The sequence below is a fragment of the Notolabrus celidotus genome, chromosome 13 (assembly GCF_009762535.1).
Source record: "Notolabrus celidotus isolate fNotCel1 chromosome 13, fNotCel1.pri, whole genome shotgun sequence".
Lineage (NCBI taxonomy): Eukaryota > Metazoa > Chordata > Actinopteri > Labriformes > Labridae > Notolabrus > Notolabrus celidotus.
This window is the reverse complement of record NC_048284.1, coordinates 15,694,582-15,974,201: the sequence shown is the minus strand read 5'-3', so window position 1 is coordinate 15,974,201 and position 279,620 is coordinate 15,694,582. Positions and strand designations below refer to the sequence as shown.

The 279,620-nt window shown below is 39.7% G+C and overlaps 8 protein-coding genes across 9 annotated transcripts; 4 read left to right on the top strand and 4 right to left on the bottom strand.

Moving 5' to 3' along the window:
* Positions 1-22,403: 22,403 nt before the first annotated feature.
* slc30a1a (solute carrier family 30 member 1a) lies at positions 22,404-29,643 on the bottom strand. Its single transcript, XM_034699778.1, has 2 exons — positions 28,593-29,643; positions 22,404-25,118 (listed from the first exon to the last, which is right to left on the bottom strand). The coding sequence occupies exons 1-2, from the start codon at positions 29,167-29,169 to the stop codon at positions 24,205-24,207; spliced, it is 1,491 nt and encodes a 496-aa protein (XP_034555669.1). The 5' UTR covers positions 29,170-29,643; the 3' UTR covers positions 22,404-24,204.
* Positions 29,644-31,536: 1,893 nt separating this feature from the next.
* On the bottom strand, positions 31,537-36,082 carry nek2 (NIMA-related kinase 2). The gene is made up of 9 exons (XM_034699658.1): positions 35,706-36,082; positions 34,227-34,444; positions 33,875-34,115; positions 33,706-33,788; positions 33,483-33,609; positions 33,138-33,372; positions 32,682-32,736; positions 32,490-32,566; positions 31,537-32,121 (listed from the first exon to the last, which is right to left on the bottom strand). Exons 1-9 carry the CDS (start codon positions 35,799-35,801, stop codon positions 31,919-31,921), a joined length of 1,335 nt encoding a protein of 444 aa, XP_034555549.1. The 5' UTR covers positions 35,802-36,082; the 3' UTR covers positions 31,537-31,918.
* Positions 36,083-43,994: 7,912 nt separating this feature from the next.
* On the bottom strand, positions 43,995-122,686 carry lpgat1 (lysophosphatidylglycerol acyltransferase 1). 2 transcript variants are annotated; one of them, XM_034699901.1, is made up of 9 exons: positions 122,039-122,652; positions 121,339-121,403; positions 121,151-121,256; positions 94,336-94,454; positions 90,361-90,456; positions 81,498-81,777; positions 72,468-72,594; positions 49,999-50,105; positions 43,995-46,960 (listed from the first exon to the last, which is right to left on the bottom strand). In XM_034699901.1, the coding sequence occupies exons 3-9, from the start codon at positions 121,206-121,208 to the stop codon at positions 46,809-46,811; spliced, it is 939 nt and encodes a 312-aa protein (XP_034555792.1). In that variant the 5' UTR covers positions 121,209-121,256; positions 121,339-121,403; positions 122,039-122,652; the 3' UTR covers positions 43,995-46,808. The 2 variants fall into 2 exon arrangements, with proteins under 2 accessions (XP_034555792.1, XP_034555791.1); XM_034699900.1 differs by having other exon boundaries at positions 121,151-121,403; positions 122,039-122,686.
* A 2,315-nt stretch (positions 122,687-125,001) lies between these two features.
* ints7 (integrator complex subunit 7) lies at positions 125,002-136,215 on the bottom strand. Its single transcript, XM_034699685.1, has 20 exons — positions 136,016-136,215; positions 135,747-135,876; positions 133,762-133,908; positions 133,515-133,652; positions 133,372-133,418; positions 133,028-133,227; positions 132,337-132,459; positions 132,129-132,246; positions 131,863-131,997; positions 131,652-131,749; positions 131,208-131,447; positions 130,819-130,956; positions 129,020-129,226; positions 128,608-128,802; positions 128,411-128,514; positions 128,245-128,313; positions 127,845-127,977; positions 127,572-127,670; positions 125,609-125,794; positions 125,002-125,447 (listed from the first exon to the last, which is right to left on the bottom strand). The coding sequence occupies exons 1-20, from the start codon at positions 136,107-136,109 to the stop codon at positions 125,133-125,135; spliced, it is 2,916 nt and encodes a 971-aa protein (XP_034555576.1). The 5' UTR covers positions 136,110-136,215; the 3' UTR covers positions 125,002-125,132.
* A 1,410-nt stretch (positions 136,216-137,625) lies between these two features.
* dtl (denticleless E3 ubiquitin protein ligase homolog (Drosophila)) lies at positions 137,626-145,607 on the top strand. Its single transcript, XM_034700023.1, has 15 exons — positions 137,626-137,837; positions 139,583-139,717; positions 139,825-139,917; positions 140,006-140,067; positions 140,286-140,406; positions 140,709-140,774; positions 140,872-140,987; positions 141,083-141,156; positions 141,253-141,359; positions 142,537-142,641; positions 143,049-143,161; positions 143,273-143,362; positions 143,561-143,684; positions 143,849-144,498; positions 145,219-145,607. Exons 1-15 carry the CDS (start codon positions 137,786-137,788, stop codon positions 145,282-145,284), a joined length of 1,974 nt encoding a protein of 657 aa, XP_034555914.1. The 5' UTR covers positions 137,626-137,785; the 3' UTR covers positions 145,285-145,607.
* Positions 145,608-151,692: 6,085 nt separating this feature from the next.
* On the top strand, positions 151,693-220,042 carry ppp2r5a (protein phosphatase 2, regulatory subunit B', alpha isoform). The gene is made up of 14 exons (XM_034699288.1): positions 151,693-152,341; positions 152,440-152,815; positions 181,298-181,494; positions 195,989-196,090; positions 196,193-196,285; positions 204,628-204,758; positions 206,254-206,313; positions 208,932-209,040; positions 209,431-209,484; positions 209,679-209,729; positions 209,821-209,940; positions 213,567-213,694; positions 214,782-214,883; positions 217,441-220,042. Exons 2-14 carry the CDS (start codon positions 152,668-152,670, stop codon positions 217,703-217,705), a joined length of 1,560 nt encoding a protein of 519 aa, XP_034555179.1. The 5' UTR covers positions 151,693-152,341; positions 152,440-152,667; the 3' UTR covers positions 217,706-220,042.
* Positions 220,043-222,731: 2,689 nt separating this feature from the next.
* Positions 222,732-234,933, top strand: opn8c (opsin 8, group member c). Its single transcript, XM_034698908.1, has 4 exons — positions 222,732-223,033; positions 226,891-227,184; positions 228,548-228,879; positions 232,291-234,933. The coding sequence occupies exons 1-4, from the start codon at positions 222,931-222,933 to the stop codon at positions 232,798-232,800; spliced, it is 1,239 nt and encodes a 412-aa protein (XP_034554799.1). The 5' UTR covers positions 222,732-222,930; the 3' UTR covers positions 232,801-234,933.
* A 7,501-nt stretch (positions 234,934-242,434) lies between these two features.
* On the top strand, positions 242,435-270,972 carry tagapb (T cell activation RhoGTPase activating protein b). Its single transcript, XM_034700081.1, has 14 exons — positions 242,435-242,623; positions 248,792-248,877; positions 256,892-257,062; positions 261,524-261,688; positions 264,689-264,730; positions 265,109-265,193; positions 265,295-265,348; positions 265,739-265,808; positions 266,077-266,228; positions 266,598-266,759; positions 267,509-267,618; positions 267,922-268,105; positions 268,411-268,492; positions 269,113-270,972. Exons 1-14 carry the CDS (start codon positions 242,549-242,551, stop codon positions 270,261-270,263), a joined length of 2,589 nt encoding a protein of 862 aa, XP_034555972.1. The 5' UTR covers positions 242,435-242,548; the 3' UTR covers positions 270,264-270,972.
* The last annotated feature ends 8,648 nt before the right edge of the window (positions 270,973-279,620 follow it).

The window sequence follows — 279,620 nt, the reverse complement described above, 5'->3', positions numbered from 1 at the left end:
AAGTAGATAAACATCTGCAGTAGCGTGTGCAGTGAATAAGGAATACATTTCACCCTGCATAAACTTTAATCACTTGTTTTGCAGCACATTAAAAGACAATCAGGCCTTTTTTTTGCTCCTCCAGCAGAGAAGCAGTGAGGTGCCGTGAACGGACACACACTCTGCTGAATGTGTGCTTTGTTTGATTGTTAGTTCCCATAGGGCCCCACATACACATCTGTCAGGCTTTGTGCATTCCACACTAAACTGAAGTGAGCAACAGTCACAAGACGAGCAGAGCACACTGAACACAACACGGCGCCGACCTTTAAAGGGCTATTCCACTTAAACAGGACATGTCTGACCAGGTTTCATGAAGCTACATTTTTCATTTAGCATGCGTATGGTTGATCTAATGGCTCTCAGTATTAACATGTCTGTAATGAAAAAGTGTTCATGTGTCAAGGATGCTCACCTGACCTTTGAACTCTTCTCAATTCATTGGTTTTCTGTGTATTTGTGTTACATTGGCTTAGCACTCTGCATTTCAGGATTATTTATCTTAAAAAAAAAAAACGTGGAAGGCCATGCTGAACCAAGCATTGAAAGATTACAAACTACCAGCATGGCAGCTGCCACAGCAGAGACCAAAGTCTACTTCTTCTAAAAATTCGACCCTGATTTCATAATATTTTAGACATACATATATGTGGAGCAATAATTTGAGATTCAGGGCAATATGCTTATTCACTTTCTTACCAAACGTATCAAAGTCCATCAACCAGCATTTCAAAAGCTCCCTCATTAGCATGTTAATCTCCTTTGTTTGATCTGCAAGAAAACTAGAGTTTAAACACAATGATTTAACAGGTTTAACTGTGGGTCAGGTTGTTTGTTGATCGTGGTTACCCAGAGATGCTGAAACTCCTGACTCCTGACTCGTCGTGACTTCTTTTACAACGAACAAGAACTTTTTTTGAGAAGATAGCTAATCCTTTAAATTTGACCACTTAGTAATGATGCCGTTAGTGTTTTTAAATCTTCTTTTCAATATATTTTATTCTTAAATAAAGATTTCACTATACACAAAAACCCCACAAAGAAAAAAAAACACATAATGCTCTGACAGAAAACATTATAGAACAAAGCAAAACAAGACAAAACATGAATTAAAAACTTTTTTTAAAAAAAGGACACATTTTTCTTACAGTGTTAGTACATGCAGCAATCACAACCTGAAAAATGTATACATGTAGCATTTTAATGTGATACATTTGATACCCCTATATTTATAACTCTAACCCATTCTTCTTTCAGATAAGTTGCTACTGGTGACCAGTCTGTAACAAAAACTTCAAGAGTACCTCTGAGAACATGTGATAGTCTCTCTAATGTTAAAATAGACATTAGTTTTTCATACCATGTTTTAACGTCAGGAGACTCTTCATCCAACCATTTCTGAAGAATAGTAAGCCGTGCCGCATGAAGAGCAATTCTAAGAATGTATCTGTGTTTTCGTTGATAGGTTGAATCTAATCCCAATACAAAACTAAATGGGTTTAAAGCAACATCAATTTCAAATATTTTCTTAATTTCCATTTGGACAGATTGCCAAAAACCTTGAACTTTAGGACAAGACCACATCAGATGACTATAAGTACCACTGGTAGTTTTACATTTACAAAAAAAATGATGAGCACATGGAATCATATTTACTTCGAATAGCTGGGGTAACATGCAGTCTATGAATAATTTTGTATTGGGTTATAGTATAGGATTTGTTAGAACATGTAATTTTGTGTTTGAGCCCAGTAGCTTCCAAGTCGAGAAAAGTTGAAATAGTCTAATTTTTAAACCATTCAGTAATGTATCTGTATTTTTAAATCTTGACAACAATGTTGTTTTGCAAGTTTAATTATGAAGAGTGATGAAATATAGTTTTAAATTACTTGTGCTCTGATTTTTTTTTTTAATTTGTACTCACTTTATTTCTACAACAACATTCTTTTTCAACTGGTGCCCAGTGGGCCACATTAAGCCATAATCTCAATCTGGCTTTGTGATCAATCACCACAGGAATATTTATCCTTTAATGTATAACCAGGTGAAGAGATGTTAAGATGTTAAAAGGAGCATAGTGTTTGCATATTTTTTTTATTTATTTTGTTTTATTTTTATATTCAAATCTTTATTTATTCTCGAAACAACATCAAGGTTTCCCTCATTTCCATTGTTGTTGAGATCACGGGCAAATGAACAAAAACAATGAACAAACATAATTAATCACAAACAATAGGCTCACAGTTTGAGACACATGGGTTAGAAACATAGACAGTATAAAATATGGACGTAGTATCCGTGACGTCACCCATCTGTTCCTAAGCACTGTTTTGAAACCAATCGACGGCAGCAGCCATATTGGAAATGCGGAACTCAACCAGGCATAGTGTAACGTAAAGAGGCGGAGTTTGAGCCTCTTAGCCAACAGCTATGTGTTCCCGTCCGGGAGTCAAGTCAGTCATGTCCTTATTTGGGAAGAAACTCATAATCTTAATATCTTCTGAACCGTTGTGTTAGAAAAAAATTCACCCCCATACAGTGTGAGCCGATAGAGAAATTAGCTACGTCTAGCCAAGCTGTTTTTTTAAGCAGGCTGTAAACATGTATATTAATGCTGTAAAGATCGTCTTTTTTGAATTGGGGTCTATCTGGTTTCCGGTGTTTCTGCAGCCAGCCTCAAGCGGATTCACACTGAACTGCAGTTTATAACACTTCCGCATGGGCTTCATAGTTTGAGCGGCAGGAGGTTGCCACTTGATTATAAATCAAAGTCTTAAACTCAGAGAACGAGGGCAGAGATATTAACTTCAAAATTTGTTGGAGGGTACTCCATGATTTAGGGACATCAAAGGAAAATGCTGATTTACTGAGTTCAGTGTAAGCTCGAAGGGCTTTCAGAACAAGCCAATCAGAAGCGTGAGTCATGTAAGATCAGTAATGTCACTCCAACAAGTTTGTAATGTAAGAAGGCAGCTTTCCAGTGATGGCTTTAAAAAAGAAATGCCTTTATTTATAACCCATCTGTTCAAGAGAAGAGCAACCAACCTCCTCATATGGACACAATGATGAGTGTCATATGAATCACCAGTTATAAATCAGGAAGCAGAGAGGTGCACAGAATCCTGGGGCTTAAGAGTTGAACTGTAGCACTCCTATGAATTATATCAACATAATCCGAAAGAGATACAAATTGTAGTTCAACAATTTTCTCCTGACAGGACAGACAACTGAATTTATTTCTGTACTTTATGTCTACAACTTTATGCCGCAACGTGGGGGCAAGAGTGTTAACATAATATTTAAAAGTAAATTTCTCAGTCATTGATTTTAAGCTTCTTTATTTTTCAGGCTGTGGTTTTACTTGTTTTGAGACAGCTGAAGGAAAAGGGTGGAGAATTTTAGGAGAAGCAAGAGCATGGAGATAAGGAAGGGTGTTGAGGGGAGTTCCTGAAAACAAAGGGATAACAAAAATAAGCAGACAGATTATGCTATTTGAAAGGCGCAGAGCATTATAGTTTCATATCAATGTATTAAACTGTTGCTGTTGAGACATTTCATTCCCTGTACTATAACCGGGCCTTATTGCATATATGAAGCTCTTAACAACCCCTTCTCTCACCCTCTAGGAATTTTCCCCTTGCTCAAACTTTGTTGTATAATCCCAGAGTCGAGCAATAGCAGACATGTTCTCTACCATCTGACTAGGACTGAAACTGCCTCGCTGCCCTCTGGTGTGACTATAGGGAAGGAAGTTCAGGACGGATCACATGAGTGCAGTGAAAAAAACCCTGTGATTTGCTGACATCCCCTTTTTCATTGGCCTTTGTCCAGCGTCCCATTTTACTAGAAAAGCCTCTATGGACTGCGTACCAAGGTCAATGAATCTGTGCTGGGAGCTGAAAACTGTCATAGCTAATCATGGTCTGAGCTGCTGGATTAGGCATAAAGGAACTTTAAAATGAAGGCTACTAACACTTCATAATGGCCTGATTGTCTAGCATTTACAGGCTCAAAGTAACTGATACCACTTAATACCATAGATCTATGATCCATTAGTTGCTCCTTTATCAAAGGTCCTTTCTAGATTTTTCATTTTGAAAAGTAGCCCCGATTTTTTTCCTGTCTGATGGTGGTATTGCCAATATAAAAGTTAGAAAAATTAGAAATTAACATCCTGAACAACCAGGATATGTTTACCATTGCATTGCATCACCTCTGCTTTTAACAACACTCGTGTTTCTTTTTGATTTCCTCTTTCCTTTACCTCTTCGCCTGTTACAGTTTTAACCTGCATTTGCTGATGCAGCGATGAGCTATATTCACAGACAATAGTCCTTGGAAGTGATTTTGATCCCATGCATTGATTTCCACTACAGAGTCAAATCTGTTTTTAATGCAGTGCTGCCTAAGATCAGAGCCACACAGTATTGGTTTTCAGCCTTGTCTTTTTTTGCCTCTGAATCTTTTAATGTTATGTACAAGCGGCAACCTCCGGTCTAAAAATATGAGTCCAATGTGGAAGTGTTAAAAACTGCAGTTCATCGAGGATCCGCTTGAGGCTGGCTGTGGAAGTACCGGAAACCACAGCCATATTGCTGCTGCCTACGATTGGCCTCAAAACAGCTCTTTAGAAACAGATGGGTGACGTCACGGATACTACGTCCATATTTTATACAGTCTGTGGTTATGTGCTGTATCATGAAATCATCAAATTCTTTGCAAATGAATGCTTAGAAACATTGTTCTGGATTATTTTTTACTATTTGCTCATTCAGTCCCTCACAGAGTGGTGAACCTCTTCTGCTCTTTACTTCTGAGTCAACTCAGCCTCTCTGGAATGTCCTTTTTATACCCAGTCATGATACTAACCTGGCCCTTGGTGTGAAGCTAGCTAGGAGACTATTAGCTTAACTTAACATTGAAATCAAAAACAAAGTGGCAAAACAGTGGGAAATCTTCCAGTCAGATTTGACCTCATAAATAAAATAAATGTTTAAGCACCTTTTAAACTTTTTATCCAATGAACACGTCAATGTATCTTTTTCTGAGTTACATAGTGCAACTGTTTTTTATACATTTATATGTTAAGTGCAAGCGGCAACCTCCGGTCTCAAAATATGAAGCCCATGCAGAAGTGTTAAAAACTGCACTTCATCGAGGATCAACTTGAGGCTGGCTGCAGAAACACCAGAAACCACATACAACAATTCAAAAAAGAGGATCTTTGCAGCATTAATAAACATGCTTACAGCCTGGTTCAAAAAACAGCTTGGCTCTACGTAGCTAATTTCTCTATCGGCACACACTGTATCGGGGGGTGAATTTTTTTCTAACACGACGGTTCAGAAGATATTAAGATTATGAGTTTTTGCCCAAATAAGGACATGACTGACTTGACTCCCGGACAGGAACACATAGCTGTTGGATAGGAGGCTCAAACCCTGCCTCCTTACGTCACACACTATGCCTGGATTAGTTCTGCATTTCCAATATGGCAGCCTCCGTCAATTGGCTTAAAAACAGCGTTCAGGAACACATGGGTGACGTCACGGATACTACGTCCATATTTTATACAGTCTATGGTTCTGTGTTGGCATTGCTTTTTGTTTGCTTTGAAAAGCATGTCATTGTAAAATATTTGTCTCTGTTGCATGACTTTTATTTTACACCCTGAAACCAATCAACAAGAAAGAGCATGCTAGTGGCCGACTCTTAAAAAAAAAACTGATGGGCATATTTTGGTAGCTTTGCACAAAGTCAGACTTACTGGTTCCCTCAAGTTATGCTAAACTTGCTTAACTTTAGTAGTAATAGCAATTTTATTTACAAAGCACATTTCATTGCACATAAGTTCAATGTGCTTTACATGGAGAATTTAAAAAAATAAAAACATTTTTCCAAATAGAATAAATAAAAACAGAAAAACAATAGATACACTCAACATACATCAGACACAATCAAACAAACAGCAAGTGTTGCTGCACATGCATCCAGTCACAACAGTCATTATATCATTCATACGCTTGAGAAAATAAATAAATATGTTTTGAGTCTTTTTTTAAAAGTGGAGACAGTTGTTATGGACCTGAGATCAGCAGGCAGTTTGTACCAAAAAGATACTCAAGCTATGATCCAGGTCCTTGACCCACATGGGATAGTGAGTGGGTTGTTACAGTAGATAGAACCCTGGATATAGGGTTCCTCTGCTATAACAGCCTGCTCACCATATGTAATTAAGTTCATTACATGACTACTTACTCAGTAAATCAGAACATTTTACACCACATAATCATCTGGACATGATGTTATTTATATAAGAATTATTGCTTCCTGGACTATTTAAAATTGTCTGTTAAACTCTGAGTTTGTGTTGCGTTGATTTTAAAATAAGTAGCTGTTGTAACTCACATTACACTGAGCGTTTCCACTGATGCTGAAGTGAAACAAGGTGAGCCGACTTCACATGAATCAGCGCCACACCCGATTAAGCTTTCTCCCTCATAAATCATAGAGTCTGTGATGTTTTCATTTCCATTTCTCAGTCCAGAAACACAGCCATATCCCTCACCCTATTCAGTTAGGTTTACCCATGCACCATGCTATGTTTTGAAGATGTCTTTCTCTTTCATAGCCTCCAGTGTTTGTGTCTCTCCTGTCTTTTCTACATTGTTTCCATCTCTTCTGTTCGCAGAGAGACGCTTTTCCACATTGTTTATCAAGCGGTTATAAATGGGAAATCTGTCTTGGAGCATGTTTTTTAAAAAAACTACTTAAAAACAGAAATCAGCAGAGTGTTGACATACTTTATGAAAATAAGTTACATAAATGTTATCCCAGTTTTCCCTGTTCACCCAAGTGAATCCACGTGCCAGCCCTTATTCTGAAAGTGAGTCTGGCACGATGCCCTGAGGCCTGATTCTCTGCCTGTAACATAGCCATATTGCAGGGCCAGATGGCTGGAAATGTAATGAAATGAAAGAATAAATTCCTCTAAGCACACTGGAGTTAATTTTTCTGTGCAAAATCTCTTAAGCCAGAGAATAGCCAAGTTATTGCCTAATTGTAGAAAGTGTGTGTGGCTTGGATAATACCACAAACATTCTCAGTCTGATTCATCTGCAGTGTGTTGAAATTCTCTGTGCGCTGATCTCAAAATTATCTTTTCCCCTCGTGAATAGATAACATCACCACCTTGTGATCCTGAGTATTGATTTGACAATATTGGCAAACTTGCAATCATTAATATAGAAAATAGCAGTGAGGACAAAGTTAAGGTGAAAGATTTCTTTTAATGTGTATGTGTGTTACATTATGCACATATGTGGGTGTAAATATTAGTCATGCTTTCTCAGAAAATGTCTGGGGACCAATATATTTTCATGCATTCACCCTTAAAGCCTGTCTGAAAGGTTTGAAGGGATTTTTACTCTAAAGTGTCTCTTTAAAGGTATGCTTTAAAGTAGGTGAGGGAAAATGAGGACAAAATCCTGGTGATAATTCAAACCATTTTCAACATCATCTTTTAGGATGATGGTTTTTTTGAAGTGGGCTGTATGAGGTTCCTGTTATTACTAAGTAGAATACAGTAGATAGAAGACACTCATTACTTTCTTAACCTACACCACATCATAAAAATGTTTTCCCACAAAAAAGTATGCATATTAAATTCCCTTTTTAGGTGTAGAATTTATTAATTTAACAACAAATTAGATTTTATGTCAAGAGATTAGCATGGATATCCTTAATAGAGAGGCAGAGTGAGACCCTTTTCTTTTTTCTTTTTTTTCAAGATTAGTTTTTTATTGGCAAAACGCAAACTTTACAATACAGGTCCATTCAAAAATATTTTTTCATGTTTTAAACATAGTCATATGAAAGCATATATACACATACGAAAATAAATAAATAAATAAATAATAATATATACATACATAAATTGAAATAATCTCTATATATTTACTGTATATACATACATACACGCATACACACATACAAATATAATGAATATAAAAGATAATAATGTTAAATTAAATAATTGTATTTATGTACTTCTAATGAGTAAACACGTAAGTAGCTGAATAAAGCAAAGAATATAACAATGATAATTAAAATAAGAGAAATAATAGTTATAAAATAAAAAATGTAGATTCAAAGTAATGATTAAGGAATTGTGAAGAGAAAATAAAAAATAAATAGAATTGAATATACTTAACACACATGTTTAGTTTGAGTTTGAATTATCTAATGAATGCGTCAACTGCAATCCAGTGAAGAGATAAAATAAAACAAAATGCTGCTTTAACGAGTGAGACCCTTTTCTAATCACAAGTCGTGTTTGGGATATATAGATGTGCGCACAGGAGTGACACATAAAATCCAAATCATTGAGTTATGTGCTGTGCTGGTTAGTGAGGATCGTCCTCCCGGCAGTGACTCAACTGTTTTCACAGATTTCCTCTTCTCAGTTATTACACACACATTCTTGTGATAACGTGTGTGTGTGTGTGTGTGTGTGTGTGTGTGTGTGTGTGTGTGTGTGTGTGTGTGTGTGTGTGCGTGCGTGTGTGTGCGTGTTAGGGGGGATGTGCGACAGCAGCATTAGACTGCGTGTTTGTTTCCAAAGATAAATATAATCCATAAAAATGTGTGGAGGAGGAGAGGAGGACATGGGGAGAGAGAGAGGGATGAAGAGCAACAAATATATTTTGTAAGAGTAAAAATTAATGGCTGCACATTCTCAACAAAATCCCTCACACAAACATTAAAATGTCACTGTATTTTTATCAGGCTGTTAATATGTCTCTTATTTATCTGGTGCATCTGTTAGTTGGTTTTGTCTGGTTTACGCCTGTTTAGTGGGACACATCAGAGATCACTTAAAGTGTTAGGCGATATTTCCTCAGGTCAAATTGGAAGTATTTATCAGAATGAGCAGAAAACTTTTTTTTTTGGCATTTATAATCAAATCCCTTAAATCACCCAAAAAGGCCTCAATGACAGCAGTTTCATGGGTGAATTAAAATAACTTAAAGGGGAAAATTAAAGAGATGTCAGGATGTGGGGGAGTGGGACACAATTGGGAACAGGGAGGGGATCTGAAAGTTATCCCAAAGGAATAACTATTATAAATCACGGGCGATTAAAAGGGAACAGGAAAGAAGACATTAATATTGAGCAAGAAACAACCAATACAAAACTGGGGTAAGGCAAACTAAACCACCGCTGCCAAGCAGCTCTCAGGGAGACCATGGAAAAACTCCCTAAGGAATCACAAAGATGGCCCGAGAGGTTTCAAGGGTGAACAAAAAATGCTTGGGTGAAAATAGGCAGTGACAACAATCTACTATCCTGTAGAAACTAGAAACTGCTTTCAAACTTGTAGAAAAATATCGTGAGACACACTTTGATAGTTCACATACACAGAAAGGGAACCTCTCACTATCTCTGAAGGTGAGATGATGAGTCAGCACAGAGCAATGAAACTCACAGTGTATATATAAGCTACTCACACCTGGTCTCAATCAGGACCAATCAGCCACACACACACACACACACACACACACACACACACACACACACACACACACACACACACACAAACACACACACGCACACACACACACACACACACACACCTGACTCTGCTGTGGGATGATTCCCACACCAAACTCAATGGCTGTTTTTCGAAACGGCCTGCTACATACTACCTACGGATGGAGTAGTCAGTAGGTATTGCCTACTACATACTGCGTTTGAATTAAGTATGTAGTATGACTGTTCTGTTCGATCTGTGTTGCAGTACGCTGGGCCAGACGTCACAGAATTTCCAGTTTCAGAGAGCAGAAGTAAACATTGGCCAAGCTGATAGAGAAACTGCTTCTTTAGCATCACTTATGATTTAAAAAGTTAGGAAGTGGTTTATATGTGATTTAATAATTTTCACAGCACCTAAAAACTGAGTTTTCCCAGTCAAAAAAAGAAGAGAAGAGAAAAGGCGTAACGAGCGCTGTATATCGTGGGAAACAGTACGCGAGACAGACTGGTCTGATGCATACTGTGAAATTTCCCTGAATCAGTAGACATCCGGGGAGTTTTGGCATACTGCAGATTTTGCTCTTGTTCACATACTACATACTACATACTGAATTTTGGTCAAATCAGTACATACTGCTAGTATAGTAGGCGGTTTCGAAAACTACCAATGAATAGCCAAATTAAAGGCCCTTCACAAGAGATAACTAGTCATACAGGCCTTGTAGCTAAACATTCTTGTAGTGTGCCCTACATAGGATTTATGTTTGATTTTTTTTCTGAACATTCTTTAATAATACAGTGTCAATCAATCAATCAATCAATCAATCAATCAATCAATCAATCAATCAATCAATCAATCAATCAATCAATCAATCAATCAATCAATCTTTATTTGTATAGCGCCAAATCACAACAAACGTTATCTCAAGACACTTTTACAAACATAGCAGGTCTAGACTATACTCTATGTCAAATTATGAACAGAGACTCAACATCAAGACAGGGTAAGACTCAGTCTTACCCCACCTTAATCCACCATGAGCATTGCACCTTGCAGTATTTAGCTAGGTACTGCGGCAAGGCAAAACTCCCTTTTAACAGACAGAAACCTCGAGCAGAACCAGACTCATGTTAGACAGACATCTGCCTCGACCGAGTTGGGTCTGGAAAGAGGGATAGAGGACAATTTTTGTTTTAATTATGTCTTGCCATTATTTTATTTCTGCTTCCTTCTTGTTTTTCAATCGCTGTAAAGCACTTTGAACTGCATTTGATTTGTATGAAAGGTGCTATATAAATAAAGCTTGAATGATTGATTGATTGAGAGGGAGCTGTGCATGCAAAGAATGATGAGCACAACAGATGACAAATGTATATGATAAGAATCATGTTTGTGATTACAGGTATAAGCTTATGTAACAGATCAGTTAAAATAAGAAAGAGAGATGCAGAGAGACTTGTATTTACACTCTGTTAAATTAAATTAATGACATATCAGTTATAACCTGGAATGTGACGACACTATACATGTTGGGTAAAGAGAGTTTAAATGGTGCTAAAAAAAAACAACAACCAATCAACCAACCTATATATTAAACACACCTGATAATATTTAACTTTCCTCTGTCTTCTTGTCGTTTATAACATGATGAACTGCAGCAAAGATAACAGCTGTTGAAAGGTGACATTTATCTTTACTGTATGCAGATTGTATTATCATCTGAGGGAAGAGAGTGAGGGTGTTTGATGTTGATCTTCTTTTTTTCTCTTCCTGGTTGCTGGTTAAACCCACTGAACCTGATGATCAAAGTCTGAGAGGATCGTGAGTGAAGGTACAGTAAGTGAAACATTAACCCAAAGTGTTTTCCTCTACACATTCATTCACAGAAAAACAAAGAAAAACAAAGATCTGCATTTATTACCTTTTTTATCACAGGGAGAAGAAATGAAAAATAATAATGCAGACTCCATTTTGACTGGAGTTAAATGAAGGTTCACATCAGATCACATGATTAGATTTAATCAAGTAGGCATACTATACTAACTTAGTTTCAGCTGCTTTAACTCTATTTAACTCTCACCTTTCTTTTGTTGCCCACTATGTATTTATATTAACAGGGTGGCTGGTTTGCAATATGTGGCAGAGACACAACTCAGTAAGCTTCTTACTTCTTAAGACACAAACCGAGCAGGTCTAGACCTTACTCTATGTTCTATTATTAACAAAAACCCAACATCAAGACAGGATAAGATCCAGCCCATCTTACAGGCAGGACTCAGTCTGACCTCATCTTAATCCACCATGAGCAGAGCACTTTGCAGCACTTAGCAAGTTACAAATGTCTTAACAGGCAGAGACCTCAAGCAGAACCAGACTCATGTTAGAAAGCCATCTGCCTAACCTGAGTTGGGGTTGGATTATTTTGATTATTCAGTGAAGCACTTTGGGCTGCATGTTTATACGTATGAAAGGTGCTTTATAAAGTTGAGTTGCATTGAGTTGAGTTGAGTTGAGTTGAGTTGAGTTGAGTTGAGTTGAGTTGAGTTGAGTTGAATTGAGTTGAGTTGAGTTGAGTTGAGTGGAAATAGACATAGAGGGAGATGAAGAGAGAGAGTAATGATAGTGGTGAAACAGATAGTAGTAGTTGTAGCAGCTGGAGTCTGGCACGTCCACAGCATCAGGCCATCTACGGCAACGATCCAGAGGAACCTATGAGACAAGGGAGCTCACAGACTCCTGAAAGGTCTACGGTTAGTAACTTTGTGTTCAACAATTTTTATTGATTTTCAAACAAGAAATAAAAGAACTCCGTCTTACATGAACATACACTGTTATGTGCAGCATAAACATAACATATTTGACACAGACAGAGGGTAAACATCATAGACTGTATAAAATATGGACGTAGGATCCGTGACATCCGTGACACAATTGCCGCGTTAGAAAAAATTCACCCCACTTACAGTGTGTGCTGATCGAGAAATGAGCTATCCAGACTACACTCGTCTTTTGTACCAGGCTGTAAACATGTTTATTTCTGCTGTAAAGATAATTTTTTTTAATTGGTGTGTATGTGGTTTCCAGTACTTCCGGAGCCAGCCTCAAGCGGATCCTCAATTAACTGCAGTTTTTAGCACTTCCGCATTGGACTCATATTTGTAGACCGGAGGTTGCCACTTGGGTACTATGAGCTCTTTTAGATACGATGGTGCCTGACCATTAAGAGCTTTATGGGTCAGAAGAAGGATTTTAAATACTATTCTAGATTTTATGGCGAGCCAGTGTAAAGAAGCTAACATTGGAGAGATGTGTGCTCTCTTCCTAGTTCTAGGAAGTTGCAAAAGTGTTTGTATTGAGTGTCTTAATATATTTTTTAAATAATGATACTTCAACATATATTGATCTCAATGCTTTTGTACTTTTACTCAAGAAAATTCCAACCACTTTAACCACCTGCAGTGACTCTGGTGATTCTATTTAATTTACGTAAGGATTTAAGGACTTCTCCCCTCCCTGAACATCATCCTCATCATCATCATCAGGAGCAGCAGAAGCAGCACCACCAGAGAGGTGTTAACATTCCAGCTCTCCTAATCTCCCTCTTAAGTCTGTCAGGTCTTTTGTGGTTACAGATCGGACATGTGGTCAGATTAAGGATTTCTGAGAGGAGTGTGGGAGAGGAGTGTCCTGCAGTCCAGAGAGTCCAAGGGATTCTCGGTTTCTGAGCCAAAAGTTTGGATCTCCCTGTTTTAAACTTTTCCTGCCACGGACTTCCCTCAAATGAGGATGAGAAAATCCTCAGATGTAGGAGAGGAATTCACTGTATCACTTGTTTTGGCAGAGTTTCAAGGTGACTCATTTAAAGTTAAAGCAAAATAACAATGTTAGATATTGGAAAAAAGGAAGTGAAACAACTCACAACCATCATTCTGATCTGAATACAGGAAGGGTTAAGTTGTTGCTTCATCTTTACAGCCAACACACTGAGAGGCATTTACACAACCAGGTTTTTCTTCAGCATTCATCAGAAATTAACTGTATGAAAGGTTAAAGTTCTACTTCTCACATGTCAGTAACTCAGCTCACTGCTTCTGCATTATTTCTATTGAAATATAACCTCAGACAGACCACAGAGCTGACTGTCACATGTGAATCTGACTGTCTCGTGAAAAATAACAAGTGAACCCTTTGAGGCTGGAGGCAATAGTTAGATGTATGTTTGTTCTCAAGTTATCATACAGTTTTCCACTTGAAAATTCTTTTTGATTTTCTTTTGTTAAAGAAAAATCTGTTTGATTTTCTTTTGTTAAAAAAAAAAGTCATGTAGTAATGGTCCCTTGGGGGAGATGACATTAAATGTTAAAAAAAAAAAACATTCTAGCAACTGAGTTAGTCACACGCAGAGTGAATTGGGTCATCTGCAGTGAAACCGCAGCCTGAGGTCTATAAAGGGGGACTAAATGCACTCTTTCTTTCTACACAAAGCTGACTGAGGCTAATACAGTCAATCCATATGTCAGTTTCCCTTTTCAATTTGAATGAGAACAAGCTGGAAGTGAAGTCTAAATTATTATCTTTTTACATTTTATTTTTGGAGTCAAAGTCTTTGGGTACATTGTATCCATAGAATATTTCAAACCATAACATTTTATCCTATGGACCAAAATTTAAATTTTTGATGAAAAGGTTTTGTTCTGTTCTGAATGATTAACTCAACTCAACTCATCTTTTTTTATATAGCACCTTTCATACATTCAAACCAAGCGGCAACCTCCGGTCTACAAATATGAGTCCAAGGCTGAATGCTAAAAACTCCAGTTGATCGAAGATCCGCTTGAGGCTGGCTCCGGAAGTACCAGAAACCGCATACACACCAATTCAAAAAAGACGATCTTTACAGCAGAAATAAACATGTTTACAGCCTGGCACAAAAGACAAGTGTAATTTCTCGATCAGCACACACTGTAGGGAAGTGAATTTTTTTCTAACGCTGCAATTTCAAAGATATTGAGATTAAGAGTCTTCCAGTGAGAGGCACAGCTGACTTGATTGACAGGCAGGAACACTGTAGCTGGTTGCTAGGAGGCTCAAAGCCCGCCTCTTTAGGTCACGCTGGCTCGACAGCAGCAATATGGCTCCCGCCGGCGATTGGCTTCAAAACAACGCTTCAGAAACAGATGGGTGACGTCACGGATACTACGTCCATATTTTATACATTCTATGATTCAAACATGCTAAAAAAAAAGTGCTCAACAAGAGAACAGAGAGACAGATAACAACAGCAACAGGCAAATGATACAGGATAGAGGAGAGTTTTATGAAATACTTTATAACAAAATACAATTAATACAATAAAATCAATCAAATAAGATCAGATAAATACCATAAAAATAAAATCGCATAAAATAAGATAGAATAAAAAATAATAATTGATAACTGATAAATAATTTTAAAACAATGGTGATAATAGTAATAATAGTAATACTGGTAATGATGCAGTCCAGGGCTAAAAAATAAGTTAAATGCCAGATTAAAAAAGTATGTCTTTAGTTTACTTTTAAAAACACCTGTTTAGCATTGTGGTAGTAGTCATGTTGAGGGTTTTGGGACCCAAGTATGACCACAGCATGGCTGGCAAAAGCTAAGTTAACAACGCTTTGCAGTCTGTGCCTACAGCTAATTCCCTGGCTGGGCTAATGTTAGCTAACTTCCCATTTCCCATTAGATGTCATTTTGTTGTGGATGCTAGCAGATTGAAAGTTGCTGAGACTAATAAAGCTATGAGTTGTGGAAGACAGTTTCACTGCTAAATCCAGCCACACATATGAGAAAGATATTAGCAGGTGAAGAAAAACAAGTTTAATTTGCCTTCCTTGTCCCACTGCAGGCAGTGTCTACTATGGGGAAACATAATAACAACCAATGAATGATACATGTTACTATAATTTTATTGATAAAAAACAACTGGAACAGGCGCAGACATCCTGCTAATGATAGTAAAAGTTACACTGACCTCAATAGCTTTCATTTTGATAAACTAATACCTTTAAAGTCACAAGTTGACATTTTAGGAAATTAGCTAGCAGCTAGTTAAATTACTCTAACATAAACATTGTACATAAAAACAAGCTAGCTTGGATCTGTCCAAGGGATGTAAAAAAAATGGTATACTCCCAACTCTAAAGCTAACATATGTTGTTTCATGTAAAAACCTAGTATAAGCTTTCTGCTGGTAATTATTTTTTAGGTGTATCTTTTGCCAAATTACACATGAGAAACACGTACAAGAGGTTCACATATTATGAGGATTGTTTCATGTCCCTTCTGTTGACACGTTAGTGCTACAATAGCAAAGGTGAATCATCTCACCCTGAAGACTAGTGTTGACCCCCCTCACCCTCCACAAACTCAGCCTCATGTTCTGCTCACCCTGTTTGAAAATCCCAGGGACAAAGCCCTCACAGATGGCCTGGTGTGACCACACAGACACACACACACTGACACCCACAGCAGGGTTCGGTTTCTTCACTGTATGGGGTTGTCTTTGCTTGTGTAACTGACAGAATAAATCTTCAATGACATGTATATTTGGGAATGAGTACATTTTTGTAAAATACTGGCTTTGGTCTGTTATATAAAACTAAATATAAGAAGGTGAGCTTGGCTCTTGCTTGACTTTACTTGAAACAAGAGCTGGCAATAAGCCAAGCTCTGTTTGGTGGTAAACGTTTCCTCCCTTTGCCTAATTGATGAGCCATTAGCAAATATCCCTGCATCAAGATTTTCAGCTACTACAAATATGAGAGCACACCAAGAAGCATTTGTAAAAATTTTAACACTTCAATCAATCAATCAATCATACTTTATTTATAAAGCGCTTTTCATACAATGGCATTGTAACATAAAGTGCTGTACATAAAAACAACATAAAATAGAATAAATTAAGAAAAAGATCCCAAAGCCCCGACCCCAATCCCACCCCACTATCCTAAGGTTAAGAACACGATATAGCCTATGCAACAATAGTAATAATAACAATAAAAATAAAATAAATAAATAGAAAATAAAAAAGAAGTTGCTGAACGAACTGAGGAAACACTCTCATGATATCTTAATGAGGAAACACTGGAGGTAAAATAAGATGTTAAAACTCAACACAGGAAATTAAAATCACCAAAATAAAATACATTTTAAATATTTAAATAATTAAATATTAAACCATTACAAGAAAATAAGATGCTATACTTAAAATAAATAAATAAATAAATAAGTTCATAAATAAATAAAGTAGAATAAAAGTGACTAAAATTTTAACTAGATAATAAATAAATAAATAAAACTCTTATAAGATTAAAACTCAGTTAAAAGCGAGACTTAAAAGGTTGGTCTTAAGTTTGCTTTTAAAAATATTTATGCTCTGTGCAGCCCTCAGATCTTCAGGTAGGGTGCGTGGGCCGTGATAATAAAAAGCTGCCTCACCATGGGACTTAGTTCTTACCTTTGGTACAATTAAAAGTCCACTACCTGAAGACCTGAGGGCTCTTACTGGCTCATATAATAAAAGCAAATCTGATAAATAAGAAGGGCCAAGACCATTAAGAGATTTAAAAACCAATAAAATAACCTTAAAATCTATTCTAAAAGATACTGGAAGCCAATGTAGAGACTTTAAAATGCGTGTGATTGACAGAAGATAAGTCTGTTTGCAGTAAATAAATGTGATTCTGTTTGTATAATCTTCCTTTTTGCAGATCCCAAAAGAGGCAGGGGCAGAGATGCTGAATGTATAATTCAGATATTAGGTCTGGCATGAATGTGTGCACATGACTTTTCAGTCAGAATCAAACAGAGACAAACTGTATGGTATGGTATGGTATGGTATGTAATGGTCTACTGTGTATTGTTCATTTATCACATTCCCTGAGTGCTCTAAACTTCATACATGTTGGGAAAATATCTCTCATTATTTCTCTGAGGCTTTGGGGAACCTGATCAGCTCATAGTCATCATTTAAATGCCAAGCTCCTTTTATTTTGTCATATGCATGAAAATGGATTTATTGTTTGAAATTATGATTGCAAAAATGTTAATCTTGTTAGTGTTGAAAATGAACTCTGTACCCAGGTATGATCTGTGCTTGATGTAGATGGCAAAAACAGAGATTTAATAAGGAATGCAGAGGAAATCTGTAGTACAGGAACTTTGAACGTGAACTGATTGACTGGATAATATGACTGACAAAGAAATAAATAAGTACAAATATTTTTGCAACTTGCCTTGTGTGCTCATGAACAATTCGCTCAGTGTATCCTATTGGCTGTCACTCTGTCTACCTGTCTGTCTGTCTCTGTCCCACATTATCAGGCTGTCCAGTTCCAGGTGCTTGCTTAAAGTGAATTAACAATTGATTGTTTTTTGTGTTCTATTTTGGGGCTTTTACACCTTAATAGAGCTGGAGGAAGGGATGCAGAGAGTGGAGGACTGACTTGCGGGAAAGGGGATGCCCACTGTATGGGCAAGCACCCTATTAATTGAGAGTTTGATTGATTTATTAAAAAAATAAACAATTACAAACTTGTGAGAAACATGGTTGAGTACACAAGAGGCATAAACTGAGGATTCATAAAACCTATATGTCAGCACTGGATGCATACAGACCCATTTCACTGTTTACATACAATAGGCCACAGCAAAGCTGGCAAAGGTGCAAAGAGCACCTGACCTTAACAAAGAGCACAAAAGGGAGCTGCTCTATGCAAAAACCTCTTTCTGTCTACATGAAAAGGGACAGGCAGTGAGGAGAAATTGGGCCAGCAGCACTGAGGAATGCTGGGTAAAGAGCCCCCCTGCTTGTTGGCTTTTGAATGCCCCTGGGCCTCTTTCAACACTCCTGCCGGCCCAGCGGCTGCTCTGTCAGCCACACACTCAAAGCCAGCGGCCACACCAGACTCCCACTAAAAGTGAGCCATAGACCTGAGCCACGATCTGTCTTTACATTGCGGGAGGAGTTGTGAAATGCTGTAATTATGGACTTATGTTATTACAGCATGACAACACCACAACTCCCTCACACCAAGCCTGTCAGATTTACTGCTAACCATTATTACTGTTTATAAGGTCAGACGTTTTGTAGCTGGACTAAATCCATGAGCCACAAATGTCCATGTGTGTTTTTAATGATAGTCAGGTGAAATTCTCACCATCTTAACGGAAACGTCAGACGGAGTTACAAAATTCATTCAAACACTTAAAGTGAGTCTATTCAGAGGGACTTTCTCAGCTCAGACAGTGATGGCAGATGACTGTCCACTGATGAGTCTGGTTCTGCTGCTTTGTAGGAAATCATTCATTGCCAGTGTTGCTAAGCAGAGGTGTCAAGTAACCAAGTACAAATACTTTGTTGTTTTTTCAGCCGATTTTTTTCCTCTACTCCTTACATTTTCACACAATTATCTGAACTTTCTACTCCTTACATTTTAGAAATAGCCTTGTTACTCCTATTTCACTTCGGCTTGTTTTTATTCCGGCTTGTCATTGTTAAAAAAATACATTCATGTACATTGACATTCCAATAAAGGCAACATGCCTGTGAAATTTAACTTATTGCACCATTAAAATACTTATAGGCAACTAGTCTTCATATCTTCCGCTCCATGAAACACATTAATGCTCAGTAGTACGCATATATGATTCTTTAATGTATGTGCATTGTACGAAAATGAGTTAATTTTCAATGGGCATAAATGCAGCTGAAACAGGTACAACCCAAATATTTCAACATTAACATATTAATATAACAGTATAGTCATTATGGCCTTCAGAAAAATGTTTTTTTGGGAGGTGGGGTCGTGCACTATAGGCCCCTGTGGTGCAGCCTAAGCTTTTGTCCTTAATGACATTTTTCCCCTTACATTACTTTTACTTTTATACTTTAAGTAGTTTTGAAACCAGTACTTTTACACTTTTACTTGAGTAAAAAGCTTGAGTTGATACTTCAACTTCTACAGAAGTCTTTTTAAACCCTAGTATCTATACTTCTACTTGAGTAATGAATGTGAATACTTTTGACACCTCTGTTGCTAAGTGCTCGCTCATGATGAGCTGCTGTTGGATCTCTAATTATATTACAAGGAGTAATGTAATTCTATTTGCTATAGGATGATTTTTGTTGCTAAATGGCACTTTATTATAAAAATGAATCAAATTGAACTTTTGTCTCCTGTGCATTTACGTGTCGGCAGTAGGAACAAGTGATTGTGCAAGTTTTGCTGGAAAAGTTGCAGCCGTAAACATGTTTTTTTCAACAAAATAAACTCAAAGAACAAATATTGATCCATATTTGCAGGTTTCCTGAGGTGAATTGGTTGAACTGTTCTTTGGGGTTGTCCATCGTGTTCGTGCTGGAGACCCTATCGCTATTCCTTTAAAGGCATTTTCTGTAAAGCAGCTGGAGGGAACTGCCAACAAATGTGTCACATGCGTCATCTTGGACACTCTGTGAATGAGATATCTCAGCCACATCCATCTGCCAAAGAGAACCTGGCCATGTTTTCATCATACCAGTTTAGTTTTATCTTTATCTGTGTAGATAGAAGCTTAGGTACATTTACAACAGCAAGAGAAACACTTCCTACATTTTAAATGAGCAATTGCTTAAACAATCAGATGAGTGCTATAGCAATGCAAAACATGCAACCAAATCTTTGTTTTCATTTTGTACAAAACTTGAATATTAGCTGAGTGTTGTAAAGCTCCAATATGCTGGCCTTTGCACAACCTCTGCTTCCTCAAACTATCCTCTGTAATCTTTCTCACACTTCTGTGGTTTTAGTGGATTTAATAGGGAAAACGTCAATACAGATTTTTTATTTTGGATTGATGTCTTTAGGAAACTGGTTCTAAGTCATTCAAAGCTTTTAAAATATCAACTAAAGAGATTAAAAGCTGCACCAGTTTACATTTCTCACCACTGGCTCACGGCCACTTTTAGGGATTGATATCAAGATAATTATACTCTTAATATAAAAGGCCTCACATGGTCTCACAGTGGCAGAGTTTAAAGAAAGGGGGCCGGTTTGTGATAGGGATAAAAATGAGTTAGATCTTAAAATGTAAGACTTGGATCTTGGCAATGGTTGACTGTCAATTAAAACATGTTTTAGACTAGTGCCAAATGAACCACTTTGATTGTTATATCATAGAAAATACCACTAAACAGCTGCCCTTTGAAACACCAAGGAGCAAGCCACAGAAGTCTATAGGTCCTTCTTTCCATATATAAAACTTTATAAGACTCAGTGGTCCTTAGTGTTTAGTTAACCATTTCTGGCCTTGTTCCATGTTTCTCCTTGGTCGGGGTTTTTCTGACTCTTTTACACTTTTGTTTGTCTCTTGTGCTTATTTTGTATCTTTTGACAGTATTTTTTTGTCTTTACAGTTAATTTGTTTGTTTAAATGTTTTATGTCTCTGTATAGTCATTTTGTGTTAGGTAGCTCTTTGACATTGCCTTTTAATGGTATTTTAGCTATTGTCTCTACTGTGGTTCTTGGTACATTTTTAGCATGTTTTTTTTTCTTTCTTCCACATTTGACATTTTGCCCCTGTTGAACATGCTTCCTTTCATCTCATTAGTCTCATTAGGGGCGGCTGTGGCTCAGTGGGTAGAGTCGGTCGTCTATCGAAGGTTGGCGGTTCAATCCCAGCTCCTGCAGTCACATGCCGAAGTGTCTTTGAGCAAGACACTGAACCCTAAATTGCTCCCGCTGTTGTTCAGCGGTGTGTGAATGTGTATGAATGAGATTAGGTAATACTGATGGTCCCTTACTACATAGCAGCCTCTACCATCAGTGAGTGAATGGGTATGAATGGGTGAATGTGACGAGTAGTGTGTTAAAGCACTTTTAGTAGTCAGACAGACTAGAAAAGCGCTATATAAGTACAAGTCCATTTACCATTTAGTCATTTTATATCTGTCGTGTGTGGTAGTTTCTTTTTGCTCATTTTACACATATTTTGATAGTTTTTGTCTCTTGGATTTTTGGGTCACAACATACTTGATATACATCATCATTTCTCAGTTCATGTCTGTGATGGTAATCAGTTTCTTTGTGGAAGAGTTTTGACTCTTTGTTGGAGTTTTGCATCTCCTTTGGGCTGTTTATAGAATACACTACACTAGACTAGTCACTTTGTGGAAACTATTATAGTGTGAGCTGGCTCAGGCTTGGACCAGCTATTAGTTATGCTGCTATAGGCTTAGACTGCAGAGGGAGTTGACACACTGGGATCCCATCTTTCCCTTTTCTCTCCTCTGTCTGCCTGTCACTTTACCTCTTCCTATCCCATTAAAGTTACTAACCATAGACCGTTCTGGAGTCCCTTAGGTTCTTTGTCTCGTAGGTTCCTCTGGATCGCTGCTGTAGATGTTTCCAGACTCCAACTGCTACTATCCGTCTCACCACTATCATTTCTCTCTCTTCACCTCCTTCTATCCCTTGTTCCAACCCCAACTCAGTTTAGACAGATGGCTGTCTAACATGAGTCTGGTTCTCCTTGAGGTTTCTGCCTGTTAAAGGAAGTTTGTCCTTGCGGCTGTAACTTGCTAAATGCTGCAAAGTGCTCTGCTCTTGGTAGATTAAGATGAGATCAGACTGAGTTCTGTCTGTAAGATGGGACTGGATCTTATCCTGTCTTGATGTTGGGTCTTTGTTAATAATATAATAGAGTACGGTCTAGACCTGCTCTGTTTGTAAAGCGCCTTGAGATAACATTTGTTGTGATTTGGTGCTATATAAATAAAGTAAAGTAAAAACAATGGGATGGACAAACTTTGGTTCATCAACTGTACCAAACAGCCATATTTTTATTTCACAATGACACATTGGACAGTACTGTAGATATATAGTATATCAAAAACACATCAGTTGACATGTCATATCTAAAATTAAAAAAACACTTGTTTCAATTTGCACATAGAGCTCAAGTCTTCAAAGACACAGAATAAAAGTGACCCAACATTACAAATGAAGGAACTCGTCAAAATATATTTCCCAGCACACAGTTCTATATTGCATACACATTTAATCAGGAGTGGAATTCTGATGGATCACCTTCTAATGATATCTGTGGTGATGAGTGAAAGTCATAAAATTTCAAAGGCCACAGTATGGACTTCGATTCAGCAAAAAACAGCCGGCTCAGTCATCCACAGCAGAGGACAGAACAACTACAAGATGAGTCATTTCCTACACAGTTATGGGTAATGTATGTGTGTGTGGGGAGGAGGAGGAGATACCAGCAGGAACTGGTAAGCAGCAACAGGAGCTCATGGTGATGCTCCTAAAAGTCAAACACCAGGTCTCAGTTTGGTCATGCAAACATAGTAGAACGTCCTGGAAATATCAAACTCCAGCATGGCTTTGTGACGAGGTGCTGGACACATTCATCAAGATATTTAACCTAAATCAACAGCCACCACCAGAAAGCTTTCCAGAACAGAATCATACAGAGAATAGTGTTTCATTCCTCAGAATAGCGTACAGTGCTAATTGCTCCACAACAGACTCAACCCTCTGGCTTGCAAGGCATCAAAATTAAAAAGGAACATTGAAATTAGGTGAGTGTGTAATTGCTAGAAGTTACGTTAGTCTCTGTCTAATGTACTCAGTGCTATACCGCAGCAGTTGTTTGTGTTTAAAAGGCTTGGTGAGAGAGGTTGAAGATACGGCTTTTGTATCTAACTTATGACTGCAATTAAAATTGAATCAAGGCCAGAGGAAAGTCTCAAGAAACAGAATCATTAAAAAACATCACATTTGGAAAAAAATGACTACAGCATAGATGGTCTGTCAAAATATTCAAGACAGAAAGAAAAATTGCAAAACTGTTTCTATGATCCAAACTAAATATTACAAACAGCATCTACAGAGAGAAATAGATCATTTCTAATAACTTAAATACTTAAATTAGTATGCAATACAATACTCTTCCATTTGGGGCCAGAGAGTAAGAAAATAGATCTGCTCAAAGCCTACACTATAAACAACAAAGGTACTCTTTGCCAACAGGTCCATAGGCTAAATAACATAACCTAGTGATGTGTGCTCTGACTTGCATTCATTGTGTGAGTCCTTTTGGCTGAGAGGCCGTGTCTCGGATCCTTTTTCAGTCCTGCAGTGAGAAGCTTTGGCACAGAAACACCATGGGCGAAGATGACACATCACAACACGGTGCTAATGAGGGATACTCATGCAGGCCTCGCTCTGGTCCTGGAGGAGATAAGGTCGGTGAAACCCCCAACATGCATCGACGCCTCACTGCCAGGGCAACAGATAGCATGAGAGAGGGGTGAAGTGGCAGAGGAGAGGCTGAGAGGGAGGGCAGGGGATGGAAGGAAGGAAAGCAAAAAGAGGGATAAAAGATGGGAAACGGCTCAAATGCATTAACGTGAAAGGGGTTTCGGACTTTCACCCACAACAGGAGGCTGTGACTGGGAATAAAAAGGCTGAGTAAAATTATTTCCGCGACAGAGCCACAGCTCAAAAAGATAACAGCACCAATGACAATGAGAATTTTAGCCTGATGTTGTGACTTTCCAGCTCCTCCTCTGTTTCTCTCAATCCCCTCCATCTCACAGAGACGACTCCACCTCTCTCGCGATCATGACCTCTGCTTCCGAGCGCGGGAGCACCTGAATGGCTTCCTCCTGCTCTGTGGTCTCGCTGATCACCTCCAGGGCTGAGGCGGCAGCCTTGCAGTCACTGCTGGCCTTCCTGTCGCCGGCGCCTGGGTTCTGTTTGTCAGCAGAGCCACAGCACAGCTTAGGAGCACACTGAGTCCGACAGGATAGCTCGCACAGGGAGTCCCGAGACTCCGAGCTGAACGTGACAAACTCGGGCTGGATGGTGGTGGCGTGGATGCCCTCGTCGTGGAAAAAGTCCTTAATACGCTTGGCCACGTCCATGTAAGATGTGGGGTCGTGGCACTTGATGTGCGCTGTGGCGATGATGCGGCTGCCCGCCAGCTGCCAGATGTGAAGCTCGTGGATGGCCAGGACTCCGTCTAGACCCAGCAGTCGCTCATTGAGCCGGTGCATGTTGATCTGCTTAGGCACGGTCTGCAGCAGTATAAGGGCAGACTCTTTGAGCAGTGGGTAGGTGGTGTACAGCAGGATGCACACCATGATGAGGCAGAGCGTGGGATCCAGGTAGAGAACCCAGCAGGGACCAGCGAATGTCATGGGTGACATGGTCGGACCTTTCAACAGATCAACCAGCGTGTGGTTGACATGCTGGTGGTCTGTGGTGTGGCTGTTAATACACGGGTTTATGCATGCTTCATCAGCTTTGCAGGGCTGCCACACAAAGGTAAATATTAAAGAATTGACCACCACAATAACAGAGCCGAGGGCGTCACCCAACACGTGCAGGAAGACCCCGCGCATGTTGAGCTGTGCTGATGAGTCGTGGTCGTGTTCGTGGTCCATCTCTTCATAGTGTGTGTTGCCATTCATCTGCACCTCTGCGCTGGCTTTATGGCTGATTTCTGGAGATAAAAACACAGAGATTAGTTGATTCCAAAAGGTTGGACTTTGACACTGAAACCCAAATTACAAACAACAAACTTATTTTAAAAAAGGAAAAACAAAGCTGTACAGCTGCCGCTCACAGCAAGGTGATTTAAAGATGGAGCTATCAGCAGCCAGTCGAGTGATTGTGAAGTTACATCATTGGGGTCGAACACAGAGCACTAGTGTTGTAGTTAAGACCACATTAACAGAGACCAAGAAATGTCCGAGACCAGAGTATACCACGACCAAGACAAGACCAAGACATTTAGTGATCGAGACCGAGTCAAGACCAAGACCATATATATCAATGAAAAATCATCATGAGAGTTAACAAAATAAAAGACTTCTGTTTATTTTATTGAAGTTTGCTTTGAATACTATTTACAGCAACAAACAAGGTTTGGTTTTGTCTTTGTTGCCTTACTTATGACGCGCTGTGAGCATGCAGCAACCTCTGGTCTCAAACTATGAAGCCCATGCAGAAGTGTTATAAACTGCAATTCATCGAGAATCCGCTTGAAGCTGGCTGCAGAAACACCGGAAACCACATACACACCAATTCAAAAAAGACGATCTTTGCAGCATTAATAAACATGTTTACAGCGTGGTTCAAAAAACGGCTTAGCTCTTAGTAGCTCATTTCTCTACTAGCACACACTGTATGGGGGGTGAATTTTTTTCTAACGCAACAGTTCAGAAGATATTAAGGTTACGAGTTTTTGCCCAAATAAGGACATGACTGACTTGACTCCTGGGCGGGAACACACAGCTGTTGGCTAGGAGGCTCAAACTCCGCCTCTTTACGTCACACTCTGCCTGGTTGAGTTCCACATTTCCAATATGGCTGCCACCGTCGATTGGCTTCAAAACAGCATTCAGGAACAGATGGGTGACACCACAAATACTACATCCATTATTTATACAGTCTATGGCTGTGAGAGACTTTTGACTCCTAAAGTTTCGTTTTTTTTCTTATCACGATAATGACAGGGACACAGAGAGCATCAGTGCTGGTCTCGGCCGGTCTTGACATAAAATACGGAGTCCACCCAGTCCAAGACCAAGACAAGACCGAGTTAAAATGCTTTCGATTCCGAGACAAGACCGAGACCTGAAATAGGCGGCCTCAAGACCAAGACCGGTCTCAAGTACTACAACACTACAAAGCACTTTTGAGATCTAAAACAAAAAAAAGCCCGGACTTAGCCTGCTATGTCATCAGGATACAAGTGTTGTAGCTTTTCCCTTCAAACTCAAAAAGGTAGGAGATGAAAGATAAGTATCTAAAGACATTCAGTCTATTAAGTTGACTCTTTAGTCATTTTCTTCACTGTGGAAGACAAATCTCTTGCAGGACTTGGTCTATGCAACCACACAGACGCATAGGATTAGACAGAAAAACTCACAGCATGGGGGATCCTAAACGCTACCCACAGTTTGCAGTAATTCAACTCGAGCAAATTCAATTAGTAGTCACAGGCAGCGTGGCAGTGTCCACAGCTTGGAGGGGAAGGAACCAGAGCAACGACTGCTCGTTTCCATCCCAGGGCAAGTCGAAGCTGTCGCAAAGTCATTCATCAATGGCTAATGGTGTGGCTGGGGCTGTTGGGTCCACTGTTACACTGATGTATGACCCAGTAACAGCCATCAGTGCACAGAGGAGGAGGAGGAGGTGGGGGGGTCGGGGGGTGTAGCCTCCATTTATTGAAACTGGTGAGGCCTGACAATGTGGGGGAGACATGGTCTTTTACACTACAGTTAAGGAGGAGGATGGGCACTGACCGAATGACCAAGATTGATTGTATTGTCAGAAAGCAGACACCAAAGCACCGTGTATCTGAAGTGAAAACAAAGGAATCAAATGTGTTTAAAGGAACCTAACACAAGATATCGCTGTCACAATCACACCATAACTGTGTGAGCACACTTCATGAGCAGTACGAGTGAAGCGTGGTGGCGGCTGCAGAAATGTTAATAAATTAGACTCTACTACAAGTTTGGACTTGCCAAAAAAACAGGAAGTTCCTCAGACTCTGAACTTTACACTGCTGCTGAGACTTGAGACTTCACCAGTGTGTTACTGAAGCTGGACATGCAAGGAGAGAATAATCCAAGTGGTGAATATCTGGGGGGAAGAAAACAACGGTCTGATACTCTGTTGTCACATATGTAACAATAAGGATTAGTCACTCAGGCAGAGTGTCCTCAGGGCGCTCTAAAGACATGTGTATGTACTGTTATGCAATCTGGACTGCTAACAATGGAGATAAGGTCTAGCACATGCAGTCAGATTAAATGTGGGACACAGGGAGGCTGGATCTGTGGAGTTTTGACATTTCATGCCGGACTCAAGATTCATAGACTGTATAAAATATGGACATAGTATCCGTGACGTCACCCATCTGTTACTGAAGCGCTGTTTTGAGGCCAATTGTTGGCAGCAGCCATATTACTGCTGTTGAGTGATTGTGACCTAAAGAGGCGGGCTTTGGCCTCCTAGCCAACAGCTAAAGTGTTCCCGCCTGTCAATCAAGTCAGCTGTGCTTCTCATTGGAAGACTCGTAATCTCAATATCTTCAAAAAATCTTGCAGCGTTAGAAAAAAATTCACCCCCCGTCGAGAAATGAGTTATCCAGACTACACTCGTCTTTTGTACCAGGCTGTAAACATGTTTATTAATGCTGTAATGATCGGCTTTTTGGAATTGGTGTGTATGTGGTTTCCAGTACTTCCGGAGCCAGCCTCAAGCAGATCCTCGATGAACTGCAGTTTTTAACACTTCCACATTGGACTCATATTTTTAGACCAGAGGTTGCCGCTTGTTCAAGATTCAAGAAAGCTTTATTGCCAAGTGAGCTCGCCGAACACACAAGGAATTTGACGTGGGGAATGGAAGAATGGTACTTAACAACAAGACAGTAAGGACACAACAAGACAGTAAGGACACAAGACAGTAAGGAGACAAGACAGTAAGGACACAAGACAGTAAGGGCACTACAAGACAGAAAGGACACAACAAGACAGAAGAAGACAAAAAGGACACTACAAGACAGTAAGGCCACAACAATACAGTGAGGACACAAGACAGTAAGGACACAAGACAGTAAGGACACAACAAGATAGAAGAAGACAGTAAGGACACAACAAAACAGTAAGGACACATGACAGTAAGGACACAACAAAACAGTAAGGACACAACAAGAAAGGAAAGACAATAAATATAGAAACCTAAACACAAATCCAAAACTTATAAAAAACACTATCTGTACAAAGAAAGGTAAAGAAGTACCTTTAAAGACATAAAATGAATTAAATTAGCCTAAGCCAGAATGCACATGTAGTAGATGAATATAATAATAAAATATGTTATGGAATAAAATACAATATTGCACATGGTTATACAATATAATTCAAGACTTTATACATTGACACATTAGAAACATGCTCACCATTTCTCTGTCTCGCCTCACCCGGACTGCTGTGATTCCCCACCAGGTTGTTGGTCTCCTCCAAAGTAGACCCGTTCCCAGCCTTCTGACTCTTCTTTCCCCTCTTATTCTTGTTTCCATGCGAGTGTCCGTGACCTCCTCCGTGAGAGTGTCCGTGGCCCCCACCTGCGTGCCCGTGGAACAAGCACAGCCCGAGCAGGTTGACCAGCAGCCCCGCGGCACCCACCCCGGCCACCACCAGCGGGCTCTCGATCTCCTGGGGCTCGGTGAAGCGCTCCACAGCCTCCAGCACAATGGTGAAGCACAGCGCAGTGAGGAAGACTGCGTTCACCAGAGCCCCCATCACCTCCGCCCGGATCCACCCGAAGGTGTTTTTGTTGGTCGCCTGGGTTTTTTCAGCGAATCTCACCGCCACCAGAGCCACTACCAAGGCGATGACATCCGACAGCATGTGGAAGGAGTCGGACAGCATTGATAAGGATGAAGTCATCCGGCTGACCACCACTTCCACGATGAAAAACCCGAAAGTCAATGAGAGCATGCAGAGCAGCCGAACGCGGTTAGGCTCACAAGCCATTTTCCTTGTTTTTCCTAGCAGTCCTTCGTCGAGTCAGGGTTCAATTTAACGTGTAGTTCCCCCGGTGTCTTCTTCCCAGCTCTCCGGTTCAACACTCCAAGCTAACCACCGACGTTGAGCTAGCTGGCTCCCTGAGACAATACACGGCTAACAGCGTCTTCATTCACGGCTAGTATCTACCAACGCGGGCATCCCTCGGCTCTGACCAGAAGGCGACCACTGGGGGAATTTATCCCAGAAACGGGTCTAGTTACTTAGTGGTAAACCGTAGTCGTCACCAGCATATTCTTAAATCGTTCGCCGACAACCCTTGATTTGCAGACGGCTGAAACTTTGCACCCGAGCCGGTAAACTTTCCACACGGAACATGGCTCGATTAGGCCACGCCTTCGACGATTCCTATTGGTGGAGGTTTTCCAGCTTCGATTTTGATTGGCTCGATTTCGCAACTCTCGCAAGAAGGCGGGCTTAAAAAGCTACACAACGGTGGTTGCTATGCACGCCATGACGGGAGCTGTAGTCTCGCGATGATTGATGGGCCAGTGTTGAGTACTTCAGTATCGGGAGAAAATCTAATCTATCTGATGGGATAGAAATTCAACAGATCCCTGTCCCACAGGAGAATTAGAGGTGATTTATACCTTTTAGATGTTAATATAATCAAGAAACAAACGTACTACGGTGGTCCTGAAGTGCAAATCACAATGGCAAATCAGAAAACACAACCGCAAATCAGAAAACACTACGGCAATTCAGAAAACACTACAGCAATTCAGAAAACACTACAGCAATTCAGAAAACACAACAACATTAACCAAACCGGAAGAAGTAGGTACCCTTGGGGGACATTTCTCGTCGCTGATTGGACTGAGGGTACCTACTTCTTCTGGTTTGGTCAATGCCGTAGTGTTTTCGGATTTGTCGTAGTGTTTTCTGAAACGCCGTTGTGTTTTCTGATATGCAGTTGTGATTTGCACTTCAGGGCCACCATACAAAGGCCCTAAAGTATCTGACAAAAAGCCTTCCTTATTAACAATTGTTAAATGGTTGAAAACACGCTGTGGAATAAATGAGGATCAATTCTCTTTGTAAATAAACATGTAAATATACAATGTATATTTTTTATTATTTAACTATCACCTACTATACTTTTTTAATGTAAAACTACCTCTGCACTTCTCACCACTGCACTATTATCATATTATTTTTTAGCCTGTACATATTAGTCATGCCTATTTGTTGTTCTTTTTGTGTTTATAGTTGATGTTATTATTATTATATTTATATTTATATTTGTATTTATATTTGTATGCCTTATTCTCATGCCTTTGTACAAAGAGAGCACAGTTTACCAAAGTCAAATTCCTTGTGTGTTCAAGCATACCTGGCCAATAAAGCTGATTCTGGTTCTGATTGATGTTTACCTTTTAAATTATGTTCATTCAATTTAAAAGGAATTAATCCTCCTGTTATGTTACGGGTCAAAATGACCCTTTTTGAAATTCAAAAATCCTTGCAACCCCCCCTGCATGTTTATAGATATACTGTTTGTGGGTCAATTTGAGTCGGCAGTCAAAGTGGAGGCTAAAAAGGGGGTCAGAAGTGTCAAATACTAGTTGTTTCTTTGCAACTGTGTGACATATTTCACCCCCACTCATACACACACCCTTTCAACATGAATTTTCAATAAAAACAAGTGAGATATCCTCATTAAACCACAATCTGTTAGAATTAAAGAACACCATTGCACTAAATATTGATTCAAGTGGTTAGTAATTTAGTTAATAACGAGAATAAAAAAATGTTTATTGGGATTTTTTGGGGTTCTGACATTTTTGGATAATTTAAATATGCCCTTGGTCAAATTGACACAGGAACATTATTGCTGTTCCTGAGAAACAAACATAACAGGAGGGTTAAACAAAAAATAAATTAAAATTTGAGGTAAATAAGAATTTTCTTTCTTTTCTTCTCTTATCAGAGCATTTCATCAAGTATACACTGGCTGCCCTTATGTCTTGAAAACATTAATTATTATTTGTCTCTTTGTTGTATCCTCTGATGTGCCTACAATGAAGAACAAATGACTTTCAAGGTTGAAGCCCTGTTTAACCACTGGCAAAGCTTTCCTTAAATTCAGAAGCTGACTTTTCATAGGAAACTGATGACCCCTTGTGGGAGCAGGCTGTCTCGATTACACTGGCAGTTTTAATATTATGAAGGAAATCATACACTACTTCTTTTTTCAATTCAAAGTCAGAGGACATGTTTCTTGAAATCCCTACTACAAATTAAAGAAGCAGCAGTCTTACTCACATGCATATTCTGTTATTCTGCATAGTAAAATGGTCATACAAACAAAAAACATTCAATTATGGTCTTATCTTTATTTCAAATCATAGGTTTTAAATAAGAAACACACAATAAGAGTATTTTACAACCATTCATTCTGCTGCATTGTGTTATCCATAGGTCCAAACATAGTGTAGTCTTACAAATTCCAAGTCTTCAAATCTTTTTTATTATCTATGCTTTTTGCTTGCTTCAAAGCAGTTTGTTTATTAAAGTGAAACACACACACAGCAACATCTCAAACTAAATAAAATTCACAATTAAGATTTTAATAATTACACTTTCCTTCCCTTGTGTCACAGCTACTACTAAATATCACATAAATAAAGTTTCTTTACATCCAGTTATGAGGACTCTTCCGTATTCAGTCACGTGTTGGACGGTGGAATCTGCATGATCAGCGGATTCCAAGTATCTGCCTGCTCTTAAATTGACATGTCCTCTCCACTTCAGTGAGTGCTTGAGCGCGCATATTTGCCACCTGTAGCCTTCTAAGAATCGGTTCCTGTGAAGTCACACGCTGACCACCATCGGGCCGCTGGTTCTCTTTGCTCTCGCCTGCAAAGTGGACCTTCTTCCTGGGGGAGAGCTCCTCCATATCTAGGACCAGAAACAGTAATGATTCACTCATCAGTTCTTATCGTGCTTTTGTATGCAATTTCCCCATGCAATGCTTTTATCTGGGGTAGAAATAAAGATGTGATTTTTTTTTTAATCCAATTACTGTAGTCCAAATGGCAACTGGATAACATATCATCAGGATGTAATATTAATTGATTTTTGTTATCAATTAATAATGGTTTAAATAATTCTTTATTGTTGCATTAAAACATTATTTACAATTGTTTAAAAAAGTAATAAATAAACCTGATTTCAGTCACTCTAAACAACAGCATTCATGGATAAAATCATTGCTCAGTTTTCTTCTCTATTCAGTAAATCCAGAGGTCTTCGTCCATTTCCCATACCTATGTTTTTGCAAAAGAACGGTGACAGGTCCCTCTGCTGCTGAAGACGGTTGTGATTCTTCAGTAAACTCTCTGCCCTGAAACATTTGATGAAGAGTTACATCTACTGTTAGCAAGACGAATAGAAGACAATGTAGAGAAAGTTAATGTAGTTTCATGTGTATACCTCATTTGAGAAAAAAAAAGTTTTACCTTGCAAGTTTCTCCTTTGACAGTCGCTCACGAACACAAAGTTCCTGCTCTCTTTCTACAAGGAAAGGACAAGAACAGTTCCTTTATTTTGTAATGAACAATATTTGAAGAGTCAGCCTAACAGTTTTTTTATTGAGGTAAAAAAGCATCATTAACCCCTCTACACCAGGGAATGTAGATTTCTTTGTGACAGAGTGGAAGTGGAAGTCTTTTTAAGGAGGACTGTTTTTGTCTCAGTAGCACAGTTACCCAAGTTACTTTAGAAAGCTATTATGCAATATGATTTATGCACAAAATGTTTTCACAAAGATATTGATGCATTCAAAATCCAGAGCAGATTTGAATGATTCCACTTTGAGCAGCCTGGCTGGAGGTCAGCAGGAGTCCTGGATTCAGTGCCAGGCGGACACAGTATGATTAACGTGACACAAGGGAGAGCAGAAATAATTGTCTCACTCTCCAGCCTCTCCTCTCGTTCTTTCAGCGCCTTCTCTCGGTCCCGCAAAGCCTGTTCTCTGAGACGGAGCTCTGCAGCGGTGGAGGGTATCGGTTCAGTCGGCTTTACAGGGGGACAGTCAGAGTCCGCTGACCTCCTTCTGACTTGGGCCTGTACTTTCCTGAGCTCCTCGGAGACTGCATCAGCCAACAGGCTACTCTGAAGGATGGACTCCACAGAGGGCCTCAGATAGTCCTGGTGACAGATGAATATGAGATAAATGTAGCATCCCAACATCAAAACATTAACAGACTGGCAAAGTGAAGTCTCTCAAATATCAAAATTGCAACACATTCATTTCTGACCTTCAAGTTAAGCATTTTGCTGAGTAAGGTGTTCAGTTCCTCAGAGTATCGGTATGGGATTCTTCTGTACTTCCCTTCTCTGATCCTCTCGGCCAGCTCTCTTTGGTTGTAAGCAGTAAATGGTGGGCTAAACAGGAGAAAATGTCAGATTCACAGTCATCCATTCACAGTCATCTACGCTGCTGGGAAAACCAGCTCAAGGAAGGGGGTGAGAAAAACTTACGATAACGCACAGAGTTCATACAGCAGACATCCCAGAGACCAAATATCCGACTTCTCATTGTACGACATCCGGTTTACTTGCTCCTGAAAGGAAAAATAATTGAAAGGAACAAATGTCAGTTAATAAGGCTTAAAATGGTGGACTCAAAAAAAGGATTTCAAGCACTCACAGGAGACATGTAGTAAGGTGTCCCAACAAAGGTTTTTGCAAAACTGGTATCATGGTTCAGGATTCTCGCAAGACCAAAGTCACCCAGCTTCACATTCTGTTTGATGTCGAGGAAGATGTTGGCTGGTTTTAGGTCTCGGTGAAGGACTGTGGCCCTGCTGTCACTGCGTCTGTGGCACTCCTTCAGGGCTAACATGAGCTGCGCCATGACTCGCAGGATAAACTGCTCCTCCAAGTAGCGCCTGCCAAAGTAAATGCACAATCTTAGTTCTGTTGGTAAACATCATGTTTTTAGAAATAATACACAACCTAAAGCACACTTAGAATTTAAAAACAAAGGATCATATAGTCACCTTTCCTTTATGCATCGATTGATAAGACTGGATAGGTCCCCACCCTCACAGTATTCCATGACGATGTAAAGTGTGGCGTTAGTCCGGTCTATAATCCGGTCATAGTACCTCACTATGTTTGGGTGCTTCAGCTCCCTCAAGAGGTTCACCTCAGACACCAGCATCTGCTTTTCACTCTCCGCCATGGTGCCATAGTCCAGCTCCTTCCACACCAGGATCTTCAGAGCAGGATAGAGGGTTAAATATTAGAATACAAGTCAGTCACGAGACAATGTCTTGTTAAAATAAAAGCTGCAAAACCTCTGCAAAAACTGAATCAAGCAATGTTACACATTTACCTTTTCAGGTAAGAGGGAGCCATGTCATTTCTTGTTTCAAACTATCATACAAACACATGCCTCTAACATTTTACACAGGGATGCGACTTTTTCCAATACCCCAGAGCCAAAGAGTTAGTTTGAGTTTTTATTTCTTCAGCAACCAAAAACATTAATTCAACAATGTGTGTAACCATTATTTCACATAAAAAAAACATTGTATTGCACAAAAATTTGGGGGGAAAAGGGTTTTTGAAATAGTTTGTGATCATTTTTTATTCAACACTAATAGATGTTAACAGTATTTAAATGCCAGAGGCTCAAGAGGAAACTTGCATTGAACATGTCTCTATACTTGAATTATCTACATGTACCTGTGTTTTTTTTCCAAAGAACTACTTCAAACATGAGTGTCAAAGATAAAAAACATTTTCGTTGGCAGAATCAGGAATATTGTTATAAAGGATATCCTGGTTCAGCGTCCAATATTAACAAAATCTCTTCTTAAAACCCATTTTTACAGACTTGCTTTTATGTGACTTTATCTTTCTAAACAATTTTAATTCTATTTTATTATTAATTTTATTTTTTATCCAACTAATTAGTTGTTTTGAATTGTATTTGCTTATTTATTGTTTTAATTTTTTGTATTATTATTATTTTAATGCTCCTACTTTATCCTGAACACTTTTTCTAATTTTCCCAATGTAATGTCGTCCTCTTATTCTGAAAACCTCTTTTATTGTCCTTTGAATGCTTTTATTTACTTATCCATTTTTATTTATTTATTTTATTCATTTATCCTTGAAAAACCTCTCAACAATGATTTATTGGTCGATTGTCCCACCACTTTATTCTGTTTAATGGACGTGTATTCTTTTTAACTTCTTGCGTTGCATTTTGTTCTGCATTGTTAAAGTTCCTCCTCCCTGTGGTTCGAAATCTTTACTTTGTTATCTGAACCATGCTTTGTTTGTCAAAGCACTTTGTAAACATTTGTTTTTAAAGGTGCTATATAAATAAAGTTATTATTATTATTATTATTATTATTATTAAATTTGTTATACAATTCGGAGTTGTAACAAACCCCTGCAGGTAGTTTAACGTTAACGTTACCTTGCCACAGGTGAGCAGTGTGTCTCTGTGTGTGAAGGTTACTCACTTTCCCGTCAGATTTCCGTCTTATTTTCTGGCATTTTCCATATGAACCCGAGCCTATAGTGTACAGCACCTCGTAGTCCTCGACCCGGGACGGCATGTTTACTCCCGTACCGAATCTAACGATGGCAATCAGCTGGCTCGAGCTAATGTTAGCTTTAGCATTAATCAACTAATATGCTAGATTGGTCTGAACATATAAAATAAACTTAAACAAGTAACTTCCTAATTACTGTCCCAGTTTACTCTTGTGCAGGGGTCGCCTTGGTCTCGGTTAAATGTCCTTCAATAAACCAAATGTTTGTCTTTGTGCGTCTTTCCTCGTACACTCCTGTTGATTACAGTTAAGAAAACAGGAAGTGCTGGCCTTCGGTTTAAATCGGTGCCGAAATCCCCCATCGTGATTGGTCGGTTCGATCCGCATGGTGGCTCCTGATTGGTCTGCTTTTTCCGCATGGTAGCTCCTGATTGGTTAGTGCGGGGATACAAGCTGTAGGGTCGCTAAGCGCCTGACAACCGCGAGAGTAGAGCGGGTGGACGGCTCGTGTGCTGTACTGGTTTACTCCATACGATGGCGCCAGAAAAACACAGTCTGATCATAGAGTCTGATCCTGGTCTGATCAGGCTCAGGTCACTCTGGAAGTTTGTCTCAGGATTTTGAAAGAAGAACAAAAATATTGAAAAAAATGTTTTAAAGATTATTTGATTTTTTTTTATAAATGACTTATCTCGCTTTATTAGCTATTTATAGCTGTGCAGTAATATTCATGTCAGTTGTAATACAGGGAACTGTGAAAACTGATCATATAATGTGTAATATCCCTAACCAAAATACCTCTTCTCCCCATCTGACTATATATATTTGATATTTGTTTTATATTATTACTGTGTTTTTATTGTCTTTTATACATATTTTCTACCTGTTTTTATTTTATTTGTATTTATCTCATGCACCTTCAGGAGCAGCGCTTCTTATTTCATTGTACACCTGACAATGACAAATAAAGGCTATTCTATTCTTCAACGCTTCACTAGAATGTACACTACCGGTCAAAAGTTTGGACACACCTTCTCATTCAAGGGTTTGTATTTATTTTAATTATTTGAAACACTGTAGATTAATACAAAAGCATCGAAACTATGAAAGAACATATATGGAATTATTTAATTAACAAAAAGTGTTAAACAAACCAGAATATGTTTTGTATTTTAGATTCTGTAAAGAAGCCCCCTTTTTCCTTCATGACAGCTTTGCACACTCTTGGCATTCTCTCAGTCTGCTTCATGAAGTGGTCTCCTGGAATGGTTTCTAATTAACATGAGCCTTGTCAAGAGTTCATTTGTAGACTGACTTGCCTTCTTAATGTGTTTGAAACCATCAATTGTGTTGTTTAGAGGTAGGGTTAGTACACAATGGATAGCCCTATTTGACTACTGTTGTAATCTAGATTATGGCAAAACCAGATTATTTCATTGTTTTGATGTCTTCAGTATTAATCTACAATGTTGAAAATAGTTAAAATAAATAAAAAACATTGAAACTTTTGACTGGTAGTGTAGTGGTGATGTGGAGTTATTTGGACAGACGATCAAAATGTCATTATGTTGCTAAAACCAGACATGATTGAGAATTAACTTTCAATACAGAACAATGTATCATGGAATAGTTTACCTAGAAGAACACAAAGTTAAAAAGAAAAACATATTTAGCATTTTTTCACTTTTTTGCAGTATTGATGTCAAATAATATAATTGCATTTACTGTTAATGTGGGCCTACTCAGTGTTTGTAGGACATACTGAATGTTTGCTGGTAGATACATTGGGTTGAGTGTTACGATTAATTATTTAGATTTTCAGACTCCATATTTTAAAATAAGACACTGCTAGAGTCAAATCTAGAGTCCATGCTGTCCTAGACGACACATAACAGCAGTCAATAGTTTAAAAATAAGTATTCAGGATATGTTAAATGAGCACTTTTATTTTTATATTTGTATATTTTTTCATGGTTTAAAGTCTGTGATGCTGATTGACATGATCCTTAGGGTTTTGTTAATCTTTCCAAGTAATCCCTCCACTATTCCTGAATACATGAAAAGGTCACAGTCAGTCATCAGAGCAGTTTCATGTGCACATTTGGCAGAAACATGGGAGTTTGATGCTCTTCTTAGATGCTAAAAGAAGCTTTTACTGTTAAATAAGTTTGATGAACACCAAGATATCAATTTATAGCCATACAACAGAGCACACTTTACCTGAACTCAACTCTGTGGTATTATCCTTTTGGTGGTTTCACAAGGATTATATCTGATCCTCGGTTATAACTCTTGGTTGCATTTACAAAAGGAACTTGTAATTGAAACTTGATGTTATCAAAATGATTAGATTCGATTCTCATGGTCATTTTATGACAATTCTGTCAACTTTGAGCGTGCATTGTCAAAGCCCTACAGCTTTACATCATATAACTGACAAAACAAAAATCAGGTTTCTCTTTGCAAGTCAATGTTGTTGTTTGATCCCTGCCTCGGTCTCTGGGATTTCTGTCTGTAGCAGCCCTCTCCTCACCGGGGCGGCCACAGTAACAGTTGTGTTCAAATTATCCTCTCAGCCCTCTCCGCTCTCTGCTGCCAGTACCACACACTAACACCACACACACCACCAAGAGAGTGAGCGCCCAAGCCGGTCTGTCAGTCTGCCTCTGCAAAGGTCACTCCTACAAAGAGCTGGAGGAGTTTGGACATCAGCCAGGAACAGTTGGAGGGGAGGTGGGGGGTGCAGAGCGGAAAACTGACAGCTAAAAACAACAGAGACAGTCGGGTGCCTGAGGCCGATCTGACGTCAGCTGCTCATGTTAAAGGCCAGGAGTTGAGAGGGAGCAACAGGGAGGACAGACAGACAACTGCATCCCACATCCTGTACTAACCCCATCACCTTTGGTGGGGTAACTTGTGTGCTGTAATAGAGGCTTACATTGTTTATGTCACCTCCAAGTCCTTTATTTGGGTCCAGTTTGAGTCTAAGATAAAATCACATTCTTAAGATGACAGTGATATTCTGTGAAGAAGAGAGAACAGTGCATTACGCTCACAATCGACCATAAAGGAATGGTTGGGAAGAACTTAATTGGTTTTCTAGTAGAGTAAGAATGAAAAACTTGATATCACTCTCATCCAGAAACTGATGCGGGGAGCAGATCTGTTATGTACGTATAGAGCCATCACACTGTGGAATAATTTACCAGTTACTATAACTGAAGCCACAAGTAAAGCCAGTTTTAAAAGACTCTTAAAGGAACACCTTAACAATAACCCTAACATTAATACATTTTAATGAATTTTAGTGAACATCCTGTTTTTTATTGCATGTTTGAAGCATTTTCATTTTTTCTATTTTATGTTTGTAGCATCTTCAGTTTTCAGTTTTCTACCTAATGTTTGTAGCATTTCTAGCTGCTGTATTTCCTGTTTGTAGCATTTTCAGTTTTTCTATCATATGTTTGTAGCATCTTCAGTTTTCAGTTTTTCAACATTATGTTTGTAGAATTTAAGTTTTTCTATCTTATGTTTGCAGCATTTTCAGTTTTTCTACCTTATGTTTGTAGCATTTCCATTCTTTTCAGTTTTTCTATCTTATGCTTTTAGCATTTTCAGTTTACAGTTTTTCTACCTTATGTTTGTAGCATTTCTAGCTAGCTGCTGTATTTCCTGTTTGTAGCATTTTCAGTTTTTCTATCATATGTTTGCAGCATTTTCAGTTTTTCTATCTTATGTTTGTAGCATCTTCAGTTTTCAGTTTTTCAACATTATGTTTGTAGAATTTAAAGTTTTTCTATCTCATGTTTGCAGCATTTTCAGTTTTTCTACGTTATGTTTGTAGCATCTTCAGTTTTCAGTTTTTCTACCTTATGTTTTTAGCATTTCCATTCTTTTCAGTTTTTCTATCTTATGCTTTTAGCATTTTCAGTTTACAGTTTTTCTACCTTATGTTTATAGCATTTCCAGTTTTCAGTTTTTCTATGTTATGTTTTCAGCATTTTCAGTGGTTTTATCTTACATTTGTCGTATATTCAGTTGTTTTATTTTCTGCTTGTAGCATTTTTCTGTTTTTGTATTTTATTTCTATATAGCATTCACATGTTTTCTATGTTATGTTTGTAGCATTGTTAGTTTTGTATTTCATCTTTGTTGCATTTTCAGTTTTGTATTTCATGTATATTTTGTATGTTATGTTTGTTTTATGTTAACCCTAGGAAGAGTAGCTGCTGCGTTAGTGGCAGCTAATGGGGATCTGAATAAAGGAATATTTTTACAGTAAATAGGAGGCTAATGCCAGCAGAAGGCTAACTTAAATGACCAATAATGGGAAAACAACAAGCCTGGCATTGAAGCAAAATCCTTTTCATGGAATATACAGCAAAAGAAAATTATTTTCCTGTTTAATGGGTGTGATGAGCCAGAAGGGGCGGTCTAATCTTAAACAAAACACCCATAATATATATATATTTTTTGTCATAGTGAAGAGTCTATCTCCAATAGGACTGATATCCAAAAAGTGGTACTCCTTTCTCCAGTTTTTTTTTACTTCATCCAGCAGCCAACTAAATGAAAGACAAACATTTGAGTTAATTTCAGCGGTGAACAAGACAGCTGAAATGACTGTTGAAATTCTACCTCCCAGCTAACTGTTAAATGTTTACTAAACCTTGGAAAATAGTTGAGTGGGCATGCCGCAACTTCACAAGTGAACAAATGAAGTCAAGGTGTTAACTTAAATTCGGGAGCAGGACCACACCTAAACCACACCCTCAATCACCTGACAAGCCTACTTAAACGTAGCCAGCCTACTCCAACCGTTCGTCTGTTACTCTTCGACCCACACTCCCTCACCTTACTCTGCTTCAATTACCCTTTTTCTTATCCCTTACTACTCAACTTGTCTTCGCTCTTCTGTGCCCTTGTCTAATTCCAGGTACTGCCTGGGATCAAGATCAGCTCCGGCAGGATAACGCTAAGACGTAACACCCATCCTGAGTCTCCATCTGCTGGGCTACACGACGCACAATAAATCATTACATGTTCAAACTTATTTCCTTGTGTGGCATGGTCCTTGCTAGTGAATCCAGTTTTACACACATCTCATAAGGGGTGTCCCTCAAGTCTCAGTTCTCTTGAACTCCTTGTACACACATAGTCCCTCAACTGGTTAGCTAATCACATTGCTATATGGAGAAAATAATAAACCTTGACATATCAAGGGAAAATGTTGGATCAGCAGGTTAACACTGGACATGATTTACCTGAGCTTTCTTTTTGAGGCAGATATCTCAGAAACAGAAATTTTAAAACCCCGACACATTCAATTAAAAGTATCTGCATGTCTTAACACCACTGTTGGCTCAAGGGACTTTTTTGCCTGATCATTGCATCTGCTTCCTGTTTGTGATATTAAAAACACTCATCCCTTTACCTCAAAGGTCATGTGACTCCGCCTTGCTGTAGTCCTAAGACAGATCTTCTTCAGATGGATGTTTTGACTGAAGTATTTGCATGAAGAACATGTGATCTTAACACTAATGATGAGTTGACAGCAGGAGGGGCCAGAGAGACTCTGTGATGCCTGTGGCAGATGCAGTGATATTCAGCCTGGCCCTCCTCTCCACAGCTGGGTGTTTGAGTGTTTGCTTACTCAAGGGACACCATCACCAACACAGCATTCATGAGGGAGCATGCATCAAAGCGTGACAATGAGGATCTTTGGAAGCAGTATCCATGAAACAGATCATTGCAGATGTTCGAGAAGGAACACTGGTGTATGGAGTCCCCTGGTGCTGGGTCAAAAAAAAAAAAGGGGGGGGGGGCATTAGCCAATTTGTACGCAAAGTTTACAAATAATGATCCTAAACCCTGTTCATATCAGTAAGGGTACTGGGTAAGGGTGAGGATACGCAATGGGTACAGATTAATTATCCTGGGACTGGATTTTTAATCCAAACAAATTGGTTTGCATGGATTGGATTTGAAATCCGAGTGCGCTGATTACACATTCTTGCCCACAGATTACAAACCCGTTCCAACAGATTACGTATCTGCACTGATCTGCATCCATACTCAGAACCCTAATTATGATGTATCTTTTTTTTTCTTGACCTGGCACCCAGAGGGCTCTGTACTGGTGCTGCCTGCAAAGGAAACTAAAGTTTCTCTTGATACTAAACGGTCTATGTAATGTCGGTGACCTTGGAAGAAGGTTTTGAGCTATACTGAGGAGTAAGATGTACTTCATTGAGTGGTACTCCATCTGGACACCTTACTGAGCAATGACCACCCTAGCTCCTGACTGGTAGCCCTTTGATATGTTGGTGAAGCTTCATGCATATTTAATCCTATTTTCCATTTCACTTCCCACTGTTTTCACCCCTCAGTTCTCATTGGCTGCCTGGAGCAAGTGGCCCTCCTGCATAACCGACCCTCAACCTATCACTCCAGCTGCTGAGGAAATGTAGTTGATGGCACGCCACACTGGCCTGATTTATCCTGTAAATCCAACACTTTTAGTGCAGATCAGGAAATCTGAGGGCTGTAGTCCCGGGTAGATTGTGTAAATCAGGCCAGTGACGTATGGAGAAAAAAAATTATATTAAATAATATTTTGAAATCTTAATAAAAAAAATTAAACTAGTATGCATTCCCAGGAACTCCCTCTGTTTTTCAACAACTGTGTAAACTCCACAAACACTGCAACGTTCAGCCGAAAGTCCCAGGACCTTTGAAAAGTACTACCCCCCAAGCAGGGTTTTTTCAGGGGGGAGATTATCTACCCCAAAACTAAATTTAGACCCTGGTTCCTTTGGTCGAAACACAAGTAGTTCAGGGGTAAAGTTCCTTCGGTGGAAACACACCTATTGATATATTTCCTGAAGTAAGGGATCTTTAACTATTTAACTGTCACTATTTAAAGTTACCTTCACCTTGAGTTCTCTGCTCCAGACAAGAAGACTAATGACTAACCTCCTGCCAGGGTAAGAAGATCCGTGCAGTTCTTCAAGACACACATCAGACCTGCTGAAATCAGAGCTCTGTAATATAAACCAGCGACTCTCAGCAGCTAGTCACTGACACCACAGTTAAACAACAGACCCAGCGCTCTGCGAACACAGGCTTTGGTTACCTTAGCCAGTAACACAGACATGTGATCGTAACATTTACATTCACTGACAACTGAGAACACCGTCTCAGAGTGAAGGGAAACGTCATTGAAAAGTCAGCTTTAGGTTGTAGAATGATGAAGAATATTTTTGGAAATGAGCTTATTGGTGTCCTACACAAATTGTGAAACAAGCAATAATTAAAATGATGATGAAATGAAAAGTATAATCAGGAAAAAACCACTGGGTTTTTGCAGTAGTACCTGTGCATATGTCGGAGAGTTGAATGTGCAAAAATGTCAAAGAAAAGTAAAAACAATAACCTGCTGAGCTGAGTAAATGTGCCTCAGCTGGGTTGAACTCCATCATTAGCAGTCCTCACCATTAAAGCTACATTGACTCATACCTTTCAGTCTTAACCCTCCTGATATGTTCGTTTCTCAGGAATAGCAATAAAGTTCATGGGTCAATTTGACCCAGGGTATATTTACTTATCCAAAAGTCCAAAAAATCCCAATAAAGATATTTTTAATCTCATTATCAACTCCCTTACTAACCATTTAAATCAATATTTAGAGCGATGGTGTTCATTAATTCTCACAGATCATGGTTCAATGAGGATAGCTCACTAGTTTGTCATGAATATTCATGTTAAAACTTAGTAAAATGTTAGTAGGACTCCCTTGCAGAGAATCTTGATATGTTTGGCCCCTCCCCTGCTGAGTGTCCCCTCAATGTGGATGGAGTTTGCCCACGGGAACAGAGAAGGTGGACTGAAATATATTACACAGCTGCAAAGAAACATTTAGTATTTGACACTTCTGACCCGTATTAGCCTCCACTTTGACTGCTGGGTCAAATTGACCCACAAACAGTATGTATCTGTGTAATATAAACATGCATTGGGGGTTGCAAATATGTGAAATGAACCATTTTTATCTAGTATGTTGATTACGCTAATTAAGCCAAGCTGAATAAGTTTCATACTGAAAAAATACTTTTAACATTTTTTTTGGGGGGGGGGGGGGGGGGGGGTTGAAATGGGTCAATCTGACCCAGAACATAACAGGAGGGTTAAACAAAGGTGAAGTTTCTTGCTCTATCACTTTAAGACAACACGTGTTCAAAGAGAAACATTACACTGTTAGGATCTTTATGATGTTTTATTCCAGCACAAGTCTTCTGTGTTGTAAAATGGCTGTGTAGCTAGGAATTAAAGGAGAAGTACAAAATGGAAAATTACAGACAGTTCTAGTATAATTTGTTTAAATCCCTATTTGTGTTTATTTCCTAAAACCGGATCTTGGAAAACATTATTTTCCTGCCTTCTTTGGAAATATGGTCAGAAAGTTTAAAAAAAATAAAGTGAAACGTGATTTAAAAAAAAAAAAGATGGCGTTTATTTCAAGTCACTCTCACGATGGAGGGGAATCTGAGAGGGCCGCTCGATGAATCACATTTACAGCATCATTTGAAATGTTTTTACCTACCCACTTAGGTAGCCCTTTTTATGCATTTCACAGACAGTTTCTACCAACAGTGGCACACAGAGGGCAGTACACTACTCAGATGCACCTCTTTTTTTTTTTTTTTACATTGGTTTATACAATGGTAGTTGCTGCTGCTGCTGCTCTATAATTTTCCTAATTAAAGCAGGCTAAGCAAATTACACAGAATTGACTGTAAAACCACGACACGAGTACATTCGAGAAAGGACAGCTGCATCATTTCAGGGCCCTGCCAGAGTCTCCCTCAGAAGTGAAGAGTGATCACTTCCTCAGAGTTTGACCTCAACAACATCAAACCATCATCATCATCATCATCATCATCATCATCATCACTACCCCAAATGTGTTTTCTTTTCTTTTTAATCAGGGAGTGCAAGGATACAGCATTGTTTGGGATTGTGGTCCACCAGGACATCAGGTAAGGCTTGATAGTCAAGGTTTTCCACTAAATCCAGATCATCTTAAAAATGTACAACAGTACAGTACAAGTTTGAAACTGGGCCTGTGTGTTGCTGTGCAAACATTTTGTCAGCCAGCAGACGGACATACAATTGCTCTAACGCAACAACCTCAAGGTCAGGAACTCAACGATAAAACCAAAGAAATAAAATAAATTAAAAACACAGGTTAACACTGAGAAGTGAAGGGAAAAATTCCTTGCTTTCATCGTCATCATCATCATCTCTTTAAAAAAAACAAAAAAAAACAAAAAACACATTCATGATATTTTTGAACTTCAAATTCTCAGAAATCATCACGGACCAAATAAAAAACAAAAAGAGAGAAATAAACGCTGCAGTCATTTCCAACAATGAAAATTCTTCCTCAGCTTTGTTATGTACAAGATTTAAACATACCATGACATGAGGACGACGGTTCATGTAATTTTAAAATGAAATTAAAGTTGACCACTCTTGGTGGATCTGCTGCTGTGCTCTGACGTCACAGAGCGACACCACGTGAATGGTATATATCAAAAATGAGAGGAAAAGACAACCACACACACTCACTTAGGCAGGTTATGCTGTAAATTTACAGTAATGACACCTATAGTTCTGTAAGCCAAAATCTCTATTTTAGAATGCTCAACATTAGGGTAGCTTTCTATAAAACCTGTTTTTGTCTTCATTTCTTTTCCCCACCCCAACGACACTAAGCATATGGCTTAAATATTTGTAAAACTATGTAGTCCATGGGAGAGTAAGAGTCTCTGCCTTCTCAGACTGGCTCGCTGAGATGATCCTTTGCGACACGGACGTCGACTCTGCTGTGTGTAGCTGCACATGGCTGTGTGTGCATATTGTTTAAGTGTGTATGCGAGTTGGAGAGCAGAGGGTGAAAAGAGGGAATCCACAAAGAGGGAGGTTCTTTTTTCCTTTTTTTTTTCAGGTGATCAGACTGCAATTCTTGCCCTGCATGCCACCTCTGTTTTTTATTCCTCTTTTTCTGTTAAAATTAGGACTACAGCACCGTACTCATCCTCCCTTTTGATGTCCGACACTGAAACAATTCGTAACCACACACTGCATCATGGCCAACGATCCCTTTTAGGCTTTCAGCAGGGCCGCCAGTGTAAACATGATCCCCCCTTTATTTCTCAGTGAGCTCAGAATACTGCCTCAACACACAGGCGGGAGAAAAAAAACAATAACAAAAAGACATCAACAACAAATACAATGGCCATTGTTGTGGAGATATGCGGGTTGAGGGGAGAAAATAAAAGAAATACAAACATTAACAGCTACCACTCAGGAGTATTTCCAGGGAAAGGGAGCGGTTAGGGCAGTATGGATCCTTAGTGCAATGAAGGCCAGAGGAGCGGCCGGCTGTGTAGCCTCAACGTCCATACAGCCGCTTCCTCTGGAAGGTTGTGGCCAGCCAGCTCTTCAGCGGGCTGGAAGAGAGGTCCAGTGGGCTTCATCAACTCTTACCAGGAAGAAGAATAAGGGCAGACATTATGCTTCAAGTCACCACACACACACGCATCCATACGTACTTTATACTCTGTAAAACTACTGCGGCTAAAGCCTAGGAGAGGGAAGAGAGAGAGTTCGGTCCAGAGCTTCCTCTGGAGGAGTCCTGAGCCTCGTTTTTCATTTAACTTTGAAGAAAAAGTCATGTACGTGTGAGCGTCTACATGTATGAGGACGTGTAAACATCAAAATGTGAGTCGTGAAGAGTGCGAGAGATTATTGGAGCGAGTGTGTGGTGTAAAGAATTGTGTGCAGTTTAACTATGCCTGTGTCCAGTTTCATATTGTACGAGTATTTGTATTCTGTGTGTTTGTGTGTGTGTGTGTTTTTTTTTATTCCTGTTGCAGTCAAGTCTCTCCACTGTTGTAATTGTACATTCATCCATCGTTACGTGGCGAATATGACGCCGGGCCACACACCAACCGATCCTGAGGCTTTTCCAGTGGTCCGCTAAAGACTCCCGCCTCATCAGGGCTCTCAGAATAAACAGCAGTAGAGGTACTGGAGGACGCTGTACCACATGTAGCCCGAGGCGAAAGCAAATGACTGAATCATGCACAGCCACAAGGGGTCAAGGGTCATCTGCCGAAAAGCTGGCTCCCTCTGTCCGTCTTCAGGGGGGAATGATCCTGAGGAGAAGGACAGAAAAAAGAGCAGTCAGAATCCCCCTCACGCTGGATTCTATTAAGATGAAATGAGTTGTTTCTACTAGAGGTGACCCCAAATAGTCGAATATTCGACGATTCGTTCTAACAAGCCATTTTTTTTACATTTTTGCAGATAAATAAAAAGTGTCATGGGTTAAGGTTAGGGTACAGTAAGCAGAGGTACAGGACATAAGGTGTGTGGTTTTTTATCTTCAGTTTCAACATTCTTTTTTCCTTAAATATTTATATATATACAGTAGAGTAGGTTACAGAGAAAATCTAGATATTCTTTTTTTTTTTTAAGTCGCCTGAAACCAAAAATGTGAATTAATCGATTAAATTGATTTATCGTACAGCCCTAGTTTCTACTTTTTGCTTCTTATGACAAAAACTTTTTCCCTTTCCGACAGATGTGTGACAGAGAACCTGAATTTTCTCTTTACCATACATACTGAGTACCTAGTTTCTTTTCAATCTTTTACATGTTTGTGCATGTAAAGTGTTTTTTCTGTTACTTCAATCCAGGCATGTGATTACGAATACATTCTTATTTACAGATGTGGCTTGGAAGAGGCAGGAAAACAGTTAAAAGACAAAAGCACATATTTTAAAAAAAAAGAAAAAATTAAAGCCGCAAGCATCGATGCACGGGCCCTCGCACACCCGCGGCCGCCGCCTACGCGAGCCGCCGCCACATGTAAACCGTCGCCTGATATTTGCCACCACATGATGCGAAAGCAAGATCTGAGAGTATATACAGCCTCAGGTGGTGCAAATGTTCCAAGTTTTTTGGCAGATTGCCAAGAAAACCTCAAAACTTGACAGTGTGCCACGCCCACAATTTTAGTCTGAACAGAATTCCTTTAACAATAATTTAATCGTCAATATGTCTGCTATAGAATGTGCCTTGTTTGGACTGAATCAGACAAAAACTCTAGGAGTAGCTCTCAAAGTATGCACCGTTATTTTGGCCCCGTTTTTCATGTTCAAAGCTAGGTGGCGCTCTTCCTGTTGAGTTTGGGATATGGGTGCAAGAGGCTTTTTTGTGCGTCCTGATGCCATGAATATGGTTAAAATTTTTCAAGCATGTAGCTCAAAATAACCCCTATGGGGAGGGGTTTTTGAAAACTGTAGGGGGCGCTAGTGAGCACATTTTTCGACTTTTTTTGGGAAACCCATAAAATGTCGCAATTTTCCCCGAGGACTGATGAGTGTGTTGGATGAGGTGAAATTACGTGCATTTTAAAGTCACAAAAATCAATTTTCCGAAGTTTTTTTTTTATGCCCCGCCCCAAAGTCTGCCACGCCCACATCTTTCGTCTGAACGGAATGCCTTTACTTTGTATAAATTGTCAATGGGTTTACTATAGAATGTGCCTAGTTTGGACTGAATCAGAGAAAAGCTCTAGGAGCAATTAGCATAAGTATGCACCCTTGCACGGACCCATTTTGGCCCCATTTTTCATGTTCAAAGCTAGGTGGCGCTCTTCCTGTTGAGTTTAAAATATGGGTGCAAGAGGCTTTTTTGTGCGTCCTGATGCCATGAATATGTGTAGGACTTTTCATGCATGTAGCTCAAAAAAACTCTATGCGTAGCATGTTATTTTTACCTCTAGGGGGCGCTACTGAATTTTTTTTGAGAGACCTATAAGGTCCAAAAATGCGTTTTAAGTGGCGGAAGAAAGAACAATCCTTAGGGTTACAATAGGGCCTTCGCCACCAGTGGTGCTCGGGCCCTAACAAGGGATGCATTGATTGTGAAATATCAGGGCTGATACTAATGATTGAAATATCGATTAAACACCTGATTCCCTACCATAAACCACAGCTCCATTAATGCCAGACACACCTTGATACAATTTAAAGTGGTACACAGACTTCACTATCCCAAAGCTAGACTTCATGCCATATATCCTAACACTTTCCGGCTTTGTGATAAATGCAAACAATATAGGGGAGAACGGGGTTGGCTGTCACACGGGTTGATTGGCATACTCGTTATATCTCCCCACCAGAGGGCACTGTCTCTCAAATCTGGGTAAGGATATTTCAAGAATTAGGATCAGAGCTCACCTATATAGCTTGATCTGGAGTAAGCCAGCTGAACTTGAGGTGAGAGGACTTTTTGTGTTTTTCATGTCAAATTGTAAATATTCAGCTCCTCAGTATTTTTCTTCTAGGCTTTTAAACGATGGGTTTATAACAAAACAAGTGCTACCCTCACAAAGTGTGAGGGGAAAGCTATAGTTTAGATTTTTATTATCTAGCTAAGTAGTTGTTAGATGGTTGTTAGCCTTGATGCGAGCAAAAAATTCCAGTTGGGGTTGGTCTTCACATTCTCTTTGGGGTTGGTCGTCACATGTCACATGCAAAAAATAGTTTCTATGTAGATTAACGCCCAAAATGCAGCAACAGTTTAGCTATTTCTATTGCAAACTTTACCGTGTGAACAGGGCCTTTGTATTCCTTCTGTTTTATGGGAACCAGCATAAAGACCCACTTCCACCCTCTACTATGAACCCGTTAGTTAAAATGGTATTACTGTAATGTTTCAATATGTCATTTCTCAAAAAGACTGTTGTAATCAATACCGATAAATTGCAGAAAACCTGCCCTGGATGTTGAAAAAAGTTGGTTGTCAGTGCTGAAGATTTGTGACATGTACATACAAACAGAGGGTAATTAGCTAAGGATTAAACACATACCAAGTCTTCTAAATTCTTAGTTGTTGCTGTAGCAACTCTACATGTGTTTCCTGAAAAGCATCCTGTTTGGATCAACAGCATGATGTGCTAGAGTCAGGTTACAGTATGTCTCCTAGCAGCAACTACCCTCAAACAGCAATCAATTGCAGCCACAGGAAACACCCACCCACAGAGGTGAAGTTGTTTCACATACATCCATTACATATTTTTATCAAGCCTCAAAGAGAGGCACAACATCTGCAGCATCACTCAAGGCTACATTTACTGGAACAAAATCGAGGGGAGTAAATAGTTTGGGAGCTGATGTAGACAGACCTGTGTCGTAGAAGTGGGCCAGCAGCTTTTCCTTCTCTACGAACCTCTGATACAGCCAGTCGGTCAGGGCCTCGGCCTCTACAGGAACCTCCTTTATCGGGTACATTCTGGAGGAGGAGAAAGAGAAAGAGAGAGAGGGATGAGAACACAAACAAGGATTATTGAAGTCTCAGCACAAACTGCCTGCATTGATAAGACATGGAGGCTCCAAAACCAGGGATGTCAGCTGAGCAGAGCAAGTCTATTTCCAACCATCATGGCCGTCTGTGTGTTTCAGCTTGTTTTGGGGGAATTCATTAGCTGGCAGACTCATCAGAGTGTCCGAGGGAGACAGAAGTGCTGAGTGAAAGCCCTGACAGCAGACGGACCAGTCATGTAGCTGCACTTAATGGCTTGGTTAGAAGTGTGTGGGAAGGGATAAAAAAAAAAAGGAAAGCTAAAAAAGTTTTTGAAGTTTTGCCACGGAACCAGATAGAACCGGCACTGAAAAATTCAGGCGAAACATTTCAGTCCTTACTCTGTGATGGGCCCGTGCTGCACACTGAGGGTTTCATCACTGTAGTTTTACTCACAGTTTAACCTTGTTTTTCACCACCGATATTGAGTGGATTTTATTGCAGATTTCAATGTCTGAGCGACCATTTCTCCTTTTTTAAAAACTGTACTAGACCACTGTTTGCAATCACTGAACTAGACAAGCTCTAGGCACTTTATCTCTGCCTCTGACACAAGCTCTGCAGATCATCCATCCATTATCTTGACTAGGGATGCACGATTTTGGCCAACACGCCGATATCCACCGATATAATTAACCGATAAAATAATGGGCTGCTGCACACATGTTGGGCTCATGTTTTAAGTTAAAGTTGAATTTAAGCAGCAGTCTGTAAGGTACATGTAGCTGACTAATTTAGGCACATTTACTGACAAAGAATAAACCATTTTATTTAATTTGGGTTTAATTGCTGTACAGTTGCAATTTTCACATGTTCCCTGTGAACAGAGGTTAGGTTTACTTACTATGTCAAATGTGAAATTGGTCAAATTTGCCCTGGTTGTGTTTATTGTTATGATTGTCTCAGGGAGAGCATCATCCAAGTTTTAAGTAGGATGTATCTTTTTGTATGAATTTTGTTTGAAAGCAATTGTCTTAAAATAAATATACAGTTTTAAGTATGAAGTATTTTTCTTATTTTGCACAATAAATGAATATTACATAACAAATGTGATAAGAGTATCACCATAATACTGTACGCTAATTCCAATACAGAAGAGAATTAATGATATCTGCAATTAGGTGTGCGAGAAAAAAATATCGGTATCTGTAATCGGCTAAATGAGTTGTAAAATATTGGCATATTGGATATCGGCAAAAAAAACCAATATCATGCATACCTAATCTTAACCGCTTATCCCGTTAGGGGTCACGGGGGGCTGGAGCCTATCCCAGCTGACATCGGGCAGAAAGCAGGGTGCAACCTGGACAGGTCGCCAACTTATCACAGGGCAAACACACAGAGACAGACAACTATTCACGTACACACTCACATCTACGGGTTATTTAGGGTGACCAATTAACCTGGTGAGCATGTTTTTGGACTGTAGGAGGAGGCCGGAGTACCCAGAGAGAACCCAAGCATGAACAGGGAGAACATGCATACTCCACACAGAAAGGCACCTGCCCGACCTGGGATTCAAACCAGGAACCTTCTTGCTGTGAGGCAACAGTGCTACCCACTGCACTATGGAATGTCAAGGGAACAACTTTATTTTAATTTGGATGTCTTCCTTATATCTGCCAGTCAATCTTGTCAAAAGCCCGGAGACTCATTCTTCTACAGTGGAAGTCTGATAAACCTATCTCATTCAACAGCTGGTTTGGGGAAATGCTCTCCATGCAACTAGAAAGACTACGATACGATCGAGCCAACTGTCCTGAAAAATATAAAGCCATTTGGTCACCTTTCATTGAATATGTAAAAGACCCTGAGTCCATCATGAAACTCTCTTTTTGTTTTTGGTAACGTAATTCTTCATGTGTCATTGTCATGTCTATGAATGTAAAGGAGAATTTGTTATTCTATGTATTCATTTATTTTTTTGTTTATAATGTTTATTATGGAAGTATTTGCTTGTTAGTCTACATATTTTTTTAACTAGCTATTATTGTTACTGCATTTACTTTTATTATTATTATTATTGTTTTATTTCTGTTTTGTTTATTTATTTGTTTATTTTTTTCATTCATGTCACTCTTGTCTCTAGGTTTAGGGCGGGTGGATAATATGGGTGGATGTAGGGAATAAATATTCTTGTTTGTAAAATGAAAATCTATAAATAAAGCATTTTTTTTTAAAAAGACGGGCACATACAGAAAAAAGGGAAGCGGTATGAGGCAGGGCCGGACCATTTACTGTATAAATAAGGGCGGGACATGCCGCTCTGCATGAAGAGAGGAAACATATTGGTCCAGTGTCTGTTTTTGTGTGAGGTTAAAAAAAATGGAAGTACATTAAATTTGTCTGCTCACACACACTTAAATAAACCGGAGAACAAAAAGCAACTAATGTATATATAATAACCTAATAATAGAATCCATATAGATTATACTGTAATATAAATAGGGTATGCAATATTTTCAGTAGACAACCCCCGCCACTAGTATAGCCTGTGGGAAACACTGAATCTTCCTATATTGGTTTTATTCTAACCCTGATTTTAAGTCCAGTTAATGTAAATTATTATATATAATACTCGGATTTTACAATATCCTCACTGTGATGCACTTCAGGCATATCTTGCGTGATAAAATTAAGTTTATTATCTATATTTTTGCTTCAAACTGCTCTTGCAAGATTGAGTAATGACATAGTTATTCATTAATTCAGCTATATTTGACTGATGCCATCATCCCCTTGCATAAGTCTGACTAACATCTACTCTTTAATCTCAACAGTATAAATAATTTCCAGCCCGTTAACATCATCATTTTTTTTTCTCACTAGTGAGACTATCTTGTTAAATGACTGACACACCGGGTAACACTGTGAAAACAGTGGGTGTCACTTGCTGATGAAATGTCGTTTATAACCAGAAGGGGTCCCCAGCAGGCCACGCTCCCACTCAGTTGCCTCCTGGTCACCTTCAAACAGAGGTTACAGTCTCCTCCCTCACAGCAGCACTTCCTCTGCACTCAACGTCTGCTCCACACTCCCTACTGGAGAACCTGCGCTGTTAAGGTCCATCTACGTGTCCTGTGAGGAAGCTTCATGAATGAGTGGGAAGGCATTGATTACTAAAGTGATCGATATGTATTTAAAAGCAATCCAAGTGGAGGGCTGCAGCAGCATCCTGTCAGGTTTGTGATGTCTGACGGTTTCAAATCAAGAGCAGGACTAGTTTCAACTCGTGCTGCAGGTACATCAGAGCATCAACATCAGTCACATCAGCCTGCATATTAAAATCCCCTATATGAAAAATAAACACAACTGGAAATAAATGAGTCGTTTCCACAGGAGTTTCTGTTTTGAGTGTGCCAACTTTGCCTCAAGGTTGTATCGAATATCTGCAGTGACCTTATGATGAACCTATAATTAGAAACAGTCCCATATGTAGTAAAAGGAGAAGATAAAAATAAAGACTACTTTAAGTGAAGTTTGTATTTATTGACATTATCATTAGCTTTTTTTTTTCCAACTGCAGATGTGTTGTGGTTTGTTTTTGTATTTTTTCTGATTTTAAATTAAATAAACAATAAGAATGTGTTTTAAAAAGAGAAAGGAATTTAATAAAGTAAAATTAAACTCCTATTTTAAACTAATGTGAGGAGAAGATGAAAATCCGGAATCAGAACAACACCTTTGCACTTCTCCGAAACATTGGAGGATTGATTGGTAGCTCTGGTTTAAAGGAATACATAAAATAAAAGTAATTAAAGCTGCTGTTGGTAGGAGTGGTTTCAAAAATGTTACTTTTTTTCTGCTGAGTTTAGAGAAAAGTTCATAAAACCCATCGGTACTCATCGGTAAGTGGAGTAATTTGAGACTATCGTGAAATCCCTGTGTTTTCCAATGCCTTTGTATCAATCTCTAATCCTCTGTCCTGATTGGTCGAGTGGCGGCCCCACTACGTTGCCCTGATTAGCTGTGAAGCCACTACTTCCTCATAGAACACGCACAACTATCTTTTGTGGGCGGGGTTACAACAGCAGAGAGCGGAGGGGTAGTGTTGACATTCGAAATGTCACTCCGAACTGATGTTTATATCACGATTACCAACAGCAGCTTTAATACAAAATTATCATTAATGTATGTCCCTTTGTACAAAATAGAGGGAACAGCCTTTGATTTAGCTTTTTATTAATGTAAGGTTTGTTGTTTTTATTCAACTTCATTGACTGACATCTCAATACTTTTCAATATAGGGCAATTAGCTGCACTAAATAAAGTATGAAGGTGTCTCAATGAATTCAATGGAAGCATAAAGGACACTTTTCCTATATTAGAAATTTTAGACAAAATGGTTTGAATGATGAAAGACACAATCTGCAGGAATAAAATTACAAGAGTTTTAAATTTTAGTAATTCAAATTTTCCTGAGTTTTGCCTGCTTCTCCAAATAAAATGCTTTCAGCGAAGCATTTCATTTAGACCATGAAGCTGGACTCTTTGACGGTAAAATCTATGAGCAGATATCAGCCTGTGTAAAAAACACAATTTTTTTTTTTTTTATATTTTAGGTATTTTTTTCTTTATTGATAGGATAGCCGTAGAGAAACAGGAAATATGGGGAGTAGAGAGTGGGGGAAGTAATGCAGCTAATGGTTGCAGCCGGGAGTCGAACCGGCGACCTCTGCAACAAGGAGGTGGGGGCGCTTAGACCGCTAGGCCACCAGCGCCCCTGTGTAAAAACTTGTGTCCTGTTACTCCAACAGATCAGAGAGGCCGGAGCTCATGATTCAACACAGACTTCCTCTCACTTTGTAAACTTTAAGTTCAAATCTACAGCCCCCTTTTTCTCTGCTCATTATCCTGCAGGTCACTGAGAGGGTGTCTCTCTGTGGCAAGTCTCAGCAGGGTCGCGTTAAAGTGGAGCAACTTTTATGTCCCTGGTGGTGAAAGATAAACTGGACTGGATCCAGTACTTTCATTTGTTAAAAGGCTCTTGTAAAAAAGTGACTTTTTTGAAGATAAACAGCTTTTGGCCACACTGGTCCCTCCACTGAGCTGCTCTGGCTGCTAAAAACTGGAGCAAAGCTGCAAAATACACGTGACAGGATGATGAGAAGCAAGACAGCCACTAAGCTTTTCCCACTGAGTCTGAGGATATCTTTGAGGTATCTTTAATGTTACTCGTGTGCTTAAAGAAAACGACTGCTATCAGAGATGCCTGAAAGCGCTCAGATAGGAGAGAACATGATCAGGAAGAGGCTGAAAATAAAAAGAAACCTCTTTAATGGCACATAAGACGTGAGCAGAAATAATGGCATGCAGAGTATGCAACTTCTGCAGCATTTGCACACTCTGCATGTATTTGAGTGTCTGAATCAAAACAATAACTGAGGACACAGATTGATGATGATGTAACATAGAGTGGGATTATGGGAGCTGTTGTCATTATGGAACAAAAACTATTATCAATAAGTATCTAGCTGACGAGAGCCAGATAAAATGACATGCATGTAGGAGGTGAGGAATTAAAGACTAGAGTCATGTTAACTTTATGTATTAAAAAAAAAAATAATAATAATCTGCTGAATTAGCCAGCGCTAAAAATAGCTAACTGAAACAGTGGCTGTTTTCGAAACCGCCTACTATACTAGCAGTCCGTACTGATTTGGCCAAAATTCAGCATGTAGTAAGTAGTACGTGAACAAGAGCAAAATCTGCAGATGCCAAAACTCCCCGGATGTCTACTGATTAAGGAAAATTTCACAGCATGCATCGCACCAGTCTTCCTCGCGTTTCCCACAATGCACAGCGCTCGTTTTTTATTTTCTCTTCTTTTTTTGATGGGGGGAACTCAGTTTTTAGGTGCTATAAAAATGATTAAATTCTATATAAACCACTTCCTAACTTTTTAAATCATAAGTGATGCTAAAGAAGCAGTTTTGCTATCAGCTTGGCCGTTGTTTACTTCCTCATTCCGAAACCGGAAATTCAGTGACGTCTGGCTCAGCTTACTGCAACACAGATCGAACAGAACACTCATACTACATACTAAATTCAAATGCAGTAGGTAGTAGGGAGTACCTACTGCCTACTACATTAGTAGGTAGTATGTAGCAGGTCGTTTCAAAAGCATCCAGTGTGTCATCTTTCTTTGGGACTGACAAATTTCCCTGTTTCTTTCAATGCCAAGCTACAACCTCCGGCGACGACAATTGAAGCCAATGCGGAAGTGTTATAAACTGCAGTTCATCGAGTGTCCGCTTGAGGCTGGCTCCAGAAGTACTGGAAGCCACTTACACACCAATTCAAAAAATTGTATAGCAGAAATAAACACGTTTAGGGCCTGGTACAAAAAACGAGTGTAGTCTGGATAGCTCATTTCTTGACTGGCACACACTGTTAGGGGGGTGAATTTTTTTGATAACGCTGCAATTTCAAAGATATTTAGATAACAAGATTTCCATTATGAGAGGCACAGCTGACTTGATTGACAGGCGGGAACACACTAGGCTAGGAGACTCAAAGGCCGCCTCTTTACTTCACACTAGCTCAACAGACGTTAGGTTGACTTCAGATTATCCAATATGACTCCCGCTGAAGATTGGCTTCAAAGCAGATGGGTGACATCACACACAATGCGTCCATTAGTTATACAGTTTATGTTCAATATGTTCAGTTTATGCATCATGGGGAGCAGAGCTTTCAGTTGCTCTGCTCCCCAACTCTGGAACTCATTCCTACCAGACATCTGAAACTCTGACTCACTACCCCTGTTCAAATCAAAACTCAAAACTCATCTGTTTCAAACTGCATTCCCTGTCTAATTTCTCTCTTTCATTTTAACTTGGTGTTACTCTGCTTGTTTTATTTAATCTATTTTATAGCATTGTTTTATTAACTGTGTTTTAAATCTTTCTGTAAAGCTACCTTGAGTGTCGAGAAAGGCGCTTTTGAATAAAATGTATTATTATTATTATTATTATTATTATTATTATTATTATTATTATTATTATTATTATTATTAATACAGGTGTCCAAACAATGAGGCATATTTGCTTTGAATATATCCACTCATCATCCTGGGGTTTAATTTTATACGAAACATTTTGGATCACATTAGCAGGCTAAATAAACGTAATAAGTAGTGCAATTAATGCAACTAAGTCAAGCAAACCAGTGATGCAACAAAAAGCTGTTTTTTTCTGTGGAAATAGCCATTTTTTTCACAGCAAATAGCAGAACTACTGTGCTTTTATCAACCAGTAGTAAATCAATCTTTATAAAGGATTGAAATGTCCTGAATAGTGCAACGACACCTGCTTTGGTATTAGCCCTCTGTACTCTAAATGTAAACTGATCGCTATGTAATCCTGGCAGAGGAGAAGAGGAGCCGGCTTTGGGCCACTTATCAGAAGGTGTGAGCGTTTAGGGCTGTGGGTAGCAGGTGGTTAGCAGAGCTCACATTTGAAATATTCATGCAGAAATCAGGGTCTTGTGGCATAATGCTCCCGGGGACAGCTGACGTTAGGGGAAGGATGTGCTGACAAATGCAACAAAATCAGATGCTCTAAATGGTCGATCTGCCAGAATTGATTGGATAACTACATCTGTGTGTATCTGTATCTGTATCTGTGTCTGTATCTGTATCTGTGTCTGTGTCTGTTATCTGTGTCTGTTATCTGTATCTGTGCACAATCAATTTCAGGATTCCCCCAAAACACACACAAACAAAAAAATCTCCCAAAAACAAAACAAACCATTCAAGTTATCCAGCAGTCGTTCATCATGACTTGCTTCAGTCTTCTGGAAGATTTCAGCTCAAGGCCAAAACTCCCCACAATCATACCCTCATATTGAAATACAGAAATATGTCAAACTTAGATTTAGAATATTTACTTTATAAGATGATTTCATGCATCTACTGACCCTGTCCGAAATTAACACGCAGGGTTGTCTTTTTTTGGATCTGACAGCACATTTAAAACCTTAAATATCAGCTCATGGCAGGAGGTGTGGCGATGGCGTGGTGAAAAGAAGCAGAGTGGACACTGTTGGATGGACATTAAATATCTATATGTGAAATATGGGTAGAAGACATCTGACAGTGGTACGATGGACATCTTGTTACTGGTATTTTGTTATTCTCATTATTTGTGCATTTATTGTCTATACTGTATTTTTCTTCTCTGTTTGTTGTTTTGTCTATTTGTTTTTTTATTCTTTTTCATGCCAGTCAAACTCACACATCTTTTTTCTTTTTTCCCAGTCTTTGGCCTGGCACTATTTGGTCCTGTATGTTGTGGATATGTGCTGTTGAAAATTTTAAATCCAATAAAACTTAAGTCATAACAAAAAAAAATCAGCTCATGAAATAAAGTTGATGCTGCAAAATGTTTGTTCCAGTGCTGCTCTCTTTGTTTTTCTGTTGTATTGTTCTCTTTTTGTGTGTGTTTGGCACAGCTACACCTCTCTGGTATTTTTTTTTGTAAAGCCCTGCTAGTTAAAAACAGAATTTCACTTTTTAAACAAGACATCTGCATCAATTAAAAAACGTAAACATCTCCTCACCCCTGATATCTATCCTGCAAGGCAGTTTCAAGGACTAAAAAAAAACATGCCCAGGTTGAACTTTCGTTGACCTCCTGGATGTGAGATTGCCGTGATAAACAATAAAGACCCTGCAGGATTTGGTTAAACGTAATGTTCTGGTATTAGTCTGCCCTTGTTTGATGCAAATGTGCAAAAGTTCAAACAGCAGCCAGCGCGTGCAATCTCATTTTGGCTCTTAGAAATCTAACAGACTTAAATCAATTGGTGTACAATCTCCCCTGCAGGCCGTGCCAGAGAAACGCTAACAATGCTCCACTGTGGTTTTGTTTACAGTGGGGTGAAAAATTTAAACACTGCACTACACTGTCAATATTGTGCTGAGTGAAAAGAAACAGAGTCTGGTGGCATTTGTTGTGCCGAGACATGCAGTGTAAAAGCGTCAGGGTGCACAATAGTGACGGTGGTGGAGAGGAAGTAGTGGTGACGTGTTGGCACTGGGCCACGGCCAGCGCTCTCATTTCCACCCTAACCCACTTGGCAGCCGCCTGCTAGTTAACCCGACACCCTGCTGTACAGACAGACAGCTGAGAGAGAGCCGCAGTTTCTCCTGTCCATTACTGAGTACATCAAATGTCAAGTTACATGTAGTTAATACAAACAGTCTCAGGAGCTGTTGAAAAATACTACATTTGAATAAAGTTTCCCCAGAGGGTTGTAATGGAAGGACAAATTCTCATTCAAATTCGATTCTCTGAATTACTGCCTTGTTTGCACTATTAGCTTCTGTTCAGCTCTTACTCTTGAGATATTATTTCCTTTTCTAACAAGGCTAGGAAGCTAATTAAATTTGGACCGCTGCTGGAAAAGTCTGTCCACTCTACAGGCCTCGTTGGAGGGGAGCCAGTCATTGTTTGGGGACTCTGTACGGCCCTAAATCTCTATGGCTGTGAAATCTGGAGAAACAAAGAGGTGCCGTGGGAGGCCGGGTCAATGTTGCAAAAGGTGAGTATTGAGATTAGCGGCCAGTGTAGCGTTGGGACTGAATAAAATAGTCTCCCGCCGTGCTTCCTGTCTCTTTCTTGTTAAGATAAGAGTCCTCTTAAATGCAATAAAGCTCAAAGTCCCCATCTGCTGCTTTTAAGTTCTTCTTCTCGACCCTGCAGTTAAATGAAGACCAGCTAAAACAACCATTAAACAAAGAGCAAGTAAAGGATGACAGAGCATAATAAGGTTGTCTCAAAACATTGCTACACCAGATCGATAATGATGCAGGGTTCCTAGTAAAGTAAACCACACACTCCGCATGACTCTTGAGGGCTCTAGCTCGCAGAATGCCAGGCGCTTATCTGCAATCAGTGGAAAGTTAAGGGACGGTGGGAGTTTGCTCTTTAATTGCTCCATTTAGTCTTTAATCTGTTTCCTCTCTGGCTCAGGGCTGTCTGTGTTCCAGGAAGTGGTTTGGTGCCAAACAATGGACTCAACAGAGTCTTCATGAGCAGATGTAAAAAAAAAAAAAAAAAAAAGGATAAATAAAGGATTAGCCAGAGGGAGGAGAGTTGAAAAACTGGAAAATGATACATTCAACTATTTTCTGGGCGGTGTAAAAGACTTTGTTTAGAAACAGGAAGAAGAAATAACATCTGAAACTTCCTCTCATCAGGCAGTGACAACTACCTTTTTAAAAACGGTCATAGCTGGAGTGTAGTTTTTCAACTTTCTGCACTAGAGGTTCCAAACAAACATGGGCCTACAAGACATAAAGAACATATCACTAACACTGTCATGAGAAGGTTGGATAAAGAGGTTGCTCGTTGCTTTTAACACAAAATTAGCTTCATGAAGCACTTTGAACATATTCACACTGAAGTCTATTTTCTTAAGACAGAAATCAAATTAAAACATCTGCAGATTTTTTAAATGAATGACAATGTTTAGGAAAAAGATATAACGACATCAGAACAGAGAGAAAGTTTAATGTTTGTGCGCTGCCAGTTCAGTAAAGCACCTTTCATTCATACGAGCACGCAGCCCAAAATGCTTCTTGCAGAACAAACAGAGAAGTCGCAGCTAGCGATGAACAGTGTAAAGCTAAGGCAAAAAGATGATAAAATGCTTCAAAACTAAATAAATAAGAATTTGTTCTTGTTTTTTGTCTGTAAAGTGAGTTATGTTTGAATGTCCTGTATGTTTTCTAAAAATACATATAAAAACGAAATAAAATAAAGACAGGAAAAACATTTTTTAAAAATGAAAGAATAAACTAAAATAAAATCTGCTTAAAATTAATAAATGAATAAATACCTCAATTAAATAAATATATAAATAAAAATACATGAATAAATACCTCAAATGAATAAATGTATATATATATTTAAAAAATAAATGAACAAATACCTCAACTAAATAAATATATAAATAAAAATACATGAGTAAATACCTCAAATAAATGGATATATATAAAAAATAAATAAATGAATAAATACCTCAAATAAATAAGTATATTAATAAAAATACATAAGTAAATACCTCAAATAAATGGATATATATAAAAAATAAATAAATGAATAGATACCTCAAATAAATAAATATATTAATAAAAATACATGTGTAAATACCTCAAATAAATGGATATATATAAAAAACAAATAAATGAATAAATACCTCAAATAAATGAATATATTAATAAAAATACATGGGTAAATACCTCAAATAAATAAAGATATATATAAAAGATAAATAAATGAATGAATATCTCAAATAAATACATATTTTAATACAAAATAAACAAATAACCATAACATTTAATAAAATAAAATCTATCGTTTTAAACATTAATTAAAACGTAGACCAGTTACTCCAAATTAAAAGCTAGATTAAAAAGACAGTTCTTTAATTTACTTCTTTAGTTTAGTTCATACTTGTTATTGAACACTCACATTATTAACAGCGTCTGAATAACAACGCTGGAGGCAGGACGCCACATCTCAGCTGGTCACAGACAGAACACACCTCTGTGGTTTGGTTCAGGGTGATGGAAAGCTCTGGATGATAAATCCATGGAATGATTTACGCAACACAGCTCCTCCTTTAATTGGTAACATTAAATAAATGTCAGACTCTCCTTCTAATTAGCTGTCACATAAGTACTTTAGCTTCAGTGTTTTTCAGTAGGGGTGTGTTAAAGAATTTAGAAACAAATATTAGCATCCTCCATTACACAGTGATTGAAACATACATTTAGATCCCCATGCATCAGGTTTTTGGAAAATGCAGCCATCTCATATTCTGGTTTTCTAGGTTTCTAATCCGTCTTTATCTTGTTTACAGGTGCGTCACCAACTCTTGTTACTCAGTGATTCGTCAGACTTAAAGAGATCAAACTGATGTGTTGAAGGAAGCGTACCACATCCATCCAGTATTTTTCCAACAGTGTTTCCAAACTGTGATCTACTGCTGTTTGTAGATAATCAGCTGCTCACTCACGTCTGTGTGGCTAAGTTCTTAAAAACGAGCAGGGATAGTGATTGTTTACTCAAAGTGTATCAGACCTGCAGGTGAGGGCAAACAGCTAACCTCAAAGTAAACAAGTGTTGAAGGGGAAACTCTGTCCTGGTATGTTTGCAGTGATGATGCTGTAAGAAGGGGAAGTGAAGAGGCGTCATGATATTTCTAATTCATGCATAATGGAATGTTATTGATCATTAAGGATTAACTATGAGCGTTTTATATCAGGGGGATTCTTTAAATATCTGTTTAACTTGCTCTTATATCCACATAGATTTGTGGATATGACTTCCTGCACACACAAGAGATTATAATATCAAAGCAGTCTGCATTTCCTGTTTCCCAGTTGGGCTTTGAGTTCATAATTACTCGGAATTAGCTTTTTTTGACAATGCTTATGAGGTTTATTTGCTGAATCAGTGCTTAAAGAGGGTTATTATGCCTGGTATGAAAGCTGACTGTTGGACTTTAGAGCAGACTAAACAAAGAGAAAAGAAGGCTGTCAGTCCACTTCCAGTCTCATTTTGTATATTTGTTTATTTAAAGCAGATCAACCTCTGGGTTTGGCATTATCAAAGCTAACTACTGTTAACAATAGATCATGTTTACACCATAACTGTTCTCTCTGTGGCGTCATCACAGAGACGACCATTTCAAGAGACAGGTTATGAAGCAGAAAGACGGTGGACGGTGGACGCCATGCTGGAAAGGCTGACTCAACTTCACTTTCAATCAACCTATTCACAGGCAAAGAGGTGGAGCGGAGTTGGGCTTTTAGCCTTCTGGCAAAGAGCGACAGTACATCCATCTGTCCATCAACTCAGCTGTGTCTCTAATTATGCAAATGTATGTATAATTCTTTGTCCTTATATTATCTTAACATATACGTTGTAGAATTAAGATGGCAAGCTCTCTGGGTGTTTTTAAAAGTAAACTTAAGACTTATCTTTTTAGTTTTTATTCATCATTTTTATTGTATTCTATATTATTTTCTGTTATAATAGTGTAATTTTATTTTTGTGGTATGTATCTGATTTTATTTTATTCATTTTATCTTAATTATTCTATTTTATTTTAAAGTATTTCATATTCATTTCCTCTGTCTTTTGCTAGCCTTGTATCATTTATCTATTGCTGTTATTTTCTGTCCCTGTTCTTTAGTGAAGCACTTTGGGCTGCGTGCTTAAATGTATGAAAGGTGCTCTATTAATAAAAATGAGTAGAGTTAAGAGTTAAACCCCTGTACTGTGTGTTGAATAAATAAATGAACTACATACCCCAATTTGTGCCAAAAAAGGCACTTTACAATGGGACCTAATGGGGATTCCTTGGCTTATGCGGCCAGCCTCAAGTGGACACATGAGGAACTGCAATATTTTGCACTTCCACACTTAATTCATACAAGACCATTTTGCACCGTGAAGTCTCTTTCGGGTGTTGAATATGTGTCCCACTTGTGTCCTGCTTGTCTAATCATCAAATTTGATCGTCAGGTTAGTTCAATTGTTAAAAACTGTTTCTATCACCTAAGATTTTTTATCAAAAGTAAAGTGGTACCTGCCACAGAGAGATCTTGAGATGGTAATCCATGCTTTTATTAACACTTGACTGGATTACTGCAACTCATTATATTTTGGCCTGGAAAACTCACTATTGCACCGCCTGCAGCTGGTACAAAATGCTGCTGCCTGTCTCCTCACTGGCAAACGCAAAAGGGACCACATATCCCCTGTCCTAGCCTTGCTGCACTGCCTCCCGGTTGCTTTTAGAATAGATTTTAAAATTGTATTGTTTGTTTTTAAAGCTCTTAATGGCCTAGCCCCCCAGTACCTGACTGAGCTTCTCTATTATCATGTCCCTGCTAGAACATTAAGATCGTCTGGTCAGTTGCTATTGGTCACTCCCAAAACGAGGCTTAAAATGTAAGGTGACCGAGCCTTTGTGGCGGCTGCCCCTCGACTCTGGAACAACCTGCCCCGGCATATCCGCTCTGCGGGATCAATCGAGATTTTTTAATCCTCTCTTAAGACACACCTCTTCTCCCTGGCTTTTGATCAAGGTTGAGTGGACATCTGGCATAATTTTAATTTATTTTATTCTATCTTATTTTATTATATATTTGCACTGTGTTTATTTATTTCAGTATTGTATTTTAGTATTGTATTGTATGTTATGTTTGTCATTTGTGCTGCTTTTGGATCTGTACAGCACTTTGGTCAACCCCAGTTGTTTTAAACGTGCTCTATAAATAAAGTTTGAGTTGAGTTGAGTTGAGTTGAGTTGAGTTGAGTTGAGTTGAGTTGAGTTGAGTTCTTCAGTTTTAAAAAAGAAGGAAGTTTGAGGGGCGCCGTTGGCCTAGCGGCTTAAGCACATGGCCCAACAGAGGCTATAGTCCTGATTGCAGCGGTCGCGGATTCTACTCCTGGTTTCGACCAATTGCTGCATGTCTTCCCCCACTCTCTTCTCCCCACTCTCCCCATCAAATAAAAGGCAGAAGCCCAGACGCATCAATATTCATTTTAGTATGGTTCCTAAACAGACAAACTTTTCACAGGAGCTTTAAGAGTTGACGACCTGCTGTCTGTGAACTTAATTTGACCTTCCTCAGGGTCAATGAAAGGCCATGACACAGGGCCCGACAGACACTTTGCCCAACCCCCCCTTGATCTCTGTGTGTCTACGTGGCAGCAGCACTCTTTCACCTGGTCACAGTGACCCTATGCCTCTGACACAAGTGTAGCTGTTGTCATTTGAGGACACGGGGAGAGACGGAGGGAGTGGGAGGAGCAAAAGGAAAGGTTAATAACGGCCTCGCTCGGGAGCATCAACCTTTTATCGGCGCAGAGGTCATGAGTAAGAGGCCATAAAACCACTGTGGCGGACTATGGGGCCCGAACCGACTTTATAGCCACACAGATGTCACTGCAGCCTGATGTTTATGAGCGGGTATGTTTGAGGTCAGGTAACTGTACAGAAGCAGGACGCTCCTCCTAAAGACAAAGTCCCTCTTAAAATACAAAGCACCATTATTATACAAGCCATAAAGACTCTTTTCTCTTCACTGTTGGTGTACTTTCACATTCACGTTAACACTAGTACTAATAAATGATTAATCCACAACATGAATCCATCAAGTCAAATAAAGGTTCTTCAAAAGGACATATTGATCTTAAAAAAACAAACAAAAACATTCACTGAAAGTAGCTCCTTAATGGAATAGCCTGCCAGAGGATCTCAGAGGATCTGACAGAGACTTTTAAATGTAAACTAAAAACGTATTTATTCAGTCTGGCTTTTATGTAGGGTTTAAAAATTGTATTACTTACCTTTTAATGTTATATTGATTTAAATGTTGCTTTATTATTTTAGTTTTTTTAAATTTTAACTGTTATCTTATTCTATTTTTATTTATTTATTCATTCATTTATTTATTTCCTTAATCATCTACTCAGTTGTATTGATATTTTTAGCCTTAGTTTTATTTTCAACTCTTATCCTTACCCTTTTTAAATCTATTTATTTTTTAACTATTTGTATTGTTAATTTTGATGCTTTAACTTATTTCAATTACACATATTTTATTGTTGGTGTGCATTAGTCTCTATTTAGTCTCTATTTTATTTTATGTTATTTTAATTTAAATATTTATTATTATTATTTTCCCCTTATATGTCTTGCTATTGTTTTATTTCTGCTTCTTTCTTGTATTTCAATCTCTGTAAAGCACTTTGGGTTGCATTTGATTGGTATCAAATGCAATGTTTTCTGATTTTGCAAAGTCCTCAAAAAAGGTTCACCAGTCTCATCCAAACACTTCACAGTGAAAATAACATTTTAAAAAGACTTTACAGATGAAAACCTGTTTCAGAATTCGATAAGTTTTATCAAGGTCCACATCCCTGAACACTTTTTATTTTGAACAGAGCGCTGCTTACTTCAATTTCAGAGCACTATTTATATAGTACATTTAAATAGCAGTATTTATATAGTACATTAAGCCAACAGGGCAATTCAAACGTAGCATTAAGCAGCAGAACTAACCAAGCGGCAACCTCCGGTCTAAAAATATGAGTCCAATGCGGAAGTGCTAAAAGCTGCAGCTCATTGAGGATTCGCTTGAGGCTGGCTCTGGAAGTACCGGAAACCACATACACACCAATTCAAAAAAGCCGTTTCTAGAATATAACAGATGAAAATATTAAAATAAAAGCTTCTGCTTGAATCTCAGGCCGTTTTTAGTCTTGATAATACATAGTTATTTCTTATTTCTTGGAATGTAGTGGTTTTGGAGATACAAGGTTTCTCCCCAACGGTGATTATATATTTTGTTGAAATGTTGGATGTCTTAAGTAGCTTCAAATAATAAAGAATTCCCAAAAAGCTGGCAAATCAGAGGAATCTGGACTTAGACGAGGGGAGCCTTAAAGAGACAGGGGCTGAAATCAGTGAAACAGAGGCTGGAGTGAAAGGCTGTATAGAGGGCTTGTATAAGATAAACCGTAATACTCTAGAGGCATCCAAGGATAAAAATATAGAGCTGAAAATGAGTATAATATGTCCTCTTAAAGACCTGCACATATTAAGTGTGTTATCTGTGCTGATAGGCTTTGAACTTTGACACCTTTTACAGGAGGATTCTCCCTCTATAGTGCGAGCGGGGGATTCCTCCTGTAATGGGTTTCTTAGGCAGAAAATGTCCTTTAAAGACCCTCGGCTTTGAAAAAATGTGCTCATTAATTATCCTTAGAAACCATCTCTAAATACAGAGGTGCTCATTACTCTCACAGGTTAAACACGACCGAGGAGGTATTGATCCTGGGGCAAGGTGCTGAATTAACATGAGTAAATACATAAGAGGAAAAAAAGACAATGATTTACATCGAGGATATACAGACCTTTCTACAAAATGCTTAAAAAAGGAGGAAAATCTGTGTCAGATGTCTTACGAAAGCTGTGCGGCTGCTAGCTCAACAGTTCTGTGCTAGCACCTTGTCCGAGAGAAAGCCAGGTGTGCAGCTCTAAAGCATCCATGTGATGACCAGGCAGACTCAGACTCCATAAATCATGTCACCTTTCAGATATATTTTCAAACAGCAGCTTTCAGAAAGACACACGGCAGCAAAATAAAAAAAGAGAGAGGAGAAGGTGCATTTAAAGGGAGAGAGAGAGGGATTTGAACGTATTTAACACCCACTGCTGCCCTCACCAGGCCTCTGTACGCCCACCTAGAACTCCCATCTGCCATTCACCGAGGGCTTATGATGCTGCAATCTGGAAGACTGAGATTATATGGAGAGAGGGCAGGAGACAGCAAGGGAGGGCAGGGCTGAGGGTGAGGAGTGGTGACGACGAGGAAAAAAAGGGAGGTGGGGGGATTAATAAAAAAGACAAACTGCGGAGCGCTCAGCGTGGATTCATCGAGAATATTACTTAATTCTTAGCTCCCTGATTTTGAAGGGGGGTGGGGGGGGTCGGTTCACAAGGAAAGGAGGGAGGCTGAGACTGTCACCCGGGGATTCCACAGGATGCGTGTACGCCATGTTACGTCTGCTACACGGCTTTGCTCCGTCCTAAGGCTTGCGCCCTGGTCCACAGGACGCGTGTTGGGAGTGTAGCGCCAGCTCAGAGCAGGCAGGATCAGCTGGGTCCAGTATAGAGAGAACCACATACAAACAACAGGTCACAGAGACTTTCTGTGGTTGAATTTCTGCTCATTTGGAGAGTATTGCATTACTTTTGTGCTTTAATCATCACTGAGTATGCTGCATAACAATAAAGTTTCGTTTTTGCAGGTTAAGAGTTTAATATGAATAATTCGGCTCTATTTTGTTGTCCTGTTACCTTCTGACATAGTTATCATCTTAAAGTCCTGTTGTAGTCGACCTGGATCACAGATATGTGGCTGTTTGTAGCTTACATCCATAATCGGTGAGTGTTTCTGATCTGTACGATCTTTAAACGCCTGGAGTCCGCATGTGATGTGTTATTTTAAAATTGGTGGATGTTGCCTGCGATCCTCGAGCATGACTTCCTGTCCAGGTTGTTCTTTTCTGTGTGTATTGACATGTGCTGGGCGCAGGCTCCGTTGAAAATAGACTTGAATCGTATCTCGCCCTGCGGACCCTAGACCATTGACTAGAACGGGAACGTATCGGCTGTGCAGTGCGTGGTGCATCCTGTGGACTTTTTGTGCGACACAGTTTCCTGCTTTGCACAGATATGTTACATTTCACTGTCCCTATCAAATACTCCATATTAAAATCAGAAGTGCTCCAGAAAACAAACAAAAACAGAATACAAAAGAGCAAGCTGTTTTGATACTGTCATGTTTTTTATTTTATTTTGGCATCTTTCCGCTTGTTCAACTAAAAAATTAGAGCTGGCTGCAAAAAATAGACGCACTCACTGAAAAGAGTGAAATCACAGATTGTCTAAGCTGAGCAGTCAGTCAGTCAGCGAGTGAGCTCCCATGCAGACAGTCTTCAGTCTGCAGATTCAGAATGCTACAGCACAGATAAAGAGCTGACGTTGGTTGTTAGGTTTCTGCAGGCCTTGTTTTTAATAACACTATCAATGCTGCAGTTAAAATATAAGGACATAACAATTTTAAGGAAACAAGAGAAATATAAGATATTGCAGAAGACGCCTTGTAGAGAACAGTTAGCTCATTCATTCTCAGGACAGCAGAGACATCATGTTTATGACATTATCTCTGCAGGCGTCAATGAAATTTGATGACGCTACCTTTTATCACTTTTATCATGCTGCAGTATTCCCTGCTGGTTTAAACTGGTATGTTTAATTCTTCCAAATCGATCTGTGTCTCTCGAGGGCTCCTAATATTATTAGGAGCTATATTTAAAAATTCTACTTTATCACATTAAGGAAATGCACAATGTTTGATCCCAAATTGGTTCTTCATTAGTTTTTTTTTTTGGTTCAATTTGCGCATTGGGCATTATATTTTGGTGAAATGACCTATTTGTAAAATTCTCAAGCTTCCCGAGGGAGCTCAACAAATTTCCGTCTGGGTCGGTCAAGGATTTTGAGTTTTGTGGCACTGGAAGAACAAACTTTAAGATAAAGAGGGTGACACAGAGTCTGCTGAAAAACTTCAAGGCTGAGTTTTACGCTCAGGATTTGACGCCGACCTTGTTTTGTTTGGTGTAGCTCCTGCGAACGACGCTGTTGGGAACAAACTGGTCCCTTGGATTGGTGATATCTTGATGAAGATTACCGCCTGTTGTATTGTTCATGATGCTCTTATGATTCCCAAACTTAAAAGCTCAGATCTTAAAGCTGGGGTTAGTAGTCAGATTTAGATACACTTTTTGTCATACTGGTTAAAATGATCTTTATGTTCCGATGGCAATCAATACATAATGTGTTCTTAAAAAAGAGTGAAAAAAAAAGCAGCTATCTACAGCCGGAGTAAACCTGGGAAAAAAAAAAAAACAATCACCGTCATTAGGGTCTAATTTATGAAACCAATCAAATCCTGTCCTGCCGTTCTGCCCGCCTCCTGCGCGTACATTTCCCCGGCGTTCACCCCCCGTCTCCTGCTTCTGCTTCCCCTGACTCTACTGATTGCCCCTCTCACTCGACCTCAGGCCTGTCCCCTCTGACCCAATGAGGTGCTTTTCTCATGTCCGGATCAGAGTCTGAAAAGCTCTCACCATGGGGGCTCTGACAAGCAAAAGAATTAATGACATTTTGTAAGTCCTACAGAAAATGTATATCTATTGTAGCGTTCGTCCGGACGCTGTAGGGATGACGAGCCGATTCGTGAACACGTTGAGTTTTAATAACCGGTCAATGTCGGCCGTGATCACGCCAACCAACAAAGCAACAATCAATGTTTGAATGAATGAAAAACTTCTCCTCTTGTCTCTCCTCTCTCCCGCTCACACACTCTACACCTCTCCTGATGCCTTCACTAACTGTCAACACTGTAGGAATTAAGAACATCTACACTGAACACGTTTAACAAACAGTAGAGTTGTTACAGTATTATATGTGTTATAACTTTACTCCTGATATCATGTCACCGGTACAACTGGATAATGCTAGCCTGACAGTTGTGAGTACTAACAGCAGCCATGTTTGTTTGTGTTTTTGACTTTCACTATGAGAAGGTTTTGTTGAGGACCAGTTTTGAATCAGTCACGATCATATGGTCGCGAATCAGCGGTGCTCGTGCATGTGAATGGGGGCGTTGTTATGGAGGAGCTCCAAGAGGAGGTGGGGGAGAGGGGTTAGACGAAGCCCTGAGGAAATGCAACATTCAAATTCATGCTAGTTTTCCGTGACTACCAACCCTAGCTTTAAAGTGCTGTGTACCAAGGCCTAAGTTTTTGAAATCCCATCATATTCTTTTTTTTTTTTTATAGTACAGCTGGTAAAGACGCTGCAGAAACTCTCCTGAACTGACGCAGCAGAAACGCTGTCTTCGGGTGGCACGCCTGTCTCGTCGCCTGCTCTCTCCCCACAGTGTTCCCTTGATCAGCAGACAGATTAATCCTCTTGTTGACTCTGCACCTGTACCAGTATGAGTCAAACTTCTGCATGATCAGTGCTGTCTACACTGCTGGAACTGAGTGCACATGCTTGTAACAGGAACAGCTGTGCCTTTAGCCTGGTAGGGTGCCTCCTTGTCAGTCCCCGGGCTGCAGAGCTGCTGACCATGCAAGGGGAGCTGATTGTGTCAATGGCTGATTAGAGAGTCCCCGAGGTGGGTTGGGATGGGTGCATCCTCTGCTCGTCTAATTACAGACTTAATGAGTCCTTAGCTGTAGCCCATGTGGGTGGAGAAGCCTCCAGAGAGGAGCCGGGGAGACCAGGGTTCATAAATCACCTTTTACTTTACCCTCTCCCACCTAGCACACAGAGACTCACACACCAGCACAGACTCACACACCAGCTGTGTCAGGAGGTTGCTCAGGGGCAAAGGGACACGTTAAAGGGGAAGAAGACTTCTACCTGAGGAGGCAGCATGAGCGTGATAAACATTGTTTGGACAATCCACAGAGGACCACGTTTATGATGAACAGAGTCTATAGAAAATCCAATCCTAGCCAACCTTCATCAAACCCATGAGTGGACGGATTAGCCTCAGGGGGGGTACTGGAGAGTACTGATGCAGGACAATATAAAGGGACAAATCATTCACTTTGCATTACAGGCTTGACATTTTTAATTTCACAAAACAGCATGATGAATGTGTTTTTATAGGGACTCCCACTTGTATGTTTTTCACAAAGTTGCTCTAGAGGTCAACATGTCCTTTAAAACATGATCAAAAAGTGTTTACCTCTGGTACAACAAGGACCACCTTGGTGAAAATAGTGACCAACCAGAAGCCAAATTGTCTTCCTAAGTCTCCTCCTCTCCAAAGATTAAAAAAAACAAAACAGAAAATGTTTGATTCCACTGATTTATACGTTTATGACACGAGCAGTAAGCTAGAGAAGACTCATCAGGATAAACTGTACACTGGCATTTACAGCAGCCAATAGCACTGATGTGTGGTACGACTTTTCCTCATGACTGAGGACAGTGATTAGGGGGAATTGAAACACAAGAAGAAAGCAGATAGAGGCGCAGGATAATCAAAAAGGGTTAGATGGCACAATCTGGGATAAGGATCAGAATTTACAGATCTGTGTTTTCTGAGTTCAAACAGCAGCATTATGAATAGCTACAAAAGCTAAAGCTACTGTATGTAAACATGCAGCTACATCCTGGCATATTAGTGATGATCAATGTGGGGGGGAAAACCTTGAAAAAACACAAGAAACGCTAGCAAACATGTCGCATACACAAGATAGGAGGAGTACACACGTTGCTCAAGAGGCTCTGTGAAGTTTCAGTGTAACTATGATCCTGCAGTCGTGTTGGTGTGTGAACAGAAGAAGAGTGACTCCCTGCTTATGAAGCCTCCTCTTTTAAAAGGAACCATCACTGATATATGGGGGCTGTGACAGCTGAGCAGCAGGAGCACCTTCTTTCTCACTGTCTATCTTTTTTAAAAACATGCAGTTCACTTGCAATGATGACATAACGCAGCACATTTCCATGTGATGCCTTTTCTTTGCATGTCGGCAGCGCAACACATTTGCATAGTAAAAATGGACCTGGCGTTCCCCTCTCGTGTGAATGACAAATTACACTTTTGGAAACCAGGTCAGGACAAATCTCAGATGAAAATGTGGAAGGTGATCGTGAAGGCTGTGGTTCTATTCTTACCTGTAATGTACATGTGTGACTGTAGGAGGCCTGTAGCCAAAGATCCAGGTCTGGATGTCCATGGGTCTAGCTTTTGGGTACGCTATGGTGACGTCTATTACCCACTGCAGCCCTCTGCGTTTATTACCTGTCAGGGCAGAAGCATAAGTACAGAGTGAGGTAGGAGGAATTTTAAAAGGACGCGGTTTTAGGCTGGAAAGGGCTAAACAGGACACACAAAACAGAAGCTTCACAGCTGGTAGAGACTCAATGACACTTCTTAAGATCAGATTCTTGACTTTACAGGAAGCTGAACCCCAGTGTTTAAAATAAAATCCAGCATTCCTAACCAGACGAAATGTCAGCAGTCAATAGAAGGCAGCTTTTGAGACATACAGTATTTTAGTTTAAGTCCTAACTTGACATAATTGTCTGACAGCTACGTTTTATAAAAAAAGATAAACTAAGTTTTTAAAAAAGAAAGGTTTTACTAAAATAATAGCTTATAAGGTTAGCTAAAGGCAGGTAACCACTACAGGATAATCAGGCTGATTTTTGATCTCCCCCTTACGATCAAAGCCAGCAAAGGCCCGATTGTCGGATGTTTGCACACGACATTGTGTCTGATTCTCCTGTGGTGTGGGGTGTGTTAAGAGTGATTTTGTCCGACTGGAGCCGCTCGGAAGGCCCCAGAAGGATAAATGAACATGTTTAATATTTGCGCCTTGAAATCCTGTAGTGTGTGGGATGCTCCGAGAAGAGCCGAGCACGCACACACAGTGTGTAATGTCATGTGTACCCGAGCAAAAGCCAATCAAGACGCGAGCTGACTCAGCTGACTGACGGAAGAGGAAGTAAAAACAAACACAAACGGGGCGCTGTTGAACACAAAAGTCTCTTGCACCTCCGAAATGGAAGACCAACTGGTTGATTTGTGGCAACAGCATGGATGTTTATACGACGTGTGTTTTCGTAAAGTTAGAGGCCGAAAACAATCACTATGGCTTCTTCCTGTTCGTCCGCCATGTCTGTTTACACCCAAGTCACGTTGTACTACGCGAGATTTGGAACATTGAGCGTGAAGAACCTGATACTCTGCTGAAGAATGGGTTAGAGTGTTGTGTGCTCCGTAGTGCACACACCACACACTATAAGATCAGAAGAGAGAGATCTTGTGCGATCTGTCTTTTTTTATCATCAAGTGTGTGGTCTCTAAATGTGTGAAGGTTTGAAGAATCCTGTAATGTGTGCCAGCCTTAACTAAAGCTAACCTTGTATTAATGTTAAAGGAGGAGAAAAAGAGGCATACAAAAGATGGGTTGAAAAAACTGGTGAGACAAGGAGGGACAAAAGATACAAAGGGGAATGTTAAAAACTTGATAAAGATGTCTGCTGCGAGGTTACAGGTATGCAATTAACCATACACATGATAAAGACTCAAACATTTACTCACCTGCATATGACTGAAAATAATATAAAAATACATCAAATAGAAGGAGGTGTATCAAAATCTAGAATATATTTCACTATATTTAACCTCTTGCCTGTTATTTATGCTCATCCTGCAGAACTGAAGTGACATTTCCACTGAAAACATCCAGAACTTTTAGTACCAGAAATTCCCTTTCATGGTTATGGCATAGTTATCTGAGCAACACTGCAACAACAGTAAACATGGAGAGGTTGTTCAGGTTGTGTTGTTGCTGACATATTGCTTTATAATCAAAAAACATCAATGAAGAAAAGCTGGAAAAAAGAAGAGTGATAACAGCAATGCAAGAAAAAGCAAGCTCAAAGCACCCATAATGCAACAACTTAAGAAAACAAAGGGATTTTAAAGGCTGGTGCCTGTGTAATAACATGCTGCAAGTACCTGAGCAGTCACCCATTTAGTGCTACAATACCTCCCCAAAAAGTTCCAGTGTTTCTGAAAACTTTTCATACCTGCTTCCAAAATGTACTTTCAGAGGTTCCTAGTCCCAAGTGAAAGTTCCTGCAGTGGAAACACAGCTAAATATTACCGGAGTGTGAGTGTGAGTCTTTGAGAGAAAAAGAGGCAGATGCTTTCCACAGCATGTCAGTATCAGGCATTTTGGATCTTGAGAAACATCAAAGAGTTGCCTCACACATTGCTTGAAGCCGTATTTCATCAGTTTTGACAGCTAAATGCTTCTGGCATTAGGGCAACCTGTAACCTGCCAGGACTTGCCTTTACGTACCCAAATTAAAACCAAACGTAACACCGAACTTTGGGATTTGACATTGAAAATGTTTGAAAAAAAAATTAAACAAGGTCTTCAAATGTTAAAAAACAGAACATGACCAGCCTCAGTCAGCACATACAGATCTGACAAGGAGGTTGATGTGAAGCAGTGCAGAGTGAACTGATGTCACCGTCCAGCCTGCTGTTCCTCCCCCTCTAAGAGCACACTGGCTCCTGCATGTAAAGTAAACATGCCATGCCTGTGTGACATGGAAAGGCTACATTTTACAACTGATCGGCTTACATTACAACCTGACGGTGTCGACGGCAGTAAATCTGGGAATGTTGCTAACGACATTATCTTAACCTTTTCACACACATAAAACGCAGTAAAATGTGAGACTGGGGGATGAAGAGTGCGATGGATATGTTATTAAAATAATGGAGAGAAGTCTTGGTTTACACAGACATCAGAAATACCATTCTTACATGCTTTAAATATGCTAAGTATAATTATGAGTTCAAATGCGATTTACTGTGGACACATGACGACACCTTTATGGAACTGGGGTTCACAGGGGAAGAACAAGACGCAAGGGACCGAAAGAAGATAGGGTAGAAGCTCTCAAGTTACCTGGTGGTGCAGCCAGGTGTGTAAGCTGTGAGCCCATGTCCAAGAACTGACAAAACTGCTGTCACTAGTGAGACTTGGTAACAACAGTGCTCAAGGACCTTTCTGAATCAGAGGATACCAGTGGCTCACATGGCTGCACCAGGACTGTTCCCTGCCTCACTGAACACTGCTTGTTTACTCGCTTTCTTCAGTTTTCAGAGGTTAAATCAGATTTCCAGAAAAGGGGAATGGAAGTGAGTCTTCATAGTAAGTTTTCAGTGGACACTTAATGACACAACCCATGGTCTGTTTACTTTATACACTGCGTTGGCTGTTGAAACCAAACTGACCTGACATCACAAACTCTACAGACATTACTGTGTCAGCCAGATATGGTTCAGCTTTTTTGCTATAAATCACTATTCTTTAAATTGTAATAAACAGAGAATTATTACTTTGTCATGTTGTTTATAAATTGGTGTGTCCTGTTTACATATTGTAGATACAAGACACTGATTAATCAAACCAAAGCATCACCTAGCCTCTAAGCTTGATCTGTAAATGCTCTTGTGTGGAGTCTATTTTAACTTCTACTCTTATTGTATATTCGCTAATATGTAATTTATTTTTCATTCTCTGTCTTTATCTTTCCGTATGTTTGTGCTGCTGGGGAAAAAAATCCTAAAATCCGGGAAGCAATACAATCTCATCGTATTTTGCAAGTCAGCGTTTCTTAAACTATTGTTTATGAGTGAAGTATTAGAATACAGTTTCCTTGTATTCGTACAAATTAAAGCTCCTTTGAGGAGGTTTTTTACTAGTTGTATGAAGCATTCCAAATTAATACTGATGTCTCTTTAAGACCTATGAAGGTAAACAAGACCATCAGTGACATGACTGTCTAGCTCTTTAAAGTTATTTTTACAGTCTGTGTCCACTGCAGCAGGGTAGGTGTCGAGCTAGACACTCTGCTTAACATCCTATTTTTTAAGTTTTCCATGGCAAAGACTCTACATGCTCGATACAGTTAACTGTTACAGGACATAAGGATGAGAGGTACAGGAGAAAATAAGTACGAAAAAGCTATGCATCTTTAGCCCTGTTTCCACCAAGTGGTTCAGTTTGGTTCTTCTCGGTACGGCACGCATTTTGTGGCATTTCCATTGACTAAAACTGAGACCAGTCCCCAAATTACCGTGCCGTACCGTCCCACTTTTTGGTACCCTTCTGTTAGGGTGCTAGACATACCGATCCGACTCCAGAAGGTGGAGCTAGAAACACCGCAGTCCGTTGATTGGTCAAAAGAATTGTCACTTCCCGTGCAACAGCGGTAATAAAGAACAACATATAACCCCGCCATGTTTAAATCTCCAGTGGACTTCGGGAAGATACGTTTTTTTGTTTGGAAAATTGGCGTCAAGAAACAGCTTTCCATGGTCGACCACGGAGGTGCAGACTTTCCTCACGTTTTTCTTCTTCGTTGCATTTATTAGCGGGGTACACTGTGTCGCGCTGCCATGACTTCACGCTATTACTTAGCTGACGCGGCTTTCGGCATCCGGCTTACACGCCGCCCACCAAGTAGGGCACGGTTGGCTGTGGAAACGCAAAAAGGATCAGGCGTCACCGAGCCGACCCGTACCAAACTTGGGGGGGGCAGAATCAACACAAAAGTTAGTTAGCTAGTTCTGGTTAATGTTTTCTTTCCAGTGAAATCTCCAAGGCCAAACACTTTTGAACTTGTATTGTGATTGTGTTAGCGGACGACATGTTTGCCTACGTGGACAATGTGCACACCTTGTTTTACTGCTGCTTTAATGCTCCCATAAATCAGGAGAGAAAGAAAAGCTGCTGAGACACCTGCTGCTGGCTCACATGTACGATTGTTACGGTTACTTGATAGGCATCCCTGGTATTGATGGGCATGGCTCACACTACAGCTCTCTCTGTGTGGGTAATTGGATCCAGATCTCTGTCCAAGTGTGCTGAAAGGCAGCCATCGCCTCTCCCGTGAGTGGCCCAGCCAAAGGACGAGGCCCTGAGCCAAGATACTGCTGGGTGCCCTATACGCTGTGACAAACAATACTGTAATAACAGCATCCGAGGTAATTTAAAATGACATCAGAGACGCTTCGTCCTTCTATAAACAGATACAGGAAGGAAACATACTGGCAGATACCTGGCTCTATATCAGGCCACCCTGCAGGCTAATTACTACGCAGTTAGTCCTTACCTGTCCCTCCCACTGACTTAAACGAGGATGAAAACAGGCGCTGATTGGTTGGTGCTATCAAGTAATTCACCTTTGAGCACATGAAACACAGTTTTCCCCTGAAATGACTCACAGCTGTGAACTTTGCCTTCCTGCCCACTGTAAATACATTTGATTTACAACTCTTAAACCTTATCAGTCCAAAGCTGCACATGGAGCCTTTTTTTTCCTGCAGGCTGTGAACTACACAGGCAACTGGTGACCCATGTGCTTTGTGTCTGTGCTGAGCAGTGTGTTTAACTCGCTTGACATTGCATGGCTGATACACAGTGGCACACACATTTACATCAAACCCTATTTTCTCCAAGTGGCCCATTTGTCTGTGAGTGAGTCAGCAAGCTCTGGGCACCTCTGCAGAGCATCAGGGAGGGTCAGAGGGAGACAGAGCTGTGTCTTTGAACGCTGGTGCTAACACACACACACACACACACACACACACACACACACACACACACACACACACACACACAACACACAACACACAACACACACACACACACAACAAAAGAGCAGAGGATGGAGAGGAGCTCTTGTGGGTGTGTATGTGTGTGTGTTTTTTCTCTCGCCCTAGGTTTAATGCCATTAGCTAGATCCAAGTGGAAGGACGAGCACCACTGCAGCAACCAGCTTCCCCTCCTCCTGAGCTGCAGAACCAGAGGAGAGGACACGGGAAGCTACAGAATAAAACTGGGATCTAAGCTGGAATTACTGAGTGCAGAACGAGATGGAGACATAATACTTGATGAGAAAAAGGATAGACAAATCTATACCCCTTGAAGTGTTGAAAAAAATCTCCTTCCAGCCAGAGGTCATTAAACAAAAACCCTCTGCTGTCATCAGCATTTGTTGACACTGATGAGATGGTGAAGACTCAGTGCAAAGTTAGCACAAAAGCCCAAACAAAAAAACGTGCACACACAGCACATAATTTGGCACATAAATGAAGCTGTGCTCGCTTTTATCTTTCTTTTTACAACGCCTAGTGAAGACATACTCCTCCTCTGGTTTGACAGTCTGTCCTGCAGATGGATAAACAGACAGCATCTTGCTGTTAGTGCTGAGGCTGTTGGACACAGAGCTGTGTGAGCAATCCAGTGGAGGGCTGAATTCCCTGAGCCATGTTCTTCATAGTGCTAGCCTAAAGTCTCTCCAAATTACTATTAACATAGCAGACCCTTTAAAGGGATTTGAACTAAAGCCAGGAGGGTCCGCTGGGTAAACTGAGTGTGGCCAGGCATGAGGGACTCATTGTATCTGTATGTTTATGGCACTTAACATAGTGCTTCCCTGCCGGGGACAGTTCCAAGAAGTAGGTGCACTAAAAGATCCGGATAATCTAGCGCGGTAAAGCTTGAACTTTCAAGTCCACCGTGAAAATGTAGGAGGTGCATGACTCCCTCTTAAAACAAAGTTCTTCTGATCAATGAAGAAAGGACAGTATTCTCCACACACGAATGCTTATCATTACCCTTCAATCAAGTCATTTAAGAAAAAGAATGTAGTAGAGTTCTTGCTTTAAAGCTGCTGTTGGTCGGAATGGTGTAAAAAAACGTTACTTTTTTTCTGCTGTTTGGAAAAAGGTCATAATGCCCATCGGTACTCACCGGTAAGTGGAGTAATTTGAGACTACTGTGAAATCTCTGTGTTTTCCAATGCCTTTGTATTAGGGATGTACATTTTAAGTATTTTCCGTGATCGATTTTTGGAAATGTTAACGATCAATTATCTATTAATTGATTAAAAAAAACATTTTTATTCTTATGTCAAAAACAAGGCCAAATACGTTGTTTTCCCGCTAAATTGTATTTTCTACAGCAACAAAAGGCATATAACTGACAGGATTGAATACGGGCACACGTTTGACACGCAGAATATCAACGATCAGGCTCATTAAAATATTCTCCGCGGACATAATCTTATAAAGTGAAGGCTCATAATACTAACAGAAAAGTACTTCAGACTCACAGTGTCCAGTTTTCTGTCTACTCGTTCTTATTGAGTAAAATAAACATGCGTATTCGGTCAGGTGTCAGCCAGGAGTGCAACCGGGTCATAATCAGTCTAGCTGGAGAAAAGCCCAGACGGCTCTGATGTTGCTGGTCTGTAAACGTAGCGTACCTGAATTTCCCACCTGTCTGTTGCCTTCGTATCCAAAGGTGGGAAATATCCTGTTTAAAGCTGTCAACCTTTGTGTCCGTGTTGTTGTTCGCAGCAGTTTTGTATTGATCCTTTTAAAAAGCGCACGTGGAGACCTGACGCACAGCCGCAGCCGCCAGCTGAGCGTCTCCGCTGTGCGCAACACCTTTAACAGCTGATTCACATCAAAACATGCTTTAAACTTAAAACACCTCCCTGATAGCTGAGTGTAATATGAGACCACATGATGTTTGTTCCACGTGATGGAAAATTGATAACAAAAATGTGTGTTTCGAGTAATTTCTTAACAATCAATTAAGCGATAATCGATTAATTGTGGTCATCCCTACTTTGTATCAAGCAATGTTATTATTCCCCTTGTTATTCCCCGTTATGACGGACCAATTAAAGCCAATCTCCAATCCTCTGTCCTGATTGGTTAAGGGGCAGCCACTACTACCTCCTTTGATTGGTTATGAGTCTAGCACTATCATGATTGCGCACACCAATATGTGTTTGGGGGCTAAGAGGAATCTGGTTAGAAGGGGCAGTGTTGACATTCAAAGCCCCTCCCTCTGAAAATATGTTTACTCGGTGACTACCAACAGCAGCTTTAATGTATCACCAAAATCACAAAATCACCCAAGTAAAATGTCACAATCTTTCCTGTTTTTAAATGTTCCCTCAAAGACTAGATATAAGATTTAATATCAGACGTTTAAGCGGTGGAATAAAGTTGGGTCCCCTTCATTACCAAAAAGACACCTGTATCAAAACCTGGATCTGAAGCAAACCAAGACAATTTGGACAAAAAGAAAAAGAAATGTTCAGATCATTTGAGTTTACTCTAAAATGTTCTTCAATGATAGTTCTCTAAACTACTTTCAATAAAACCAAGTGTCAAAAACTGCCAATGTGCCTTGTGAAGGTCGCAAATTCAGTTATCTTCCTGCTCAGTGTCTTTATTTAGGGCCGGTCTCTTGTCAGACAAAATACTCCCCTGCATATCACCACCAGGGTTTCAGGGGCCTTGACGCAATTTCAAGCACCTCCATGCATGTCATCATTTTCCACTCCGGTTAATCTTCCCCATAAGTCACCTTTTATTTAAAAACAGAACTCTCAAAGGACACAGAGGTGATGATTTAGTGCTTTATGTTTGAAGCATGCTTCTTCCCTGACCTCCTAGACAACGTGAGACTGTCAACTATAGTACATAGTACAGCCAGAGAGTTCACAGAGGCTGTGAAGGGAGACAGAACAATGATCTTTGGGCAGACTTCCACTAAAGTTGCATGCTATTCTTTTAGACCACATATACAAAGTACATCCTGAACATTTGAAAAATTTCCTTCGAGTTCAGTGTTTTAAAAAGACATGAAACCTTTCCAATTAAGGTACATCAGTCGGGGGAGAATGGTTGTGTTTTAAGGTGTAACTGGAGACAAAGTTGAAAACCAATATGGAAGACATTGTTGGCTGACCTTGAGACCTATTCATGCACTTCTTTTTGACTTAAATTCAAAAAAATTGGTTAAATAAAAACACTTATTAGGGGCCTCTAAATCTACAGTACATTAATGGCAATAAAGACAAGTACAGTTGGGTGCATAAGCTCCATGTCATTACCACCTGAATCTTCTTGTAACTCTTAAATCCAGTCATAAAATTGCCATAAAATACGCCTATGTAAATCCACTTACATAGTCCACTCACGAAACACTGTTTTGATCAAAGTTGATCCCACGAGTGTTTCAGTGAGAGATCAGGGAATCATAAGATTGCCACATGGAAACATTTTCATTTGCAGTTGTGCGTGTTATTCACCTGTCTGGTTAGAGGTCCCGGTCTCTCCGCCCACGCTCCCGTTCTCTTGCTGGGCCGACACGGTTTTCAGGATTACGCGCGTGGCCCCTATACGAGGCAATGTGACGTGGGTCAAGTCGGGTAGAGAGTTTTTCTTGGCGAACAACTGGCTGGTTTCCCGCCGCTTGCGCAGGAAGCCACCCTCAGGGAACAGCACTATCCACTTCCTGTCTCGGCTGTGGTAGTATTTGTCTAGGTGATCTTTCAGGTAAACCAGCTGCTTGTCTCGGTGAGCTTTACCCTGCAGGAGGACAAAGGATAATAAACAATAAGGATTATTTATAAACAACGTAAGGATCACAGTTTTTTATTTTAAATGGGTGTAAAAGTCATGAGAGCAGTTTCCAGAACTTTTCCAGTCATTCCCAGCTCTTTAATCTAGATTTACTGTGCCGTGATCGTATTACTCCACCATAGACTCTTTCTAAAGAAGCTCCCACCTACTGAATGGCTGTTACAACGCCTGCCTCCTGCCTAGCGACAGATGGGACATGGGTCAAACTTCAAATTTAAATTACATGTCAAGTTTTTCTTCAACATTTTGTTTTTGTTCTTGTAATTAGTTCATGTCATACTGAATTATGTTCCACAATTCTTTTTATGCAAGAAATATTTTTTTAATTACTTATTTGATGCTATAGTGAGAGGAATAACACCATGATTGACAACTCTGTTGACACGTGGCTCCTGCGTTGCTGAGTTTAAAGGATTAGCAGAGCAGAGGAAGAACATATCAAACAATTACACAAGAGTGTACTCATTGAGCTTTGTTTTATCTACAAGTTAAATGTGTGTTTTGGTTGGTGGAGGAGATGGGACCTCAATACTTCAGTCTTTAATAATGTCATGGTTCAAAATGTCAGTAATGTCATAGTGTTTATTTTGGCCTCACTTTGTGCATCTGGAGGAGCTGGAGACGCATCATCCATCTTTATGTACAGTCAAAGGCCTCCACCAACTAGACAACTTGAAGCTTAAGGCCGGTGGGTACACACTACAGGATAATCGGGGTGAGTTTTGTCCCGATCTCCCCCTTATGATCAAAGCCAGCAAAGGCCCGATTGTCTGATGTTTGCAAACGACATCGTGTCTGATTTTCCTGTGGTGTAGGGTGTTAATAAGAGTGATTTTGTCCGGTTGGCGCCCCTTGGAAGGCCTCAGACAGAGAGATCGTAAATAATGAACATGTTTAATATTTGCAACTAGAAATCCTGTAGTGTGTAGGATGCTGCGAGAGGAGCCGAGCACGCACAGTGTGTAATGAGCAAAAGCCAATCAAGATGCAAGCTGACTCAGCTGACTGACGGAAGAGGAAGTAGAAACAAACACAAACATGACACCGGTGAAAACAAAAGTCTCTTGGGCTTTTTTCCATAATCGTTTTTCTTTTTTGTGTGTGTTTTCGTAAAGTTAGAGGCCAAAAACAATCATTATGGCTTCTTCCTGTTCGTCCGCCATGTCCGTTTACACCGAAGTCACGTTTTACTACGCGAGATTTGGAATATTGTGCGTGAAGAACCTGATACTCTCTGCTGAAGACTGGGTTAGTGTGTGATGTACTCCGTAGTGCACACCACACACTATAAGATCAGAAGAGAGAGATCTTGTGTGGTCTGTCTTTTGTTGTCATGATGTGTGTGGTCTCTAAATGTGTGAAGGTTTGAAGAATCCTGTAATGTGTGCCAGCCTTTACATCCATGTCTGCCTGGACTCATACGGTATGGGACTTAATAAAGGTTTGAAGTGTATTTTTGTGTAAATAAGTTTCACCATATTAACGTGCGTCAAATCAATACATCTTCACTTAGAGACTGCTTCTATAGAGGAGTACAGAGGACTGCCAGACTAAGATCTTTGACCTCTGGATCTACTCCATTTCTTCTGCAGCCCAAGTAGATGTTTTATTTACATTCCCTCCAGGCATTGCTGGAATATTACATTAAAGAGACTTAGGCAGAGATACAGACAACCTTAAAACGTAGCTCCTCGGGCTTCAGCTATTGCTAACAAGGAGGCATGAAAAAACAGGGTCTCAGAACTAGGTGACTACATTCAAAACCAATGCAATTACCCCAAACAAATTGATCGATTTTCTTTATTTGCCCTGAGGAAAGAAAATGAATTAGCCTGAGAGCTAAATGTGTTATCTTATGAAGAATAATGTTTTCTTTCTCCCCGCATAAAAACAACTAAACAAATAAAGACAAGCTAGCACAAATCAAAACAAGAGTTGGATGCAATAACACCGTGGGGCACTCAGAGTAGCTTTAATGGCACAATTGAAATGGATGCGAACATGATGGCCTTGACAACATTAAAAGCATTAGCAGTGACGGCTGGAGGAGGAGCAGGATTGATTTCTAGTTAGGCCCAGTCAAAAGCCATTTTAAATGCATTAGTATAACTGGGCTGGACTCTGTATCTGTCATGTGAGCACACACAAGCTGTGTGTGCTTAAAGTGATGACAACACAATGAAAACGGTGAAAAAATAGAAAAAAAGCCTCACAGATTCGAAGAAAGAGCAATAACACATTCCTAATAGTGACTTTTGTAAGGTTTTAATGAAAGTTGTCCTCCAGGATGTTGATGTTAGAGTTAAGAAGTGTAGAAGTGTGGAGTCCTTCTCCCGTTTCCCCCTGTGTCAGATAGTTTATTCACAGCTGACAGACTTTGATTTATGAGGACTTGTATAAAAGTGAGAAACCTACTGATAAAAAGTGCGTACACGTAGTTTCTGTTCATTTGGCATGTACACTTAAACTATCACAGTCCAACACTAAATGCCGTCTTCAAAAGGGTTATTTGGTTATTTAGAGGGGCTGTAGATTTAACTATTTGATCATATATAGACAGGTGTTCTTCCATTTATTGCTATAAATGTGGTGGATGAAATATAAGACACAGCTGTAAGTGTAAAGGAGTTGATTGTGTTCACATGGTGGCCATTTTCATGTGACGCCACACCGGAGGTGGGACATTTAGTCAGAATTTAGTGAAGTCTGAAAATGGCAAAAAGGTAAAAGATAAAAATACTTGTGGATCAGCGTTTACCTCAGAACAAATCAACAAACGAGCTGATGAAATTGTCAGAATTGAAACAAGCATACAGAAAATGGAATCAAGCTTATAGCCACAATGTTGAAGGTAACACCACTGCAAAGGTGATATACAAATTTAAACCAGCAACAATGTTACAGCTACTGAAGTAGTCTGTTAATGGATTAGTCAACCTGCTAGTTCAATCACGAAGAAAAAATATCTGGCATTATTGATTCACTGATACCTGCTTTGATGCTACAGTGATGTGAAAATAACAGAAGAGAGCTACATGGTTAACTTTCCGTTGTAAGCTTAAAAGATACAGAGTTTGACATTAGGCTTATATACATTTGTTTGAAATGAGGGATGAGAACTAGATTTAATTTACCCCTGTTCATATGTATATGTGATTCTCAAACATGTGGTAATGAATTAACAGAATGCTAATATTAACTGTGTAGTTAGTATGATATAATTACAACATTTGAGACTCACTACTTTCAACCCTGAGCGTGGAATCACAGGAAAATAGATGCCCTGTGAAAACGATTTGACCATTGTTTTTAGCTTGATTATTCATGATATGATGGATGCGAATAATGGGGAAACCAAGCGGCAACCTCCGGTCTCAAACGATGAAGCCCATGTGGAATTGTTATAAACTGCAATTCTTCGAGAATGAGGCTGGCTGCAGAAACACCGAAAACCACATAGACCCCACTTTGCAGCATTAATAAACATGTTTACAGCCTGGTTCAAAAAACGGCTTGGCTCTATGTATCATTTCTCTATCGGCACACACTATACGGGGGGCTGGATTTTTTTCTAATGCGACGGTTCAGAAGATATTAAGATTAAGAGTTTTTGCCCAAATAAGGACGTGAACACATAGCTGTTGGCTAGGAGGCTCAAGCCCCGCCTCTTTACGTTACATTATGACTGGTTGAGTTCTGCATTTCCAATATGGCTGCCGCCAACAATTGGCTTCAAAACAGCGCTCAGGAACAGATGGGTGATGTCACAGATACTACGTCCATTATTTATAGTCTATGGGGAAAACTAACAAATTCAGGTAGCTCAAATACTTTGGTCAGAAGTGTGTGGCAAAGTGAATAATAACATTCACAGGGGGGTTGCTAAATCTGGCGAGAAAGCACCAAAGCAAAATTGAATACCAGTTGTCAAAAAACATGAATGCACATTTTATAATGTGAAAAGGTTTTTAGGTGAGGAGATTTGGCTAAGGAAACCTATTTAACATACTTTCTCTAAAAAAAATCTATCTATTGGGCTTTTACTTGGAGAGGAAAGAACAGTGAATAGAGCAGGAAACTGGGTGAGAGAAAGGGGAGTGACATGCAGGAAGAGGGCCGCAGGGCTTGAATCAAACCGGGCCGCCTGCTTAAAAGGACCACAGCCTCCGATCATGGGGCGTTCTCAAGTTCACCACTGGGCCAAACTATGTCTGGACAATATTGTTGAAAAGCACATCAAAACTGATTACTGATCATTTCTCAACAACAAAACACTGTTCTGGTGTTCCCATTTGGTGCTCATTCTAACTTAAACCTGAATTGAATCTTAACCCAATTATTAGAGATAGACCAATATGTTTTTTTCAGGGCTGATACCGATACTGCTAACCGATAACCGATATTTGGAGCTGATATTCATGCGGAAGAGCACGTCTGTGTTGCGGCCATAAATAGTGCAAAAACAAGCTGCCTTTCTGGCAGCAAATTAAAGTGCTGAAAAAAATCCAAGAGAAGCGTACACCTAAACAGAAGTGAGTACTTGGGTTGGAATCATTCCAAATTCCCTAATCACGTGGCAGAAATGACACCGTCTGCAGAAACGGTAACCTAGCTTGCGTTTCATTTCTCCCTGCAGTTTCTCATTGGCTGATTGGCTGTTACCGTGCTGTGGCTCTGTGTGTAACTAATCTGATGGTGCTGTGGGTGGGACAATGCTGGAGACAAAGTAGTGACAGCAGACAGAGAGGCGCGGCTGCATCAGAGCCAAAATAACCCAGTTTTAAATTGATCTCTTATCGGCCGTCTGATTTTTAGAAAAAAAAGCTGATGCCGATATGCATCAAAATGCCAAATATTGGACTGGTCGATAATCGGTCTATCCCCACCAATTATTCTACTTCACAAGACCTTCTTTGTTTGACAACCTGTTATTAGATTTGCCATATAGCATATTTAAACATGCACTAACTTTACATTACCTCTCTTGTCACTTTGGCGGAGTGAAGTGTTTTATTACAAGATGGCTGAAAAGAGGACAGGAACATGTTGATGCTCACTTTTAACTACCTCTACGTTATTTCAATGTACTCCAATTTGCGCAATGGTATATCCTTTAACTAGAAAACAAAAATGAAGTATTTAAGGAAATGCCTCTTTGGTGTAAGGTCTCCATAGTTTCAGAGGTTGATAGCTCAGACACTACCAAGCAAAATAGTTCAACCAGAGCTCTGTATCACCAGTAACTGTGCTTCTGCCATGAAAGCCTGCTGTGTAGTGAGGTGCATAATGATGCTGGAGACATGTCTGCCAGCCTGAGCGGGCAGCAGATGCTTGGGAGGACGGGGCAGATGATTGCAATGCATTGCGGGTGTGTGAAGTGTTTGGTCGAAGGATGTCAAGAGCACATACACAAGGATGCCAGTGGGGATCGCAGGGAGAGGATGGTGGAAATGGTGGAGTCCACTAAGGCCAGCCTTCCTCTACAGACTGTCTGGCTGTTTGCAGGCTCGTGGTGCTTCACCCTCGGCACAGTGCCCGATGTGAAATTCCACAGGAAAGCATTTCCATGACCTAAAAAGTATAATTCCCCATTGCCTTGGCTGTGATGTTTCTGCAGCTCAGAACGTAAGGCAGGGATATGTGTGCTTTTTTGTTGATTGTGCAAAAAAAAAAGGAACATGAAGTAATGATTTTTTAAACTATTATCCCACAGGATGAGGTGCCTGGTCCTGATTAGCCCCACAGAGAAATTAGAACATCTCATTGCCAACATCCAAGACGTCAGACGTACACAAACAAATGCATATGAAGTTTCGTGGAACCAAAAGCATCCATGTCCCGAGGTCAACTACAGTGTCTTTAATAATCTGAGGTGACACTTAGCAGACAACGAGTGGTACATTTTGCTTATTTTATTTCTAAATAATAAAAAAAGAGTCCTCAGCTTTCTCATATCATTACAGCCCCCTAAACTGTGACAGAGAGGTAAATGTAGAGCTGGGCGATATGGCCAACTTAGTTTTTTTTAATTATTATCCTGATCCCACAAAACCCTCCATAAACTTCAACTGGTTCAAAATTCAGCCGCCCGTATCATCACACGCAACGCCTCCATCCACCACATCACACCCACCCTGCAACAGCTCCACTGGCTCCCCATCACAGACCGGATCAACTACAAAATACTTCTCCTCACCTTCAAATCCATACACAACCTCGCCCCTCCATATCTCTCTGACCTCCTCCATACTGCCACACCCGTCCGTACCCTCAGATCCTCCTCCTCCATCCACCTCACTGTCCCCCCTGCTCGCCTTGTTACCATGGGGAGCAGAGCCTTCAGCCGCTCTGCTCCCCAGCTCTGGAACTCTCTCCCACCTGACCTCCGCAACACAAAGTCTGATTAAGCATTCTTTATTATCAGATAATTACAAACTTATACTACAATGTGCCGCTGTATTTGTAATACCTTTGTTTTGTTTTTTTGTTCATAAGAAACAGTGAAAAATGCTAATATTAGAGTTTGTTACAAGGGAGTCACACTCACTGGCCTGGCGCTTGCTGAGAGTCCACCAACACTCATTTGGGACTGTAATTTCTTGCTTTCAGTGTGTTCTAACTGGTGATATTGTTTCAAATAACGGAAAGGGTTTGTGGTGTCTGTAGCTGGCACGTCCTCGGCACAGTTTGGAGTGCCAGCTGCTATGTTTTTGGTCCAACTGTAAATGTAAATAGCCAAAATATCTCCACACTACAGAAGTTAGGTGGCCTTTGGCGTTGGTGATGTTTTTCGCCCTACTTTAAACTTGTAGGTACTGCGTTTTCCTCACTGTCAGTTATTTCAGCTGTGGTTCCGTTCCTCTCCAAATGTCTGCAAGCCTGCATACTTCTATCCCTGCAACATGATTGGCTGTTTGTCTTCTTCTTCTCTTTAATGTTGGGTGGCAACTAGCGTTTAAAGTGCATTAGCGCCCCCTCCCTTTCCAGTATTTGGGTGGTGTAATTAGAGGCTTGGTGTAATTATCACTTATTGTTTTATCGCCCAGCCCTAGTTACACTCTTCGCACCCCTGTCACCTGACTCAGGATGTTTAACTCACTCTGCCTCACTCGTAGTGGTCACCTATCAAACACTTTGTGTGTTGTTAAAATATATTGTATTTGCAGTGTTCCCACTCTTTTCCAAAGATCATTTTCCAGGACATTTCCAGTGAAGTTTTAATCTCTCTCAGAGATTTAAAAAAGTTTTAACTGTTTTCCTGCGTGGCGATGTCTATTGTGATCAGCGATGTCTATAACGTGCAGTTTCTGTGCAGCTGTGTCGCTCTGTTTGTTTTTACGATAAGGAGTTTGCACTCCTACTAGCTACAGTGCAGGGAAAGTTGTGAGGCACAGACCTCTGAGCTCTCTGCCCGATTCTGCTGGTCACTCTTTAACTTAAATACAGGACTCTTTGAATCAAAAGAGCACTCCACAAGGTTAATTTACCATAAAACATAAACAATATACCCCCGATTTCTCAGCTTTCAATGAATGGGGATGTGTTTTTTTAATCATGTCGCATGCAGTCATGATGGAATCATTTTCCAGGACAAAATGTGATTTTCCAGGACATTTTATTTTATCTCCCATTTTCCAGGTGTTTTCCAGCACTGGAAAACTGGTCAACTGTTTTCCAGGTTTTCCAGGTCGCATGGGAACCCTGATTTGACTTTGAAATGGGAGCTGCAGCAGTCAACTACACATTTGACTTGGTTAGCATGTCTGGACTTGCTGTCTGGCAAATGCTAGCTGGGCCTGCTGTCTGCAGTAATCAGACTGATGTCATGTATTTTTTTTCAATCTGCATTACAATTACAGTCTGTCAGTCTGATGACTGTTATGTAATTGTTTGTCCATTACTCTCTACAAAATGTCAGGTCAGAGTTTTTGCTGGACTCTGTTCTGGAATTAACCTCTTAGATTTGAAGGATATTCTAGGAACTCCCTGCCTGGCAGTAATCCTGTCTAGTCTCCATGTGTAGACTTTTCAGAGGACACCGCTCTGTTCCAGCTGCCCTGCAATAAAGGGTTAGTGTGACCTGGCCCGGGCTGCTCAGCCCTCCTACTCTACTCTCCACTGGTGTTATTCCTCTATCAGAGGACAGCACGGCCGTCAGAAGTCCTCTAACATTTTTATTGTCCAGCTGGGACAAGCAGATGGGAGCAACTCCTCTTTTGAAGAGAGCAGTAAAACAAGCTGATGTAGCCAGGATGTTGAAAGAGTTGGGCTGTTGCCTCAAGGTTTACATAACAAACCTGAGACATTTAGGACAAACAAAGTGAGGGGAAATGATGATCTATGTTCAAGCATCAGATTTTGATGTAGCCTTTCTAGTCATCTCTCCGGCTGTTTATAGTTTTACTGTGGAGTGTTTTAATATGTAACTTCTCAGGTGTGCCATTAAATCCAAACATTAAAATACAACCTGGAAGATTTCACTGTATTTAAAGTAAACCCCCACAGTTAGACCGTATGTGTTTCTCTTACCTGTCTGATGAAAAAGTCCCCATGGATCAGGGATACTAGGCCAAAGTTTGTGTATTTGAACACATGGTCCATCAGCCACATCATTTTTCGTACCACCTGAAAAAAAGAGGAGGAGGAGACGCATTAAAGATGTATCACCAACCCATTATTATTTTGCATTCAACCACATTCTTTGGTGAACAACAGTAGGTGACTTTTGTTTTGGTTCCTGTGCCCCGAACTGATTCACAGCCCCTCTGAGCACTTCCACCCTCGTGACCTGCACTGACGCAGCTTTGGCTTACTGTCCTTTCACTGCTAAGAGGATAAACCGGGCCAGGGATGCAGTTGTTGAGGCGGATCATGACAACATGTTTTCTGTAGCACAGCTTTGCAGCTCCGGTGCAGTGCCAGCCTCAGCCAGACCACAAACAAAAAAAAAGACAACAACAACAACACAAATGACCCTGTCGTCAGAGAAATTCACAGCCAGCCTCCAGGATGGTTTGAGTGGCAGGACTGAGACCTTCACTTTGTGAAGACGGAGTCAAATAATTGAAACTTTGAGAGAAAAGTGGCAGACTCTACACTGACGGATAACACTTTTCTCCACTGTGATGCCTTTATTATTTTTTTGGACTGAGCTCTGCTGTAGACAATATTTACCAGGAATAACAGCCATTTCTGCGCGTCTGTACGTTAGGTTATCAATGTTGTTACAATATCAAACAATGCAATTAAGATAAGCAGCAACACTCATATATCCCACCCTGGATACTTTTAAATCACGTCTTAAAACTCATTTTTACTCCCTGGCTTTTAATACAGCATGAGAGTTTGTGTTGGTCTCTGTTTGTCTTTTCATTTACTGTATTTAAAATTGTACCATCATTTATTTCTACTGTTTGTATTTCTTGTGCAGCACTTTGGTAACCTTGTTGTTATGGCTGGACTGATTGTGACCCGGTTGCGCTCCCGGCTGACACCACTTGAGTACCTAAGTGAATGCCTTAAAATGTATGTCCCCAACTGCTGCCCGAGATCCCCCGGCAGGTCCCTCTTGGAACTCAAAAGGGCAAAGTTAAAAACCAGAGGGGACCGGGCCTTTGTAGTCAGGGCCCCATCACTCTGGAATGACCTGTCGGAGGAGATCAGGCAAGCCACATCCTTGACTTTTTTAAATCTCTTTTAAAAAAACACTTTTTGAAATGTGCTTCTATTTCTTAATAATAATCACTGACTTTTGAATTTCTGCATGATTTTTATTATTGTTTTTACTTAACTCATTTTAACTCTCCTTACCTTTGTCATGTGCTTTAGTGTTTTCACTTGGTATGTCTTGCACTCTGTAAAGCACTTTGTAAACATATTTTTAAAAGGTGCTATATAAATAAAATGTATGATTATTATTATTATTATTATTATTATTATTATTATTATCATTATTTTTATTATTTGTTTTTCACGCAAGAATAATAATGTTTTTTTATTGATTAATAGATAATTAATCGTTATCATTTCCAAAAATCAATGACAAAAATACTTAAAATGTACATCCCTGCACTGGAGCATGCTAACATAGCAGGAGTATGACGTGATGAGAGATGGACTGTTGTCCCTCCAAAAAAATTGGTGACACACTTTTCAGCTTTTGACAGCAGCACCTGTATCACGTTCTCTTCCCTGTAACTTTTCTGTGAGCATTTAACTCAACCAGTCCTGTAACTCTGCCCACACTGATACTGTGTTACAGTTTCAGGCTGGTCTGTTATCTCGATGTGGTTCTCTTTCTCTTATCTCTTTCACTTTGGTTCCTTCTGTGCCGTTTCACCACTTCCTTGTCCCCTTTTCTCTGCTGGTGATTGGTACGCCGTTAAACACCAGTAGAAGGTTTTGTGGTTGGGAAATACCCTCACTATTGTTTACTGACACTATTATGAACTCTAGTTTTTTTTACACTGTCAACAGGAAGAGGTGAGATCGTGAAAAGTAAAAATGGCGTGCTGGAACTTCTTTACGTTGATATGTTTGATATGTGTGATCCGGTTGTCCCTAGAATCACCTTTGATATTCAGAATTTGTCAAGGGATGTTGACAAATCAGAATCAAGTAGCTAACACAGCTGTGCAGTTAGCATTTTTAGAAATTGAAGGCAATCATGTATAAATATAAAATCCTAAACTACTTTAGTACTCATGCCCACCACAATTAAACAATCAGCTGACCAACAAAACCTGATGACCACTTAGAGAAACCACATTGATCAGTTGACACAAAGTGATTGACACCAAGGTCTGGGGGTGAACTCTGCAAAGCGTGTCGATATCCCTGCATGAATGCAACAGTTTCCTCTCAGGTAAGCTGCTTGTTTAAAAGTAGTAGTACTCTTTGATATAACAGACGATAGTATGTTAGTATCCAATTTAGGGATGCACATTTTAAGTATTTTCTGTGATCGATTTTTGGAAATGTTAACGATCAATTATTGATTAATCAATGACAAAAACATTATTATTCTTATGTCAAAAACAAGGCCAAATACATTTTTCCCCCTAAATTATATTTTATACAGCAACAAAAGGCATATAACTGACGGTACTGAATACTGGTACATGTTTAACACTGATTATCAACGATCAGGCTCATAAAAATATTCTCTGCGGACATAATCTTATAAAGTGAAGGCTCATAATACAAACAAAAAGTACTTCAGACTCACAGTGTCCAGTTTTCTGTCTACTCGTTCTTATTGAGAAAAATAAACACGTGTATTCGGTCAGGTGTCAGCCAGGAGCGCAACCGGGTCATAATCAGTCCAGCTGCAGAAAAGCCCAGACGGCTCTGATGTTGCTGGTCTACAAACATAGCGTACAAGCAGTTCCCACCAGTCTGTTGGCTTTGTATCTAAAGGTGGGAAATGTCCTGTTTAAAGTTGTCAACCTTCGTGTCCGTGTTGTTATTGTTGTTGTGTATTGATCCTCTTTTAAAAAGCGCACGTGGAGACCTGTCACTCAGCCTCAGACGCCAGCTGAGCGTCTCCGCTATGTGCAACACCTTTAACAGCTGATTTACTTCGAAACATGCTTTAAACTTAAAACACCTCCCTGATAGCTGAATGTAATATGAGACCACATGATGTTTGTTCCACATGACGTAAAATTTAAAACATGTGTTGTAACAATCAATTAATAGATAATCGATTAATTTTGTGCATCCCTAATCCACTTATGCAACACAGATGCTGCAGAACATTTATTGTACATGTCAAGTCTGCATGACGCATCTCTTTTTATGTAAGACGGTTGAGTAAAGTTTCACTTCCTCTCATTTTGAAAATGATCAGTGTGAAAGAATGCAAAGCAGCCACCGCTCGTGTCCTTGCACATCTGTTGTCGTCCTGTCTGAGAAAACTCCGGTGGACGCTCCAAACTCATGCTTTGTGATTTGAATGCAGTAAAACCACAGCACTGATCTGCCCCAGTGTCTGCCTCTGTGTTGACTGTTTTGACTGGAAAAACGCATCATCCCATCACTGTGGCGCTCTCCTGATCTAAAAACAGAACTCCCTCCTGCTGTATTGACTCTGGAATGCACAAACATTACAACTTCGATACCTCGCCTTTTTATTTGAACTGGACTTGTTCTTATAAACACTTCAACCTTGAACATCTTTTATTTGGTTGAAGAAGTAGACAGTGGAGATACTGGCTAACCTTTGACAAACATCTTTTAAACACACATTCTTAAGCAAGGCTTCGAGGGCTTTTAGAGCAATGTGTGCAATTCTCAAGGAACTCCTTATTTGCAATGACAAAGACTACAAACATGCTCAGACAGCAGCCTTTTCAGCACACTACAAATGGTGCCAAGTACCCTGCAGGTTCAAAATACTGCACGGCTTTTATTTATACTGATGTGACCCCCGTCAACCCTGTTTTATTTTTGGATTTCCAAAACAGGATACAATGAGGCAACACATTTTCTCTCCGTTCTTACCGTGCCCTTGTCTTGCAGGCACATCATAAGGGTGCACACGTCTCCTGTGGATTGGTGGTTGACGATGACCATGGCTTCTTCTTCGGAGATGGGTCGCACGTCGTCGCCCCATTCTGTTACTGCAAGGCAAATAAAAAGAGGGAACACACTCTGGTGAAGCAGGCTGACAATGATCTCTTTGTAAACAAACAAAGTTACTGTTTACATGTTGTTGTTTAAACACACTCAGATATTCAGATAATGAGATAAGGGTCTACTGTGAGGGGCGTACACGTCACTACAAAACTGACATGAAATTCAACACATTTGTTCTAAACACAATGGAATGTCTGAGATAGGTGTGGTCCACTCTGACCAACAATACAAAATAAAGTGAGGTAAGCTGTTTGTGATCCAAACTGAAATCCAATTTTGCAACTGACTACATCCTGACAACTCCCTGACAACTAACTGCCTGCCACATGTCTGATCTGCCTCAGAGCCTGGATAAGAGAGCAGGAGTGTGTTTCCATGCTCTTACATTCTGCACGTGGGTTGGAAAAATATGTATACCATGCTGCTAATGTGGACAAATGAGTCTCAGCCCACGTACAGAGCTTGGTTAAGATGATTACATCATTTCAAAGGAACATTTGCAGCCAGAGTGTTGGGCATTTTTCCGGTAATAGATTTGTCATCATGTGTATTAATCAACGTTAGAGGAGAATGACGAAACATCAGCAACATGGTTTGTAGAAGAGGAAGTGAGATCAGGGAAGTGGTATCATAATCACTTTCACTATAGAGCACCCTGAAAACCTTCAGATGCTGCTCTGATCAGTTGTAGAGCAGCCATGCGGTGAAACAGAAGATAAAATGACTCTACTAACTGTACATCAACAACTTCTTAGTGGGACTGCCCACAACTTTAGAATAGTAGTAGTTAGTTAAAGAAAATAGTCGACCAGTCTTTGTGTATTGTTGAGGCCTGTATGGTGAGAAAAATAAACATTGTGCACTAACACGGTTTAATGTTGCAATAACTACAGTGGCCCTGAAGTGCAAATCACAACGGCATATCAGAAAACACTTAGGCAATTAAGAAAACACAACAACATTAACCAAACTGGATGAAGTTGGTACCCTCGGGGGATAAGACTCGTCGTTGATCTTCCCGTTTGGTTAATGTGGTTGTGTTTTCTGAATTGTCAGTGTTTTCTGATTTGCCGTAGTGATTTTCACTTCAGGGCCACCGTAAATAACAATATGAAGTGCGATAAACATTGATACATAAAGGAGTGCACATTAGCTTTTACACACAGTAGATAAGTCTATCTGCTGTACATGTTTTATGTAACACCTCTGTTTGCAACATGTTTCTCCTGAATCCGAAACAAATCCTGAAGTGTTTTTTTTTACCACTAAATTAGCACCAATCAATCTGAGGGAAGCTAGCTAACAGTTAGCTTGAGCTTCATCTGGCTGCATCAAAATTGGTGAAAGAACATGGGCCTTCATTTAGCAGGTAAAATCTACACAGTCCGGACGAGAAAGCATCCCTTCTTTTTTTTTAACAGGAAATAACTTTTCTCTTGTATCACAATAAGTCCAGTTTTGACTATGTGTTGATCTCCAATGTCCAGATTGGGTAACTATCAAGAAATTGCACAACCCTAACATAATTTATAAAATAAATTGGTTTGAGTTCCAGGGCTGAAAGAAAATATTACTAACAAAAATGTAACACCACAAAACTAGAGTGAAATAAACTCAATTTCAAAACATGTGTTATAATGCATGATGCTATCCAGTTGTCTAGGGGGGTAGGTGAGCGACAAAGTTAAAAATGTCCCCTCCCCAGTCCCCAACCCATAGACGCATCTGATTTTCAGATTGATAAAGGCAACTCATTAGAATCAATACAGTTCACTAGGGGTGACCCCAAATAGTCGAATATTCAACGATTCGTTCTAACGCGCCTTAGTCGACTGCCAATCTCATAGTCGAATATTTGCATATGAAACGTGGATCATTCCATTCAAACCATGGGGGTGCTCAATGTCTAATTTTATATTATTTTCCTGTTTCCCAAAAAAATAGTGTCTCATTTAGCCTATTTTGATATAAATATAGACTTATTTCATGTAATTCAGAGAACAGCTCTTGAAGTGTTAAATCTCCTTAAAGTGGTAATTAAATCTCCCCTGGTAATTAAAGGTGGACCATTTAGCGGGGACCTGTGGAGCAGACGTACCCCAGCTGGCCTTTAAATCTTTCTACGTTCATGGTAGCTCAAAATGTCAGGAAATAAAACTTCAGATGATCCTAAAAATAGTGATGAAGATGAGGAGCAGCTTCATGAAGAGGGCTGTGAGATCAAGGATTACCGGACCACACAAAAACTGTACGAGGCCAAAAGAACGAGCAGGAATACCCAAAGCTGTCTGAAGCCTCAAAAACAATCCATAGCATCCCATCCACCTCCACGCCATCAGAGAGGATATTCTCAAAGACAGGATTTACAGTCAACAAAGCAAGGAGCGCACCTCTGCCCGTACACATGATGGTTTTCCTCACGTACAGTTTGAAAAGACTCAAGAGGACAAAGACGAGATGAATGACTGTTTTAAAAGGTACTGTTAACAGATTTAAAAACACTTTAGCTGGTTCAGGTTTGATTTTGAACATTATACAAATGTTTAGCCTTAAGTTGGACAAACTACCCTCCGCAGCGCTGCTCTCCGCTGTGCAAACACTGTTTAAATATCTCCTGATTCCTTATTCTATAACGGCGCGTTGTTCCATGTTTAATGGATGGTGGCCTTATTTGAGTTTTCTCTCCATCACCTCGTTGTTTTTGCGTGTGATATAGTTTTAAAAAATCTAAGTTTTATACTTATGATATTCTGTTGTCCCTTTTACTTTAAGCTACAAGTCTCTTAATTGCAAAGGGTTATGCGTAATATTGTCATGCGGTCACCATCATGCAGACTTTGGGTCAGTAAGGAAAAACAACAAACATTCGACTATTCGTCGACTATGGGCAAAATCTGATGAATCAGATTCGACTAAGCAAATCCTTAGTCGGGCTCACCCCTACAGTTCACTATATCAGTAAAATTAAGCATGTAATGGCTCAAGGCGAACAATAGCCTTAAGAACTAACAAACAAACTGCTTCTCTTTACAAATGTACTTAACCTGTAAAGAACAAATTGGAAAAAAATTAACTAAATGTAACTCCCAAACTTAACATGAACAGGAGACAATGGGTGTAAAAAAAGGGCAGCTGCTCAACCCCATCCAAGAAAACCCACTCTCAAATGAAACACAAAATCCTGTCACTTTAAATCCTAACCAAAAACAAACTAGATTACAAGTTCTAACAAAGTTTTGAAGGCTGAGGACAGAAAACAAGTGATACTGCTAGGATTCCAAGGATTTTTGATATGCTGATGACCTGATGATTTAGTTAGCTATACCCTAGCTCATGGCAGCTTATGAGTCAACTAACAAAGATTGATTGTCTAAGGTTCCTCCTTTGCTCAGTGCAGTGAACTCAATGCTATACTTGAACCTAGGCTAACCTGAGCACCTTCTGGTGACCGTTGTAACTGAATGTCTCAATCATTCAGTTTTATTTATAAAGCGCCAAATGGAAACAAAGGAATCCCAGGATGCTTCACAAAAAGGTCTAGACCATATACTCCTTTTTGTTATTTCAGGTGACCCAGTATGAGTAATCACTTGGCCTCACTTGATAACAATGGTAAGAAAGGGGCTCTGGTGGCCCAGCAGTCTAAGCGCCCCACGTTCAGAGGTTGCAGTCCTCATCGCAGAGGTTGCTTGTTTAACTCCCAGCCGCGACCATTTGCTGCATGTCTTCTCTCCACTCCCCACATTTCCTGTCTCTCTACAGCTGTCCTATCAATAAAAGGCAAAAATGCTCAAAATATAACTTGAAAAAAAACACAAAAAAAACAATGGTAAGAAATAACTTATTCTGATGAGTAGAAACCTCGAGCAGAACCAGGTTCATTTGTGTACAGCCATCTGCCAGGGCTGGATTGGCTGAGAAAGTCATGGAAAGAGATGTAACATACATCCTTGTAGAGATTGACTAAGAGTTGAGTTATAAAAATAGAAAATTCAAGGTGTTAAATCTTTTATGAAAGTACTCATTTTGTTTAAAGGAAGTAAAATATGAACAGAATCTTTTCCACTTGGTGTCATCAGACATTGCACTTGTGCACTCTTTTCTTTTCTTGATGGCATTCATTTATTTTTAGTAAAGAGCACAGCAGGTACTTGACACAAAGTCTCATGATTACGTTTTTCAGCTGAGAAAATTCACGCTGTTATCTTTGTCAAGTCACAACATCATCTGCGGACTTGTTGGTATAGGAGCTCCTTGTCTGAAATAACATTGTTCATTTGAATAAGCATTATGTTGTGTCTTCATCCTGTTAAACAGGAGATCAGCCTTATTAGCATGTCTACCACCCATAAATAATCCTCCCCTGTTCAGTGGAACCACATACGGCTGAGACCAGAACCAGGGATTTGTTGGCTGTCACAGAGATAAAAATAATTCAAAGCAGAATAGAGCTGCAAGCTGCAGTTCTTTGGGCCAAGTACAGGCACATCAAGCAGGGTACACTGCACACAGGTACACCGAGGTCTCATCTACCCACAGAACAATTTTGATCATGATCCGACAAAATGATGAGGAGATATGACTCATTTCCTGTTTTTGGGACTTGGCACCACAGCTACATTGAAATGTCACAGCCAAATAGTTTGGGTATAGAAAATTAGGCTGAATAAGAGATGCAGACACTAAATCGATGATAAGTCAGTCATCGTTCGTACATGTCAATCAGGAGAGGGGGTCTTGTGTGCATGCAATGGAGTAGGAAGCGTGGGCTTGTATTGATTGAAATGACAGCTTTAACTGGTGATGCAACTACAACAAGCAGAACACAGGAGACAGGACATCAGGGTTTCTGTGGGTCACAATCTGGCTTAAGGTTACCACTTTGAGCAAATAATATAAATGATCTTATGTAATTAAAGACACGTAACCATTCCTCAAAAACTGCCTTATATCATTTTTTAATCACTGAAGCAAAAATACACCAATCAGGAATAAATAAAGAGTCCAGCATGACCTACAGGGGGTTAAAAATCAGCATGTATCTGAGATTTACAACCTCAGATATGACCCACATTATGTGCAAATCAGAAGAAATCCCACCACCTGTCATCAAAAATGACCTTTCAAACCAAATCTTTCTGTACATGCCTGCACCCACCTGTCTCCCACGTGCTACTTCTTCAATCACATACCAATTTTTATTAATCTGCTTTCCAAATCAACCACAGCGCTGAAAGAAATGTCAAAACTTTTATGAAAATTACTGGTGACTCAAAACTCAGTCCCTCAGTTCTGTCAGTTATAGACAGAAAGCATTTCTCTCTCAGCGTTAGCACAAGAACTCCTAGCATCAGCTGCTAACACTTCCTCAGAGGGAACAATGCCTGAAGCTACAGGCAGTTTCATTTTCTAGGACATGCATCCAAACATTCATGAAACCACCTGTTCTGTAGACAGAGCTAACACCTCCCAGTAGCTGACATTTCTTTGAACAATTCAGCTTAAAGCTCCAGTGAGGAGTTTTTAGCTGGTTATGAAACAGACTGAAATTCATGCTGGTGCCTCTAAAAGGCAAAAAAGACCATCAATAAGATCAATAAGTCGTTTACTTGTTGTTGTCTCAGAGCAGCGATGCAGGGTAAAAAGGGGTTTACTGAAGCATTTTCAGACATGTTCCACAGCAAATATTCTTCATGAGTAGTACATTTGACTACTTAAGAGGAGCAGAATATTTCCATGAAGAAACAACAATTACACAAATACACGACAAAACCATAGACTGTATAAAATATGGATGTAGTATCCGTGACATCACCCATTTGTTTCTGAAGTGTTGTTTTGAGGCCAATCATCGGCAGCAGCAATATTTCTGCTGTCCAGTGATTGTTACGTAAAGAGGCGGGCTTTGGCCTCCTTGCCAACAGCTACAGCTACAGTGTTCCCGCCTGTCAATCAAGTCAGCTGTGCCTCTCATTGGAAGACTCGTAATCTCAATATCTTCGAAATTGCCGTGTTAGAAAAATATTCACCCCCCATACAGTGTATGCCGAGCAAGAAATGAGCTATCCAGACTACACTCGCCTTTTGTACCAGACTGTAAACATGTTTATTTCTGCTGTAAAGATCGCCTTTTTTGAATTGGTGTGTATGTGGTTTCTGGTACTTCCGGAGCAAGCCTCAAGCGGATCCTTAATGAACTGCAGTTTTTAGCACTACCGCATTGGACTCATATTTTTAGACCTGAGGTTGCCGCTTGGACAAAACCAGCACAACATTATTCTTTTTACCAGGAGTGGCAAAATTGGCAACAACCAAAAGTTCCTCAGAGGAGCTTAAAAGCTGCAGTGATGGACAATTGTGAAAAGTGTTCTCTGAAAGAATACTGTTTCTGTTCATTCGGTTTACAAGCTGTAAACTACTTCATCTAACCAGGCAACAGTGTTGACAGATATTTCAAATATTTTTGTACAAATGCGTCTTGTTATTTTTGCTGATTTGAAATGTATTAGTTTTTACAAACACTCAAGACACACAAATAATGACAATAAGATACAAAAAAGAAAACAGACAAAAAATGAAACAAAACAAAAAATAAATATAATTAAAAAATAAATAACTAAAATAATTTTTAAAATCGAATGTTCATATTTATGTTGAAATGCGTCTGTTGTATTTTAGTAAAGACAGACAGAAGCTGTGTTCACATGTACATCAATCTTCTGGGAATTTCCCCAAGTTGTGTTTGAAAGTTGTATGCAAAGAGCTGACTTCTTTATGCCTTGGCTTAACCCAGAATTCTTCCTTCAAGAACAAAGTAGCCTTTCTGCAAGAAGTCAGGGTGACCTGATGTGGGAACACAGCAGGAAGTCTTTGGAAAATACACTGGGATTGAGTGGGTGGGGGTGATAACGCCTAACTCATGCGAAACGGGCAGAGTGGCTCGTAACCCAATGAACAACAACACCCAAGTTTGAAGGAGAAGAATTAACAACAGCACGATAAAGACGTCGGCGCCGTCTATTTACACCAACCATGAATAGAAATGCAACCACTGTCATATTAGCACAGGTCTCTGTTGCTCTGTCTGCCATTATGTTGTCGACATCACACTGAGGCTTTCACAGCGTGCTTTTGATGCAATGCCCTGCTTTCTGAGACCCATTCCCAGAAGGGGGGACAGGGAGGACTTCACAAAAATTTGGGGGCAGAGGTCCTGAAAGTTTTTCAAAATGTACCAATGTTAAAGAGGCTTACATGCACGAGCACCGCTGCTTCGCGACCATATGATCGTGACTGATTAAAAACCGGTCCTCAGCACATTGTTTGTCTTTTAAGAAACAAACATGAAATGTACATGCAGGAGGCGGGCAGAATGGCAGGACAGGATTTGATTGGTTACATATTTTGGATCCTGATGGCAGGGATTGGTTGGTGTTTTTCCAGGTTTACTCCGGCTGTAGATGGCGTTTTTTTTTCACTCTTTTTTTAAGAACACATTATAGGTGTTTTTCTACCGCAGGACTTTACCCCAGAACTAGGGACTTTACCCCTGAACTACGTGCGTTTGGACCGGAGAAACCAGGGTCTAAATTTAGTTCAGGGGTAGATAATCTCCCCCCCTGAAAAGCCCCTGCTTTGGGGGTGGTACTTTTCAAAGGTCCTGGTTCTTTCGGCTGAATGGAACAGTGTTTGTGGAGTTTACATAGTTGTTGAAACGCAGGGGGAGTTCCTGGGAATGCACACTAGTTTAGTTATTTATCAAGATTTCAAAATATTATTGAATACATTTTTTTCTCCATACGTCACTGGCCTGATTTGCACAATCTACCCGGGACTTCAGCCCTCGGTCGAAACGCAGACAACACTGGGGACACAGGAACCTTTTAGTTCAGGGTAAAGTAGTTCTGGGGGCTAAAAGACCCTGGAACTCTTGGTTGAAATGCACATTATATGTTGGTTGCCATCGGGACATAAAGATCATTTTAAGCAGAAGAACAAAAAGTGCATCTAAACCTGACTACCAACCCCAGCTTTAACGTAACCAAGATCCATACAGTGGATTATAAAATAGACAAAAGGAATGTGCCTGAAACTAATACACTTTGATAAAAACACAAGTTAAATTAAAAAAACTGCGTTTGTATTGACGGAGATCACTGTAAAGGCTGAACCACAATGTATGAAATCAAAGCAGATTTAGCTCCAGTAACTTTATATACAGATTAAAAGGGAGCAGTCCACATCATCAAATTTCATCATCATCAATAACTGATAGCACTAGCAGCATCATCATCAGTCGGAGTCCAGCTCAGTAAACCCAGTCTATTGATTAAAATTATAAATGATGTGGTGATTCTACTCGACAAACAGACAATAGCCAGCGTCTCTATCAGTACCCACAGGAGTAAACCACCATTGGTTCTGCTCCTCTTTATTCCCTCATTTACATTGTCAGGCCTCAGAGCAAACAGGCCACTTTACTAACCACTCGCCTGTATCTGACTGTTGTTGAAATACACACAGGAGCTGCAACAAAAGGCAGATTCACAACAGCGAGATGAGGGGTGACAACAATAGTCCTCCTGGAGAACACATGGGCTGCTTTTGCAATTGAAATGCACTTAGACGGCTCTGCATGTTAACAGCAAACCGGGGAGGTGAAAGGTTTCTTTGGAGCTGCAGTCATTTAGCTGGGGAACCCCCCCGTGGTTCTGGGCGGGTCTAAGATGTAAATGTATCATCAGTAACGCCTCAGGGTGCAATGTGAGTGAGCACTTCCTCCCTATGGGGGAGTTCATGGCAGGATAGCTTCATTAGAATTCTTTGCAAAACACCCAAGTTTAAAATATTTGTTTAAGCAAAGGGCATGACATCCATGCAACGCTCCGGACAGCTACAGGAAGAAGGAATAGTACATTAATTTTATTTAATAAGACCCCAAAAACAAGAAAGGATTGACAACTAGTCTTTCAATGGCACATATAAAACATAGTTTTTTATAAAACTCCAATATAGCTTGCATTTCTGGGCCTATTGTTTTGTTACTGGGTGTAGTAGCTCTTAGAAGTGTTGACGTACCAGAATGCACTGTTTTTAATGTTTCAGTTCATGTAAGAGGAGCAAGCTTTTTACTGTAAAATCTCACTTTCTTGCTTTCACTACTGTTCTGTCTTATCTGCACTTAAGTACAAAAGAACAGGGGTCTCTTACACTCAGTCAGAATTTCACCTTCAAACATGAACTAAGGCTATGTTCACACTGCAGGCAAAAGTGGCCCAAATCCGATTTTTTGGGGGGTCAAGTGACCAGGTCAGATTTTTTAGAGGCAGTGTGAACATTCAAATCTGGCCCAAATCTGATTTTTTTCAAATCGGATTTAGACCACTTTCATATGTGGTCCTGAATCAGATACAGATCAGATTTTTTTTCAATGCGACCTCAGTGTGAACGTCCAAGGCAGATTTGATGCGCATTTGATACTTTCACGTCACTTTATATTGACACACGTTACAATTCTGTGCGGCGGTAGCCTTGCAAAAATGGAGGATAGCAATGATGGAGCAAGTCAATAGAGGGACAGCGAGGTCTTAGACCTTAGAAATATATGGGCTGACACTTCCTCCGCACCTGGTCCTTCATTCTCCGGCTCCCACTGCACAAAAACTTTGTAACAAAGGCGAAAATGCTGACTTCCTCTATGTTTACGTTTGTGAAACAGCTGCCTGTGACGTCATTGTTACTGTTCTTTTGCACATGTGGGGCAGTTCAGAGCCACAAACAGTTCAGATACAGGTCACATTATAGATGGTAATGTGAACAAGCAAACAAAAAATCGTATCTGAGCAAAAAATAGGAATTGAGCATTAAGCCTTGCATTGTGAACGCAGCCTTAGTGGACACTAAAGTCCCTTTCACACATGCATGACACTCCTGGACATTTCCAGACTTTATCTGAGGGGGCTGCATGTTTGGATGCAAATGAACAATTTTTCACCAGGTCTTTTTCCTGCCGGCCCCTGGTAGAATTTCTGCAAGAAGTCTCAGGGTAGGCTGCTGTGTGAACGCAGGAAAATGTACATAGAGGGTGTGGACAGAATGATGACATCATTCAAGTGGAGAAAAGTGTTTCTGCTTTATACATTATACAGCAGCAGGAACGTCCTGATATCAACACAGAAGCAGTCACCATTACCGAAGACCCTCCCTTCCCCTACACTTAAACCAAACCAGGTACATTGAATTCTGGAAGCCCGTCTGACAAAGAAAATCCCCCACTGTGAGGTGCAATGTGAATGGCAAGTTCTCGAAAATACCCAGGCCTGCATGTCCTGTAATTGTCTAGAAAATGTCAGGGCCACCTGTTTGAAAGGGACTCCGCTTTCTTTTTAAATCTGCAACGTCTTTCCCACACCAAAGTATAAAAACACTAAGGTCATTCACACTTCAGTCTGAGGTGAGCCAAAACCCATTCTGGGAAATGAGGGAAGTCAAAACATAAACTAAGAGGACACGAAGACAGCAGTGGGAAGTCAAAACAGTTTAGTTTTACTTTAAGAGAAGCACTCCTTGCACAGTTGGTGTCAACGTAGTGTGGGGGATAAAAGGAGTGTCCAGCTGAGCTGTAGTCCAGCCTGCCATATGGTAAAAGTCACGATCAAGGCTGAAATGACAGGTTTGTCTCAAAACAGTTGTAGAAAATTAACTGAATCAGAGCCTGTTAATGGTGCTTACAACAGGGCAGAGACTTTGCAAGTTTTTGTCCCCAAAAGTAAAAAAAAAAAAAAGCTCCATTTGAGTCCATATTAAAATGTCTACTTTCTCAGCAGAATTGAACACGTTTGGTGCTTAACAGATGTAACTATGTAACGATATAATGGTTACAACTTACAACAATTATGCAAATTTAGGGGTGTAATTTATTTGCTGAATAGATGAGTATGGTGTAGCTGTTCGCCAGAGAGCAAGGCTAACACGGGACTTCCACCAGATCCGTGTCCAGTCCATCTCCGATCCGCTGTGGTCCGGCTCCATGCTTTCTCGTCCGTCAACACCCACCAGTTGCATTTTCGGAATGCAGCACGGAGCCGGAACGCCGGACATCTGGAGTCATGTGACCGAGGTTTCCCCCGTGGCAATTACTGAATCAAGGATTCTCCTCCTCCTCTCCTCATCCATGTTGTCTTTATCAGCCTCTGAAAACCTCTGACCTGTTGACTCCAGGCCTGGCTCCGCTCTAAATGACATTTTGTTGTTAAGTTAAAAACGATGTAACGATAACAGAGAGTGTTTTATTCTGAAAATTACCCAGGTTTTTATTTTGTTTTGGTGCCTGACTTCCTTTCCCGCTCCATCTGCTCTGTGCTGAATTAATGCGTCGTGCTTCGGCATCCAGCAAAAATAGAGTTCTTGCGTATCTGATCCGTTGCGTTCTGACCTGCCGGATCAGAGATGCAGCCAGAATGCAACCGAGCGGAATCAAGTGGGGGTTAACAGTTTGACTACAATAGAAACCTATCAGATCCGGTGCCGTGACGGATCAGAGACGGATTCAGTGGAATTTTGGCCTTAAGGCCTCAACTCCACCTCTGAGCTTGTTTCTGGAGGAAGGAAGTTCACTGGAGTCAGAATTTCATATATGGCAACCCTTTGGGCCTCATAACACCTCTTCAGTCACCAACTGGTGATGTCACTGAGACTACACTGACATTTCATACGTTAAATAATGCAGATTATGCCATTTGATCTTGCAGGAACAAGGAGATTTCAGAAATAAAATGGCTGCAATATATCATCACATCAGTCATACACCACCAAATCTACAAAAAAATTACGTCTTCTTTGTTGAAAAACTGGGCATGTTTTTAAGAAGTGTAGACTGTACTGCATGGAGTTGTAAGAACCTACTGAACTGTCAGATTAACCGTCGGTGCATGACTCACAGAATAAAGGCCGAGTCATTTCCTCGACAGGACACTTTTTGATGACAAAGGCTGGAAGCTGGAACCCGCTTGCTGCTAAGCATTAAGCATGTTCAATTTAAGATTTAGTAATGAAATGATTATGTAGGAGTTATTCATTCAAGAGTCTTTGAGCTGATAGAGAGGGCATGGATGACAGCTGCAATAGCAAGTGTAATAAGCTCCTTATTGTGCATTACTGTATATTTCTATCATATCACATAGGAGAGAGATATCTGAGCCGATATACTGAGCATGGGATACAAGCAGGAGTATGTTCATCATTTTCAGCATGTGGTCTGTCATACGCTCTGACTGATGACTTCATGCAGGGGACAAAGGGTGCTTTTGAACATCCTCACAAGGAGATCTCCTTCAGGTAATAGGGATTTGTTTTAAAAATGGGATGGATTTGTTGGCATGTTCAATTTAGGCTTCTGTCTCACCTCAAAAGATCAATCCTCACGAGCCTGGGAATCGAGGGCATTCTTCTAGAAAAATGACACATCTGTGACACCTGACAGGGCCGTGCGGGGTGTACGTACCCTGGAGGCAATGTCATTTCACAGGGAGCATGCCTTCGTGCTCGCTCAAGTCCCTGTTGTTGCGGGAGACGAGCATAAATGATATCACTGAGATGGGTCATCTGTCAGAGAGAATACATTAGGGAAATTGTCTTTGAGAGATGACACAGTTAGCGCAGCAGGATGACAGCCATGCTGCAGGCACGCTGTCTAATCCGGTATCGGTGGTCAGCTAAGCGGTGTACAGCTGACCTTGCCGCCCATCGCTGCTCTTTGTTCTGCCTCTCTAGAGGAGGAGAGGGATGTGCCTTTACAAAATGTGGCAGTCTATACCGGAGTTCAGTCATAGAGGAAAGAGTCCAAAAAATATTAAAGACTCAAGTGACTAAACTGAGTGTTTTTAAGCTTTCTGGTCACTGGGTCAAACTGTGCATGCGAGTGTATGTGAGTGTAGTAATCTAATGTGGTAAAATAGATCTTCTAATATAGGTATTTTATTATTCGTGCATGTGTTGGCCAATAAGTGACAGAGATCTGCAGCACATAATGCTATTAAATGTTGCATAAACTCACACAATGCATACCATGGTGACATAACTCAAATACGGAGATCCTTTGTTTATGTCATGCGTTTGTTGAACAAGTGGTCCTTAGCCGTACGTGCAGCTCTGAAATGATGTAATGTTTACAATTTCAAGGGGTCGCCAAAAGTTCACAGAGACCATGAAGACAATGTCAATGTCATAGAGACGGTGTTTACCCCCATGGCAGTCTATGCAAGAGAGGTCAAATCATTTAGGAATACAAGCCCTCGTGGTCAATCTCACGGGGGCTTTGGGTAAACACTGTAAGACCAGAAGGGTTCATCCTCTGGGGATGTGATGTGGTTACAACATTTATGAAGATATGTCAAATAGTTCTTGAAATATTTCCTTTGATTTTTTTATTTTAAAAAACTCTTGAACGCTAATGATAGTCAACAAACCTAACCATTGAAAAGGCAAAAACCACATCACAATGATTTGTGTACAACAGATTTGATGATACTGAAATTAAAAACATGTTTACTACATATCTTAATGATTAGGTGATGAAATAAGACTCCTATAGATTCTACAAAGTCAGCCTACTATCACATTAAGAATATATCAAGGATTAAAGGACTTATATCTCAGCAGGATGCAGAAAAACTCATCCATGCATTTGTCTTTAGCAGACTAGACTACTGTAATGGGGTCTTTACAGGACTCCCTAAAAAGTCCATCAGTCGACTGCAGCTCTAACAGAATGCTGCTGCTCGAGTCCTAACAAGGACCACAAAAGTAGATCACATCACTCCAGTTCTTAGATTTTTATAAAGCACTGAATGGTTTAGGCCCAAAATACATTGTCTGCTGCTACTTTATGAACCATCTCGACCTCTGAGGTCATCAGGTACTAGTCTGCTTTCAGTCCCTAGAGTCAGAACGAAACATGGTGAAGCAGGGTTTAGTCATTATGCACCACATATCTGGAACACACTCCCTGAAAGCTGCAGGTCTGCTCCAACTGTCACCTCTTTTAAATCAAAGATTAAGACTTTTTTTATTTGCCACTGCCTTCCTATCTTAGCTTATTTTAGCTCACTTTAATGCTAATTTTATTTTTATTTCTAATATATTTCTATATGTTTCCTTTTCTTTTCTGTTTTAATATATTTGTCATTTTAATTGTGCTCTTTTATGCCTGTCTGAATGTTTCCAATGCTTTTAATGTTTTAATGTAAAGCACATTGAGTTGCCCTTGTGTATGAAATGTGCTATACAAACAAAGTTGCCTTGCCTTGCCTTACAAGGTCAGCTTTTTTTACAACTCAGAACTAAAACAATACCACAGCATTCATATGTATGATTCAATATGTCGGAAAAGCCTATCCGAAAATGTTCAAAGTTTCTTATTCACACACGTCTCTCACAGCCTGAAGTTTTCCTCGTCGGACGGGAGGTGCTCAGGGTCCTTAGGAGACAAGATGTGACAAAAAGGTCACAGTACAAGATGCAGTGTGATGTTTACAATAGATCCAAGATTGGGGGAAGTTCAGGAGAATGTGCTTGTTTATGTTCAGACACACAGCAGCCCACTCTGGAAAATTTCCGGGCTTTTGAGTTCATGTGTGAATACTGCATAAGCATCCATTTTTCAGCCTTGTAACTCCCATGTTAGGTCAATGGAGATAATGGTTCCCATAACCTGCCTCTAACTCCTCAGCTTGAATCAAACTAAGACCTCAATTAACCCCATGTTTTCTGTATCATTCACTTTAGGGGGATACATTTGGATCCACTACATAATGTGTTGTTCATCCATATCAATCGCTCCTTAGTCTCTCTGTACCCCATGGACTGAAACATCAGGCTCCACTTATGCAAACATGTTTCAGGTCCTCAGAACAAAAGTGATGCTAATTCCCATTCATGCTACTGCCCTCCTGACTGACCCCAAGCTGCAGAGCCATTATTCTCTGCTGGTTCAGACCAACGCCTTCCCTTGTGCTACAAGACATGACTGCATGTGTATCTAGACTAACAGTATGTTTCAATGCTCTATGCACATTAAACTTTAACCAAAATCTGCCACAGTATCCTTCTCCAAAAATAAAAGCTTTTAGAGCTTTTAAAAGATACAAGTTTGCATCTTTTTCCTGCATCTTTTCAAGGATTTCAGCCTTTGAATGAATCACAAGGATCACTCAAGAAATGTTAACATCAAATGAGCAGATGAAGACCTAATCGTGCCAACCAAAGGTCGATGAAATAAGAGACTCATAAAGCTGTAAACAGTCTCAGTCTTCCAGGTGCAGCAAAGATAATTCAGGGCGGTTAAGGAGATGCCAATCAAGTTTGATCTGTACACACCCACACAGTCCAGAGAATACGTCTAATCAGCCAAGTGACTGATAACACTTGTGTGGGTGCACCGCGGCTGTACAGAGGCTTCAACAAATGAAGAGCAGTTTCCGTTACAGCTTCAAAGTGAGATGGACCTCGTTGAATTTACTCCAGAGCCTCCGAACGCTCAACACATCTTTACAATAATCATTCTTGTGCTGGAACATCAACAGAACTGAAATCTATGTTGTGTAAGCTTCCTGCTTCAAAGATGTGATTTAGAGGTTTTTTTGAGCAGTAAAGAGGAAAATGAGGCAGAGAATCATACGTATGAATTAGGGTTGCAAAGGGATGGAAAGTTTCAGGTAAATTTCCATGGGAAGTTAAGCTGGGGAATTTTGGGAATATTCTAAATTGGAAACTTTCCATGGGAATTAACTGGGAATTGAGGGTAATTTAATGGAAACATTTATTTGTAATTAGAACTTTATCCAACAAAAACATGAATGTTGATTTAAATATTACTCATCCCTCCGACCCAACCCATTCAAAAAATGAACAAAATTGCAATCCCAACAAAGTTCCATTCGAAATGTTAAATGAAAAGAGTCCCTCTCCCTCCAAAAAGTTGAGTTCAACATGCAAATAAAAAGCTTCTCAAGCCTAGCCTTTGCATTTTTGCTAAACCCTTTCAGGCAATGGGCTCTTCCTGGGTCTCATCAACATCCTCCATGTCCACTTCCTCAACATCCAACTCTGACTCTTCCTCTTCAGTGTCACTGTCCAGCCTTGTTGTCTGTGTCAGGCTCAAAGAGCCTCAGGTTAGCCCGAACACCAACACATTTTTCCACTCTCACATTTGTGAGCCTGTTGCGCACCTTTGTGTGCGTGTTACCGAACAAGGACCAGTTGCGCTCCGAGGCGGCTGATGAAAGTGGGATCTGGAACTGTACTTGCATGAAATCTGGTTGTTTTAGTCTGGATTATGCTCAAATATATTTTCCCAACTATATTTAAGTTCCCTACTAAGAGCCAACCTTCAGTTTAGTAAACTCCTGGTTTATTCCAATTAATTCCCATGGAAAGTTTCCAACTTTGAAAATTCCCAGAATTTTGCAACTCTAGTATGAATGTACATCTTTGTAGAGTTTACAGGGCCTATGGCATAACAAAAACAAGTCTTGAACATCAATTTTAATGTTAAATAGTACCACAACAATTATCAATAGATTCCACTTCCACAAGTCAGAAAAAAATCACTGCAGCTCAGGTTGAGATGAAAATAAGCGACCAAAGGAACCTGTCAGGAGCTGATGAGTCAAAGTCGTGCCTGTGTGGACAACAGACGAGAGATCAGCCTGTATGATGTTACATTCAGGTACACAGGGACACGAATAAGCAGATTACTCCTCGTTTCATGTAAAGTGTAAATACGATCAAAGACCCAGATGCGTCACTCCAAACTGGAAGACAAGTGTGCAATGTCTGCAGTCTTAGCAGTCATGATCTTTGATCTCTGACGGACTCGCTGGTGCTGCTGACGGAACATGCAATGAAGACTTAATCCTGCTGGCTTTAGTGCACCTGTTTGTGTGACACACTCTGATACAGGCCTCATACACTTGTGCTGTTTTTGACAACAACACAGGAAAAAGAAGGTCAGGTCAGATGACAATACAAATGGCAGCATAACAGTAATGCCATTAAATCCAGAGCAAGATACAAAGACATTTGACAGGGAACAGGGGTCACGTTCTTAAAGACTAGGCCGGTTCAGTTTGGTGTCTTGCACTTTTATACCCTTGTGTTTGTTTCAGAAGCACAGCCGAAAACTAACCTGGACAGGAGATTTTTTTTGTATGTTGCACTGTAATGCCTCTCTGTCGTCATCACCCTTTTGGTGCTTTTACACTGATTCTGCAGCAGAGTGTTAGAAGTATCCCTGTGCGTGATTTACATTGTTTTACAGGGGCATACAAGTCCTGCCTTGAACTGAAATGTTCAGAAAACGACTCATGTTGCTGTTTTGGCCTGGAGGCTCTGTAACGATCAGGTATTGTCATGACTTATTTGATGGTTTCAACCACCATCAGGAGGTACTTTCTAAAACTGGATCCTGAAGCAAGCCGTAGACATTAAAGTTTGTATATGTTTAACTTTATGAGCATGATTGGATAGTCAGGCTGGTGAAAACAATGTTTGCTGGGGTAGCATTAGCATCCATCCATCCATTATCTTGACCGCTTAGCCCGTTAGGGGTCACAGGGGGGCTGGAGCCTATCCCAGCTGGCTTCAGGCGGAAGCCACCAACCTATCACAGGGCTAACACAGAGAGACAGACAACCATTCTCACCCACACTCACACCTACGGGCAATTTAGAGTGATCAATCAAGTGAGCATGTTTTTGTACTGTGGGAGGAAGCCAGAGTACCCGGAGAGAACATGCAAACTCCACACAGAAAGGCACCTGCCCAATCAGGGATTCGAACCAGGAACCTTCTAGCTGTGAGGCAACAGCGCTACCCACTGCACCACCGTGCAGCCCAGCGTAGTCAGTCGTCAGCTGCGAGCGATACAAACTTTGTTTATTTTTTTAACACTAAATTTCCTTTGTTTTCAGAATAAGCATGTCCTTTAAAAAGTATCCTCCAAAAAGATGAGGCTCACTTGTTTTATTGTGGTATGATTGTCTTCACACTTATTTAGAGCTCAGCTACAATCCAGGAGTCATTCTTGCTAGAAAAACCAAGTGCACGTCAGTCCACGGAAGACTTCCTGATGGCCCTGAAGTCCGCACATTTATGTGGTCACACAACAGGACTTTTCCTGAGACCGGACAGCTAAAGGCGGGTACACACTACAGGATAATCAGGCTGATTTTTGTCCCGATCTCCTCTTTACGATCAAAGCCAGCAAAGGCCCGATTGTCGGATGTTTGCAAACAACATTGTGTCTGATTTTCCTGTGGTGTGGGGTGTGCAAGCGGCAACCTCCAGTCTCAAACCATGAAGCCCATGCGGAAGTGTTATAAACTGCAGTACATAGAGAATCCGCTTGAGGCTGGCTACAGAAACCACATAGACATGAATGGGAAAAAGACGGTCTTTGCAGCATTAATAAACATGTATACAGCCTGGTTCAAAACAGCCAACGGCTTGGCTCTACGTAGCTAATTTCTCAATCGGCACACACTGTACTGGGGTGAATTTTTTTATGTTTATGCCCAAATAAGGACATGACTGACTTGACTTCCGGACGGGAACACATAGTTGTTGGCTAAGAGGCTCAAACTCTGTGCCTTTACGTCGCACTCTGCCTGGTTGAGTTCGGCATATCCAATATGGATAGTGCCGTAGAATGGCTTCCAAACAGCGCTCAGGAACAGATGGGTGACGTCACGGATACTACGTCCATATTTTATACATTCTAAGAGGGTGTGTTAAGAGTAATTTTGTCCGGTCAGAGCAGCTCGGTAGGCCTCAGAAGGAGAGATCGTAAATAATGAACATGTTTAATATTTGCGACTAGAAATCCTGTAGTGTGTGGGATGCTCCTAGAGGGGCCGAGCACGCACAGTGTGTAATGTCACGGGTACCGGAGCAAAAGCCAATCAAGACGCGAGCTGACTCAGCTGACTGATGGAAGAGGAAGTAAAAACAAACAAAAACATGGCGCCGGTGAAAACAAAAGTCTCTTGGACCTCCAAAAGCCGCTGTCTGCATGACTTTTTCCATAATTTGTTTTCTTTTTTGTGTGTGTTTTCAGAAAGTAAGAGGCCGAAAACAATAGTCATTGCTTCTCTCTGTTCGTCCACCATGTTTGTTTACACCGAAGTCACGTTTTCCTACAATATTAAGATTTAGACTTGATGCTGAAGAATGGGTTAGTGTGTGGTGTGCTCCGTAGTGCACACCACACACTATAAGATCAGAAGAGAGAGATCTTGTGCGATCTGTCTCTTGTTATCATCAAGTGTGTGGTCTCTATATGTGTGAAGGTTTAAAGAATCCTGTAATGTGTGCCAGGCATAACCTGTTTGCAGAGTGCATGATTTACCCGTCCTCTGATCAAATAATGCACCCTGTCTTTGATATCACAACAAGAAAACTGATGATCAAGAGTCACATCCTGTTTCTTCAGTCAAACATACCACTTCATGTACACGCCCATGTTTAATTAGGCACAAACATTCATCAGTCCTGCTGCAAGCGTGAAGGGAGCAGAGTTGAGTCTAAAGTTAGGAGATGAAGAAACATTTAATGCTTCACACACCAGATAAAGAAAGTGCATTCACATCACATTATCTCAGATGGTTTTACTTTCACCCCTCCCATAAAAACTAAGACTAAGCCTTTATGAGGAGCTGCAGATTTAACTTTTGAACCCGAGTGCTCCAACAAGACACGTTTCTTCTTTACAAGTCTTTTCCGAACAAACTGTTCCGGCGATAAAGAATAAACAGCACACGTCACTATTTTGTTCTGATAACATGATCAAATATCATCGACAAAGCACCATTGTTCTGCTCCTGCTGTGGAGGTGACGCAACTTCCTTCATGTCTGATGGTTAACCAGGGCTCAGCTTCCAGACTGACTGCACTGTGTCATCACTGTTTCTTTGACACACATCAAGCATTTCCGCGGGCTGAACACCAACAGCTTTACAAAACAGCGCTGCCCTGTCTAGAGAAACCAAAAATAAATATCTGTCTTTATGCATGTCAAAAATAAACATATGAGCAGGAGTTTTTGCACACTAGTCCAAAGCTGCCAGACATTTATCTTGTGTGTTATTGCAGCATTAGACTTTCAGAGTCTCTTTGAGATGCGTTACACTGAATCAGGTGTCTTCATTTTCAAGCATGTATTATAAGCCAATGCACAGATAGGAACATATAACTTTTTTTTTTTAAACTGTTTATCTTGATTTTTCACAGCTTGACACACAATGTCTATAGAGAGTTGGCAACAGATTTCTGCAAAACTCAAAAGCCTTCTACATTGATTATTTTTATATACGATGGCCTGGCATGGGGGGTGGGGGAGGTTTTTGGGTTTAATTTCTTTATTATTGTTATTTATTATTGGTTTATTATTATTACTGTTATGATGGGGGTTTTTTTTCTCCCCTTCCTTATTTGTATAAGGTTATCTTTTTGCACAAGCAAGCTGTTGTTGCTTGCATATATTGCTTGTAACAACCTGTATACAAATATCAATAAAGTAAAAATTTGATCACAAAAAAAAGACAATTTCTACATTACTTACCAGCTATATAATGAAGAAAGAAAAAAATAATTATATATACAGTGGGGCAAAAAAGTATTTAGTCAGCCACTTATTTTGCAAGTTCTCCCACTTAGAAAGATGAGAGAGGTCTGTAATTTTCATCAGAGGTACACTTGAACTATGACAGACACAATGAGAAAACAAATCCAGGAAATCACATTGTAGGATTTTTAAAGAATTTATTTGTAAATTATGGTGGAAAATAAGTATTTGGTCTATAACAAGAGTTCAACTCAATACTTTGTATCATAACCTTTGTTGGCAATGACAGAGGTCAAACGTCTTCACCAGGTTTGCACACACTGTAGCTGGTATTTTGGCCCATTCCTCCATGCAGATCTCCTCTAGAGCAGTGATGTTTTGGGGCTGTCGCTAGGTAACACGGACTCTCAACTCCCTCCACAAATTTCTATGGGGTTGAGGTTCTGGAGACTGGCTAGGCCACTCCAGGACCTTGAAACGCTTTTTACGAAGCCACTCCTTCGTTGCCCAAGCAGTGTGTTTGGGATCATTGTCATGCTGGAAGACCCAGCCACGTTCCATCTTCAATGCTCTCACTGATGGAAGGAGGTTTTGGCTTAGAATCTCCCGATACATGGCCCCGTTCATTCTTCCCTTAACACGGATCAGTCATCCTGTCCCCTTTGCAGAAACACAGCCCCAAAGCATGAGGTTTCCACCCCCATACTTCACAGTAGGTATGGTGTTCTTGGGATGCAACTCAGCATTCTTCTTCCTCCAAACACGACGAGCTGAGTTTTTACCAAAAAGTTCTATTTTGGTTTCTTCTGACCACATGATATTCTCCATCATCCATATGCTCTCTGGCAAACTTCAGACGGGCCTGGACATGTACTGGCTTAAGCAGGGGGACACGCCTGGCGCTGCAGGATTTGGGATTTGTGACCGAATACTTATTTTCCACCATAATTTACAAATAAATTCTTTAAAAATCCTACAATGTGATTTCCTGGATTTTTTTTCTCATTTTGTCTCTCATAGTTGAAGTGTACCTCTGATGAAAATGAGTGGGAGAACTTGCAAAATCAGTGGCTGACTAAATACTTTTTTGCCCGCTGTATATATTAAAAGTAATAAAATATTACAAATAAAAATAAAGAATAATCTAATGACAGGTATTTTCGGCAGAGGTCAGGGCCAACCGTTCAACCACGCTCTATGTTTCATTTTTTTTTTAAGACGAGTAATTAAGTATTATGAGTGCAACAGTAGGTGCATTTCGACCAAGAGTTCCGGGGTCTTTTAGCCCCCAGAGCTACTTTACCCTGAACTAAAAGGTTCCTGTGCCCCCATTGTTGTCTGTGTTTCGACTGCGGGCTGAAGTCCCAGGTAAAATCAGGGGCAAATCAGTCAGTGATGTATGGAGAGAGAAAAAAAAAGTAAATGCACTACACCACCAGACCAGTAGAGGGCAGTAGAACAAAGACAAAGGCCATTCATCACAGATGACCCCATAGAAGCAGACGGACTGGCAGGTATCATTATGAGCAACACAAGTTAGCCTGTTGGCATGGAAGAGACTCCGCTTGCGCTGTTTTAGATCGTGCTATATTTCATCACAGATGGATTCACTGAATCAACACATGGGAGGAGTTAAGTGCGTGTAGCAAAGACGTTTCAACACGGCTTTAAAATCCTTTTTAACTCAAAAAGCCGTGGCAGAGATCATTAAATACTTATCTGATGAGGATATTTTGAATCTTAATAAACAAAAAAACTAGTTTTCATTCAAAGGAACTCCCTCTGTGTTTCAACAGCTGTGTAAACTCCACAAACACTGTTATGTTCAGCTGAAGGTCTCCAGTTTACAGGGTCACTTTAAAAACCGTAACACCGGGAGAGACGCATTCGCGGTGGGCTGAGAGAAGACTACTGTTACAAGCTGCTAAATCAAGTGAATCACAGCTTCTTCTTTTGAAAAGTACACACACATACAAAAAAGATAGAACAAATTAAAGAAAGAGAAATTAAGTGAATCACAGATGTGTGTGATGTTATTGTGGACGGCAGGCGGAATAAAAACACTGCAGTTAATCTAACAATCAGACACGTTCAGCATTGCAGGCCTTGCCCCCGGAAAGCCCCGGGACCTTTAGAAAGTACTACCCCCCTAGCAGGGGCTTTTTAGTGGGGAGATTATCTACCCCTGAACTAAATTTAGACCCTGGGTCCACCGGTCGAAACGCACATAGTTCTGGGGTAAAGTTCCTCTGGTCGAAAAACGCCTAGTAAAAGCTGTGTCCTTCACATGAGTAGTATGTGTTAGACTCAGAGGTCATTCACACAGTGCAGGGAGCTGCTGCCTTTTGAGGGCAAGGTAACCGGGTGTATCGACCCATCCTTGTTGAATTGTCCTTGTGCTTCGGGTCACAATGCTGATGTTCACACAGACTCTGGGACGACAGCGTACTGAGTGCTGACCCCTCCGCGGCAACATTTTTATCTAAAGCTGCAAACAAGTCTTCCTCTGAGCCAAGATACTCAACATCTCATACTCAACATCAAGGGTGTAACGGCACCTCATGAGGTAGTTTCAAATCGGTTCACGAGGGTGATTCCAGTTAGTGAGATGAAAAATGATCATCAATAATACCCTTTCTAAACAGCAGAGGCTGCAATTTGCCTTTCACTTCTCTTGTTCGACATCATTACATCCTAAATAGAGGTGGAGTGACATTACCGATATTGATCCGATACGATATCAGCACGAATCATACATACTTTTATTACTTATTTTGTAGTATGGAATGTTAGAAAAGGCTTGATCAAGTGATATTACTCAAACAGAGAACAACAAATAAAACACTTTTGAGTAATATCTGAAGTTAAATGATTTAGCCTCTCACTGCCAAAAAGTAAAAAGAAAGCATTCTTGATGTGACCACTATGAAGATATTTGATTCTCTTGATTCAAATAAAAATGCCATGGACACAATATAAGGGCTGTATTGCACTTTTACGACGGTCCCTGAATGCACCTCACAGTGACAGAGGCACTTGAGAGTCAGTTCACGGCACCCTGAAATGCATCTGCATCTTTGATGACAAGGAGTTGATCCAAACTTACTAAATGTGTCTGATGTATCACCAAACTGGATTAAATCAAGCTGTAGACGTGGATCTTTTTACGGTAATAGCAGCAAAAACTGCAAATGGCAAATATTAAACAGACGTCCCCCGGTTGTGTCTTTGTCACTAACGCACACCGGAGGGTAAAAATCATCAATGAAGATGAGACATGCATGGAGCACATGCATGGAGATGAGGAGAGCTGGTTCATAAAGCACACCTGCTGTAGGTAGAGACCAAGCTAACACTGAGCCCCTCAGATAATAACTCAGTCTGCTCTCCAGTAATGTAAAGGATTGTTCTTACGTTCAATAGTGTACTCAGAGGTAGCTTGCAAAAATTCTCATGCTGTTTTTTGTGATGCTGCTTCAATGCGCGTTGAGGTTGGTCGTATTAAACTTCCCCAGTTCTGTGCCACCACAGCTGCAACGTCGGACTTAAACGAAAAATACTGCCACACGGCCGACATCACTCCTACTCCTAGCACACGCTGTTGATGTTGTTGTGATCACGTGGGCTCTGCATGCTGGATCGGAGTCTGGAATGGACTGCTTATATCGGAGTGCTTATATCGGAGATTTTAGATGCAGGCCGATAAAATCCAATAAAGGATTTTTTGCTGATATCGGACCAATATCCAATATTAATATCGAATCCGGACACCCCTACATCTTTTGCGTCCTTTTCAATCAAAACAGGAAATAAAGTAACCTAGGTGTAATGAAATCATCACGAATAACAGTTTTATGAGGCAATTTCTTCTCCAAGGCTTGAACAAAAACTGTGTTACTCACACCCTTTCGCCCAGCATCATGAATCTTACCGTATTGTGTCACACTGTGTTGTGAGTGTATCATTACACCCTCTACTCTGTATGCAAAATGAATAAATAAGCTTCTTTTTTTTTTTTACAGTAAGTGCATATTGTGAGTGTAGATGCAGCTATACTGAATCATTTACCGAAGAAGACTCAACGTCACGCATCCTTCCCTTCTTTTGTTGGAGTTTGACGCTTCTCTGAAGTTTATTTGACATTTATGGATTCTTAACTTTTTCTTGACATTGCACTCCCATCATCCTAAGGCTCCCTTCAGCCATGTTTTTTTTTTTAGAATAACACAAGTGTCACAAGTATTTGGGTTCATTTAAGTGACGTTTTAATAATTACTCTGTCTGACACCTCAGTGTTCCTTCATAACAGCAGCAACAGAGAAATACAATTATTTATGTCGCTGTTTGGACGGAAGGCGCTTCAGCTTTCGTCTGGTTCGTGTCAGGATAAGGAGCGTGTATGGAACTGACCAAACTGACTATAAAAGGTAGATGAAATTTAAATAAGGAGCACCAGATTATATAGGGTATTTGAAACAACCTGCAGTCACTACTCACATGATACAGCTGTATGGCATGCCACTTCAACCTCTGTCAATCAGGGTGTGTAACTCATATTGCTCAACCAAAGCCCAGGTGTTCTATAGGCAGAAAGCTCTGCATTATTAATCAGTACACCTTGTTGGTCCCCATGTTCACCACTTAACAGGTTTGTAAGCAATTTGCTTGCAGCTCTGTGCAACCCAACACCGCTGACCGCCTGAATCACTTCAACATATTCAACCTGCCAGCTGAGAGGAAACGAACTGGAAACACAGGAATGTGTCCAACCCTCCATCTTTACTAGAAGATCACTCCTGCTCCTGTGCTTCACTTCAAGTTACCCAAACTGAAACACGTCTCAATGCACTTCTCCCCAGTCACTGACTTCTTCAAAATTCTTAACAACACTACTTAAAGAAGAGGATAGAGAGAAAGCAACAACACGTTGGTGTCCATGTTCAAACACTGGGCATCAGTTGGAGAGTAAATAGCCTCCCTCTAATGCCTCTAATGTATTTGCATTGCAGCCACAGATGTAAGCACAACTTTTACTGTAAAACAAACATCCTAGGGCCTAAAAGTTTCTGCTTTTTGGAGACAGATGTCCAAGGCCAAAATACTTTTCCTGCTCTAGCTACGTCAAACTTCCTTTCAGCGTTCACATTTTGAATCAGGTTGTAGAAATGTATCAGACACGTGCCGTTTAAAAGTCATTGGCTGTTTTTGCAACGGCCTGCTACATACTACCTACTAATGAAGTACTGCGTTTGAATTTAGTATGTAGTATGACTGTTCTGTTCGATCTGTGTTGCAGTACGCTGGGCCAAACGTCACTGGATTTCAGGTTTCGGAAAGCGGAAGTAAACAACGGCCAAGCTGATCGCGAAACTGCTTCTTTAGCATCACTTATAATTTAAAAAGTTAGGAGGTGGTTTATAAGGAATTTAATAATATTCACAGCACCTAAAAACTGAGATCCCCCATCAAAAAAAGAAGAGAAAAGAAAAAACGAGCACTGTGCATCGTGGGGAAAAGTACGCGAGACAGACTGGTCCGATGCATACTGAGAAATTTTCCTGAATCAGTACAACATCCGGGGAGTTTGGGCATACTGCAGATTTTGCTCTTGTTCACATACTACTTACTACATACTGAATTTTGGTCAAATCAGTACTACTGCTAGTATAGTGGGCGGTTTCGAAAACAGCCATTGTCTTTTTTGTGATTAGCAAACAGCACCATAACTTTTGTATTTTGCAGCAAAGACAGAGGTGTTTCGTCCAGATGGAGAGGTTTGGGAGCAGTTTCAGAGCATCAACCATTAATGGCCTTCTTGGCTTTTAAAACATTTGCAGATTCAGTTTTTCTCTCAGTGACTCAAAGGTAAACACATGCAGCACAGCCTACAAAGAACTGAGAGCTAAGGAGAAACTTCACTAGTATGTGGAGCTACATAAAGCATACCTTTCCAACTTGTTTACCATCAAGTCTAGGTATGCAAATCTATCTTTGCATGCAGGGCCCAAACATGGAACAATGGCTTTTTGTGTATGCACGTCATATCATACAGTATCTTACCTGTATAGCCTGCGATCCAGCCCCATGAGGACACCATAGCCAGCAACCATTTGAACATGATTCCTTCGATGTTCCAGAAAGTGGAGCTGTCCCATATTCTCAGCGGCTGCAGGACAATCAGGTATAAGCAGTAGGATGGGATGGCTACACAGTTGTTGAAGAACATAAACACGAAGCGGATCACAGACCGGAGCAGAACCCAGCCCAGTTTGCCGGCCCCGTCCAAGAGCTGTGCCATCCTGATACACACCGTCTGGAAACAGAGACACAGGGAGGAGTAGTAGTTAGCATCTTGGTTAGGCTTGTTTGACAAAAAGACAAGGCGAGGCATGTGTGTAAACAACGTTATCCTTACTGTAAACAAAGCGGATGTGCCCCGAGCAGGACACAATTCAACTGAATTAGCCAACGTTGTGGAAACACACAGGAGGGACTCTACCACTACCAGACTGAGGGTGATTTAAGTCAAACACACACACACACGTAGTGGATGCTATCTCTACACTAGGATCCAAGAGGATTTATTCTCTACTGTAGCTGCGTTGGGTTATTCGTGACTTTCTCTTGCTAGCTTGCCAAGCCTTTACAGTAATGCATGCCGAGACAGGACCATAAAAGGACCAGTCCACAGAGCACTTAAAGACATGCTAGCTAGCAGCAGGCTGAGTTAGCATAACGGGATCAGATGGAGAGAAATGTGTCAGGTAGGACAACCAAGTGGACTCTACACTCTGAGACATAAATCAGAAGCATAGCTGAGGAGTCTAGGCTTTTTATGACACAATATACCAGCATGACATCTGAGGCGCAGTATCCCCTCCAGAGTGTGTCCTCCAGAGTATAGTCGGACCCTGTGATACAGTGAACTCTGCATTCTCTGTTACTCACCCGATTATTGTCTCTGAAGCATCCAGTGACGGTCAGAGATGAACAGAGGTGAAGACAAGTGTCAAAGCGAGATAAACTGAGTCACGTGCAGCTAACCTGAATGGTTAAGTTAGCATTGTGTGCCAGTAGTGGACATGGCCAGCCTGGATCAAATCAGGGGACAGAGGAGGACAGATCTGACCACGTTAACAGAATGTGCGATAACACCGCGGCTGCACCCATTTAGCTAACGTTATTTAGCTGCTCGGGCACTGTTAGCTCGCTAGCTAGCTAGCAAGCAGCTCCACTTGAGCGTCGCTGGCTCCATCTCAGTCCGAGACACCGGGATAAATCCACTGATGCATCATCATCATCATCATCATCATCGTCGTCGTCGTCGTCGTCAAGTTAGCTAGCTACTGAGCTCCCATTTGCGTATAAAGGAGCGCGGCGGTTCAGGTTAGGTCCGGGATAAAAACGCTGCTGGATCGACAAACGTCACACAAACTAAAAAAAACGACATATGCACATCAAGTACGAAGAACACCGATTTTACGTTTCTGGGCTGGCAGGACCCGTTATCGTCCTCCAGACCCGGATTCACACCGCGTCAGTGTACACAGAAAATACAAAAGATCAACAGAGTGATTCCGGAACTCAGTCTACACTGCCTTCAAAATAAAAGCACAATATTTATAAAGTGTAACTTTTTTTTTTTTCATTTGACTATTTAGTCTTTATTTTTATTATTTTTTTACTTGTTTTTTTATTTCAAATTCAACTATTTATACAATAGTATTCACAGTTCTTCACTTTCCTTTTTTGTTTACAGCTGTATGATTACAAGGATAAGCACAACAATAAAAAAAATAATTTAAAAAAAACCCCCAGCAAGATAGATATAACTTAACTCTATCATGGAGTAAAAAATATAAATATACATACAAAAAAAAAAAATACATTCTGTCAGTACAATTCATACAGTCATGTCATTGTAATGGTGACAATGCACAGGTGAACAAAATGACAACATAAGCCTATATCCTAATATCTCAACAACCGCGTGTTAATATCTCAACAACCACGTGCAATATTGTAATTTATTCTATAACAGATTTTATTATTATATTCAAAGTACCACGAACAAATACCGAACTGGGTCGATCAGCATTTTCCATTGATGCCCCTAAATCATGGAATACCCTCCAACAGTCTTTGAAGCTGACATCCATTCCATCTTTTGCAGAGTTTAAGACTTTGATCTTCAACCACTCTGTTTCAAACTGTATCTGTTTTAATGAATCTAATGTTTTGTGTATGATTGTGTTTGTTTGTTTGTTTGTTGTTTCTAATGTGCCTGTGATCTCGACGACATTGGAAATGAGGGAAACCTCAATGTCTTTTTCGAGAATAAAAAAAAGGTTTTGAATTGAATTGAATCCACTAAAATGTGCACTCTGGTTTAGGCTAATAATTTATGTCGTAAAAGTACTTCTACAATTTTCTTTGTACAGATAGTATTTTTATTTTTATTTGTATTTAGAATTTTTAAGGTTAGTTTTTAGGTTTCTATATTTATTGTCCTTACTGTCTTGTTTTTAAGTACCAGTGTTCCATTCACCACGTCAAATTCCTTGTGTGTTCAAGCTCACTTGGCAATAAAGCTTTCTTGATTCTAGATTGATTCTTCTTCTCTTGATTCTTGATTCTTCAAATGATCTGTTTTTATAACCCTTTTTAACTTATCCAAAAATAACAGGATAACACAAGCCAAAAATATTAAAATCTGGCTTTTATAAGCCTTTGCTGAGAGCAGACAGACAGTGTATAATTCAGGAAGGGAGAAACAGAGAGTGGGGATGCTTTGATAAGATTCGGCTTTTGTGTGATAATTCTACACAAACTTCATTTAGACAAAAATGTTTATGGAAACAGAGTCTGATTTATAATGTTGAGTCAACCACCAAAAAAGACCAACAACCACTTATTGTATCTGTAAAAATAAAGTTCTTTTCCATTTTCAAAAAAAATTGGACTGACACATTCCCTCTGACACAACTGACCTATTTTTTTCCTACTATAGATACTTTTAAAAATCTTAAGTATTTCAGATATGTTCAGCAAATCCTTTTATTTTGAAAAGCATGAGCGGAACTCTTCTTTGTACCCTGTTTCTCTTTACACTGTGTCGTTCACCTGACGCCAGCTTGCAGCCTTGAAGTGCGCAGGCTCTCTCATGTCAAGTACTGATGGTTTCTGTATCTAAGAATGAGAAACAGCTTGATTTTGGTTGTAATGCGACTCAGTGTAACGTCTACATCCGAAGTCTTCTGGATTTATTCCCGGATGCTGATTATGTTTCAGATTACATCATCAGTGTGGGTGCGTGAGTTCACAGTTAGATTACATGCATGTCGTTTGACTGTGAGCAGACAGCGTGGGTTATTTCAGCAGAGTTTGCCTCAAAACAAAAGCATGTTGGAATGTGATATATGTTAAAGCTAAAAGCCTTTAATGTGGAGCATGAATGTTGACACAATCTAAGATGCTAAGATATTTAATGTGACACTGTGGGATTAATCACACAGAATTATGCATTAGAAAAGTCTAAATTTAACATTGTAATTCAAGTGTCAGGAGCAGAGATTTTCAGTGCTCTTCAGACAATGACGTCCAGTTCTTGACCATGTTCTGCCCCCTGATGGCCGGTTATGATATTACAACTTATAAAGACATGATAAATCCAAGGACATTCAGTACTAAACTGTGCTGGAGATTACTGCATGCATGAAATACTACTGGATTAAGAAAATGGACAGGGAATTAAAAGCAATTTTGTTATTGTCTGGAGGCTGACCTTTAGGCTGTAAAATCTTCACAATCAGATTATTCAGAGTGCAACATTGTGTGTGGACTGAAGGTTAAGAGTGAAATGACCTCATTTTCCTACGTATATAATAATATCTTAGACAGAATACACTTAATTTACAGCAACAAAATCAAGTCTGGCTTTTATTGTCCAAAAAATATGTACAAATTCAGTCTGCATGAGACAAAGCAGTTCAAAGAACACAAGCTAAAACTATTCTAGACAATAATGCATGGAGAGCAATGACTAGAAGCGGGTGTATGCACCCCTCTGTGGAGCTGGCTGAGTTCCTCCCTGCTGCTGCTGTTGCTGTTGCTGCTGTTGTTGTTGCTGTTGCTGATGGCGAAGCTGCTGGGAGTAAGGATCCTCCAGGGATTTGACGGACACAGTAGTCTTGGGCCCCGTCTTCCACTCGGTCCCACTCTCATCCACTACAGAGGCCTCCACGGTGACAGTGTGGGTGCCCAGGATGGAGAAATTCAGCAAAAACTGAGTGCTGAAGTAGTCATTGTGGGGTTCTACGCGCTGCTCGATCTCATTAGTTTTTGTGTCGAGTGGAATCTAAGAGGGAAAATACATGAAAACAGGACAAATCCAAAGTAGAGCCAATATTCACCAACATGTAACGAACAGGAGCACAAACAAACAAGCGTGATCTTAGTTACGCACAGTACGTAAAGACCATGCTGTATGTTGGAGTACATAATAGCATAATGAGATACCTTGAAGTCAGGTCCTGTCTTGCTCTGGAGAACTGAAGTCACGTTGAGACAGACAGACTGGATCTTCCTGAAGAGTCCTGGAGTGGAACCGTGCTGCACCACCCCCTCCACCTTCAGAGTCAGCTGCTGAGTGTTCTGCACTGGGATTGGCTCACTTGGTGTTCGAGGAGAAGGAGAGAGGGCGAGCTAGAGAGGGAAGAGAGAGAAAACACACTTTAGAGAACTGGAAGACAGTGTAAGAAAACCTGTTGCATACCACCACAGTATTCACATGAACGCATGCAGGGTATCGTATGCTCTTCTTACCCTCCCTCCTAACCCTTCAGAGGTTTTGAAATAGGAACTATTGAGGTTGTTGCCATGTGGTTTACAGCGCTTCTTTGTGCTCCAACAGAGTGGATATTTTATCAGCAGAAGAGGAACTCAAAGTGTGGTAATGCATGGAGACTTGATTACAAGTGTGCACTGAATGATCAAACACTTGAGCCAATTAAGCACTTATAACCACCAGATTTAAAAGTCTTTGCAACACCTCCAAATGTTACTTGAAAAAAAGGACAAGAGAGTAAAAGTGAAGGGAATTCAATAAAGACAAAATGTATTGCCAGTGTATGCACTTCACTTTCTACTGTAGGGTCAGATGTCAACGGGGAAAGGGAGTCTTTAAAGCAGTTTTGTCTGAAAGAAGTCCCGTAAAATGTGCCTGTTTATTATGTGTATTGTGGTAATGAGTTTTTGGAAACACTTGTGAGAAAGTTTGAGCGTGTGAGCTGAAAAGTTGAACTTAGATGTTTAGATAAAAGCATCTGAATTATCAGTATGTAGAGCAAAATTGAATTAAACTACAAACAAAGGAAATGTGTTGGACTTCCTCAGTTTGCTGCTTTTGTTTATCTCAAGAGGATATTAACAAACACTATACTTCAGGGGTGTCAAACTCATGTCAGTTCAGGGGCCACATACAGCCAGAATTGGTCTGAAGTGGGCTGGACCAGTAAAATCCTAACATAATAACCCTATAAATAACGACAACTCCAAATTTTTCACTTTGTTTTAACGCAAAAAAAGTACAACAAAATTCTGAAAATGTTCACATTTAATGAACTATCTTTTTACATAAACAGCTTTTCGTCATGATGAGTCTCATAGAATATAAAACCTGCAACGAACACACCAAGCACACAGGTTTCCCAGTCACCTGACCCAGTAGTGCTAGTGCTAGTAGTGAAGAAGCGCACCTATGACTCACCCACATGTATGGTAAGCACACGCACGATATGAGGCTCCTTTCGGAAATAGTGGATCCACCGCTTCTACATACATGTAAACTTTAGTGTTGATTGCATCTTGAAGTGCTCTAAAAAGTCTATGGAATTCAACCTGATTATGCAAACTGCAAATATTTTTTTTCCCCCTCATAGAAAAAATGTCCTTGAGCGCTGTTCAGGTGCACTCCTTGTCAGCCGTTTGATTGTAATAGCAGTTACAAATTTTTCACTTTGCGAAGTCATCCCGCGGGCTGGATTGAAACCTCTGGTGGGCCGGTTTTGGCCCGCGGGCCGTATGTTTGACATCCCTGCTATACTTAATTATAAACACACTTAAGTAATAGTAGAGAGAGAGTAGTGTAGTCAGCTCAATCATTCTCAATGTTTAGGATAAGATAAGATTAGACAATACTTTATTGATCTGTGTGGGGAAATTTGGTTGTTGCAGCAACACAGACATAGTAGCAAGTACTAGTACAAGCATAATAGAGCACAAATATAGAAACAATTTAAATAAAGTTAAAATGAAATAAAAATAAAAAGTAGTTTAATAAAATAAGAATACATTTTAAAAAGGTATATACAAATGTTACACATGAAAAATAATGGTATTATTATTATTATATCCATTATTAGTGATTGTATAATAGAACTAACATGTCTTTGTGCTTTTAAAATAAAGTGGGTAACTTTACCTTGATGCTTGTTGACTGCAGCTTCTGGAAGAAATACCTCTGGAACGACAGCGGCACCTTCAGCAGAGCTATGACAGCATCACAGAGACATCCTGTATGCTGGTGAACAAGAAGATAAATCAACACATTATTATCACTGACATTATAAACTTTACATGTCTGCACATGTCCGACAAGACCCAGAAAGAAAACCGCCACATATGCTTTTAAAGAAACAGGTTCCCAAAATGATCTTGATGAAGCAGAATGAGCTGATTGTAAGACTAATCTCACCAGGCATGACACAGGAGGGTGTTTCTTAGTGAGGCCTTCCACTTCCTCCAACACCCGACTGAACACCGACATCATCCGGCGTTCGTACTCGCTCTCCGTCTGGACCGGCCCCAGGGCGCCATACTCTTGAAAACTAGATTACAGAGATTGCAACACAATCAGTCCCAGTCAAATGTCTTCAGGGGATGCCTGTTATGGTAAAGCAGTCTTAATAGATAGAACTCAAGTATGATCATGTCTTTTTCTCTGATCTACAGCAGGTAAAAACCCTCAAATTAAAGGAATGTAGTACAAAAATACAAGTCATTTTACTCAACAGCACTTTCCATGACTTTTGAAGTGATGTACTATTAAATCAGAACTCAGTTCCTCTAAGTAACATTGTTTTAATCGCTCTCACCCAGCGGCCTGTGGGTCCAGTATCAGTGCCTCTATCACATGTGACACGAGCAAACAGCTCTGTTGTTGTCTGAGTGGACAGTTGAGAAAATGACGAGGACAATCTGGAGACAAAAACATCAAAACACAACAGACAAGGGATGTGGCTGAGGTGTGTTTAAGGATACAGCTCCACGTTGCGTAGGGTTGCGTAATCTGCATCAAACGACGACTGGTGTAAGTCAGAGTATCGAGCTGCAAGACGCCTGAACTCATCCATGCACACCTTCATCTGAAAAGAAGAGAAAAAAGGTGACAGACCATATTAAAAGGTGCATTTCATTTCATCCCAGAACTTTTGTAGCGATCATCTTGTGAGTTTTACCTGCATGGAGATGCGGCCGCACCGCTGCAGCTCATTGCCTGCGGTGAGGGAGACGGTGGTGGCGATGGCGGGAGGAGGGCTGGTTTTCAAGCTGTTGCAGGTACAGATGAGCTGGGACAGAGCCTGTAGGGTGTCGATCCTGAGCTTAATGAACTCACACTGGAATGTAAGCGGGCTCAGAGGAGTGCTGGCAGCCTGGAGGGAGGGATTAATCAGATAACAGCAACAAACGTCTGCAGTTACAGCCACACAGGTCTTGTTTGAGTGACCTTACAAGATACAGTTGGGCATTAGGGGTTTAATCCATTAACAATTGGAAATTCAGAGGAAGTATCAGCAGCTTTAAGCATGTGTCATTGGTGAGGGAGGCGGAGGGAGGAGTGTTTTTCTGGACGCTTGAAAGTGAACTGACCGTGAGGGAGGCGATGCCCTTTTGGTAGGAGCGCAGGGCCTCGGCGATGGCACTCATGGCTCCGCTGTAGTCTCCATCCTCCACGTGACTCAGGCACTGCTCGGCTTGGGAAAACTCCTTCAGGCTGTTCAGCCAGAAGTAGAAGTGCTCAGATGCCACGCGGGTCCGCAGACTCTGGTAGAGCTCGCTGGAGAACTCATGACATCCCTGCAGACCAAATGATAACACTTCATCAAGTTTGAGCTGCAGAGCTTTGAAGCAGAAGGGAGAAGTCAAGGACAGCTGGACCTGATTTGGATTCTTAAACATGTTTGCCCTCAGCATTTCTTCTGACGCCTTTTAATCTAAGGGTTTAAAAGCTTCTGCATATGTGAGAGCTCTACCACTGACTTTAGGGCTTAGCTGTTTTAAAGTGAGCTCTTTGTTTTCATCTTTCTGGATGGCAAACACAGAACGGAGTAAACCACACTAAGCACGGTCCATACTGTCCAAGGCAAATTCATTCATCATGGATTGCATCATTTGCCTCCGCTATCCAGTCGATTTCAAGGTGGAATATACAAAGCATAATGCACTAATGATGCTCGAAATCTGTCTACATTCAGACGATGAGCTGAGCAGGGAGGGGACACTTTTACAGTTGTGTCGGTTGTGAGGTTGAGTGTCCACACGTGAGAAAAGTGTTACCATTTAAAACAGCTTCCTCTTTGGAGAGAGCTAGTGTGAGGGTTAAGCCCAAGACTGACTAAACCACTCATCATGATTAGGGATCCACAATATTATCGGCACATTATCGGTATCGGCTGATATTGGCTTTAGAATGAACTATTGGATATCGGCCAATATGCTGATATCCGCTGATTTAATTAACCGATAAAATATTGGGCTGCGTCACACATGTTGGGCTCATGTTTTAAGTTAAATTTGAAATTAAGCAGCAGTCTGTAAGGTACATGTAGCTGACTAATTTAGGCACATTTACTGTCAAAGAGTAAACCATTTTATTTAATTTAGATTTAATTGCTGTACAGTGTCACTTTTCACATGTTCCCTGTGAACAGAGGTTAGGTTTACTTACTATGTCAAATGTGAAATTGGCCAAATTTTCCCTGGTTGTTGGTATTGTTATGATTGTTTAAGGGAAAGCATTATCCAAGTTTTAAGTAGGATGTATCTTTCTGTATGAATTTTGTTGAAAGCAATTGTCATAGATAAATATGCAGTTTTAAGTATTAAGTATTTTTCTTATTTTGCACAAGACATGAATATTACATAAAATGTGATAAGAGTATCACCATAATACTGTACACTAATTCCAATACAGAAGAGAATTGATGATCTCTGCAATTAGGTGTGTGGGAAAAAATATCGGTATCGGTAATCGGCTGAATGAGTTGTAAAATATTGGCATATTGGCATATCGGATATCGGCAAAAAATCCTATATCGTGCATCCCTTATCATAATAATAAAAGTATTGTTAAAGTAATATTTACAGGTTATATTGCCTAATTTGTAGGTCATACAGAGGTGGACTTGTTGCAGTTTAGCAGTTGGCATCAAAGTTTGTGAACAAAAAGCTTCTGCAGGGAGGTCAATGTGCAATAAAAGGTGTCAATTTCACCCAAAATAATCCCATAATGTCTCATTCAAAGTCATGCAAACTGCACCTGAGATTAAAGTCACCCATTTGTCTTCACTTAACCCTCTCATATGCATATGGACACAAGACAAGCCATCCAATGCTGCCACAAAGAGAGGAGTATTAAGTATTGGTTGTGCACAATCAGATGTGGTTACCATTCGTGAGGCTTGTCTTGCTATGCGGTATACCGTCCAGCCATTAGCCACGTTCTCCAGCTGCTGTTTGATGACGGTCTTCACTTCAGCTGACAGAGATGACTGGCTAGCGACAAAAATCACTGTTGCCAAGGAAACCTGCAGAAGGCACAGTAGAAATCCTACATCAGAGATACAGAAGCCATGATTCCTTTTCAGATAGAGAGCAGATCTTTCAGTTGAATCTAACAATGTTAGCGTGTGTCTGTTTTGTATCTTAATGCTGTTGTGAGTCTCCTTTCCCTGTGATTAAAAACATAAAAGCTCATTAAAGCCTTCTGAGAAGCCAAAAGCTTTGATGGACTGTCCAAACAACAGCAGCTGAGTCTGACTCATGCGCCGTCTCTCACCAGAAGCTCCTGCTGCTTGTCAGTGGAGGAGTGACTGGCCACTCTGTACAGGTCCACCAGATCTCCCAGCATGCCGTCGCCCAGCACAGGCAGGTGGGTGGCGATGGCTGCCAGAGCGTGGCACATGAGAACGCGGGAGGAATCGCAGGATAGGTGCAACTGGCTGAGCAGGAATTCCACGGCTGATTGGCTGAGGTGGGGTCGGCTTTTCAGCAGTTTGACCAATGAGGTGAGGGCTGTCTAGAGGTGACACAGAAAGGACAGTGAGCTGGATTTCTCAGCAGTCATACACACATCATTCATAAATAAAACAACCATAAACGGCTCTTAGAACCATTCTTAAAGTAAATATAAAACCAGTGAGGGAGCATGACAGTTTCCCTCGCTCTGTTCTACAGGCACACTTGGCCGGTACCAAACCACCCGGCGCTCTTCCAGCCTTACTTTAAGTGTAGCCTGTGCACTGGGACTGCTGTCCTGACTGCAAAGCATCAGAAGAGACTCCACTCCCAGAACCGTGTCCTGCTCCAGCTGCACTAAATCTGAGGAGACAAAAATAAGATACACATAAACATTCAGCTTTGGCACACAGGAGCATAACGTGGGCTGAATGTGAGCTTCATGCATTGATGGGATTTTTCCTGCTGTGACTAACCTTTCTCTGGACAGGAAATGGTGATGTTTGAAAGCACTATGACCCCGTGAGCAGCCACTGCCAGGTTGCTGTGGTAACAGCATTCTTGTGCCAGTTTAACCAGGTCGGTGAGGCGGGGGGGAACCGAGGAGCCACCTGAGAGGAATGTTTGAGAAGAATGCAGATCAGACTCATTAGCTGCTCTATAATAAGCATAGAGGGAAGAAAACCTGGTGTTATAGTGTGGTTAAGTACTGAAGGTATGCAGGCTTCAAAGTGGTCCCTACCTGTCACATTACTGAAGTACTGCTTGATTGCAATAGTTCCAGACAGAGTGGAGAGGACCGCCAACATCCCCAGCTTTAAGCTGTTGTAAGGGCTGGACAAGGCACATTCACAAAGAGTCTGCAGAGACAAAATCCTGTTAGATTACACACTGATTCTTAACTCACATAATAACTTCTTGCTGTGTGGGTCTTGAATCCAAAAGTCTACCTGAGTGTTTTCTCTGATCCACAGGTGAGGAGCCTTTTTAGCCAGGAGCTTCAGGTCGCTGATTGCTAGTCTCTTCACTGCTTGTCTTGGGTCGTCTTTCAGGTACTGAAGGAGGAGCTGCAACTGGAAGGATAAAGATTCAAACAAAGAGAAAATCAATTTCTCAAAATGTTAGTGGCCGTCAGTGCTCATTTATTTTAATATGTTATTCATGCCTATCCTCCATCCTATTAGGGTTGGGTCAGGGATGCCCTTTATTTTAGCAGACTCAAAAAGATCAGACATACTCTGCGCGGATCCACAAAATCAATTTTTTAAAGTATGGCAGCCTTTCCTTGACCTAGTAAAAAAAACCCTGCAGTTCAAGGATGCACCTCAATGAAGCTGGTTGTAGATTTTGAGATTTTTTGTTATTTCCTTCTTCATAGACTATTTCTTTATTTGATCGGCGCAGATCTCCAGGCACATGAGGAAAGTTTGCACCCTTGGTAAGTGGAGCGAGGTACGTTTGTTTGTTTGTTTGTTTCTTAATGAATGAAAAGAAAGGTTGTTTTTATCTAATTTTAGAAAAACTGTCACAATATCAAGATCACATGGGCATATACATGGGGGTAGGAATCACAGGGTAACTCACAAGATGCCATTTCCAACAATAATAAGCTAATCGCAGCTGTGTCATCATGGCGCTTACTTGCTTTGGGATGTCAATGAGGGAGGAGGCAGCCAGCTGGGTGAAGGTGTGCAGGGAGACAATGACCATGGGGGTGGAGGGATAAGAGCTGACCAGGTGCTGCAGGAGCTCTCTGCTGCTGGAGGCCAAGCTGGCATCATGATGCATGTGCTGCAGCATGGGGATGAGCTTCAGCTTCAGCTCCACGGGAGTGTCCAACCCTGAAGAGGAGAGGAACAGAAGGTTTAGAAGGAATGCAAACTATTTGCCTGGACCTCAATGACATTAGTTTTCATCATCAAATAGACTGTTTTGGTTACACTGGCGGCTTTAAACCTTTCAAGAACACATTAGATATTTTATACCTTGAATCATCTCACTGACTTTGTTGCAAATCCCAGCAGCAAAGTCTCTGAAAATGAGGAAAAAACACTTCAAATTAAGATCATCCAACACATAATCCAACATGTACTGTCTGTAGCTGAGGTGAAGGAACAGTTTCCCTCACTTTGACTGTGCAGAGAAGCTTGCAGCAGCAAATATAGCAGCCTCAACTTCTACATTGTCATGAGAATCCAGACTTTGGCGAATACTGTGGTGGGCGTTCTTCCTCTCTGGGATGATGGAGGCCAAACTACCGAGCATCCTGACAACACAGAACAAGGTGGTTTAATTTAAAACCTCAGATAACAATACAACAAAAAAGAGTGGAAGGCTAAGAAGCACATTAAACTTCAGGACTTTGCTAAAGTTACCTCAGAGTGATAGCTCTAGCCACCGGGTCGTTGCTGTGGATGACTGAAAACACCCGTTTGACAAACTCATCCACGTTGAGGATCTTTTCCAGATGTTTCTCGCTCTGCTGAGTTACTTTGAGCACGCAGAGGCGCAGGAAGTTGTTCCTTGAATCAGAGAGACAAACCTTTAAAAACAAAAAAGCCTGAGCCAAAGTAAAAACATTTCATTGATCACATCACTGACATGTTACTCATGACCACTCGATAAACTCATATCATTTGTTTGAGATGTGTATAATTGAATCAACATATGGTAACATATTAAATAATCAGTACACCAAAATTCTTAAAATCATCATTAAATAGTCAAATGAATAAAAGTATTTTTAAAATTATTATAAAATGTGAGATATTGTAGAAATATGCTTAGTGGTTACTCCTTGGTAAATGTATTGTAGTTGTGCATGCATAACTGCACCTGCATAAAGGTGATACTATGATAAGTAGGGTTGCAAAGGGGTGAAAACTCTCCAGCAAATTTCCATAGGAAGTTAAGCTGATGAATTTTGGAAATATTTCAAATTGGAAAGTTTTTATGGGAATTAACTGGGAATTGAGGGTAATTTAATGGAAAGGTATCATATCCAAGCATAAATATTTGTTTTTTATAAGCAGACATCCATCCAAAATAATACAATTAAAACAGATTTATTTGCAGGTAGAACTTTATCAAGTGTGAAATATTTAACACATAGCACACTGCAGTAAGCAGTGATTGAGGAATAGCATAGATATTCAACTGCACTTGCATGAAATCTGGTTGTTTTAGTCAGGATTATGCTAAAATATATTTTCCCCAACTATATTTACGTTCCCTTATTAAGAGCCAACCTTCAATTTAGTAAATTCCTGGTTTATTCCTATAAATTCCCGTTAATTCCCATGGAAAGTTTCAAACTTTGAAAATTCCTGGAATTTTGCAACCTCAATCATAAGATAATATAGTTTTGGTGCTGTTTAAGAGACATGCTTCTGAATCAAAAAAATAATTTGAAATGTTAGAAATAGGTGTAAGGGTGTATATAATATTGTGTTTCATAGTGTGATATGTCTATATACTGTACACATTGGGATTCAGAGCAGGGCTGTTGTAATCTTGTAATAGACTGTACTCTTCATTACAGCGTACTTCATAAACAATCTCAAGTTGCCATCATCAAAAGGAGACAGGCAATTATTGTAAAAACTTGAAAGAAAGTTACATTTTGAAAACCCTAGAACCATGTTATAAAGCTTCCATACCTTATGACATTGAGACAACAGATCTTTCTGAAACTGGCTATAGTATCAGCCAAAAGAATAATTGCTCCATCGTGGAAAAAAGTTGGTACACCCAGTTTAAGTAAATGGCTTTATGAATTGTCAACAACACTGCCTTTAGACAAGATTACATACACTGTGAGGGGCAAGTTGTCACTCTTTAATAACATCTAGGGTCCCTTTGTAAATTATCTAGAGGTGACAGACATCGCACACCTGATGGAGGAACCTGGGGATGAATAGTTGGCCCTCTGAGATACCCACATTAATGTTAGATGCTCAATACTAGACTGAGATATATCACCTTCAACACTCCCCAACTCAAACTACTGACATAGTGCAAGAACTTTATACTTTATTATTTCATTACGTACTTGTATTGATTTATTGTTATCTTTTATTCGATGTATTTGTTTGTGTGTGTGGGTACATGTGTATATATATAATGTGTGTGTATATTTTGTATTATTATTATTTATTTTATTTTTATATGTGTGGATGTAAGAGATGCTTAGTCCTCTATGTCCTTTCTTAATGCACCTGCATGGATTTTTGTGTGTGTGTTCTGTATTGTATTTATGCACGTAGATGTGAAGATATGTGTATGAATGTTTATCAATGTATGTCTAAAGTTGTTGAAAATCAATAAAAACAATGTTTAAAAAAACATAAAGCTTCCATACCCCAGTCTGAAGATGTCAGCTAGTTTGAGGAAAGCAGAGTTGATGAGGATGGGAAAAGGGTACTTCTGGAAGAGTTTCGGGAAGAGGACCACAGCTTCACACTGCTCCCCCAGCTTCCCCGACCGCAGCCCTGAAACCAAAGCAATGTAACTTGTCAGAGACAAAACAGGTCAATCTTATTTAGTAAACATGGACAGGACACATGGACAGTCACAGGACACAACACCCAGGACCTGACTGCTAGCATGGTAGCATGGTAGCTAACACACCTTTGTCCAGCTCCATAAGAGCCGAGTTCGCGTCCAGTTCTTGTTCTCCATAACAAGCCTCTGACAGGAAGGACCGCGCAGTGGAAAGAGACATTGTCGTTTTTTTTATCTACCTTCAAAAACAGACTACGCAGCACAGATAGCTACTAGCATTACATTGTACAGGAGGTGAATGAAAGACACTTTATCATACTGTTACATCCGGTCTACAGGCTTACTTTTCAAAATAAAATGCACATGTCATTTGTTACAGAAAGTTTCTGAATAAGATAAGATATACTTTAGATTTATTTTTTGACTAGAATATCCTTTTTGGTTACAGCAGTTTTCAGAAAGAGACAGTTAGAATAGAATAATTAAAGGTAATAACTACCATATCCGTCACTAATGGTCTTGTTTAGCTTCTTTTAAGGTCAGAAAGGGTCATTGCTATTTTAAGTCTGTTTCACTACGATTACAAACTCATATGAACTTTTAGGATTTTAATAATGCAGTAATGCTATAATTGTTCAGAGATTCACTCCATGAAGATCGAATTAAAACTATACATGTGCAATACTTTGATTTCCGGTGCAATACCTCAATAACCATGTGCAATATTGTAAATTATTCCATAACATATATTGTTATTATATTCATCTACTACATGTGCACTCTGGCTTAGGCCAATTTTAACTTATTTCATGTCTTTAAAAGTACTTTACCTTTCTTTGTACATATAGTATTTTTATGTTTATTTAGAATTTTTGGATTTGTGTTTAGGTTTATATATTTATTGCCCTTACTATCTCGTTGTGTCCTTACTGTCTTGTTGTGCTCTTACTGTCTTGTTGTGCCCTTACTGTATTGTTGTGTCCTTACTGTATTGTTGTGTCCTTACTGTCTTGTTGTGTCCTTACTGTCTTGTGTCCTTACTGTCTTGTTGTGTCCTTACTGTCTTGTTGTGTCCTTACTGTCTTGTTGTTAAGTACCAGTGTTCCATTTACCCTATCAAATTCCTTGCATGTGCGAGCTCAGTTGGCAATAAAGCTTTCTTGAATCTTGAATATACATAATTTTGTTCTGAATAATTTATGATGCTTTGGGGTTTTTATAACAAAAAAGTACTCAAAATGTATTGCTGAAGAAAGTTTTGGTAAATACAGAAGCCCTAAAAAGACATTTGATTTTTTCTATTTTCTCAAGACAACAACTTATTTTTCTCGTTATCTCAAAATAACAAGCTTTGTTTTCTCAGGATAACGAGAAAAATAAGTTGAGAAATAAGTAACCAAGTAACTTCAGGTAATAGGAAAGGCCTGTTATCAGTTTCTTTAATTATACATTTGTTTTTTTCACAAGCGTTGTTTAGAAAATTTTGCCTTAGTAAAGAATTGAACATTGATACAACTAGCTATTGAAAAAAATAACAAGTTGTTTGTTGGATCAACATGACCATGCCATGACAATATAATATTTAAAATAAGAGTTCTCCATTAGATTACCCTTGGCTGGGAGTAGGTTGTACTTGCAGAACTATCTGATCTGTTTCCTTTGTTTTGAAATAAACCGGATATGGGGGCGGGGCTTGAAGGGAAGCGGCTGTCTCCACCAATGGGAGCGCGTGACGTAGGTTTAGCGGGGGATTCGGTCCCTGTGTTCAGAGGAGCTGTTCGCGGGAAGGACAAGATACAGAAACACGGAAAATAAGATTACAGCAGGCTAACGATCTGCAAAACTTCTCCGCGGGATTCAAAAGTATCTCAGATCGTCCTCTGCAGCAGTGTAGAGATGCTTTTCCGATCGATCATTGACAGAGGAGTGGGATCGAGGAGGCAGAATGGTAAGATAATGGATTTAGTTGGAGGGCTTTTTGGGTTACAGGGTGATCCCTATGGTTTTTATTGTGCTACATGTGGAGCTACTTTCAGGTAGCTTGTAACAGCAAGGGTCAAGGCATTGGATAACTTTTCTGTTTCATGCTACAGGAACATTGGTCGTACTGTGAAGTGATTTAGAAGTTATATGATTTAACATGTCAAATTAGCTCAAACAGACGTTAGCTTACGTTATGAAACGTTATCTTATGTCTGCAACAATAAAAACATACAGCACAGTCATATCGTACACTCAATTCAACGCATCAACAATGCCATTTATGAATGTATAAGGGGGGATAGTTCAAGGTTGATCGATAAGGCGGACATCAACTTCAACATATCGATACAACAACGTTTTAACCAGAAGCGTCACCAGGAATCCCCCCCCCCCCCGGAAAATATCTCAGTGGGCCCCATCTCCACAGCCAGCCCTACAAAATATCACATTGCTGCTATAATACTGGTTTATTTGCATTAAACATAAATATATGCTTAGAATATCCTGGTTAACTGACTCAAATCTTTATTATTTTTTATTATTAACCTTTATTTAACCAGGTAAAAAAACATTGAGATCAGGATCTATTTCACGAGGGTGACCTGGCCAAGAGGTCAGCAGCACGTCATAAAAACAGTTACACGAAAATGACAGTACAAATTAAAACATACAATTTATAGATGCATAGTGTTTTACAATAGGAATAAGAGGTGTGGAGGCTGTAACAAAACAACAAACAATAATTTAAGGTTTAAAACAAAGGGACTGTTCAATGCTCTCACGCTGTCTGTCCCTCAGGATAGAATGGAAGGCTCCAAGTGTAATAAGTTCAGAGTCTGTAGAGCATTCCATGCCATGGGGGCAGCAAAGCTGAAAGCTCTTTTCCAAATTCAGTCCTTACCCGAGGAACAGATAAAACAAGAGTAGTGTAGGAACGCAAGGTATAGGAACTGATTCTTCTCTGCAAAAAATAGTGAGGAATCAAGCCTAAAAGAGCCTTATTAATTAGGGTCAGCCAGTGTTTGTATCTGCGTGCACTCAGAGAAGGCAAATTTGATTTCACATACAAATCACAATGGTGAGTGAGACGACTACAGCCAGTGAGAAATCTCAGTGCCAAATGAAAAACAGTGTCCAAAGACTGGAGACATTTGGATGACGCACTCAGATAAAGCAATCTAATCTACATATCAATATATATATATATATATATATATATATATATATATCAATATATATATATTTATTTTTTTTACAACTGTAATTGCACAATATTGACCTTCAGATTGTTATTTGAAGCCAAGTGACTTGTTGAATAACAACAAGGGGGCCTTATTTGGTATAATCTAACCTCATGAAGTAAAATGAAACTCTAAAAACCTACAGTTTACTTTCAATCAGATTCAAGGTTCCCACTTGGGCCCTGGGTAGTCAGTCCCACTTTTCCCCCCACTACGACGCCCCTGTCGATAATGCTGAGATCTGTTGTAATGAATTGACTAAACCTTATTTCCTAAGATGATAAAATCATATTCAAATTATTTGTGGTAATACGTATTTAGTTAGTGGGCGATTCATTTAAAATAAAGGTGATCAAAGTGTAACATGATATGATTTAAATTGTTTGATATGATGCCAATTATCAAGATGATTGAAATGAGGCTGATCGTAATGCATCATGGGACTAATTGTATTGTTGTCTCTGGTCAGCCCTCCCTGCAGATAGGTACAGGTACCCTCTGAGTTCTCTGCTTGAAGGCTACCAGTGTGTTCGACATGATGAACACATCTCCTATGGAAACATGGGAGACTCCGTTCCTCCGTTCGGATTGGCTTTCTCCTCTGGTAAATAATCACTTGTTACTACATGACATATTCGGATGATGTAAAACAGAGTGTATCACTATATAATCATCTAACTGGCACGCCCTCTCTCTCCCTCACCTGTACAGCTGGTAACCTGCAGAATGTCGTGGCAGCTGCTAATGAAGAGGGCATTGTTAGGATCTACAACACGGAGCGCAGAGAAAACGCACTTCGTAATGGTAAGTGTAGGGAATCATTTGTGTCATACAGAAATGTGTATTATAAGGAAATATCAGCATCAACTATTGGCGTGTGATGTCTTTGCAGAATGGCTGGCTCATGAGAATGCTGTGTTTGACATAGCCTGGGTACCTGGGGAGCCACAACTAGTAAGTAAAAATCATTCCATGTTGTTTATATATAATGAATTATGATGCTCAGTCAGGAACTACTGTTTTAAAAATGAATGTGTAGCTTTTAAAATGACATGTCTTACTGAATAAGTCCACATCTACTATAATTGTTCCTATCTAATTTTTCATATAGATGTATTTGGAGCACATATTCAACTTTTAATGCCTACATGTTGGTAATGTGTCATCCACAGGTGACTGCTGCAGGTGATCAGACGGCCAGGCTGTGGGATGTTAGATCTGAGGAGCTGTTAGGCAGCTTCAAGGGTCACTTATGCAGCTTAAAGTCTGTTGCATTTGCACCGCAGGAGAAAGGTAAACTATAGAGGCAAAAAAAGAAAATTTGAAGGGGACAATTTGTTCTTTGTTTTCTCAAAAAGACATAAAACAACACCTTGTTGAGAGTTTAGACTTTGATGCGATGTCATATTATTGGTATGGCATTAATGAATGTTGGGAAATAAAAAAAGGTCTAATTAAAAAAAAAAAAGATTTGGATGTATATAATGATAAGGAAGTTTAAAAAAAAAGCAGCATCTGTTATTCAGATTTAATATTTTTGTTTCACTGACTCTCTATTTAATCAGATTATTAAATCTTTGCCTTCTGTTTTGCAGCTGTGTTCTGCACAGGGGCCAGAGATGGAAATATTATGGTCTGGGACACAAGGTGCAGCAAGAAAGGTAAGAATTAGAATGTTAAATGCTAATACTAAAGATGAGTAGTGTTGTCGTCTTGTGTTCTGCAGAGTGTGTGATCGTCTTTATGTTTTCCTCTCAGATGGTTTCTATAGACAGGTGAAACAGATCAGTGGTGCTCACAACAAAGCCGAGGCAAACCCCCTCACCAAAACCAAGAAGAGACGAGGCAGCACACGTGGCATGGCCCCCAGTGTGGTGAGTTTCTTCACAAACGTGACCCTCTTTGGTGAAATGACGAATGTCATGCGCAGAAAGGAAGCTAATCTTTGAGCTTCTCGGCTCTCTTGCAGGACTCTCAGCAGAGCGTCACAGTGGTTTTGTTTCGGGATCAGCACACCCTCATCTCTTCCGGGGCAGTCGATGGGTAAGAAACCGCTGTGACAAACATGCTTTGTTCAATAAATGGTAAAGAAAACAGACATGCATTGGTTATTTATTTCCCTTTTTTAAATTCTACCAGAGTGATCAAGATGTGGGATCTGAGGAAGAACTACACAGCGCAACGTCAAGATCCTGTTCCCCTGCAGACGTACCCTTACCCGGGCTCTTGCATGCGCATGCGACTTGGTGAGTTTTACACAATATTAGAAATCATGATAACCCACAATATCCTCATCCCAGCTGTTCAAAAGTAATCTAATAAAAGGCATCAGATCTAGAGACTGAGTTACACCATAGAAAGAAAAAATAGATATGAAATCAAATTGAACAAGGTAATCTGGTCTTGTTTTGTATCAGGAATAAACCTCAAGTGTGTGTTGATCAAATCTATTCTGTAGGATTGGGATAACTTTGATCCAAAGTAATCAGGATTATTCTGAACCCAGTTGGATTATTGTTATGGATTTTATATTAAAATATAATAAAAGTTATTAGTAGGTCTATTGATACAACATTTTAACATTAATGTAGATACTTAAAGCTCCTGTGAAGAACTTTTGGTTTGCAATTTTGGCGCCCCTTGTGTACAAAGCTGTAGCTCTTATGTCTTTGTTGATCTTGCCCTATACATCTGGAAGTAGTGTTTAATGATTAAACTAAAAGTAATCCTGCTTTTTTTTATAAATACATTTTTGATGTGGAAAATGTTGAAACTTAATGTACCATCGAAAGTAGCGTAACTGTCTGACACCTACCCTGTGGGAACAGTTTCAGGCATTGTAATGACTTTATGAAAGTTATGAATCTTGTTGCTGATTATTTTGTTTTGCTTTTGTAGCCCATACAGAGGCAACAGTTTTAGTTTAGTGTGTTTCCATGACCAGATGAAAATTCCTCACAGGAGCTTTAAGGAATTTTTCTAATTTATTTTACACTTGAAAACTACATCGCTGTTGTGACATTATAGATACAGGACATATTAAGGTTGTACAACTGTTTCTTCAATGTTGTTCCCCTCAAAAATAACCAAACTGCTTTAATTATTAGTGTAAAATGTTTAATTAAAAGCAACTGTGAGGAACTTTAATTTTTTATGGGCACATGTGGACAAAGTAGGTACTGCCAATACTCATTTAGAACACTAGTAATTCAGAGTTGGCCATCTCTAAAAGTCTGTATCTAGATATGGTTGATCCAGTCCTGTTTTTTTTCAAGTCTAGGAAACAATTGAGATAGATTACATGATGATTCTGAATATAAAAAAAGGTAATTTCAGAATCTAGATCATTTTGAACTTTCTGAACAACTGGGCCCTGATAACTACAAAAATCTGAAGGTTGTTTTTTTTTTTAATGTTTTTCAGGTTATTCAGGACTCACTCTGGACTCCACAAGATCCAATGTTATGTGTAACTGCACTGATGACAGTATCTACATGTTCAATGTCAGTGGGATAAAAACAACTCCAGGTAAAGAAGGATTCCTCTTTGGCTTTACATCCTCCAGCCTGTCATGAGATTACTGCCATTCCTTATCACTAGATGGGGCTGCAAACTGAAGTCCTTTGCTTAAGGTTGTACAAGAAGGAGAGTTGAGAAAGAAAGCACTGTTTCAAAGAGGAAGTGTATGCATAACCTTGGTGATGACACTATTCAGGTTTTTTGTTAAAGACATTGAAAATGTGAGGGCCTGTGGGGTGTGGATTGCTAGTAAGCACAGAGTCAAGATCCTTTCATGCAAAAGATCTGAAGGACAGTTTCTGGTCATTTTTTGAAATGTGAGACTTCTCATTAAGGCTCATGTCTCTTCTGCTGTTTTTAAAGCTGGGATGCCTTCAGAGTGATTTAATGAATACATTGTTCCATTATCTCCGCAGTTGCAGCTTTCAGTGGCCACCAGAACTCCTCTTTTTATATCAAGTCCTCTATAAGCCCAGATGACCAGTTCTTGGCCAGTGGCTCAAGTGACAACCACACGTACATCTGGAAGGTACGGTGCATATTTAGAGAATTTAATTTGCTGCACTGATACAGGACAGTGTTTTGTGTCTACGATGGTATTAGGACTGTGTTTGAGCATTTTCCATCTTTTCAATTTCAGATCTCTGACCCCACACATCCTGTCATGACGCTCCAAGGCCACAGTGAGGAAGTGACGTGTGTTTCATGGTGCCCCACTGATTTTACTAAGGTGAGGAGACAAACAGGCCTTATGTGTGTGGCTACATTTTGGAGAGCTTTTTAAAAATAAGCAGTTTCAGTTTTGGTAATCTCAATCCCACGATCGATTTGGAGTTTTTCCGCACTGACCTGCTGTGAAGCTGAGCTGTTTGAACAGGCTGGGAGGATTGATTTAGGCCATGTATAATCTATGCTGCTCTGTTGGCAGATTGCTTCCTGCTCTGATGATCACACTGTTCGGATATGGAGGCTTCACAGGGAAATGGATGGAGCACAGTCTTCAGTGGGAGAGGCGAATCTAGTGGGCTGGGCGCGTCATAAAACTCCCTCAAGTAAGTATTACAACCTTCATTAACAGCCTTGTAAAAGTAGCATTTTTAGTCTGTAAACTTCACATTGCTTTTTTAGATTGGCAAGAGAAATATGGTTGTGTTTTGCTATAACTAAAAAAATATCAAGTTTGCATGTAATGACAAGAACTTCTGCTTTTCTTTAGCGCCTGAAATCAAACCTGCGTCAACTCCTGCAAAAACCCAGAGGACAGAGAGTCTAGGTGGACTGGCTTCACCCCAGCTAGCTGCCTGTGCTCCCAGTGGAGCTGCCCTGCCTCTTCCCTCCATCACCACCTCACCTCTACCCTCTCAGGATGCCAAAGCTGCAGCCGCTCGCCAGAGAACCCCGCCTTCCATCAAACAGTGGTTGTCCCCGAGCCACGGATCTCCCGTCCAAGTCAGCCCTCTGTTACGCAAGGTGCTGAATCCATGTCCCCAAAGCCCCGCCAGCAGCGCCTCACCCACGGAACGACGCGCCAAACGCAGGCTGGAAACCGGGGACAGTTCACCTACAAGCTGTGAGTCGGCAGAAAACTGTGACTGTGTTTCTGAACTCTACCCAGCGGCCAAGAGAAGCCGGGTCCTGTCTGGAATCTGCTGCCCGGCTCAAGAGAGCCAAGTACAAACAGACTGTCAGACAGAGGAGAACACGCAAGCATCGCCGAGTCAGAGCGAAAAGGAGAATTTCTCCCCAAAAGTGGTCGACTGGTTGTCAGTGATGGGCCAGAAAATGAGGAAAGGTCAAGGAAGTCCTGGTACTCCCAGAAGCCCTAGTGCATCCAAGAAGCAAGAAGGCAAGACACCAGCCTCACCGGTGAGTGCAGCTGTAGTCTATCATCGGTTTCAATGCAGTGTACTCTCTGAGAGCCTTTTCCTTTCACCCTCATACAGCTGTCAGATAAGTGAGAGAGGAAAAATAAAGTCATTTTGGCTGAAGCTTTTTTTTCCCATTGGATTATTTTTCTTTTTTTGCCAACAGTTAGATATAGAATCAATGTGTCCTTTATTTCTAAGTGGCAACTACAAAGCAGCTGGTAGTGACTGCTTATGCTGCGTTAATGCACAGTTCCTGGTTTGACTGAGCGTCATTCCTCTCTCTATCGCTCCATCCTAAGTTTCCTTCCTGTTAGCGTCTATACTGTGCAATCTCTAACAGACAGATACTACCTCTGCACCGGTCAGTGGTAAATAGCGTTTAGATAAATGATAATGTACATTTCTTTACAACTAGGGAGCTGTATCAGCAAACAGTCATGTCTCTATAAATAAAGACAGTGGACTAAAGAATGTATGTACTAGTAAACACATCATCATCCGCGTTATTAACATTTGCACTGACAGCATGAGGCGAGCTGTTTCCCGTCTTTTTTTTATCTGTATGAGGGTATGCATTTCAGTAGAAAGACAGACTTGAGTAAGGTCTATCTATAAGGTCTTTATCAGTGTGAATACATACATGCATTGATGTGTTTTTAAGCTATTCAAATAAGTATTGTGGTATCACATTTAACCTTTTTGTCTTGTTGTTTTCCAGACCATCCACTCCCCACAGGCCATGAAGAAAATCTCCATGTATTTCACGAGGAAGCCTCTGGAATGAACTCTTCATTCAGATGATCTGTGCTCCTGTTTGAGATAACATGTATTTTTTTTATTATTTTGTGTATTTTTTAACATGACTGCTCAGACAAAAAGCCTCAAAGAACTCGCTGTGCATGAACCTGAGCTCTAAAAGGAGAGACAAACCTTCATTTTGAATATTTAATGCAGTGTATTTTACATCCTGAGACGCTGCTTTTTAATTTGAATTGGGTCATAGATTTTTCAAAATCCTCCTACACAATTTGCTGGTGCTGTGCAGAATCTCTTGTTAAAAAACAAGGTTGCGTGTCGCTGAAAAATATTCTCGTTTTACTCAAAAACTGTCAGTTAAACTGAAGAGCCCACATTTATTTAGCTACAAATGAAATCAACATGGTTTACAGGAAGGAAATGTTTGTATGCATTGGATTAGTTCCCCAACATCTCAGAGTCAAGTTATGAACTTCATTTAAATTTAAAGCTTCATCACTTTTTTATTTTTTCATGTTACAGTTTCAATGTTGTTTTCTTTCTGTGTAAAACATGTAAGATTCAAACTTGCAATTTGTTTTTTTCCTTGAGCGGATGCTTAAGTTGTTTATATGTACAAAATAACCAATGATTGTTGCTTGGTTCGCTTGTATTTAAATGACACGTGTGGTCAGATTTTATTAAATTGAAAATTGTTTTCAGTATGTGTTGCATATTTTCCTTGATTTACCTGTTTATCCCGCTGGTGACAGAATGTGTTTTCTTAAATCTGATCTTCACAGATTGCATGATTTTTCTTCTGACTGTTTGAATAATTTTGGGAGCAGTTACTTATAAGGATCCTGTGGTTTAAAGAGAAAAAGAAGAGATTAATATCTTCTACCTGACTATCTTCCATAGGGAGGTGATATAATGTCTTAAATCAGTTGTTCTCAAAGTGGGGTCCTGGGACCCCTGGGGGTCCGCGAACCATAGCGTGGGGGCCCGTGAAATAATTTGAATACATTTCTTCTGTGTCATTACAAAACAGCATATACACTATTGTTATGATACCATTTGGTGGCTCGAAGGGATATGTAAGTCCTGCTACTGTTAATTTTCTGAAAGCGTTTAAGATCAATTACTTGAAAAGTATAAATGTTGTCATGTTAAGTCCACAAGGAATGAAATGACCCTCTGTTTTAAAGTATACAAGTGGTATTTACTTGATTCAAATTGAAGTGTTATCTGTTTATCACTATGGTACAGGTCTGAAGTATTTAGATTGATAAGTTTTACAATACAAATAGTTCCAAGGGCATCTTAGAGTGCAAATGCTAGTAAGCATGTGCTTGAGTGATGGGAAGTTCGGCTCTTTACAGAGAGCCGACTCTTTTGACTCTGCTCCCAAAGAAGAGCCAGCTGTTTTGACTCCCAAACGGCTCTTAATTTAGGATTGTTTGTAGCCATATATTTTACTTTAACTTTGCAAAAATAATAGTTTGTGTTGAAAACCCTTTTACGTAAGTGTTTTTATGAGAAGCCTTATAATTGCCTTATTTTGTGCATTTATTTAGTTACAAAACCATTCTTACTTTTATTTAGTATTTGAATCAAACTTTTTTATTGTACAAATTAACAAAAAACTGCAAACATAACCACAGAACAGAACCAGGGGTTGTGATTAGGGTATGGGTTAGGGTTAAGGATGGGTAAGGATTGTGATTAGGGTTAGGGTTACGGTTAGGGTTGGGATTAGGGGTATGATTAGGGTTAGAATTAGGGTTGTGGATTAAGGTTAGGATTAGGGTTGTGGGTTAGTGTTATGATTAGGGTTAGGGATTAGGATTAGGGTTAGGATTAGGGTTAGGATTAGGATTAGGGTTATGATTAGGGTTAGGGTTAGAATTAGGTTTAGGGTTAGGTTTAGGGTTAGGATTAGGGTTAGGGTTATGGTTAGGGTAATGATTAGGGTTAGGATTAGGGATTAGGGTTAGGATTAGGGTTAGGGTTACGATTAGGGTTAGGGTTAAGATTAGGGTTAGGGTTATTATTAGGGTTAGGGTTAGGATTACGGTTAGGGATTAGGGTTAGGGTTAAGATTAGGGTAATGATTAGGGTTAGGGTTGTGTGTTATGGTTATGATTAGGGTTAGGATTAGGGTTAGGTTTAGGGTTAGGATTAGGGTTATGATTAGGGTTAGGGTTAGGGTTACGATTAGGGTTAGGTTTAGGATTAGGGTTAGGATTAGGGTTAGGGTTAGGGTTAGGATTAGGGTTAGGGTTAGGATTAGGGTTAGGGTTAGGGTTAGGGTTAGGGTTAAGATTAGGGTAAGGGTTAGGGTTAGGGTTAGGATGAGGGTTACGGTTAGGGTTAGGATTAGGGTTAGGGTTAAAGTTAGGATTAGGGTTAGGGATTAGGATTAGGGTTAGGATTAGGGTTAGGGTTAGGGTTAAGATTAGGGTTAGGGTTAGGATGAGGGTTAGGGTTAGGATTAGGGTTAGGGTTAGGGTTAGGGTTAGGATTAGGGTTAGGATGAGGGTTAGGGTTAGGATTAGGGTTAGGGTTAGGGTTAGGATTAGGGTTAGGGTTAGGGTTACGATTAGGGTTAGGGTTAGGGTTACGATTAGGGTTAGGGTTAGGGTTAGGATTAGGGTTAGGGTTAGGGTTACGATTAGGGTTAGGGTTAGGATTAGGGTTAGGATTAGGGTTAGGGTTAGGGTTAAGATTAGGGTTAGGGTTAGGGTTAGGATTAGGGTTAGGGTTAGGGTTAAGATTAGGGTTAGGGTTAGGGTTAGGGTTAGGATTAGGGTTAGGGTTAGCGTTAGGGTTAGGGTTAGGGTTAGGATTAGGGTTAGGGTTAGGGTTAGGGTTAAGATTAGGGTTAGGGTTAGGATTAGGGTTAGGGTTAGGGTTAGGGTTAGGATTAGGGTTAGGGTTAGGGTTAAGATTAGGATTAGGATTAGGGTTAGGGTTAGGGTTAGGATTAGGGTTAGGGTTAGGGTTATTATTAGGGTTAGGGTTAGGATTAGGATTAGGGTTAGGGTTAGGGTTAGGGTTAAGATTAGGGTTAGGGTTATTATTAGGGTTAGGGTTAAGATTAGGGTTAGGGTTATTATTAGGGTTAGGGTTAGGATTAGGGTTAGGGTTAGGGTTAGGATTAGGGTTAGGGTTAGGATAAGGGTTGGGTTAGGGTTAGGATTAGGGTTAGGGTTAGGGTTAGGGTTAGGGTTAGGATTAGGGTTAGGGTTAGGATTAGGGTTAGGGTTAGGGTTAGGGTTAGGATTAGGGTTAGGGTTAGGGTTAGGGTTAGGATTAGGGTTAGGGTTAGGGTTAGGGTTAGGATTAGGGTTAGGGTTAGGATAAGTGTTGAGCAAACAGAACCAGAACCAAACTCATGCAAACAGAACAAGAACCAAACTCAAGCAAACAGAACTAGAACCAAACTCAAGCAAACAGAACCAGAACCAAACTCAAGCAAAAAGAACCAAAACAGAACCTGAACCAAACTCAAGCCCAAAGAACCTGAACTGAACCAGAATCAAACTCAAGCAACCGAACCAGAACCAAACTCCAGCAAACAGAACAAGAACCGCACCAGAACCAAACTCAAGCAAACAGAACCAGAACCAAACTCAAGCAAACAGAGCCAGACCCGAACCAGAACCAAACTCAAGTGAACCGAACCAGAACCGGAACCGAACCAGAACCAGAACCGAACCAGAACCGGAACCGAACCAAAACCGATACAGAACCGAACCGGAACCGAACTCAAGCAAACAGACCAGAATCGAACCAGAACTAAACCCAAGTAAACCAAACCAGAACCTAACCAAAACCGAACCAAAACCGAACCAAAACCGAGCCAGAACCGAGCCAGAACCGAACTCAAGCAAACAGAACCAGAACCAAAACCAAACCCAACCAAACCCAAGCAAACCGAACCAGAACCGAACCAGAACCGAACCAGAACCCAACCAGAACCGAACCAGAACCGAACTCAAGCAAACAGAACCAGAACCAGAACCAAACCCAAGCAAACCGAACCAAAACCGAACGAGAACCGAACTCAAGCAAACAGAACCAGAACCGAACCAGAACCGAACCAGAACCGAACCAGAACCGAACCAGAACCGAACCGAACTCAAGCAAACAGAACCAGAACCGAACATGAACCAACCCAAGCAAACAGAACCAGAACCAAACTGAAGCAAACAGAACCAGAACTAAACTCGAGCAAACATTATTAATGTCCTCAGTTCAGGTTGGCATTGAGAAAAATCAGATGCCTCAGCTTGGATGGGCTGATCCAATTTCTCCTCTCAGTGAGTATTTGTTCTGTCTTTGAGAAGACTCTCTCAGACGGAACAGATGTAGCCACGATACACAGCCTCCCCTCCATCACTTGTATCCTATATCCTCACATGTGATTGGCCGCATGGCCGCCAATGCTGACCAATCAAAACAAAGTTCTGCTGTGAGCAGAGCTGGGTCTGAGCACTGTGACTTTTTACGATAAGATAAGATAAGATATTACTTTATTGATCCCCGGGGGGGAATTCAGTTGTTGCAACAACACAGACATAAGTACAATCAAGAAAAAAAAGTTCCAATTACTCAAATAAAATAAAGATAGAATACAACTTAGATATATCCTATGTTACAAATGGAATTGAGATAAATACAAATGTTACAAATGGATTAAATAGAGGTAATTACAGGCAGTATTAAAAATGTTTCAGTAGTGACGGGTTGACACAATTTAATCAATAAATATGGGCATATAAAATATGACCGTAAGTTGTAGTAAAACAATAATAATGTAATATAACATAATATAATATAGCAAAGATAATTATATAATATAATGTTATATGCATTATAATGTCATCAGCAGTTAGAGAGACAGTGCGAGATGAGATGAAATAATGGACTGTGACAGACAGACAATAACAATCCATAACAGTGCCTGTACCTGTCGCTTTGAAATAAACACGGAATATTACTCTGTAAATAAACATGTAGATAAACAATGTAACAATTCTCCAAGCAGAATCCACATATTTTTTATTTATTTTATTATTTAACTATCACCCACATATACTTTTTTGAATGTAAAACTTCCTCACGTTCACATCAGCATCTTTGCACTACTTACCACTGCACTATTATCATATATTATTTTTTAGCTTGTACATATTAGTCATGCCAATGTGTTATTCTTCTGTGTTTATAGTTGATGTTATTATTATATTTATATTTATATTTTTATTGTTTGCCTTATTATTATGCCTTTGTACAAAGAGAGCACAGTTTACCAAAGACAAATTCCTTGTGTGTTCAAGCATACCTGGCCAATAAAACTGATTCTGATTCTGAGAATCAAGAAAGATCATACGGAAGAGGATTAGAGCCACTGGAAAAAAAAAGTCAGAATTCTGACTTTAATCTCAGAATTTTGACTTTAATCTCAGAATTCTGACTTTTTTTCTCAGACTTTTGAATTTAAAAAAAAAAAAAAAAAAAATTAATTAAAAAAATGTTGACCTTAATTTTTTTTTTCTTCCGTGGCTCTTATCCTCTTCCGTAAAGGTCAAACCTATAAAAATCAAAGACTAATTTAAACATCAACCCTGAACCTCTTCGTTGAGTAATAAATGTTAATGTGTCCCATTTTACTTGCGCCTACTCCAGCTGCCACTCATTTAACTGTACAACGTCATGTATTTGTTTTCTCACATCACGTGTTCCGAGCCCAATTTCCGCGCTCCTCATTGGCTGAAAAAGTTAACAGCTTCCTCGATTCTCTGCTCTGTGATTACGGGGTTACGATTAGGGTTAGGGTTAGGGTTAGGATTAGGGTTAGGGTTAGGGTTACGATTAGGGTTAGGGTTAGGATTAGGGTTAGGATTAGGGTTAGGGTTAGGGTTAAGATTAGGGTTAGGGTTAGGGTTAGGATTAGGGTTAGGGTTAGGGTTAAGATTAGGGTTAGGGTTAGGGTTAGGGTTAGGATTAGGGTTAGGGTTAGCGTTAGGGTTAGGGTTAGGGTTAGGATTAGGGTTAGGGTTAGGGTTAGGGTTAAGATTAGGGTTAGGGTTAGGATTAGGGTTAGGGTTAGGGTTAGGGTTAGGATTAGGGTTAGGGTTAGGGTTAAGATTAGGATTAGGATTAGGGTTAGGGTTAGGGTTAGGATTAGGGTTAGGGTTAGGGTAAAGGTCAAACCTATAAAAATCAAAGACTAATTTAAACATCAACCCTGAACCTCTTCGTTGAGTAATAAATGTTAATGTGTCCCATTTTACTTGCGCCTACTCCAGCTGCCACTCATTTAACTGTACAACGTCATGTATTTGTTTTCTCACATCACGTGTTCCGAGCCCAATTTCCGCGCTCCTCATTGGCTGAAAAAGTTAACAGCTTCCTCGATTCTCTGCTCTGTGATTGGCCAGCCAGGGACGTCACTCAATGACGTACAACTGTCAGGCTCTGCAGTGTACCTAACAGTCAAGCAGACGGACAACGGCTGTACAGGGAGTGTTTGTGCGGCTGCCTACTGAGCATCGATTAAACTGCTGAATTGAGGGAAAACACCGACTTCACGAGGTCGTGGGATCGAAAATTATGTTCCACGCGAGGAGTATAAGTCCTTTGATCTCAGCTGTGGACACGGTGCTAACTTTGAAGTGCTAAAAGAGACTCATTCGTCGAGTTAAATTGAACTTCATCGATTGCGGATGGTTCTTTTGAAACACTCAGCTCAAGTCGAACCAGGATTAAAAACAGCGCTTTTGTTCCTGGACTCCGTGTTCCTACCACGAACAACGTGGATGCATTTGGTTTTCTACCGTTTCTAACTTTTTTTTTAAGGCAGCAGCGGTGCAGGCTGTTGTGGTAGAGGCACACATTAACGGCGGCTAATTTTAGCAAGCTAGCTAGGGACGTTAGCTGGCAGCCTCGCAGTACAGTAAGTTTGCTCCTGTCAGGACTTTGAGACTAAATCCAGCAGCTTTTAGAGACAATGCTTTTTATTCCGTTAGCAACAGGTAGACTTGCTTGCTATCGCGAAGAAGCAGTAATAAAACATTAGAAATCGAGGCACTTACGAGGTAATTTCCTTGTCTTTGTAACTCTTATTTTACTGCAAGTTAAGTAATGGGATTTGTGTTGGTGTTTTAAAGATTGCATCCGTGTTTCTGTCTTCAAGTTGTCCAGATGATGCAGCCTTTGGACACAGTCTAACCCCCAGTACCTAGCGACCATGTTGGATTACACAGAATAACACACGACTTGGATAAGGGGGACGAGCTTCAAGTCGCGCAGTTTGGACTCCGTGTTTTTGTGCTGATGCGAACAGAAGAGGAAACCTTTCATTTTAACCTCGGGAGAAAATAGCTTTTTTTTCTGAAGTCCTCTCGTCCATTCCTGCATCAAAATGTCGGCCATCTCCGCAGCCGAGAAAGTGGATGGGTTTACGAGAAAGTCCATGAGGAAGGCCCAGAAGCAGAGAAAATCCCAGGGCTCCTCTCAATACCGCACTCAGAGCGCTCCGGTGGAGCTCTCACCGCTGCCGCAGCTCAAAGGTAAGAGGATGAAGGGGTCTGCTGCTTAAAATAGGCTGGAATGACCACCAACGTGTTGTTTGAGCTTCAGCACTTTGTACTCAGCGTGACTGTAACCAGGAAACATGGGGAAAATGGGAGCAATTTCTGCAAACACTTTATACATAAGTGTTGTGTTATAACCCACAGGACAGGGCAACACTGTGGTGGAAACAGTTCTTCCTGCTTTCCTTAAGGTGCATTTCGACCAAGAGTTCTGGGGTCTTTCAGCCCCAGGACTACTTTCCCCGGAACTAAAGGCTCCTGTGCCCCCATTGTTAGACGTTGTATTGGTGTTTTTCGACCGCAGGAACTTTACCTTGGAACTAGGGACTTTACCCCTGAACTATGTGTGTTTCGACCGGAGGAACCAGGGTTTAAATTTAGTTCAGGGGTAGATAATCTCCCCCCTGAAAAGCTCCTGTTTGGCGGTAGCACTTTTCAAAGATCCTGGGCCTTTCGGTTGAACGTAACAGTGTTTGTTGAGTTTCCACAGTTGTTGAAACACAGAGGGAGTTCCTGGGAATGCATACTAGTTTAGTTTTTTATTAAGATTTCAAAATATGATTTAATATCATTTTTTATCTCCATACATCACTGGCCTGATTTGCACAATCTACCTAGGCCTTCAGCCCACAGTCGAAACGCAGACAACAATGGGGGCACAGGAACCTTTTAGTTCCAGGGAAAGTAGTTCTGGGGACTAAAAGACCCCGGAACTCTTGCTCGAAATGCACCTGTTGTCTGCGTTTCAACCGTGTGCTGAAGTCCAGGGTAGATTGTGCAAATGAGGCCAGTGATGTATGGAGAAAAAATTATATTAAATCATATTTTAAAATCTTGATAAAGAACTAAACTAGTATGTATTCCCAGGAACTCCCTGTGTTTTAACAACTATGTAAACTCCACGAACACTGTTACGTTCAACCGAAAGTCCCAGGACCTTTGAAAAGTGCTACCCCCCCTAGGCAGGGGCTTTTCAGGAAGGAGATTATCTACCCCTGAACTAAATTTAGACCCTAGTTACTCCGGTTGAAATGCACATAGTTCAGGGGTAAAGTTGCTAGTTCCTAGGTAAAGTTCCTGCAGTCGAAAAGCGCCTTTAGTTTTTCTGCTGCTAGTTCTCCACACAAGCAGTTTGGATGGTTGGACCCCAGGATGTTTTAATGAATGACACGGTTGTCTGTCAAAGTGCATCACTTCAGCTTGTGCTCCCTGTGCAAAATGCTCAGTTTCCTCAACAGATGACTTTCCTTGCACTATGGTTGCATTGTGCCTGTTTCAAGGTGGTTTTAAAACCTTCCAGAGCAGTCTCAGCAGAGTAGTTGGGGCTGAATCAACATGCAGGGGCACATCTAGAGAGCTAAAAAGGGGTTAGGAGGGATTTTTCCTTCAAGGTATTGTGAGGGGGCGGGAGTTTCAAATCCCTACCTGAGAGTTGAGAACGGTTTGGGGCTATGGGGCAACACTATCTTCAGCAATAGACGTATGATTTGTTAGATTGTGCTGCATTGCATGTGACTTCCTCCTGATGCTAAAAAACGGAGAAAGTGGAAGAAAACAGCAGCAGCAATCTTTTCTCTACAGCTTGACAAGTTTATATCTTGTGATGAAGACAAGTCATTCCTACTGCAAACATTGTTGAGTTATAACTCGAGAACTTTGCCAGAGGCAGGAAACTGGATCATCTCATCCAAGAAGATGAGACGGGCCTGCTTTACTTACTCTCATTCAGCACATACACCTTCCAGCTCCTTCCAGCAAGTCTGAAATTCAAAAAATTGTGACGAGCAGGTCACAGGCGACTTGTCTGAAAGATAGAGGAATGCTGAACCACCTGTTGAATACCAGGTAGATTTTTTTTCTTTTGGGTGGGACTAGGGATGCACGATATTATCTGCACATTATCGGTATCGGCCACTATTGACTTTAAAATGAACTATCGGATATCGGCCAACACGCCGATATCCGCTGATATAATTAACTGATTAAATAATGGGTGGGTTCATGTTTTAAGTTTAAATTTGAATTTAAGCAGCAGTCTGTAAGGTACATGTAGCTGACTAATTGAGGCACATTTACTGTCAAAGAGTAAACCATTTTATTTAATTTAGGTTTAATTGCTGTACAGTTGCACTTTTCACAATTAGGTGTGCGGGAAGAAATATCGGTAATTGGCTGAATGAGTTGTAAAATATCGGCATACCGGATATCGGCAAAAAATCCAATATCGTGCATCCCTAGCTGGGACTTGTTAGTTTTTGCAGCTTGTTTTTAGAGGCCTATCTAAGCCCTGGAGTGATGTGTGTTTTGTTATCATGGTACAGTGAATATATGACAGTGGCAACTACCAAGCTCTCAGCATTAGAAAAGTGCAGTGGAGACTAGAGGACAGCAAAAATGCAGCAAGTGAAGCATGACACTGTGTGGGAAAATACGGGAGGCCAGTATCAAACATAGTAGAGTCTGTTGTCAGTTGATGCAGTGCTCTGTTTTAGGTGGAGGTGATGCATGTGGGGTGGAGGTACGGTAAGCTCAGGCATATGACCTGATCAAGGGCAGTGCAGTACTTGTTGATTTTTAATGCTTCCTCCACAGATTTAAAATCTCATGCAAATTGAATCACCATGTAAACTTTCTTGATACTCTTAATGCTCTTTCCAACGCTGCAGTAACATGACATATCCAAACATGGACCTGTCTAGATGCCGGTTGGTTGTCTTCCTGTAGCCTGTGGTTAAATGGACCAGAGCTAAGCTTGCTTACAACCTTGTGTACTTAGATTCCATTCACAATCATGTGTGCATCTCCACTGTGTACTTAAACATGTCCTCACAAGTCACTGCAACTGGAGCATAGGCATACGGCTGCTATGGTTTACATTGAGCTAACGTAACAGGGAGGAATGGAAATGATGAATCAAGGTTTAGATGCCATTCGGTCTACTAATACATAGTGAATTAGACATAGAACATATAATACTCAGATGTGTTCATTCAATGCACAAGTTTACTTTGATTCATCGAATGGAGAACCTACTGTGTACTCTTTCCCCCTCATTTATATTGAACTCACTTTAAAATTGGAAGTGCGATTTATAAAATCTCATGACTAATTTGCCAAAACATATGAAGACAAGCCTCAACAGCTTATCACCCGTGTTTACGATACCGGGAGAAATATCACAGTTGAAGTGAGAAAGACTTGCCTGGTCAAGTAGAAATGGAAGTTTTCAGCATGATGCAACATCTCAAGAAACATTTAATGAATGACACGGCATCAACAGTGATTGCTGTCATACCAGTTTCAAAGGATTGAATTAAAAAATGTATTATCCATCTGAAATGACGCTAACAGACACCAGGTATTATAAAGGAAATCCAGTTTTCCGTAAGTTTGATTCGCTTGAAACGATCTTGTAAAACAAGAGCATGGCATGACAACCACACCCAGATTGACTTGAAGCAGCATGGCAGCAACCGTCTTGTTGACGAGTGTGTAAGTGACAGCCAAATGAGCTGACTTTCTAGCACTAAAGGCTTGAGTGTGATTTGTGTTGTCATGGTTTACTGTAACTGGTATGGCATTGAGGAAACCGGTCTTATTTGTGGTCAGGGTCTATTCTCAAATGAGTGGTTTGAGTATTTAACTGTATTTTAATTACAATGATGGTTAGTACAAAAAAAGTGGTGTTAATGAATATTGGCTGGGCTAGAAGCTGTTTACTGTGGGAAAGAAACACACATGAAAGTGCTGGATTAACCATAGACTGTATATAAAATGGATATCGTCTTGCTCGGCTCGAAGTGAGGCTGCCACAAAAACTGCTCCCCCTGGTGGCTGGCTGCAGTATTCAAAACCGGACAATGGGAATAGGCAGAGCGACGCTGTCCATTATATATACAGTCTATGGGATTAACCAATAAGAAAGGGATCAACTGCTCTCTAAAAGTTGGACTTAAGCTTTGTGGTCTTTGGTATGAGTGAATGAGTTTGAAATGTTCAAGCGGAGCTTCAAAAGCTATGACAAAAAGGAAGAGGAAACTCATAAACAAACAAACAAACCCTGTTGATGGTGAGACCAAATAAATCACAGCTATCAGAAGAGGTAGTCTCCAATATTATGAGCAAATACTACACTGCAATACAATAATACAACACGTGTGATTGCAAAAGAAGGCATTAAAAAGCTTGTTACCTGAAATGCTAATCTTGGCTCAGAGGTTTCAGCCCTTCATTGGGGTTCATTCATTGTGTCCAGTTCGCATGCTTTTCTTTCAGTACAGTTCAGGTCACTGTAATGATCCCTGAAGGAGTTTTGAGACAAAGAGTAACATTGATGTGTGAGCATGTTTCTCCTCTGTTACATGAAAAACATGTTGTGCTGTTTGTTTTGGTCTCTCTCTCTCTCTCTCTCTCTCTCTCTCTCTCTCTCTCTCTCTCTCTCTCTCTCTCTCTCTCTCTCTCATATTCTCCTCTAACCCTCTTGTCAATCCCAACTCAGTCAAGGCAGATGTCTGGTTCTGCTGGAGGTTTCTGCCTGTTAAAAGGAAGTTTGTCCTCACCGCAGTAACTAGCTAAATACAGCGAGATGCAATGCTTAAGATGAGATCAGACTGAGTCGTATCCTGTCTTGGTGTTGGGTCTCTGTTAATAATTTAACAGAGTACGCTCTAGAACTGCTCTGTCTGTAAAAGCGTCTTGAGATAACGTTTGTTGTGATTTGGCACTATACTAATAAAGATTGATTGATTGTGTCCCAGCACTGATTGAACAAACTAGAACATAATTGTTAATAAACTTCATAAGAAACCAAAGCTGGAGTCCAGTACTCCTGATCAATACAAACGAGGAATGTCAACAATTAATCGAACATCGATTAATTAATTGTTAAGAACTTACTGAAACACATTTTATTGTTTTGATTTTATATCATGTGGAACAAACATCATGTGGTCCCATATTTCGTTCATGTATCAGGGAGGGGTTTTAAGTTTAAAGCATGTTTCGATGTGAATCAGCTGACTAAAGGTGTTGCACACACAGCGGAGACACTCAGCTGGGGGCTGCGGCTGAGTGACAGGTCTCCATGAGCGTTTTTTTCTCCGCCACCAAACTGATTATGACTCGGTTGTGCTCCCGGCTGACACCTGACCATCTTCATATGCCTTTTTTTCTCAATAAGAACGAGTAGACAGAAAACTGGGCACTGTGAGTCTAAAATATGTTTCTGTTCAGTTCCATTGTTGAAGTCTGAGCCTTCACTATCATGACTGTATGTCGTTTGTGTTTTCTAGCGCATGTGTTTGTGTGTCTGTGTGCGCATCGGGGCGGAACTCTGCCGTGCGTGATACAGAGTGCAGATGAGCACTGTAGACGCACGGCGTCTGCGGATTTTCTCCGTTTCTGAATCTCACACCACTACACGCGTATTTCCAGAGACTGAGCATGGCTGTAAAATGGAAACATACACACCTCGCTGCTGCGCCACAGAAACACCGACAGAAAGATCGAGACGGACACTGTCAGTGCCCGCTACTAGCAAAACCTTGTCTTGCTGCTGGTTAACGGGACTGCCACAGAAACAGACCGTTAACGTGACAGGTGTGTTTGTGTGTGTGCGCGCGGGGGGATTATTCGAATAATTGCAGATAGATGCCAATGATTATGGAATATTACTTTTGGCTTGAAATGCCCGTCCCTAATGTGAACAGTCATGGACTTCATGTGCATCTCACACCTTTTAAGCAAAAAAAAAGTCCTGACTCATGCTTGCAGTTGCAATGTAATGCTGCATTTGGGTTCCTTATGGTATCTGAAAAGAGAGGAGATGTGATTAAAGGGATACATACGAGTTGTTCTCATCATTATTCAGTGGCCTCTGAACCTGTTTGCTCTGAGTCTCCTGATCGCATCACTAAGTCAGAAGCAGCACTCAGATTTTATCATATTTTCCTTCAAAATATGGAGGTGCACACTTCCAATTCAGGACTTACTGTCCGCATTTAAGATCGTGTACATCCCTCACCGTGTCCACAAATGAAAACCTGAAGAAATCTGATTCCTATTTTTTTTGCTTACTCACCCTGCCAAACCCCACATTTGTGCTTTGCCTTGAGGATGTTTGCAGGGGAACCAGTCACAATTGTGGAGCTTGTTTGAATTCATCAATTCACCATCTGTTATCTAGTAGCAGACAACTGCATGGCTCATGACTCATATATGAGTGTGTGGTCACAAATAGGCTGCATGCACGTACATAGCTGTCCATACTTAGTGTATGTTCGAGTGTTAATGCGTTGCAACAGTTAGGATGTGTTTATAAATATCCACATTACTTGGAACTAAAGGTTTGGCAGAATATCATGAGCATTTCTAACAGGGTGAGAACACTGGTTGTAGGACATATGAAGAAAACATAGGTGGAGTCGGTTTAGTCATAAGATTGTGGTGTCTACATGCTATAGAAGCCTTCATATGATTGTAATTCATCATCTTTACAATGCTTCCTCATTTAGATTGCTTGTCCCCAGTTACTCTGGATATGAATCTGAGGACAGAGTGATAAATAAACAGTTTATCAGCACTATTCCTGGTTCCCAAAGTAACCAGACTCAGAAAGGACATCTCTGCAGCCAGTCGGTTTTCTGGTCCCAACAGAGTGCAGACAGCAAGGATACCTCTTCCCTCCTGCAATGGCGAGGTTGAAGTGCTTATAGCTCCTGTTGTGTGATAGACACTGAAAGGATGAGTCACTCGGAGACCAACATTGTTGCCATGGCAGCCAGAAGCCTTGAGAGCAAGCCAGGGAAACGTTGTACTTTCCAAATACAGACTGCTTCATTTAGGTTGATATTTCTGTCACTGCAGCTCAGATTTTCATCACAGCCATACCCAGACATGACCCAGCCTTCGTTTTTTGGAGGTGTGGTGGTGAGTTTGCCAATAGTCTTAAAATAGCACAGTCACGAGCTCGCTCCAAAATGATGTATTTTGATTTAAGTGATCTGTTCTTCTCTTTAAAAAAGAGATTGGCTTAGTCTTGAATCTGTTTTATCAAGTCTTTTTAAGGCTGCACAATGAACTGCAATTTCACCCATATTGCAATGTGAGCACTCGCAATTTTAACACATTGGGAAAGTCTATTCCTATTGCAATAAGCATGAAAAATCACGCGCTGTGAACAAGGACTGTGTTCTCACTCGGCATGCCTACATGTTACACCTACAATTGGCCAATGAGTTTTAAAAAAGATCTGCCCATCAGACTTTATTTTAGATACCCAAGGGACATGTTGCAAACCCAGGTATTGTGGAAAACATGAGGAACAACTGAACGACATAGTAAATGTGAGTTATGCTGATATGGGGGCGGCAGTAGCTCAGTCCATAGGGCGACATAAGGCTTGGGAACCAAAGGGTCGCTGGTTCGAGTCCCAGTATGGACGAAGTTTGGCAAGTGGACTGGTGGCTGAAGAGGTGCTGGTTCACTTGCCTGGGCACTGCTGAGGTGCCCTTGGGCACCGAACCCCCAACTGCTCTGGGTGCGCTGGTTGACGGCAGTAGCCTCACTCTGACATCTCTCCCTAAGCATGTTCACTGCATGTGTGTGCATTTGTATGTATATACCAAAAAAAACTATGTGTAGCATGTCCAAAATAGCATGAGTGAAAAAATTTAATTTCCCCCCTGGGGATCAATAAAGTACCTTTCTTTCTTTCTATGGGCTCTCAAGATTTTGAAGTGAAAGGTCACTGTGATGTTTCAAAGAAGTCTTGATGCCCCTCTCCCTGGAGCCACAAAGGCCTATTCAGGATTTGCTCCTCATTACATGTGGACAGATTGTAGCCCCTTTCACAGTGCCTCTTCAAGATGGGACTGTTATGCCTCTGTTAAACCTTGCTGTCACTGCAAATGCATGGAGGTATAATGGTGAGGTGAAGTGTTACAATGTTACAATGTTACAATGTCATTTAGTAGACGCTTTTATCCAAAGCGACGTACATACGAGAACAAGAACAACACAAGCAAAGATCTAGACAAGAGGAAACAAGATCAGTAAGAGTAACAAAGTGCTTCAAGTCAATTTGGGTGCATGTACTGCCAAGCAGTGTAAAGGCAATACACAAAAATAAGTAAGGAATTTTTTTTTTTTTTCCCCAAAATAAGGAACATCTACAATGAAGCAACCAACCAATTTAAGACCTTCCATTATCATCATCAACAATTAACATCACCACAATAATGACCAAAGTACCAAGTGCTGGGTCCCTCAAGAGCTGAACACAGATTCCCAGAGTAGAGCAGGACAGTGCGAGTCAATCGTAGTTGGAAGACATGATCTGCCACTGGGGACAACAGTGGAGAACAGTCTAGCTAAGTGCATACTGCTTCCTAAAGAGCTGGGTCTTTAGCTGTCTTATGAAAGTAGAGAGGGACTCTGCAGATCGAATGGAGTTGGCCAATTCATTCCACCATTTAGGGGCAACAGAAGAGAAGAGTCGAGCTAGTGATTTTGAGGCCTTGTGTGCTGGAAGCACTAGGCGCTTTTCAGAGGCTGAGCGTAGCAAGCGAGAAGGGCAGTAGACCTGGATGAGGGGTTCCAGGTAAACTGGAGCAGTTTTGGTTACTGCTTTGTAAGTCATGATTAGAGTTTTGTATCTGATGCAAGCTGCAACTGGAAGCCAGTGTAGTGAGATGAGCAGGGGAGTGACATGAGCTGTCTTAGGCTGGTTGAAGACCAGACGTGCTGCTTAGTTCTGGATCATTTGCAGAGGTTTAACTGTGAATGCAGGGAGGCCTGCCAGTAGAGAGTTGCAGTAGTCAATGCGTGACATTACAAGAGCTTGAACCAGGAGCTGTGTTGCATGTTCTGTCAGGTAGCGTCTAATCCTCTTGATGTTATAGAGGGAAAAACGGCAGGACCGAGCAATCGAGGCAACATGAACCTTGAAGGTTAGCTGGTCATCGATCATGACACCCAGATTTCGGGCAGACTTAGTGGGCATGAGGTTTTGTGATCCAAACTGGATACTGATCTGTGGGTCCATAGTGGGACTGGCTGGAATGATAATAAGCTCAGTCTTGGACAGGTTGAGCTGTAGGTGACGTTCCCTCATCCATTTAGAAATGTCAGCAAGGCAGGATGAGATCCGAGCTGAGACAGTTGTGTCGTCAGGTGGGAAAGATAGGAAAAGCTGTGTATGATCTGCATAGCAGTGATAGGAAAAGCCATGGGAGCGGATCACTGCACCAAGTGATGTGGTGTAAATTGAGAACAGGAGGGGACCAAGCACTGACCCTTGAGGTACCCCTGTTGATAAGCCATGCATATTGGACACTTCTCCTCTCCATGATACATACAAGTGCTTCCACAACAGTATAGCCCCTGTGTAAAATCCAAACAGCAACCTCCAGTCTCTAAATATGAAACCTATGCGGAAGTGTTATAAACTGCAGTTCATCGAGGAATCCGCTTGAGGCTGGCTGCAGAAACATCCTGGTTCAAAAAATGGCTTCAGTCTGAAGAGCTAATTTCTCTATCGGCACACACTGTACGGGGGGTTGAATTTTTTTCTAACACAATGGTTCAGAATATATTAAGATTACGAGTTTTTGCCCAAATAAGGACATAGGCGGGAACACATAACTGTAGGCTAGGAGGCTCAAACCCCGCCTCTTTACGTCACACTTTTTTGGATGGGTTCAGCATTTCCAATATGGCTCCCGCCAACGATTGGCTTCAAAACAGCGCTCAGGAACAGATGGGTGACGTCACGGACACTACATCCATTATTTATACAGCCTATGGTACAATCACAACATAACACCATTGTCATTTTCAATGTAAAAGGTGGGGATATGTCAGAGCTATCCTTTAACTGATAATCCAGATGTTCAAAGATTCTACAAAAAATGATCCACCTAGTCACCCACATGTGTGCTAATCACTTAAAACCATCATCACTACAACCAGATTATCTGCACCTACAGGCAGGCTCCTGACAGAACGCCAAAATTCAACCACAGGCCTGTCTACCACTATGTCTGAGGCTCTAAATGGATTTTGAGTGGTGATGTGACTGTGAGTGCTCTTTGGGCTCATGTTGCTGATCACTTTTGGAGCTCATTTAGACCAGTCCTGTTCTTGTCTTGGTAAAAGTGTGCTCTGTTTAAGCACAACAAATGGCGTGAATTAGTCTCCTCTGATTGAACAGTATTGGCAACACCGGCAAATAAAGCAGTAAAAAAGATAGTTCGTTTTTAATTGATATCACATGGCAATGAAAATAGTCATTAGTTGCATCTTTAAGTACCTGAGTTTCCCTGTTTTGTTTACCCAACCTGTAGGCACGGCTCATCTGTGTCTTGTTATGTGTTCTATATCACATGTCCACTGTATGGGTCCATCGATTGACAAAGTTTGCACCACGCAGTCTGTTTCCATCATGTCTGCCAGCAGATGTCAAATCAATAAATAATTTTCCAGTAGATACAGGAGCAGAGCTTTTGTGATGGTGTTTGTGTTCCTGTTGTTTTCAGTGACATAATTGTGGCCTCAGGCAGGTTAAGACCTGTTCTACCTTGTCGTACCAAACTGCTGCCTCAACACTACTTAGTGTTGGCAGTCTGCTGGTGGAAGACAAGGGTTGTGTGAAGCTGCGCTCCCATAATGACCAGCTGCAGCGAGCTGGGCATCATTACATAATACATTTCGATCACAGAATTGTTGAAAATGTTGTTTCCCTATAGTGTGTAATTTCCCCCAATAGATGGGAACATGGTTTTGAATTGGGTACAATTTTGATACAGCACAGTTTGTCCATTCTCTGGGAGTATTTACACACATGGAGACAGTCAGAAGGTTATTGTGCTGTTGAAGCTCGTAGGGCAGCAAAAACACACCAATGTTATTGGTATCCCAAAGTGCAGCGTCCAAACCCCAGAATTCAATGAATACCGTTTTATTTTTTTACAATTTTTTTTTTTTCCATTTAAATTTTTTAGAAATCAATTTTTTACCTTTTACACTTATTTTACCACCATATAGTGTGTGTTTTTTGTGCAAAAATCCTTAGATTTATTGATGCAACACATGATTGCACAATTTTGCCAAGTATTTCAAGTAAAAAAAATTTTTTGTGACATAATGTACCAATAAGTGCTATAAGTACAAAGTGCTTATATTTTACATAGTTTCAAGTAGGGATGCACAGATCGATCCTGGTATCGGATATCGGATAGATCAGGCTCAAAAAGCTAGATCAGATATCGGTGACAAAGGGCTGATATATAGTGCCGATCCATATGGCAGATCTATTCATCTCAGTTCTATGCTTTCCTGTGTTTACAACAGCCATGTGCGTCTCCTACGTCATCAGCACCGGCCGGTCTGTGCATTTTTGCCCGGTGGAGCATGATGGAGGATAACTACAGAGGCTCTGCAGTTTAGCTGCATGTCACGCTTCTTTTGCTAACAACTCCGCCGGAAACTTGCAACAGCCTCTGGTTAAGCACTTGGAACCCAGGTACAGTTCACCATCAAGTCAGAAAAGCCTGAAGTTGCCAAAACATGATTATATCCTCACATTAAGGATTAGAGATTGTTAAGTCAATACAAGGATCGGATCGGCTAGTATCGGTATCGGCAGATACCAAAGCCCAGGTATCGATATCGGTATCGGGACCTAAAAAGTAGGATCGGTGCATCCTTAGTTTCAAGTAAAATAAATAACTGAATGTAAGCACAAGTCCATTTCAGTTGTTTTGTTTAAAAAAGTGCTCAATAAGCTTATTGTTTCTGTACATAGACTGTGAACACACAACACACACAATACTTAATTTCAGTCTGTTATTTGTATCAAAGGTGCTTCTTAAAACAACCTGTAATTGAAGAAAATGCATCAAAAAACAAGGCAATGATGCAGCAAGGAATACAACCTGAGTTATGGAATTGAACTTTACTTTGTAAACAAACATTGTAACATTGTAAACATCAGCTCATCATAAGTGATTGCCTTAGGACAAGTATTCTAATATTAGGAATAGCTAGTCCTTGTGAGGTACCATCTATCTCCATTTAAGTTTCCCACCGCCCAGTGAGATCAGGAGGAGAAGGAACATTTGTCTGTGGAAATGTTTCCGGGGACCGCTCATTTATGGCACCACCCGTGCATCTTCTCCAAGCGGCAACCTCAGGTCTCAAACGATGAAGCCAAAGCGAAAGTGCTATAAACTGCAATACATCGAAAATCCGCTTGAGGCTGGCTGCAGAAACACCGGAAACCACATAGACACCAATTCAAAAAAGACAATCTTTGCAGCATTAATAAACATGTTTACAGCCTGGTTCAATAAACGGCTTGGCCCTATGAAGCTAATCTCTCTAATGGCACACACTGTATGGGGGGGTGAATTTTTTTCTAACGTGACGGTTCAGACGATATTAACATTACCAGTTTTGCCCAAATAAGGACATGACTGACATGACTCCCGGTCGGGAACACATAGCTATTGGCTAGGAGGCTCACACTAAATCACACTCTGCCTGGTTGAGTTCCGCGTTTCCAATATGGCTGCTGCCGTCGATTTGCTTTAAAACAGCTCTCAGGAACAGATGGGTGAGGTCACGGATACTACGTCCATATTTTATACAGTCTACGATCTTCTCACAAACACTCACCCGCCCCCTCCCGAAATAAACAACATGTCGAAGCGGCCACCAGAAACATCTAAGTCTGCCAAAAAACTACGAAACTCATGATGACAGCATTTGAGTCATATTATGTCAATTTCCGTGATATTTCGCGTTTAAAAGTAGATTCTGTTTTTATTGGTCAATCCTGCGATTCCATGAATTATGAAATCATAGAGCCCTAAAAACTCTTGCTATTGGGGGCTTAAGGAAAAGTGTGAATGCACTTTATGGGACTCTTTGGGATTGATGAGCTAATGACATGAAAGCACCCATTTATTAGTTGAAATGAATAAGTTGATGTAGGGCTAGGCGATAATTCGTTAACACTAATTATTTTTATAGAATTGTTCTCAATATAAATAAAACAAATGTTCGATAAAGATTAGATATAAATAAACCTGTAATTACACTCCCCTAACCACTGGAAAGGGAGGGGTGCTAATGTGCTCTAGGCTGAAGAAATAATGGGAACACACTTTATGGGACTCTTGGTGATTGATGATCTAATGACATGAAAGCATCCATTTATGAGTTGAAATGAACAAGTTGAGGTACGAATATGAATCATATATTGGAAGTCAGGCCAGGCAGTTAGGTTGACCTCTTTTAAACACAGTCCTGGCCTGCATTGGCCACATGGTTTGACATTTATGTTTCTTAGCAGCTATAACTCATGCTCAAGTTTCCCAAGTAACTTGTGGAAGTAATGTGAGCACGACAGCACAAGTACCGGTAGTTTCTCTGTGGCAGGTTGGATTACTGGTGACAGTCCAGAGTCGAGATGGTGTTGATGTTTCCATCTTCTTGGACAGAGTAAAGAACTTTACACTTCCTCTTTGTACTTGTTTGTGTGATCCATTTAAAATTACTTATTGGTGCTTGTTTTCAGAAATTGTCTTACTGAGTGCTGTGAACTTAGAGGAAGGAATCAATTTATGCACTCTGACCAGTCGCATATTTGCCATCTAGTTTTTTTCCCCCTGTCTATGCAAACCTGATCGTGTAATATCCATTAAATGACAGCTGGGTAACTAATGAAATTCACAGTTGTTCAACAAACCTATTAGCCACAGCTATTAGTGAGAGGGATCCTGCTGATGGCTGACAACAGCACTCAGCTCACAGCTTTACCAATGTCTGGTGCTGTGTTCTTTGATTGAATTTGTATTACTGTTCATAAATGCAGATGTTCAGCAGAAGTAAGAGGTATGTATATAAGTGTTGTCTTTTTATTCACAGTTAATAAAAACGTGGAGAGTTTAATCTTTGAATCCAAACAACATGCGTGAACTCCAAATGTACCGTTTATAATCACAACAAGACAGTTTGATGTATTTTGCCTTGTGGTCCAGCATAGTGTGCTGACCTTGAATGACTTATTGACTTCTCTGTTAACTAATCTAATAGATGATAATGGAAGAAACCCTCGAGCGAAGCCATCGGATTGGGTAATCACAGCATCGACAGCATCTGAAATGGCGTGTGAAGAAGTGCTTTGGGCTGCACGCGGTTCTAAGCAAAATTGGAACCAAATATTAGGCTTTTTACCGATTTTTGTAAAGGGCAGCTGCTCTACTCTTAAACAATAACAGGATTCAGTACCTAGCTTGCCTTACAAGTGAAGCAGCAGAAACCCCCAAAATGAGTGGAGCAATGTCAGCTCTTATGCTCAGTCTGAATTTTGTGCGTCTAACACAACATCTGTGTCGAAATAATCAGCAGTGGTTTGTGTCTGATCAGAATCAGAAAACACAAATGAGGACTTCTTTCTGTTTGTCTCTCTCAAGGAACCTACACAACTGTAGGGTAACTATTGTAGGTGGTTATTAAACTCTATATTTTAAGTACATTTGGCCAAGTTATATTTGAAGTCATAGTTAAACTACAAATGAGACCTTATGCTCTCCCATGGACGCTCACACATACACCCCTCAAAGAGTAAACTTCTGAAGTGTTTGTTCTTTTATACCCATCATTGGATAATGCTTGGTAGGATGGATGTAATGTAACAACAATGCGTTATTCGAAAAGGATTTTTTTTTTTTAGAATTTCAAGTCTTTTCTAAGTTGGACCATATAGGGCTGGGCGATAATTCAATAACGTTAATTATCGTGCAGCCCTATATGGTCCAAAATGGTAAAAAATGTTTGATTAAAAATTTGATAAAAATAAACATGTAATTACAACCCCCCAGCCACTTAAAATGGAGGGGGCACTAATGAGCCTTAAATTCTAGTTGCCACGCAACATTACACAGAAGAAGAAGAAGGCCTTGACCAGCCAATCATGTCGCAGGGTGAGAGATAGGAGGCGCTTAAAGACGTTCAGAGCTGAATGTAAACACAGCTGAGACGAGCGACAGCGACAGTGAAGAAAACTCAAAACCTACCAGCTCAAAGCAGAGTCGTTAGTCTGACCCTGCGTCGACTCTGCTTTAACTGTTAACTTAATACACTTCATTAAATATACTTTCAGGATGTGGGTAAAGGAAGAGCACGAAGACAACCTCTGCTGTTCATTTCTAACACGTTCAATGTCCACCCCGACCATAGGACAACTGAACACCGAACGAGCATGATGCATTCACTGCGCTGTGGGAAACAATATCACTCTGCCTGTAACCCATAGTAATTTAAAAGGGGAGAGCACAACTCAAAACAATACTCTATAAACTGATACACAGTACACAATTTGATATATATGTGTTGTAAATGTAAATGAAATTATGGAAATAACTTCAATCTGAGAAAAAGAACAATCTACAAACTAAAACTTCACAAAAATCTCATCTTACATTAAAGACCTGCTTCCTGTTAGCACCATCAGAAATGATGGATTCAAGAAGTTCATCAGAAAACTAAATCCAGGTATAAACTAACAAACTGTCTGCTTTCTTTAACTTTCACTTAGGAGCAAAAATCTGCCTTTAAATTTAATTGAAACACTGATTTGATATTAGTCGTGATAATTATCTAGATTGACTGATATGAAATATTTTATTGTGTCAATTTTCAATATGGCCCAGCACTAGAACCGATCATACCATGTCTGTTATATCTACCCCAGACATCTCCAGTTTTAAGTTCACATTTAAACAGCCATGGAGAATCTTTTCCGCATGCTTTTCTCTCTCTGTTGTGCCAGCATCATGTTAGTGTGCACTCCAAACAAATGTGGAGATGAGTCTATAATAGTCCCTGTGATACCAATCCTACCCAACCAGTTCAGCTGCTACAGTGTGACCTATGTGACATCCCTCATGACATGCATTAATGGACACATTTTGCCCTACAGTAGACTGTCAGTCCAGCTTTTTCACAAGTCACCAGTCACTCTGCACATGCTGAAGCAATTCACATCAGTTCAGACATCAATGATGTGTGATGAGTGATATGCCAAGAATTTCTTAATCTGTTAAAGCTGGGGTTGGTAATCAGATTTAGATACACTTTTTGTCATACTGGTTAAAATGATCTTTATGTCCCGATGGCAATCATTACATGATGTGTTCCTAAAAAGGAGTGAAAAAAACCTGCTATCTACAGCCAGAGTAAACCTGGGAAAACACTAACCAATCACCGTTTTTTGGCGTTGTTTTGGAGGAGCTCCGAGGGAGGAGGGGAGGGGTTAGACGGAGTCCTGAGGAAAAGCTACATTCAAATTCATGCTGGTTTTCCGAGACTACCAACCCTAGCTTTAAGAAGAAAAGAGGGTTTATAGTTGCACTGTCGAAGTCATAGAGGTAGAGTATGCATGAGTACGGCTTACAGTTATATCAAATCCAGCAAATTTAACCCTTCGTAACCCAGTGAACAACACGGAAAAACTGATACATTTGTAAACAATGCCTAGCTTCATTGATTAGTTTTACTTAGTTTGTTATCTTTCTGTGGCAATTTTGGCAGCTGCCCTCAATCTTCTTTCTCTACCGCCCCCCAAAAAGCCCCTGTTGGTTTTTATTTTAAGTCAAAGCATCACAAGCAAATTTGTGGCCTTAAAGTAGAGCTGACACCAGTGACAATTGATGGTCAACAAGTCAACAAATATCAAAACAGGTCGAGGCACATGTCTAACATGAGTCTGGTTCTGCTCCAGGTTTCCGCCTGTTAAAAGGAAGTTTTACCACGCGGCTGTAACTTGCTAAATACTGCGAGGTACAATGCTCATGGTGGATTAAGATAAGATAAGATCAAGTCCTGTCTTGATGTTGGGTCTCTGTTAATAATTTAACATAGAGTACGTTCTAGACCTGCTCTGTATGTAAAAGCGTCTTGAGATAACTTTTGTTGTGATTTGGCGCTATACAAATAAAGATTGATTGATTGAATACCATAGAAATTATGTGTTTAATCACTACAGCAAAGTGTTGCCAGGGACAACCTGATTACACATGTTAAATCAAATAAATGCGCAGAATCCAACACATTAAACCTCTGCCTGTTGTGACTGTGGCAAAAACGTAAGTTTCCAATTACATTCTTAATCAGTTAACAACACAATGGATATTTTAGTAGTTATTTCAATTTAATTGGAGAGCTCAGAACTTTTAAACCATGACCAGTGACTGACCAGTTGCCAGCAAAGGATATGAAAGGAGGAAACAGATAGGTGAAAAAATTTAAAAGGAGCCAAGTAAAAGCAATGTTGACTAATTTAAAGAAGACAGACACAAGGCAACACACAAAAAAACATTGGTTTGGGCTTTGGCAGTGTTAATGACTGGTTGAGTGCAAAGAAAAAGTCAACAGACTTTAAAAGATATATGTTTAAAAGGTTTTCTATAATAGTTGTAGCAGTTGGAGTCTCAGCAATGATCCAGAGGAACCTACGAGACAAGGGAGCTCAGGAACCCCGAGAAAGATCTAGGGTTAGTAACTTTAATGGAACATTAAGATTTAAAGTTAGCGAGTATAGTCTAGACCTGCTATGTTTGTAAAAGCGTCTTGAGATAACGTTTGTTGTGATTTTGTGCTATACAAATAAAGATTGATTGATTTTATTTATTATCAACTAATATGGGGTCACAGTTACTGAATGGCTCTTTCGTCGTATTAAGCTAGCAGCTTTGAACTTGAATGTACTTTTTTAAACTCCAAACATGCCAAAATATGAATAAGACAAAAACCCCACAATGGTGCTTTAACTGTGGACTGTCAAGTTGGAGGATAGGACAGTGGATAGAGAAGGAATCTGGGAAAGAGAGTCAGGAATGACGTGAGATAAAAGGCCACAGGTTGGATTGGAACAAGGCCACGCGCGTCAAGGATTATAGCCTCTGTACATGGGGCGCATGATTTAACCACTAGGCCAAACCAGAGCCCCTAGCTTTCCATATTTTGCAGGCAATCCTTTTTTTTTGCAGTGATGAAGCTGAAATGCAACCAGACTTCAAGTGTTGTAGGACGTGATGGTGTTGTATCAGCTGCTGCTGTTATGCTATGCTTTGTGTACCTGTTACATCGCTGTTCTGCAGAGATAGTTTGATGTGAGATGTCCCCACTTCTCTGCTATGTTTTGATTACCAGTCACTTCCTGGTCATTATTTCACATGCGCCACTCTAGGCAGAGATAGCAAGAGTGCGAGACGTCTCACTCCTCACCAAATGCTGTGCAGGACTTATCTGTCCCTGTTCTGAGGTCACCTGACCTGCATAACCTGCTTCAGCTTGTTTTTGGTCTCTCTCTGCTCCGTTATACTTCTATGAAATGTTGATGGACACCAAAAGGGCATGGATTAGTGTGCAGCACACACAAGGGGAGCTTCAGATTCCTTAGGTATAATATAAATATGTTTTTTGTATATTAAACTGTGCATAGGTCAAGACCTTCAGTGATTGTTTTTCCATGTCAGCTCCACAAAAGTATCCTTATTGGTCAAGCTGAACACTCAGAAGCCTGAGAGTCCAACAAGCCATTGCCAAGATTAAACTTAACACTGGGTTTGATACACCTCTACACATTGAAACTTGATTACAGATTGAACCAGCAGTTTATTTTCTACTCACCACATTTTTGATTCAAAAGAGATTATGAGTGTTTTTTCTTTCTACTGAAGAGCAGTAATCAAAATGCAAATAGAGGTCAGACACTTGACTTTAGCTGCAAGCTTTCAAACTGCCAGGCCTCGAGAAGTATGTATTTGTGAAATTAATGTCTCTAATACTGGAGCATGTCATGAATACAAAATGTTTGTTGTTGAGAATTTATCCAAAAAACTTCAATCACTTGACTCGCAACTTTGCACAAAAGTCACACGAACATTACACAAGCTCAAAGTCATACCACAAATACACCCTGTCTGTGCATTGCTGTTTAACTGACTGTTCTTCTCTGCAGCAGCAGAACACAGAAGACAATGTTCACCATTTAGGGACAGCACATCAGTGTGTTGGGACTGTGAAACAAGGGATGCTTAAATGGAAAACTGTTGCATAACTGCACCATTATTACATACAGTATTGTTGTCTGCTCACGTGCAACACATTTTAATTGACAATGAGGCAGCGTTTTTTAAACTAGACATCATTTCTGAACGTATGGAATGGTATTGATGTTTCAGTTTTAAATCTGTCACCATGTCGCAGCTTGCATCTACAGTAGATTTGAATATTTGCTCAGGATTCTTTCAACATCTAGTTTGGAGATTTGGAGCCTACTTTGAGAGTCAACATAGTTTACAACTTTATCTTCTTTTCGAACATAAGCTGCAGAATATAGTATCATAAACAGCACAAAAAGGATTTTGTCTTTCTAAATAAAGTTCAGTAAAAACCACGTCTGAACTGTAGAATGGTAATCTCATTACTGAATTAAAGTGGACTTTAGGTCAAATTAAACACATATTATAAGTGTTGGCTGCTTCTTTTGTTTTTCTATTCAGATGAGCTAGCAGCCATAACAAGCAGATGGTGGAACTTGCAGGTATTATGGAAGTCTGCCTTGAAAAATCAAGATTTTATTTAAATTTTTTCAATGTTATTGTAATTGGCATACACGTTTACATTTTTACATTATTCATTTAAATGTAGAAAAGAAAAACACGTAATTAATGACATTTTGAAAATGACACTCCTGACAGGAGAAACAAGGTGCACTGCATACCTGTGCATAATAACATATCCGTAGAGGCCCATAAATACAGAATCACCTGCACATGTATAATACAAATATACATGTAACGATTCTTTATAACTTCGATTCGTATCACGATTCGTGGTTGCCGATACGATTAAAGGACAATATTGGTTCATTCAGAACGATACGACACAAAACCATTCAGTGACTTGAAATCGATTCAGTAACTTTTCAGCCAAAAATTCAACCAGTGTGACTGTGAAATAAATACCTTGATCCTGGACAGTCCTAGATTCCTGTTGTTTCTTGTAAGGGAATCAGGAATCAATTAATTATGGATATAAACAAACAAGTAAACAACATAGTTTTGAGGTTCCTGGGCATTTGGCGTTGTGTGAAATCCCATGGCGCATTAGTAGGTGGTTGGATAGATTTGTGGTGTTGCCATGGTACTTTACTTGACCTTTACATATCCTACAAACAGCGAGCGACTTATTTAGAACATCTCCGTCTTTACAAAAGCCAAAGCGTTTCCACACGCTGGACCCCAATGGTGGCGTGATCATTTCTCGCTCGCCGGCTTCTCCTCTGCCATCCATCATGCTATGTTTTTGTGTCTGCTGGCGAGTGGCGATGACGTCACAGACAGGCAGCCTGAATTGAGTAACGTTTAACGTCTTTATCATTAAAAGTGCAAAAAACCCACATCCACATAAAGTCTGCCGTGCTTAAATCCAATACGTTATTTCCTAGTATTGATTAAATCGATTTATTACCTTTTAAAACGGTTTTAGATCGATATATGTCGTCCGGAAGGCCAACTTGCCGAGCACAGATCGATGTAGTCAGATTGTAGGGATATAAATCGATACATCGATGTAGTAGATGAATCGTTACACCCCTAACAAATATACAAGTCTCAGAACTAAAAAAATAAAGCAATGATAAAAGAAAGTAAGACACCTCTCAGTCTGGAAAAATCAACATAAACCAGTGATAGCAATGTCTTCTGTTGGCTGCCTTGTACATCGAGTCCTACAGTTTCCCAAAATATAGAGTCTTGTGTCTTTGTTTTGTGACATTTACATGCTAATGGACACAAAGCTGCTCTATATGAAACAAGCTGTTTTACTGCTCTGTGGAATCACGGCTCATAGAAGTAAAAGGGCTCACCTGCATTTATTTATCATTCCTACATTCCTCTGACTGTGATATGATGTCTGGACATGTGAAGGACCACAAAAGAGCCCTAGTTCAGAAGCTCTTTGGAAACGACACTGTGTTTACTTAAGGCCTTGCTTATATGGATCCCTTAAATGTACACAGTGCCAGATCTGCTCTGAACTTCTGTTTTGAGTGATAACTTTACTGCAAAGTTGTGTCATTCTTATTTATTTTAAGAGCAGTATTCACTCCCTCATGTTTTAATTAAGCCAGTGAATAAGACCAAAATAACTACATTGTGCAGCCAGGAAAAAAACATCTTTTTGTTCTTTACAAACCCCACAAAGCCTTCGTCTGACAGTGACACACCATCCTGGTATCCGCACCCTTTTACAGTAGGCCGAAAAAATACGACCAACATGAAATGCGACCCAGATAACATCACGGCTGAACTTCTTGTGCAACGTTCGGTTTCTACACAAGCAGTCGGAAAGCATTTCGAGTCTGGTGTTGCTAAATACGGAGCAGATGAGCTGCAATGTTTCTTTTTATATATCGAGGTTTTTCACACAAGCGAAGAGGCTGCGGTATATTTTAAGACTTAGTGGAATAAGATCCAAGAAGAATTACACAAAAAACGTTTACTCACAGGAAGATTATTGAAGCCTGTGGGTGAAAAAGGCCACTCTAAAACGTGTGCCTTTCAAGCTCCCTGAGAATCCTGTTGACTTTTATTTTGGTCCAGGTATGCACTGGCTTCTGTTCTGATTTGCTGTCCGGGGGGAAACGGCGTTCCTGTTGTTTAGAGTCATGCTATCATTATGTTGTGATTAGTTATTCAATAGCCAGTAATAAGGGGTGAAACCTGTAATTCAAGGCTTCTGTTGTTTCTTGCTCCTCTCAGTGGAGGCTTTAATACTGAAATGATACAGTAGTTAAATTTCAGTCACCAACAGACAGCTTTTAAGATGTTGAGTCATTTCCTCTCACTTGATCATAGGGATAATGCCTCTACTTTAATTCTGCATCCTTCTTATTCATATCTATGTGTGGTTTGAATAGAAAGGTATCCAGATGATTGTTAAACTTTTATTCCTGAAGCTTCTGCAAAACATACAGCAGCACAAATATTCTTCTATTTAATGCATTTTCTTGTTTTTTATACCGCTGTTGTCTTCTGCATCCTTATAGAATCTCAGATATAGCATTTCATGTGGGAGTGAAGGACTTCTGTTTTATCCCTCAGAATAGCATCCGCATGTATTTCTCTGTAATAAGATCCACATAGACCGTTTGCAGCTTGATCAATTTTGAATTTCTGTCTGATCTCTGAAGTGTTTTCTTCTTCTTGTTTTTTTGTACACAGCTTCATAGCTCTGATGGAAATATTTCTCTTCCTTCCTTGCTGAGCACCCCAAAGGAATGTGTGCTCTAATGCATCTGTATCTGAAAGGCAAAAATAGCTCCACGTTGGGAAAAGCATCTACATGTCAGGCTCCAACAGGCCCAGCCCCCTCTCCTCTCAGGGGATAGAGACAGTTCCCCGTAAAGGAACTGAGTATTAGTATTATTTAACATACTGTGGTTATTCAGAAAGCTTAGAGAAAGCACAAATATGAGAAAGCCCAGAATGCCGCCTTCATTGTTAACACGAAATGGCGAGGCAGATTAAGTCTGTTTCTTTATGAGTGCCCATGGCTTAAAATGAGGGAATTGTGGAGCCTGAGAGAGAACAGATTTACAGATTACACTTAAAGGAAAAGTTCAACATTGTTTGCTTTCTTTCCAAGAGTTGGATAAGAGAATTGATACTAGGGATGCACGATATTGTTTTTTTGCCGATATCCGATATGCCGATATTTTACAACTCATTTAGCTGATTACCAATATATTTCATTTTCCGCACACATAATTGCAGAGATCATCAGAGAGATTCTCTTCTGTATTGAAATTAGCGTACAGTATTATGGTGATACTCTTATCGCATTTGCTATGTAATATTCATTTCTTGTGCAAAATAAGAACAATACTTAAAACTGCATATTTATTTATGACAACTGCTTTCAAACAAAATTCATACAAAAACATACATCCTACTTAAAACTTGGATGATGCTCTCCCTGAGACAATCATAATACTCACAACCAGGGCAAATTTGGTCAATTTCACATTTGACATAGTAAGTAAACCTAACCTCTGTTCACAGGGAACATGTGAAAAGTGACACTGTACAGCAATTAAACCCAAATTAAATAAAATGGTTTACTCTTTGACAGTAAATGTGCCTAAATTAGTCAGCTACATGTACCTTACAGACTGCTGCTTAAATTCAACTTTAACTTAAAACATGAGCCCAACATGTGTGCAGCAGCCCATTATTTTATCGGTTAATAATATCGTTGGATATAGGCCGTTGTCCGATAGTTCATTTTAAAGCCAATATTGGCCGATACGGATAATGTGCCAATAATATCGTGTATCCCTAATTGATACCTCTCTGACCTTTGTATACAAATATAACGCTACAGCCAGATAGATTAGCTACTTAGCTTAAGCTTTGTATGGAACCATAGACTGTATAATTAATGGAGGTAGTATCTGTGACATCACCCATCTGTTCCTGAGCGCTGTTCTAAAGTCAATTGTTGGGGGGAGCCATATTGGAATGCTGAAACGCAAGCTAACTTCTGTCGAGCTAGTGTGAGGTAAGGAGGCTAACAGCTACAGCGTTCGTGCCTGTCAGTCAAGTCAGTCATGTCCTTAAATGGGCAAAACTCGCAATCCTAATATCTTCTGAACTGTCAAAAAAAAATTCACCCCCTGTACAGTGTGTGCCGACAGAGAAATTAGCTCTTCAGACCAAAGCCATATTTTTAACCAGACTGTAAACATGTTTATTAATACTGTAAAGACCGTCTTTTTTTGAATTGGTGTGTACGTGGTTTCCGGCGTTTTTGCAGCCAGCCTCAAGCGGATGCTCAATGACCTGCCGTTTATAACACTTCCTCATGGGCTTCATAATTTGAGACCGGAGGTTGCTGCTTGTATAGAACACGCTGTATGAAACATGGATGTAGTCTAATCAGTTTCTGATGTTTTGAGGCCTTTCTATGTCTTTTGGTTGACCTAGTAAGAAGCAAAGAGGTGGAGTTGAGGTGGGCCTTCAGCCTCCTTGTTAGCAGCCACAGTGTAAAGCTGTAAAGATGGGCCTTTTATGTGGCTTCCTTGACTTTGGCAGCCAGCCTCATGAGGACACTTGAGGAAGTGCAGATTTTAGTCTTTCTGCATTGGCTTCAAGTCTCCAGACAGGAGGCACAAAGAGCAACAATAGTGAGCCTGGCAGTCCAAAAGTATCACAATTAATTTCATGAAACATCTTAAATGTACAGACTGAACTATCAGTCATAAACATCACAGTTGTTCTCTTTGGGAGCACTAATGACAATAAGTGTGTCTTTAATGCGTGTCTTGGTTAAATCCAAACAGTCTTTGCAACCATATTGTCCACCTGAATTTGGACATCCAATATTTTTCATTATTTTTGGACTTGCACTTGTTTTCAAGTTTTCATTTTGGTTTGCCTATAGTAACAATAATCTACAAACGTTTCTATAAATATTACTTGAATTATCATTTTGTTAAAACGGAAGTCCAAAAGCAACAGTTTGAGATTTTATGAGCTGTAAAGATCTGGGCATGTTGAGTCTTGATGGCACCACAAAGACTCCAGGAAGAGATTGTTCTTGGCCAAGACATAGTCAATTACATAACTCTGTCAAACCAGGAAGTGTGTTGGCAGGTGGATATTGCTTTTTTGTGGCAGAGCCATAACGACCCTGTCCTCCCGTTACCAGTGTTTGTGCTAAGCTAAGCTAAACATCTCCTGGCTGTAGCTTTATTTGGTCCGTACAAACATGAGGCTGGTATTGATATCATTTTGCACTGCAAACCTCCAGTGTTTGAAAAATACAACCGATGCAGGAGTGTGCAAAACTGTAGTTCCAAAAGCCAAGGATTCCCATTCCTTCAATCAGGTCCTGTATTAAAATACATTTTCATAGTCTGATTCAAAAAGCATTTAAGGTCAGTAAAGGCAGCTGGGCACTTGGTAGCAGATCAAGCTCCGCCTCTTCGCCTGTTTTTTAGAAGTTAGATTGAGCCAGCATTTCCAATATGGCAACCTCCATCGTTGGGTTTAATCAGAAAACTAATGGATGACGTCCAGGGCGTAAAATTAACTTTTTACCTCATCTGCCATTGGCTAGCGACCTCCAAAAATTTACCAGCCAAAAATATTTTTCACCAGCCAATTAAAAAAAATCATGCCTTATTTGATTTAAAGTAATTACCATACATTTTTATTATGAAAATCCAACTCAAGCATCATTTAAATAATGCAGTTAAGTACAGATACAATTAGATCATTGCTAGTTTATTAGGTTATACTTAATTTCAAGTTGACTGCTGCATCATCATGTATTAGAAATATTCAAAAGTGCAACCTTTTACATTGACTGAGTGAGCCAAATGTCTGTCTCACAGCTTTAACAGGATCGTTCCATTTAACCCTTAGGAAAAGGGAAGAGAATAAAAAAACATCAACTGGGATTGAGATTAAATGAAATGAACTCCACAGACATAGATATCTGCAGAAATGGGTGAAAGTAGGAAAAAAAAACCTCACATGCAATACAAAAGTTTCCATCGGCCACTGGCGGGAGTGTGTTTTTGTTTTACACGCTAAAGTAATTTTTTACCCGCCATTGGCGCTTGGTGGGTGTTCATTGTACGCCCTGGTGACGTCACTGGGACTACTGTGGTGCTTTATGCAGTCTAGGGTACAACTATCCCCTTAAGACATGGTTTGAATTCTAAGTCTATGTTAAAAGCTAAAAATGCTCTATTAAATTTCAGTCCAGCATGGCCGCCCTGAAAAAGGATGACACCTGCAATATACGAGTTTGGCTAGTTTATGAATGTACAGTACGGTCATCAGTCCTGCTAATGTTTCATGCTAAAAACAGCACAAACAGTCCACAGAGGCTTTGTACTCCTTCTTTTCTGTGGCTCCAGGTCTGTCTTCATTCAGCTTTTTGAACATGAAAGCCTTTGAGATTCAATACTTTGGAAAAATTGGCAATAAGAAGCATGTTAACAAGTCAGCTGGCTGTAGTTACACTCGGATATTGAGTTCACTTGGAGCAGCAGCCAGTGGTCTGACAGGAGTTCAGTTGCGTAAGTACTTCGTCAGCTGTCAACACTACTGGAACATTTTCACTAGGTGTGAAAATCATTGGGATTTTTCTCTCTCTCTCTGAGCGTCTGACTGTGCATTGTACCCATTTTATGGGGTAATGCCCTCTCAGTTGCATAATGTTGCTCCAAAAAATGAACTCGGAGTGATACTTCACTGCTGGACGTCTTCCTTTTGCTGTCATGTATACAGATACACTCTCTGCAGTGATGAGTGTGAACACACTTTTGTGTTTGTGTTTTAGGGAGGAATAAATGTGTTTTTAATAGTGGATTTAACTCTATTAGTTTTGGCTTAAAAAAGAATTGAAATAGTGAAATGTGAGCTAAATGTATGTGTTCAAATTTGAAGTCAGTATCATTAATAAAAAACATGAAACAGATCTGTACATTTGAGACACTATAACATGCAAATGTTTTGTGCTTTTGGCATGGAAAAAAATATGAATAGTTGAAATAGTATTGATTTAATTTGGACTGCATTATTAAAAGCATTGTTTTAATAACATTAATTAGGGCCCAAGCACCAACAAAGTCGGCGAAGCCCCTCTTGTAACCCTAAGGATTTTTCTTTCTTTCTACCTAGTAAAGTAAATTGCCTACTGGAGCCTTCAACAAACCCGAAACACACCAAACTTGACACACTCATCAGGCCTGGCAACATGTTGATTATTCGTTTGGTCCTGTGTAAAAAGCCCCAAAAATGGCTTAATAGCGCCACCTTCAATTTTCCAAATTTCAAAAGGCCAGCCCCTCAACACAGTTCAATATACATGCATGATTTTTTCCCCCCATATGTATCAGGCCAATACCTACAAAAAAGCCTCTTAACGTTGTGGTGAAATCCCAACAGGAAGTTGGCCATCTTTTTTTCTCAGTTTTTCAACCGAATTCGCAAGGGTACTTATTTAAGAGATCTTGCCCAAGGTTGGCCTTTTCTCCAATCAAATCCAAACCATGCACATTCTGTAGTAGACACATCGATGGTTCAAAGTTGTTAAAATGATAAAATAAAGTGCAGCACAGCAACAGCTGCTGCACATCAGGCGGTAGCGCACATCAGGCGGTGGTTGTGCAAGGGCCTGTTTATTGCCACTTGCGGCTTTAATTTATCTTATTTATGAATGTATTTATTTCTTTATTTATGTCATCTTTGTTTTTTACCCTTGCCTTTGTATTTTATTGATTTTATTTTAAATATTTTTTAGCTTCACTATTTTATGTACTATTAGCACTTTGGGCTGCATGCTTTTATGTTTGAAAAATATAAAGTTCAGTTTTTTTAAAAGCAGCAAACACTTGGGGCATAAAATACCTCAAACCAAAAGTTCCTCACAGTGTCTTTAAGACAGTGATGCATATTAATTCCTGTCACATAAGTGTCTTGCTTTTGTGTGAATTCTGACATGCATTGACTTGAGAAAAGGGGGACACTTCTACTACTAATGGAACGCCAAAGAAAACAAGAAGACCTGAGTTGGCGTTTAAATCCAAAACCATTATTTCAGCATGATTTACGCCGAAAAATTTCTCATTTTGACACTTGTTTTAATGAAGACATGCATTAACATCTCAGTGTCAACAAGTGTCATGAAGGCATCTATATTTGCATAACCTCTCCGAGCCTGTGTGGTATCTGGTTTTGGCAGTGCTGTAAATCTGACCTGCAGCGGACTCTCTCTAAACTCTGTCCCTCTGCTAACGTTACAGAGCTAGTCCTGTGCCTGCAGGGATGAGCTGCTGCTGCTGTGTTGGAACAGAACATCACTGTACACTGTGTCACCACATTTGTGGAGGGCTGCCAAATGCTGTTTATAGCTTAGCTGGGGTCAAGTTTGACAGCTCTAATAACCCTGAGCGCACTCACCGTCTAATCCATAAAAGGCTTTACAATCAAAGCCGAGAACGACTGGGCTGCTTCTGTGTATTGTGTTTGTCAGCCTGTTTAGTTACAGATGTAATAGTGTGTAATAAAGCAGCTAGTAGGGGCTATTTAGGACCTTAGTTTGCTGCTTTTTAGTGTCTTTAGTGCTGTTCATTCAGGATTTCAATTAGTTGGGGATGTTTGAAACATAATCTAATCCAAACTCACTCCCTGTCACAGTGCATTGTGTTTTCTACCTCTGCAAAACCAACTCATACCACCCAAGGGACCAGTTGCAGCTGTCATCCCGTCCTGTCTCATTGCTAATCTGTTTCCACAGAGCTTTAGAGCATGTTTTCTAGTGTTTTCAGGCAGAGATTCAGAGTGTTTTCTTTCTTCTCTGTTCTCCCAGATGCCCCCTCCACAGAGCAGCAGGAACTGTTCACCCAGAAACTCCAGCAGTGCTGCATTCTCTTCGACTTCTTTGACTCGGTGACGGACCTGAAGAACAAGGAGATCAAGAGGGCCACGCTTAACGAGCTTGTGGAGTACGTCTCCACTAACAGAGGGGTGCTGGTGGAATCGACGTATCCAGAGATCACTGATATGGTGAGGAAACGACTAAACAGGACTAAAAGTTCCTTTTTTAAATGTTTACATTTCTTTTGCTTTATCTAAACACAATAAAAAAAGCATGAATGACAATGTCAGAATTAATTTTAATTCATCTTTTGTCACTCATCAATGTCCTGTACACTTACACAGGATTAAAAAGGAGGCTGTGCATGTGTCTAGACAGGGTGTGTAATACCAGAAGCATGTTAGGGACATGCTGCAGTCTTCATACCAACGTTCTTAACATACTGCTTCCATTATTGCTCAAAGCGTGCAGCACACACAAAGTGAAAGCCCAACAGTTTGACTGACATTTGAAGTCCTTGAAGCCCCACCCTGTAACTGCTAAAAGCGGGAATCAGGGTTCATGAATTAGAGTTAGAATGGAATGAAAGTTGGCATTATGTTTTCAGCATTGCTTTGTGCAAACTGAATTTTTTTTTCATTGTTGTTTCTCTTTTTGGTCATTTACTCATCTTGTATTCCACTGCTAGCTGCTGTTAAGAGAACAAGCTTAGCCACTGTGCAGAGAAAAATCCTACGAGCCTTAAAAGTGTTAGCCAGTGGTTTGAGGTTTGCTCCGGTAATCCTGTTAAACCTTTAAATGAATCCACTTCATTAAGATGTAGACCAGGCACGCTCAACTAGCAACCAGATATGGCCCTCTTTTACATTTTCAGTGGCCTGCAAGAGTCTGCCTACACGAATGACTGGTGTGTCTGCAATATGATGAATAATACTGAGGCACTGAACATCCAGTGCTTCTCACTCATACACCTCACCTGGGCCACCTTTTCTTTTTTTTCACTCACAATCACAATTTGTGATTCAGATTCAGAATACTTAATTAGTCCCAGTTTTACAGTCAACCTGTCCGTAGTACAAAATAACCAGTTAATGAAATAAATAACACGTCGTGACATCAGCAACTACCACAACCAGTGACCGTAAAGCAGAGCGGGATGCTCGGTAGTTCTCCATTTATTCTGCCTTTTGTGCATTTAGCAGTTTTATGGCGGGAGGAATAAAATAATTTGCATTGCGGTTTGTTTTCCGCACCGGAACATAATACCGCTGACCTGATGGCATGATTGAAAATTCACTGCCAAGTATGTGTTCCGGTTGAGTCAAAATTCGGCTCGCTTTCTGGACCACCCTCACTGTCCATAGGAGGCAGAGGTCCTTAAGCTGGACTCCAGTGACTTTGGAGCACAGCCTGATGATGTCATTCAGACACTTCTTGTCTTTCACAGAGAGACAGCCAAACCAGCATATAAAGGAATACGTTAGAAAACTTTCAATAAAACTCTGATGAAAGGAACATAAAATATTTTTGCTGACACCGAAAGAGTTGAGTTTCCTCAGCAAGTAGATCCTCTGGTTTGCTCGTTTAGCAATGCTGTCAGTGTTTTCACTGGATTTCAGGTTAGAGTCAAACACAGTGCACAAGTACTTATACGATTGCACTATTTGAACCTCTTCACCATGGATTGTGCTGGTTATGGGGTCAACGCTAGATAGATTTTCTAAAATCTATGATAATTTCCTTGGTTTTTAATACGTTTAGATTAAGGAAACTATCATCACAACATTGAACAAATTCAGGGAGGGCACAGTCGTGGTTTGATTGGTGGCCCTGGAGAAGAGACAGTAAGACTGTGAACAATTAAACAGTGCACGCTGTCTGCCCCTCACTGTCCTGTCCCTTTTGACAGACACTCTGCTCAGAAACTCTTGTAATAGGCGCACTGATTGTTGGGAGGAGTCACCTGTTAAATATCACCTGTTAAATGTCTGGTACCCGATATCATTTTGTAAAGTTACCTCATTTGGTACTTGTTGTTTTGATATGAAACCTAATTAACACCAATCTGCTAACTCACATAGCTCACCTGCAGTGTGAACAGACTGCTGGTGGAAATGAATTAAAGCTCAAGTTTTGTTTTGAGGTGACTTAATGAACCATGCTGCTGATGGAAAGTCAACAGTGCAGACTCATGCAGTGAGGGAGAAACAGAAAGAGGCGGGGCAAGCTTATGTGTGTGAAGACAGGAGAGGTGAAGGTACAAAGTTACCTGGAGCAAGATTTAAGTTATTGTGAGTAGGGCTGGAAAGGGGTGGAAAATGTCCGGTAAATTTCCATGGGAAGTTAAGCTAGGGAACTTTAGAAATTTTCCAAATTGGAAACTTTTCATGGGAATTGTGGGAATTGAGGGCAAGTTAATGGAAAGGTATCATATCCTAGCATAAATATTTGTTTTGTTATGAGCAGACATCCATCCAAAATAATACAATTAAAACAGATTTATTTGTAAGTAGAACTTTATCAAGTGTTAAATATTTATTGAACAATCAATCCTTTCATTGAAGAACAAAAACATGAATGTTGAGTTAAATATTACTCATCCCCCCGACCCAACCCATTCAAAAATGAACAAAAATGCATTCCCAACAATGTCCCATTCAACATGCAAATAAAAAAGCATCTTCTTGCATGAAATCTGGTTGTTTTAGTCAGGATTATGCTAAAATGTATTTTCCCCAACTACATTTAAGTTCCCTATTAATAGCCAACCTTCAATTTAGTAAATTCCTGGTTTATTCCCATAAATTCCTGTTAATTCCCATGGAAAGTTTCAAACTTTGAAAATTCCCGGAATTTGGCAACCCTAATTGTGAGGCAAGCACAAAATGATGTAGATTATTTATAACCCATTTATAATCTAGCTGCAACTAGAAATGAAGCTAGATTTACTGTTCATTTCTCGTTAGATTTTAAGTGGAGGATTACAGATGACCATCGCTTTTCATTTTACTTTAAATCTAGATGTTTTGGAGTACATGTAGGAACTTTGTGGCGTAACAAACCAGCAATACTTCCCTATGTTGTAGGATTTTATTGCATCTTTGCTCTTGTTGGTCTTATCTACACCTTAGGAAGTAGTGACCTTCTTTAGAGCAATCTATCATGCAGTTCAAGTGACTTCCTGAACCATACAGAGATCTGTTTCCCCATATTTTAAATCTTTATTCCCTTCTTTTTGAGGATATTCCCACTGTGAGGGTAGAACAATACGACTGGTGTGATTGTTTTAAATCTGACAGCGTTGTTATAAATCAGATGTATTTAAAGAGATATGGAACATTTTTGTGCTCACACTGGGCATTGGAAGTAATCAAAACAGTCAAATTGACACGTTGGTCCTGTGGTTTTAAACCATCATCGTGTTCTCTTTTCTTACATGAGTGAATTCATCAGAAAAGTTAGAAATGTAGGGCCAAGTTATTGAGTCAAAAGTGCGTGATTGACACTCAAGCTTTTGGTGTGGCTGCACAATAAATAAAAGTCTGTTTAAAACCATCCCTACTGCTAAGTACCTTTTGTCCATCATGCTATAGATTAGTGTTGAAGGAGCAGGAGCTGCAGCGTTTCCTCCTACAGAACAATAATGAGTCATGTGCAACATTTAGAACACAACCGTCAGTACTGTAGTCAGCGCTGCAGTGATTCACTGCACACTGCAGATTATCATGATGGACACAAATGAGCACATCCACAGCTGACTCAACCAGTCTTCAGTTTATTAATGGCCTGTGGGAAGAAATCTATGTCAAACCTGGAAACTATTGATTAAGGAATCAGGTCGTGTCCAATTAATGGTGTCAACAGAATGATATTGTTTGTTTCAGAGGTCTCTATGTGTGTCCAAGTCACACCAGATTCTCAACTTAACTCAACTTTATTTATATAGCACCTTTCATACATAAAGACATGCAGCCCAAAGTGTTTCACAGAATAACAGAGACAGCAAACAACAGCAATGGTAAAATTATATATATGTGTGTATATATATTTTTTTTTTAAATATAATTTTATTATATTGAGTGTGCAGGTCTAGATACATCAGTACATTCTGTGATTCAAATAATTAGTCATCTTAATTCCAAAGAATAAAAAATAAAATAAAAATAAAAACACAACAAACAAGCAATTTTCATTTCATAGATCCTGTGTTGTTCATTCACATTACAGTTACATTAAATTGAACTCACAGATAGTTTGTATCCCTTTGTACACTTTTCCACCATACACCTTCACCGACATATAGACTCACACCAACACACATACACACTCTCACACTTGCAAACACTTACACACACTTGCGTTAATACAACAAGTTTGAGGGGGGTTCCTTAGAGTTTATGGTAATCGGGTGATTTTGTGGCTTCTCTGGTCTACAGAGCTTCATAAATCTTGCTCCATATACTGTCAAATAGTTCTCCTTTGTTGCTGTCCTCCGATAGTGTCCTTTCAATACTCAGATAATATTTCATGAGTGTTTTCCACATCTGAAGCGTAGGTGCTTCCTTATTTTTCCAATTTTTCAGAATAAGTTTCTTAAAAACTAATGATGAAAACAAAATGTTGGTAAAATGGTAAAATTATAAAAGGCATGATTATAAATAAAATATAAAAAATAAAATAAAATCAATACAGTAAAATGAATAAAGTAAGTAATAGTGGAAAGAAGGCCAAAAAATAAGGTAGCGTTAACAAGATCAGGTGAATACAAGAAATAAATAGATAAATAAATAATCAAATAAGATAAATATATGTTAAAGCAATAATTAAAATAATAATGATTAAAATAATAAAAATAATATAAATAATAAAAATGATAATGCAGTCCAGGGCTAAAAATAAATGACTCCAAATTAAAAGCTAGATTAAAAAGGTAAGTCTTAAGTTTACTTTTAAAAACACCCAGAGAGCTCGCTGCTTTAACATCACAGCTTAGGGGCGTAACACAGAAAGCTCTCTTGCCGGTGCTTGTGTGGGACACACTGGAGGAGTTGGCAATCGCTTCATGTATGTTACTCTGCTAAATTACAACAAAAAGTTGCTTCATTTTTTACCCTAGAGATCCTATTTCAAATGCACAAGTTCTGCAAAATGGCATGATTAGCAGATCCTGTGATGTCCGACTTAATAAAAATGGGAGTCAAGAAATATCTGCTGTAATGAATCAGCAGCTCAATTTGAAGATATGACAACAAGTGTGTGAGTAAAATATGCTTCATTTTAAGCATTCAAAATCCTGTTGTGTGAGAGAACCTGCTAATAAATAAGTGTTCGTGCAACAGGTTGTCAAATGAGCTACATTACGAGTAAAAGCTGGGTTAAACTTCACACATCAGTGACCTTTCATTCTCCTACACGAGCAGGTGAGCAAGGGGAGTGATATGCGTCTAGGTCAGGAGAAAAACCCCCGTCAGAGCCGAGTACATGCACTACAGACAGGCCTTTGAGTGAGGTTAGACTAATACTAGCTGCACTCTCAGAAAGCTGACTTGATAACAGCTCTCCATGATACTCCATGCTTGGCATCACATGATAATGAAGAGGTGAGTGTTCAAAGTGCTGCCCATTATTCTGCAGCAGCGAGGATTGCTTTGATCACAGAGGTTGTTAGGAGTGCAAACAGCGAGGTTTCTAGTTCATGCAAAAGGAGGTTTTGCCTCGTTTGCCAACTTCATAATTAACGGTACGAGGATATTACGGACGATCACTTCTCCCAGGCAGGTTTTTGATTGAGTTCTACCTTCTCTGTGCCAGTTTTCACTGAAAACGCCAGGTCGGCTCCTTGAGAGGAACATCTTTGGGCTATGATTCCCCTTCTATTTGCTTTGATTCCACCTTTTTCATCAGTTTTTGCCAACGCTGCACTCTGTACTTTCATCTTCACCCCTGTTAGGTCTATCTTACACCACCACCCTCCATCCCCTTCCCCACCTCCCAGCTCTCTTGTGTGTTGCTAGGTGTTGGTTGCCACTACTGTCAGCCTCAGTTTGACCCCATACAGAGCTGCAGCCTCCTCTGTCATCAGTATGAATGTGCTGGTTTCTTTAGCAGTCACTTTGGAATGACCAGCTCAGGATTCTCTGTTGAAACACCTTCTCTGCCTGTAAGAAAGACTCTCATACACTTCCAATGTTTTTGGCTTTTATCTTTTTTTTTGTCAAAGCGTTCTTCTTTTTTTTGTATTCTGAAGTGACAGGATGTTTGTGTGGTGAATGATGTAACTCATTGTGTTATACAGAGTCAGACCGTTTACATTCTTGCAGTTTGCAGTCACTCATGAAAGCTCTACATTTTTAACCTTCATTTCCTCATGTGTGTCGCTCATAAGCCAGAGCTGAAGATTTACTCTGAAGTCAGGGAGAATTCTGTGGTCTCAAACACCAGACAACTTTTAGAATATCTTACTTTACATTCAGCCAAATTCACACACCTAATAGTAAATTTCCTATTGGTAGTTTCTGTTTGTAATCTTACCACTCATGTACAAAAAGCTATACCTCCCTTCCTTTTCCCCACACTACTGATTCTGACTGACTTTCAGTCAAGAACTGCAGTCGAGGAGCAGTTTTCCAGTAGAGCAACTTTCTGCACATTTTTCTGTGATAGAAATGAGAAGTAATGATGATATACATTTAAAAACAATATCAAATTGAATCTTAAAATTTAAATATTTGATGCATATTGCAAAAAGACACTTACTTTAAATCTTATCCTGCTTTCTTCTAATTGTAAATTATATTACCTTTAAGACCAGAATATAGGATGACCCAGATAATAAGATATCATTATTGTAATAATAATAATAACTAATAATGATAATGAAAATAACAATTTTACATGTTATTATTACTATTATTACTATTATTATTATTATTATTATTATTATTATTATTATTATGTATTTGTTTTATTATTATTATCATTATTAATTTTATTATTACTAATATTTATTTATTGTATTATTATTAAGTCTTTTAAGTTCACTTTTACAGAACCTTTGAAAACACATTTTTACAATGTGCTTTGACAGACAAAACATGATAGAAACTCAGGAGGATGACAAAAAAATACACTTAAACAGAAAGAAAGGAAGAAATTTCTAGCAATGGTGAAACAAAATACAACGCGAAAGGTTAAAAAGAATACATGCAAAGTTAACAGAATAAACTGATGAAATAGTAGACCAATACATTAGTCTTTGTAAATAGGTTAAAAAGAAAAAAGCATTAAATGATTATAAAAAAGGGACCCCCATTTTAAGACCAATTCTGAATAAGTTACTTTTTAAACTCTAAATCTTTAAAATAATAATAATGATATTTAGTGGCGCAAAGAATGTCTTTCAAAATGGAATTGACACATTTAAACAGGCTCAAATGTGATTATGTGTAAATGAAGCATGTATGATATCAGTGTTTTAATACCTCAAGAATTAAATAACCTCTAGTCTATCAGATGGATGACAGTTCTGGGAAAGGGTTTACATATGTAACTTTTCAGTTACATACTAATAGGCATTTTAAAGGGATAGTTCAGGTTTTTTAGGAGGGGTTGTGTGAGGTTCTGGTCGTCATAGTACGTGTATTACCAATTCAGGTCAGATTTCTGCCCCTTTGTTGAGAAAGATGCCAGAGAACCTTGAACTAAAGCTAGACTATCTACTGCTGCAGACAGGGTCACCCTACCACATAAATAAGCAAACAAACTCCAAACACAGCAGTATTCTTGGTTTGAGTGCATGCTTGATTTGTACATTGCCATCAGAAACACCTTTTATTTGTGTAGTCGCATGAATGTTGGTGTTGAAAAGGGATAATAGAATTCAACTGTCTATTCCTTAGTCTACAAGAGAGAAAGGGATGCTGTCTGAGATTAAGAGACAGACTCCAGAAACAGTTCTGATATGTCAGATATGATCTTTGGAAAGCAACATCCAGCCTGCAAGGTAATACATGGTCAGATTCTGCTCTGTGTTTGACCCTCTGTCTTCAAGCCTACCATTCGTCTTCACTTTGTGAGTGCTCAGCCTCAGAACAATTCTCTGACAAAATACTGAGGCTCAATGCAACCGCCTGACTACCCACTCTTTGAGTCATGTGACTCCAGCTCAGCCAGTGATTTCTCACACCAGGAAATGTAGAGCATTGATACACCACAGAGAGCAGAGAGAGGGAACACTCTGATATGTTCATTTGCCTCGTTATCAGCTTCTGCACACACCTGCTTGTTCTGCAGAAGAGTACAAAGCAACCATTGTGGTCGAGGAGGTTGGTTCTTGTTACTTGAGGAGTAGAAATTGTTCGTGCATCATACAGAGAATTCAGCTTGCGTGATATTGTAATACCAAGGCACAGATGTTTCATAGTTTACAAAGTATTTATTTCCTGTTTAAACTGTACCTCTTAATTAACCCTTCAAATGGATACTTAAAGCTGGGGTTAGTAGTCAGATTTAGATACACTTTTTGTTACTCTGGTTAGATTGATCTTTACATCCGGATGGTAATCAATACATAATGTGTTCTAAAAAAAAAAAGAGCGGGAAAAAAGCCACTATCTACAGCCGGAGTAAACCTGGGAAAATAGCAACCAATCCCCACCTTTAGGGTCCAATTTATGAAACCAATCAAATCCCGTCCTGCTGTTCTGCCCGCCTCCTGCACGTACATTTCCCCAGAGTGCACTCCCCGTCTCCTGCCTCTGCTTCCCCTGACTCTATTTACTGCCCCTCTCGCTCGACCTCAGACCTGTCCCCTCTGACCCGATGAGGTGCTTTGCTCAGGACTACAGTCGGGATCAGAGTCTAAAAAGCTCTCACCACGGGTTAGACGGAGTCCTGAGGAAATGCTACACTCAAATTCATGCTAGTTTTCCGTGACTACCAACCCTAGCTTTAAGATACAGACTGGTGGCACCGGTATGACACGGCTAGAAACAAGAGGCGGGTAGAGTAATTGTAGTCGGACACTGTAGTTATGTTTGCTTTGTTTACATTAGCTCCTAGTCACAATAAAGCTGAAACAAGTGTTAGTAGACACACTAGATTCTTTTTTTTTTGCATTTTGGAGCAGAAATGACAAAAAATACGTTTTTTCAGGTTAATAAATCTCAATATTTACCTTTTTTTTTTTTTTTAAAGCAAAACTAATTAAAAAGCAGTTTGAAGATGTGACCTTGGGCTTTTAAAGATATGATGGGCACTTATCTCTAGTTTCTGACTTAAAAGAGACTATCTGATAAAAGACAGTCTCACCTATTGTAGAATGATTTAAGTTACACGGGCTGCTTCATTGGTGAAACAGTACCGAGTTGCACTGCAGATTGAGCTGAATGTTATGACTTTTTGTTTCAAGGGTGTGGGTGTTCATATTTACATGTGCATCTTTATTGCAGAGGTGTGAAAAGTGCGACTTAATTCAAACAGCGAGTGAGTTACAGTGTATAACTCATGCAGGCAAGTCACCAGCTACTGTCATTGTTTGGCTGAGGGATCGATGAGTTTTTAGCTGTCAGCGAGTTTGAACATTGAACAATTTGTTGTTTCCAGATGGTGTTTTTCAGCAGCTCAGAAACAGCTGCACCGCACTGGCAGACTTCTCTAAAATAACAGGAAGGACACAAGCAAGCAGGCAAATAACAGCTCCGAACAACAGTGGTGGGCTGAAGGGCATCTGTGAATGCACAGCTCATTCAACCTTGAAGGGGATGGAGCCGCAGCAGCAGCACAAGACCACGCCGAGGACCATTCCTCTCAGCTTAGAACCAGATCAGGATAACATGGTCATGTGAAAGCAAAAACCCCATCGTCTGAATGCCTCAGGACCAAAGCATTGTTACTGAACTTTCCCAGCAGTGTCGTGTGTAATGTTAACAGCCCCATCTAGCGTAATATTATAATGTAGTGGTTTGATTTGGACTATGAGTCGTTCATTTGATGAAGATTTTGAATCAAGTTAGGAACATTTGCAGCTCGTTCACATGAAAATTCTTGCACCATTTGGGCTCCTTTGGAAGCAAAACTGGGATGGTGGAGGATCTTGGCATGCGATGCTCATTAAGTTGACACTGAGCGTTTATGAACCATTCAGCAAGTCTGTGGTTAAGGAATTTCACGCCAAGAGAACAATATCTACACAGGAAAGCAAGGCTGTTATTTCCCATGTATGGAGAGGCTGAGCGTGCTTGTTAGACTGATCATTACGTGACAGGTTTTGCAACAAAGTCATATAGAATCATTGTAAACATTCAATAGTGTTTAACTTTTACATTGAGTCTAGAAATGTATTCCTATTCCTTGACTTTGAACCCAGCATATGAGTTGTGTGGGCTCTATCTGTGTCTCTTTCTCTTAAATATTCTTTTCATGTGTTTTATGGCCTTTGTGTTTCATGGGCTCATGAGTAATCTTTTTTGTTGTTTTTTTAATGTTCTATATAAATGGAGTCGACTGGATAGAATGACAAAACTTTTTTTTTTTCCCCACAGCTTTTTTTTAAACATACAGATATATGTTCGACGGGTTCTTCAGTAAAATAAGAGTAGTTTTAAGTAAAAGAAACAAAACAACAACAAAAAAAACAAGAAAATGAGACAACTAGAACACAACACAAACTAAGCTTGGCCGTTCAACGAGCTACACAAAGAAATAAACAGTTCGTATTTGAGGTAACTATAGTGCATTGAACAGAAGGGCAATAGAAGGACAAAAGAAGGAAAACGGGTCAATTATGCATACGAGTAATCCGCACACACATACAAGAATATGTAGGGACATACACATAAAAGCGGGATGTACACATACCGTTAACATAGCATTCAGCAAGAGAAGAATCAAATAAAATATAATAGATAAACTAAAAAGGTACGAAAAACCCTGGTGTAACCATACATACTATGAGTCATCCAGTAGGTGCAGACCCTTAACATATTCGAAGAAAGTGCCCCATGTTTTATGAAACCTTTTGGTTGAACCTTTTGTTACTCATCTTATCTTCTCCATCTTTGAGACATGCAAAAACCAAACAATTTTGAGCCAGAGAAAAGGACAAACATGTTTCAGATGCCATCCAGTGATCACATGTTGAATTAAGGTGCAGCAGGAGTACACAGTTATAAATTACTTCTTTCAGCATAATTAACTTTATTCAGACTCTCCTCTTTTGCTTATTTCCTTTGATTAAAACAAACAACTTCCAAAGTACAAAACACTAACAAGAGTCCAAGTTTCAAATAGAAACCACAACACTATGTTTTATTTGAAGGACCTGGTAAAACACCAGGAAATATGTAGCCAGGCGTAGACCCAATCAACTATGGATCCAGACCAAGCAGCAACCTCCGGTCTAAAAATGAGTCCAATGCGGAAATGCTAAAAACTGCAGTTCATCGAGGATCCACTTGAGGCTGGCTCCGGAAGTACCGGAAACCACATACACACCAATTCAAAAAATCCAATCTTTACAGCAGAAATAAACATGTTTACAGCCTGGAACAAAAGACGAGTGTAGTCTGGATAGCTCATTTCTCGATCGGCACACACTGTACGGGGGGTGAATTATTTTCTAACGCTGCAATTTTGAAGATATTGAGATTACGAGTCTTCCAATCAGATGCACAGCTGACTTGATTGATAGGCGGGAACACTGTAGCTGTTGGCTAGGAGGCTCAAAGCTTGCCACTTTACGTCACAATCGCTCGACAGCAGCAATATGGCTGCCGCCGCCTATTGGCCAAACATTTTATGTTAGCATACTTTAAGGACATGGTGAAACAAAGCCTGAAGCAGCCTGGTTAACTTTAAAGTGTGATTTTGTGTGACTCTTCATTGACAAGACACTTGAAGATCTAACAGTCAAGTCAATCTCAAAACCAGTTTGTTACCTAATATGCTTATGGTTAACTTTGTTGGTTTGGCTTTTTATTAGCTTTAAGCATCCTTGTTTACAATTAAGTGTTCATGCTTTGTTTCCACTGTTTCTAGCCTCTGCATTTCTAACTGTGTTTCTAACCTCTGCATTTCTGCTTGCTGGTTGAGAAATCATTATCCCCTCAAAATGCTTTTTCCTGCATGTCAGATTTTGGGCCACTGTCAGGTTTAAAATTCCCTTCCTCCCCCATTAGTGTCATTTGGATTTTCCAGCTGCCAATAAATAATTTGATGTTGTCTTTATCACTTCAGCATGAGTGTTCACCCAGCCATATAATGCCAGCTTTTCCAGCTTCCCACCACTGTGTGTGTGTGTGTGTGTGTCACACTCAAATTTACACTCGCTAAAAATAACAAGGTGGGATAGAGGTGGCAGTGACCTGTCTGCATCGATTGTCTTCGGTTCAGAATTTTAATGGGGGGGATGGAGCAGAATCAGAATCTGTAATGGTTTTATCCAGACCCTCAGCACTCTGGCAGAATGATTAAACATCCTCAGTTAAATTACACAGAAATAGTTGCTTTACACTCCAATTAACAAACTGCCTGTGATGTTTCATGCATGCATGTTTGGGTAACACTTCATAGTGATTATCCTCTTGAGCATTAGCATAGCACTACCTTAGCATTAGCTCATACTTTATTCATAATTTCTAAAGCATTGTTCCAACATTAGTACTTATTTGTTAGTAATTTATAGACAGTTATAAATGTTTTATTACTGATTAATATGCTTGTCTATAATGTGTGAAATTATCCGTTTTTAAGCTTTATAAATCAATCACCTAACCAATTTTTAAGTTATCATTGGTTTATACGATAATTTACACAGTGTAGATACATAATGTACAAACTATGTAGTTGTAGGTAAATTCATAATTTACACAAATAAGATTGAAACATATAATAAGGGTGAGTGAATGTGTTAATGCTCTATAAACATGTATTAATACAGCAACTCATCATAAATTGAGGTAGGTAGATAGCATTTACTAGTTGTCACAAAAGTACTTTGTGTGACCTCATCTAAAATAAGGACTTTATATGCTTTACAAAGCATTTATAAATAAGATTTTTTTTTTTTAAACACAGCAGAAAGCTATGTAGAACATAAATGTCTTGCAGTTTTCTTTAAATCTAGTAAAACACAAATAGGTTACACTGATGGATGTTGGATCAGATGGATGGAGCTTTCAGTGTGGCTTATTCTGCAGCACCAAGAGACACACACAACTTTAGTCTTCCAGAAAGCTTACCGGTCTGTTCCAGCTCAGACTACAAAGGAAGGTTTAATATTAATGACCATACAGGTCATGCACACTCTTCAAAGCTGTTAGCAGCTAGCTAAAATGCCAAATGTTCCCACGCATTCAATCAACAATTCCTTTTCAAGCAATATACAGCTGCAATTTCTACAGGCATTTCGTCTGATAAACAATATAAACAGTAATTGCTCATAGGTTTTACACTTTATATGAGATGTAGAATACATTTTTTTACATACATAAATTCTTCTCTACAATCTAAGCTACTAAAATATACACTATATGCTGAGAACTCCTTTATAATTGGTATATTAATGATGTAATAGGTAATTTATAAATGGTGAAACAATCACTTGTGAAGTGTGGACATAGATCTTCAAACACATTATAGATGGACATATTAATCTGTAATAAACAAGTCATAACTGTGCTTATAAATAACATACAAATAATGTTGGAGCAATGCATTCAGATGATGAATAAAGAATGAACTAATGCAAAGGTAATGCCAAGTAGTGTGTAGTTATCATGAACTGATACCAGTACTCTTAAGCCTTAAATCAGGCCACGCCCTCCGATTATTGGGGGTGGCAAATTGGGCCCTAAAGTGGTCCTTTAGTCATCTAGTGTGTGGAAAGCCAAAAAATCATGATCAACGGCCAATGGGGTAACACTGCTGCTTAACATGTATTACTTTGTCCACAGGGGGGGGCGAAAACAACGAAGAGATCCTCACATTAGTGACCAAACTAAACCTTTGGTCACTAAACTAATAAAAAATAATAATAAATAATATTTCATGAGATTTATATAGCGCTTTCTGAATACTCAAAGTTGCTTTACATAGAATAAAAGTAAAAATAAAACTGGTAAATAAAACGAAACAGGGACAGAGGTGGGGCGGGGGTAGAGGTCATGTGTTGTATGCTTCTTTGAACAGGTAGGTCTTGAGGTGGTTTTTGAATCATTGAAGTGAGTTAGAGTTGCGAATGTGTGGAGGGAGAGAGTTCCAGAGAGTCAGGGCAGCGATGGCAAAGGCTCTGTCCCCCAAGGTGCAGTGCTTGGACTTGGTGATAGGGGTCAGGAGATTGGCATCTGATGATCTGAGCTGGCAAGATGGGGAGTGGCGTTTGAGGAACTTTGAGGAACTAATGAACTTATATGCAAAAATTGTCATAACTATTTAATAAATAAATCTGAATACATGCAAAACCTTTTTTTTTTAACATTCATTATTATTTTATTAGTAGCTGTAACCTGTATTTCATCCTGCAGCGCCTTCTCTCCATGATGTCTCTGTGTGTTTAATTGTTGAATATCTGTAAATAACCATCTATTTCAAGTTGTAACTCCCCCTACTGTCCTCTGGGAGGTAAACATCTTTTTTTTCCCTGTTTTTTCTTTCTATTAATACGACTCCTCCTTCTCCCTCTAGATCTGCACCAATATATTCCGCACTCTTCCACCAAGTGACAACCCGGATTTTGACCCAGAGGAGGATGAGCCCACTCTAGAGGCTGCCTGGCCTCACGTTCAAGTAAGAACTCGACAACAGATGTTCTGATCATACACTGGATTACTTCAATGTGGGTTTGAGATTTACATGGCGTATATTTTCTTTTCATTCTACTCTTTTTAGCTGGTCTACGAGTTTCTCCTGCGCTTTCTAGAGAACCCAGACTTCCAGCCCAGCATCGCAAAGCGCCACATCGATCAGAAATTTGTTCTTCAGGTAAGAGTCAATTTCTTTTACATTAAGCATGACTCATTTGTATCATGATTTTCATTGTTTAAATGTGACAAAAGATTCAATTTTAACAACCGTTTTTAAACCAAGAAAGGAACAAAAACTTGATTACAGACACAAATATAACCTTTCCTCATTTATGAACATGAAAATTTGGATGCTTTTCAAACAGAAGGTCTAGACTGTACTCTGTTGTATTGTTTACAATGACCCAGTCCCATCTTACAGGCAAGACTCAGTCTGATCTCATCTTAATCCACCATGAGCAGAGACCTTTGCAGCACTTAGCAAGTTACAGCGGCAAGGACAAACTTCCTTTAACAGGCAGAAACCTCGAAAAGAAGGTTAGACAGACATCTACTTCAGCCGTGTTGGCGTTGGAAAGAAAGATAGAGGGAGATGAAGAGAGAGATGATAGTGGTGAGAAAGATAGTAGTAGTTGTAGCAGCTGGAGTCTGGCACGTCCGTAGCAGCAACTCAAAGGAACCTACGAGACAAGGGAGCTCAGGGACTCCAGAAAGGTCTATGGTTATAGTGATTAGTGATTCAGTTCCAAAGGCAGTCCAAGCCTATAGCAGCAAAAACCATGAGCTGGTCCAAGCCTGAGCCAGCCCTAACTATAAGCTTTATCCAGAAGGAAAGTTTGAAGCCTACTCTTAAAAGTGGAGAGGGTGTCTTGCCTTCAGACTCTAACTGGTAGATGATTCCATTGGAGAGGGGCCTGATAACTGAAGGCTCTACCTCCCTTACCACATTTAGAGACCATGACTTTAAGCACATGCATCAATGCAGGTCTGAGAAACCTCAGTTCATTGCAGCAACAGACAAAGTGTTGTGTTGAAACAGGTTGTTGGAGAGCAACCGTTCAAAGATGGAGATCAAACTATCTTTGATGAGAAGAAAACCATAACATGTTCACTTTAATCTCCATGCATTACTAATATGTGATTGCTGTTTGCTTGTACGGATTGTTTCACATATTTGTAGATTTTTTTAATGTGGAAAACTTAAGCTATAACCAGCAGGTTGGGTTTTCTGTGAGGGTTCAACAACCCAGCAGTATGATTGGTTGGATGTGTAAAACCATCAAATGTTGCTGCTGGTGCTGCATCTGTCTGGCATCAGTACCCATGCTCCACTTCTTGCATGAAGCTGCAGAATCAAAGCAGCTAACAGCGGACCACAGGGCCAGGAATGTTGGCTGGGCCACATCTGAGGTGCCTGGACCGACTTTCCATGATGTGAGTGTGTCGTGGGGGATCCTTAAATAGACGCCTGTTGTTTACCCTTCAGGTTGTGAGAAGAAGGCTGTGGTTGGAGCAGACGGAGGTCAGGGTGGCAATAAAGGCAGGAAAAGAAGGCCCCCAGTTTGGTTAACTTGGGTTATCATAATACACACAGAGCAGGAAAAGTCCTCAAATATCCCTCTGAGATGATCCCAAAGACATTTGCATAGAAGTCGAGGCACATGGAACAACCTGGCGAAGCACCTAAACGTGGTGTTGTTTGAGGAAGAAGATGAGGTACTCGAGCATCCAGACATACAAACAAACCTAAAGATAAACCCATGGACTGTACGGATGAGAGTTGAAGCTGCAATGATGTCATTATCGACTTCCTTTTTAGGCCTGAAGTTCTGTATTTTTTTTTTATTGCTATCTTAGTTTTAATGAGTCAGAAGTGAGAATATAGCGGAAATGCATCGCTCAGCTCTTTCTGGTTGGCTGGTCGCTGTATAACAGTTTGCTGATCACAAAGTAGCAACATCCTTAAGCATACTCTGTTTAATTCATTCGAAGAAGACTTGAAACTTACAAATGAGAACATAAAGTGATCAAAAATATTTTCTGGGGTTATAAATGTGGAGAGAAGAAGGTTCATTTTCTCATAGACTACCAAAAAATGTGACTTCTTTATTCAGCCAGTGGAGTCTCCCCCTGCTGTCCATTAGAAAGAATGCAGGTTTAAAGCACCACACCTTTTAACATTTCTCAGAAGAAGTCTTTGAACAAACCCCCTGAGGCAAACTTATACATTTTCTGTACCTGACATTTCTTCACATAACTGTTAGTGAACTTGTTCATGCATTGGAATATTTTTTGTCTCGAGTGTGAAGTAATACAAACAAGCAGCATAGCACCTCAGCATGAAGAAATGTTTTCATGTCAACTTGTACCTGCAGCGTTTCTGTTATGGGTAAGCGAGCATACTTGTCTCACAACATCCTAAAGTGGCAACAACCATTTGACATGATAGTTTACTCGGCTGCAGCTCTTTAGGATCTGGATCAACTGCAAACCCCCTTTACTTAATGTAATATTATTATCCATGAATTCATAGTTTTAAATCTAGTTCTGGTGCTGTTGCATCAACTAGTGCAGTAAACAACTGCTGCGGAAAACAACCTATGGAGCTGGGAGCAGCACATGTGGCAAGGGTGTATTTAAGTTTATTTTAGAGGGATCACTGGTTAAATGTTGGTGTGTCAGTCCATGGTACAGAAGGCAAGGCAAGGCAACTTTATTTATATAGCGCATTTCATACAGGAGGGCAACTCAATGTGCTTTACATTAAAACATTAAAAGCATTAGAAACATTCAGACAAGCATAAAAGAGCACAATTAAAATGACAAATTTAAAAAAACAGAAATGAAAAGGATAATTAGAAATATATTCAAAGTAAATTTGAAATTTGCATTTAAAGTGAGTTAAAATAAGCTAAGATATGAAGGCAGTGGCAAATAAAAAAGTCTTAGTCTTTGATTTAAAAGGGGTGAGAGTTGGAGCAGACCTACAGCTTTCAGGGAGCGTGTTCCAGATATGTGGTGCATAATGACTAAACCCTGCTTCGCCATGTTTCCTTCTGACTCTTGGGACTGAAAGCAGACCAGTACCTGATGACCTCAGAGGTCCAGATGGTTCATACAGTAGCAGCAGATCAGCAATGTATTTTTGGCCTAAACCATTCAGTGCTTTATAAACCATCAGCAGGATTTTAAAGTCTATTCTCTGAAAAACAGGAAGCCAGTGTAGAGATCTAAGAACTAGAGTGATGTAGTCTACTTCTTTGGTCCTTGTTAGGACTTGAGCAGCAGCATTCTGTATGAGCTGCAATCGTCTGATGGACTTTTTAGGGAGTCCTGTAAAGACCCCGTTACAGTAGTCTAGTCTGCTAAAGATAAATGCATGGACGAGTTTTTCTGCATCCTGCTGAGACATAAGTCCTTTAATCCTTGATATATTCTTAAGGTGATAGTAGGCAGACTTTGTAATTGTCTTTATGTGGCTGTTGAAATTAAGGTCTGAGTCTAAGACTACACCAAGGTTTCTGGCTTGGTTTGAACATTTCATTTTTGCAGATTTGAGCTGAGCAGTAACCTTTAACTTTTCTTCCTTGGCTCCAAAAACAATCATTTCAGTTTTTTCTTTAACTGAAGAAAATTCTGGCCCCTCCAGTCATTGATTTGTTCAATGCATTTACTCAGTGTTTGTAGAGAAGAGTGTTTTTAAATGCTTAAGACTTTAAAGCATGTCAGTTAATACCTAAATACGATTTTATGTTTTAGTAATGTCCTCTGTTTTGTATTTCATAGAGCTATTAGTTAAGTGCTTCAGTTTGAACTTACCTTTAAACACTGTGATAATGTTTTATCCCTGCCGTATTACTAAACATTTGTGCTATGAAACACATTTGTTTGCGCACACAAAGTGAAGTCACCTACCTAACATCGGGTGAGTGATCATGAGGTGAGACAGCTTCCCCGCTCTAGCTACGACTCTAATTGCCAGCTTCTTTCTTCACCTGCCATATCCATACATCAGAGTTTATTGTACAGTTTGTCACAACTTCTACACACACATTATCTGCATCAGAAACTTGCTCCACAACAGACTTTGTTTATTTAGTAGTGAAATGATCAGATTCTAGCTCGTCTGCAGTGTGACTGAGGTTTGTCTCTCCTCTGTTTAATGCTGCTCTCTTGCCGTCACGCAGGTTAAAGTTCATTCAGAAACAAGCGTCATGCAGTTCAGATGATCCCAAGGCATAAACATGACATTGTACAGTGTCAGATGGAGCCTGAGGTTTCTTTTACATAAATGGAAAACTTTTGCTTGATTGCCTGAAAGTCAGTATTTTATATAAGAGCAGTGTGTAAATCTTTGTGTTTGTTTTGTGTAAGATTGAAATACTGTATGATAGGGATGTAATTAAAAGGTTTCATACTTTGGCTCCTTCAGGGAGAAGTTGCTGAAGAAATCCAGTGAGACCTATCAAGATTGAATATTGACATTTGCAGCATGTCTACATTTTTCACTGGTAGCTTTTATTACATAACATAACCTTGTCCAATGTTGACATTCCATTACCTACTCAGTGATGGAATTCAATGCAGAGCCATCTTTTTTTTCTGGACAGGATGCAACTTTAACTCTGGGTCCCTTTCTTCTTTCTTCTATACCACATTGCCCATGAAAAGTTGCTTTATAGAATGCAAACACTGTAAAAACAAACACCCTTGTCAGACACTGGTATCATTAGTTGCTGTGTGTTGCCAGAGGGTTATACTATGAAGCGAGTTCAACACATCCCAGATATCTTTTCCTGATCCGGCTTCACTGAACCTGACAAAGGAGACTGCGCTAAACTGTCAAAGGAGGCTGGTTATCAGCATGATGAGTCAATCTAGAGTTACCCTGAGCGTGTTCACATGAACAAAGCGGAGAAGGTAACCAATCACAGACACGGACAGTCTGCTGTCAGCACATCGACATATTTTTCAAACTCAAAGGACTGATATTAGAAAAATACCACAAATTTGAACACATAATCCAGACTAGCATCAACACAGCTGTGTTAGAAACATGAAAGAAGAACTGAGAGATAAGACAAAAACACTGAGAGTGAATGTGCAAATAACGTCTTATTTCTCATCATTTAGTGCAGATAGATCTGACTATAATAACTATGTTTATTCATCACTTAGTGCAGATAGATATGACTATAATAACTTGCTTTATTCATCACTTAGTGCAGATAGATCTGACTATAATAACTATGTTTATTCATCACTTAGTGCAGATAGATCTGACTATAATAACTGTTTATTCATCACTTAGTGCAGATAGATCTGACTATAATAACTGTTTATTCATCACTTAGTGCAGATAGATCTGACTATAATAACTGTTTATTCATCACTTAGTGCAGATAGATCTGACTATAATAACTATGTTTATTCATCACTTAGTGCAGATAGATCTGACTATAATAACTATGTTTATTCATCACTTAGTGCAGATAGATCTGACTATAATAACTGTTTATTCATCACTTAGTGCAGATAGATCTGACTATAATAACTGTTTATTCATCACTTAGTGCAGATAGATCTGACTATAATAACTATGTTTATTCATCACTTAGTGCAGATAGATCTGACTATAATAACTATGTTTATTCATCACTTAGTGCAGATAGATCTGACTATAATAACTATGTTTATTCATCACTTAGTGCAGATAGATCTGACTATAATAACTGTTTATTCATCACTTAGTGCAGATAGATCTGACTATAATAACTGTTTATTCATCACTTAGTGCAGATAGATCTGACTATAATAACTATGTTTATTCATCACTTAGTGCAGATAGATCTGACTATAATAACTGTTTATTCATCACTTAGTGCAGATAGATCTGACTATAATAACTATGTTTATTCATCACTTAGTGCAGATAGATCTGACTATAATAACTATGTTTATTCATCACTTAGTGCAGATAGATCTGACTATAATAACTATGTTTATTCATCACTTAGTGCAGATAGATCTGACTATAATAACTGTTTATTCATCACTTAGTGCAGATAGATCTGACTATAATGACTATGTTTATTCATCACTTAGTGCAGATAGATCTGACTATAATAACTATGTTTATTCATCACTTAGTGCAGATAGATCTAACTATAATAACTCTGATAATTCACTGACTGTGATCTCTCTCTGATTTAATCTTGCATCGTATGTGACAATTATTTTTTTTCCCACAACTTTTTATTGAGTTTAAACAAAGAAGATTACAATACACAAAACTGTGCACAGTACCCCCCCACCCAACACCGCTATACAGTACATCCAATACAGACATAGAAAATTGACTGCATAACATAATAGTAATAAAAAAATTACAAAGACAATACTAATAGAACTTAAAGTAAATACGTAGATAAAAATAAAATGTTAAAATAAATCAGCAAATAAAAAAAATAAAAAGGTAAATCAACATGGAATTGAATCTAAATAGACAATGAACAGTTATGTTCACAGGTAATATAAGATAAAGTAAAATGTTGTTTCCAGTCCACATGAGTTAAGGGTAACCAGTCATCAGAAGCCATGTCATGTTGTGTGTCCCACTATTGGGGTTATAAGAGAGACAGTGACAGTTTTAGACTTAATATTTCGGCTGAAGCCCTGACGGTATCAAACTGAGAGCTGTGGTGTAATAAAAATGAAAACATGATTCAAAGTGATAAGCATGTGCAGTTTTCTATTCAGTGGGCCTACAACAACTTCATCTGACTAGCGTATTTTAGACTGTGTTTAATTATGACGTCAGGAAATATAATCAATAACTGTCATCAGTATTTATTATAAAAAAATATTATAATGAAATAATAAAAATGTATTATATAAAATCACACAGGTAGACAAAGTGTCCTGAAGATCTCTCCCCCCTCCCCTCGCGATCAGCTCACAGAGCTCCGTGATCGAGCAAGCCGATTGGTCAGTGGGCGGAGTTTTCTCTAAAACTGATCTCTGATCCTGAGCATAACCTGCCCCGGAGCAGGTTAGGAGTTCAGCATGAGTAACCATGGTGATCTACCCTGGTCAGGAGTGAACTGAAAATCCAGAGTTAACCCTGAAGTTACCTCCATAACTGCAAATCCAGCTTCGTAGTATACCACTCAGGAGTTATCAACACTCTAAACCACATGTGTCAAACACAAGGCCCGCGGGCCAAATGTGGCCCGCCACGTCATTTTATGTGGCCTGCGAGAGCTTAAGGCTTATGACTTTTTTATTTAAATAAAAAAAAATCGTGCATTGACCATAAACTACATCTCCCACAATGCATTTCGCTTATATTACCGGCGTAAATGACGGCATCCCGCCAGGAGAGTGCAGCGTACCCACAGCAGTATTTACTACAGTGACTACAGGTTGAGTCTGTAGAAGTGCATACAAGTGACCCCAAAATGTCCAGGAAGATAAAAGTTGATTCAGATGGCAGTTTCAGAAGGCAGTTTCAAGACAGATTCGGAAGGGGAGTACATGTTTGTGCTTCAAGGTGAAAAACCGGTGTGTCTTTTGTGTCATGAGGCAGTGTGGTTGTCAGAGAGTACAATCTACCTCAGCATTTTGTCTTACGGTTACAACTGGCCCTTTGAGGGCAACCATAATGCTGATGTGGCCCTCAGTGAAAAGGAGTTTGACACCCCTGCTCTAAACTCCTTTAACACTACAGGGATAATGTCATTTCATAAACCTCACTTTATTATCGGCTCTGCTCGGTTACAATACAGAGAGATTTGTTGCACTGTTACACTCTCAGGGTTTGATATGTGCAGAAGAAGAAGAATATGATGATGATGATGAAACTATTTCCTGGAAATACACAGGTTTATAAATAGACACCTGTCACTGAGGCGCTGATTGCTCGCTGGTGGAAGAGAATCACTATGAGCCTGAAAACGGTCCTTTTGAACTCGGTGCCATTGGCTCGGCTGCCCTCAGCAGAATTGTAATAATGACTCATCACCTGTTGCTGAAAATAGCTGTCCAATGCCAGAGCTTTCAGATCTATTTGCAATACAGAAAATCCAGCTACATATATACTGTATATGTGTTATGTAAGATGTCGGTGGATGTTGAGATCGGACTTGATTATTTAACTTTATTTACAGCCTTACAAACAGAAAAATGTGTCTTTTAAACTCAGTAGAGAATGCACGCTTGGTTTGCTGGTCAGCTGAGAGGTTGTTATGTAGAGAAAACTAATTTCACAATAAGCAGCCATAACACTCAGTGGTGTTTCAGCACTAATAACATGGTAGCTCTCAGAGTTTTCAATTGAAGGTCTATTAAGCCTCAGGGAAAAAAGTTCAGTGCCTTACATCACAAGACAACTTCTATATAAAGCAGTTATTTAAAAAGGTAGTAAGTAAAATGGTATACATATCGTCACAAATGACCGATACAGTATATAAAACAGTATGAATCCTGAAGACTGAAGTGGCTTTCTCTCTGTGCTTCCAGCTGTTGGAGCTGTTCGACAGCGAGGACCCGAGGGAACGAGACTTCCTGAAGACCATCCTGCATCGCATCTATGGAAAGTTCCTGGGGTTGCGGGCCTTCATCAGGAAGCAGATCAACAACATATTCTTGCGGTGAGTGAAATATTTAAAAGGAAGCAGCTCTGTTGGGGAAAACATGGTTGATTCCGCATTAAAGGTGCATTTCGACCAAGAGTTCCGGGGTCTTTTAGCCCCCAGAACTACTTTCCACGAAACTAAAAGCTTCCTGTGCCCCCCATTGTTGTCTGCGTTTCGATCACGGGCTGAAGTCCTAGGTAGATTGTGCAAATCAGGCCAGTGACCTATGAAGAAAAAAATATATTGAATAATATTTTGAAATCTTAATAAAAAACTAAACTAGTATGCATTCCCAGAACTCCCTCTGTGTTTCAACAACTGTGTAAACTCCACAAACACTGTAATGTTCAACCAAAAGTCCCAGGACCTTTCAAAAGTACTACCCCCCAAGCAGGGGCTTTTCAGGGGGGAGATTATCTACCCCTGAACCAAATTTAGACCCTGGTTCAGCCGGTCGAAACGCACATAGTTCAGGGGTGAAGTCCCTAGTTCGGGGGTAAAGTTCCTGTGGTCAATAAATGCCTTTAGTTAGCTATGTGTACATGGGACTATTGGCTTTTATGTTGAAGCAGTAAAATCCAGAATAGCCTGCTGGCCTGTGTAGTCTGTAGAAACCAAAACCTGTACTCCTCTATATCTGTCTACCTGTCGTCAGCCAGTGGAAATAGGAAGCTGAAACCATGATGATGTGTACGCACATGCATCTTGGGCCACATTAAAGACCTCCCACTCTCCTTGTAGCCATCGGCAACGATGCTGTAACAGCCCAAAAGCCTCTCATATATGACTGCTTTCTTCTCTCTTCTCTGAGGAGACAAGCAGATATAACATGGATCCGTCTGTGTGTTTGTCAGTTTGTCATGCTGGGACACGATCCATCGAATAGATTATTCCTGGCCTCTTTAAACAGAGAAGAAGAGGAGACGTGTTCGAATTCGGGCAGCAGATATTGCGAACAGCCATGTGTTGATTCTTTTATGGCTCCTGTTGCTGCGTGACAAAAGGCTTTAGATGATTCAACAGAGGACACTTGATGTTGTCTCCAACAGGCAAGGTGGCAAAACGGGTGCATCCACTTTGACCATCTGTCACTGAGAATAAAAATAGTGCCACAGTTGTCAAGGCCTGTCTGTACATACCCTGGCTGCTTAGCTACTTGCAAGTGGGTTAACAAGTAGTGGAGGTGAAGGATGTATGGATTGTGATGTTACATTAGATCCATCAATATGAAGTCTGTGCTCATTTTTTTCCCTCATTTAAAAAAATAAGTAATTGATGTTTTATTAAAGTTATTTTTTATGGCATCCCAAAATACAAGCATCTTAGATCTTCATCATCTAAGTCAAATAGATTTCCACTAAATGATGATAATCTTGGACTGTAGTGGCCAGTCCAACTGAGACTGATGAATTTGAAAAGGACAACTTGTTGGAAGCAGCCTGGATCATCAGTATTTCAGTGTTGACTTGTTCCTGGCTCAGTGTGTTTCATTATTCCTCTTTTGCTGCAGATTCATCTATGAAACTGAGCACTTCAATGGAGTAGCTGAACTTCTAGAAATCCTGGGGAGGTGAGTAATCAGATGTCATTGTGCATAGTTGTGTATTCTGAAATGCCTGGTAATCATTTAAAGGCCCTGTGAGGAGTTTTGAACTGGCTGAGAAACAGACTGAAAATGATACTGATGCCTCTTTATGACCTTCAATAGCAAACAAGACCATCAGCGACAACACTGACACCTTCTCTGTTGTCATTTTTAATGCCTGAAACCGCCCTGAGGGGGTAGGTGTCAGACCAGATGACATCTCGCTTCAGAAACAGCCTTTATTCGACTGTTTTCATGGAAAATAATCACATTGCCTGATAAAGTTGACTGTTAAAAGACAACACGATGAGGTTTTTGTTGAAAACACTACTTTTGCATGTATAGGACAAGAGATAAGAGGTATCACTTTGTCCACAAGGGGGCGCCAGAACTGATACAAAACAAAAGTTCCTCACAGCAGCTTTAATATGCTTTGTTTGTATACAAAACTTTAACACAGCATCTTAACACTTAAACCTGACCCTGACATGAAACTGAAACTTAACGTTTTAATGTTTTACACTCTCAAAAGCACTTCTAAGGAAAGAGATTGCAAATTAGCATTCACTACAAACACCATGATACTTTCATGGGATGGCTGTTCTCAGTTTGTCTATGTATACTGTATCTGTCCCTAACAAAGAAACCATGGATAATAAATAATAGACATAGATTATTGTTAATCTAAATACTCTTGGTTTATATTATAACCTGTTTATCGTCCACTACTATTGACCAATATGAAAACAATATCAAAGTATCAAACTTCTTTATGTTTTTCAATTTTTCACACAGATATGTAAACATATTTAATGAACACATATAAATGCTAGTTAGACTCCATTGTCACAATACTCTCAGCAGAGAGCAGAACATCACAGTCAAGCAGACAGTAGTTCGTAGTTTATTTGTGGATAATAAAGCAGCCTTCTGAGCTCCTTTGCTGAATCATATCAACCACAAATTGATGCTAAATCTCCAAAAATAATTCATATGAGCTTGTACATATATCAATCAATCAGACTTTATTTATGAAGCGCTTTTCATACAATGGCATTTTAACACAAAGTGCTGTACATAACAACAACCTAAAATAGAATAAATTAAGAAAAAGATCCCAACCCCAGCCCAGACCACAAACCCACCCCACAATCATAAGGTTAAGAACACAATATGCAACATAATAATAAAAACAATGAAAATTAAATAAAGAAATGAAAAATAAAAAAGGAGTTGCTGAACGAACTGAGGAAATGCATTCATGATATCTTAATGAGAAAAACTCATTCAAAATAAGATGTTAAAACTCAACACAGGAAATTAAAATCACCAAAATAAAATACATTTCTAAGATATTAAAACACTAGAATATTAAACAATTAAAATAACATAAGATGCTATACTTAAAATAGATAAAGTAGAAGTAGAAGTACAGAAATAAATAAAGTAGAATAAAGTTGACTACAATTTGAACTAGATAATAAATAAATAAATAAATTAAACTGTTAAGAATAAAATTAAAACTCAGTTAAAAACAAGACTAAAAATGTTGGTCTTGAGTTTGCTTTTAAAAAGTTGATGCTCTGTGCAGCTCTCAGATCTTCAGGTAGGGTGTTCCACAGGCATGGGCCGTGATAATAAAAAGCTGCCTCACCGTTGGACTTAGTTCTTACCTTTGGTACAATTAAAAGTCCACTACCTGAAGGACCTGAGGGCTCATATGATAAAAGCAAATCTGATAAATAAGAAGGGCCAAGACCATTAAGAGATTTAAAAACCAATAAAGTAATCTTAAAATCTATTCTAAAAGATACACAAAGCCAATGTAGAGATTTTAAAATTTGTGTGATGTATAGGACATTATGACGTTAATCAGTGAAACAAGAGCTAGCATGAGCCGCAAAATTCATCACCACCTTTACTTGGTGCATGTTTTGTCCAGACACTTTTCACCCACTTGTTTCTACACAATGATTATTTGTCTATCTTCTTTTAGGCATGTTTCCTCTTTAGTGAAGTCTCTCTGGTCTTTTTTAGAATCATGTGTAACAGAGTAAATTAGATCTGGTGTCAGTTTTCTTGAATGTGAACACAAACTTCAGATTCTGAAAAAAGGAATCCAGTTTCTAAATATTCTAAAACATCTGAAGACAATCATACGTTTAGTTGTTGTCCATTAACACAGCACTGTATTGATTGTTTGGACTTCTTTGTGTGTGCTATTTGACGTATATGAGTCACTCCCCAATTAAATTAAAAAATATATATATATATCAATATTCTCACTCAGCCCTAGCATTCATTCTGTCGTTATGTTCCTGGAGACAGTCAGGGTTGCAGACAGGATTGTGGAGAATGTTACCTGTGTGATGACGTGAAGGACTTGTGCTCTCTTGCCGTCTGAAACTAAAAGGCCCCTGAGGCTTCTTCTGCTCCTTCATTTCATTGCAGTGCACACTCTATATTTCCCTTTCACTTTAGGAGCTGAATACTCATTCAGGCTCTGCTCTGATCTTGTAGTATCCAGTGTGTGCTGCTGTTTTTGTTCCTCTCAGTGTGCAGTAATCTCTCTCACATAGTTCTCCGTCTTCCTCTATTTACAGTATCATCAACGGGTTTGCGTTACCTCTGAAGGCCGAGCACAAGCAGTTCCTCATGAAGGTGCTGATCCCGTTACATACAGCTAAAGCGCTGTCTCTTTTCCATGCACAGGTGAGAAAAACATACTTTTTATCAAAGCTTCACTTGCATCATTCAACAACTCACGTTAAAAAATCTGTGTAGTGCTTAAGATGATTAATACAACTTTAAATAGAGTTATGAGCTGAATCATGCACTCTCACAATGAAATGCTTGTATTACAGCATCTCCTGGTGGCGTGAAAGTGGCACTGCATTATGGAAATACTAAGTTTACACAAGCCTATACTTGTAAGATTCATTATTTAGATCTCTTTAAGCTACCTGGTTGGAAGTAATACTTGCTTTTACTCTAAAAATAAAGGTTTTTATTCTTAGTCACATACTCATACAGAGCGCACCACAAACCTGCTGCAGATTTTTCAGAACAGAGTGTACATTTTCTGTTTGTTCTCTTTTTCAGCTGGCCTACTGTGTGGTCCAGTTCTTGGAGAAGGATCCTACGCTCACTGAGCCGGTACTTTTTTTTATATCATTCCTCCCACTCAAAGCTCAAGGCCTTGAGTGCTAAATTAGTCTACACTGCATAGAGATTAGTAGTGGGTGCTGTAGCCGCCCACTCAAACAGACTGCTGGAGATTTTTTTTAACGTCTTATTTTTCACATTAGAGACAAATTCTCATGAAATGTTCTGGTTTTGTTTTCTTGCAGGTGATCCGAGGGCTGCTGAAGTTTTGGCCTAAAACCTGCAGCCAGAAAGAGGTATTCTACTCCTCTATAAATACACTTCACTCTTTTAACGGTTTTTCACAACATCTTAAAAATGACTCATCTGCTCCTCCTCTCTCATTAGGTGATGTTCCTGGGTGAGATCGAGGAGATTCTGGACGTCATTGAGCCGACACAATTCAAGAAAATCCAGGAGCCGCTGTTTAAACAGATCTCTAAATGTGTGGTCAATCCACACTTTCAGGTACGCCAGACACACAAACAGTTTGTCACTACTCCCTCTGTTTATCCTGTACAGTCATGACATGAATATTTCACACTGCTGGCCACATCACAATTTTTTTTTTTTATTAGTTTATTTGACAGGGGCCATGCAAAACAAAAACTGTCAAGCCAGAGTTAGCTATAAGCTAATTTTCATCTGTGGTCTATGAAAACAGCATTCAGTTATTATTCATATACTGTCCTCCATGTCTTTGATCAAACATTGATCATCAGTATATAGAAAATGGGTAATAATAATATATAATATAATACACTTTATTTATATGGCACTTTTCTTAACAAGGTTACAAAGTGCTTCACAACAAAAAAGCAGAGAATTACAAATCATAAAAAATGGTGCAAACAGGGGGGAGAAAAAAGACAGAAGCAAAACAAGACATCTGAATGTAGAGCAAATTCAAGAATTAGGGGTGGAGAAATGCCTTCTTATATAAAAAATGTTTTAGTGAGGATTTAAAAGCAGTTAAGGTTTTGGACTGCCTAATTGTCAGTGGCAGGGAGTTCCACAAACTTGGAGCTGTGATTGAAAAGGCCGGTCACCTTTTGTTTTAAGGTGGGATCTTGGCACAACCAGCAGAGATGCATCCACAGACCTGAGGAGCCGCCCAGACACATAGGGGGTTAAAAGGTCTCTTAAATAGTTTGGGGCCTGTCCATTTAAAATTTTAAAAGTAATCAATAAGATCTTAAAATCGACACGATAAAAAAACTGGCTGCCAAAGTAGGCTGGCAAGGACAGATGTGATTTGTTGATATTTTGATGTGCCTGTTAAAATCAGAGCGGCTGCATTTTGAACTAGTTGGAGTCTGTGGAGGGAGCTCTGACTGATAGCTGTTAAAAGTGCATTATAATAATCAAGACGAGAAAAAATAAAAGCATGGATGACTTTGGACAGATCAGAGGGGGAAAGGAAAGATCTTATTTTGGAGATTTGTTAGAGGAGGAAAAAACAGGATTTACTGTATTTTTTACATGAGTGTCAAAGCAAAGATCTGTGTCAAATGTCACTCCTACATTTTTGACCTTCATTGTGTTATTTCAGAGGGGACCTAGTTTGTTATGGAGAAGGGTGGTGGAGTAAGAATGAGCAAAGATTATGATTCAATAAATAAATAAAACATCATAATGTAGAATTGTTTGATAAAATGGGCTGTGAAGTGTTTGCGACTGTGGTTCTATCTGACCCGGGACTTCTACCAGATCCGTCTCCGATCCGCTGCGGTCCGGCTCCGTGCTCTCTTATACGTCAACACCCACTGATTGCAGTTTCAGAATGCAGCACGGAGCAGGACCGATGGACAGCTGGAGTCATGTGACCGAAGTTTCCCTGCGGTAATTACTGCATTAATGATTATCCGAGTCCTCTCCTCATCCATGTTGCCTTTATTGTCCTCTTAAAAAAAAACTCTGACCTGTTCACCCCAGGCCTGGCTCCGCTCATTATGACAGTTTGTTGTCAAAATCGTTAAAAACGATCAGGGCCCGTATGTACGTCCAGCCATTACATAAATGGGACCATTAGTCTTAACGTACCATAATGAAACAGCTCATTTGGCTGTAGCGTTAGCCACATGCACAACTGCAAATAATTGGCCAATTAACTAATTACGTCATAATAGTGAGGCTGGTGCAAAACGTCTTATGTCCAAGGAACCTCCTGGAAAACACCTATCCAACAAATTCAAATTGGATGTTATAATTTTGTTTTGTTGCCTGACTTCCTTTCCCGCTCAACCTTCTCTGTTGAGATTTATGTGTCATGCTCCAGCATCCATCAAAAATAGAAGTCTTGCGTATCTGATCCAGAGGGCTCCAGCGTGCCGGATCAGAGACGCAGCCGGAACCCAATGGAGCAGATCCAGTGCGAGTTAACACATTGACTAGAATAGAAACCTATCAGATCAGGTGCCGTGACAGATCAGAGACCGACCAGACCTGGATCCGGTGGAATTTTGCCGTGAGGCTGATCAATAATAAGATGATGAATTACAATGCAGGAAAAACATAAAATAATAACATATGTCCTCATATAGGAAGTTACGCTAGTGTCACTATCTGCATACATATACAGTGTTAAAAACCATCTATTGATTGTTTGTTTACTGCTTCTAAAGGCCAAATAGGCTGATTTGAGTTCAAGTGTTCCTTATCATATTTTATTTTCTGTAATGGCAGGTAAGTTATAGAACAGAAACAGCTCTCTGGATAACACAGAACAATCTAAGACATTAATTTATTTCAATTCACACACCTCGATTACTTTTAACAAAGACCCACATTTTCAGATTTGTCAAGGTCTGACTCACTATTTCTGATTTCCTCCAGTTCCATTTTTTTTATCCTTTGGAGAAATACGATTAAACGCAAAAGTCTTTTTTTCATTAATAACTTTTGTTTAACATAAATTCAGGGTTTGATTCATAGAAGTACATTGACTGTTTATCAACTGTTTAATACAAAACCTTCATCAGATGACAGGAACATCACTTGTTCTAACTTTGAATGTCAATCCCTTTTATTTCATGTATTTGTGTTTTTATACCATCATTTATGGTGGAAGTGTCTTTATATATGTAGAATAAAACCAAACATTGAATCATGTATGACAGAGCCTTATTTATTCAATTCAAGTATTGATACATAGCTCTGGCGTATCAATGATTGTATCGCACAGGTTAGGACAACAATATATTGCCATATCAATATTTTACCCCACCCCTTATTTCAAGAATCATCAATCTGCTACCTTGGACAGGTCTCTTTTGAAAAGGAGATTTCAATCTCAAAGTGACTGCCTGGTTAATAAAATAAAAAATAAATATATCTATAAGTGTTGTATCGTATCCAAGGAATATTACGAGAGTATAAGTTAATGAATCTTAAAGTGTACTCTATGTGGCCTAAGGAGCAAGACAGGGAGGACATAGGGGGGCGTGCATTGATCCAGAATGAATCTTTAGTATGGCACAGCTTTTGATCATTCTCTGTGTTGTCCATGAAGTGTCAGAGGCACGCTGTAGCCTGGACTCTTTGTTCATAATGACACAAAGGGGACAGCCGTCTCATTAACCAACTCTCATGTTGGTTAATGTATTTTCACCTCTGCTGAAGAACACTTTAGGTCCTCACTGCTGCTGTGGTACTTTGAGTGTGTGGCTGTTGCATTGTTTTTTTTTAGGCCACTGCACATTACTTGAAACATGAGGACCATGTGTGTGAAGCTGAGATAGTCCCAGAATCTGATCCATTTGAAAGGACTGGTCTCTGTTTTGACAACCAAATCAGGCTGAAAATCAGCTGATTACAGTCACCAGCTGATAAATCTGTGCACCCCTTAAAGAAAGGATGAATAGCTGAACAGTTTTTTTATTGCACCGCATAACATCAAACTGACACAGTGAGGTGCATTTGCTGAAAAGCGTGCTAAACTCTCTCTTTCATCTTAACATCTCCTGTTTCATGACTGAATTGAGTGAAACAGGAAATCAAAGTGGTCACATGCCATCGCCATACAGCCCAATCAGCCCCATTGGCAGAACCTTTTTATTTTGACCTATGTCTTTCTGCATCTCTGTGTCCTGCAGGTAGCAGAGCGGGCGCTGTATTTCTGGAACAACGAGTACATTCTGAGCCTCATCGAGGAGAACATCGACAAGGTCCTCCCCATCATGTTCGGTAGCCTGTACAGAATCTCCAAAGAGCACTGGAACCCGTAAGTTAAAGATAACAAACCAAGTTGTGTCTGTTTCAATCAATCAATCAATCTTTATTTGTATAGCGCCAAATCACAATAAACGTTATCTTAAGATGCTTTTACAAACATAGGAGGTCTAGACCACTCTATGTCTAATTATGAACAGAGACCCAGCTTCAAGACAGGGTAAGACTCAGTCTGACCCCACCTTAATCTATCATGAGCATTGCACATCGCAGTATTTAGCTAGTTACTGTGGCGAGGAAAAACTTCCTTTCAACAGGCAGAAACCTCAGGCAGAACCAGACTCATGTTAGACAGCCATCATGCCTCGACTGAGTTGGGTCTTGAAAGAGGGATAGAGGAGAGTATGAGAGAGAGGTGATAGTAATGAGACCAGAAGTAGAAGCTGTTGCTGCAGGAGTCAAGAACGTCCGCAGCAGGAGGATGCCTACGGCAGCTTAGAGGGACCTGTTTGATTCTTTACACTACTTTTCAGTTCTTTTACAGTAAGATTGTCTAAGATATTAAAAAAAACTTGTGTTAGCATGTTGTTTGATCCTGTCCAAATTGTAATGGGTGCTGCCTTAGACAAAAGCGATTCCTTTCCATCAGATTCCTTCGAAAATTCGAAGCGTTTTATTGTCAATTTTTCACTATATATAAGAAGACATACAGGAAAAACTCAATGCTATTTCTCTCTTCCAGCTCTTAAATAGCAAAAATTAAATATAAAATACAATAAAATTAAAATAAAATACAGTTCAAAACATCCTAGGTACACAGTGCAGGTAGTGCAGTGCTGTGACAGTTTAAAAATGGACAATGTAAATAGATAATATTGCAAATGATATCTGGTCTATATCTTCTGTATCTGGTCGGTAGTTTTTCCTATGACCCTGAGAGACTTATAAACAAACAGCACCCAAAACATCGTCTGTGTGGCTGAGGTGATAAAAAAGAAAGTATCAGTCAAACACCCTAAAAGAGTTGTAGTTTCATAAGCACATATAGAACTACACCTGTGGATTAGATGTTTACTTAGAAGGTTTCTACACATTTTTTTTTTTTAATGAATCTTTATTTGTTTTTTGTTGTGTTGCAGGACAATCGTGGCTCTAGTCTACAACGTCCTGAAGACTCTGATGGAGATGAACTGCACGCTGTTCGATGAATTGACTTCCTCCTATAAAGCAGACAGGCAGCGGTGAGCATATCAGACTGAACGCGCTTTAACTTACCTTGTTTATTACCCACAGAGCCAATGTCACTGAACTGACCCTGAAGCCACAAAACCAGTTCATTAAAACTACTTTTGAAAATATCAACAATCCTGCTCCTCGGGATGAAGTGCAGGTTTTCAATGAGTATGAGTAATATATACTTTGAAGAATAAACTGAATACAATGTGGAAATCTGCTCTTAATTAAAATTCCAATATTCCTAAGACATTCCTCAAATAATTAAAATTATTCTGCAGTCTATAAGGACTTTATTCAACTAATCATGTAGGTGCCTAAAGGCCCACACTCAGCTGCCATGCTGTGTGAAAGAGATCAAATGTTAACCTGGGCCCTCTTGTAGTCCTCCCATGAGACAGGTTTGTCAGATATAAAACCAGCTCCACCTCCACACCTCCTCTGGTCATGTCCATTTTCATACCCCCAGGGGGTGAAAACCAGTGGACACCAACCCCAAGGTGGTGTTAATTAAATTCTTCTAGTCCACAGTGTTCCCCAGTATGTTACGAGTAGAGAAGGGCTGTGACATCGTTAGAAATCTGTTTTCAGGGATGTTCAGGAGAAAAAAGGGCTGGACAAGTTTATAGACACAGCTTCACATGTTCATCTGTTTTTCTAAGAACTGACTTCGTCCCTAGTTCCAGCTCTGATCAGGTGTAATATTATACAGTAATTACAGCAGGAGAACAGTTTACAACCCCTAATCCATAAGAGTTGGGAAGCTGTCTGAAATGTTTGTTAAAAACTTTGAAGGGGTGCCGTTGGCCTAGCGGTCCAAGTGTGCGTCCAGTTGTAGTAAATATTATCATTTTCGATCAATAGAACATTGAAAATTGTGCCTAGTTTTAATTCTCACAAGTTAAATGCTCTTATCACCAACTTGCATAATAATTTGGCACGCTCATTTCTAGAGGTGTGAAAAAATATCGATACAGCAATAGTTTGCGATACTTTGACCTCCAATATGATATCGATATTTCAACTATTAATATAGATATTTTTGTAATAATAAAAATTCACACTTTAGCCGAGTTGGAACTGAAATACAAATTCAGTATTTCAAAAACAATAAAGTGGAAAAGTTGTTTTAAATCAAATAGTTTTGTCTTAATTTGTCCTTTCAATTTTGAGTAATATTGTGAGATTTACATATACACCATCCCTTTTTTTTCTTAGTTTAGTGTGTAGAATATCGCAATATATCACAATATTGTTATAGCGTGATATATCGTATTGTAACCCAAGCATTGTGATGCGTATCGTATTTTGAGGTTCTTGGCAATACTCACCCTTACTCATTTCTGCAGATTCTGCATTTATTTAAAAATACAGTCGAAAAGCATCATTTTAACCACACAGTTGAAGAAATATATTCACTATCTGACTTCCTAACAAATTTGAAAATGACTGTTAACATAGTTTTTTAAAATATTCACAAAATGCAACTTGCGTAATAATTTGGAACACGTTGTGAAGTGCTTTGCATTGAACGTATATGGTTGAATGTCAGCGTGAAGAGGGAGGAATACGAGGCTGAACTACATGCGCATATCTCAAGGTGTCTTGTGATTTATAAATGGAACATTTCGTAAAGTTTGCGTGCAAACGGTTTTAAAAATCAGAATTTTTGGGGGGCGGACGCCATTCCCAGGAATTCGGAGTACCTATACTTTTAGTAGGGATTCTATGCACTCTTCTATAAACGTGAGCCCTGGACTCTTCTATTACAGAGTCACGCTGTTGCAGAATACATGCAGAATGCAGTTTGGCATTGCCTTGCTGGAACATGCAAGCTCTTCTCTTAAAAAGGCAACGTGTGGATGGCTCCAAAACCTATAACTACTGTTCAGCATTGACAGTGACTCCCCAGATGTGTGAACTAGCCATTGATGCTGGCTTTTGAACTATGCTCTGATAACAAGCCAGTTCAATCAATCAATCTTTATATAACAAGCTAGTTGGTCCCTTTCGTCCTTTGATTGGAGGATGCAGCGTCCATGAATTCCAAAAGGAGTGTTAATTTCTGAAAGTTTTCCGCTTCCCCTCAGTCCATCTTAAATTGGCTTTGGGCCCAGAACAGTCTCTGGTTTCTGGATCATGTTTCTATAAGGTTTCCTGTTTGAGTAGTACAGTTTGAACCTGCATTTGTGGATGCAGCAACAAGTGGCGTTCACAGACTTTGGTTTCTGGATGTGATGTCTCTAGATTAAGTCTTTGGGCATATCTCTCATTCTTCTGCTCTATTTCCCCACCTTGTTAGTTGTTGTTTCATAAGGTTTGAACGTGATTTTACTTCTATTTGAAAGTTAGTGTTATGCTCATATAGGTTTCCCATAAAGTCATTCAAATCTATTCATACTTTCGGACTACCGCAGACCTGCAGTCTTCATATCTGAGGGAAATTCTGCCACTTGTACTGTTAATTTAGGACAAAGTTATTGTTGTTTTCTGTTAATATTTTGTTTCTCCTGGTATATTATCATTTAAAACGTGTTCACAACTCATCAAATGTTATCCTTCCAGGGAAAAGAAAAAGGAGCAAGAGAGGGACGAGCTCTGGAAGAAGCTGGAGGAGCTGAGGCTCAACAACAGCGGTCTGGTCCAGAACAACAGCCACAAGCTCCTGAGTGTCCAGAACAACAACAACAATAGCAACAACAACAACAGCAACAACAACGACAGCGGTAATGATGATCATGAGAACCAGGACAAGAGTGTTAGCGCGGCTGAGGTTGCCATGGATGACAAAGATCCTGATGCCAGTGAAAGCGACCCCTGTGCCAAATGACAGCGGACACCAATTTCAATCCCTTTTGGTTTTCACACCTCGTTCAGGACTGTCAGGAGATGATTAACAGAGACAGAAAGACACAAATTACACCTCAGCAGTATATAAATCTATTTAGAATGACCTAGAGCGCCAGCATTTCTTTGGCAAAAAGAAAAAAAAAATCTATATTTCAACTTAAGACTATTTTTGATGTTACAGTGTGGCTGCAGTAAAATGTTTGATCAACGATGTATCCCTTCACATTTAGTTTCTTAAATGAAAATGATTTGTTTTTGCTATATTCGTTGTAATGTACATGCGAGGGGAGGAGTAATGACTTGAATTCAATGTTTCCGATTGTGCTGCACTTAGACAAGCTGATTAGCTATTTAAAGATGTCTATTTTTAATGTGCTTTTTTCCTTGTTGCTGCCAACACTCGTGTGCGAACCTTAAAGAAGAAGGTAAACACAGACTTTGGGAGTATTCGGGGCAGACGGGACCAGATCCATGATTAGACTTTTAGTGTCCATTAATGTGTAGTAAAGGGCTGTTAACAGGAAACAGAGAGAGGACAGTGACATGTAGAGGATGACAGACGCTTGGCCAAATAAAGAAAGATCCTAAAGAATACAATCCCTGATGGAGAGTGATATCCCTGTAAGTGACTCTAGTCGGGACTTGGAAACTATTCACAATTACAGTAAATATACATTTTTTTTGTTTCAGGTGTTGGTGAATATTTTTGTATCTGAGTGGAGATAATAATTATAATCCAACACCTGCGGTTATGAGATTATCTACACTAAAGTACCCAGAAAGACTGAAATGTTTTCAGCTGACTGGAATTAAAGGAACGGTTTGACATTTGGAGACATAGACTCGTTGGACGAGGGGACAAATATGAAGCCACAGCCGCAGCTGGTTAGCATAGCTAGCAACAAGACTGGTGTCAGAAACACTCAGCCTGAAACTGTTCAAGCCACACTCAAACAATCGTTAGAACCAGAACCAGGTTTATCTTCTAAATTCAGGCACGTCTTGGTCAATCATATACAAGCAAACACATTTCTGTTCCGTTGTTTTGACACAAGATAACTATTCTTCTGTTTCCATTTTTAGTGAACAAAGATTTACAAAAACACTTTCCAGAACGGTAGAATCATGTATTTGAGTTTTACAAACATTCTAAGTGTTTTTTTGTGTTTGTTAAGCTTTTAGATGCATTAACATGTTATGATTAATAGACCTCCTGGATCTTTTATCGTCTCAATAGTCACTAAAATATCAAACATCAACACAGCCATGTGCGAAGCTCTAAAGCAGTGCTGTTTTCTTGTCTGAGTCCTGGTTAATGAATTTAAATCCACTAAATATCACCTCAAAAAGTCATCAAATGAATTTCCATATATATTGTTAATAAATCTGTACAATAACTGAAGTGTAAAAACAACAATTTCTAGTTTCTCAAAGGGTTAACCAGCGAGGTATCTCTTGAGTAGCTAATTTTGTTGATTAAACAAACAGAAAATAAGTTTGAGACTATCTAACCAGCTACTGGCTGTAGCTTAATTCTTTTACCCTAGTCGTGAGAGTAATATCAATTTTCTCCCCCATCAGAGAGACACATTAGAAAAGTATTTCTAAAAACTATTTTATTAAAAGCCGTGGATTTAAGGGGTTAAACATAGAGGACAGATAGTAGTATATTTTTCCACAGTATTGAGAGGGCAAATATGTTCTATTTTACAGATGGCTCATGTTTGATAAAGGATGCGCTTCAGTGTATATTTGTTGAGTGTGTTTATGTGTATATGTTAGTATTGGGGCTACTTAAAGGGAAATGCCACTCAGTTCAAGAATAATGTACAGTTTAATGTGTCTGTGGTCTAACGAGTGCAGTCAGTGCTTAGGAACATAAAAGGTTCCCCATTAGAGCTGGAAAGCAAATGATGACACACCACTTCTCCAGTATTTCAGCAGACAAGACGTTTGATTTGGTGTTTGAGTTTTTATATCCAAAACGCATCTCCCGGCTTTATAACGACCTCACATCCGCTTTTATTTTCCAATTTCTGACGTTGGGGATTAATAAATGTGTTCATGAACTTAATCTTACTGCCATAGATCATAGGAAGGACTATTTAAAATTTGAAAGGTGTTCCCTCTGATGCTGAGTGTGTGCTCTGTCACTGTTTGAGGTTTTTTTTTTTTTATAGGTCCAGTCTCTTCTGATGCCTTTACTGTCTGTACAGCATTCCAACCTCTGTGACTGCGCAGGGGAACCTGTTTTATAATCGCAGATCTTATTTAGGTTTCACCATCAAATAAAGTCAACTTTATCTTTCTACTCAGAGCAGAGGAACCAGTGTGTTTTCTTTTCCAGTCACTGGTGTGTGTTGAGCTGCAGTACATCACAGTGGCCAATAGATGGTGTAGGAAAATGTATCTTTGTTGTCAGTATGAAGCTGCTGGGGTTCTATAGAAGTAAATGAATTTCTGTGCTGCACAAGTCAACTGCAATTCTTTGAATAGCTTATTATTAGTGTATGTTTATATAATATTTAGTTCGATATTTTCAATAAGGTTTTGACCTTCCATGCATTTAACCCTCCTGTTAGGGACAACAATAATGTTCCTGGGTCAACTTGACCCAGGGCACATATAACAATTCAAAAGTGTCAGAACCCCAAAAAATCCCAATAAACATTTTTTAAATTGCATTTTTTAACTCCTTTACTAACCATTTAAATCAATATATAGTGCAAAAAAACAGATCATGGTTCAATGAGGATAACTCACTCGTTTTTTTATGAAAATTCATGTTAAAACTTTTTTTATGTACATTTGAAAGTGATTGGGGTGAAATGTGTAACACAGTTGCAAAGAAACATTTAGTATTTGACACTTCTGACCCCTTTTAGCCTCCACTTTGTCTGCAGGGTCAAATTGACCCACGGACAGTATCTATATGCATGCGGGGGTTGTATATGTATGAAATGAACCATTTTCATTCTATTTTATATGTTGTTCACGCTAATTAAGCCAAGCAGAAGAAGTTTCATAGTGAAAAAATACATTTTTTTTTTTAAATTAAAATGGGTCAATTTGGGGCGCTGGTGGCCTAGCTGTCTAAGCGCCCCACACACAGAGGCTACAGTCCTCGTCGCAGGGGTCGCCGGTTTGATTCCCAGCCGGTCAACCATTTCCTGCATGTCTTCCACCGCTCTCTACTCTCCACATTTCCTGTCTCTCTTCAGCTGTCCTATCAAATAAAGGCAAAAAAGGCAAAAATAATTTTTTTTTTAAATGGGTCAATTTGACCCACAACATGACAGGAGGGTTAAGTAAAAAAGCAAACCCAGGGAGTCACATGAACAAATATCATAAATATAAGTCACACATGTAAAACTGTCTGGGCTTCCAAAGAGAAAGGTTTCCATTTTCTCCAGCAATGTGCAGTTTATATGTAGATGTGTATCTCTTTCTATTACTATCTGTTATCACCACCCTGCCAGCTTCCCATACAGAAGTTAAAGGTGACATATCATGCTTTTTTCATCAATATATATTGGTCTAAGAGGTCCCCAAAACATGTCTTTAAAGTGTATTGCTCAAAAAACACTTTGAAATCAGATTTTGGTCTGCCTGAAAAACCCTCTTCTTCAGTCCACCTCAGAACACTCTGTTTTCTCTCTGACCACGCCCCCTCCTGGATGTGCCCTCGGCTGTGCAGCACGTTGATCTAATGTTTACATGTTGGCTGAATATACACGGCTGCTCAGAGATCACGTTACTTCAACCCTCTGAATCTGATCCAGAATCTGATCCTGACGGAGAGGCGCCTGTAGCAGGACCTTTCTGAAGGATTGGTCACAGATTTAGTGTTTCTTGTTGTTTTATTTATCAGTATGTCGACGTGTGTCTTGGTACACAACTACGAACATGTAGCTATGTGGCTATGCTAACTAGCGCTAGCACTTATCCATGATAAATAAAAATCATCCACTAGATCTTCAAATCTGCAGACGTGGGGAGTCAAACCGACCTCTGCCAGAAAGGCAGCGGGACCTTTTCTGAAGGATTGGTCACAGATTCTGTGTTTCTTGTTGTTTTATTTGTCAGTATGTAGACGTGTGTCTTGGTACACAGCTACAGCTACGACATGTAGCTATGTAGCTATGCTAACTAGCGCTAGCACTTATGCATGATAAATAAAAATCATCCACTAGATCTTCAAATCTGCAGACGTGGGGAGTAAAACCGACCTTTGTGTTTATTAAGACAGCCTACAACTAGCATGCCTCCCTCCTAAGCTCCTTGTTACCACACGTGTGCAGGTAATGAAAAACGGAGGAGGGATTCAGTATTATTTTATACAGTCTATGGGCTGAACAAGCTCCGAGCTCTGACTTGCGTCATGGACCGGATATTGGTGTTACGTAACAAAAACACGGAAGTCTGAAACGGCTCGTTTTAGACACATTTACAGAAAGGTGTAGAAATCAAAACAGGGGCAGAATGGATTTTTTTCATTCTCGGGGGGTTTGTAGACATGCCAGGGACACATATTTCAGGTAGAGAACCATTAAAAAGTCAATTTTGCATGATATGTCACCTTTAAGAACTGCTGATAGTTGATAGCTTTGATAGTCCTGAAAGATGGAAGGACACAATGCTCACGACCAATTTGCTAAGACTCACAACCCCTTTGCCCCTGAAGTGCAAATCACAAAGAAAAATCAGAAAACACTACAGCAATTCAGAACAGTGTTTTCTGATTTGTCGCTGTGATTTGCATTTCAGGGCCATCATAGCTAACACACTTTTTAACATCAACTTTACCAGTCTAAATAGGGATCCTCCAAAGCCCAAGCCATCCTACAATATGTAGGCCTACAGGAGTCTTACTTCTAATAATGTTGGAACATAAAGGCAAAGAATGTCCTCTAACTCTTTATTTCTTCAGTAGCCAATTACATCCTGTGTCCAACCTCAGCTCTTACCTCGACCTATGTCCCCTCTGGGCCTCCATACTCCATCCAGGAGCAGAGACATTTGTCCTCGGAGCTTCTTGAACACTTCGCACGCGCCCCTGGGCTGCTCCATCGGCGTGTCTTGTGCTCTGAGTTACCATGGTGACGCATCCACCTGCATAAAAAGTCAGCCTTCAAGCGCTCACGTCGCTTTCAGAGAAAAGTCCAGATTTTGCTCCGCCAACACTTCCAGAACCAGCTCCGACCAATGACTTTAATCTCCTCTGAGGACAACCGGACCGTCTCTGCCTTCACCTCCAAACTGACCCCAACTGCTGACATATGCGTCGGGCTCGCCATCCTCTCCGTCGGTACGTGCTTTCACATTCTGACACGCTCCTGGTTTATATATGTTACATGTTGACATTGAGGGATCTGTGCTTGGCGTGCAAATAAAACAGAGAACAACGTTACTTTGAGTTTAAAGTTTTATTTTTTATGCTCAAAATAAACAATAAAGCTTTATTTTGTTACGATTAGAATATTCTGGTTAATTATTCTGTTCCTAATATGGGGAATATGTTTAGATACAATACATCTCATGTGAAGCAGTGAATTAGAAAGAGCACATTGTCACATTTTAACTGGTGTTCTCAGAAAAGTTGGATTTACAGGTAAAATAAAGTCATTACTTTTGTCCCATTGTCTCCCACTGAGAAAAAGGAGGAAAACAGATCAAATCAAAAAGTGACAGAGTGTGATGAAGACTTGTTTCATGCATTTTCTCTGTTCATTCATATGAGCTTCTTCTGCCATGCAGCACTCAAACCACCATCTGTTGGTCTGGATTGCAGATGGGCATTTTTATTAACATGCTTCTACATTGTGATGGTTTAGGTAGTACTCAACAAATCCCCCCAAAATTCACCCTGCAGCTAACTTTGTAAAGACTGATTAAATGAGTCTGTATGTCATACATCTGTTTGAACAGATACCTCAATACTTCTAGAAAGCATAGCACCGCTGCTTTTGGTGGATTGTTGATATATTGGGGTTTTTTGCCTCAGATTTCTGAGTCCTCTAAATGTCAGAATGCTCCTGAAATGAAAGGAGGTATATCTGAGTTAAGTCTTGCATTGGGGTGCTGTATGCGACAGAGAAGTCTCTACCTCACATGACTGATGTGATGTCTGCAGTGTCAGATAACAGTGACATTTTTTTCTGCTGTAGTCAAACCTGAAGACAGATTTTGTTTTGCATCTTTTCTGAAAAGGAAAATAAGCAGCGTGGACACTTTTTGTGTCAAGTACAGAATAACTATTCTTTGTAATCATACGTCATTGATTCTGACTGTTATTAAAGCAGCTATAGTCATGAAGCTTAATCCACCCAAAAAAATGTTTCCCCCTTTAAGTGAAGAAGCTGAGAACAGTGATATAGGGGTCAGCCTGCAGGATGAGCTGGAGATACAATATATATATGTTTAGACTGGCTTTTATGTAGGGTTGTGTGGTTTTATTACTTTAATATTTCATATTTATTCTAATATTGTGTCACTGTTCTATTTCTCCATAACTCTTAATCTTTATTATTTAACTGCTCTATTTTATTGCTATTTCCAGTGCTTTTATTCATCTTAATCGCTGTTGGTAGTCTTGATATAAACATCAGTTCTGAGAGAGATTTCTAATGTCAACACTACCCCTCCCCTCTCTGCTCCCATAACCCCACCCACAAAATATCGTTGTGCACGTTCTATGAGAAAGAAGTGGCTTCCCAGCCAATCAGGGCGACAGAGGGTCAGGGAGGAGCTCTGATTGGTCCGTGATAACAGGAACGAGGGGAATAATAACATTGCTTGATACAAAGGCATTGGAAAACGCAGAGATGTCGCAATAGTCTCAAATTACTTCACTTACAGATGAGTGCCGACTGGTATTATGACCTTTTCTCCAAACCCAGCAGAAAAAAAGTTTTTTGTTTTCAAATCGATGTAAAGCACTTTGAAATGCATTTAATTTGGATAAAAGATGCTGTATAAATATAGCTTGATTGATATTATAAGCCTTTAAGTTGGTATGGTGATTGTATATTGTTGTGATTGTTAGTGTTGTAGAAATGTAGTTGGTTGAAACACTAAACACAAGATAAGATAAGATAAGATAAGATAAGATAGTCTTTTATTCCTCCTACATACGGAGAAATTTAAGTTTCACAGCAGCAAAGTAGACAGTGCAAAAGAGTATAAAGCAAAGAAGAGCCTATAAAATATTAATTATTAAAAATAAGCATATCTTACAATATATATATATATATATATATATATATATATATATATATATATATATATGGTTGTAGAGTCATATATATATATATATATATATAAATATATATGGTTGTAGAGAAAGACCTGCGATATCTCTCCGTGAGACACCGTGGGTGAAGAAGTCTGTCACTGAACGAGCTACTTAGTGTTGTCATGGTCTCCTGGGGCTCAGACAGTCATACAGAGTGCTCTGCAGTTCTGCAGAGTGTGACGATAAACAGATGAAATGGGCTTCTTTTTATAATACAGAATGAGTCAGTCAGTAATAGTTCCTCTTTTGGAGAGGGCCAGGCTCGGACCAACTCGCCCACACTAGTTCTGCTGTCAGGTCTCGACATGAAACATGTTGTGTGTTTGGTGTCCCTTTAGGTTAGCTTATTGTGAACCTAGCAAATGGAAATGTTAGCTAAGGAGTGGTTGACTACATATTTGTCTATTGTTAGCTGATCGGTCATGAATTATTTATTTATTTAACCAGGTGAGTTAATTGAGAACCAATTCTCATTTGCAATAACGACCTGGGCGAGAAGGCAACACAGGTGGCATGACAATATTAAAAAAACAAAACAAAAAAACAGAGAGGACATACAGAGAGACCTAGAGACAGAACAATACAATACAAAAATACAACAGCAGTGAACAACTTATAAGCAACTTAAAAGCAAGTACAGTGATGTTGAGTTATGGGGTAAGTGGCGAGTGGAATGACAGAGGTCAGCTTTCGGGATTGTTGCAGGTGATTCCAGTCATTTGCAGCTGAAAACTGGAAGGAGGTGCGTCCAAAGGAGGTCTGGGCTTTGGGTGTGATGAGTTTGATAAGGTTACTTGAGCGCAGGCTACGGTTTGTGCTGTGAAGTTTGATTAGTGACTGTAGATATAACAGGGTTTTACCAGTGAGGGATTTGTAAATGACTAGAAACCAGTGTGTTTGTCTGCAAGAGTGGAGTGAGGGCCAGTTCAGCTGAGAGTACAGGTGACAGTGGTGAGTGGTGAATGGGGCTCTATAGTGACAAAACGGATAGCAGCGTGGCAAATCACATCCAGTTTGTGAAGGAGAGTGTTGGAAGCAGACCTGTAGGCTATGTCACTGTAATCAAGAACTGGGAGGACTGTCATCTTAACCAGAAGCTGTTTAGCAGAGTGTGTGAGTTATGCAGTTTTAACAGAATTGACTATGTCAAAACTCTCTCCAGTATCATATATTATTTTCAGTTTATTTTAGCACTCAGCACATTCTCAGCTAACAATATTATTAAGAGGATGTGGTTGTAATTCTTACATAAGAATTACAACCTTACATGGAATAATGCATAAATGTGCTGTTCAGAATGAAAATATTACTCAATGTGTGTCTGGACTATCATTTCTAATAGTCTCCACATTGCATGTTGTCTTTCAGTCGTGAAAAACTATTTATACTATTTGTAGTGACTAGGAAGAGCCAAACGCCGCTTAGAGGCTGACGTTGGGCCTAGTAAAGTGTTGGACGTGCTAAAAGCAAAAATCACTGATGTACAAAAAAGTAAGTTTAACCTTTAATTAACGAAAAAGGATAATCAATTTATGACAAAGTGCACAAAAGAAAATAGTGAAAATAAGCTATAATAAGTGAAAACTAAGCGGTCAACAAAAAGTATGGAGACCCAGCTCACCCCCTCTTTCTACCTCATAACAAATGAAAACAGGTGGCCTATATGAACTGAATATCCCCACCCTTAACACATGATCTGTAAATAACCTAATTAACTGATCCCACAATAAGCCATATCATAAACAAACAACAAAAAACAACACCACAAAAAATATACAAACAATAAACTACCCTAAACCTCAAAATAAGATACAATAAAAACTTGAATCCTTCATGGCTCCTACACTATTTCACTCTGCCTCTTTGTGCAGTTCTGCTCTCTGTTCTAGGCAATGGGCTGGTTCTGGTGATCTGCTACCGCAGGAGGAAGAAGATGGTAGGCTCAGAGCTGCTGTGCGTCAACCTGGCTGTGGTAGATTTCTTCTGCTGCATCTGCTTCTACCCGCTCTCCATCCTCTCCTCCTTCCACCATGCATGGCTCGGAGAACACATCACGTGTGTTTACTACGGCCTTGGCTGCTTCATTTTCGGCCTGTGTGGCATGTTCACCATCACCGCCATCAGCATCATCCGCTACCTGAAGACTTGCTACAGCTTGTTTCATGGTGAGGGCCAGGCTTTCTTTGTAGAGACACACAAGTTTAGAGGCATGAAGGACAAGGCTTTCACTACTAAGGACATATTAATTTTTTCAAGAGACATAAGAAGTGAATAAATATTAGTCTGACCGCTCAATAGCTGACATATTACTTAAGGGTTGCCTATCCTTTTCAGTATATTCAATCATAAAGCCTCTTCTGCTCATTAAAAGATCCGTCAGGATCAAGAGACAGGAAATAATTAAGTGTACCCATGTACTAACATTTATGTTGCTTGTCAAAATGGACAGCCGGAATACATTTGACGGTTCTTGTAAGCAGACGTCCCACTCTTTTCATTTTTCTGTCAAGATGTTGACATAGGTCTGCAAAGTTGCTTCGTGCTTCATTACCTGATTCTAAAATATCTTGCACGGAAGATGATGGGAGAGCATGATAGTCGTGTAAAAGCTTTAATGGCTGTGTGACAAACGTGTCTTACACTGTATGTTTTCTCATGACAGATAGAGATGGATGTTGACAGGACTTGTGCACCTCAGGTGAAATAGTAACTGCGAGGGTAGTACAGTGTAATCATTTGGCTTCTCTTTTCATAGACTTTTCTTTTATATTCATAATAATACACTTCCCATGGTACACTTCCTGACAATAGAACATAGAAAGCTGTGGCATTGAGAGATTCTTAAAACATTTGTTAACGATATGTCTGAGCTGTTGAGGTGAGAGATTCATTACCACAACACTATATAATCGTACTTGTCATCTGTATCCACATTATGAATCTGAAGTGCTTCTTAAAATTATAGGATAGGATCATAGACTAAAAATAATGGACGTAGTATCTGTGACGTCACCCATCTGTTCCTGAATGCTGTTTTAAAGCCAATCGACGGCGGCAGCCATATTGGAAATGCGGAACTCAACCAGGCATAGTGTGACATAAAGAGATGGAGTTTGAGCCTCCTAGCCAACAGCTATGTGTTCCCGTTCGGGAGTCAAGTCAGTCATGTCCTTATCTGGGCAAAAACTTGTAATCCTAAAATCTTCTGAATCGTTGTGTTAGAAAAAAATTCACCCCCCCATACAGTGTGTGCTGGTAGAGAGATTAGCTACGTAGAGCCAAGCCGTTTTTTTGAACCAGGCTGTAAACATGTTTATTAATGCTGCAAAGATCATCTTTTTTGAATTGGTGTCTATGTGGTTTCCGGTGTTTCTGCAGCCAGCCTCAAGAGGATTTTCAATGAATTGCAGTTTATAACGCTTCCACATGGGCTTCATAGTTTGAGACCGGAGGTTGCCGCTTTGATAGGATTGAATGAGTGAACATTTCTAACTGTGAACTAACCCAGTCATATTTCCTCTCTTTCAGCTGGGTGGCTGGAAGGGACTGATCTCCGGATAGCCTGCTGTTCAATCTGGCTCGTGGCTGCTATTTGGTCCAGCTTTCCTCTGTTTGGCTGGGGCGAATACGTCCCGGAGCCTTATGGACTATCCTGCACCATCGCCTGGAGGGGCTATCACACCTCCGCCAAGGATGCCTTCTACGTCATCTGCTCCTTCGTCTGCTTCACACTGTTCCCCGTGCTCTTCATTGTGGTGTCCCAGTGCCAGATCCTCTACAAAGTGTCCCGCTTTAGCTACTCACTGTCGTCGAGAGGCATCCGCAACAACCTGCGGAGCACAGAGAAACGTCTCTCTATGGTAAATGAAGGGTTATGAGTGGGACTATTTCAGAGCCGAGGGCAGGGACCTTCTTAATTCTTCTGATTGAATAACAACATCACTGAAACCTTGACTTGGACTTTATTGCTCCGATATTCAACTTACTTTATATTTGATTCCTGAAATTGATTTTTTGAAGCATTAAAGCAAAATCTGTCCGTTCCTTTTAGAAAGGGTTTTCACAACACTACTTCTTGGCTTAGAGCAGAAAGTCATGAAACCTTTAGGGTAAGACACAATGATGAGGATTTTACCTTGACTTCACTTTGCTGAAACTTTTTACTGTACACTTGTATGGGGCGCCGTTTGTAAAGATGTGCACACTGAAAATAACAGCAAGATTTCTCCACATTTAGCTCCAAACGTCATAAAAATATAGAGTGAATTTTTTAAGACACTTTTTTATCACATTTAGAGGAATATTTGTGATCTTCTTCACATTTCATTTTGTTGTGAGAAATATATTAAGTTAAAATCATTGTTAAATCCAAATGCTAAATATAAATATAAATGTTAAATATAAATCTAGATAAAGATAAAAGTACAAAAATAAATAATAAAAATGAGTTTAGTTTGTTGAGGAATATTTCCTAAAAATAAAAATTCTGTGATATTTAATGATATTTTTGAATTATTAACCAAAAAACACATAAAAAATAGATATATGTGGTTAGATAAGTAAAAAAATATGTTATATGTTTCCTTTTTGGTTTTATCCAAAAATGTATTTTAAATATCTTGAGAGGGAGGCTTAAAAAATATTCTAAGCTGAATATTAGATCAATTTACACCCAGGATTTATTATTATTATTATTAATTACTATTACTATTATTGGGGCATTTTCACCTTTATTGGATAGGACTGCTGAAGAGAGACAGGAAATGCAGGGAGTAGAGCTTGGGGGAAGACATAAGGCACATCATCAAGGCCAAGGGGTGACTGCTAGGCCAAGGGGTGACTGCTAGGACAAGGACTACAGCTTTGAATGCTTAGAGCACTAGGCCAACGGCTACGTTGTGGTCAGAAGTCCTTGAGTTTGTCGCCAAAGTTTTCAAAAACTTGATAACTCAAAAACATGAACCTGAAAACCTTTATAGTATATTGAACTCTCCAACTTTGTAGATGACATTCTTAAAAGAGCTTGAAAATAAACATGAAGTGATGTTTTGACTTCAGAATTTGTTTGTGATTAAAGAGGATTACGCTGTTCATGCTTTAGGAAGTGAGCTGAAAGTAGAGCATTTTCACCATCAAGACTTGTAGACTATGTTTACTGAGTTATACTCTGAATATGACAGCAAAGCATTTCATACTGGCCATACTTTACACATCACTCAGAACTTTGACCACCAGACAAGGCTGAGTCTATCTAATCTTAATTTTTCCCTTTGAATACTAGATTTTATGAGCTTTGTCTAACTGTCCTTCATTTACTAGCAAAGGTTAAGACGTACTGACCATGAAGGCAGCAGAAAATGACATGTACATCTTCATTCTATTTATGTATTTATTTAATTATCTGAGGGTACCTCAGCCTTTCAGTACAAAGAGGTTTTAAAAATGAGCTCACATAGAGTGGATTGTCCTTCTTTGAGCTTCAATACTCAATACAGGCCTTACAAAAACAAAAGCAAACAATGCATTCAAGACAGAGCTGAAGAAAGCTTTGAGACCTTGAGGTAGAAAATAGAACTAATATCAACACTTGAGCATAAAAAGGATCTCAATAAGATTTATAAACTTCAAACTGCAGACTCTGTTGTACTAAGTTTTGTATTGGAGGTTGATGTCCGGCTTTGAACATGTCTTAAAGCCAGTACTGAGCTCATATATCAAAACTTGACCAAACATTGACTAGTTGCACATGTCTACGTAAGAGATAATGTGTACCCGTCAGGGTGGGCATGGCAACCGATTCTCATCAGTCTTGTGAGACAAATTCACTCTATACTTTTTTAACTGAAGGTTATGTTAGACAAGGTGCAGAAACATTCATGGTGACATTTCTGTCCTCATCCAGCTCTCTGTCTTCCTATCAGAAGCAAGTATTTAATAGAGCTGGGTGACAATGTCCTACAACAACTCCACTGGCTGCCTGTCAAATACTGCATAGACTTTAAGATCATTCTGCTCACATTCAAAGCTCTCCATAATCTATCACATCCATCCCTCTCTAATCTCCTTCAAACATACACACCTACCCGCACTCTCGGATCCTCTTCCTCCATGCTCCTCACTGTCCTGCTCACCTAACCACCATGGGATCTCCAGCTTTCAGCTGTGCAGCCTCTAATCTCTGGAACTCCATACCACAGAATCTCTTTTAAATTTCAAATCCCGCCTCAAAACCACCTTTTTAGAACAGCATATCTTCTGTAAACTCCTCACATGTACCTTTTTTATTATTTTTCACCCTTCCATTAATTGTGTTCTTTTCATATTGTATATTGCTTATTAATGGTGAAGATGTTTTTTTTTTTTTTTAACCTCTCTTTTACCAGGAATAGTCCCATTGAGATACAAAGTCTGTTTTACAAGGGAGTCCTGGCCAAGACAGCAGCATAAAAAGTTTCACGAATAGAACAGGACAAAACGTATAGTGACAAGTAACTATTACATCGATTTATAAATTAGCAGTGTTAAGCTCTGAAACATGTGCACAAGCTGTTCAGACGATCCTTTATCCTAGTTTTAAAGTCCTCCAATCGAATTAAACAATCCAGTTTCAGGCGACCCTGAAGCTCAAACCAAGAAGAGGGAGCAAAGACATTAAAAGCACTTTTATGACAACTTTAGGAGTCAATAGAGAGCATAAATAAGACAGCAGCTCCTGGAGTACGGCCTTATAAAGAAAGATATACCAATGTTTCAGTCTTCTGTTGTGTTAGGAAGACAAGCCTACCTTTTCATACAAGATACAATGATGTGTGTGGAAAAGGTGAACCAGAGAGAATGTTTTCTATGAATACTCCTGGAAGATCTTAAGAAAAGAAATACCACACTTGGAAAAGAAGGGATGAAGGTTGATAAATGTTTAAAAGGGTTCATAAAGCCGCCATTAAGCAACACAAAGTGTTCTTATCTGATGCTGGTTGTAAAGGCGTCCTTCTGAGTACTTGACATGTGAACAATGTTCTTGTAATTTTCATAAAAGGAAGTAATGGGAAACCTTGGCTTTGAATGTCTTTTTTCACATGCTCATTAGTCAATCAATCAATCTTAGTATTTCTCAGAAGGACAGTCTCCAAGGGAACATGAGTCTTATGTCATCTGTCACTTACTAGTGAACGTTAAAAGATATGATTCATTGCGTTCGTGCTTTTTCTCATAGGAATGAAGTGCTTCTGGTCTAGAGGTAATCTTGTGTAATCTGTCACTTCCTCTTCCAGATGTTTTTCTGCATCAGCCTGGGATTTGTGATCGCCTGGGCCCCGTACGCTGTTGTCTCCTTCCTCTTCATTTTCCACAAGGGGGACTGGTACATGGCACCTGAGGGCTTCGTTTTCCCTGCGCTCTTCGCCAAAAGCTCCCACGTCTACAACCCCTTTATCTACTTCTACTTCAACAAGACTTTCCAGCAGGAGCTCCGCTGCCTGCTCATCACTTTGTGGCCAAGGCTGGGAGGAAATCGAGTGGGTATCCAGGTGGCATCGGGCGACCAAGCTCCTTATCCCATACACATCCAGCTCCAGGAGAGACGCTGCGTGAAAAAGACCAGTTTTTGTCTGTCTCAGGATAAAACTCACAGCAAGAACAAGAGCAAGAGCAGAGGCAGAGCTACGCACACCAGCAGCAACCGTTTCCAGGACAGGCATGTGTATCTCTGCTGGGGGTCCACCTCAAAGAATGTAGTAACCTTCCTGGAGTGTAAATCTGGCTCCCAACCTGTCTCTATATGAAGACTTTCTGACTGCTTTTTGCTGGGAAACACAGGATACAAAAGGAGGGCATGATTGCTCTATGTATATCTCAATCAACCTTTATTTATACTCGAGAGATCGAGGGGCAACCCTCATTTACAGTGATATCGAGTCATTTACAGTGACATTTAAAAAAACAAACACAAACAAACAACAATTCATCAAGAGTATTAAAGTCATCAAATAGGATACTTTTTTATTTGGTTATAAAAACAATTCAAAGATCAAATAAAATAATACAAATAAAAGGAGGTGTAGGGGATTGACTATAAAAGCACTACAATAGGAGGGGCCGGTGGTTGAAATGATACAATTAATATACACAGGTTAACCTAAAATAGTTGCAGAACGGGGTTGAAAGGTTCAAAATTAAGATTCTGAATTGTCCAAAAGTTAAAAGTGCATTTATTTCAAGACACTGCTGCAACTTGTTCCAGGAGTCAGGAGCAGAGAAACAAAATGCAGTTTTTGCCGGTTCTGACTGAACTTGAGGAACATGCAAAAGTAGCTGGTTTGAGGTGCGAGTCTGATATAAACGGTCTGGGTAATGAAGAAGTTCAGTGAGGTAGGTTAGTAATTTTCCTAAAACAGCTTTATGGATAAAAGATTCCAATGGATATTGCTTCTTTCATGGAGAGAGCCAGCCAACCTTATTGTACAGGATGCAATGATGTATGTGAAAGGAGTCACAAATCGTAAAATAAATCGTAACATGTGATAAATGAAGTCAAGGTATTTGAGGGTTGAGGATGGTGCGTTTCTGTAGATTACGTCCCCATAATCCAAGACTGACATTAAAACAGCCTTCACAACCCTCTTTCTACCAAACATTGGAAAAATAGATCTGTTTCTATAGAAATAGCCGATTTTTTTGTCTGAGTCTGTCTGCAAGATTATTAATATGTACATTAAAGTTTAGGTTTTCATCAATGTAAATACCTAGATATTTATACTCTGTGACTCCTTCATTTTTTAATCCTGTTTTTGTGACTATATTTAGATCATTGTGCTCTACTGATTTGGCTCTGGAGATATCATCACTTTTATTTTGTCAGCATTCAGAACCAGCTTTAAGACATCCAGAGTATCTTGCAGGTTGTTAAAAGAGTCTTGTAGATTACTGACCGCAAGTTGCATAGAATCAGCAACACAATACAGTGCAGTGTCATCAGCATACAGATGTGCATGACAGTTGGGCAAAGCTATCTACTATGAGCTTATCAAAGTTTTAAATTAAGATACTAAAATGGGAAAGGAATCAGACAAAATTAATGTTGTTCTTAATGGATTGTTGTTTTGTTTGGGTTTTTTTCCCTTGATGAAGATTTGTTTTAGTACAATCTTGGAACCTAACTGCAACCATCATCTATCATTGTCTGATGATGCGTTGCTATACATGCCTCTGATAATCAATGCCAGTTTGGGAGTAAGCTCCCTGTTGGCGCTCAACGACCTCCAGACAAGACTTTCTCTTCTATGTGGTATTTACACCCGCAATGTGAATGTCGCTCCTCATTTGTTGCTCCATTGCCCCATGAGTTACGCCCATTCATCTGTTCAAATATGTCAGTTCAGCAGCCACTGAGTCACACAAACGTCTTTACTTGAACAGGACAGAAATGCATTCTCACAGATGTGCAGAAGAGCATTTCTAACTGGTGCTTCACTGTTACAGAAGTTGTCTTGCAGCACGGACACTTCCTCAGGTAGCGACAGTCACAGTGATCAGTCAGACACCAAACCTTGAGTCTGAGTCGAGTCTCGAGTCTTCTTTGATTCTTCTGCAGTGGGATCACAAACTCTAAAATACCTGCAGCTACTTGCCAATAATCAGAATTTTAACAAACCAAACATCTTGGACTCAATGGTTGAGTCATTTTAGTTGCTAACATTGATGTTAGCTTGCCAACACAGCAACATAACCAACAGACTCACACGGCCACAATTTTAGTCTGAACAGAATTCCTTTAATCATTTTTACATTTTCACATTGAAATCTGTATGTGCGTTGATGCACTGCCTGAAAGTCAGCATCGCCTGGTCTGGCCACTGCCTGATGATTTTTGGAGATTTGGGCATTTGAAAGTCTTAAAAAAACATTGTTTTGGTTTATGTTGAGACTTTTGCTTTAATTTGAATGCAAAGTTATTTGAAGAAATGTTTCAGCGGTTTGATGTTAGTGTTTGGAAGGTTGTTTTTACTGTCCTGGTCAATAGAGTGTGAAATACATGTAACGTGTAACAATGAGCGTTGTTCTTTGTGTTACTTTGGATAGCAGTGATGTGAACCTTATAGTGTTCATATTTATGTATTAATATGTTTCAGTCAGAGATGATATGAAACAGACAGATTTTTAGAAAACAGACATTTATTACCAATGTTAAGAAGAACTCAAAGGATATACAAATAAGAGCATTTTAAATATATTAAAGACATTTTTTTTCTGGATGGTGTTGTCCTTTTTTTACAGATGTGCAGCTTGACTCATCACAACAGATTTTTGCTGCTGGATCTCCTTCCCTACTGTTTAAATGAGTTCTGCAGGGCTTGTTTCTCCTTTGTATCTTGATGCACCACCTGAAAGCCTGCCACGCCCACAATTTTAGTCTGAACAGAATTCCTTTAACAATAATTTAATCGTCAATATGTCTGCTATAGAATGTGCCTTGTTTGAACTGAATCGGAGACAAAAACCCTAGGATGAGCTATCAAAAGCATGCACCCTTATTTGGGCTTCATTCTTCACATTCAAAGCTGTATGTGTGCTTGATGCACCGCCTAAAACTCTGCCACGCCCACAATTTTGTCTGAACAGAATTTCTTTCATAAATTTTGAAATGTCAATATGTCTGCTATAGAATGTCCCTTGTTTGGACTGAATCGGAGAAAAACTCTAGGAGGAGCTCTGAAAAGTATGCACCCTTATTTGGGTGTCATTCTTCACATTCAAAGCTGTATGTGCGTTTGATGCTTGCCTCAATGCCTGCCACGCCCACAATTTTTGGTCTGAATGGAATTCTTTGAACAGTTTTTAATCGTCAATGTGTCTACTATAGGTTGCCCTTGGCTTGGACTGAATCAGAGAAAAGCCTTCGGAGAAGATAACGAAAGTATGCACCCTTATTTGGATGCCATTTTTCATGTTCAAAGCTAGGTGGCACTCTTCCTGTTGAGTTTGGGATATGGGTGCAAGAGGCTTTTTTGTGCGTCCTGGTGCCATGAATTTGCGTTTTGATTTTCAAGCATGTAGCTCAAAATAACCTCTATAGGGAGGGTTTTTTGAAAACTGTAGGGGGCGCTAGTGAGCAAATTTTTTTACCTTTTTTCGCGACACCCATAAAATGTCGCAATTTTACCCAGGACTGATGAGTGTGTTGGATGAAGTGAGATTACGTGCATTTTAAAGTCACAAAAATCCATTTTCCGAGTTATTTTTTTATGCCCTGCCCCAAAGTCTGACTCGCCCACAATTCAGTCTGAACGGAATTCCTTTACTTTGTATTAATCATCAATGGGTTTACTATAGAATGTGCCTAGTTTGGACTGAATCGGAGAAAAGCTCTAGGAGAAATTAGCAAAAGTATGCACCCCCCATTTTTCATGTTCAATTTAGGTGGTGCTCTTCCTGTTGAGTTTCAAATATGGGTGCAAGAGGCTTTTTTGTGCGTCCTGATACCATGAATATGCGTAGTACTTTTCATGCATGTAGCTAAAAAAACCCTCTATGCCTAGGGTGTTATTTTTACCTCTAGGGGGCGCTACTGAAATTTTTTTTGCGAGACCTATAATAACTTGCAATTTTCACCAGACCCGATGAGTGTGCAAAAATATCTGCGCTTTCATTCACGTTCAGGGGTCCAAAAATGCGTTTTAAGTGGCGGAAGAAAGAACAATCCTTAGGGTTACAATAGGGCCTTCGCCACCAGCGGTGCTCGGGCCCTAATAAAAACAATAAAAGAATAGTAAGAGCTCTATTTAGGAAATAAAAAGCCAAAGATTCTTGCTTAGCTTGGACTGAACTCCAAGGAGAAAAGATGGATTTTCAGTAGTGTTCACCAGACTGTGCAGCTCTAACCTGGAAAGGTAGGCTGTTCCACAGCTTTGGGGCCCCCACTGAGAGGGCTCTGTCCCCACTAGTAGAGAGTCTCGACCGAGGTACTGCCAGGAGCAGCTGGTTTGATGACCTAAGTGCTCTGGAAGTACTGTGAGGCTGTACAAGGTCTGATAAATAGGACGGTGCCTGACCATTTAAACACTTGAAAACAATTAATACCACCTTGAACTGGATCCTAAAGTTAACAGGCAACCAGTGCAAAGACTCAAGGACAGGACTGATGTGATCCTGCCATTCCTTTCCAGTCAGCAGGCGGGCGGCTGCATTTTGGACTACCTGTAGACAGCGCATTGCTGACTGGTCTAGACCAACAAACAAAGAGTTACAATAATCTAAGCGCGATGTAACAAAGGTGTGAATAACTGAAGTTAGACTAGGGTCTGAGTCCTGGACTTGAGTACTACAACACTGGAGGACAGTCGAGTATATTTTTTATACATTTGCCTTTATTTAATGGCATTTCACAAATAAAACGCAAAGGTAAAAACAATTGATAGAAATTGTGTTACAGCATTAGCAGCAGCTCTAGACCTGGAAACTGTCCCTCCAAAAACAGAGTGTGGTTTGTTTCCCCTCCATACGAATACTCCCTGCATTGTTGTTGATAAGGCTGATATCAGAAGTCCGCCCATTCTCGGTTTTGATTGGTTGGTGATGGAGAAGTGACACTGATGAGTGCAGCGGTGTTCCAAAAAATGCTGCACTGTTTTCAACTGAGAACCAGTTAACTATGAGCACAGTGACAAAAAGAATCACTGAGGACATCTTTCTGTTAGGTACGTTGTGTTATGACTGCGGGTCATATTTAGAGTATTGATTGCTTATTGATTCAGAATGTAATATTGTTTTGCCTCTCTGTCCGGTGTAGTGCTGTTTCTGTTGTGTGTGCTCCTCCTCCATACTGTGCTGCAGGTGTCCATCACCCCCTTGTAAAAAAACATGCAAAACACATTGAATGCTGTATATATTTTTCCTCATAAATAGCCTTGCCTTGTGTTGTTCTTCGTTACCTATTATTTAATGTTATTTGTTGTTCACGTATGTTATTTGATATTCATATATTTGCTTTTATTTTGTTATAATTTTGTGCATAATTAACATCAGAACATGTTGAACGACTGTACATTCATTTGATGTACATGTTTCTGTATACAAATTTTATTCAAATAAAGTAATAAAAAAGAAAAGGTGTCTGCCACTAAATGGACTGGAGAAAGTCTTAAAACTGGATTCCATGGGCTCCACCATTTCAATCAATCAAACAATCAATCAATCTTTATTTACTTATATCACAGTGAGGATAATCAACAAGGAGGGAAAAAACACAAGACAAAGATCGGCAACCAATACAGAACACCAAACAGGGAAGAAACACGAGGACAATCCGCAGAGTAAAAACAGAAATTGAACACAAAAAAAAAGCAACTCATGACACAGATCACATTTAGATCACAAAAATGTTAACTATAAGTTATTATCATATTTATTTGGTCAGTTAACAAACAGTATTGTTGTGTTCTGACTCCATTCATCCATCAGTTTTTTTTCCCTGGGATAATAAACATGTTAAATAGGAGATCTATCTTTGTAATGTTTCCTCTTCTCTGCATGTTGGTGAAAAGCCCTGAAGCTGTGTCATTTTTTTTAACAGTGCTTTGTGACAGTGAAATGCTTTAATTTCTATTTCCACACTGAACATGAACTGAAACATTATCACAAATCCACACTTAGAATATCAATATGTTCAAAACCAAGAAACTTTGGAAACCCCTCGTATCTGATGGTAATAATTTTTATGGTTTAATATAACCAGAGTGTCACGTTTCTATTTTGTTCACGCTCCCATTCTTTGGTGATTGAACAAAATGTTTCAATGGAAAGAAATTAACTTCCCTAACAGAGCAGAATAAGCCTCATCTCATTTATTCATGTGCAAACTGAGTGATATAACAGCTTCATTCATGTTAATGTGAAACTCATTCATTTATCTGGTGCTCTCGCTGTTACAAGATCTCCATGTACTCCAGTGAGGAAGCAATTACACATGAGTAGTATGTGTGGAAAAACTCATCATTGTTAGAGGTGTCAGTTGTAGTGATGACCCAGAGAGATATGATTAATTTCTATTCAAAAATGTCTTGAAACCAATGTTACACTTAAGGCTGATTTATACTGCATCGAATCGACGTTGTAGCCTACGCCGGGGTTCCGCGTAGCTCCCGTACCTACGCAGAGGCCTACACACATAGCTGACGTGTACCTCCTCCAAAATGTAACTACCTGTAGAATCACGCGGACCGCAAGCCCCGTGTTTGGTCCGCTCTGCGGCTTTGTGTTTCCCGCATTTATATCACTTACGGGATCCTTGACATCGGCCATGTATTTCATCTCCTACTCTATTCTTCATGTAATCATGTCTGTATGATAACCAGCAACAGTTAGGAAATGCGGGGAGTAGAGAGTGGGGGAAGACATGCAGGAAATGGTCGAGCGGCAGGGAATCGAACCGGTGACCCCCGCGACGAGGACTGTAGCCTCAGTACGTGGGGCGCTTGGACCACTAGGCCACCAGCGCCCCCTGTGTCTCAAGATTAACTAGCAGCTGTAAAAATCAATCCAACTTTCAGTCCTGTAGCCACAGTCAGCAGGCAGTAGCAGACACTAAGTGTACACTTTAGTAATGGTGGTTATTGGCAAAAATGGAAGAAAATAAAGCAGAATAAAAAAAAACTGCATTTGTTATGAATAGTGAAAGTAAAATATGAGCGTCAATACAGCCAATATAGAGAGAATTTGTAAAACAGGAGATTATCTGTTTGGCAAAACCAGCAAAATTCCCTGTGCAGATAAGTCATAACACAAATTGGCAGACAGACAAAACCAGTTAGGACACAATTAAACTTGACCTTCATTGCAATTAGGTTGTATATTTGTTTCCAAGCACTGATCTCCTACACTGCATACGTGTCTGAATGAATTTTGTATGGACACAAAATAATGTATTGGTTCAATGTTAACACAGTTGCAATAGTAGTTTTATGAGGACAGGGTTGTGCTTACATCTTTTTCACTTTCTTTATTCTTCTCTCATTACTTCAGAAGTAAATGCAGACTGCTGTCATTAAGGACAGTGCATACATTTTTTCTTTCCGATCTAATCAGTTTAGTTTGACAAACCTCTAGAATATTTCCCAGGATAACTCCAACACTCGGACTGATCCTTTAAAGGGTCTTTTGAAGTGATCTGTGACATGCTTAGCTGGGCTTTGCCAATGTGCCACCAATTATGTAACCTTGTGAGAATCGGCTGCCTTAATGAGCAACAGAATGTTTTCCTCCATTGTCTAAATCAGCAAGAAGATTTAATTACATTTATTCAATGACCTGTCTCAGGGTTTTATCTGGGCTTTTACCCTAGTGACATACCCCCAACCAGCTTTAGAATTGTTTCGTAAAAAACATCAACAACCTATCAAATATATTAATGTGAAATGGCGTAAATTGCAGTAATAATAGTAATGACAATACTTTCTGAATAAATGGAACCCATAACTGATGCTCCACCAGACAGCCAAGATCAAACATTAATGAAATCAGGATTGGCTCCATGCTGAGCTTTTGACAACTGGACAGAAGCCATTAACTTTTCCTAACAATGGGAGATGTCTAGGACCGGAGCCAACTCTAACTAAAAGAGGCAGTTGTGTTTGTTCCACTGTGCCCATACTGACACATTCATTTTGGAGTCTCATTGCCAGTCCATCACAACCACTGATCTAAAACCATAGAAGGTATATATAATGGACAGCGTCGCTCCGCCTTGTCCCATTGTACGGTTTGGAAGCCAAAATATCCCTCTCAGAACACTGCCATCTTGTAAATTTTCTGCAGCCAGAGTCTGCTCAGTAGGGAATTTGTGTGTTTACACGGTAACAAGCTCTGTCCTAAAGCGTACCGTCCTGAGGTCCTACGGAGTTTCTCTCTACGGCAGCTGTCAATCAAAGCAAACCCAGAAGTAAAACCTCGTTTTTTAACCTCTAATAACTAACGAAAAATAAAGTTTCCAGAAAAAAGAGGCCTTGAACACAAAACAGTGGAATAATAACTACATATCACCACAACATACGGTTGTGAAAAACATACGACATGTATTTATTTTTTTAAAGTTTGACCGCAGCCCCATTCAAATGAAAAGGGGAGACAGAGGCTGTTTTCGAAACCGCCTACTACACTAGCAGTACGTACTGATTTGGCCAAAATTCAGTATGTAGTAAGTAGTATGTGAAAAAGAGCAAAATCTGCAGTATGCCAAAACTCCCGGGATGTCTACTGATTCGGGAAAATTTCACAGTATGCATAGGACCAGTCTGCCTCGGGTAGTGTTTCCCACAATTCACAGTGCTCGTTCCGCTTTTTTCTTTTTCCTTCTTTTTTGACGGGGGGGGACTCAATTTTTAGGTGCTTTGAAAATTATTAAATTACATATAAACCACTTCCTAACTTTTTAAATAATAAGTGATGCTAAATAAGCAGTTTCTCTATCAGCTTGGCCGTTGTTTGCTTCAGCTTTCCAAAACTGTAAATCCAGTGACATCTGGCTCAGCGTACTGCAACACAGATCGAACAGAACAGTCATACTACATACTAAATGCAAATGCAGCATGTAGTAGACAGTACCTACTGAATACTACATTAATAGGCAGTATGTAGCAGGCCGCGTTTTCTACCTATACTGCAGCCAGCCACTAGGGGGAGCAGTTTTTGTGGCGGCCTCACTTTGAGCCGAGCGAGATGACGTCTATTTTATATACAGTCTATGTCTAAAAGCCAGTGCCTCTGCTCTCATGCTATTACTAAATTTTGTTTTATTATTACGATTTGTTAGATTAGTTGTGAGAGTTGTTATTTTTCATTTATTATGATTATTACACCTTTACAGCAAGCAAACAGTATTCGTATTATTCGAATAAGGCTGATATCAGAAGTCTGGGGGGTAGCACTAAATAGAAGATGTTAAAAAAAGATAACTGGGAATGGACCTTCCTATTAATGAATTAGTCTTCAACAGTGAGAAAACTGCCCTAGATTTAAAAAGTCAAATCCAGAAGTCTAAGTGTGTGCGCACCTATCATCCTGCCACCTTTTCATGTACATACTGTACATGGGGCAGGGGAGAATTTATGAGACTCTGACCCTCAGAGAGGCACCGGCTGTCACGGTATCTCACCCTTGTTAGTCTGAAATTGGGGCGCAGCAGCAGCGGGGTCTAATTAAGGGGAGAAGCTGCCCCACTGGAGAGAAACAGGACAGGTTGGAGAGATAGATGGATGGGAGGGTAGGCCTCTACTTTGGGAAAGGGGGGCTTGGATCAGAGTGGCACTGCAGGTCCAGGTCAGGCACAAAGAACTCTCTCTCCTGTTTGTGTGCTGGACGGGCCTCCATTGTTGTCACTCTCATTAGCACCGGGTATAGAGGGGACTGTTTTTCAGGACAGGAGACGTCATTCTGCAGCCGCTCCCCCAGCTCGTTCGCAGAACTCAAATTGGGACAGAAATTACTTTCCATCCACTCACAGAGAGGAAACTGGGAAGGCAGGAGATCTAGGGCTTTGGCATGGACACCCCTGGTTATGGGATTGCAGCAATGAGGAGAGGAAGTTACGACGATGCTGCAGCTTCTTTACGCCCCGTGAGTATTGATCCATCATTCAATAGTAATTTGTAGAGGTCATAAATCTCCCTCTTAAAAAACACTCGGAAGAATCTTTTCAGGAATGTTTTCCCTTTGGAAGGTAGAGTATTTAAGAAGCTGTGTCATAAAAACTGAACCGAAGAGGTCAGCTACAGTCAAGGACGAGGAGAGAAAGCTTTCACTAGTCCAAGAAAATGGAAGAGAGCTGCACACTGCTGCTGACATAATGAGAATCGGGTGGATGAAAAGACCAGGGCTATTCAATTAAGTATTTCATCGGGCCGTATTTTCAGACAAAGGACATGAGCAGTGAGCAAAGTTAACCATTTAAAAGGAAAACAAATAGATAAGATACAAACAAACTGGATGTTTATTAACGTATTGCCACATCCAAAAGCATAAACACAATAAAAGAGCAGCACTTGTCACTGTTAGTAAAAGATGTTTTTCTTGCTGGACCCAAGTCACAATCACTCTGCAATTGGTTTTGGGCCACTCAAGGCTTGCTTTTGTGCCGCATGTGGCCCGCTAATCGAATAGGGCTGGTTTAGACCTTTGGTCCTGATTGAATCTGATCAGTTTCTCCACATGTTGCTGTAGGGTATTCTGAGAATGCAGGGATACATGCCTGCAGTGTGAGTCCTTGAGCCTTGAAGACTGCAGGTTTGAAGTGCTATCAACACAGTACACACACACACACACACACACACACACACACACACACACACACACACACACACACACACACACACACACACACATAAGAGGTGACTGAGGAAAATGTGACAAAGTGCTGAAATATCTTGTGAAAATAGGAGACATTTTAGTAACCAATTAACCACAAAAACACCACGTGTTGGTGGGGACAAAAACTGACGTAAAATAAAAGTCAAATCTGGACTTTGAGATATATAAAGTTAAGTATAAAGCGTAAAAGTTTTCGTGCTTTATGAAGTCATCTTTATGAAAATGTGAATCAAATAAATGATTAAACTCAATCCCAAGGTAGCAATACAGTTCTCCACCTTCTATCTTCACTTCTGAGGTACAGTATCACCTGGTGTTTCAGGTTTCTCTGAAAGTTTTAGCAACTACAATAAATCAACAAAATAAAAAAAAATAGATCCAGTGGGCATTTATATGTGGAAAATAGGACATACTATCACCTTAAGATACAACACAAGTGGTCTTGAATAGTGTTATTATCAGCCTTTAATAAATCTGGTTCAAGCTCGATATCACCAACAACAGATTCAGGTTTTCCTAGAACTCCTTCATCTGGTCGGATCACATCGTGTCCTCCTTCAACGATGTAGTTCCAACTATAGTTGCACTCACATGGCCCTTTTATTTCTCCTTTTTTGCATCATTCCTCTGCATGTCTGGATTTATAGAAACATGAGCCGTCTATTCCTTGCAACAAAAGATGCCATATTAGGTCTCCATTTAAGACAGTACAATGTGGAAGGTTGTTTTATTCTAGTTCTTGTTTTAACTCCCATCTAAACCTGTAACTCAGGAGGGACATTTTAAATCTTACATTATGTTTAGAAGGCTTTGGTGAACTTATATTTATATTGTATTATTTTGTTTGATAAGTAGTATTATAGACATGTTGATAGGCATCATTTTATAAAATCATGATTAATCGCAGAATTCGATTGGTTTATCGTGATTAATCACATTTTTATTTGCCAGCTTCAATTTCCTTTATGTTGCCTTTCAAAAAAACATTCTTAGTTGCGTCTTGATTTGAGGATCAAAGAAATGTTACTTTATGATCTTGACTTAAAGAATTATTTATTATGAACGCTGCACTGCTATGCTATTGTGGTCTGAAACCATTACTTAGCAGCAGGAGGCAGTTTTAAAGTGCTTACACTGTGAAATTCAGAGCTTATTTTTTATATTTTTTTAAGGATAACACTGTTACACATAAACAAATATCCAGTAATGCATATAGTGTCAAAATGGCGTGCAGTTATTCAGAGATAAATCTGATTACTCACAGACGTCCAGTGATCACTGGTTAATGCCACAGCATTTGCACTCTCCAGGAGTTCCAGTTTGGTTGCTTTGTTTCATACAGGTCCTGTATGTGTGAAAATGTTGTTCCTTGTGACAGTAAGGCATATGATGGGTCTCAACATGCCAACCTGAGGATGTCCCTTAGACCCAAGTGTCAGGTCTGTGGTGGTTCACACCCTTCAAAATAGTGCTCTGCTGACTTTTGTGATGCCGTTGCCTGCTGACATCAAGCTGATTAGCTGCACAAACTCAAAGTATACTTTATATTTTAATTCTGTTTGACACATAGTGCAGATTACTTTTTGACCTGCCAACTGAGCTGTCTGGGAGAATTTAAATTTGCCATTCAAAAGCACAGTGGTGTTGTTATTTTTTGCAGCAGCAGTTGCTTAACAGCGGTGCCAAAATGAAAATAAAGTAGCTTGCATTGAAAAAATGTACGAACCTTAATCGCATCAAGATTTATGTGTTAACACTGACACTTCCACTAAATAAATTGTACTTTCAGTAAAGCCAACGCTCTGTTCTTATGGAAGCCTGAACCAAGTGGCAACATTCAGTGTTGAAAATTGAAGTCAGTGCTGATGTGTAAAAACTGCAGTTCCTTGAGTCTCCACTTGGGGCTCACTGCAAACCCAAGGAATCCACATAAGACACCAAAATGGCAGTTTTTACAGCAAGAATAAAACTGGTTTAGAAATGGTATTTGGAATGTTTGGGCACCAGTTTGGAGCGGTGGTTAAGCCCTACGCCTCATGTTTAGACGCTATAGTCCTCAAGTGGATGGCCTGGATTTGTACCAACCTGAAGCTCCTCTCCAGCATGTCACCTTCCACTCTCTCTCCCAGTTTCCTGCTCTAATCACGGTCCTATCCTCTCAGAGTAAAGGCATAAAATACACAAAATATAACTTTAAGAAATTGAGAGAGTGAATTGTTTTATGTTTCATTAATTTTTATTACATAAAGGCAAATAGTTGCACATAAATTAGTGTAGTTAAGGATGTGGTGACTGAACTGACAGGTGGACACATCATAGCTGTTTATCCGGAGGCTTCAAGCCCGCCTCAGCTCTGCCTCTTTGTCTGGATTGATTGAAAGTTAGGTGGATATAGCATTTCTGATATGCCATTATATGGTTTCAAAATACTTCCTCGAAAATCAATGGGTGGCATCATCATACATTCAAGCTTTAAACAGGCTATGGTTTGTACACAGGAAGAATCTGTATCTCATAATGACGTAATTCTGTGCACCCTGGCCTTGTAGGTCAGTCCGTTCCTTTGTGTGCTTGTTAGACCCATCATGAGTCAGTGGACTATGTGCCATTACAGCAGAGACAGCGGACAGAGAGAGACGCTTTGTGAAATGTTCCTGCTTTTGTTTGTTTTGTTCTAGAGGATGTTTTCTCTTTGTCCTCTGCTCTGCCTAACCCAATTTCCAAGTTTGTCTGGCAATTAGAGGACAAGAGCAGGTACAAGAAATAAAAAAATGTATTTTCTTCCACCCAAATCAACAAAACTGACAGTTTGTGGAAAAAAAATCCGTGAGGGAAAGGTGAAAAGTAAAAAAAGAGTTAGACTTGATACAGATTTTTTCATATGAAATTGTATTGCAGATATTGTCTTTTGATTCTTCACTGGTTCTGTTTTCTATTGTCTCAATGAACACTTTGTAAAAAAGAATCCAAAATAAAAACTATATAGACTATAAAGATGAAAGACTTCAAAGCTTTCCTAAATACACACTTAGCCGGAGACAAATTATGTATGGAGGCCATTTTCGGCAACTGCAGGACGCTAGAATGGTGTATACGCTAAGCTGTTCCTTGCTAGTTTGATGGCACTCATTCAAATATTGATCCTATAGGCTGCCAAAAATAAAGTAGAAAATCAAACAATTCAGAAAACAATGACTGAAGTAGGAATTAAGTAGGCCTAGATCATGCACTGGTGGCATCAGTCACATACAGTTGCAAGAAAAAGTCTGTGAACCCTTTGGAATTACCTGGATTACTCCATAAATTGCTCATAAAATGTGCTTTGATCTTTATCTAAGTCCTAACAATAGACAAACACAGTCTGCTTAAACCACAAAAACATTATATATTTTATGTTTTTATTGACCACACCTTGTAAACATTCACAGTGCAGGCTGGAAAAAGGATATGAACTCTTGGGTTTAATAACTGGTTGACCCTCCTTTGGCAGCAAAAACCTCGACCAAACATTTCCTGTAGTTACAGATTAGACATGCACAACGGTCAGGAGGAATTTTGGACCATTACTCTTTACAAAATTTTTCAGTTCAGGAATATTCTTGGGATGTCTAGGCAGTACCTACTGCCTATTACATTAGTAGATAGTATGTTGCAGGCCATTTCGAAAACAGCCACAGTGTCTTGTGTACATGCCTTGCTGTTGCCAGGCGACATTGAATCATCCATGTAGACAGTCATTGCATGGTTGAGATAGTACGCAAGCAATCAATAGCAAACACTTTCAGGCTATTTAAATCAGCTGGGATTTCATGTGCAGTAACGGACTGTCGGATTTAGTGAGATTTAAACAGAGACAATTTCTAGTGGGCGGGGCTTAGATCTGTTTGTGTAGCTTTGGGACTTCCATACTGCTTATTGTCTTTTGCTCTTTTTATGTGGGCTTAGACGTGTCGTCTATTCAGCGCCTGCAGCTTGTTCAAAATGCTGCTGCTCGCCTCCTGACTGGCAGGAAAAAGAGGGAGCACATCCCACCTGTGCTGCGTGCTCTCCACTGGCTCCCAGTCCGTCACAGGATTGATTTTAAGATTGCGCTTTTAATGTACAAGGCCCTAGATGGATTGGCAACATTCCACTTGGCTGATCCTCTCCATGTTCATAATCCAGCTTGAGCACTGAGGTCAATGAACCAGCTGATCCTGGATGTGCCTAAAAGTCGGCTTAAAACCCGGGGGGACCGAGCCTTTGCAGCAGCGGCCCCCAAGCTCTGGAATGGCTTGCCACTCCAATTAAGATCGGCCTCCACTGTTGAATGTTTTAAATCTTTGTTGAAGACACATCTCTTCTCTTCGACTTTCTCCTCGTGAAGAGGACTGTAATATCCTGATATGTTGTTTATTGTTGTCTTCATGTACTTTTTACTTTTAACCTTGTAAAAAGCTTTGGCCAACACTGGTTGTTTTTAAATGTGCTATTTAAATAAACTTGACTTGACTTGACTTGACTTGTCTTATGGTGTTGGAACTTATGTAGCATTTAATGTTTTCGCTGCACAGAAATCTATACCTACGGTCTCATCATCCTTCTTTACATGATGAAGGTTTTTCTTTGGTTGCTTTTGTAGGCAGTGTTCTAAGTCATTTCATTGACATTTCCCTCCCCTTCACAGAACAATGCATCACACCACAAAGGTAATACCTGGAAATAGAATAAGAGGACTCATTTTATTTTCCTACCCCAACTCAAAGATGTGTTTTATTCTTACTGTTACTTCCTTCAGATTTCCGACCTCCACTGTGCAAAGGAAATAGGCACCAAAGGCTGTTTTCTTTTCTCCCTTTACAACTTCATACTCAAACTTTTCAACAGATCATTTAGACCTTTCCATTTCATCCCTACCTGTCAGGGCTCCATCAACCCACTTACTTTACATTATCCCTTACATATGAGCTTGAACACATATTTTTTCAAAATGTTTAACTAGTACTCTAAAAAGTCTGCTTTTAAAGACAAGGTCTGTTCGTGTTCAAATCCCTCCAAATCTGTGCTGTTGTTTCTGTTCTTCCCTCTGATTGAATACTTTTTGTTTTGCTGCTCCTGTTGGTCAGGCAAAAAAACAGAGTAGATAGGAGGGGTCTTTATATGTTTATGAAAGAGAAGACCATGCCCACTCCACTTATGCAGGGGGTGAAGAAGCCCCTTTATTGACCAGGAAGTAAGAGCAGATAAACAGGTCAATGCAGCATCTTGTCTGGAAGTCTCCTTTATTTCTTTTCCACAATTGTGCCTATCCCACAGTCTTTATAAAAACAACCAGGTTTTATTGCAGAGCCGTTTTACACAAACAAGGAATTTGCTTTGTGTTTTCAATTTATTAAAGACATTTTAATCCATGCTTTTAAATTTGTGTGTTTTTTGCAGCACCTCAGACACTTGGCTCAGAGACGCCGCTCTGCCCCGTCTCTGGTCTTTGCGAAGGCGTTGGGAATGCCTTGGTCTCCTATCAGGTTTGCACAACATTGTTTTTAACCTTTCTCCATCTCCACACTCATATCGCAGATTCACAAGAACATTTAAAATCCTGTCTTCTGTTATAGATCACTGTCTGTCACGGGTTGAAGGGTGTTTTCATTTCCATCAGAGCACGTTATTTTTGCAGCAATTCCAGAGATTAGATGTTGTGCTGTGTCAGCGGAAACTACCTCTGTTTTTGGATTGAGAATTGTTGCATGTTTCAGTTGTAAAAAATAAGCAATTTCCAGGTGAATCATGTTTTTTTCAGAATTTTTAACTGGTGTTTTATTTTTATTTTTATTTTTTAGAAATATATTTATTAGGTTTTTTTTTTACAGTTCAAACAAAACATATACACTGGGCTCACATATATATCATGGTTAACATTCAAGTTAAGTTAATACAGGTGTCAGTTAAATGATTCACAATGTACATTGCAGAGGTGCAAAAATAGAGAAAAAGAAAGTAAAGGAATAAAAAAATAAAAAAATAATGATAATAATAAAAAGCTGTGTCTATAGCAAAAAGCCTCTTGTAAGAATAGTGGAAACATTTAGCCCAATATATACCAGGAAGGGTTCCAATGTTCTACGGAAAACATCGTCTCTATAATGTAGTTTACATGTTAGGTAGTCCAGTGGGACATATTCAAGTACAACTCTCTGCCATTGTACCTTTGAAGGGATCCTATCTGTTATCCAGTTTAAAAGAACAGGCGTTTTATTAAAGAAATATGAATTTATCAAGCTCTTAATCAGATGTAAAATCCGGATGAGGAAGATTTCTAAGGTTGATTAAATGTCAGAGATGTTAGAGTGACAACATTTACCTCACATACTTTAGTTCGGAGTTGTTTCAACTTTGGTTTGCAGTTTTCTGCTCTCTACGTTGACGTCACATCTGTAGACCTGTCTTTATGACCGCTTTTAACCCACTTTGGTGGTTGGGGCACAAATTCAATGTGGTTTATTAAGGTGGTTTATAAAGAGCACATGAAGCAGGTGTTCAAAGCAGGCAAACACTCTCTATCAGGGATTATTGTTTTAAACTATGTTTTTATTTTCCTGAGGGCTTTAAAAAGTTTGATCAGGTCAGGCATGATTGTGTTAAGTTATTATTCTAAAAGATGCGGTGCATGATTTAATCCTACATGACCACATGACTTATGATTGACTGGCAACCAGTCCAGGCTCTACCCCACCTCTCACCCATTGACAGTTGGGATTGGCTCCAGCCCCCTACAACACCAAATGGGACAAACAGTGTAGATAATTGATGGATGGACAAACACATGGTTGGACCCCCTTTTAAGACCCTAAAAGATCTTCTTTGAGTATTAGTCATAACATGTTCCTGAACTTAAGTATTATCCGGTGACAAAGTAATGGAGGTTTCATTAGATGCTTGTTTACCTAGTCTTTAACCATATAATGAGGAACTTTTCTCACTTACATTTTGTTTTTGTTTTTATTTGATACGTCAAGAAACATGAGCCAATCCAACAAACAAACAGCAGAAAAATTAAGATGCATGAAAAGGACACCCCAGATAAGCTTCCAAAAGCTATTGATAGGGGGCCTAGTCCCTAAACACTACATAAGTCCAACATTAATTCCATGCCATGGAGTTTGAAGCCCCATAAAGCACCTCTGGATCAGGAAAAGAATATGTTAGTTCAGAAGCCTTCAAGCGTAAAAACAGTTTAGGCCTGTGCACACTTGCACACACAATCATTAAATACTTATCTGATGAGGATATTGAATCTTAAAAGTCCCTCTGTGTTTCAACAGCTGTGCAAACTCCACAAACACTGTTACATTCAGCTGAAGGTCTCCAGTTTACAGGGCCACTTTTAAAACCTTAACACTGGGAGAGACGCATTCACGGTGGGTTTAGAGAAGACTACTTTTACAAGCTGCTAAATCAAGTGAACCACAGCTTCTTCTTTTGAAAAGTACACACACATACAACAAAGATAGAACAAATTAAAGAAAGAGAAATCTGAGAAATCAAGTGAATTACACGTGTGTGATGTTATTGTGGACGACGGGCTGAATAAACACACTGCGGTTAAGCTACCAATCAGACACGTTCAGCATTGCAGGCCCTGCCCCCCAAAAAAGTACTACCCCCCTAGCAGGGGCTTTTTAGGGGGGGAGATTATCTACCCCTGAACTAAATTTAGACCCTAGTTCCACCAGTTGAAACCATAGACTGTATAAAATATGGACGTAGTATCCGTGACGTCACCCATCTGTTCCTGAGAGCTGTTTTGAAGCAAATCGATGGCGGCAGCCATATTGGTAATGCGGAACTCAACCAGGCAGAGTGTGACGTAGTGTGAGCCTCTTAGCCAATGGCTGTGTGTTCCCGACCGGGAGTCACGTCAGTCATGTCCTTATTTGGGCAAAACTCGTAATCCTAATATCTTCTGAACCGTCACGTTAGAAAAAAATTCACTCCCCGTACAGTGTGTGCCATTAGAGAGATTAGCTTCATAGGGCCAAGCCGTTTTTTGAACCAGGCTGTAAACATGTTTATTAATGCTGCAAAGATCGTCTTTTTCCCATTCATATCTATGTAGTTTCCGGTGTTTCTGCAGCCAGCCTCAAGCGGATTCTCGATGTACTGCAGTTTATAGCACTTCCGCATTGGCTTCATCGTTTGAGACCGGAGTTTGCCGCTTGGTTAAAACGCACATAGTTCAGGGGTAAAGTCCCTAGTTCCGGGGTAAAGTTCCTCCGGTCGAAAAACGCCGATACTGTATAGTGGCTGGACCAAACAGAGACAACAGGTAATCACAATCCAGCTATCTATAAACCAGCATCAGGTGATTTACAAATATATCGGTTCAATTCAGAAACACAACTTTAGCCCAGTGGACCTGTAGGTGTCTTTGGAAAGATGTGAAGACTCTTGTCAAGTTCAACAAATGTGAAAACACAAAAAACACATCCATGACATTTAATTAAGTTCACTTTTTCACATCTATTGTCGAAGCTATTTTGTTGTACAGATCCGGTTTCACTTTCCCTCCTTCAGCCTCCAGCCTCCAGCCTCCAGGTGGCAGCACATGAGGGAAAAACTCAAGTCATGTCCACCGTCAGAGAGTATCATTTCAGTATCGCCCCTCCCACAATGTCTCATCATGTTAGATTGTTTCATGATGTTACTTAAATATCCCCCAACTGTGTGGTGCCCCCCCGACATCACCATTTTCAGTCCACAGACACAGATGTCCTTGTGGGGGATTTACAGAGCCACCTGCACTTAGTTCAAACTCAGATGACCTCTCCCACAACCACTCTGGCTCAGAGAAATATAGGCCAAATTCACCTGTTTTTTTTATTTGACATCTGTTGCTTCTTCAGCTGCACTTTAACCACTGACACAGAGGACTTCTACAACAACTGTATGCAGAACCTGAAAGCATTTTTAAGTTTTCAATTTTAAGCACTTCTACTTCATTAATGGTTCAGAACATGACATAACATTTCAAAAGGATCTGCTATAGTGTGTATTTTTGGAGTTAGCTTACAATTGCTCTGGCTGATCTTTATTTTTTGGCCAATTCCAAGTTTTGCTGTCATTAAATTTAGGTTAAAGCATTTGAGAAAGGTTCAGTGATTCGGTAGTTCCCCATGTGTATTTAATGCACTGCTGTGGTGAGAACGTGTTAAACCGCTTCTAGAGAAAGTTTCATCTGTAAGGTACACAAGAAAACAAGGTATCTTGAAATAACTAAAGAAAAGAATGTTTGTCTCTTTTATATTTGTTGTCAAGGAGTGAAGAATGGGTTCGACTTGGGCCTTGAGATTTCTAAATCCTTGCATTCAAACGCTGATTTCAGCTTTTGAAAGATTCTGTAAAAACATCATGGTCGATAACAATGTTTTAGCTTATTCTGTTGAAAAGCAATCGCATCTTCTTTATAAAGAAAAGCAATAAATAGACCGACAAATGACGTTCGGATTTCAAAGCTCTGTAGTGTCATGAAGCCCCCACAGTTTGACATGTTTCTCGCAAAGCCAAAGTCCCGAGTGTGTAGGCTCTTCATCACCTCCTTTTACTTGTCTGACGTTGAACACTTTAACCTTTTAAATCTGTCACACAAAGACCACCTAAGCATTAAGTGGGAGAATCCATAAAAGCAAAACACGAGAAGAAATGTCAGAACGACCCCCGCTCTCTCACACCTCCACCAGTTCACCACTCCCACACGTTGTGCATGTCTGTGAGGTAGGGGAATTGGTGGGTGTTAGTTTCACTGTAGTGGGACTACCAGTGACGTAGAGAGTATACCAATATAAAGGAAATTTAATTTTAAGTTGTTTTACGTGTTTAAGTCTAATTATTCCAAAGCAATAACTATACAAGCATGATAAAATGTAGTTAAAACCCCTTTACTCAGATTTCAGATTTTTTGTTCTTTTTAAATAGTGTTAATAACCCTCAATTCATGTAGAATAATTCATTTATCTATTTTCCTGCCAAAAGTGAGATAAATACCGACCCATCAATGTAAGATTTTAAGCTAAAAGCAGCTAGCAAGAGGTGGTTAATGTTTGCTTACCAGCTAATACAGCCCAGTCCCAAAATATCAACAACCAAAGAGTAAAAAGGGCAGGTTGTTCTTCTTTTTTTTTTGCTTTTACTACTTTTCAGCTACATGTTTAGCCAACATTACCCTTTTTTTTATATATAACTAGCTTTATGCTCAATAGACAAATATGTCAAATGGGACTGATCTAAGCTGAAGTATAATGTGATTAAGCTTCAAATGTAAATAAAAGTGATAATAATTGCATAGGTAACAGCAAAATATCAGTTAGAGACACATGATATTTTCTGGACACATTCACACATTGGTAGCAACGATTTTAAAGTCATATCTCATTTAATTGGCAATAGTGATTCATTACGGAGCAATGCATCACAGTGACCAGTGAAATACCTCAGCTGCTTACCACTGACAGACACCAACTTGTACTGAAACTGTCAGGTATCAGTCAACTATGTCAGCAGACATGAGTCTTACTAGCTTTTAGAGCAGCAAAGCCTAAGTATCTACTCATGCCCAGGAATGTTTAAACTGCTCTCTTTACAACATCTCTGAACATATAAATATCCAGATGTATTTGAATAGACTGGATTTCATAATGGCCTTCATCATTTATATCCCTGAAATGAACGACTAATAAAAATGATAAAATAAGCAGTGTTCTAAGAAACAGATATAGTTTACAGTTATAACTAATAATACATAATTAAACCACTTCAAAAACTGGTTAAATGAGTAATTCAGACCTAATTTCAGTCGTTTATCAACCAAACGCTAACACTGAAGTCTTAGTGAAGTCTTCTATGAATGATGATGACCCTCATTTGCAGTTAGTATTCTGTTTTGTTTGCTGGTATTTTATGTGTCAGATTCAGTAGGCCATGCATGCTGAGGGGAAAGTACCTCTGCTTCTAAAATTTGAATTTCTGCCCTGAACTCAGAGCAAGTAGGATGAGCAGTGACCAAAGTTAGTTTCAAAATGATTTGAACAAACAACTCTTACTTCTTTTTCATACCTTGACTTGTTTGTTGATTTGATACACAAGATTGATTTCCCCCATCATTCCAGATTATGCTGTTATTAGAAAAGTGATGTGAAATATCAAGTGAGATGAAAGGTAATCCCCTAATAACACTGAGAACAACAGCCAGTCTCTCAGTTCTTGAGGAAAAAGAAAGAAAGAAAGACAACAAGCAGTCTGAGTTTCATCACTTAACATTTTGTCTGAACAAATAGCCAAGTGAGTGAGTAAATACAAGTGTACAAATAACTTTAATACAATCATACTAGTTTATTGATCTCTCAGGGTAATAAAGCCTTCACACTCATACCTGACATTTTCATCACATTCAATCATGGGTGCATCATCTCTGTGGTATTACATGGAAAATGACAAAGTGGGAGGCATTTTTACTTAAGTCAGTGAATATGTTGATGATAAAATAAATGGTGAGTTTATTAGGATGCTCTTGAGAAAAGTATTCATCGCCAAAGCACAACATCAGTATCCTCAGCCCCTTGTGTTGTTGTGCATGATACCAGATAGCATTGGCATTTTGGGACCAAATGTTAACAATAATAATAATAATAATAATAATAATAATAATAATAATGCATTTTATTTGTAGGCACCTTTCTTGACACTCAAGGTCACCTTACATCTTAAAACAAACAGAGGTTAAACAACAAACAGTAATAAAATAAAATTTAAAAAGTTTTAAAAGAATGGACAGTGGAGTTGTGGTCAGATGGAGTAAGCCAGTCTAAACAGATGAGTTTTGAGTTTGGATTTAAAATGTGGGAGTGAGTCAGTATTATGAAGGTCAGGTGGGAGAGAGTTCCAGAGCTGGGGAGCAGAGTGGCTGAAGGCTCTACTCCCCATGGTAACAAGGTGAGCAGGGGAGGACAGTGAGATGGATGGAAAAGGAGGATCTGAGGGTGCGGACAGGTGTGGCAGCATGGAGGAGGTCAGAGAGATATGGAGAGGCAAGGCTGTGTATGGATTTGAAGGTGAGGAGAAGTATTTTATAGTTGATCGAGTGTGTGATGGGGAGCCAGTGGAGCTGTTGTAGGATGGGTGTGATGTGGTGGATGGAGGCGGTGCATGTGATGATACGGGCGGCTGAGTTTTGAACCAGTTGTAGTTTCCAGTTGTAGTTTAATAACCACTGGAATAGTTAAGTGATGCTCTCTTTCACAATCTTCATGGCCTGTGAGAGTATTTAACCCTTTTGGGTACCAAGCTACATTGTAAAGCTGATACAGACCTGTAAATTCGACTCTAGTTTAATGGATTAATATTAAGCTAAAGCTATTGTTAGACGACTGTTGTTATTAAAGTAACGTACCAGCTAGCATTTATTCATTCAATGCTATCATTATTCAATTGTTGATGATTTGTGTGCCGAGAACATTTTCTCTAATAAAACTAAAACTTAATGTTATACTCTAGTTGCATGTTTGCTAAATGGCTTGGCAGGTAACAGTTAAGTTCACTTAATCCATCAAAATCAAAGAATAGCTTTATGGTTGGCTGCAACAACAGCAAGGCAAGGCAAGTTTATTTATTAAGCACCATTCATACATAGAGCAATTCAAAGTGCTTTACAGAGTTAAAAACAAAAACCAGAACAGTAACAATCAACAAAAACACACAGCAAACACTTCAAACATTTACATTTTATATGCAGCCATTTATGTTTGATCTACTCTCTCTCTCTCTCTGTACTTATGTAACTTAACGTACATAGTAAACAGTGTTGGGTCTTAAATTAGGAGGGATTATTATAACTAATCAGCCCCCTTCACTGCTCTGAAGTCCATAACTTGCAGAGTCTTACTGTCCCGCCAGACACAGAATCACAACTGATCTTGTCTTCACCGAAATGAACCTTTAATCATTTGATTCATCTCAGAACTTCTTCCCACGAATAAAGACTCACACATTGAATCTTTAGTGTCGAGTCGCGGCCCGAAGCTGGCTCAGACCTCTTGACACCCCTGCAGGGCCAGACTAATAATCTTTATGCTAACTGAAATCAACAGCTCTTTATACTAACAGAAGCTAACAGGTCTGTATGCTAACCAAAGCCAACATCTTGTTTTGCTAACCAATGGTTATGCTTTATGCAGTCTCTTAGCCTGAGCCTTACTTCTACTATAAAAACATAATAGAGGTATCAATTTTGATGTTCAACACTTAAAATGAAACATTCTCAAAACAGTAAACTTAAAATCTACATTTGCACTCGCTCTAAAAGGTTGGCTGTTTAGTGCTATTTCAGTTGATGCAATGAACTCTGACACTTTTATTTCCATGAGAGAATGAAAAATGTTTCAAACTGAAATGCCAAAATTTGTCACAAGAAAGACAGAAGGCAGTATCAAAGTTGAGCTGGTATTCCCTGTCACCCACCCTATCATTGTTGTGTCCTCTCTCTCTCAGGGAGGAGGCTTCCTGCCGGGTCTCTGTTGATCAGAGTCCATTCGTCCTCGGCCTCACCAGCGAGAACGGAGAGCTGCTGCTGAACGAGTGTGTTCAGGTCACAGAGGGCTCCAAGACCAAGGAGAGACACCTGTTCCTCTTCAGAGATGTGATTGTGTTTGCTAAACTCAAGTAAGACGTTATGATATTAATACATTCACAGATAGGTAATAGTCATCTGGCCTTTAACAGAAAAATGCAAAGAAAGTCAAGCAGAGTGTAATGGGGAAACTTGCATACATGCAAAAATGTGAATGTGAAATTTGTACAGTTAGGATAGGATAGCAAAAGAGGAAGTAAAAACGAAACTTGTATTGTTGAACTGCGAATTTAGACTGTTGGGGAATCTCCAAGGGTACTGTCACTTTGTGTTTGGTCACTGTATAGAAGGAGTGCTCGGTAGTTCCCCTTGGGTGGAGTCACATGAGGGAAACTCAGACATATGGTGACTTGAGTTAAACTTATCTCCTTTTAAATGTTAAATAAATGTTAAATAAATTACATTTCAATGGGGTATTTCCACTTCTAATTTTAGTTTTCTGTTTTCAGACATAACACCAATGTTTATATAAAATATAAAATATAATGTATATATATATATATATATATATATATAGTTTTCCTCTTCTTTGATGTGAGATTTTAATAGTGATTCAAATGAAAACCTACCATCCTCTGTATCCAGCTGCATCATCTTGATGTTCTAGGCTTCCACTAAGAAGAGACACTTTTTAAAGTTAGCCTGATGTAAATACTACTTACTCTGTCAGACTAGAGTTGTTTGTCAAAGCCAGTGTAAGTTTTAAAGCTTTTGAGTGGGAGGACGATCACACTCATCTCTGTACCACAACCATCCCACGGTTCCTGTAGGTGCACAGCTGGGACATCAGTATGATACAGTAAACAGACAAGTCTTCCAAGTCAATATATATGAGCATTCATTACTGGAGACTGTGTTTTTGGTGCTATTTCAGTTTCATCAGTTTTACTCATCAAGTTCAGTTTATCCGTCTGAAGGGAACTTCAAAAATATCTCTGATTGCATCATCATTCCAAGAAAAGCTCTCAGTGATAAAGATGTTGAAATGTACACAGTCAGAAATGCCATCTCTTAAATGATCTTCTCAGTTAAGTTGATATCGTTTGCCAAACTAGTTGACACTATGGCGATTAAGCCCATTACCCACTGATGAATCAGAGCTCTTATCCAGTAGTATTCTGTGGTGTTACAGGTGGGAGTGTTCCATCAAAAATGCAAAAAATTCAATCCGGAAGAAGAAAAAAAAATGGCTCCACTATGTGTCAACCTCCAGCAAAGTAGGCTTAGCTAACTTAGACAACAGATACAACTTTCGGCAGGTAGAATACAACAGTGGAGACAAGAAGCAATTACAAGAGCTGCACCCTTAGCAAAATGTTGTCTCATTGTTGAATTTCTACAAAGCCATAACTATAAAGGCTCTAAGGCTACTGGGAGCTAGTGAGAGGGTTATGGATTCTGATTTGATGTTAGACTGGGAGGAAAAAGTGAACGGAGAATGTGTGAGAGGCCCAGATGTGAAATGTAATCTGCAATAATCTGCCATTCCAAGTGACTCTCCTTGTTTCCTGACTCTCGAGACTAGCTAATGTGTTTGCCACAGTGTCAACAGGCAGAAGAGAAATGTGCCAGACTCTTTTGCTCAGATTGATTTTATATAATAATAATAATAATAATAATAATAATAATAAACTTTATTTATATAGCACTTTTCTAAACAGAGTTTAGACTCCGCACGCACGCACGCACGCACGCACGCACGCACGCACGCACGCACGCACGCACGCACATACATACATAAATTAAGGACATGTATGACATGTGTGATCAAATTGAACCTGGTGTTGCATTTGTTATTGAGAATTAATCAATGTTGTTAGGGGGTTCTGACAAATAAGAATAAAGTACTTAACACAGCCAGGTGATGCAGACAAAATAATGCATGATTGTCAGTTCAGGTGCCCACAGACGGTATATTTGTACTGGGCCTTTAATTTTGGGTAGGACACTTCTTGATGATGATAAATATATGTGAGGAAAGGATCCAAGAGGACAATGGTGATGAACAACTTCAGGTTTTAACGAACAGACTGGAACCATATAACTTACTCCTGCTCTTAAACCTGGAAGGGGACAGATTACAAGGACTCACAAGATTAAGGCCAGGAAGGTCAGAGATAGATGAATTGGTTATCAGACTTGAAGGACAAACACAAGGAAATATTCTGTTCTTTCCTCCAATCGGTCATCGCTCAAGGACCCAGCAAGCAGACATCCATTACTAACTAGTTTTCTTCAAACTGTTCGACTGAGAAATAAATAATGGTTAACCACCTCAGAATTTATAACCTTTTGTGCAAGCTGTCTTTGAACTCTTTATGCAGTCTATTTATTTGGATTCAACCACCTGCTCTTCCAGCACTTTAAAGACAAAGGTAGATTTTTAAAAATGTATTAAATAGTTCAGTTGTCGAAAGATTTTGCTTCAAACTCTTTTTGATATTCCTGTTAAGCTTCCGCATTTGACTTCACACCTGGTCAAAACTGTTACAGATGACACTTTTTGTATTGAAAAGTGTTAACTTGTACACCCTGAGGTCATCCAGCTGCACAAAAGAAATATCAACCAAAGCAGAAAAGCAATTTTCCCCATCTTTTATCCTGGTTAGACATCATCTGCCTCAAAGAATATTGCTCTTTGTCACATTACACTGATAGAAATGTATTTTGCATCCAAGTGTAAGCTTGTGTGAGGAGTATTTACAGATGATCGATTTTTACAAGTTTCAAATACAGCTCTTACAGTCCTGCTCACCATTATTGGCACCCCTGAAGTTTAAGTACATAATGTGGAATATCTTCTGAAAAAAATGAATCAAGTCAAACATTTTTTTTCTATAGAGAACTTGTGTTTGATACAAAAGAGCAAATGACAAACAACAGTTTAAAACAATAAACAATGGGAGGGAAAAAAAAGAAAAACTTAAAGCTTGCTGTGTCACTGGTATTGGCACCCTTTGCTGTAATTCAATATGGAAACACAATGTGACTCACCTGTGGTAAATCAAAAATAAGAATCACCTGGGATAAATTGTCTGTGCCCATGTGACATGAATTAGACAATGAATGATGACTTCCATGTTTTAAAAAAGCCATCTGTTGTCCCCTGTTCCTGTATCAGAATGGTGAAGAAAAAGGAGCTGTCTGAGGACATCAGAAGTGCGATAATTAGCAAACACAAGACCTCCAAAGGGTATAAGGCCATATCCAAAGACCTTGGTATCCCTGTTTCAACCGTGGGTAATGTTATTAAGAAGTTTGCCAAGCATGGAACTGTCAAGAACCTCCCTGGACGTGGGTGGAAGAGAAAAATTGATGAGATAAGTCTTCGAAGGTTAGTGCGAATGGTAGAAAAAACATCCAAAGACCTGAAGGCCAACCTGGAACAGTCTGTGGTCATGGTTTCAACAAGTACCATACGCCGCACAGTAAACCAAACAGGGGTTCATGGGCAAAGGCCAAGGAAGACACCATTGCTGAGGAAAAGACATAATAGGAATGACTAATCTTTTCCAAAGAGTACCTGGACAAACCACAATCCTTCTGTGAAAATGTTCTGTGGACAGATGAAACAAAAATTGAGCTTTTTGGCAATGCACACCAACAGTTTGTTTACAGACGGCACAATGAAGCCTACAAGGAAAAGAACACCCTACCAACAGTTAAGCATGGTGGAAGATCCATAATGCTGTGAGGCTGCTTTGCTGCATCTGGTATTGGAGGCCTTGACCGTATCACAGGAATCATGAAATCAGAGAATTATCAAGACATTTTAGAGCGAAATGTCCTACCCAGTGTAAGAAAACTTGGTTTGACGAAGATCATGGGTCCTCAAGCAAGACAAAGACCCAAAGCACACATCCAAAAGCACACAGGAATGGTTGAAAAGAAAAAAATGGACTGTTTTAAAATGGCCAGCAATGAGTCCTGATCTCAATCCGATTGAAAATCTTTGGTTTGAGCTGAAATCTGCCATTGGGGAAAAGAAACCTGCAAATGTTAAAGAGCTTGAACAATTTGCAAAGAAAGAGTGGGAGAAAATACTGAGAAGTGCAAGAAGCTTATAGATGGCTACAAGAAACGTTTGGAGGCTGTCATCACTGCCAAAGGGTCTGCAACCATATATTAAAGAGGGGTGCCATTATTGCTGCACATGCTGTTTTTTTCTGTTTCTTCTTTAAAATTACAATATTTAAGTTGAAAAAACTATTTTCTTTGTTAAAGTACTTTGGAACTCCAATTAAAAGATATTGGTGATATAACTTTCGTACATTTTCATTTATTTCTGAAGATATTGTAGAGGTGATGCAAAAATTGAAGGGGTGCCAATAATGGTGAGCAGGACTGTATATAACAGTAATGATAAAGAAGAAAGTTGTTATGTTTGCTCCAACTCATGTCAGATAAAATTCGATGGAACTGAAACTGTCTAAAAACGAGTGCTCTGTGAAATGAAAAACAGAAAAAACTTTTCTCTTTTTTTCCACCATCAGGTCAACAGCCAGCTACCGCCTGAAGCACAGAGTGAGTCTGGAGGATATTTGGCTTTACGGATTTGAAGATGAACCAGAGGGAGAAAAGGGAATGAGGGGGGATGTTGACCTCAGAGTGACCATCGTCCTGGCATGGGCCCTCAGCTTCTGTTTGGTGTGTTTTAGGTGAGCAGACGCTGTGTTTTATTTGGTCAACTTGGTTACCTGTGTGAGGTGATCTCCAGGTTATTCCTCGTCCTACATTCTTATCAGGATCTAAACTTGAATTCCTTTCTCCCAAATGTATCTCACAATTTTGTTGAAGCTCCTGTGAGTAGTTTTCAGCTGTGTTGCCTACAAAAGCAAACAATATGTTAGGCTGGTTAGTGCGGTGCTGTAGGAGAAGGCTATAAATACAGATAGCAACTAAACTAATCATTTCCACATGGTAAACTTGAATGCTTGTTACCACTGCTGCAAGGTGGGCACCAAGTGAAGTGAGCACACTGCTGAAACAATATTTGTTTACATTTTTCACAGCAAAAGTTAACAGTGAGTGATATGGTTTTGTTTTCAACAAAAGCAGGAGGACACTTCTCCTCAACTTACTCATCAAGATCAGCAAAAGGCATAAGGCCTTGAAAGTTACTTATAGGAGCTTTAAGAGTTGGAGGTCAAAATGAACAGACTGACCAGCTAAGAACCTGTGCTGTTATAGGCAGGACTGGTTAATGTCGCAAATGAATGCATTTTTTTTCCAAACTGAAGAGGGTGTATGATCAAATCTTTTATCCTGAAAAGAAAAAAAGGCCTAAACTGTGAATTAAATAGAACCAAAGGACTAAAAGATAATCGTAGTTCACCATATTCGCTACTACACTTATCTTTATTTTGTACAGTGTGTGGCTGTTTAAAGCTCCTGTGAGGAGTTTTTGAGTGGTCATGAAATTAACTGAAATGAACAGTGATGCCTCTCTACGACCTAGAAAAGCAAACAAGATTGTTAGAAAGGGTATTGATCATTTCTGTTTTGTTATTTCAAAGCCTGAAATCGCTGTGAGAGGGTAAGTTTCAGGTGAGATGATTGACAGCACGTCAAGAAAAACCCTTTTTCTGCAGTAAATCATTTTAAAGAGTGAAATAGTTGACTGTTAGTTGAAAGCAGGAGGAGATAACATAATTTACACATGTACAGGAAAAAATAAACAAGATCATTTAGTCCACAGGGGGGCGCCAAAGTCAACAGAAACAGAAAGTTCCTCACAGGAGCTTTAAGAAAGACAATGATAATATAAATTTAAGTGGCAAACAAATCAGACGCGTCTGCTGAATAAAGTAAGATGACCACTTTCAGAATAATTTTAAGCGCTGATTCATTTTTAAAAATGACTATTCATTCATTTTTTTGTGTTTTTAACACGAGCCACGCACCGACTGGCTAAGTTTAACTACCAAGCTACATGCTAGGAACAGTACTTAGAGCAAATCTTTTTCTGACTTGCACACTCCAGTGGCTTTATTTATCAAAACTGGAAGGTATCTCATCAAGACAACTCAGACCAAGAGCAAAAATGAGTGTGCGGCCATTTCCTTGTTGTCATTTTGTATTAGATAACAAGAGCTAGGTTACAAGAGCTAGCATGCTACCTGTTAATATTTACTATTGGAAAAAAAACTGTTTTTTGTGATGTTGACATTTTAGCCATATTGCACAAACTTACACATTTTAATTTAATTGAATGAGGAAACAAGAAGCTCTACTTGTCAGCTTTCTGTGCTCAGAAGTTTAATCCTACTCCCGTGTCTGTTTGGCAAAAAAGTTTATTAGCTTAACACAAAGAGTGGAAACAGCTAACAGTCAATATTAAAAGTGTTCATATCAGCAGTTTTTCGGACTCTGCATGGATTGAAACAGTCATTAGCTTGTCAATAAGAGCTTTGGAGGTACTAGAAGGCAGATTTAGTTACCTTTGGTTGAAATTATTCCATGTGTCTGGCTGATTTCAGTCATTATGATAGCTGAGGTATTCTGCTTTTGGAGAGATTGGTAGCAAATTGTTGAAGTCGAAGCAGGAGTGCCAAAAAGTGTACTTCCTAAAGTTTGAAACAGTTACTTTTATAGTGTAGAAGTGAAACTTGTTTTTATTTTTATATACCAGCATGCATACTCAAACACTGTTGGTGTTTTTTCTCTCTTATTTCAGTCTTTTTGTCGGTCATCATGAGTTACATAAATTCAAGGCCATTCATGGAAGTGGGACATTTGTCGTAAACGGTCATATGATTTGTGACCTTCATGAAAACAGAGAAGTAACAAAGAGAAAGTCCTCCCTTCAGCATCACAAGGGCTTGCAAAATAGGAAGTTGCGAAGTTGACGGACAAACCACACTCTCCATGTGAGGGAATAAACATCAGCTGACTTTATCTGGAAATACAGGCCTTTACAATAAAGTTGAAAAGCAGGAGGAACCGTCTCATACTTTTTGTCTAGACAATCTTATTGATCAATTAAATATGAAAGTATTTTTTTGGACAGTACAAGGCCTCACATTAAAGGAACCAAAAGGCACAAGTGCAGAAACGCTGCATTGTTGTGATTCGACGACTCCCACGTTTCTCGCAAAATAATCAATCTCAGGGCGGGTTTTGACTGGGCATTCATTCCAAGAAGATGATGAGTCCCTTGATGGGTTTTGAGTTGTTGTGTTTGAAAATGAGAGGGTCGTGTTTCTGTGTGGAGCTATGGCTCTGGTGATGATTCATGTGTGAAAGTTTCATTCCTTCTCATTCACATGGAGCCTATATGAGAAACCATGTGCTCCACTTCTGACACTTCCTTTCTTGTGCACACACATCGATGAGGCTTCAGTGCATCAAAGCAGGTTATTAAAAAGTGAAGCTCTCAGGTGTTCATGTGGGCACATGTGCCTGTGTCGTAGTCATGTTTCCACTGACGGACAGTGAGCCACAGGAGGCTGTGTCTATAGGAGGAAGTGGAAGGTGTCTGGTCGGGGGAGCTGCCGTGACGTTGCTTCCTGTTCCCATGACTGAGTGACAGTTTCCACCAGAGTTGTTGAAGAGCATGTGTCTGCGTACTTATGCTCATTCCTCCCCCGACTATCAACCGGTCTTGTGATTCTCTGTGTGGATTAGTAACTCATACCATGTTGTTATTTTGCCGACAGCTCGCCTGAGGTGAAAGAACGCTGGTTAGATACACTCCACAGGTAAGAGACAACATATAAAAAGGCATTTCATTCTTTATAATTCATCAAGATATTGCTATCCTTTCTCTTGAATGATGAACGTTGTAAGCATTTGACCTAGATTTTAAAGTTATGATCAAATTCAAGACGGAACATTACTTTCTAGTTTACACAATTAGCCAAATCATCACAGGTATCAACATTCATCATTTTTAAATTACTTCATAGAAATAATGCTTATGTAATTATGTGAGAGGAAGTTCAGCAAGAGAGTAAGAGAGTGAGTTAGGTACTGGAAAGAATTGTTGCATGAACTGTAAAAAAAAAAGTACAGAACTCTGACAGAACTGTTTGATTTGTAAGTAGATGTATTGAATATATCTTATTTTGTAATGGCAGAAAAATAGAAGACGCAAAAGCAAGAGTTGGTTGTGCTTCTCCGCCTCCAGACGTCCTCATGAAGGTGTTGAGTGGCAGCATCACAGTAAGTCTCGTGCCACCTCCTCCACCATTCCAATAAGAACCCAAAATATTAAACGTTTTCTAAATTAACTCTTTCTCTCTTTCTTCATTTCTACTTTTTAGACTAAAACTCTAACAGGAGTAGGCATGGAACCGTTTATCGAGTGTCCTCTTGATGTAAGTAAAACTCCAGTTATCACCTTCTTCCAGAGATACTCAAGTGAAACAGTTGTTTGTGAAAGACACCTGCTCCCCTCCGCTCATGCTTAAGAGAGGCGGTTAGACATGCTTTCTGGATAAACACAGCTTCTGAAAAGCTTATACTGTGGCTGCTAATGATACAGTTCAATATGCAATGACTAAGGGAATGAAAGATTTTACTCATAAATATGCCAAATACAAAATTGAGTCGCTTGTTGGCTTTTTAATCTTGTTGATATTTTACTCTAACTCTGTCACATGTAAGCGGCATGGTGGGTTTGTCGTGCCCAACCCCTCCCTTCTTCTTTTCTGTGTGCCTAACTTCCCTTTCGCATACTCATCACTGTGTTATATACTTGTTTCCAGGGGGATGAAAATAACTCTGCCCAACTGAAACAGTTGCATAACCATGAAGAAAAGCCGGCACAGTCCATTGGTGAGTTTGAAAGTTTCCGTTTTTTGACAGAAGGTGTGGCTCGATAACAGTGCCATGTGTGAATATGATGCCAAGGCGAATAACCACAAACTCAGAAAAGGGGAAACTAGCTGCTGATAAGAGCGAGCAGTTTTTGCACCTTTGGCCTCATTTCTTGCTCTTGTGGTTTGGTTGCAGTAATTTTGACTTGCTGTCAATACAAACTTTAGCTAAGTATCATTTGAAATGTTAAATAAGCTAATGGATGAAACTTTTCTGCCTCTTTTAGAAACCAAGTGGAACCTGGTGAGGAAACTCAGGAAGGGTACAAGTTTCAGTGGTAAAACACGCAGATCATATACAGACACAAAGACGCAGCTGTTTGGACAGCCCCTCTGCAAGATAAGCACAGAAGAATGCTCCCTTCCAAAACCAATTGCAGTAAGTTGGCTTTAATATCACTTGCCTGTCAAGTTTCTCTTGCATAACACAAAGAAACATTTTGTCATTTTCTGTCTACTTTTTTCTTTTTCTTCCCAAAATGCTTTCATGATTTGGGCAGAATATCCTCTTTTTTTTAAGGACTATAATTCAGGTGGTAAAGATTAACACATACGTCAACAAGCACCTGCTCTTCTGACCTTTGACAGGCAGAGATTCTCAGAATTTCCTAACGAGGGCAGGAAACCATGCAACCACATAAGCTGCACATTGATTAGCCTGAGCTGCCAAAAGCACTCCAGGGTGCTTGTTTTTGTCGGTTTTAAAAAAGACTCACCTACTCACCCCCTGAATCTGTGTCTCTTAAAGGAGATGCTGCTGTTGCTGAGGAAGAGAGGGCCGTCCACAGAGGGAGTGTTTCGCAAACAGTGCAACAGCAAGAACATGAAGGACCTCAGGGAAAAGCTCAACAGCGGGCTGGATGTGGACCTGGAGAGCCAGCCGGTCGTTCTGCTCGTCGGGCTTCTTAAAGTAAGTTCCCACTCTACTTTATCACATCTACACTGAAGAAGAACATTACAACCACTGATGCTACAAACTACAGCTACAACCAATGGACCAAGTATGTCACTCAGACCATTGTAACTACTACCACGTCACTGTAGCTGTGCTGCAGCAGCGGCTACTGTATTACCACAACTGCTAGTACTCAGTGTTAAACTCAGTGTCATCACTTTTATTTTGATATGCTGTTGATACAAGATGAAGGTGAAAAATGCAGTCAAAGCATGCATGCAGCAAAGTAGCAGATATAGGTTTGACTGGGACTTGACTGATATGAGATATTTAGAATGATACTGCGCAGACACTGATACCAATACCAATACTACAGAGCATAATGAGACATTGTCAACTTATTACAATACAAAAACTGTTAAGAATACTTGATGACACCAAAAAAAGGGAAAACAATATTGATATATATGTGCTAGACTTAAATAGACTCAATATCGGCCGAACCAGATATCTGTCAAGCTTTGGTAAACACTCCAGTAACTTATCTTGAAATTTTCTGAGTTACTTCACTTACCTACTTACAACCACTACCAGTGCAAATCTAAGTAGTTTTATAGAATTTCTTACTGCTATCACATCCCAAACATAGTAATTGGCATCTGTAGTTAGTTGGCCTGATTAGTTAGGTAACACTCTTGAGTATCACAGCAGATCGTTTCTATTTTTAAATCTTGCTTATCACCACTGTCTCTTGTGTGTTGCAGAGTTTCCTTCGAGAACTTCCTGGCAGCCTGCTGGTGTCTGAACTTTATGCCGACTGGATGGCAGCTCTTGATAATGAAGACGTCCAACAGAGAGCTACGGAAATGAACAAGTAAGTCATTGTTATTGATTGTTGACAGTGCCATTTAGCTGCAGCTTCTTTTTTCACAACATCTATACGATCAGAAATCTTTCATGACTGACAATGTGGGCATTTTGGAGTGGATTTTTTTCCATGATCCCCAATGCCCTACATACTGTATGTAGGCTGAACGCAAACCACTTCTCCTTTTTGTTAGTTTGTCCTCTGTTTGGAGGAAGAAAGAAACACAAATGAAAAAAAGTGCACCAAGCTAATGTCTTCTTCCTTTTCTCTTTTCTCCCCTTCCTTCCCCTTTTTGCTACCCGCCGACAGGGTGGTAGAGAAGCTGCCTGCAGCCAACAAGCTCCTCCTGCAGCACCTTGCCTGCGTTCTCCATCACATCCTCGAGAACGCTGACATCAACAAGATGGACGCCTACAACTTGGCGGTGTGCACCGCCCCCACGCTGCTGCAGTTGGACTTCTCCAATCTGGACGAGCAGGAGAAGTTGAAGAAGGTACAAAGTCTGGTTTTGACTGCACTTTCTCACCTTCCGCTTTGAAGCTTTGTGGTACACAGTGCAGAAAACCTCAAAATGGTTTCAGAAGTATAAAGATGTACTTGTAGAACCTCTTGTTAGCGGTTTGTTTAGTTCAACACAAATAACAAGAAAACATTATCCTAACCTCATAAGCACTGCTCTGTCTCTGGACTTTATCTGTCCTAAACCTCAGCTGTGATTTCAGGAGTTTTAACTTGTTTTAAGTTAAGTATCCCAAAGTCATATTGTTCTAAATATTACTGTTTGTCTCTGTTTTGCAGGTCACAGAGCTAACTCAGTTCCTGATTGAGCATTGTGAGATACTTGGAGAGAACATTCCAAATCTGTTGGATACTGATGAAGGTACATGAAACAGCAAACAACTTCTGCATGTCACTGAAATTACTTTGAACCCTCCCTCGTTTTATGATGACCCTTATGTCCCTAATTCCTCAAACTCAGTATGTTTAGTTGGTGATAATCCTTACATGCCAAAAAATGGCACATTATGAGTTAAAGTAAGCCTGTTAAAACTATAAATCCAAGTTGACTCTCGGGAACAGACCCTTTTGAAAGGAAATACCTTTTTAAAGATTACATAGCATCTCTTTTTATTGCAGGACATGCCTTTTTTCTACATCTATTCAAAAAGATGCAAAAAAGATTGTAAAAGTGAAGAAATGTTGTGTTAAGTTGTGTTACATTGCCTCATCTGTATTGTTTTAAAATAGTTTAGAATCGGCAAACAAAGAGTGGGGAAAATTTGAGACTCTTCTTTGCAACCTTAAAGTATCATGCAGCTCTTCCTGTAGCAAAGTATTACAAAACACCTTCCTGTTTTTTGACCTTATGCCCCCCCTTAATAATCGTTGTAAAGTTCCTCACTGAAGTGAACTGTCTTTTTCACATACTGCATGATGAAGAATAATTTTTGTTGAATTTTAAGCTCATCATCATCGTATCTTATTTTCCCCTCTTTGCAGACTCGCTGTCCTCTCAGCATCACGACTCTGCGTACGACAGCACCGACCCCGATGGAGATGGAGAGGCGGGAGAGAGCACCTGTTCCACACATGGCGGGAGTGGGTCATCTTCCTCTCTCAGCCCCAGCCTCACTGCTTCCTCGTCCTCTTGGACTGCAAATGCTTCTTTCAACACAAAGCCGCAGTTCAATCGTCGTTGCTCCGAGCCCATCATCCTTCTCTCTCCTGACCTCAAGAGCATGTGCGGCCATGCCAGGAGCCATGACGACTGCTCCATGGAGAGGAGGGGCTTCGACGAGCAGCCACTGAAGAAGCAGATCTCAGACGACTCCTTCTTGCTCAGAGGACAAGGCGGAGCAAGTCAGGTGTTAATGTTTCCGAAACTAAGCAGCAGCTCCAACATGGATCCTCTACCCTACATGTCCAAGAACTGCTCATGCTCTTCCTTAGAGAGTGCTGCCTCCAACCAATCAGATGGTTCAGTTTTTACAAGCTCTCCAGTGGGGTCCCCAGCCTGCCACAGGAGAGCAAACAACAGCACCCAGCCTTCAGTGGTAGTGAAAGCTCATCAGGACATTCCTAAACCAATTTCAGATGAGAAAAAGCGCTCGCAGTCAATGAGACTTCCCACAAAAGTCCTGATGAGGACGAGGAGCTTAGGAGCCTTCGGCAGAAACAGCCTGAAGAAAGACTCTCAGAAGGACAACTCCTTCCCTTGTGAGACTCTCCAGGAGGACTCTCAGAGTGAAGCAGATCCACCAGCCGAGCTCCAGCACAAACCCCGCCCTCTGTCAGCCATCGAAGTGTTCAAGCAGGGGGACAACCGGCTGCCCTGCAGGCCTCCAACGTACCAGAATGCCGTGCAGGCCACAAGTGTACTCCCACAGTATGGATCGATGACTGTGCACGACGCCATACAGTTGGGGAGAAGGTCCCGCCCATCCTCGGTTAATTATGACTTCCCATCCACCTGCAACGCCCATCAGTACACAGACTGTTTAACTCAAGGCAATGTGGTGGAGCGGCGGCAACCATTCCGACAGAGGGCGATGTCTGAGTCTGTGTCCTCTAGTCATCATGAGGTGGTGACACGCCGATGCAGCCAGCCTGTGTTTGAGGAAATTTTGTACGCCAAGGAGTCTTACGTTTGATTGACTTTTGGATTGGATTTTATATGTGCAAACATTTATCAGAGTAAAAGAGCAGTGGGCAAACACAATACTGGATACTTAAGTGTATCTCCATGCTTCATTACCTGCATGTGTGTCTCTGTTTATTAGCAATAGTGCTTGACTTCAGGTAGTTTCTTTCCTTTTGTCAGTTTGACTGAGAACTTGTTGTTTAGGCTCCGCCCACTGAGCAGCTCTGTCTTAGGGAAATGTTTGTATCCACATGTATTATCCATTGTATAGAATTTTCACTGTTTCACTTTAAGTGGATGTCAACAATGTGCAACCTGTAAGGTAGCATGTTCTATGTAGTACTGTTTAGAGTACAACTTTTAAAGTACATGTACTAGATATCGAGTCTATCATGATGAAGCTATGACACAGTTCACTGTGGATAAAATATGCTATTGCTTTTAACTTTGTGTTTTGTTGGAAGTTTTCGTAGAAGTAGTGCTGTGTACAGTAAAGCAAGTTGAGCACTTTTTTTTTAGCTGTCTGTAAATGTTCTTACTCTTTCATGGCTTTTTTCTGTCACTACATTCGAGCACTTTTCTCATGGTAACTATGATTTGTATATATGTATGATCAAATGTAAATAACATGTGAGATGGATAATTGAACAATGAATGCTATAAGATGACTGAATGAGAAAATGGATGGAACCACTCAATAAAAGAAAAGAAAATTTTAAAAAAAAGTGTCTTTTTGTTTACTTTCAAAAGTAATTTTCAGTATGCTCATTTGCTCTGAAAGTCAAATCATTAGAGGCACAAATAAGGGGGGAAATGGAGGAGAGCTTGAGCTAGTTTGGTGTTGCATAACTAAAGCACACAGGCTTCATTCAGAGAACAGCGTGTTCTGGCACACATTTTGAAACAGAAGGAAACCAAAGATGGTCACATGGGCGGATTTGGTTTTTCTGTGAATTGCAGTTCCTCTTCACTCTGACTTTGTGATGATGCCACCTCTGACTTCCTTTCTTCAAGTGTTTTAACACTCGCTCAATAAGTCAACTTATGTCATGCAGACCTTGCACAGATAACACTCTGTTGGAGTGATAATTAATCGTTAGCCTTGTGATGAATACCTCAACCATAAGCTATCACTTTGAAATCTACTGCAATAGGCCTTCATTACTCTAGAATATGATACAACCTCTTTACTCTTACTCCTTTTTTTAATTTTATTTTTTTAACCTTTATTTAACCAGATGAGACCCATTGAGATCAAGACCTCATTTACAAGGGTGACCTGGCCAAGAGGTCAGCAGCACACGTCAAAATAAATAGCACAACTCAACAGCATGGAGCATATGTACAGACAGTATGTAGAAGCAATCAATAATTTGAAAGTGCAACTTATTTGCAAATAAAGTGCAATTTGTGATCACAAAAACAGCATTTAAAAAAAACAGGCACTGTTCTGGGGTCTGTCTTTCATTTAAGATGGACCCAAAGGTGTCCAGTGAGATAAGATCTGACAGATTCAAGTCCTTCTGGAGTTTATTTCAAGCAGCAGGAGCAGCAAAACTAAATGCTCTCTTACCAAACTCTGTCTGAACACAGGGAACACACATTTGTAAAGTGTCGCAGGAGCGCAAGGCATAGTGGCTTTTTGATCTTTGAAGATACACATAAATACATTGGGACCAAGCCAAGAAGACATTTATAAATTAGACGTAGCCAGTGCGTATGCCTGCGTACACTCAGGGATGGCCAGTTAGCTTTGACGTAAAGTTCCCAGTGATGAGTGAGGCGTGTGCAACCCGTGACAAACCTCAGAGCACAGTGATACACACTATTTAAAAACAAACAAACATTTAGCCGAGGCTCCCAAGTACAACACATCACCATAATCTATATGAGGCAGGAATGTTGCAGAGACTAAAAGTTTCTTCGCTCTGAGGGAGAAACAAGATTTATTCCTGAAGAAGAAACCTGGTTTCACCTTAAGTTTGGAGACCAGGCTGGCTATATGAGTTTTGAAAGAAAGCTCCCGATCGAAGTTCTATGGGTTTCCCTTGTGAGGTTACGACCAAGGGGACGTTTTCTTGGGACAGGGGGAACAAAAACCAGGAAGATAAAACCACTTACAGTATTACAATTCACCCACAAACTCATAAAAATAACCAGGGACTAAATGGCAGTAACAAATCAGACAATGTCAGAAAACATCTAAAGTTTCTTGAAGGTAATGTTAACTCCAAGTATTTAGAGCTCAAAGAGATTTTCTGTAAAAAGATTTACTTCAAATTCTCTCAAATCACAAGAAACCCACTCACCAGCTGTAAAGAACATGAATGGAAACCTTAGATCTCATGTTTTAGCAAGATTCACATCAAAGCAGCAGCAACCTTTGTGGCCTGTTTTCAAATCACTGTTCAGCCAAAGATGACATTTAAGAAAATCAATATAACATGTATCTTGACATCATCCTCTCCAAAGAAATGTCTTCCATAACACTAAAGGAATAAATGTGAAGGTGTGTGAGTCATCAGCTCATATCCATTATCGATCTGTGAGGTAATTTCTTAGAAAGCTTCACCACAGGCAGGTTTAAAGCTGATACTTCAACACTGATAAAAAAACGTATTAAAACCAACACCTGGAGTCAAAGAGACTAATTTCTAGATTCACCCAACTTTTCACATCATATAGTGTATTCTCCACAGAACACTTAAAGTTAGCCTGGGACATAGACCTGGATCTGACGATCAATGACGAGGACTGGGACACTTATCTCAATGATATTCACAAGTCGGCTGAGGGCACTCTGGGTCATCTTTTAAGGTTCTGTCTCAAATTAAATCAGTTCTGGTCTGATCTTTTCAAGTGTTTTTCTGATGTGTAAAACTGTGACATCTCCCCTGACCCTTGCACATCGATCTTAGGTCGCACTCATCTTTCCACTCTTACCCACCTACATCAGATAATAATACAATATGGTATGGTTATTGCAAAACTAATTATTTTAACTCATTGGAAAAATTAGAATGACCCTTCTTTTAAGACCTGGCTTGCAGAAATGACCAATCTGTTACATAATGGAAAGGATCCGACACAATGTTTCTCTCAACTCTGCAGCCTTTGACAAGATGTGGCAACCATTTCTGTCCTACCTATCGAGAATGACCCAAAGTCGCTATATATGTATATGTATAAGTGTTGGCTTATGCGATGTACCTATACCTCATTAGAAATGTATAATGATGTATCCTGCCAGAGCAGGTTTTCCCTTGTCTACGCTTTTTCAAATGTATTTATGTAGGTATGTATGTGTGTATGTGTACTCGTTTTTGTTTGCCCACCTCTGTAATTTTTTCTGTAGTTGTGTCACTTGTCTATACACTGAAAATCTATATATAAAATACTAAAGAAATACAAATATAAAAAACATATACAATTATTTTTGGTTGATTTGTCTTCCTGCAAACTTCAGTGGCTCAAAACATGCAGCATCTACTATAAAATAAAGTATCTGTAATTCCTCTGAACTCTGCCTGCAGCTCACTGTTCTTTATTGCATACTGACTGTGATATTTCTGTTTAGCAGATATGATGTTCAGCAACACAGGTTAGCACTTTAGCATGCTGACATTTTATCAAAAAATAGTTTTACGGGGCGCTGGTGGCCTGTGCTGCATGTCTTCCCCCATTTCCTGTCTCTCTCCAGCCGTCCCATCAATATAGGCAAATATGCCCAAAAATATAACTTGATTGTTTTATTTTTTTAAAAGAGCTTTACACAAAATTCTTCAGTATAAATATAATAATATATTTGGTATTAAAGCTTATTTTGATTTGGCATGATTTTTGGTGAAAGAAAAAAGGATGATAACATTTACATGGTAGTAAATGGTGTCCACATTGAAAGAGTACATTTTTGGGAGCGATACTAGATGAAAAACTGACTTTGTAACCTCATACGGATTACATAAAGAGAGAGTTTGTAAATGCATTCGTGTTTTAGCCAGGACTAAGGACAGTTTAGATTCCATTTCTCTTCATATTTCTATACCAAATTTCAGGCCAATACACTATTATCATTGAGAGATAGAATGAGATATGAAATGAGATGAGATAAGTTAAGATGAGATGAAACAAGATGAGATGTTATAAGACAGGATGAGATAAGAAATTATGAGATGAGATGAAACGAGATGAGGTGAGGTGTGCTGAGATGAGATGGACCTTAATTGTAATTTTGCAAGAATTTAGATATACAAGTTTTAACTAAAGTGATGGACAGACTGGCCGACCAATATTGTCAGCCAGAGAGCCATACTTGCTAGCATGGCTATCAAATGGCAACAATTTCAAAGAATTAGAACAGATATTCTGACCGTGCTTGAAATAAATAGGTTTAAACATTAAAAAAGTCAAACATGATCACATTTCAGGATATAGTAAGGGCCTTTCTGCAATTTTTGCTGAAATATTGGTTTTCAGATGTTTAACGAATCAAGTTAGCACTTAGATTTCTGATCCCAGTATTTGCATCCACATGAGCAGATAAAAAAGAGAACGTGTTTATCAGTGAACATCAATTAACTGATGAACCCCAGCTCTTCAGCTTTTTTAATACGAGGTCAGAATGAACATTCTGTACAGCAGACATCAATGTATATTGTTACTGCTCAGCTCACTGTGACTCTCTGTGAAAGGAAGAGCTTTAGATGGAATGCTAATCCACTCAATCTGATGAGCTCGTGGATAATTAGTGACACTAAGTGCCAACCGTTCTTATAGTAAACATAATAATGTTCATTACTGCTTGTCTGTCGAGTCTGTTCTCAACAAATCAGTGAGCATGTTCACCCAGATGAACAGTAATCAGTGTACAGAGTGTGAGTACAAGAATGTAAAGGCTGGTTCAGTACAATGGTTTATGAAAGTAAAGAAAAGAGATTGGTTTGCTTATGGGAAGGTTATGTTTGTGATCTTCAATGGAGACCTTGTCAAGAACATCACGAATAGATTCTCATGGGAGATTTTTTGACAAACTCCTCATTTATACTATCTTTTAGCAGCTTTATATATCTTTAATTTAAATCTTTAGTCTATGTTTCAAAGGGGACGCATCAGTTTTGCCATCTTTTGTATGTTTTTTTCTGGTAAAAATGAATACGATTCAGTACATCTTTGTTCCATCCGAATGATGCATATGAATTTAGTCTTTGGATTAAGCATGCCTCTCTAGCTCCATTAAACCTCCCTGCTTTTATTACATCCTGTTACCCACTGTGAGATGTCTCTCTCTCTTTTTTATATAGATATGTTTATTGATTTTCCTTTTTTTTTCCAAATCAAACAGCACAGGGACAACCCCCTTACCAATCCAGCAAACAATTGACATTTGAGAGGAGATTTAGGTATGATCCTACAAACATACAGTATGTACAAATCTAGTCCTACACAAACCCCCTAACAAGAAGAGAAGAAACGTTCACTCCAATATAGCGTTAGAATGTCTGTTTGTTACACGGCTGGTCTTCAGAAACGATATGCCAGCGGCGGATTTAAGTTTGGCAGAATTCAGACTAAATCAAGACTGGTCAGGGCAACTGGCGGCGTCTGTGGCCACAAACCATTGAACGTGTTGACCTTGATGGCATGTTGATCGTGCACAAATGAATGCACATGAAGCTTGTACTGTCCCATCTCCTAATTAGTTATGTAGTTTCATTTAATTCCCTCATGTCTCTCATCTTGTGTTTCCTGTTTTATTTTGGTTGCTCACTCTTGTCTCTGTTTCAGGTCTGATGATTTCCCGCTAGTCTGTTTCCCGCTCCCCTGATTATGCTAATTCGGCTCAGCTGCGACTGGTTATCCTCAGTCCCTGTGTGTATTTAAGCTCAGTCTTCCCTCGCTTCTGTATGTTGACCAGTTTTTGTTATTTTGTGACTTGAGTTCAGCCTTCCTTGATCTGACTGCCTTTTTGTGTTTTGGCCTGTCTTTGTGATTAAACAGACTTTGACTCTTGATTCCTAAGTCCTGCTTCTGGGTCCAAACATTGGTTCAGTTATAACATGTGCAGGAGAAATACAAAATGTAAATAAAACAATGCAAAAAACAGAGACCAAACTATACATTACTCCACAAAAGCCCCTATATAACAATACAATACAATACAATACAATACAATACAATACAATACAATACAATACAATACAATACAATACAATACAATACAATACAATACAATACAATACAATACAATAAAATACAATACAAAACAAAACCATATAACTGCTCAAGACAAACCCAAGAATAAGGTGACCATTAGAGTTTAAGTGCATAAAATGTATAGAGGAGCTTAAGGCTGGACAAAAAGTGTTAAATTGCACAAAGCCCTATTGCATAAAAATGTGCACACACAGACGTGTATATGCATTAATTATGGCATGATGCATGTTAACACTGCATCTCCATCTTCCACTGACATTATGCTATTCCAGGTTATGCAATCTTTTAAAGATGGCGAATGCAAAAACTAGCTTCCAAATCATTAGGGTTGCAACACCTAAACACAACAGCAAGCATTAGTATCAGTTTCCCAGCTGACACTACTGTCAGCTGGTGACTTACCACTCTATTAGGTGTCTAAATTTTTTAGATTCATTACTCAGATAGAAGTATAAATAGTAGGGTTTAAAAAGACTTCTGTAGACGTTGAAGTATCAACACAAGCTTTTTACTCAAGTAAAGGTGTAAAAGTTCTGGTTTCAAAACTACTTAAAGTATGAAAGTAAAACTAATGTAAGGGAAAAAATGTCATTAAGGACAAAAGCTTAGGCTGTGCCACAGGGGCCTATAGTGAAATATTTGGGTTGCACCTCTTTCAGCCGCATTTATGCCCATTGAAAATGAAAGCGTTTTAGTACAATGCAAATACATTAAAGAACCATATATGTGTACTACTGAGCATTAACGTGTTTCATGGAGCAGAAGATACGATGACTCGTTGCCTATAAGTATTGTAATGGTGCAAAAAGTCAAACTTCACAGGCATGTTATCAACGGCCTTTATTTGAATGTCAATGTACATAAATGTGGTTTTTTTTAAAGATGAAAAGACGGAATGAAAACAAGCTGAAATGAAATAAGAGTAACGAGGCTGTTTTTAAAATGTAAGGAGTAGAAAGTACAGATAATTGCTTGAAAATGTATGGAGTAGAAGTAAAAAGTCGGCTGAAAAATAATTACTCCAGTAAAGTATAGATACCCAAAATTTCTACTTAAGTAAGGTAATGAAGTATTTGTACTTCGTTACTTGACACCTCTGCATACCAATAGCAATTAAACTTACTGTTTGCTGATATTATGGCTCTCCCATGGCCCTGTTAGCCCTAACTGGGATGTCAGACTTGGAATTTGTTTGAAATCAGGTGAGGCAGGGAGCTCATTCTTGGGTTAATCACTCTGTCAGGTAAGGTAGCTCTTTTTCAGGTATATCATTCAGTCAAGTTCACAGCTGCCGGCAATCTCAACCTGTCAGGTGAGTATGTGTGACATAAATTATTCTGTGAGGAAAAACTCATTCTGATGAGTAGCATATCTTTTCTGGTAGCTCATTCTGTCAGGTAAGGTGTATCTTATTCTTTTCAAAGTTAATCAAATAACTTGAAATTGGATAACTTGCAATCGGATTACTTTACAAAGGTAATCGGATTACTTTTAAATTGTAAGCATTAAAAAGTTGATTAAAAAACATGACTCTTTAACCCTCATGGGATGTTTAACCTTCAGTGTTCTCCTTATCCTAGATAGAAGACCAGTAAAATAATGAATCTAGAAAAAAATCCCCAAAGATCCTCTGATTTCTCTAATCTATAAAGGCTGTGTGCTCATACTCAAGTTGTCTGCTATCAATCGTACAATGTAAGAGCAGAGTTTGGATCCTACTTCTCTGTCAGGTAAACAAATTAACTGTGGGTAAACTGAGTACGCCTTTGTCGGTCATTAGCACACTAGTGCCACATAGTGGGAAGAAGTTTTAACATCTTTCAAGAACTTACTCCTTTCCATGGCCGGCATTACATAATACAAATGTGTCAGCAGTGCGATAACTTTTGACACAAAAATAACAATGTTGAAGAGAAGCTAATTTAATGGAAGTTCAGGGTCAAAAACTATTTTTAAAAATCAGCATCCACATTAAAAGTTAATTCAAAAGTAATGCACACAGTTAACAGATTAGTCCATTAGGATTAGTAAGTAAGTAAATTGTATTCATACAGCACTTTTCTAGAACAGGCGTCACAAAGTACTTCACAATAACAGAATACAAATTAAAAACATAGAGAAGAATTACATACAAATAGACAAAATACATAAAAACAGACAGGTCAAACAAAGGCTAGTCTAACAAATGGGTCTTCAACTGCTTTTTAAAAAAGTCCACAGTGTCCACAGCTGTCAGTTCCAGTGGATTACTGTGCCAAAGTTTTGGAGCAACAACCTTAAAAAACAGTCACCTTTAGTTTTTAACCTGTGGCGAGGGACAGCCACCAAACTCAAGAACCAAGAGTCCTGCTGGAGTTACACGGCTTCAGCAGATCTCTGATGCTGGAGCCTGACCATGTATTGCTCTATACACAGTGACAAGAGTTTTAAACTGGATTCTGAACTTAACGGGGTGCAAATGCAAAGACTTGAGTATGGGTGTGACATGGGACCTTCTGGATGATTTTGTCAAGAGCTTTGCTGCAGCATTTTCGACCACTAGCTCATTCAGTGAATTGGGGAAGCTGATCTTTTCAGGTAGCTCATTCTGTCAGGGTAAGATTGCTTATTCGTTTAGGTAGCTCAATCTGTCAGTATTATTTTTCCATCAGGTCACACGTTCAGTCCAGTACCTCCCCCTAAGAAGCACGGCCCAATAGCTCACATGGAAAAAATGTGATATCCTTATATCAGTATCAAACTGTCTTCATTTCAGAGTGCAAATATTATCTTGATGCGAAAGCCTTCACATGGATCAGTTCAACCTTCCCCTTAAAAAGCAGCTGCTGTTAAGATCAACAATTAATGCTCATGCTGACACCATTACCTTGCACCTCTAGTTGTGGGTTTTGTCTTATATAGGCCAGGAAATGTTCCCTATTTTAACCCTTTGTAACTGCATTTTCCTAAAGCAATAACTTTGTAGAAGTCCAATACTGTCAATACTGTAGGGGTAGGAATAATATTATGTTGGGTAGCTCATGCATTAAACAAACATCCCACAGGATAATGTCAACACTGCCATTTAGATAATTCAGTCAAACATGTTCTTGGAAGTATTACTTCTGAGAAGGAGGAGAATAAAAGGCAGATATCAGGAAGCTTGGAGAAGAGG

Coding starts and splice junctions, on each gene's coding strand:
- slc30a1a (XM_034699778.1), bottom strand. CDS start 29,169: ATGGCTTGTGAGCCTAACCGCGTTCGGCTGCTCTGCATGCTCTCATTG. Junction 25,119..28,592: donor TGAGGCGAGACAGAGAAATG/GTGAGCATGTTT, acceptor TTTTATCTCCAG/AAATCAGCCATAAAGCCAGC.
- nek2 (XM_034699658.1), bottom strand. CDS start 35,801: ATGCCGTCCCGGGTCGAGGACTACGAGGTGCTGTACACTATAGGCTCG. Junction 33,610..33,705: donor TATGAACTCTGTGCGTTATC/GTAAGTTTTTCT, acceptor TCTCCTGTTTAG/CCCACCATTTACTGCTTACA. Junction 32,122..32,489: donor GTTCTTTTGCAAAAACATAG/GTATGGGAAATG, acceptor TTCTGGTCCTAG/ATATGGAGGAGCTCTCCCCC.
- lpgat1 (XM_034699900.1), bottom strand. CDS start 121,388: ATGGCACAGCTCTTGGACGGGGCCGGCAAACTGGGCTGGGTTCTGCTC. Junction 81,778..90,360: donor GGGACTTTTTCATCAGACAG/GTAAGAGAAACA, acceptor GTCCTCCTGCAG/GGTAAAGCTCACCGAGACAA. Junction 72,595..81,497: donor CGGGACCTCTAACCAGACAG/GTGAATAACACG, acceptor CTGCCCTGACAG/GTAATAAACGCAGAGGGCTG.
- ints7 (XM_034699685.1), bottom strand. CDS start 136,109: ATGTCTCTTTCCACTGCGCGGTCCTTCCTGTCAGAGGCTTGTTATGGA. Junction 128,515..128,607: donor GCGGCCGCATCTCCATGCAG/GTAAAACTCACA, acceptor TCTTCTTTTCAG/ATGAAGGTGTGCATGGATGA. Junction 127,978..128,244: donor CTGGACCCACAGGCCGCTGG/GTGAGAGCGATT, acceptor TCTGTAATCTAG/TTTTCAAGAGTATGGCGCCC.
- dtl (XM_034700023.1), top strand. CDS start 137,786: ATGCTTTTCCGATCGATCATTGACAGAGGAGTGGGATCGAGGAGGCAG. Junction 137,838..139,582: donor GGGATCGAGGAGGCAGAATG/GTAAGATAATGG, acceptor GTCTCTGGTCAG/CCCTCCCTGCAGATAGGTAC. Junction 140,988..141,082: donor GTGGCATGGCCCCCAGTGTG/GTGAGTTTCTTC, acceptor GCTCTCTTGCAG/GACTCTCAGCAGAGCGTCAC.
- ppp2r5a (XM_034699288.1), top strand. CDS start 152,668: ATGTCGGCCATCTCCGCAGCCGAGAAAGTGGATGGGTTTACGAGAAAG. Junction 196,091..196,192: donor CTGCCTGGCCTCACGTTCAA/GTAAGAACTCGA, acceptor TACTCTTTTTAG/CTGGTCTACGAGTTTCTCCT. Junction 213,695..214,781: donor TCCAAAGAGCACTGGAACCC/GTAAGTTAAAGA, acceptor GTTGTGTTGCAG/GACAATCGTGGCTCTAGTCT.
- opn8c (XM_034698908.1), top strand. CDS start 222,931: ATGACTTTAATCTCCTCTGAGGACAACCGGACCGTCTCTGCCTTCACC. Junction 223,034..226,890: donor GCTCGCCATCCTCTCCGTCG/GTACGTGCTTTC, acceptor CTCTTTGTGCAG/TTCTGCTCTCTGTTCTAGGC. Junction 228,880..232,290: donor CAGAGAAACGTCTCTCTATG/GTAAATGAAGGG, acceptor TTCCTCTTCCAG/ATGTTTTTCTGCATCAGCCT.
- tagapb (XM_034700081.1), top strand. CDS start 242,549: ATGGACACCCCTGGTTATGGGATTGCAGCAATGAGGAGAGGAAGTTAC. Junction 257,063..261,523: donor ATTGTGTTTGCTAAACTCAA/GTAAGACGTTAT, acceptor TTCCACCATCAG/GTCAACAGCCAGCTACCGCC. Junction 265,349..265,738: donor TTATCGAGTGTCCTCTTGAT/GTAAGTAAAACT, acceptor ACTTGTTTCCAG/GGGGATGAAAATAACTCTGC.